Source organism: Stenella coeruleoalba (assembly GCF_951394435.1).
Source record: "Stenella coeruleoalba genome assembly, chromosome: 10".
Classification (NCBI taxonomy): Eukaryota; Metazoa; Chordata; class Mammalia; order Artiodactyla; family Delphinidae; genus Stenella; species Stenella coeruleoalba.
Window position 1 is genome coordinate 100,906,955 of NC_137156.1, and position 287,295 is coordinate 101,194,249.

At 47.4% G+C, this 287,295-nt stretch overlaps 4 protein-coding genes and 1 long non-coding RNA gene across 16 annotated transcripts in view; 3 read left to right on the forward strand and 2 right to left on the reverse strand.

Moving 5' to 3' along the window:
* The first annotated feature begins 34,274 nt into the window (after positions 1-34,274).
* RBSN (rabenosyn, RAB effector) lies at positions 34,275-61,509 on the forward strand. 2 transcript variants are annotated; one of them, XM_079932844.1, is made up of 13 exons: positions 34,275-34,292; positions 37,279-37,413; positions 39,405-39,721; positions 43,418-43,558; positions 46,615-46,715; positions 47,629-47,674; positions 47,793-47,954; positions 50,241-50,482; positions 52,493-52,563; positions 55,214-55,300; positions 56,359-56,461; positions 57,834-57,938; positions 58,629-61,509. In XM_079932844.1, the coding sequence occupies exons 3-13, from the start codon at positions 39,574-39,576 to the stop codon at positions 59,775-59,777; spliced, it is 2,355 nt and encodes a 784-aa protein (XP_079788970.1). In that variant the 5' UTR covers positions 34,275-34,292; positions 37,279-37,413; positions 39,405-39,573; the 3' UTR covers positions 59,778-61,509. The 2 variants fall into 2 exon arrangements, with proteins under 2 accessions (XP_079788970.1, XP_079788969.1); XM_079932843.1 differs by lacking the exon at positions 34,275-34,292 and having other exon boundaries at positions 37,137-37,413.
* Positions 61,510-66,918: 5,409 nt separating this feature from the next.
* MRPS25 (mitochondrial ribosomal protein S25) lies at positions 66,919-87,438 on the forward strand. 5 transcript variants are annotated; one of them, XM_079935069.1, is made up of 7 exons: positions 66,919-67,164; positions 71,718-71,824; positions 79,592-79,679; positions 80,316-81,334; positions 82,214-82,642; positions 86,135-86,198; positions 87,308-87,438. In XM_079935069.1, the coding sequence occupies exons 1-4, from the start codon at positions 67,031-67,033 to the stop codon at positions 80,506-80,508; spliced, it is 522 nt and encodes a 173-aa protein (XP_079791195.1). In that variant the 5' UTR covers positions 66,919-67,030; the 3' UTR covers positions 80,509-81,334; positions 82,214-82,642; positions 86,135-86,198; positions 87,308-87,438. The 5 variants fall into 5 exon arrangements, with proteins under 5 accessions (XP_079791195.1, XP_079791194.1, XP_079791192.1 ...); XM_079935068.1 differs by lacking the exon at positions 87,308-87,438 and adding an exon at positions 86,827-86,960; XM_079935066.1 differs by lacking the exon at positions 87,308-87,438 and having other exon boundaries at positions 82,214-82,372; positions 82,455-82,642; positions 86,135-86,201.
* A 1,209-nt stretch (positions 87,439-88,647) lies between these two features.
* Positions 88,648-165,912, reverse strand: NR2C2 (nuclear receptor subfamily 2 group C member 2). Of its 5 annotated transcripts, XM_079935062.1 has the most exons (17): positions 165,776-165,912; positions 151,905-151,988; positions 151,690-151,819; positions 150,487-150,565; positions 115,405-115,515; positions 107,438-107,638; positions 105,263-105,365; positions 102,825-103,004; positions 101,795-101,942; positions 100,947-101,040; positions 97,855-97,988; positions 96,724-96,901; positions 95,510-95,631; positions 94,687-94,826; positions 93,289-93,426; positions 91,802-91,907; positions 88,648-88,834 (listed from the first exon to the last, which is right to left on the reverse strand). In XM_079935062.1, exons 5-17 carry the CDS (start codon positions 115,474-115,476, stop codon positions 88,660-88,662), a joined length of 1,791 nt encoding a protein of 596 aa, XP_079791188.1. In that variant the 5' UTR covers positions 115,477-115,515; positions 150,487-150,565; positions 151,690-151,819; positions 151,905-151,988; positions 165,776-165,912; the 3' UTR covers positions 88,648-88,659. The 5 variants fall into 5 exon arrangements, with proteins under 5 accessions (XP_079791188.1, XP_079791189.1, XP_079791187.1 ...); XM_079935063.1 differs by lacking the exons at positions 151,905-151,988; positions 165,776-165,912 and having other exon boundaries at positions 151,690-151,847; XM_079935061.1 differs by lacking the exons at positions 150,487-150,565; positions 151,690-151,819; positions 151,905-151,988 and having other exon boundaries at positions 165,776-165,906.
* Positions 165,913-166,227: 315 nt separating this feature from the next.
* Positions 166,228-170,271, forward strand: LOC307193299. 3 transcript variants are annotated; one of them, XR_013830287.1, is made up of 4 exons: positions 166,228-166,325; positions 167,132-167,311; positions 167,543-167,601; positions 169,852-170,270. It is a non-coding gene; the product is annotated as an uncharacterized lncRNA (long non-coding RNA). The 3 variants fall into 3 exon arrangements; XR_013830288.1 differs by lacking the exon at positions 166,228-166,325 and adding an exon at positions 166,416-166,551; XR_013830289.1 differs by lacking the exon at positions 166,228-166,325 and having other exon boundaries at positions 166,609-167,311; positions 169,852-170,271.
* Positions 170,272-177,711: 7,440 nt separating this feature from the next.
* The window catches only part of FGD5 (FYVE, RhoGEF and PH domain containing 5), a 115,709-nt gene continuing 6,125 nt past the window's right edge, over positions 177,712-287,295 (reverse strand). The window contains exons 2-21 of the mRNA XM_079933023.1: positions 282,292-284,977; positions 244,095-244,227; positions 228,305-228,363; positions 228,162-228,192; positions 209,949-210,109; positions 209,522-209,678; positions 208,818-208,905; positions 207,110-207,160; positions 206,467-206,525; positions 199,348-199,419; positions 197,758-197,826; positions 193,912-193,995; positions 192,325-192,404; positions 189,995-190,094; positions 189,541-189,678; positions 188,391-188,520; positions 187,515-187,645; positions 184,848-184,976; positions 179,871-180,025; positions 177,712-178,949 (exon numbers count right to left, since the gene is read on the reverse strand). Of these exons, the coding sequence (XP_079789149.1) occupies positions 178,913-178,949; positions 179,871-180,025; positions 184,848-184,976; positions 187,515-187,645; positions 188,391-188,520; positions 189,541-189,678; positions 189,995-190,094; positions 192,325-192,404; positions 193,912-193,995; positions 197,758-197,826; positions 199,348-199,419; positions 206,467-206,525; positions 207,110-207,160; positions 208,818-208,905; positions 209,522-209,678; positions 209,949-210,109; positions 228,162-228,192; positions 228,305-228,363; positions 244,095-244,227; positions 282,292-284,977 (4,550 nt within the window). The 3' untranslated portion in view covers positions 177,712-178,912. The remainder of the gene's footprint in view (positions 178,950-179,870; positions 180,026-184,847; positions 184,977-187,514; positions 187,646-188,390; positions 188,521-189,540; positions 189,679-189,994; positions 190,095-192,324; positions 192,405-193,911; positions 193,996-197,757; positions 197,827-199,347; positions 199,420-206,466; positions 206,526-207,109; positions 207,161-208,817; positions 208,906-209,521; positions 209,679-209,948; positions 210,110-228,161; positions 228,193-228,304; positions 228,364-244,094; positions 244,228-282,291; positions 284,978-287,295) is intronic.

Sequence of the window (287,295 nt, forward strand, 5' to 3'; positions counted from 1 at the left end):
TTTGACGTGCCACAGGCTGACAGGCCCGTGGTGGCCGCTTTAGGCCTATGGCCAGAGAGGTGGCACAGGGCACATGTCAGGCTCAGTCCGGTGCCCCCTGGGACGAGTGTGGTGTCTCAGGGCAACCCTGGAGGACATGGAACCCCAGGCCATCCTTGGGAGGTTGAACATTATCTCTGAGGAGATGCCCAACCTAGGAAGAAAAGGGAGCCCCTGCTAGTGCCAGGCTCTGAGCTAATAATCGTAACGGTCAGTGTTTATTGAGCACTTACTATGTGTCAGGCACTGCTCTAAGCACTCCACAGGAAGCAGGGCATTCAACGCTCTCAAGAAGAAAACAGAGGCATAGAGAGGCTAGGCCACTTGCCCCACATCTGATATTTACACCCAGCCAGTCTGCTTCCAAGCTGAACAGCGATGGACAGAATGCGGGCTCTCATGTGACACTGCTCTGATGACCCCTCAGGTCCTAAAACCCTTTCAGGGGAACCACGAGGTTTTCACTTTCCTGACTACATATCTCTGTGAGGCTTTCATATGCTTCAACCAAAATTTAATCTGTTGAGTAAATGCAGAATCAGATAAGAGAATCCAGTTGTCTTCTATTAAGTCAGACAATTAAAAAAAATTGTAAAAATGTAAACCAATGCCACTTTTCTCACAAAACTATATTTTCCATGAAAACATTTTAGTTATGTTAACACATCATGGATTTACCAGTTATTTTAAAACAAACAAATGTTAAAAAATTCTCATTTTAATTTCTAATATGGGAAATAGATATAATCAAAATTCTTTGAGGGGGGTGTCAATAATTTTTAAGTGCATGAAGGGGTGCTGAGAGCAATGCGATTGAGACACACTGATACACACATACTATCTTAAGAAGAGCTGGACTTAGCACTCTTGTGTGTTAGACACTGTTCTAAGGGCTTTACGTATTTTGACCTACTTAGTCTTCACACCCAGGAGGTAACTATTACAATTATCCACATGGGGCAACTGAGGCACAGAGCAGTTAAGTCTCTTGCCCCAAGGCTACAACCAGGACAGGGTAGAGCCCAGCTGCCAACCTAGGTCTCCAGGCTCCAGGTCTGAGCTCTTGGCCATGGCTCTGCACCCTACCTCCGGGCAGCATTGCTCACCCTGGCAGGGGGCGTCAGCATGGAGCTCAGGGCTTACTGCTTTTAATGGAATCATCCTAAGTTTCCCATGATAAGGACATTTCTGCACAAAGAGATACAGCACTTTGCCTGGATCACACAGCCAAGGGGAAAGGGGGTTGCTCCTGACTCCCCAGTTCTGAGCCGGCCCCAGGCCCCACCTCCTCACTGCCTCAATAGTGACCGGCTCAGGGATGGGCCACACCAGGCCGATGAGAGCCGGCTTCAGGGCTTCTGTGGGAACTTTGGTCCAGAGGCTCTCTTTCCCCTCACAGCTTGCTAAGCTGGTAGGAAGTTAGCCTGGAGCTGCAGGAGGCCACCTGGCCAGGGCAAAGCAAGAAACTGGCTGAGAATCTTCACGACTCAGAAGACAATCAAGCACTGGAGAGACAGACAGACGTCTGGTGACTTTGAGACCCGATCCAGCTGTACCTTACATCCTTGGCCTTTTCGTTTACATGAGCCAATAAATTCCGTTTTTTCTCAAGTCATTTGCGTTTCAAATATAACACAACAAGTTTAACATAATCTATAAATGTCACCCTCTTTGAGCACAGTTTTAAAGACAGCCTGGATGCAGCTCTTCAGAGGTTGGATGTCTGTGCTTCCCTTGAGCCCAGTAATTCCTGGCGATTCTATATTTTAAAGATCTCGGGAGATTTCTGGCTGAAGGTGGACAGTTGACGCACAATTAGCTCCTCTCTTTCCTGAATGAATAATCAAGAATGTTCTAAACCAGCGGTCCCCAATCTTTTTGACACCAGGCACCGGTTTCGTGGAAGACAATTTTTCCATGGACGGCGGGTGGGGGACCTGGGGTGGGGTGATTCAGGCGGTAGTGCGATGGGAGCGATGGGAAAGAGGCACACGAAGCTTCACTTGCTCACTCGCCCTCCGCTCACCTACTGCTGTGCGGCCCCGTTCCTGACAGGCTGAGGAGTCCGTGGGCCGGGGGGTGGTGGGGGACCCCTGATCTAAGCATTTCAGGAAAACGTGCAACCTAAACAAGAGAAACAGAAAAAAATGACCCCAGAGGAAACAGATAATTCTGAAAACAGAAAAGGAGAAATAAGACGAAATACAGCATCCAGGGAATTCCCTGGCGGTCCGGTGGTTAGGACTTGGCGCTTTCACTGCCGTGGCCCAGGTTCAATCCCTGGTTGGGGAACTAAGATCCCGCAAGCCGAGTGGCACGGCCAAAAAAATAAATAAATAAAATAAAATACAGCATCCATAAAACGAGTACAAGATGATACAGAAACGGATCAGTCAGGGAATGAGAAAAAACTCGGAAATTAAAAATATGATTGCTAAACATCTTAGAAATGCATCTTTTTCTTTAATCCCACTACCCCTGCCCTAAACCTAGGGCTGTTCTTCTCCTCCCTTACCTGGTCTGTTGCTGTCTCTGTTTCTTCATCTCTTCTGACTGCTGAGTATCCTTCTTTTTGGCCAGCATGGTGATCTTTTAAAAACATGGACTTCATTATATGTCCCTGCTTAAAAACTCTGATGAGTCTTCATTTCCTTCATAATAGAAGTCATTCATGGGACTTCCTGTGGCGCTGTGGCTAAGACTCCCAATGCAGGGGGCCCGGGTTCGATTCCTGGTCAGATTCCACATGCATGCCGCAACTAAGAGTTTGCATGCCACAACTAAGGAGCCCACGTGCTGTAACTAAGGAGCCTGCCTGCTGCAACTAAGACCCGATGCAGCCAAATAAATAAATAAATAAATATTGTTTTTTAAAAGTCATTCATGTCCAGAACGAGTGGCAGACACTGTTAATTGCCTTCTCTACAGACATTTCCCCCATTTCTTCCTGGTCTTGTTCAGGAATCAAGCAGCCACGTGTCTCCAAAGAGGTGAATCTTCATTGGTATAAGCCAATCATGAAAATTCAATTCTCTTGCCAGTGATCTGTTTAGGGAAGTTTGTGTCACTTAGTGAAATATGAGACATCAGTGGGGGAAAAATGGCGTCCTTGGAGAAAGGTTTGTTGCTGATAAAACAGATGCACCATGGGAAAAAATAAGCCCTCTTCTTCTACTTAATGTCATAATGTTCTCAAGTGATATCTGGAACTCTGGCAGCCATTTCATGACCATGAGGGCAAAGCCTGAGATAGAAGTCAACCCACCGGGAATGGCAGAGAGGAAAGATGGGTACATCTGAGTCCTTGACAATGTCATTGAGTCACGTAGAATTCACCAACCCTGGACGCACCACATCTCCGAACATCTTGTTACGTGGGATAATAAAACTGAATCATTGTTTAAACCACTTCTACTTGGGGCTTCTGTTACTTGTGGCCCAAAGCATCCTAACTGCTATAGAACCTGACATTTTAGCTTCGTCATCTGCCACGTCCCAGCTCTCATGCTCCCCCACACTTTGCTGTTGCTTGTCTTAGCAGTGCCCCATCCCCAAACATGCCACACTCTTTCCTGACTCTAAATCTTTGCCCCCATCATTCTGTCTGCTGGGAATGCCCTTGCCCACTCATCCTTTAGTACCCAGTGACTCAATGACACTACTGCCTTTGGGATGTTCCTAACACTCCTGGTTGGGTTGGATGACCCTCCTCTATGCTTCCAGCTCCCCCTTCACACCACTGACCACCAGGGAGCATGTCTATTCCCCATTGAAGTGTGAGATCTTTGAGGGGGGGGTGAAGAATTGTGTCCGTAGGACTCAAGAAGGATGCTTCTCATATCCTCTGCGGTAGGAGGAAATTGCCTCCAAATTTATGCTCATGTTTATGTGGTAGAATGAGCTGGTTAAAAGCCAGGCTTTGGAATCCAGCAGACCTGGTTCTGAGTCCGATCTCAACCACTCACCAGCTGTGTGGCTTCCGATGGCTAACAGCCTCTCTGTGTCTCAGTCCCCCACGGCCAAGTGAAGATGGCAAAACCTAGGGAGTCGTGAAGATTTAATGAGATGAGGCATGTAAATCATTTAACTTAGGGCCTGACACATAGTAAATTATTCGCAAATGCCAGCTCTTGGGATTACCACTTTATTAGTTTGTATTTGTTTTTGTTGGGGGAAGAGTTTTGAGCTTTCATATAATTCTCAGAGGGGTCTACAATCCAGGAAGGTCAAGAACCGTTGGTTTGGGAATAGAAGGAGCGTGGGTCTGCCTGCTGGGGTGGGGATATTATGATAAATGTGCACGTCTCGCCTTTGTAAAGTCCGCCGGGATTGCGCCGTGTGATTGCCTCTGTGGGGTCAGGATGCCCGACCTAGCCAGGATGAGTCCCCTGCCTTTATCATCCCTCCCCCAAGGCTCCAGTCCCTGTGACCTCAGAGCTCTCCAAATGCCTCATTAGCGCCTGCTGAGAGCAGAGCCAACAAGTGGGGCTGCCGTGGCCTCTGCGGAGCACGCCCCTCATTAGAGCAGAAGGAAGCAGCAGCTCTGACAGCAGGGTGGGCAGGGCCTGCAGTCCCTTTGTGTCTGGGCCTGATGACTCAGGGAACATCGCATTTCTGAGGACATTATTGTCAGCACAAAGCAGTGGCTTCGGCCCTCTGGACCAGCACTGGTCCTCCCCCCCCCACGATTCTCCAGCCCACTTTCTAAGCTGCCACATCACCAGCCCTGAAGCCGCCTTTATAATAAACTAGTTCTTTACTAATTGGTCCTCCTAGTGGCCAAGAGAGGGTGAGTCAGAACATGAGGCTCCAGTGAGGGGGGCAGAGCCAGGATTCAGACCCCGTGTCTCTGCTCCAAACCCTTGAAGTGGGGGGCAGACTTGATGTCAGGCAAACATCGTGGCTCCTGGTTCTGCCACTTTCCAGCCATGGTGTTAGGCAAATCATTTCTACTCTCTGCACCCCACTGTCCTCATCTGTAAGAAGGGGATGAATAATCATACCTGAACCCCTACTCCCCTACCCTGCAGACAACTCATTTCACAAGTCAGCTCTGTTCACGTTTCTCTCCTGCTGACATCCCTTAGCAACGCTAACCCCGGCCCTCAGGACACAGGCCAGTGCCTCGGCCTGCCGTTCAAGGCTCTTTGTAAGCCGGACCCTGCCCATTGCTCCTGTCTCAGCACCCACCACCCACCTCATCCAATCACACTGTACAGACCGAATGATTTCTTCCTGCCTTTCTTTTTGAAGTTGGAAAATCCCAACTTCAGACTCAGCTCAGGCACCTCCTCCTCCAGGAAGCCTTCTGTGACCTCCTCCCATGTTGCATCAGGCAACTCCTCTGGGATCCCACCTGCCAGAGTTAGATAGACCTGGCCCCAGGATCCTGGGGTCCATCTAGAACAGTGCATCTCAAAGTGTGGTCCAGCATCATCTGGAAACTTGTGAGAAATGTGACTTCTCAGGCCCCACTCCAGACCTTCTGAATCAAAACTGGGAGCAGGGCCCAGCAATCTATGTTGTAAAAAGCCATCCAGGGAATTCTGACGTTCAGGTTTGAGAACTACCAGTCTAATCCAGGCCTCTGCAACCTGTTATATTTCGGTGTTTGAAGTGCCTCATGACGTGGTCCCGACTCCAGCACCTGCTGCAAGAGGGAGAGGCCTAGGCCGAGCGGTCGTCTCCTCTGGGTGCCACCAGCTCATGGAGTTGTTACGGAAAAGAATTTTCCCCATCAAGTCCCCTTCTTCCACTTCCTGAAGACCCTCAACCAATTTCAAATTGTAACTTCCTTTTATTAACAAAGAAGAAATTTCAGCACCTGTCTCATTTATTTCTCATTAGCTTCTCTTCCATCCTAATCCTGCCAGGCTGGGGCCTGCTGAGCTTGAGAATCAAACCACCGGTCAGCTGCCTCTTCAGGAAAATGATGTCAATTTCATGTGGCTCCTCTCAGACACACCAAATGTTGTCTGGAAAAATACTTCTTTTCTCCTCTTCTCTTGCCCAACACCCCACCAGTGTGGTTCAGAAAGCTGGGAAGGTCTCAGCAGACCAGACGTTTTCTGCACCAGGTTCTTCTCCCATCAGAAGAGTCATTCCCCTCAATCTAATCCCCTTCCTCCACTTCAGGAATCTGCTAACCTGAAGTTCTTTTTGGTGTCTAACCCAACTCTTTCTTTTTTTTTTTTTTTAATTTTTTTTTTTTTTTAATTTTTGGCTGTGTTGGGTCTTTGTTGCCGCACGTGAGCTTTCTCTAGTTGCGGCGAGCAGGGGCTACTCTTCGTTGCGGTGCACGGGCTTCTCATTGTGGTGGGTTCTTTTGTTGTGGAGCACGGGTTCTAGGCGCGCGGGCTTCAGTAGTTGCAGCATGCAGGCTCAGTAGTTGTGGCTTGCGGGCTCGACAGCGCAGGCTCAGTAGTTGTGGCGCACAGGCTTAGTTGCTCTGCGGCATGTGGGATCTTCCCGGACCAGGTCTCGAACCTGTGTCCCCTACCTTGGCAGGTGGATTCTTAACCACTGCGCCACCAGGGAAGCCCCCCGTAGTTGTCCTTTGATGATGGGCTTCTGAAGCTGGAAGGAAGAGGAGGAGGAGCTGAGAGCAGTGGGGCAGATGCTGGCATCCGGGCAGCTAGTGCCAACAGGTCTGAGAAAAAGTCCCCTTTCCTCGCACCAGGCTGGGGATTCTGTTAGAGCAAAGCTTCAAAACCAGTGACAAGGGCTTCCCTGGTGGCGCAGTGGTTGAGAATCTGCCTGCTAATGCAGGGGACACAGGTTCGAGCCCTGGTCTGGGAAGATCCCACATGCTGTGGAGCGGCTGGGCCCGTGTGTCACAACTACTGAGCCTGCGCGTCTGGAGCCTGTGCTCCGCAACAAGAGAGGCCGCGACAGTGAGAGACCCGTGCACCGCGATGAAGTGTGGCCCCCACTCGCCGCAACTAGAGAAAGCCCGTGCACAGAAACAAAGACCCGACACAGCCAAAAATAAATAAATAAATTAATTAATTAAAAAAAATAAAACAAAAACAGTGACAAGCAGCAAAGACAGAGCTTGTCCCCTCCAATGCCTCCCCACCACCCTGGCAAAACACGTGGCTGTTGAGTTAATATGTCTCTTTCTTTCTTTCCCCCAAAGCTACCATCATTTTTAATTTTTAAAATTTACTCAAGTAACAAATGTCAACGTAAAAAAAACAAAAAACTACACAATGTAAAAGCTGTGAGTCGAGTTTGTTCTGTGCTGCTCCGAGGACTACAGCCCAGGGGACAGCCTCTCAGGCTGAGGAACTGTCCCGAAGACGTAAGTGGGGAGACCAGTATATATGTGATTTTGGCGAAGTGGGTACAGGCAACCGAGCACACATCTCAGTAGCAGGAACAGATAGCTTAGTTAACGGTTTTAGTGCTTTCTCAAAGTGTGGGAAAATGCAAGAGTTTAGGTTCATAAAATTTTCTCCTGAAAATATCCAGCTATCTGAAGGCCTGTTCTGCCAGTTTTCCCAGAGCACAGAGAGCCTCATTCCTGATCTCCACCCTGAACTCCTTTCAGGGTGTGTTGAAGGTCAGGGACTGTAGTGGCTAGTGACCTAATCCTTGTAGAGCCGGATGGCAAGCGACATTCTTCAGTTGGCATAAATTAATACATTATTGTTTAAAAATTCATGTATATACAGATCTGCAGAGCAAAAATTAGAGTCTCATTTTGTAACTCCCCACCTCCCTGCATCCCTCTGAAGACATTATCACCGTTCACAGTTTGGAGGTAGCTGGCCCAGGGCATTGCTGCCTGGAAGTGGAGGGGCCTAGGGAGGTAATGAGGAGGGTGTGTGACCCTGTGGCCATTGCTTCATGGTAATCCTCCCAGACTGCTCACAGGTGCCACCATTTCACGGGTAACATCTCCAGACGGACTGCAAGCCTGGAGGGATCTGGAGTACCTGGAAGTCACTGCAGAGCACACCGAGGGGTGGCCTTTCAGGTAGGGAGGTGGGGGAAGGTTTTTAAACATAGATTTTGTTATTGTTCAGGTGTGGTGAGGCCCACGGGCCAGCAGACCACAGCCATTAAAAAGAGAGTTTGGGAATTCCCTGTGGTCCAGTGCTTAGGATAGGATACGGTGATTTCACTGCTGAGGGCTTGGGTTCAATCCCTGGTCGAGGAAATAAGATCAAAAAAAAAGGAAGGAAGAAGGAAAGAAAGAAGGAAAGAAAGAAGGAAAGAAAGAAAGAAAGAAAGAAAGAAAGAAAGAAAGAAAGAAAGAAAGAAAGAAAGAAAGAAAGAAAGAAAGAAAGAAAGAAAGGAAAGAAAGAAAGAAAGAGACAGAAAGGAAGGAAGGAAGGGTGGGAGGAAGGAAGGAAGAAAAGACAGTTTGTTTCCCACAGCTCCTGAGTGGAGGGGACTCACCACTCACTCCATTGCAGGTGGGGACCCAGTAGGAAGCACCAGGCTTGCTGGAAGGCAGAAAAAGGGAAAATGTGGGCAAGAACCTTTCCTGTGGTTTCTGTAGGAAGGAAAGGGCGAGGCAGGGTAAGTGGGTTTGAATAATTCCAGTGGGCTCTGGGGAGGAGGGGCTGTCCCTAGCTGTCTGCAGCCTGGCCCTGGGGTGCTTAGGGCACGGGGGCTGGGGGGCGGTAATGGCTCAGGGTATAAGAGCTCCAGAAAGGAGGTGATGGGGGTGTTGTCTCTGGATGGGTTAGTTTGCATCTAAAAGTCATTCTTCCAGGTAATCCTTTACTATCTCTAGGAATTGGCTACCCTGGGAGGGACAGCCTCTCCAGAGCCTGCAAGGCCCCAGAGATCAAAGAAAGCATCAGAAATCAGAGAAGGTAAAGGCACAGGGAGGAGCCAGAAACTCTGGGCTTGAGGCTGGTAGGCCAAGGGGGAGGGTCCCGCACTTCCAGGGCCTGTGACGGATTCGCCAGCTGGGACAGGACGTGCCCCAGAGGGATGTGCTCAATGCCGGTTGTGACTTCCCTCCCGGGAGTGTTTGGAATAGAGGAGGTACAGGATCTGACCTCTGGCTTGTGTGTTGAGGAGAGGTGCAGAGGGCAAAAATGCCGAATGTGCTGGGCATATAGTAAACCCTCAGTAAGTGTCAGTTGAAAGGATGCTCAATATGTATACATATAGCTGGTTCAGTTTGTTATACAGCAGAAACTAACGCAACATTGTAAAGCAATTATACTTCAATAAAGATGCTAATTAGGGCTTCTCTGGTGGCTCAGTTGTTACGAATCTGCCTGCCAATGCAGGGGACATGGGTTCGAGCCCTGGTCCAGGAAGATCCCACATGCCGCAGAGCAGCTAAGTCTGTGTGCCACAACTACTGAGCCTGTGCTCTAGAGCCCGTGAGCCACAACTACTGAGCCCACATGCCACAACTATGGAAGTTCGTGCGCCCAGAGCCCATGCTCCGCAACAAGAGAACCCACTGCAATGAGAAGCCCACGCACCACAACGAAGAGTAGCCCACGCACCAGAACGAAGAGTAGCCCCTGCTCGCCACAACTAGAGAAAAGCCCATGCGCAGCAATGAAGACCCAATGCAGCCAAAAATAAATAAATAAATTTAAAAAAATAAATAAAATAAAGATGTTAATTAAAAAATAAAAAAAAATAAACTGCCAAAAAAAAGAAAAAAGAAAGGATACCCATTGAGTCTCTGGAAAGAAACACAAATCCTAGCCATAGTGGCCCCTGCATTTGCATATTTGCACACATCACATGAGCTCACACACAAACGCACTCTCACAACTTGTTTCCTCTTATTTTGCATAAATGTATCGTCCCTCTACTCTATTCCTCGTCCTCAGCTGCTTTTAGCACCACATGACTGTGCCATTAGAGATATCCCCTGGGTTTTTTTGTTTTTGTTTTTGTTTTCCGGTACGCGGGCCACTCACTGTTGGGGCCCCTCCCGTTGCGGAGCACAGGCTCCGGACGCGCAGGCTCAGCGGCCATGGCTCATGGGCCCAGCCGCTGGGCGGCATGTGGGATCTTCCCGGACCGGGGCACGGACCCGCGTCCCCTGCATCGGCAGGCAGACTCTCAACCACTGCGCCACCAGGGAAGCGCCCCCTGTTCTTTTTAATCACTGCAATGGTTAACGTATGGAGGCGCCATCATTCATTTTCGCACTCCCTTATTGCTGGATATCTAGGTTATTTTCAGTGCTCCCTGATGACAAACCATGCCGTGATGAGCAGCCTTGTGCAGACGTGAGAGTTTCTGTGGAATAGAACACCTAGAAGGGAAATCTCTAGGACAAAAGTCATGGACAGGTACAATTTTTGTAAATCCTGCCAATTGTTCTACAAAAGGCTGTACACAATTTATACTCCCACAAGAGTGCAGGAGATTTGAGAGTACGCATTTCCCACACTGGATATTATGAGTCTCTAATATTATTTATTTATTTGTTTGTTTGTTTATTTTTATTTTTGGCTGCATTGGGTCTTTGTTGCTGCACACAGGCTATCTCTAGTCGCGTCAGACGGGGGCTGCTCTTCGTTGTGGTATGTGGGCTTGTCATTGCAGTGGCTTCTCTTGTTGCGGAGCACGGGCTCTAGGTGCACGGGCTTCAGTAGTTGTGTCATGTGGCCTCAGTAGTTGTGGCACACAGGCTTAGTTGCTCTGCAGCATGTGGGATCCTCCCGGACCAGGGATTGAACCCATGTCCCCTGCGTTGGTGGGCGGATTCTTAACCACTGCGCCACCAGGGAAGTTCCTAATATTTTTATTTTTTAATTTTTTTTTTTTTTGCGTTATGCGGGTCTCTCACTCTTGTGGCCTCTCCCATTGCGGAGCACAGGCTCCGGATGCGCAGGCTCAGCGGCCATGGCTCACGGGCCCAGCCGCTCCGCGGCATGTGGGATCTTCCTGGACCGGGGCACGAACCTGTGTCCCCTGCATCGGCAGGCGGACTCAACCACTGTGCCACCAGGGAAGCCCCCCTAATATTTTTAAAATTAACCTATCTCTAGTATACATTCTACTTGATTCCCAAAGTGGTTCAAAGCAGCTTTTACTCAAAGATATGTGAAGGAAGCATTCTAGAATCGGGCTCAAGTTGTGTGGCCTCTAGAATCAGACTACTTAGGTTCAAATCCCAGTCACAACACTTGAAGGCTGTGTGACCTTGGCAAGTTTCTTATCTTCTCTGTGTGTTGGCTTCTTTGTGGTAGGATGAGAAAAAGAGGTTGCGGTAGATGGTAGCCATAAGAATGCGCCCCTGAGGTTTCCAAGGATGGGGTGTGTCACTGACTGCCTCAGCTGCCTGCACTGAAGGAAGGACACAAGACACTGCCTCGGAGACCAGGTTCTCATGGCCTGCTTCCAGCCAGTGACTGAGCGCACCAGGCCCTTCCCAAGGGACAGGACACCCCAAGGGCCTGGTGGCCACACCTTTTACTTCCTCTTTTGACTCGCTTGCCTCTCTTTGCTAAGAATGCTTGTGATTACATTTAGGGCCCACCTGGATAATCCAGGATCATCTCCCCACCTTGAGATCCTCCATTCAATCCTATCTGCAAATTCCTTTGGACACATAAGGTAACTGTCACAGGTTCTGGGCATTTTGGGGGGCCATTATCAGCCTATCGCATTACCCACTTGCCCTCTTTTCCTCTCCTTCCCAAGGGAGTGAGACCTGCGTTGTGGTCGGATGCCTCTCCCAGTTGCCTCCAGGGGAAGTACAGGATGCCCAGTTAAAAGTTGGATAAACTGAATAAATTGTTTTAACTCAGCTTCTTGAGCCATTTTATTTTATTCGTTTGTTTTGGCCACACTGTGTGGCATGGGGGATCTTAGCTCCCCGACCGGGGATCAAACCCATGCCCCCTGCAGTGGAAGCCCAGAGTCCTAACCACTGGACCACCAGGGAAGTCCCTATATTTTTAATAGATGTATGGATGGGACATACTGCATAGAATGTACTTCTACTATAAAATTGTTCATTGTTTCACTGCCATTCAAATTTAACTCGGTGTCCTGTACTTTTTGTTTGCTTAACCTGGTGACCTTACTCTGGCTCCTTCCCCACTTTCCTTCGCAGGGACGGTTGTGCCCTGGCTGAGGCCTGAGGACGCCTACATGTCCCATCTAGAGTGCAGTGGGTGTCTGGGGACTAAAACACCAGGCGTCCCCACCCTGACTCTGTGTCTCTCCTGCCTGGACAGGGCTGGACATTCTCAGCAAAAGTCAGGGCTCTGGCACTGGCGTCTCCATCACGGACACTTCTTTCTGTTAACCTATTCTGTATCTTTTCAAAAATGATTTATTGGGATTCCCTGGTGGTCCAGTGTTTAAGACTTCGGCTTCCATTGCAGGGGGGGTACAGTTTCGGTCCCTGGTCGCGGAACTAAGTTCTGGCATGCCATGTGGTGTGGATCCCCCCCAAAAAGATTTATGTTTAAAAGTGAAAAAAAAAAAGTCCAGAAGTTCCAGAAGTAGCTACTTTTACTAGTTTCTTGTGTGTTCCTCTAGAGGGATTTTAAGCATTTTCAGCATCCCTGTGCTGTCCTGGACTTGGGAGTTATCCCCCACCCTCCTCTCCCTCTCCGTGCAAGCCTGGAAGGCAGCCTCTATTCCGTGATCGCACGTGCCCTGGGTGTCCCTCTCTGCTCCCTTCCTGGTGTGGTGAGTGTGGCCCTGGCTCTGAAGAACATGATTTGGGTTGGTATATGGCTCAAAGTTTTAATAGTTTAGCTTTTATTTAAATGTGTATTAAAGAAAACAGACTAGTACATCCAACTCATAATTTCACATCTGCCTAAAATGTGGTTAAAATTTTAAATAAATAAATAAAATTTATTTACCTTGTCTTCAAGGTAAATAACAGGCAATTTGTAAAAGGGGTGAAATTGTACAGGAGGCACAGGGACAGCTCAGAAGCTTGGAAATGCTGCTGCCTATAACAGGTGGCTCAAGAAAGTGAGACGGATGCTTTGTGCCTAGAATGAGCCCACCCAGCGGCTGGTAGAGGGAGGCAGAGGTCCTGAGCTGTGATTCTCAGTCTTGGTTGAACACTGGAATCACATGGGAAGTGTTAAAAACCCCAGAGTCCAGGATGCCTTTCAGATCAACCTGAGGGTTCCGGACAAGCATCAGAATTCTTTAAGTCCCACCAGGGACAGGTGAGTGATTCCCAGAGCTCCCCTGAGCCTCTCAGGAGAAGAAGATGTTGGGCGGCCCCTGCTGGCGGGAGGAGCCGCTTGTTCCCCCTCTGGTGGGATTTGCTGGGAGACTCGGGGTCTCAGCTACATGGGGGAGAGTTTGGCCGGTTTACATAAGTATTCCAGGCTGCCTATTCACAGTTAGCCAGAGGAGGCTATTTAAAGCAGGAGGCTGGGAGGCACATGGGAGGCCACTAGGCCTGGCGCATGGGCTCAGGTCGCAGGCAGAAGACATGCCCCAAATTCTGATTCTCAAAGTGCCACCAAAGTCAAACAAAAATAAGAGCAGAAGGCAGCGGCCAGACAGCACGGGGGCGGGGAGGAGGCTCTAATTAAAATGCTTAATATGCTTGGTGAGAGTCTATTTTTTCTCCCAGCTAAAATCTTACCCATTTCCATGCTCTGGCTTTCTGCTCATAAAGTAGAAGGTCACTCATGATTCAGCAATTCATTCATTCAGCAACTATTTCCTGGGCCAGGTCCTTTGCAGGGCACTGGTGGATAATAACAAAAATACTAAAAGCTCACAGTTATTGAGCACTTACTTTGTGCCAGGAACTGTTCTACGTGCTTTGCACAAATTAACTCATTTGATCCTCATAGAATCCTATGAAGGGGGTCATTATCCCCATTTTACTGGTGAGGAAACTGATACATAGAGAGGATAAATAACTCACTCAAGTTCTGACAGCTAAACTGTCCTGGTGCGTGACTAAGACAGCGTTTCTTCCTTGAGAAGCTCACTGTGTCTGGTCCGGTGACAGGCCTGGGACTCACAAGAGATGAAATGCCACCTCCATCTGGGAGGGGTTAGGGAGGGCAGGCCCTTGAAATGGGTTCTAAAGGTTGAGGAGGAGTTAGCCAGGCTTAAAGGGGGTGGGGGAAAAGGGAAGGGCACTTCAGGTCACGCATTCATTCGCTGAGTCCTGCAACAAACATTTATTGAGGGCCTATCACGTGCCAGCCCGTTTGGAGGCTGGGATGCAGCAGCAAATGAGGCAGAGTTGCTACCACGTGCAGCTGGCATCCAAGAGGGAGAGAGGGGAGCAATAAACACACGCAAATTCAGAAGAGATGAAGGAAGTGAATGCAGGGCACAGCCACAGAGGGAAAGGGGTCAGGAGGTGGGTGAACAGCCAGGAGCACGTGAGGTGACTGAGGCTCCCTGAGTGCAGAAGGGAGGCCCGCGGTGCACCGTCTGAGAGCGAGCGCCCCCTTCAACTTTGTACCATGGGTGCCTCACCCGGTCCCAGCTGTGGCCTGGGATGTGCTGCTTTGATATGATGGTCGGGATGAGGCGACGTTAGTGCAGAGGCCTGAAGGAGGTAAGGGACAGAGGCATTTAGGAATCTGGGAGAAGAGTGTTCCCCGCATGGGACCAGCAAGTGCAGGTGCCTGGAGGTGGAGCATCCTCCCCAGTGAGGGCAGGAGCTGAGGCCGCTGTGCCTGAGCACTGGGGCAGGGGAGGGCGCCAAGCGATGCATCCGAGGGGGACCGGGGTCCAGGTGAGGCAGTCCTGTGGGCCATTGGGAGGACTTTGGTGGCAGCCTCAGGAGGGTGCCCGGCAGAGGGCCTGACCTAACTTTGGTCCAGTTGGATGCCTCTGTCTGCGAGGGGAGCAGAGGCTGTAGGGGTGCCTGGGGCTGAGCAGAGGCAGGAGGGGCGGGGAGGAGGCCGCTGCCGTCATTCAGGCCAGAGATGGCGGTGTGGCAGCGAGGTGGGGAGAACTGGGCATATTCTAGATCCGTTTCAGAGCAAAAGTCCACGGGACTGGCTGATGGATTCCGAATGAAGTGTGAGAGAAGAGGGGTCAAAGACGACCCCAAGGCTTTGGGCTGGAGCACCTGGCTAACGGAGGTGCCATTTACTCCCATTGACAGGCTGTGGAAAGAATAGATTTGGGGGTGGGGTCCCAGAGAAAAAAGAACCCATGAGCTCTGCTGAAGGCATAAGGACGGTCCAGAACACGCTGTGCGACGGGCCGTCTGAGCTCCATGCTGTCGTCAGCTGCTCAGTCAAGCCCCTGCAAGAGAAAGGGGGTTCACATTCAGCGGTGCACGGGCCTGGTCGCGGAGCAGGAGGGGGGCTGACTCTCTCGCACCAGGCCACTGGGGTGCTCACCCTCCGCTGCTGGGCAGCAGGGGGTAGCCTCGGAAGGCCTAAGATGGGGACCAGCCCACGCTGGCAACCTGGGCCGTCTGCACGGCTCGACGTGGCCGTATGGCGCCCCCTGGTGGCTGTCTCGGCTCCTCTCAGCCCTCTGCTCACCCTGCACGCATAGCCTACAAAGAGCATGCTCTGTGAAAAGGTCTCCTCCAACCCAGCGCCCCTCCCCAGAGGCAACTACTGCCAGAATTTGCTTCCTTCCAGAGACTCAGCATGCATCCTTTTTATTTCTTTTGAATTTTATTTATTTTTTACAGCAGGCTCTTATTAGTTATCTATTTTATACATATTAGTGTATATACGTCAATCCCAATCTCCCAATTCATCCCACCACCACCACCCACCCTACCACTTTCCCCCCTTGGTGTCCATACGTTTTTTCTCTACATCTGTGTCTCTATTTCTCAGCATGCATCCTTTACACTGACACTTATCAAGGGTTTACTATGTGCCAAGCACACGTGGCATTTCTGTCCTCTGCCTCTGTTCCCAGGACAGAAGCCAAAAGGCAAATCCTGTTCCTCTCCTGCTCCAAACCCTCCTCCTTCCCCCACCTCACTCAGAGTAAAGGCAGAAGTCGCCATAATAACCATGACCTGCCGTCTCGCCTCGAGCTCTAGGACCCAAGTCCTATCACTGTCTCCCTCGCTCCGTCTGTTCCAGCCACATTGGCCTCTAGTTTTTTTACTTATGGTAAACATATACATTATATTTATCATTTTAACCCTTTTTAAGTGTACAATTCAGTGGCATTAAATATACTTACAATTTTGTGTAACTAGCACCACTAACTACTCCCAAAACTTTTTCATCACCCCCCAAAAACTCTGCACCTATGAAACTCCCCCTCCTTCCCTGTCCCCAGCCCCTGGTCACCTCTTTTCAACTTTCTGTCTCCGTGAACTTGCCTAATCTAGGGGCTTCATAGAAGTGGAATCATACAGAATTTGTCCTTCTGTGTCTGGCTTACTTCACTAAGCACGAAGAAAATGGTCCATCCATGTTATAGCATATGTCAAAAATTCGTCCCTCTTTATGACTGAATAATGCTCCATTGTACGGCTAGACCACATCTTGTTTATCCGTTCATCCACTGATGGATACTTGGGTTCTTCCCACCTTTTGGGTACCGTGCACAATGCTGCTATGAGCACGGGTGTTGGCCTCATCATTCTTTTTTCAACCTGCCAGGCCCACCATGCCTTAAGGATTTTGCACTGGCTTTTCCTTCTGCGTGGAATGTTTCTCCCCAAGAGATCCATGTGGCTCATTCCTCACTGCCTTCAGTTCTTTCTTCTTCAAACTGTGCCTTCTCAGTGAGGTCTACTCTAAGCACCCTACTAAACACTGTGACCTGGCCCGCCCCATCCCCTTTACTCTATTTGTTTCTTTTTTCTATAGCACTCATCACTTTCCAACATACTATATAATGTACTTATATAGTATATTTATTGTTTAGTGTCTGTGTCTGTCCACTAGAATGTCAGCTTCAGGATCTGAGTTACACATTTCAAACTGGAGGTGCAGGCCTGATGTGTTAGATGCTCTACATGCCATACTCTCTTAAATACCTCAAATACTTAAAATACCACATATTATATACAGATTACTTCAATTCTGGGCTGAAATTGGGATTAACTTCTCAACTGCCTGAGCATACATATCTCCAGAGATTTATGTCAGAGGAATGAGATCTGAAGCTGCAGACAACAAGTGTCATTTTTTTCCCCGATCTGAGGACCATGTTGACCTGTAATCTCACCTCTGTCCCTGGGACTGTAGTGCGGGTTGTGTATAACACAGTCGAGGGGTTGAGTGGGAGCAGAAATCCAGGCCTCGCCCCACTCGCCAAGCACAGGGCTTGAGTCCTGGCACAGGGCTACATCTGCTGGAGGGAGGGGGGCATCTTTCTCATTCACCAAAAGTCCATCTGGGTGGGTGGTGGCCCTGCTTTGTCAAAGGAGATGCCGGTCCATGACCTGCAAATTGGGTGGCCTTGCAGTTCACGTGCCCCCAAGTCAATTCCATATTTCCTACTTTTCAGGTCTGCAGAGGCTGCCACTCCCCACCCCGTCATGGGATTCAATGAATGTGGTTACTATTTAATTCTGTTCTGAGTTCCCATCTGGCAGGGCCACGAGTCTCAAAAATATTGCCACGAACCAGACTGGATCCTCACACCTCCTATAGCACAGCTTGATACAACTGCCAAGGCATTTGAATGACGCCTCCCTTCTCTGTATTTAACAAACATTTATTTAGTCCTTCCTGTGTACCAGGCATTGTTCCAGCACTTTCCAAATATTAACCAACTTAATCCTCCAACCTAGGAGGGAGGCACAATCATGATCCCATTTTACTGATGACAAAACTAAAGCTCAGAGAACCTAAGTGACCCACCCGGGATAAGATTACAGGGCTGGGATTCAAATCTGGGTCCACTGGCTCTGGCATCTGACAACTACAATGGTTCACTACCCCTTCAGTTTTTTCTTGTCATTTTTTTCTCCCTCTTTCCCTGCTTGCGCCTCTCTCTTTCTTCCCCTTCCTTCCCTCTGCCTGCTTCCTCCCTGACCCAGAGCAGCCTTCATCTGCCTCCCCTGGACACCACCCAGACTGGCACAATATCTGCCGATTCTCCAGACCAGGCCCTACCCTCCTGTGGCCCTGCCAGATCTTCCGTCACGGCTCTCATTTCCCTGTGCCAGTGGACGGGGTGTGCCAGCCCTCAACCCACCTGCTCCCAACCGCAGTGGCAGGTGGCAGAGGCCTGGGAACTGGGGCCTGGGCCAGCCTGGAGGGAAGCCAAGTGTTTGGGGAGTTGCGTGACGTGCCACACACCCGGCCCTGACGTACAATGCCCACATCATGAGCTCCCTCTCCTGATCAGCGATTTCACTGTGATGCCCAAACATCGCGCTGCTAGGGATGGACTTAGACACTAAGGGGCCACGCGGCCATTGCTTTCTTGAGCAAATGAAATGGTGAATGTGACACTGGCTTTTGTGAGTGTTAGAATAACAGGCAAAATCATGATGGTTTAATAGAAGTTTCATCGCCTGATCCCAGACATAGTCCTGCCTGGGAGCATGGCTTGTGCTGGGACTCTGACCCAGGCATGAAATAAGGTGTTTTCATTCCCCAGTCCTGGCTGCCAGGACCCAAGGCAGAGGCCAGTAACAAAGGCAGATCTGGGTCTGTTGCTTTGCTTCTGACAGGTTGGCAAGTCTCTTCCTTGTCTGTGCCAGTACACAAGGGGAAGTCCCTGTCCACGCCTCCCAACCCTGTAAAGTGAAAAAAATGGGGTCATCAGGTTGAAAAAATAAAAGAGCTTTGGAATCCATTTTATCTGTACAGATGGGAAAACTGAGGCAAACTAAGGGGACGGGACTTGATCAAAGTCACAAAGTAAGAGGCAGCCTGGGCTCTGGACACCTATTTAACTGCCCTTTCACTGGTGATTACCCTCCAAAAGCTCAACGTTCTCCATGCTGGGAGCCTCATGTCCTTAAACAGAAGGCTATGGAGGCCAAGTGCTAGTTGCAGAATCAGTGCTCCTGTCCAGAGTTGGAGCCACTGTTAAGACCACTCCCCATACTCCCCCCGCCCCACATAATCTCACTGAGTCTTCACAGTCCTATGAGGTGGAAACTATTTTATCCTCATTTTACGGACTGTGATACTAGGAGTCACAGCAGTCAAGTAACACTGCTGGAAAATGAACCGAGGCCATCTTCTGACCCCAAAGCTCAAGATCTTCCGATTATGCTCTATAGCCCTTCCCCAGGAGCCCAGGCCGGTGCTGAAGGCTGGCACTTAGGCAGAGTACAAGCCAAGTAGCTACCAAAAGCTGGGGTGAGGTTTTGCCCCTGTGTACCCTGGGGTACCCAGGACAGTGCAGACTGGTGCTGACTGAGAAAACTCTCATTTTTTTTTAAGGTATACTTCACATATACCATTATATCAGTTTCAGGTGTACAACATAATAATTCGATATTTGCATACACTGCAAAATGATCACCACACTAAGCCTAATTAACATCTGTCACCATATATACTTACGAAAATTTTTTTCCTGTGCTGAGAACTATTAGGATCTACTCTAAGCAACTATCAAGTATGCAATACGGGAATGTTAACTTAGTCACCATGGTGCAGACTACAACAACAGGACTTACTTATTTTATAAGTGGAAGTCTGTACATGTTGACACCCTTCCCTCATATCTACCCCCTACCCAGGGAACACCAATCTGTACTCTATATCTAGAGCTCGGTTTTGTGTGCGCCTATGTTTACGTTCCACATATAAGTGACATCAAATGCTATTTATGTTTCTCTGTCTGACTTCCTTCATGTACTATGCCCATCTCCATGTCCATCCATGCTGCTGGAAAAAGCATTATTTCATTATTTTTCATGGTTAAGTAATATATCATTGTATATATGTACCACATCTTCTTTATAAATCCATCTGTCAATGGACATTTTGGTTGCTTCCATGTCTTGGCTATTGTAAATACTGCTGCAGTGAACGTCGATGTGCATGTATCTTTTTGAATTTTGGTGTTTTCTCCGTATATAGGCCCAGGAGTGCGATTACTGGATCATATGCTACATCTATTATTAGTTTCTGAGGGAACCTTCATGCTCTTCTCCATCGTGGCTGTTATCAGTTTACATTACCAAAAACAGTGAAGGAGGCTCCCCTTTACTCCGAGCCCTCTCGTGGATGTACTGTTTGGAGACGTATTAATTATGGCCATATTCACTGGCCCAAAGTGACACCTCTCTGTAGTTTTGATATCCATTTCTCTAATAATAAGCGATGCTCAGCATGTTCTCGTTTTATTTTTTTAAAAAGTGTGCATAAAATTTACTTCTTGAAATTGGATTCTAAAAAGTTGGCCCTGTTTTGAATTCTTCTTCGATTACCTACCCCCAGTATATTTCTTTTTTTTCTTAATTAACTAATTGATTACTTAATTTTTGGCTGCGTTGGGTCTTCGTTGCAGTGCGCAGGCCTCTCGAAGTGGTGGCTTCTCTTGTTGCGGAGAACGAGCTCCACGTGTGCCAGCTCAGTAGCTGTGGCTTGCAGGCTTAATTGCTCCGCAGCATGTGGGATCTTCCAGGACCTTGGTTTGAACCCGTGTCCCCAGCATTGGCAGGCAGATTCTCAACCACTACGCCACCAGAGAAGTCACCCCCCAGGACATTTCTTGAGGGCACATGTCATTTATGGCCCCTCAGGCCTTGTGACTCTGCAGTGCCCATAAGCACCGGTTTTCCAGGTGTTGTTACGGGAGATGCCCACAAGGTGGCGGCACTTCTTCAAGTCCAACCCCGTTTACTCGGGTAACCAGAGCCATAGAGAAAGTCGTGTTCCCGGGTTAGGTAAGGGTGGAATGTGCAAGAAGAAACAGCTAAGGGCTGGTGTCTCATTGCTCCTTCGCTTTAACCTTCAGCCCCAGGCAAATCCCAACACCTGCCCACAGGACAAGGCTGAGGACGCTGTAGTACGGAGGGGGGGATTCCGAGGAAGAAGGCTACCGGTGGGAACCCACCAACAGGAGACTTGGAGACCAGGTGACTTCTCAAAACTCTTCCAGGCGAAAAACTCCACCGGGATTTGGGTGCACTCGACTTGGTTGAGCTGTACAACGGCCCGCCTGGATCTGGAGATGGTGGTCCCATCCCCAGGGAACCTGGCATTGCAGGTGCAAGGGGGGCTCATTTGCTGGCCCATCCTCCCTAGGTCATTCAGCTCCGCCACAGTCCAGCCTTGAGACACAAGTCGGCTCAGGTTCCAGGGATGTGATACCAGTCCAGGTCACTGAGGCCTGTGAGGAATATCATTGGGATTTCTTTTCTTTTCTTTTCTTTTTAAATTTAATTTTATTTTATATTAGGACAAAGTGGATTTACAGTGTTGTGAATGTGTTGTCTGTGCAGCAACCTGATTCAGTTATGCGTATACAGATATCCATTCTTTTGCCGATTCTTTTCCAATATAGGTTATAACAGATTGGTGAAGATATTCCCTGTGCTCAGGAGTAGATCCTTGGTAATTGTCGAGTGTACATATATTATTGTGTATATATTAATCTCAATGGTCTAATTTCTCCCTCCCTTCCCCCTGCCTCCCTTTCGCCTCAGGTAACCGTAAGTCATTTTCTAAGTTTGTGAGTCTGTTTCTCTTTGGTAAATGAATTCATTTTTATTGCTTGTTTGATCCCAGCTCTAATTGGTCTCCTATGCTGTTTGTCCTTCTCTGCCTTACGTCCTCCGCTAAGTATGATCATCTCCAGTGCATCCATGTTGCTGTAATTGACATGATTTCATCCTTTTATGTGGCTGACTGATATCTCATTGTATGTACGTACCGCATCTTCATTAGCCACTCATCTGTCGAAGGACATTTTGGTTGCTTCCAAGTCTTCGCTATTGCATACCGTGCTGTAAGCAATGTTGGTGTGCATGTGCCTTCTCGCATGATGATTTTCTCCGGATATAGACGGAGGAGTGGGATTGCTGGATCAGGTGGTAACGCTAGTTTTTAGTTTTTCTCTTCAGGAACCTCCAGACTCTAGTGCATAGCGCCTGTCAGCAATTTACATCCCCACCAACAGCAGAGGAAGGTTCCCTTTCTCCACGGCCTCTCCCACACTTATTGTTTGTAGACTTTTTTTTTTTTTTTTTTTTCGGTATGCGGGCCTCTCACTGCTGTGGCCTCTCCCGCTGCGGAGCACAGGCTCCGGACGCGCAGGCCCAGCGGCCATGGCTCACGGGCCCAGCCGCTCCGCGGCATGTGGGATCTTCCCGGACCGGGGCACGTGTTCCCTGCATCGGCAGGCGGACTCCCAACCACTGCGCCGCCAGGGAAGCCCGTTTGTAGACATTTTGGAGATGGTCGTTCTAACCGCTGCGAGGTGACACCTCCTGGTAGGTTTGAATTGCGTTTCTCTAAGAATTAGCGATGTTGCGCTTAATTGCAGGTGGTTTTGTTTTAAACGGTGTGAGTACAGTTTCCGTCTCGAAATTGGCTGCGTGAAGGTCGGCCCTGTCTTGAATTCTTTTTCCATTACCTCCCCGAGGATGTTTCCTGAGGGCAGGTGTCATTTCCAGCCCAGCCGGTTCTGTCAAGAAGCAGCGGGTTTAAAGTTGTTGTTACGGGAAAGGACCACAAGGCGGCGGCATTAACTCCTGCCCAACTCTGGTTACGAAGGCTACAGGAGTCTTAGCAAAACTCCTGTTCCTGGGTCGTGAATTAGAGTGGAAGGTGCCAGAAGAATCACCCAAGGGCTTGTGTTCCATTTCTTATTCCCCCTTGTCAGCCCCTCAACTTCAGACAATTCCGAACCCCTGTAAAACCACCATGCTGAGGGTGCTGTCGTATGTACATGGAGAACGACTCTAAGGAAGGAGGCTGCACGTGGGAACCCCACGACCGGGACACGTGCAGAACAGGTGACGTTTCGAAGTTCTTCCAGCCCAGAGGGCCCACCATTCTTTGGGTGCACTAGGCTTGGCTGACGTGTAGGAGGGCCCGCCAGGATCTGGAGATTGTGGTCCATGCAGAGAGGACCCGTCACCACAGGACCACGGGGGCTGCTTTGCTACCACACCCACCCCAGCTCCCTCAACCCCAGGACAGTCCAGCCTTGTGACCCAGGTCAGCTCAAGCTTTAGGGATGTGAGCCCAGCCCCAGTCACAGAGGCCTGAGGCGAAGAGAGTGGGCATTTCTTTCCTTTTTTCTTTATTTAATTTTTGTTTTCTGTCGACGTATACTTGATTTACTATTATGTCGTGTTTGTTTTAGGTGTCCAGCAAGCTGATACAATTATATATATACACACATGTATACTTTTGTGGATTCTATTCTCGTATAGGGTATATCAGAGTGTTGAGTAGATTTCCCTCTGCTGTACACTAGGTCCTGGTTGGTTATCTATTTTATACATGTTGCAGTGTATATGTGAATCCCAACGTCCTAACTGATTCCTCCCCCCACACCTGTCCCTTGGGTAACCGGCAGTTTGCGCCTCGTTGCACGTGGTTTTGTTTTAAACGGTGTGATGAGTACAGTTTCCCTCTCGAATTGGCTGCGTGAAGGTCGGCTCTGTCTTGAATTCTTTTTCCATTACCTCCCAGAGGATCTCACTTGAGGGCAGGTGTCATTTATAGCCCCCGCAGGCCTTTTGAATATGAAGTGCCCTTGAGCACCGGTTTTCAAGTTGTTGTTAAGGGGGACGTCCACAAGGTGGCAGCACTTCTTCACGCTCAACTGTTACACGGGCAACCAGAGCCATAGAGAAAGTCTTGTTTCCGGGTTGTAGATTAGGGTGGAATGTGCCAGAAAAAACAGCTAAGGGCTGGTGCCTCATTGCTTCTTCCCTCTTAACCTTCAGCCCCCAGGCAAATCCCGACCCCTGCCCACACGGCAGTGCCGAAGGTGCTGTCCTTCGTAGGTGGGGGGATTCCGAGGAAGGAGGCTGCCGGTCGGAACCCACAATGAGAAGACTTCGAGACCTGGTGACTTTTCAGAGCTCTTCCAGCCGGAAGGTCCGCGGGCCTTTGGGTGCACTCGGCTTGGCTGAGCTGCAGCACGGCCCACCTGGATCTGTAGGTCGAGGTCCCATCCCCAGGGAAGCTGGTACTGCAGGCGCAAGGGGGGCTCTTTGCTGTCACATCCTACCCAGGTCCCTCAGCTCCGCCATAGTCCAGACTTGGGACACAAGGCTGTTCGGGTTCCAGGGATGTGACAGTAGCACAAGTCACCGAGCCCTGTGGAGAATATCGTTCGGATTTCTTTTCTTTTGAAGTTTAATTTTATTTTATATTGGAACAGAGTGGATTTACAGTGTTGTGCTTGTGTTGGCTGTACAGCAACCTGATCCAGTTATGCGTATACAGATATCTATTCTTTGTCCAATTCGTTCCCCATATAGGTTATAACGGATTGGTGACTGGAGTTCCCTGTGCTAAGCAGTAGGTCCTTGGTAATTTTGGAGTTTACATATATTCGTGTGTATATATTCATCCCTCCCTTTCTCCCTGCCTTCCTGCGCCCACCTTTCCCCTCTGGTAACCAGAAGTTGTTTTCTACGTTTGTGAGTCTGTTTCTCTTTTGTTAATGAGTTCATTTGTGTCGATTGCTAGATTCCACCCCTCTGTGGTCTCCTATGCTATTTGTCCTTTCCTCTCTGACGTCCTCCTCTTCGGTTGACCATCTCCAGTCCATGCATGTGGCTGCAGAAGGCATTATTTCATTGCTATTGTGGTGGAGTCATATTCCGTCGGGTATATGTACCACATCCTCTGCATTCGTCCGTCTGCTGTGGGACCTTTGGTTGCCTCCACGTCTTGGCTCCTGTTAATACTGCCTCAATGAACATGGGATTAATGTATCTTTTCGAATTTTAGTTTTTCTCTGCATAGACGCCCAAGATTGGGATTGCCTGCTCATGTGGTAGCTTCATGTTAAGTGTTTTCACAAACCTCCATACTGTTCTCCCCCGTGCCTGGTACCAATTTACCTTGACAAAAGCAGTGCAAGAGGGTTCCCTTTTCTCCGTGCCCTCTCCATCCTTTGTTGTTTGTAGACTTTTGATGATGGCCCTTCTGGCGGGAGTGAGGTGATACCTCGTTTTGATTTTGATCTTACTTTCTGTAATCATTGGCAATGTGGATCTCTTTCCATGTGGTTACAAACCAAAACAAAATTAACAAAAAGGTGTCCGTCAAATTTCCCTCTTGAAATGGTTTCTGGCAAGTCGACCCTGGATGGAATTCTTTTTCGATTACTTACCCCAGGACGTTTCTTGAGAGCAGGTGTCATTTACAGCTCCCGCGGGCCCGCTGGGGCTATGAAGTGCCCTTGAGCACCGGTTATCCAGTTGTTCTTAAGGGAAACGTGCACAAGGGGGCGGCACATCTTCAGGCTCAACTGTGGTTACTCGGGCAACCAGAGCCAGAGAGAAAGGCCTGTTGCAGGGTTGCAGGTTAGGGTGGAATGTGCCAGAAGAAACAGCTAAGGGCTGGCGTCTCATTGCTGCTTCCCCCTTACCCTTCAGCCCCAGGAGAATCCCAACTGCTGCCCACATGGCAATGCTCAGGGTGCTGTTGTCCACGGGTGGGGTGATTCCAAGGAAGGAGGCTGCCGCCAGGAACCCACAATCAGGTGACTTGGAGACCTGGTGATTTATCCAAGCTCTTCCAGCCGAAAAGTCCACCGGGCTTTGGGTGCACTCGGCCTGGTTGAGCTGTACGACGGATCTGGAGATAGTGGTCCCATCTCCAGGTAACCTGGCTTTGCAGGGGCAAGGGGGGCTCATTTGCTGGCCCATCCTCCCTAGGTCCATCAGCTCCGCCACAGTCCAGCCTTGGGACACAAGGCTGCTCAGGCTGCAGGGATGTGACATCAGCTCAAGTCACCGAGGCCTGTGCAGAATATTGCTGGGATTGCTTTTCTTTTCTTTTTAAGCTTAGTTTGATTTTATATTGGAACAGAGTGGATTTCCAGTGTTGTGTTTGTGTTTTCTTTACAGCAACCTGATTCAGGTATACAGATAGCCATTTATTTCCGATTCTTTTCCCATATAGATTATAGCTGATTGGTGACTAGAGTTCCCTGTGCTAAGCAGTAGGTGCTTGGTAATTGTCGAGTTTACATATATTATTGTGTATTGTTAATCTCAATAATCTAATTTCTCCCTCCCTCACCCCCACCTCCCTTTCCCCACAGGTAACCATAAGTCATTTTCTCAGTTTGTGAGTCTGTTTCTCTTTGGTAAATGAATTCATTTTTATCGCTTGTTTGATCCCACCTCTAATTGGTCTCCTATGCTCTCTGTCCTTCTCTGTCTGACGTCCTCCGCTAAGTATGATCATCTCCAGTGCATCCATGTTGGTGTAATTGGCATGATTTCATCCTTTTATATGGCTGACTGATATCCCATTTTATATACGTACCGCCTCTTCGTTAGCCTCTCATCTGTCGAAGGACATTTTGGTTGCTTCCAAGTCTTGGCTATTGTATATCGTGCTGAGAGCAATGTTGGTGTGCATGTGCTGTTTCGAATGATGAGTTTCTCCAGATATAGGCCGAGTTGTGGAATTGCCGGATGACTTGTTCTCTGTAATTTTACGTTTTTTCCTTCAAAAACCTCCATACTGCTGTGCATAGCGCCTGTTAGCAACTTACATTTCCACCAACAGCAGAGGAGTGTTCTGTTACTTCCACGGCCTCTCCCGCACTTACTGTTTGTAGTCTTATTGGTAATGGCCGTACTAACCACTGGAAGGTGACACCTCGTTGCAGGTTTGAATTGCGTTTCTTTAAGAATTAGCGATGTTGCGCATTGTTGCATGTGGTTTTGTTTTAAACGGTGTGAGTACAGTTTCCCTCTCGAAATTGGCTGCGTGAAGGCTGGACCTGTCTTGAATTCTTTTTCGATTACCTCCCCGAGAATGTTTCCTGAGGGCAGGTGTCTTTTCCAGCCCAGCCAGTTTTGTGAAGAAGCAGCGGGTTTAAACTTGTTGTTACGGGAAAGGGCCACAAGGAGGCGGCATTTCCTCCTGCCCAACTCTGGTTACTAAGGCTACAGGAACCTTACTTAGCAGAAGTCCTGTTCCTGGGTTGTGAGTTAGAGTGGAAGGTGCCAGAAGAGTCACCCAAAGGCTTGTGTTCCATTTCTTTTCCCCCTTGCCCTCCCCCCAAATTCAGACAATTCCCAACCCCTGTCAATCTGCCGTGCTGAGGGTGCTGTCATATGTATATGGAGAACGACTCTAAGGAAGGAGGCTGCACGTGGGAACCCCACGACCGGGACACGTGCAGACCAGGTGACGTTCGAAGTTCTTCCAGCCCAGAGGGCCCACCATTCTTTGGGTGCACTAGGCTTGGCTGACATGTAGGAGGGCCCGCCAGGATCTGGAGATTGTGGTCCATGCAGAGAGGACCCGTCACTACAGGTGCAAGGGGGCTGCTTTGCTACCACACCCTCCCCATCTCCCTCATCCCCAGGACAGTCCAGCCTTGGGACCCAGGTCAGCTCAAGCTTTAGGTATGTGAGCCCAGCCCCGGCCACAGAGGCCTGAGGGGAAGAGAGTGGGCCTTTCTTTCTTTTTCTTTAATTTAATTTTTATTATCTGTCGACGTATAGTTGAGTTACAATTGTCGGGTTTGTTTTAGGTGTCCAGCAACCTGATACAGTTATACATATACACACATGTATACTTTTGCGGATGCTTTTCCCATGTAGGGTATATCAGAGTGTTGAGTAGATGTCACTCTGCCGTAGTGTAGGTCCTGGTTGCTTATCTATTTTATACATCTTGTAGTGTGTATGTGAATCCCAACGGCCTAACGGATTCCTACCCCCACATCTTTCCCTTTGGCAACCAGCAGATTTTGCTGTAACCCTGTTAGTCAGTTTCCCTTTTGTAAATTAGTACGTTTGCATCAGCGTTCCATTCCATCTGTAAGTGATACCATATGAGATTTGCCTTTCTTTGTCTGAGGTATTTGACTTACTCTGATTACCTCTAGGTCCATCCATGTTACTGCAATTGGCATGATTTCATACATTTATATGGCTAAATTATATCCCACTGTATACAACTACCTCATCTTTGTTAGCCACTCATCTGTCGATGGACATTTTGGTTGCTTCCAGGTCTTGGCTATTGTATACTGTGCTGTGAGCATGTTGGTGTGCATGTGCCTTTTCGCATGATGATTTTCTTTGGATATAGACCGAGGAGTGGAATTGCCGGATCACGTGGTAACTCTAGTTTTAGTTTTTCTCTTCAGGAACCTCCGTACTCTTGTGCATAGTGCCTGTTAGCAATTTACATTCCCACCAACAGCCGAGGAAGGTTCCCTTTCCTCCACGGACTCTCCCACACTAAATATTTGTAGACATTTTTGTGATGGTCTTTCTGACTGCTGCGAGGTGAAACCTCGTGGTAGGTTTGAGTTGCATTTCTCTAAGAATTATCGATGTTGCGCATCGTTGCAGGTGGTTTTGTTTTAAACGGGTGTGAGTACACTTTCCCTCTCGAAATTGGCTGCATGAAGGTCGGCCCTGTCTTGAGTTCTTTATATTATCTCCCCGAGGATGTTTCCTGAGGGCAGGTGTCATTTCCAGTGGAGCCGGTTTTGTGAAGAAGCAGCGGGTTTAAACTTGTTGTTACAGAAAAGGGCCACAAGGCGGCGGCATTTCCTCCTGCCCAATTCTGGTTACTAAGGCTTCAGAAACCTTAGCAAAAGTCCTGTTCCTGGGTTGTGAAGTGGAGTGGAATGAGCCAGAAAAATCACCCACGGGCTTGTGTTCCTTTTCTTTTTCCTCCTTGCCCTCCCCCCAAATTCAGACAATTCCCAAACGCTGTCAATCTGCCGTGCTGAGGGTGCTCCATGTATGTACATGGAGAACGACTCTAAGGAAGGAGGCTGCACGTGGGAACCCCACTACCGGGACATGTGCAGACCAGGTGACGTTTCGAAGTTCTTCCAGCCGAGAGGGCCCACCATTCTTTGGGTCCACTAGGCTTGGCTGACGTGTAGCAGGGCCCGCCAGGATCTGGAGATTGTGGTCCATGCAGAGAGGACCCGTCACTACAGGTCCACGGGGGCTGCTTTGCTACCACACCCACCCCATCTCCCTCAACCCCAGGACAGTCCAGACCTGGGACCCAGGTCAGCTCAAGCTTTAGGTATGTGAGCCCAGCCCCGGGCACTTAAGCCAAGGGGAATAGAGTGGGCCTTGCTTTTTTTTTTTTTTCCTTTAATTTAATTTTTATATTCTGTCGATGTATAGTTGATTTACAATTATTGCATGTTTGTTTTAGGTGTCCAGCAACCCGATACAGTTATACATATACACACATGCACACTTTTGTGGATTCTATTCTCGTATAGGGTATATCAGAGCGTTGAGTAGATTTCCCTCTGCTGTACACTAGGTCCTGGTTGGTTATCTATTTTATACATGTTTTAGTGTATATGTGAATCCCAATGTCCTAACTGATTTCTCCCCCGCACCTGTCCCTTAGGTAACCAGCAGTTTGCGCCTCGTTGCACGTGGTTTTGTTTTAAACGGTGTGATGAGTACAGTTTCCCTCTCGAATTGGCTGCGTGAAGGTCGGCTCTGTCTTGAATTCTTTTTCCATTACCTCCCCGAGGATCTCACTTGAGGGCAGGTGTCATTTACAGCCCCCGCAGGCCTTTTGAATAGGAAGTGCCCTTGAGCACCGGTCTTCAAGTTGTTGTTAAGGGGGACGTCCACAAGGGGGCAGCACTTCTTCAGGCCCAGCTGGTTACTCGGGCAACCAGAGCCATAGAGAAAGTCTTGTTTCAGGGTTGTAGATTAGGGTGGAATGTGCCAGAAAAAACAGCTAAGGGCTGGTGCCTCAATGTTGCTTCCCTCTTAACCTTCAGCCCCCAGGCAAATCCCAACCCCTGCCCACAGGGCAGTGCCGAGGGTGCTGTCCTTTGTAGGTGGGGAGATTCCGAGGAAGGAGGCTGCCGGTCAGAACCCACAATCAGAAGACTTCGAGACCTGGTGACTTTTCAGAGCTCTTCCAGCCGGAAGGTCCGCGGGCCTTTGGGTGCACTCGGCTTGGTTGAGCTGCAGCACGGCCCACGTGGATGTGTAGGTCGTGGTACCATCCCCAGGGAAGCTGGTACTGCAGGTGCAAGAGGGGCTCCTTTGCCGGCACATCCTACCCAGGTGCCTCAGCTCCGCCACAGTCCAGACTTGGGACACAAGACTGTTCAGGGTCCAGGGATGTGACAGTAGCACAAGTTACCGAGCCCTGTGGAGAATATCGTTCGGATTTCTTTTCTTTTTAAGCTTAATTTTATTTTATATTGGAACAGAGGGAATTCACAGTGCTGTGCTTGTGTTGGCTGTACAGCAACCTGATCCAGTTATGCGTATACAGATATCTATTCTTTGTCCAATTCGTTCCCCATATAGGTTATAACGGATTGGTGACTGGAGTTCCCTGTGCTAAGCAGTAGGTCCTTGGTAATTTTGGAGTTTACATATATTCGTGTGTATTTATTCATCCCTCCCTTTCTCCCTGCCTTCCTGCGCCCACCTTTCCCCTCTGGTAACCAGAAGTTGTTTTCTACGTTTGTGAGTCTGTTTCTCTTTTGTTAATGAGTTCATTTGTGTCGATTGCTAGATTCCACCCCTCTGTGGTCTCCTATGCTCTTTGTCCTTCCTTCTCTGACGGCCTCCACTTCGGTTGACCATCTCCAGTCCATGCATGTGGCTGCAGAAGGCATTATTTCATTGCTATTGTGGCGGAGTCATATTCCGTCGGGTATATGTACCACATCCTCTGCATTCGTCCGTCTGCTGTGGGACCTTTGGTTGCCTCCACGTCTTGGCTCCTGTTAATACTGCCACAATGAACATGGGGTTGATGTGTCTTTTCGAATTTTAGTTTTTCTCCGCATAGACACCCAAGAGTGGGATTGCCTGCTCATGTGGTAGCTTTATGTTAAGTTTTTAAACAGACCTCCGTACTGTTCTCTCCCGTGCCTGATACCAATTTACCTTGACAAAAGCAGCGCAAGAGGGTTCCCTTTTCTCCGTGCCCTCTCCATCCTTTGTTGTTTGTAGACTTTTGATGATGGCCCTTCTGGCGGGAGTGAGGTGATACCTCGTTTTGATTTTGATCTTACTTTCTGTAATCACTGGCAATGTGGATCTCTTTCCATGTGGTTACAAACCAAAACAAAATTAACAAAACGCTGTCCATCAAATTGCCCTCTTGAAACGGTTTCTGGCAAGTCGACGCTGGTTTGAATTCTTTTTCGATTATTTACCCCAGGACGTTTCTTGAGAGCAGTTGTCATTTACAGCTCCCGCAGGCCCGCTGGGGCTATGAAGTGCCCTTGAGCACCGGTTATCAACTTGTTGTTACGGGAGACATGCACAAGGGGGCGGCACATCTTGAGGCTCAACTGTGGTTACTCGGGCAACCAGAGCCAGAGAGAAAGTCCTGTTGCTGGGTTGCAGGTTAGGGTAGAATGTGCCAGAAGAAACAGCTAAGGACAGGCATCTCATTGCTGCTTCCCCCTTACCCTTCAGCCCCAGGAGAATCCCAACCGCTGCCCACATGGCAATGCTCAGGGTGCTATCGTATGCGGGGAGGGGATTCCGAGGAAGGAGGCTGCCGCTGGGAACCCACAATCAGGAGACTTGGAGACCTGGTGACTTATCCACGCTCTTCCAGCCGAAAAGTCCACTGAGCTTTGGGTGCACTCGGCTTGGTTGAGCTGTACGACGGCCCACCTGGATCTTTAGATGGTCGTCCCATCCCCAGGGAACCTGGCTTTGCAGGTGCAAGGGGCCCTCATTTGCTGGTCCATCCTCCCTAGGTCCCTCAGCTCCGCCGCAGTCCAGCCTTGTGACACAAGGCTGCTCAGGCTGCAGGGATGTGATACCAGCCCAGGTCACCGATGCCTGTGGGTAATATCGTTGGGATTGCTTTTCTTTTCTTTTTAAGTGATTTTATATCGGAACACAGTGGATTTCCAGTATTGTGTTTGTGTTGTCTGTACAGCAACCTGATTCATTTATACAGATATCCATTTTTTCCGATTCTTTTCCCATATAGGTTATAACTGATTGGTGACTAGGGTTCCCTGTGCTAAGCAGTAGGTCCTTGGTAATTGTCGAGTTTACATATATTATTGTGTATTGTTAATCTCAATAATCTAATTTCTCCCTCCCTCACCCCCACCTCCCTTTCCACACAGGTAACCATAAGTCGTTTTCTCACTTTGTGAGTCTGTTTCTCTTTGGTAAGTGAATTCATTTTTATCGCTGGTTTGATCCCACCTCTAATTGGTCCCCTAGGCTCTTTCTCCTGCTCTGTCTGACGCCTCCAGTAAGTATGATCATCTCCAGTGCATCCATGTTGCTGTAATTGGCATGATTTCATCCTTTTATATGGCTGACTGATATCCCATTGTATATACGTACCGCATTTACGTTAGCCACTCATCTATCGAAGGACATTTTGGTTGCTTCCAAGTATTGGGTATTGTATGTCCTGCTGCGAGCAATGTTGGTGTGCATGTGCCGTTTCGCATGATGAGTTTCTCCAGATATAGGCCCAGGAGTGGAATTGCCGGATCCCTTGTTCTCTGTAGTTTTACGATTTTTTCTTCAAAACCCTCCGTACTGCTGTCATAGCGCCTGTAAGCAATTTACATTTCCTCTAACAGCACAGGAGTGTTCCGTTTCTTCCATAGCCTCTCCCACACTTATTGTTTGTAGGCATTTTGGTGATGGCCGTTCAGACCATTGCAGGTTTGAATTGCTTTTCTTTAAGAATTAGCAATGTTGCGCATCGTTGCAGGTGGTTTTGTTTTAAACGGTGTGAGTACAGTTTCCCTCTCGAAATTGGCTGCGTGAAGGTCGGCCCTGTCTTGAGTTTTTTTTCGATAACCTCCCCGAGGATGTTTCCTGAGGGCAGGTGTCATTTCCAGCCCAGCCGGTTTTGTGAAGCAGTGGGTTTAAAGTTGTTGTTATGGGAAACGGCCACAAAGCGGCAGCATTTCCTCCTGTCCAACTCTAGTTACTAAGGCTACAGGAGCCTTAGAAACTTCTGTTCCTGGGTTATGAATTAGAGTGGAAGGTGCCAGAAGAATCACCCAAGGGCTTGTGTTCCATTTCTTTTCCCCCTTGCTCTTCCCCCAACTTCAGACAATCCCCAATCCCTGTCAAACTGCCGTGCCGAGGGTGCTGTCGTATGTACATGGAGAACGACTCTAAGGAAGGAGGCTGCACATGGGAACCCGACGACTGGGACACGTGTAGACCAGGTGACGTTTCGAAGTTCTTCCAGCCCAGAGGGCCCACCATTCTTTGGGTGCACTAGGTTTGGCTGACGTGTAGGAGGGCCCGCCAGGATCTGGAGATTGTGGTCCATTCAGAGAGGACCCGTCACTACAGGTGCAATGGGGTGCTTTGCTACCACATCCTCTCCAGATCCCTCAACCCCAGGACAGTCTGCCTTGGGACCCAGGTAAGCTCAAGCTTTAAGGATGTGAGCCCAGGCCTGGGCACATAGGCCTGCAGGGAATAGAGTGGGCCTTTCTTTTTTTTTTTTTTCCTTAATTTAATTTTTATTTTCTGTCGATGTATAGTTGATGTACAATTATGTCGTGTTTTTTTGGGTGTCCAGCAACCTGATACAGTTATACATATACATACATGTATACTTTTGTGGATGCTATTCTGTTATAAGGTATATCAGAGTGTTGAGTAGATTTCCCTCTGCTGTACAGTAGGTCCTCGTTGGTTATCTATTTTATACATGTTGTAGTGTATATGTGAATCCCAACATCCTAACTGATTCCTCCCCACACACCTGTCCTTTGGGTAACCAGCAGTTTGCTCTTCATTTCAGGTGGTTTTGTTTTAAATGGTGTGAGTACAGTTTCCCTCTTGAATTCGCTGCGTGATGGTCGGCTCTGTTTTGAATTCTTTTTGCATTACCTCTGCGAGCATGTCTTTTTAGGGCAGGTGTCATTTATAGCCCCCGCAGACCTTTTGAATATGAAGTTCCCTTGAGCACGCGTTTTCAAGTTGTTTTCATGTGGGACGCCCACAAGGGGGCAGCACTTCTTCAGGCCCAACTTGTTACTCGGGCAACCAGAGCCATAGAGAAAGTCGCTTTCCCGGGTTGTAGATTAGGGTGGAATATGCCAGAAGAAACAGCTAAGGGCTGGTGCCTCATTGCTGCTTCCTTCTTCCCCTTCAACCCTCAGGCAAAACCCAAGCCCTGCCGACACGGCAGTGCTGAGCATGCTGTCGTTCATAGGTGGGGGATTCCGAGGAAGGAGGCTGCTGGTGGAAACCCAGAATCAGGAGACTTCGAGACCAGGTGACTTTTCAGATCTCTTCCAGCCGGAAGGTCCGCGGGCCTTTGGGTGCACTCGGCTTGGCTGAGCTTCAGCTCGGTCCACCTGTATCTGTAGGTCGTGGTCCCATCCTCAGGGAACCTGGCACTCCAGGTGCAAGGGGGTCTCGTTTCCTGGCCCATCCTACCCAGGTCCCTCAGCTCCGCCACAATCCAGACTTGGGACACAAGGCTGTTCGGGTTCCAGGAATTTGATAGTAACAGAAGTCACGGAGCCCTGTGGAGAATATCGTTCGGATTTCCTTTCTTTTTAAGTTTAATTTTATTTTATATTGGAACAGAGTGGATTCACAGTGTTGTGCTTGTGTTGGCTGTACAGCAACCTGATTCAGTTATACATATACAGATATCTATTCTTTTTCCGATTCTTTCCCCATATAGGTTATAACTGATTGGTGACTAGAGTTCCCTGTGCTAAGCCTTAGGTCCTTGGTAATTATCGAGTTTACATATATTCATGTGTATATATTCATCGCTCCCTTTCTCCCTCCCTTCCCCGCCCACCTTCCCTGTCTTGTAAGCAGAAGTTGTTTTTTAAGTTTGTGAGTCTGTTTCTCGTTTGTTAATATGTTCATTTGTGTCGATTGCTAGATTCCACCCCTCTGTGGTCTCGTATGCTATTTGTCCTTTCCTCGCTGACGTTCTCCACTTCGGGTGATCATCTCCAGTGCATGCATGTGGCTGCAGAAGTCATGATTTCATTGCTGTTGTGGCGGAGTCATATTCCGTTGGGTATATGTACCACATCCTCTTCATTCATCCATCTGCTGTGGGACCTTTGTTTGCCTCCACGTCTTCACTCCCGTAAATACTGTCACAGTGAACAGGGGGTTGATGTGTCTTTTTGAATTTTGGTGTTTCTCCACATAGAGGCCCAAGAGTGGGGTTGCCCGGTGATGTGGTAGCTTTATTTTAAGTTTTTTAACAAACCTCCATACTGTTCTCCCCTGTGCCTGGTACCAAGTTACCTTCCCAAACCAGCGCAGGAGGGTTCCCTTTTCTCCATGCCCTGTCTCGCCTTTCTTGTAGACTTTTTGATAATGGCCCTTCTGACGGGTGTGAGGTGATACTTCGTTTTGATTTTGATCTTTCTTTCTGTAATCATTGGCAATGGGGACCTCTTTCCATGTGGTTACAAAACAAAACAAAAGTAAACAAAACGGTGTCCGTTAAATTTCCCTCTTGAAATGGCTTATGGCAAGTCCTCCATAGTTTTAAATGTTTTTCGATTACCTACCCTAGAATGTTCCTTGAGGGTTGCTGTCATTTACAGCCCCTGCAAGCCCTTTGAATATTAAGTGCCGGTAAGCACAGTTTTTTTTTTTTTAACATCTTTATTGGAGTATAATTGCTTTACAATTGTGTTAGTTTCTGCTGTATCACAAAGTGAATCAGTTATACGTATACCTATATCCCCATACCCCCTCCCTCTTGCGTCTCCCTTCGACCCCCTCCAACCCACCCCTCTAGGTTTTCACAGAGCATAGAGCTGATCTCCCTGAAGTACTGGTTTTTAAGTTGTTGTTCAAGGAGTTGTACACTAGGCGGCAGCACTTCTTCAGGCCCAAGTCTGGTTCCTGGGCAATCAGAGCCATAGAAAAAGTCCTGTTTCTGGGTTAGATATTACAGTGGAATGTGCCAGAAGAAACAGCTAAGGGCTGGCGTCTCATTGCTGCTTCCCCCTTACCCTTCAGCCCCAGGAAAATCCAACCCCTGCCCACACGACAATGCTGAGGGTACTGTCGTATGTAGGTGGGGGGATTCCGAGGAAGGAGGCTGCCTCTGGGAACCCAGCACCAGGAGACTTGGAGACCTGGTGACTTATCAAAGCTCTTACAGCTGTAAGGTCCACCGGGCTTTGGGTGCACTCGGCTTGGTTGAGCTGTACGATGGCCCACCTGGATCTGGAGATGGTGGTCCCATCCCCAGGTAACCTGGCTCTGCAGGTGCAAGGGGGGCTGATTTGCTGGCCCATCCTCCCTAGGCCCCTCAGCTCCGCCACAGTCCAGCCTTGGGACACAAGGCTGCTCAGGCTGCAGGGATGTGACACCAGCCCAAGTCACCGAGGCCTGTGGGGAATATCGTTGGGGTTTATTTTGTGTGTGTGTGTGTGTGTGTGTGTGTGTGTGTGTGTGTTTTCCCCACACATTGTTCTTTATCCATTCATCCGTCGGTGGACACTTAGGTTGTTTACATATCTTGGGTACTGTAAGTGATGCTGCAGTAGATAAGAGGATGTAGATACCTCTTTGAATTAGTATTTTTCTGTTCTGCAGATAAACACCCGGAAGCGGATTTAGTGAGTCCTATGTTAGCTCTGTTTTTAAATTTTTTGAGGAACCTCTGTGTTTTCCGTAGTGGGTGCAGAAATTTACATTCCCAGCAATAGTCTACATGTGTTCCATTCCCATCCTCCCCAACACATTTCTTTTGTTAACGGCCACTATAACAGTTGTAAAGTGATATCTCATTACTGTCTTGTTTGTATTGGAAAACTTCACAGATTTTCCTGAGCACTCTGTACCTGTTTTGGATGTATACTTCCTGTCATTATAAGCCCACTCTCATGCTGTTATATTCCAGACTCTCCACATCCTCCAAGCCTCTCAAATAATTCCTTTACTCTCTAGCGCTCAGGAAGTTTAATTGACTCTAATTAATTTAGAAGTGTTCGTTGCCTCATTCACTGCGCACCTCGGTCAAGGAGCAGAAAAGCACAGGCTTCAGTTTTCCCATACTTAACAGTGGGGCGGAGAGCAAGGGGCGTGGTTCAACTTCGCTGGCGGAACTACCAGAGTCGTCAAAACGTCGCAAAATTACCCAGCCTCGCCTGGCCGGTTTTTCCTGCGCCTGCGCAGAATCCGCCGCTGGCCTGCGGTTGGGGATTCCCTTCCGTGCCCTCGAAGACTTGGCGCTCCTCCGTGGTCCGTCTGCCTTTCTTTCGTTTTAGGCGTCGACGCAGGCGCGGCTGTTGAGCGCCGAGCAGTCGATGGAGATGGTGGCCTCGACCGCTTGAGGGGTCGTGGAGGCCCCGAGCTCGGGTCGGAGAACTGGACAGGCCTTCGCGGCTGTGGGACCGGGAAAGGTACACGGGGCTGGGCGTGCCTGCGGGGCTCTTGTCAGAAACCGGGAGGGCGGGCCGTGCGGGCGTGGGATCCGTGTATGGTGGGTGTGACGTGCGTGGTGGGCGCTGGGGCTCTCGGGCCGCGCGTCTCGCTCGTGTGCCCGGGGTGTTTTTACTCCGTGGTTGCTTGGGGTTGTGTGAGCTCTGTAGCGTTACGCGGCTGGGGCGGCGGGGGGCTGTCTCCCAGGAGCGTTTTCTGGGTCTTCTGTGGAGGTTTAGGCGTTTGGCTTCGGGGTTTGTGTGGTGCCTATGTGAAGTTGTCGTGTGTGCTTTGTGGGGATGAGCCTTTTCACCCACCGCACTGTGGGTGCGGTGATGCGGCGCGTGCACGTCACGTTGAGTTACGTGGAGGGTGGTCGGGCGGCCGGGGGATGTGTGGTAGCTGCGGCGTGTGGCCGGAGCTCTCACGCTAGACGTGGAGTTGCAGGAGATGTGGGTTTTATTTGGACTTTGGACGTGATTTAGGGTGCGAGGCTCTCGCATATGTTGTGGACGTGGGGCCTGGCTTGGTGGTTTGTGGTGGGTATTTGGTATATGATTGTAGGGCTCGTCCGTTCATTCATTTATTCACCCTTGGAGCGTTGTTGAGATTTTCGGTGTTTTGTGCCGGGCACTGACCCGGGGAGTGTGGTGTTGGGAACGAGGACGTGGCTTTTGCTCTCAAACAGCTTACAGGCTGTTGGATTAAGTCGCTTTGTGTACCTGTGATTACAAATTGAGATAAATGCTATGAGGAGAGGTGCAGGGCTGCCCGATGGGAGAATGCGTCAAGCAAGAAATTCTCGAGGAAGTGAGGGTGTCTTGAGATATGGGGAGTGTGTGTTGGTAGCGTGAGTGCGTGGGAAGGAAGGGGGCTCGGGTGAACCCCTGGCTGGGAGGGGCCGGGAGCTGCTTTATCAGCGACCGTCTGGAAAAGGGGCTGAGATCTGAATGTATATAACCATTGGGCCTTTTAGCTAGAGGAAGAAAACAGGGACCTCGTGTTTCATTTGTTTATTTCCTGGGTCACTGCCACTCTTCAGCTTTGAGGGCTTAGGCAGTTCCTCCTCCGTGGCCCTGTTAGCAGGTCCATCCACAGCTCAAAGATGACGGTCATACATTCTCCCTGACTCTGTACTGTGGTTTGTGGCCTCAGGTTCTTGGGGAGAAATTTCTCTGCTTTTGTGGATTGGTTTTGTCTGCGTTTCCCTATGGCTATGCATCTTTCTGAGGTGACATTGGAAGTGACTTTGCCGTGGCCTGATAAAACTGAAAATGTAACTTATTAAGCCCTGAATTGTATAAGCATCAGCTTCTTTTATTTTTGAAGCAGTGAGAACGTTAGGCTTGCTGGTTTATAAAGTCTAGTAAGTTTATTGGAGAAAAAGTACCCTACAAACGTAAGACACAGAATAGATTTTTCTTTTTGATCACTAGGTTTCTAATGCTCCTCCTTAGACTGAAGCTGGAATTTTGTTTGATTTGGTTTGGTTTGATTTTTAGCGCAGGTGCTATCCCTTTTATATCAGTGCCTTTTTGACAGAGGTGCAAGAGCTCCATATATGTAGTTGAATAAATGGTCAAGGTAAAGAGAGTCAAATAAAAATTTGTGCTTGTTGATAACTATTTCAGACATTTCCCCAGCGGCTAAAGTGGAATACAGATTATGAAGCTAGATCATTGGAATGAATGTTAGTGAATTGCCTTGGTATTGTGTTTACTGTTGAAGTTGTATTTTCCTTTCTTCAAGAATCTGTGCTTTCCCTTTCACTGAGTTGCCATTGTCCAGTGATGTTCTCATATCTTAGAAAGTTTTGTGTTTTGGTCTAAGGATTCGAGAAAGCAGTTTGTGTTCTCAAACTTGCACTGAAAAATGTTAAGTACCCTTCCTGAACTGTGAAAAGGACAAGGAAAATTCTCAATTGCTGCTAATTTGCCTGAATTGGTTTCCCCCCGCTTCTTTCCTTTCTTAGGACTCCTACTGCAGAGAGGATACCTCATCCAGGGCCGTGATGCCACTTCCCCATCACTTGTGTGCTGCTTGGTTAAGCTAATGCTGCGGATCCCTTGTCTCTTGTGGAGGACTCAAGCTGACTCTTGGCATGAGGACCCTGCCTTGCGGGGGTTGAGAGTGACACTGCCATGGCTTCTCTGGATGACCCAGGGGAAGTGAGGGAGGGCTTCCTCTGCCCTTTGTGCCTGAAGGACCTGCAGTCTTTCTATCAGCTGCAGTCACATTATGAGGAAGAGCACTCTGGGGAAGACCGTGATGTCAAAGGGCAAATTAAAAGTAAGAGACAGGGACTCTCTGCTTATCTCATTCTGTCACTGGGAGCTTTAACTCGTGGGATGGTTTTCATCAGCTACCATGTTGCCACCGTAATATGATAAATAATACGAAAATAATAATAATAATAGAGAACATATTTCTAGTGCTTTCCATGTGCCAGGCATTATTCAAAATCTTCCCAGTGTATTAACTTCATTTAATTCTCACGATAACTATGTGACTATGAGCCCATCTTACTGATGAGGATACCAGACACAGAGAGATTAGACACAGAGATAACTTGCCTGAAGCTGCAAAGTGAGGTAGAGCCCGGCTTTGAACCTAGTAAGTGTAATTACTGTCCTCTGCTGTCTCTTGCTAGAATGTTTGAATTACCTAACTGCCAGCCTAAGAGGGTTTGGGGTGGAATTCCTTTCCTTTGCTCTGTAAGTGGAGGCACATTGTACACCCATTTACCTGTCACAAATTCAGGCCTTCCTGCCATCCTTACTTCTTCAACTAGACCTTGTCCTCTGCAGCACAGGAAAAGGAAGATTATGGTTGAAATATAAGGAGTTAAACCCAAAAAGTTAAAACTTGGTTTTTGAGCTTCCAAGGACCCTCAGGTCCTGGAGGTTTGCAGAAAGAATTTTTCAGATTTTTGCTATACAGATTATTCATTTCCCGAACTTTAGATTCTAACCCCTAAGTATGATGCTGGTGCTCTGGAATTCACTTTCCTAGTGATTCAGTTAATAGCTGGCCACATTTCTGAAGGCAATGAGATTAAAAAGGTCTATTGCTGTATTCACAATTCTTTGTTGGGTGGGAGAGAAAGGAATGATCCATGTATTCCTAAGCGGACTCTGGTCTCCACACGTGTGAGTCACATGCCCCTTGTAATCAAAGTCTCACTCCATGTCTCACTTTTCAGTTCAGAAAAAAAGAGTTGTTGAAAGTATTAACATTTATAACTTCTGTCAAAAATATGACAAAGTCAAACATTTTCAAAATCCTGAAGGCTGCAGTGGACTAGGTGGCTTCTGGCTATAGAGGCTGGAGCAGAGTCATAACTCTGAGGAGACCCAAAAGGAAAAAAAAAGAGAAATGTATGTTCTTTCACATACATTGTTATTTCATTTGACTCTCCCAACAACCCTGCAGGAAGGTGTTGGTCTCATTTTATAGAGAAAAAGTGAGGCTCAGAGATGTGGAGTGACTTATCCAAGGTCAGATAGGAATTGATGGAGGTAGGCCTTGACCCCATGTCTTCCATCACCTCTAAGCCTAATGCTCCTCTTTGTGCGTGGCATCACTGATGAGGTGAGGCCCTGTATTCCAGTCACAGCATGCACTGCAGCTGGAAAACTAGCAAACGAAGGGACTGATTGTCTAAGGGTCCTTTGGATAACTGAAGGGCCTCCATGATTTTCAGTGAGCATCTAGTCTTAGTGCCAGCTCAACTGAGTCATATACCGTGATATCACTAAAACCTTGATGCCGGTGGGTGGAGAGATTAGAGAATGTCCTCACATTCCTGTGATGACTGCCCTTGTATTAGGGGAAAAATGTGTAAGATTATCGAGGGAATAACAGATATAGGACCTTCTGCTGCTGACTGAATTGAAGTGAGGGTTGATCCTGAGTAGTAGCTGGAGAGAGACCGGGAGTTATCAAATTTAGTTTCTCTTTTCTGTCAGTGTCTGTTTCTCTCTGCTTTTCTCTTTCTGCCTCCTTTGAGAGACAGTGAATTTCCTGCTCCTTTGGCTGTGAGGGGAAGACAGGCAAAATGAATAAGGCACCTAGATTTTAGTCCCCTTTTCTTTCATGTAGCTCATAATCACAAAGTCAAGAAGTCAAGACTTGGGCTTTCTTTTCACTAATGAAAAGGAGAAACCTGGTACTGAGTTGAAGAAATGCTTTGGGCCAATCAGATACTGGAAACTACCTCTTCAAGTGGAGTTCTTTCCTCCTACCTCTGCTTCCTTACTTGGCTTGTTTTGGGCTCTTGGAAAACCTGGGACTGGACATAACTCTCAAAGATGTTAGCTAAGGGGCCGGGCTGCAAGCACTAAAGCCCGCTTTTATTAGGAAGGGCATTTCTAATTCTCTGTGTAGTGTCCGTTACAATGGAAGGCTGCAAGAAGGTCCTTCTTTGGTTGGCTCAAGCTTTGGTTCTAACTCTAGCATAATCTCTTAAAACTAGCCTCACCATCCCTGACAAGGGCAGGTTATGGGCTACTTTCTCTCCTAACTCACAGTATCTCACATCAGAGGGAAACTATTTATGTATATAGCCCATTGTCTTCCTGGTGCCTTCACTAGGCTTATTTATAGCTACCTTCTGTTATAAAAAAGCCATCCAAACCTTTCAGGAAGGATTCAGTGTCTAGTGCATTTTGTGTCTAGGACATTTGCCTTATCTGAGATGCTTTTTTTTTAACAAAGCCTTTTCAGGACACAAGGGCTATCAGTTGAATTTAACTTTCCTCATTTTCTCTGTTCCTCTTAATCAGCCTCTTTTTTAGGAAGCTTGAAATTTGGGAGACACTCTGGTGTTCATTAAGATTCTGATTCCATTTGTCTTGCTGGAATTTGGGAGGCAAGACCCAAGGCTAGGGAATGACTTACCGGGGGATAGACTGTACTATCCATAATGTCCTCGGGACTCCCCTGGTGGCGCAGTGTTTAAGAATCCACCTGCCAATGCAGGGGACATGGGTTCGAGCCCTGGTCTGGGAAGATCCCACGTGCGGTGGAGCAACTAAGCCCGAGCGCCACAATTACTGAGCCTGAGCCCTAGAGCCTGCAAGCCACAACTACTGAGCCTGCGTGCCACAACTACTGAGCCTGCGTGCCACAACTACTGAGCCTGCGTGCCACAACTACTGAGCCTACGTGCCTAGAGTCGGTGCTCCGCAACAAGAGAAGCCACCACAATGAGAAGCCCATGCACCACAATGAAGAGTAGCCCTAGCTCGCCGCAACTAGAGGAAGCCCGAGCACAGCAACGAAGACCCACTGCAGCCAAATAACAAATAAATAAATAAAAACATAATGTCCTCATATTCCTGCTATTTAGCTCTCTCTCTTTACCTTTCGAGCTCTTGACTTGGTGTTTTTGTCCTCATAGAAGCACATAGTTCCTCTTGTGTACTTCCTTGGCCCCGAGCTGTTACAGTCCTTGAATTTCTTTAATTTTGTCTGAAGTAGTCTCTTTTATATTTTATGGCCCTAGGATTTTAGACTAGAGTTAATCATAATAATACTGCTGAAATCACAGTCTGCGGCTTTCTTATGGGACCCCAGACCCAAGAGTTCCCTTCCGTACTACATATCTAAAGTACAGATCTTTGAATTCAAGAATCTCTAGTTCAGAACCAACTTACTGGTACAGTTTGCTGATGTTCCTCAGCCTGCAGTTGAGTCTCTCCTTAACTTTATAATTGATTTAAGCAACAAGATCCCTGTGATGTATATGGGCTGGAGGATGGAATTGGACCAGTAAATGGGATTGTGACAGTGATTCTAGAAGTTTTCCTCCTTCCCCCATACTACTTATGTCCTCAGAAAATGAAAGAACCCTGATACAGGAGAAGCCATGAAATGCATTGGGACCCTGTTGATAGGTGAAATCTAAGTGCTTTTCCTATAGGACCTTGACTCTCTACTGGGTTATCTTCGTGGATTCATATGGTGTTTATTCCATTTTTCAAGGTCTTGTCCAGAAGGCTAGGAAAGCAAAGAACAGGCTGTTGAAACGAGAAGGAGATGACCGAGCTGAATCAGGGACCCAAGGATATGAGTCTTTCAGCTATGGAGGGGTTGATCCTTACATGTGGGAACCCCAGGAGCTTGGTAAGAAATTCTTTTCATTCGTTCATTCATTCAGCAAATGTTTATTGAACATCTATATGTTTTAAGAGTTGGCTGAAGAGACACCAGTAAATCAGAATGGTTGTAAGCTTCTGAACCTTGTGTTCTAGTGGGGGGAGAAAATGGACAAGAATGAGCTGGGCCTCTGCTTTGTGTTAGGCACTGCATTAAATGCTTAAACTCTCGTTTAATCCTTACTGAACTCCATGGGGACCTCCCAGGGTCAGACAGCTAGGAAACTGCAGAACTGGGGTAGGGATCCAGGTCTTTGACATCAGCCCAGGTGCAGTCCATTGACTGGGCTGTCTCTTCTTGTGTAGACATTGATTACCTCCCTACTGAGAAGCACTGGTTCATGCAACTTAATTTTCTGAAGCATGTAATTGTGTTATCATCTGCTTCCTTTCAAAATTACCATCTTTTCGGGATGATGAAAATGTTCTAAAATTTATTTTGGTGATGGTTGCACAACCCTGTCAATATACTAAAAACCATTGAATTTGTATGCTTTAAATGGTGAATTGTATGTATTTGAATGATAACTCAGTAAAGCTTTTACCAAAAAGATCATGCCACATGGAGTTGAACTAGCTAATCTTACATGTCCTTTAACTGTTGAATGATAGTGATCATTAATATAGTATTTTCTATCCATGCGATGGGTAAATAATGATTCTTTCGTAGTAGTTTATTATACTTTGTTTTGTTTTGGGGCCGCTCTGCATGGCATGTGGGATCTTAGTTCCTCAACCAGGGATCGAACCCATGCCCCCTGCATTGGAAGTGTGGAGTCTTAACCATTGGACTGCCAGGGAAGTCCCATAGTACTTTATTATACTTTGATACTCATTATCTTGTTCACCTTTCATAAAAGCCTTGTGAGGTAGAAAGGGTAGTGATGCTCATTCCATTTATAGATGAGAACACAGGCTCTAAGAAGGGAAGTGATATTTACCCTGGGGTCATCTACCAAATAGTGCTGCTGCAGGATGTGTCTTTTATTTTATTTTTTAAATAAATTTATTTATTTTATTTACTTTTATTTTTGGCTGTGTTGGGTCTTCATTGTCGCGCACAGGCTTTCTCTAGTCGCAGCGAGCAGGGCTACTCTTCCTGTGGTGCACGGGCTTCTCATTGCAGTGGCTTCTCTTGTTGCGGAGCACGGGTTCTAGGCGTGCGGGCTCAGTAGCTGTGGCTCGCGGGCTCTAGAGCGCAGCCTCAGTAGTTGTGGCGCACGGGCTTAGTTGCTCTGCCGAATGTGGGATCTTCCCAGACCAGGGATCAAACCCATGTCCCCTGCCTTGGCAGGACGATTCTTAACCACTGCACCACCAGGGAATCCCAGAATGTGTCTTTTTGGAAGAGGAAAGTCCTAGAATTACACTATCCAATATGATAGCTACTAACTGTATGTGGCTATTTAAATAAATCAAAGTTAAATAAAATTAAAAGTCAGTTCCACAACCACACATTAGCCACATTTTAAGTGCTCAGTCTCCATGTGTGGCTAGGGGCTACCATGTTGGAGAGTGGAAACATTTTATTTTCATTATGGCAGGAGAAAAATGGCTTAAAAATAAGATTATATGCATATATTTATTAGTTACATATGAAAGACAGAAACATGAAGGAGACTTTTCAAGCATATGAATTATTAGCTTTTTGATAGCTTATTTCATGATTGCCAGTGTTAAATTATCAAGGTGATTTACTGATTAACTTACCTGTTTCAGCAACTGAAGGAAGTCACAAATTACAAAAGGTCACGTGAATGGCAAATTTTAAAAGTTAACGTGTATTGTCACTCCTAAAAATTCGAAACTAAAATTTAATTAGGTGTTAAAGTTGATTAGGGAAGAAGAAAAGCGTGGATGCTTAAGAGTGTAGCATAAAGATCTAGATATGGTAAAGCAGCAGTCCCCAACCTTTTTGGCACCAGGGACCAGTTTCAAGGAAGACAGTTTTTCCATGGACGATGGTGGAGGGTGGATGGTTCAGGTGGTAATGTGAGCGATGGGGAGTGATGGGGAGCTGCAGATGAAGGTTTGCTCGCTCTCTTGCCTTCCACTCACCTCCTGCTGTATGGCATGGGTTGGGGACCCCTGTGGTAAAGTACCTAAATGAATAGGCCATCATTGGGTGGAAGAAATGAAATGAGTGCTGGGAGGGTTGAGGGGGCAGGGCCGGCTTTCAGAAGAGGTGAGATTGAGCAGGTTATATTTCAGATGCACTGAGACAACAGGCTACTTGGTTCCATTTGTGTGAGGAGGTTTGTCCTGGGTCTTGGCTGCTGGACTGAGAAGTTACCAGTTTAACTAGCCCCCTCCAAGGGCATCTATTAGCGTTTACATTTGGGGGGCTATTTTGAGAAGGATTGTTTTTATTCTGATGAAAAACTATATTGTACCAGCTTTGAAAAGTACAGAAAAGTATGAGATGTTTAAAAATTGCCCATAATGTTACTGCCTTTTTATTTAACAAAAATTCATGTGCCAGGCAGTATTCTAAGGATTTTATAAATTTTAACTTCTGTAGTCCTGATAACAGCCCTGTGGAGTAGGTACTGCTGTTTTCCCCATTTTATAGCTGAGTACTCCAAGTTACAGGGAGGTTAAGGAACTTGTCCAAGGTCACACAGTGTGTGGCAGAATTGAAACTTGAGCACAGGCTGGCCCCAGAGTTCAACCTCTGTCCTTAAGGTCTTTCCTATCATACTTTGTGGCCCCAAGGTGACCACAGTTAACATTTTAGCAAATTTCCTTCCATTTGCTTTTCTAGTTTTTTAATTTTTAATAAGACTCTAATGGACTTCCCTGGCAGTCCAGTGGTTAAGACTCCACGCTCCCAACATAGGGGGCCCAGGTTCAATCCCTGGTTGGGGAACTAAGATCCCACATACTGCATGGTGTGGCCAATAGATAGATAGATAGATAAATAAATAGATAAATATAATAAAATCCTAGAATGTTTGAAATTCAAGGTAGAGAGGCTCCCTCAGGAAAACGACAAGTCGTTTATGTCACCACCTCCCCTCCTAGGTGCTGTGAGAAGCCATCTTTCCGACTTCAAAAAACACCGAGCTGCCAGAATTGACCACTATGTCGTTGAAGTCAATAAATTAATAATCAGGTTAGAGAAGGTAAATCTTTTGTTTTAAAACACTTTTTTTCTGCAAGTATAAATCTTCTGGGGGGAGAATTACATTTCTGTAGCATGTGTCTTGTATATTGTGTATATCCAATGCTGGCAAGGGAGCACCCCACCTAGAGCTGTGCTGAGGACGTGGTGGATGGTTCTAGCCTGGGCTGGCTTTACTGAAGGTGGTGGCCCAGGTTGATGACTGGCCACATATCCCGCTTCCCTTTTTCTTCCTATGAAGGCCACTTGGCTGCTGGACAGCCTTTCTGCCTTTAGATCCTTTCCTCGTTTGGGTGTCCCAGGGACAATCACGCAGTGAGGCATAGTGTGTGATACCATGTGATGGCAAACAGAGAGGCTAGTAACCAGGCGTGTGAGGAGTACCCTGCCAGGGCCAGTGTGCAGTGTGGGAACCTCTCGTCCTGTGGTTGGTTTAAGAGTGTGTCTTCAATACCACGATCGCTCTGTTTACTTTAACCCTGGAAATGCTTGTTGTGTATAAGCTGGGTTGTGTGGTGGGCATGGCAGCAACCACAGGGGTTCAATTCTTTATGTGTACTTCGTAGGGCAGAAATATGTGACCACTTTCATTGTCCAGGAGGACTGTGGCGAATCGGGGGGTTCCCATTGCTTTCAGTAGCCACCCCACCGTGCCCTTGCCTACCCCTGGTTACTGCTTAAGCGGGTAACTGACAATAAAGAGATTGGAATGGGTCATGCGAAGGGAGGTACCTTCTGGATACAAAGCTAATACGGTATCCCCCACAAAGTTGTTTTTGTGACATTTTGGGTTTGGAGACGACAGATAAGACTTGAGCAATGCTGGTGTGCTCATTCCCACTTGATGCTTCTGCCTGTAGAAAGTGTATACACCACCAGATTAATTCCTTTTGGCACTTTTTTCTCCTTGTCAGCTCACTGCATTTGACAGAACAAATACTGAGTCTGCGAAGATCCGAGGTAACTCTAGAACTTTGCTCACATTCCTTCTATTCTTTATCTTTCTTCTTGACCAGATCTCCTTTTTAAAATGGCCTACATTTATGTTTGTTTGGTTTTTGTTTTGTTCTTCCCAAAGCAATAGAAAAGTCCGTGGTGCCTTGGGTCAACGACCAGGATGTCCCCTTCTGTCCAGACTGTGGGAATAAGTTCAGCATCCGCAACCGCCGCCACCACTGCCGCCTCTGTGGGTCTATTATGTGCAAGAAGTGTATGGAGCTCATCAGCCTTCCCTTGGCAAGTAGGTGATGGGGAGGCGGGCCCTGGACCCTGATCTCCTTTTGAGACTAACTTGTTTACTAATTACCACTGGGTGATTTGGGGGACTTTTTAAAAAAATTAATGGCCCATGGGATCTTCATTCATTTACTTGTTTATTCCTTGAAGCCCATTACAGCCTAGACCCTGTGTTAGGGACCAGTGATTCAATGGTCTGTAACAGAGGTTGGCAAACTTTTCCCATAAAAGATCAGGTAGTAAATATTTCAGGCTTTGTGGGCCACATACGGTCTCTGTCACATTTCTTCTTCTGTTTTAAACAACCTTTTTGAAGTGTAGAAACCATATGTAGCTTGAGGGTCATACAAAAACAGGCTGGACTTGGCTTGCAGGTTGTTGTTTGCCCACGTCTGGTCTATAAGCATCAGCCATTCCTTCAGGGAGTCCAGCACCCAGCAGGGGAGACACAATGACAAACAAGTGCTTTATAAAGAGCCAAGTATGATGAGAGAAGTTGTGTCAGGCACATGGGAGAGTTGACGGAATCTTTTTTTTAAAAATAAATTTATTTATTTATTTATTTTTGGCTGTGTTGGGTCTTCATTGCTGCCAGCGGGCTTTCTCCAATTGCGGTGAGCGGGGGCTGCTCTTCGTTGTGGTGCGCAGGCTTTTTTCATTGTGGTGGCTTCTCTTGTTAGGGAGCATGGGCTCTAGGCGTGTGGGCTTCAGTAGTTCTGGTGAGCGGGCTCAGTAGTTGTGGCTCGCGGGCTCTAGAGTGCAGGCTCAGTAGTGGTGGTGCACGGGCTTAGTTGCTCCGCGGCATGTGGGATCTTCCTGGACCAGGGCTCGAACCCGTATCTCCTGCATTGGCAGGTGGATTCTTAACCACTGCGCCACCAGGGAAGTCCCGAGTTGATGGAATCTTTGTCAGCTCTGCTTGAAGTGGCAGGTGAGGCTTTGAGAGGAGACTGTAGGAGATGGTCTTAAAACGAGCAGCGGGCTAGTCCTTTCCTTTGAGCAAAGAGTCACAGACAGCTCACCGTCATATAGAATAGGCTGTAATGTCGTAATATGAGAGCCACTGAGTGCTGCTGAGGCCGCTGCAGAGGCTGAAGAAGAGTGAGAGTGTGGGTGCTCAGGGTCAGGAGGTGACGTTTGAGAGCAGCCTTGAAACACAACTGGGACTGCAGAGAGGTGGGGCAGGCAGGCATCCTGGGGAGAGTGAAGAGCTGGTGCTTAGGCGTGGGATGTGGAAGGGCCTGGGGAAGGTTAGTAGATGAGCAGGTACAGTAGTTGGGGGTGTGAAACACTGCTTGAGAATGTGGGAATGAGGCTGTAAAGGTTAGATGGAACACAGTGTCCCAGTGGTCCAGAACTTTGAACCTCAGCTGGTTAAAGGTTGCAAAAGATGATCTCATGGGGTTTTGGCTAATTCTGGGACTTTTGGGGTGATTTTGCAACCCTGGAGAGTTCTGCTGACTCTGCATGTACCGTTGGCTGCAGGATGTCTGGATAACATGGGACAGAAGCAGATGCTTCCTCCGTCGAGCTCTGATGTCCAGCGGGCTCGCATTACCTTGATACTTCCCCTTTCTCCCTGAGGCGACTCCCTGTCTTACCTGAGACTTTATAAGCTATGTTTTGGGGACACTCTTCACCTTCCTTCTTTTGAGCTAATTAACTGACATTTACTGGGCAGCTGCTATGAGGTGGCCCTGCTGGAAAAAATATAGGGCTGCAGCTATGAATAAGACAGTTTCTACCCTCAGAATCACAGATTCCTAGGGCAGCTCTGGGGTGTACATAGAGCTATCACTACAGGGAAAAGTGGGAAGTGCTCCACAAGGGGTGATGTAGTAGAAACTGATAGAAAGGCAGATTGTTTTTGCCTCAAGGAATTGCGGGGGGCGGGGGGGCTTCCAGGAGGATGTGTCATTTGAGCTGAGCTTTGGAAGGGGTAGGAGTTGGGCGTTTGGGCGTGGGGGAAGGCCGTGGAGGGTAGCCCAGGGAGAGCCTGGGTTGTGTCTCAGGCACGGGGCAGGGCAGTAGGTGGTAAGGCCAGGTTAGGGGTGGGCTTCAGAGCCTCAGAGACAGACTGTCGTAGGCTGCCTGGCTCTTTGGCAGCTGCACTGGGCATCCATCCCACCTCAGAGCCTGAGCCCGGAAGGCAGAGGTGTGGGTGCTTCTCGCCTGTGGGCAGAGCCTGCTCTCGTGCCACCCCCACCGTTGGACTCCACTGCTGTTGTGGCTGGTGGGGTGATTGGAGGCTGTGGGCTCACTGCTGCCTGTCCTGTGTTGTGCTTTACAGACAAGCTCACCAGTGCCAGCAAGGACTCCCTGAGCACTCATACCAGCCCCAGCCAGTCACCCAACAGTGTCCACGGCTCCCGCCGGGCCAGTATCAGCAGCGTGAGCAGCGTGAGCTCTGTCCTGGACGAGAAGGATGACGACCGGATCCGCTGCTGTACACACTGCAAGGACACACTACTCAAGAGAGAGCAGCAGATCGATGAGAAGGAGCACACCCCTGACATCGTGAAGCTCTACGAGGTGATTCGTGTGTGGCCTTGAGTCTGATTCGAGAGATCTGGCTGTTGGTTATATACATGCCTGCAGATTTTGGAGAATGCTTTGGGAAGTCATTCCCTTGAATCATTTTTAGTTTTTGCCAAAGGGCACTAGCTAGGGCCCTGGGTGAGTCACAGAGTCACTGGGTATGTTGCAACAAACTTGTTCCCTCACCCTTTCATGCCCACTTGACAGCGGGGTGGGGGGGTGGTTAGGGGCTTCTGTGGCCCAGGGGCAGGAGGAGGAAGGGTGGTTGCCAGGCGGTGTGGACAAGTTCTGTGGGTGGGCAGGAGCTGGAGCTGGTGGTGAAGAGTGGGCTGGAAGAGTCCTGCCACACTCACTTGGAGTTTGAGAAACTGCCCGGAGGCTTAGAGCTTCCTCTTTTAAGTCCATTCAAATGCCTCAGCTCTCTTTACTACCAGCAACCCTGGAATGCCTTCAGTAGATGCTGCTTTAAAGGAGCAGAGTGTGGTGCCAGAAGCTGGGATTTAGAGTCAGACTGGGTGTGAGCCTGGCTCGGCCTCCTAATGGCCAGCTGAGGCCTGCAAGATGAGAAGGATGAGCCAGGTTGGGGTTGGGCAGGGAGGTGGTAGGAAACGGGGAGGAGGAAACCCGCCCAGGCATCGGAAGCAGTTTGTGCAAAACTGAGCAGAGGAGGGGTGTATCCTTTTTTTTTTTTTATAATAGATTTTATTTATTTATTTTTGGCTGCTTGGGCTTCATTGCTGCGCGTGGGCTTTCTCTAGTTGCGGCTAGCAGGGGTTACTCTTCGTTGTGGTGCGTGGGTTTCTCATTGCGGTGGCTTCTCTTGTGGCGGAGCATGGGCTCTAGGCACGCGGTTTTCAGTAGTTGTGGCACGTGGGCTTCAGTAGTTGTGGCTCGCAGGCTCTGAGCTCAGGCTAAGTAGTTGTGGAGCACGGGCTTAGTTGCTCCGCGGCATGTGGGATCTTCCTGGGCCAGGGCTCGAACCCATGTCCCCTGCATTGGCAGGCGGATGTTTAACCACTGTGCCACCAGGGAAGCCCCAAGGAGGGATGTGTTTTTGTCTGATGATCACTGAATGGTCACTGGTAGCAGTTCTGTAGGTCACAGTGGCTGTATTTCTGAAACCACCATGAAAATACTCAGGCTACTAGAAATGGTGTTAATTAAACCCTTGCTGAGCTGCAGATGTAGCCATTGTCCATCCTTTATGTGGAGCTCATGATCTGACAACTCATTTTTGTAAATAGCTGCCACGCTTTTGGCTTCCTTCTTTTTTGAAGTGAGCCCTGGCAGTGCCTTGTGCTGCTATCTGGCATCACCTGGCAGATACAGGACATAACAACTAATTTCTTTTCTCTACCTTGGTAAACTCAGATGACTTGTGTCCTGGAAGGCCTTGCTCCTCTCAGAAACATCCGGTCAAACATCCGGGCTTCCCTGGTGGCACAGTGGTTAAGAATCTGCCTGCCAGTGCAGGGAACACGGGTTCGAGCCCTGGTCTGGGAAGATCCCACATGCCGCGGAGCAACTAAGCTCGTGCTCCACAACTACTGAGCCTGGGCTCTAGAGCCTGCGAGCCACAACTACTGAGCCCGCGTGCCACAACTACTGAAGCCTGTGTGCCTAGAGCCCACGCTCCGCAACAAGAGAAGCCACCGCAATGAGAAGCCCGCGCACCGCAACGAAGAGTAGCCCCCGCTCACCGCAACTAGAGAAAGCCCACGCACAGCAACAAAGACCCAACGCAGCCAAAAATAAATAAATTTATTAAAAAAAAAAGGTTCACCCTCGCTTTCTTTCCTTCCTGCAAGCTTTTCTTGTAGAGTAGGTCTAAATCAGGAAATTGATAACAACAAACAAAACAAAACAGAGCTAAAAACCACTCTCTGCACTTTTTTCATTTTATAAAACTGCACATTTTAAATACATCTGTTGATTCAACATAACCTCTGGGTAGGCTTTTCTGTACCTTGAGAGCACAACTCACCTCTTCTTTTTTGTTCTTAGAAATTACGACTTTGCATGGAGAAAGTTGACCAAAAAGCTCCTGAATACATCAGGATGGCAGCATCATTAAAGTAAGCTGTTCCTCTCTGTTTTACTAATTTAGTGGTGACTGTTTTCTGGCATTTTAGGTCAATTCTTTAGTAGGTGAAAATGACATTCCTAACTCTGCCCAGGCTTTTCTTCTGCCACTGACTGCAGAGAATCTTCGTCATATCTGTATTTCTTTGGGGTGCATGTTACAGTCCTGTGTAGTCATGTTCAGTCATGTGACCCCAGCTTTTCTGATTGAGCGGGTTTAGGAAGGGCCTTGGACGATAAGCACCACTGCCAAGTGCAGCATCCGGAGGTGAGCAAGGGCACTGTGCCTCATGCTTGTGCCTGGGTAGATGCCATTCAGGGTGACACTGAGGTGTCAGGGCTGAGAGCAGACATTTCCTTTAGGTCAGGGGTTGGCAGACTTTGGCCCTCGGGCCGCATCTAGTGTGCCATCTCTTCTTTTAAAATTAAGATTTAATTCACACACCATAAAATTCACCCTTTTAAAGTGTACAGTTCAGTGGTTTTGGTACAACCATCACATCACATTTAGTACAACATTCACAAAATTGTACACCCATCAGCACTGTCTTCATTCTGAAACACTTTCATCATCCTAGTAAGAAACCCCATACCTGTTAGCAGTCCCTGCTCCATCTCCCTTTCTCTGGCAACCACTAGTCTGCTTTCTGTCTATGGATTTGCCTAGTTTGGATATTTCATGTAAATAGAATCATAGATATATGATCTTTTGTGTCTGGCTTTTTTCACATAATGTAAAGTTTTCAAGATTCATCCCTGTTGTAGCATGTGTCAGTGCATCATTCCTTTTGTGTGAAGGCTCCGTGTGGGTAGACCACATTTTGTTTATCCATTAGTCCCTTGGTGAACATTTGAGTTTTTCCACTTTTGGCTATTGGGAATAATGCTTCTATCAATATTCATGTATAGGTGTTTTGTGGACATATACTTTTATTTCTCTTGGGTATATACCTAGGAGTGGAGTTCTTGGGTCATATGGTAACTCTGTGTTTAACTTTTTGAGGAATTGCCAGACAGTTTTCCAAAATGACTGCACCATTTTACATTCCCATCAGCGGTGTATGAGACTTTGAATTTCTCCACATTCTTGCCCACACTTATTTCAACATTATAAATTCAATGTTATTGGGACACAGCCATGCCTGTTTGTTTGATTACTGTAGCTGATTTTGCACTACAGCAGCAGAGTTGAATAGTTGCAACAGAGACTGTATGGGCCTCCATAGCCAGGGGGGAGCTACCGTTGCTAAGCATGTTTCCAGGTGTCTAACTCTTACGCCTCCAAAGACCAGTTCTGAAGTGCTTTAAGTAAGTGCCTTTCAGTCTGTCACTCATTCACTCAGTGGATATTTAGCAAGCACGAGTTACGTGCCAAGTGCTGTTCTGGGTGCTGGGGCTGCAGCAGTGGACAGTGGAGACAGCTTCATTATCATGGGAGTGCAGACCGTAACCAAGTGAACAAGTAACGCACATGATAATAATGCCAGGCATGATAGGTGCTCCGAGGAGATTATAGTTGGTTGATGTGACTGAGACCAGGGCAGTGATTTCGGATTTGGGCCAACCCTGTTATTTTCCACATGACTTGGCGTTATCAAGACAAAGTTCAAGTCTTTTTAGTTCTGATCTGATGTTCTTTTTGCAAACTGTGCAGTTAGAGATGATGAAACAACTTTATTGAATCTGCAGATTACAGCACACACCAAGATTTTTCCAGCTAGGCCTGCCTTATAGATGGAAAACAGGTAAACACAGCAGTTCTTTCTGTTTATTTAACTTAAATTGCTGTTGCTTCAGGAAGAGAGTTGAGTGGCCATTGCTGAGGCTGGATTAATAGCTTGGAGATCATTTGAAATGTTTCTCTTCACAGTAAACATTGTTTAAGCTTGTCCCATGTGCTAGTTACTAGGGGTATAAAAATGAAAAGCCATGATCACTGCACTTGGAGTTCAGCAGTCTGGTGGGAATGGCAGACTAGTAAAGGAACAATTCTAAGACCACATGATAACTGTTGCTGTTCCTCTGAGACTGGGGTTAAGCCACCTCTGGCCTTCCCTGATGTCCCATCCTCCACCCTGGGCAGAGTTACTCCCTCTCACCTCCTTTCTTGAGTTGGAGTCCAAGTGATTTTCTCACACAGGGAGCAATTGTTCGTGAGACCTGGGAGCATGGGGCAACTGACAGTGCCACGTGGGCCGTGGCTTGGATTCCTTGGTCAGCTTTCCTATCATTCCTCCGCTCCCTGGGTAGTCTTTGAGTGAGAAAAGAAAGTGCCTTCTCCTCTTACGTGGTCTGACCAACTCATTTAGTAAACCACTTCAACCGTCTTACTAGATGCACTGAAATTGTTCACGGAAAGTAGGCTGAAGTAGATTGAGTCACATTTATTTTGGCAATGAGCTTAGGAGCTGGTCCTCAAAGACCTCGGCACTAGTGTGTCCCTATGGTGTCTGCAAATTAAAAGCAGTTTCTAGTTGATTAGCACTTGTATTTTGAAAAGGAATGAGCACTGCAATATATGCAAGAGTCTGAAATGCCATTTGGAGAGAATTAACTGTCTACCCCTCTGTGAGTCCTTTTACACCACACTGTCCGTTCAGTGCGATGACATTTAGATCAAACATCTCTGTGATTTCTCCCTAGTGCTGGAGAGACAACCTACAGTCTGGAACATGCCAATGACCTTCGAGTGGAAGTGCAGAAAGTGTATGAGCTAATAGACGCTTTAAGGTAAGGTCTGTTAGGTGATGTCTTACGTGCTGCCTTGAGTGGAGGAGGTGCTTTGTTAATGAGTGGTGGGCGGCCAGCAGACCTGAGCTTACCCAGTCCTGGTGATAGTGGGAGTGTGTGAGGAGGAGGCTGAGGGAGTTGCCAGCTCTGGCACTCAGTGCATCTCAGTAACTTTTGGTTAAGGATTTCTATTGTTCATTATTATTAAAGGAATAGGAGTTGATTGACACCAGCTGTGTGCCAGTCACTGACTACTTCCACACAGAGTAGCTCCTTTATTATACCATGGTTACCCTGTGAGGTAGAGATTAACATCCCCATTTTATAGGTGAGAGAATGCACCACAGCTAGAAGAAGGACTGGAGCCCAGATGGAAACACAGATTCTTTTCTTCAAGTTGACTGCTGCCTTGGTTTTTTTTGGCCGCGCTGTGCAGCTTGTGGGATCTCAGTTCCCTGACCAGGGATCGAACTGAGGCCCATGGCAGTGAAAGCGCCGAGTCTTAACCACTGGACCAGCAGGGGAGTCCCAGTCGCTGCTTTTTTTTTTTTTTTTTTAGTCGCTGCTTTTTAACTGTGGATTGGCTGTTGGGGTTACATCAGCCCTTTGCAGTGTAGGAAGTACTGTGACTCAGAACAGAGATGCGGAACTCTTGTCCATCTGTACGTGCAGGGCTAGCTACGTGGTTTAGGGTCTGCTGCAAAATGAAAATTCAGGTCCCTTGTTCAAAATTAAGGATTGTAAGACAGTGATAGCAGAATATGAAACCAAGCACAGGGCCCTTTTGCTGTGCTGGTCACTCACGCACGATGCTGGCCCTGCACCAGTGGTCAGTGCCTCGATGGCTGAGTGTTTGTCGTTCACCCTGTGCTTGTTTGGGGCCTTGGGTACAGCCAAAGGGTAAGAAATGGGCTTTGCCTGCAAGGACATTTCAGTGGAGTCTCTAACCCATTTCTCTACACATGTTGCTGGCATGCAAGCCTGGTGACTCGGGACTTTTCACCCATGTTTCTGAGGCTGGCAGTGCCTGTTACAGTGATGTATTTGTTCCAATTCAGTAAGAAGATCTTAACCTTAGACTTGAAGCAGGACCCTCCACCACATCCAAACACTTTACGGCTACAGAGGATGATCAGATACTCAGCTACGCTTTTTGTGCAGGTAAAGCCATCCTGGGGTGGCAGAAGCGCCGCACTCGCCTGCCCTGCTCTTCTACCACTCTGAAGGCAGATTGGGCCAATGGCTTGTTTATTTTCTGTTTGTACATTTATTACTTTTTAAGGTTATAAATGTGTCAGTCACATCTAGAGAAAAATCTGGATGTCAAAGAAAAGTAAATATTCCTTTTAGTCCTATGTCCTTAACACCATCCTGCCTCATTCTGATACATTTTCTTTTTTATTCCATTTGCACTGGTTATATAAAGTAGTTACATATGCTACTTATAGTAACTTATATAAGTAGCATATTTGCAAGTTTAGGCCTTCTCATTGCTGAATTTTATATCATAAGCCCTTTTTTTTTTTTTGGTGGCGCCACATGGCATGCAGGATTTCTAGTTCCCCGACCAGGGATCGAACCCATGCCCTCCGCAGTGGAAACACCAAGTCTTAATGACTGTAGTGCCAGGGAAGTCCCATAAGAACTTTTTTATGTGGTCCTCAAACAGCTCTTGTTTGAATGACTACAGAATAGTGCTCTGTGTACACTATCCTTTAACTATTCCCCTTTCACTGGGCATTTGATAGATTCCCATTTTTTGCTGTTGAGGATTGCCTGATGGACATACTTGCACATAGCATTTCCTCCTTGGGATAAGCTCCTACGGGACTCTTCCTGGGCCATTGGTTTGGAGGAAACAGGTGACAAGGGCGCACTAGGCGTAGGTGGTTGGATCTAAGTTGTTTCTACCTCAGAAAGCCCTTGTGAGAGTCACAGTCAATCCCCTGTGGGGCTCCTGACAGAGATCTAAGCGTCCTGTTGGGTTAGTTTCCCAACATCGTAATGCAGAGAATGAGGCCCTTCCTGCTTTTGATTAGTGGCTGTATTCCACAGTCATTTGATGAGTGCCTGCTGAGTCCCAGGCAGTGTTCTAGGTGCTGGGTATCCTGCCATGAGTAAAGACAGACATTCCTGTTCTCATAAAGCTTGTATTCTAGAGAGGGGAATAGAAAAGAAACAACTAAAAAGTATAGCTTAAGAGGGTGGAGAGTGCTGTGGAGAAACGCAAAGAGCGTGGGGTTGGGGCTTTGACGGAGGCTTACGGATGTAGACAGGGAGGGCAGGAAAAGGCCCCACTGAGAGGGCAAATAACTGGGATGTCTGGTGTTGATCATTTCATCAGGAAAAGGCTGGCCTATTTGGAAGTTGGCTCTGCTCCGATTTCAGTGTTAGGTCCTTCCCTGCTCTGCTCATTAACGTGATTGTCCGAGAGTGGGGTAGTTTAGCTTAAGTGGGCTCTCACTAGAGGGCTTCAGGTTCACTTTTTCTCCTAAAAGGGTTTAAGTGTAAAATTGCCTGTGACCCCCTACAGGAAAAGTTGCTTGGTTTGATGTCACTGCCAACCAAAGAACAGTTTGAGGAACTGAAAAAGAAAAGGAAGCAGGAAGTGGAGAGGAAGAAGATCCTGGAGAGACGGGTGAGTGAAGCTCAGGGATGCTGGCGTCCTGGCTTCTTCCCTGCGGCTCCCTTGAGCGCAGAGGCTTCCTCAGGCTCCCAGGAGGTCCTGTGAGGTTGTCGTTAAGTCAGAACCTCTCACTCTCTCTAGTTTGCATTCTCCTTCTGTTCTGTTTCTGGCCTCTCTCATCTTCAGAGGTCAGGGTAATTATTTTTCTCTCCAGGTCCTATTTTTCTTTCAGAGGTTCTACTGATTTTCTCCTGTCCAGAATACCATAGAGACTGGCAATCCTCCCCCTGGTACAAGCTGCAGAGGACCCAGACACCAGGGAGTTCTTTCTAGAACACTTTGGAATATGGAGTATTAAACAGAATAATATGTGTATTTAAGATTGTGAGGTTCTAGTGTAGATGAATGGTAATAGACCTCAGAGATTTAAGACAAGTACGTGGCCAGTGAATCTAAGATTGAGAAAAGCTTATCCCTTAACTTACTGTTATTTGGTATTTTAATTTTGAAAATCAGGGTGTGTCCCTCCTTCCCTTCTGATAAAAAAGCCTGATTTGATTTTAGCAGTTGGATATCGTAGTCCTGAGGTGGAGAATTGGAGTCTCACTGACACAGGGATAGCGGGACCGCAGAGGGTGGCTGGCGGTGTGGCTGTTGGCCTGGTGACCGTGTTTCTTCTCTTTGGCTTTGGTGTCTCCCCAGGCTGCCCTGGAATCCCAGCGAAGGCTTGAGGAAAGGCGCAGTGACCTGGTGTCTCATGCGACCAACGGGGAGGTGGTGTCCCTTCGCGGGGGCCATGCCCCGTTGAGAAAGGCTGAGGGCTGGCTCCCGCTCTCTGGAGGTCAAGGGCAGGTCGAAGACTCGGACCCACTCCTCCAGCAGATCCACAACATCACATCCTTTATCAGGCAGGCTAAGGCCGCGGGCCGGATGGATGAAGTGCGTACGCTGCAGGAGAACCTGCGCCAACTGCAGGACGAGTATGACCAGCAGCAGACAGAGAAGGCCATTGAGTTGTCCCGGAGGCAGGCCGAGGAGGAGGACCTGCAGCGGGAACAGCTGCAGATGCTGAGGGAACGCGAGCGGGAACGAGAACGGGAGCAGTTCCAGGCGGCATCTCTGCACACGCGGACTCGGTCCCTGGACTTCCGAGAAATCAGGCCTTTTCAGTTGGAGCCAGGCAGAGAGCCTCGCAACCACCTTGCTCATGCCTTGGATCTGGGCTGTTCCCCAGCTCAGAGCAGTGCGGCACCCAAGACCCCTTCACCCAGCTCGGCTCTCGAGCCCATCAGACTGTGGTCTGGGCCCCCAGCCCTTGGCCAGGAATTCTTCCCCCAGAGCACCACGTCGCAGCACAATGAGGTGCCCTCCCTAAATCCCTTTGATGAGGAAGACCTCTCCAGCCCTGCAGCAGAGGGCAAGGCCAGCCCTCCTGCTGCAGAGCCTCCTCTCGGCCCTCCAGCCTGTGTCCTCAAGGAGTACAATCCTTTTGAGGAGGAGGAGGAAGAGGAGGCAGTGGCAGGGAATCCCTTCACTAGCCCAGACAGCCCAGCCCCCAGCCCCTTTGACGAGGAAGATGGGCATCCCCCTCAGAGACCCTCAGGACCTCCTGTTCCTGGCAGCCCCTTCGAGGAGGCCCCCTGTACTAACCCGTTCGAGATGGACAGTGAGAGCGGGCAGGAGGGTGAGGAGCCCATAGAGGAGGAGCTCCTCCTCCAGCAGATCGACAACATCAAGGCGTACATCTTCGATGCCAAGCAGTGCGGCCGCCTGGACGAGGTGGAGGTGCTGACGGAGAACCTGAGGGAGCTGAAGCACACCCTGGCCAAACAGAAGAGGGGCGCCGACTGACCATGATGGGCAGGGCGCCTTTGGGGCCTGGCAGGAGCCAGGGGAGCAGGAGGGAGGGCTGCTGGAGTTGATGGACAAGGAGGAAGGGCGAGATTTAAGCTGCACGCAGGTCAGCGGGGGAGGAATCTGCTGTTTCGTGCTGTGCACTTGGAGCTTTTTCCATGATAGTTGAATAATAAAATGGGAACTAGAACAGGAAGAATCAGCATGCATTTGCTGTTTTTCCTGTTTTTTTTTTTTTTTTTTTATAATTGGGTTTTCCCTTTAGAAGGGAATTTAAAACTTCACTGCCGAGATATAACTAAGCGCAGTTCTGTTGGGCCCTGGGCAGAAATGGCTACTGTGTACCTCTTGCAGCCATTTGCTCCTGCCTGGTGTTTGGTCATTATGCAGTATTATAGGGCAGCCTTATATAGGGCCCTTCCTTTAGCCAAGACAGACAAGATAAAGTCCTGTAAATTTTACTCGGCTCTGGAGGAAGTCTGTCCCCATTAGGGTATTATGTTGCTTTTACTTGGGACTTCCACTGCTCTACTGGGCACATTCTGCCTGTACAATGGAAGGGGGAGGTCTTGCTATGAAGGCAGTATTTAAGACCCAGGAAAGCCCAGCACCTCTTCTTAAGAGTGGGTAATGGTGGTGAGGTTTCACCGGGGTCTGTTTCCCTCTTTGACTTCTTGTTTGTCTCTTTCAGGAAGTTAAACTCCCAGTGCAGGGGTATCACTGTGAGTCTGATCGTGAACTTTTTACAAAACAGGAGTGGGTAACTTTTTGGTTGATGGAGGTGGTATAATTTGGGAGAAGAGTCTCTATCCAAGTGTGGCTCTGTGGAACTGAATGACCGCTGGGACAATTGTCTGTCCCCAGAGAAAGCTTCCTCTAGAGCTTTGGCAAAATAACTCTGAGCTGGGCTTTTTCAGACTTTTTCATAGTTTAGGAATTGGTGACCAGGAAGCTCTTGTGGAACATTGTCAGAAGAGTTAAAGCTCCCCTGAGTCAGAAGGTCAATTAAAATAACTTCCAAGGCTAGTTGATGAGCCTTCTTCCCTTTTGGTTCATCTTGTGCTGACCGTGGACACTGGTGAGATATTTTTTTACCAATGTTTAGTATTAAGAAACTGAAATGGGGAATTCCCTGATGGTTCAGTGGTTAGGACTCGGCGCTTTCATTGCTGACGGCACGGGTTCAATCCCTGATCAAGGAACTAAGATCCTGCACAGTGCACCGTGTGGCTGGGGAAAAAAAAAAAAGAAACTGAAATGTTTGAAAGAGGCACAACCCAGGATCATTTTGGTAGAATCGCAGTACTTGAACTCTTCACCAATTAAGGGCAAAAAGGGAAATTGTTAATTTAGCTCTGGTGCTTAGGTTTACAGGAACATAACCCTTAACTGACATCTGCCATCTTGATACCCAAGTGTGCTCAGCTCTGGGTAGAGTTCCTGCAATTATGCTTGTTAACTACTGAACAATAACTGACCACTAGTCACTTTATACCCCTTAACTAACTCTGGGTCATACTCTCAATGGTTAATGGTGTGAGAGTTGAAATTCACTTTGTTACATTCTGGGACGACCTCTCTTGATCTTGGGAAGGTCTGAAAAACATTGTGGTGTAAAGGTAATCTGTTTTTGTATTGACACTATTCACATTTCTTTAGCACCTGCTGGATCTTTGGGCTAAATGAGGGGGTCCTGTATGGGGATGTGGGAATGGGGAGTGGGTGGGTGGAGGGTGTGTGGAGGACCCCTCGAGTCTGGGTTCTCTTCACAAAGGAATGTGAGTGGGTTTGAGGTCAGCCAGTTACCAACCTTGCTGATTGTCATGGTTTTAGGAAGTTGGCCGTCAGGCATATAAAATGTTGCCCGGTACAGGCATTTTTTCTTCCTCAGCGTCATTGCCCTTCATGCTGTTACTCTGGAGGGATTTATGGATGGCTGCATGCTCCTCCCTGCTCAGTCTGTCTTTTCTCTTTGACTGAAGAGAAGGAAGCTCTCTGTGCCGAAAAGCAGGTAGTTCCAAAAGCTAAATGCTGGTCTCCCTCATGATTACTTTTCTAATGAGAATATATCTCTTTTAGTTAGCTGGTGGTTTCAATTAAGACTAGTTTACCAAACATACCCTTTCTCTGAAATCAATTGCAGGTGGCAATGTATAAGTAACTAAGAGCATTGAGAGCCACTAATATAAGAAACATGTTTTTAAGCTAAAAAAAAGAAATTTTTTAACTGAATATACTAAATCAAACTAAAACCCTCTGATGTTATTGAATTCTTCCACGGCTGTATGTTTCCATTTAATTCTTCCATGGCTATATTCTCCTATAATCACAGACATGACCGAGTTAGAATTCTCTATCCCTCGGAATTCACACGGGCACAAAGTTGGATTTACAGGGATGGGTTAACGTCAGGGAAGAGATGGCCTATGAATTGCAACCACAACTTCAGGTTTTTGCCTCGTGTGAATAGTTCCCCCGTCCTGCAGTCCTTCATCGCAAACAGCTCCATCTCATCGGAAAATGGGCAAGTCCTTGATACGGCGTTGGCAGATGTCCCTAGACACAGATCATGTATGCAAGAGACTTTGGGGATTCAGGCATCAAATGAAGCTGGCTTTTCCCTGTTATGCCTTGTCTGTATTTTCCCTTGTCTAATACACTAAGGACGCTTACTCGTTATGCTTGCTGCTCAATGTGTCTCTTCTGTTCAGATACTAAAATGTACCTGAATCAATCAAGAGCCACGTGGTAGGTTGGACGTTGGCATAGGTGATGGGACTCAGGGTGAGAAGCTGGTCTCTTTACCAGGTCACAGACTGTGGTAGTAGATTATGCTGGTCATCTGACAGTGACAGACAGTTTGAAGGTCATTGATTTGCATGCACTACTCTGAGGCCTTGTATTGGAACCTTTTTTAAAAAAATAAAATAACATGTTAGTGGTTGGGGGTGTGTGTGAGTATGTGCACACATGTTGCGAGTAAGAATTACCAGATAACATCTCTCCCCTCCTTTCTTAATAATTTCTGAGTATCAGAAGACAGCCCAGCTCCTGTGTTACCTGTGTGGTTAAGGCCTCCGGACAAAATCAGGGTCACTGGGCTCTTAACAGGGGTTAAGTATGGGTTCAAGTTCTGTCCTTATCTTTAGTTATTCCTGCAGTGTTGATTAAATGAACTGTCTTCGGCAGGTGTCGTGCAAAACCCTTTGAGGTGGTTAATCAGGTGTTCAGCTGACAGATGAAGAAACTGGTTGAGAGAGATGAGCCTGGCTGGGGTCAAAAAGCCAGTCAGTGGTGGAAGGAGGATTTAAAGCCCAGTCTGCCTCACTCGCTTGCCCTATGTAGCAAGGAGGGTTCCACGTGGGTCAGGTACAGTGGGAGTGCTCAAGCAAGGTTTGTGGCCCAAAGGTAGCGGAAGTGGGCGACGGGGAAAGAGATTGGAAGCTGCTGAGTGGATCTCTGATATTGCCATCACTTGGACCTTTGAGACCTCCCAGGACTAAACCAGGAGGAGGTAATATTTAGCGCTCACTCTGGGTCAGACAGAATGCCAAGTATTATGTATGCGTACCTCATTTAATCCTCTCAACAGCTCCAGTTTACAGATGAAAAAATGAGTGTGGTGAGGTTAAGCCTGCTCAGGGTTACACTGCTGGGATTCCAGCCCAGGTCTGTCTGCCTCCAAAACCCAAGCTGCCCTGGCCTGCTTCGTGTATGGACACTGAGGTTTCTCACATGGGGTAGGATATTTCATCCATAGGAAGCACCTCCTCTGAACTTTAAGGTCAAAAGCTCTTCTGACTAAAACTCTTCAGTAGCCTAGCAGGTTTTAAAAAATACTTCAGAAAGGACTTCTGGCTTCAGCTCAGGCATACAAAGAGTTTGGCAGTTGTCACTCCTGTCCTTACCACAAAGAAAAGCTGGGCAAACTGAAAGTCAGTGACTCTTTGGATCCATCAGAGAACTGAGTTTGCAGGGCCTACTGCCACCTAGAAATGTGGAGAGGTGAATGCAGAATCGCAGCCAAGATCTGCTTACCTGAAGCAGAAGCCACTGGAGCCAGAGCTGCTAGGAAAACTCGCTGAATTGCTGGAGGCTGAGTGTGGACTAGCATGGGAGTAAGAAACCCCTGGGGGTCAGCCTAACTACACCCCACACTCTCGGGTTTTACATCCTAGAACCCCACCTGGTTTTCATAGCTAATTGCTTTGGCAGGGAAAGGGGGAAGAGTTACCTTTGTAAAATAAACTCAGCATTCTCCATAACAAAGGCCTGTTGGGGGGATGGGAGGTTTACCAGAGTCTAACCCCACGTGGGGAAGGGCATTTCACACTAGTCCCCTCTAGCCTTCCTGTCTCATCCAAGTGTGGGGAGGGTAAAATTGAAAACTCATGTTTTTCTATACATTCTACTCACACACTCTTCTGACACTAAATACAGGGTTTTTGTTTTTGTTTTTTGCGGTACGCGGGCCTCACTGCTGTGGCCTCTCCCGTTGCGGAGCACAGGCTCCGGACGCGAAGGCTCAGCAGCCATGGCTCACGGGCCCAGCCGCTCTGCGGCACATGGGATCTTCCCGGACCGGGGCACGAACCCGTGTCCCCTGCATCGGCAGGCGGACTCTCAACCACTGCGCCACCAGGGAAGCCCAATACGGGACGGGTGGGGTTTCCACAACGACCAATTCTCCAACACCAGCTGGGTGTCCAACAATTCAGTTCAATTCTGACACTGTCTACCTGGAGTTACCATCAGATCCCACACGTTAAGGGCTCAGTCCACCAAGACTGCCCCTCCACTTCAGATGCCAATCACAAGTGCGGGCCTCGGGTACTTCTGACTTTCTATGAATCAGGGGTTTCTACAACTCCTCCTTGGTTTCGATAATTTGCTATAATGGCTCACAGAACTCAGGGAAACAGTTCACTTACTAGATTATTGGTTTATTGTAAAAGAAGACAACTTAGGAACAGGCAGACGGAAGAGATGCATAGGGCAAGGTATAGGAAGGGGTGTGGAGCTCCCATGCCCCCCTCTGGGCACATCACTCTCCAGCACCATGGTGTGTTCACCAACTTGGAAGCTCTCCAACTCCCTAAATTAGGGTTTTTATAATGAAGGCTTTATTACATAGGCGTGATTGATTGAATCTTTTGGCCATTAGCGATTAACTCAACCCTTAGCCCCTTACCTTCCTGGAGGTCAGAGGTTGAAAGGGGCTTGTTATGAATAACAAAAGCCACTCCTTTCACCTTCATCTTTCCAGAGCTGTTTCGGGAACAGGGACAAAAATTAGATATGACAAAAGAAGCTCCTATCACTCTTATCATTAAGGAAATTATAAGAGTTTTAGGAGCTCTGGCCAGGAGCTGGGAACAAAGACCAAACATGTTTCTTATTCTTTATCACAGAGGGGGATTCAGAGACAGGAAGGTCATAGCCCAAGGACACAGACCCACTAAAATACTGAAATTTCACCATAAAATTACAGAATGCTTCCCTGCTACCACACCTTACTACCACACCAACAGAACTCCAGTATAAGGATGCATTACAGCTAAAAGAGCTACAAAACACAGACTCTAGGGAAGCCCAAAGTCAAGAGAGACAAAAACAGACACTAGAGGAATTTGAAGCCTCTGGGGCCTACAGCTACAGCAAACAAACACAGCTCTACTTCTAGCCAGAATAACATAACCCCTCATAGTAGAGGCTTATTTACCTCAGTTCCTATTACCTAATACAGCCAATAATGTCTCACTTCCAACAAAAAATTTTAAGTGTGCTAAAAAAGGTAAGGGAAAACCCCACAGTCTGATAAGACAAAGCACATATCAGAACCAGATTCAGATATTACACAGATGTTGGTGTTATCAGATAGAAAACTAAATGATTAATATGTTAAAGAGTCCAGTGGTAAAAGTAAATAATATGCAAGAACAGACGGGTAATGTCAGCAGAGATAAGGAAACTCTAAGAAAGATTGAAAGGAAATGCTAGAAATAAAAAAGACTAACAAACAATGCCTCTGATGAGCTCATCAGTTGACACAGCCAAGGAAAGAATCAGTGAGTCTGGAGATAGGTCAATAGAAACTTCCCTACTGCAAAGCAGAGGGAAAAAAGAATGAAAAAAACCCAAAAACACCGAATAGAACATCCAAGAACTATGGGACAATTTCAGAAGAGGTAAAACATGCATAATTGGAATACCAGAAGGAGAAAAAAAACGAGAGACTAAAGAAAAATATTTAAAGTAATAATGGTCAAGAACTTTCCAAAATTAATGACAGTCACTAAACCACAGGTCCAGGAAGCTCAGAGAACACCAAGCAGTATAAATACCAAAAATATACACCTAGGTATATCTTATTCAAACTCTATAAACCAAAGACAAACTTGAAAGAAACCAGAAGAAAAAACCATCTTACCTATAGTGGAAAAAAGAGAGCTGACTACTCATCAGAAACCATGCAAGAGGAGAGTGGAGTGAAATAAAGTGTTGAAAGATGCCTCCCAACCCCCAACCTAGAATACTATATCTGGCAAAATTATCCTTCAAAAGTGAAGGAGAACGTTCTCAGATCAGTAGGAAATGCATCTCATCCACCTTTTGCTTTTCAAGAAATTGAGGTCCAGAGCTCTCAAGTGGCTAAACTAGAAAGGAGTGGATCCCAAAATCTCCTTTTTTTTTCCTTTTTGCAAGTCAGGTTTTTAATTTTGTTTTTTTTTTTAAGTCAATGTTAGAAATTGCTTAGTTCTAACCCTTCACTTTAAAACTGGAGAAGTTGAGAGAGCAAAACTGACATATTTGAGGTTGAACAGAAAGTTACTAGCCGACTTGGTGTTCAAACTCAGCTCTCCTGAATTATTTCCTACTGTAAGTTTGTTGTCTGAATGATTGAGTTTGAGCCTATATAAAATATTTTCCCCTGGCGGAGAGGAGAAAGACTTGATTCACAAATCGTGAAAACCTTAACGTTCCAACAGGAGCTTTAACGCTTAGGCGTACGTGCCGGCTCCCACCGCCCCCGCCTAAGGAAAACTCTGCCAGCCAGTACTACAAGTCCCAGGCCGCTCCGCGGCGCGCGCGCTGCCCGCCGGGAAGCGTCTCCTGTGAGTCTGCGCGGGAAGTGGAAATCGGCGCTGAGGAGAAGCGGCGAGAGGGCCACCCGGGCGGCGTCAGTTTAGCTGGTCTCTACGCGTTGCTGGGCTCGCGGCCGGCGGTCCGGCCCCTCCGCCGCAGCCGCCATGTCCATGAAGGGCCGCTTCCCGATACTCCGCACCCTGCAGTACCTGGGCCAGGGGGACATAGTGTTCAAGGAGTCGGTGAAGGTCATGACGGTGAACTACAATACGCACGGGGAGTTGGGCGAGGGCGCCAGGTCAGTCCGAGCCGCCGGGTCCCACCAATAACTTGCGAGTCATTGAGACCCGGCGCTGCGCTGGCGCCAGGGCCCCCATTGCACGGACGGGCAGCTGCCCCGGGGTTCCACAGCAGAAGAGGACCTCAGGGCCTCGTCGCGCCGGGTGGGGGCGGCGCTGACGGGGAGGCCGAAGCCTCTTCAGCCACCCGTGCCCCGCGGGCGGCGCGCGGTCCGGGTGGAGACCAGCCCGGGGCGACCGACCCGCTGGGGTCCGGGCTCTTCCACCTGCTGGCTTTGGGAGAGTTGCTTTTCCTCAGTGTTGCGACCGGCGTGATACCTATGTCTCAGGGCCGATTTGGGGGTGTAGTGGCAGGGGTAACAGCTGCTGGCATTTATTGAGTACTCGTACGTGCAGCGCGTTTCTGAATGCTCCTCGTGCACTAGCTCGTTTGATTTCTACATAAACCTCGCTGTTCTCTTCACTCCAGGGATGAAGGAACGCAGGAGGTTAAGGAACTGGCTTGTCCAGGGTACCATAGTCAGCTGGTGAGGGGGCGGTTCTGAAAGGGGGCTTCGTTCTCGAAGGACTCGTGACCCTTAGAGTGAAGGGACTGTGAGCTGCGCAGCGGCCCCCGCCCCAACTCCTTAATGCTTTTCAGCCCGCAGCAGAGTCGGGATTCATTGAATGGATCTTGCAAGTGAAAGGTTTGAACTGAACCTCGAGGCAGCAGCAGTGCTTTGGGCTTTTCAGGTGTTAGGCATAAATTTACTGAGTGCCTCGTGCTGTTGCTGGGAATTCAAGGCCTGTCTTACAGAAACTTTGGGATTGGGTGTGTGGGATGGATCAGAGTGAGCCTGGAGAGCAACTCCCTGTGGAGGGTGGTCCCACCATGGCGCGGCCTTCAGTGCAGGGCTGTTCAGGAGAGCCAGCAGCTACCCCCTAGCCGTTTGCTTTCCACAGGTCAACGCAAGAACTTGAACCTACTTGCGTGGGGTCAGCTGGGATGAGGGCTTCCTAGAAGACTCAGTCTTAGGGCTGAATAGGCACCCAGATACTCCTGCGTAACCAACTTTGCATCCATCCATCCATCCATCCGCACCAGGAGTCACAGGGCAGAGGCCAGGCAGGTACAAACAAAGGAGAGAGACAGTCTGGATGGGCCTGCAGTAAACTGAAAACGTGCCCTGCCTCACGGGGCCATTCACTGCTTGGCTACATCTTAGCTCTTTGGGCTCCATGGAGAATTTCTGACCTGTCAAGGAGCCAGAAATTCAGATTTTTATGTAAATCTTTGGTTTTTAAATGGTCAGCCAATCAAAATAGGCCTGCACATACTCGCATGCTCAAGTATTTTCATACTCTCTGGGTAAATAGGAGCCAAACAGCCATTCTGTGTTTCACTGTTCCTAGTGATAAGGGCTTGACTGTCCCACCGGTGCCCTTCGGGTTTGAGCCTGTCAGACTTGCTCTTTGTAGCCCCACCGGCCTTTCTTTGCTTGTTCATGTGCCCTCAGCACTTCATCTGGCCCTCCATTCCAAGTGCCAGTGGCCAGTACAGCGCCGGGCTAGCAAGTCTTAGGGTATTTGCTGGGTGTGTGGGGAGCTGCCTTATTCAGAGTCTGAGAGCTAAGTTCCTCCTCACCTCTGCCAGGTGTTCTTGCCCTTAAGATGCAATGGGAGAAGTAACAGCTGCTGGAATTTATTGAGTTCTGTGTCCAGCCTTGTGCCTCAGGATCCAGGTGAATTTGATAGTGATGGAGCCCAATGCTCACAGCCCTGATTGTTTGACTTACTGGTCATGTGACCCAGGGCAGTTTACTTTTCTGGCCGTTTTTTAAAAATTAATTAATTAATTAATTTTTGGCTGCGTTGGGTCTTCATTGCTGCACGCGGGCTTTCTCTAGTTGTGAAGACCTGCATATGTCTTTTTGAATTATGGTTTTCTCTTGGTATATGCCCAGTAGTGGGATTGCTGGGTCATATGGTAATTATTTTTAGTTTTTTAAGGAACCTCCATACTGTTCTCCATATTGGCTGTATCAATTTACATTCTCACCAACAGTGCAAGAGGGTTCCCTTTTCTCCACACCAGCATTTATTGTTTGTAGATTTTCTGATGATGTCCTTTCTAACCCGTGTGAGGTGATACTCATTGTAGGTGATACCTCGTTGTTTTTTTAAAATTTATTTATTTATTTATTTTTGGCTACGTTGGGTCTTTGTTGCTGTGCGTGGGCTTTCTCTAGTTCTGGGGAGTGGGGGCTACTCTTCGTTGCGGTGTGTGTGCTTCTCACTGCAGTGGCTTCTCGTTGTGGAGCACGGGCTCTAGGCGCACAGGCTTAGTAGTTGTGGTGCACGGGCTTAGTTGCTCTGCGGCATGTGGGATCTTCCCAGGCTCGAATCTGTGTCCCCTGCTTTGGCAGGCAGATTCTTAACCACTGTGCCGCCAGGGAAGCCCCCTCATTGTAGTTTTGATTTGCATTTCTTTAATAATTAGTGATGTTGAGTATCTTTTCATATGCTTCTTGGCCATCTGTAGTCCATTGATTCGTTTGCAAATATTTTCTCCCATTCTGAGGGTTGTCTTTTCGTCTTGTTTATGGTTTCCTTTGCTGTGCCAAAGCTTTTAAGTTTCATTAGGTCCCATTTGTTTATTTTTGTTTTTATTTCCATTACTCTAGGAGGTGGGTCAAAAAAGATCTTGCTGTGTTTTATGTCCAAGAGTGTTCTTCCTATGTTTTCCTCTAAGAGTTTTATAGTGCCTAGTCTTACATTTAGGTCTTTAATCCATTTGGAGTTTATTTTTGTGTATGGTGTTAGGGAGTGTTCTAATTTCATTCTTCTTTTTATATATAAATTTATTTTTTTTTAATTTTTTAATTTTTGGCTGTGTTGGGTCTTCGCTGCCACATGTGGGCTTTCTCTGGTTGTGGTGAGCGGGGGCTACTCTCGGTTGCGGTGCACAGGCTTCTCGTTGCAGTGGCTTCTCTTGTTGTGGAGCACGGGCTCTAGGCACAGGGCTTCAGTAGTTGTGGCACGCGGGCTCAGTAGTTGTGGTACGTGAGCTCTAGAGCGCAGGCTCAGTAGTTGTGGTGCACGGGCTTAGCTGCTCCGCGGCATGCGGGAACCTTCCCGGGTCAGGGCTCTAACCCGTGTCCCCTGCATTGGCAGACAGATTCTTAACCACTGCACCACCTGGCAAGCCCTAATTTCATTCTTTTACATGAAGCTGTCCAGTTTTCCCAGCACCACTTATTGAAGAGGCTGTCTTTTCTCCATTGTATATCCTCCAGAGGCAACAACTTTCAACTCTAACCATTTGATTAGAGTTTTACTCCCATATAGTTAAATACCATACTTAGAGAGCTCCTTACTTTCTTAGCTTTAGGCTTTATCTGTTGACTTGTCACTGTGGAAGGCAAGGATTTAGCTCTTCAAGAAGCATTGCTGTTCCCTACCGCAGCACATGCATACTACTCGACGCCCCCCCATCCTCCCAATATAGTCATTTAAGAATTTTGGATAAATCAGTATTCACTGTTCAATTATTATGACTTTGTAAACACTGTACACAGTTGAGTCAAATACTTTGATTATTTTTCCTTTTTGTTTTTGCAGTTTTTTGTTTTCCCTGGAGTTATTGTCATTGCTTTTGTTTTAACTGCAGATTCTGCCCCAATTATGGACATCTCCCCAAGCAAATGTCACACAGTCAGACCTTCTGTTGATCCTATCTTTTTCTTCTTGAGACTAAACTACAAGCTGCTATCTGGACTGGTTGTCCTGCGTTGCCGTCACGTTGGCATAAACACTGAGGCACACAGCAGTAACTTGCTCTGGGTTATATACAGCTGGGAAGTGGTGAAGCCAGGCAACCACGCTTCTACCCGTGTACCACTCGCACCTTTCCATCGTCTGGTATGGGGAGCAGGGTGGCAGCAGGAAGCAGAGAATGCATTTAAATTCGGGTTATTGGGGAGGCTTTAATCAAGAGACTAATTGCAAAGGTGCAGGCAGAATCTTAACCACTGTGCCACCAGGGAAATCCCTTGCAAAGGTTTTAATGTAATCAAATTTATCTGTGTTTTAAACCTTCTGAATTTAGAGGTTTCTCCACTCCTTGATTGTAAAAGTATTCCCCATGTTTGTTTTCCTGGTTTCATTTATTTTTAAATTGTGGTATAATTTACATAAAGTGCTCACCTGTAGATACACAGCTTCTCATATGAGTACACTGCAGCTGTCACACCAATCAAGACCGAGGACATTTCATGGTTTCATTTTTATATTTATACTTCTGTTTTGGTGAGTTTTAGGCTAATATGCAACATGAGGTAGGAATATAGATTTCTTTTCCCTAAAATGACAAACCAAGAGTCCCAACACCCACATTCAGACAACACGTTAGTGGATTCCTGAGACCTGCTTTTCCTACCTCCACCTTTTCGCGGGGGGGCAGGGTCCTCTTAGAATCTGATGAGAGTTCTGGACTTTCTCTTTAGAAGAACATACAGGTGCATACAATTTTAGGTTAAAAACTCTCTTGGGTTTAATTTCTTCTGTTTTGCAGGAAATTCGTGTTTTTCAACATACCTCAGATCCAGTATAAGAACCCCTGGGTACAGATCATGATGTTTAAGAACATGACGCCAACACCCTTCCTGCGGTTCTATTTAGGTGAGCGCAGGGCCCTCTGCCATGGCCCAGGCCTGACTTGCCTCCCGTGTTCCTCCTGTGTGGCAGTCAGCGGGGGCTGAGATGGGAGCACTTGTAAACCTACGTTGGTCCTGTCACCTTGGCTGTTATACCTGGCACACAGTGACTGCACAGATCTGGTCTGTCCCTCTCCAGCCGCATCTCCTGTTGCTGCCACATCTCCTACATAGCCTCATGTCATATGGGCTAGTCTTTCCAAATTCCCTTGCTGCACTGTGCTTTGTTGCCTTTGCTCATGTCGGTTCCTTTGCTGGAAATCCCCTTTCTACTTTTCTTTGCTTAATTAAAAAATAAATCCTTTGGGACTCAGCTTGGGCACCATTTCACTCAGGAAACCTTACCTACACCTTAGATTGGACTCTCCCTTCTCTCAGGGCACGTCTCTCAGTGCTGGCCACATTCTCTTGAACAGTGTATGTGCCTGCGTGTGTCCTCTATGGACCATATGCATTTACATGATGCTCTCCTGTCCCTGTGAGGAGCAAACATGAAGATGTATTCAGTTAAATTGGGCTCAGTGCCTGGAAGTCAGAAGACCATATATTCTAGCCCAACTCTCTACTCAGTCATTCTGATCCTGAGCGAGTAATGTTCCCACTTACATATTTCTAGGGGAAGGCAAAACATCTTCCTTACACAGTTATGAGAATCAAATGAAGTATAGACTGGGAAATTCGTCAGGAAAGAAAATGATGATGTTCTTTCATTCGTTCAGCAAATATGTATCAAGTTCCTGTTAGGACCCAGGCACTGTTCTAGGTGCTTGGGGTGTCAGGGGGCCATACAAACAAAGATCTCTAGCCTTGTAGAGATGATATTCCAGCAGGAGGAGATAGAATGAACAAGAAACTCAATAACATGGTTTGTTAGAAGATGAGTGCTATGGAGAAAAGAAAAATAGAGCAAGGTGGAGGCGAGGAGAATGGTGGTCGTTGGCAATTTCGTGTATATATTTCGTGTTGGCGTTTTAAAAAATTAACTTTATTGAGGTATAATTTACCCATAATAAAATGGACAGGTCTCACGTGCATGGAGTGATGAGTTCTGATAGATGTGACAGGCCTGTGTCACTGTTTCCCAGTGAAGACCCAAAAAGTCTCCCAGTACTGCTTTCCAGTTCCCAGTCCCAAGAGGGGCAACCACTGTTAGCAGTTCTTTTTTTTTTTTTGGCCGCACTGTACAGCTTGTGGAATCTTAGTTCCCCGACCAGGGATTGAACCCAGGCCCTCAGCAGTGAGCACAGTCCTAACCACTGGGGCCGCCAGGGAATTCCCTCTGTTAGCAGTTCTTTCACCATAGACTAGTTAGTTTTGTTTCAGAACCTAATATAGAATCTCACAGTATACGTTCTTTTGTGTCTGGTTTTCACTTGTCTTTTTGAGATTCATCCACGTTATGTGTATCAGTAGCTTACTCATTTTTATTGCTGCATAGTGCTCCATTATCAGAACATACCACAGTTTATCCATTTATTTGTTGATGAACATTTGGGTTTTCTATAGATGCCAAGACAGAGCTACAAGTATGAGGTTTATTGGAGATGGGGGGCAGGCAGGGAGTCTTCAGATGGCAAAGCACGTCTGACATCTCTGGAAGGAGGTCTGGCCAGGAGACGCCTCAGATGAGAAAGTCGGGGCTGGTCGGTAGGAAGCTCTGGCTGCGTGTTGGGCAGAAGCGGCAGGTCCTGGACGTGGACCTGGGAGAGCTGGGTGGGCTTGGCTCTGCTGCTGCTGCAGCGGGTCTCAGAGACTCCTGCAAGGAGGGTCTTGCTCGAGGTGGGTGTTAGCGGCTGCCTGCCGAGGGTGGTTTTGGGAAGGTGCATGTCGCTGTGGACCTAGGTGTTCAGTTCTCCTGGGCACAGGCTCAGGATGGGCTTGCTGGGCCACAGAATAGGCACGTGACCTTAGAAACCACCCAGACAGGCCTCCAAAATGGTTATGCCATTTGTCTCTGCAGTCCACAGGGTGAGGGGTCCTGCTGGCCCCCCATCCTCACCCAAACTGGTCCTATTGCTCATCTGCATTTCCTGTGGCTGCTGTAAGATCACCACGAGGTTGGTGGCTTAAAGCAATACAGATTTCTCATCTTAGTTTTGTAGGTTTGAAGTCCAACATGGGCTAAAATCAAGGTGTTCGCAGAGCCTTCCTTCCCGGAGGCGCTAGGGATGAATCCATTTCCATGCCTTTTCCAGCTTCTAGAGGCCCCCACATTCTTAATTTATTTATTTTTAAATTCTTTCTTTCTGTCTTATTTTTGGCTGTGTTGGGTCTAAGTTGCTGCACGTGGGCTTTCTCTAGTTTCGGTGAGTGGGGGCTGCTTTTCTTTGTGGTGCGTGGGCTTCTCATTGCGGTGGCTTTTCTTGTTACGGAGCATGGGCTCTAGGCGTGCGGGCTTCAGTAGTTGTGGCTCGCGGGCTGTAGAGCACAGGCTCAGTAGTTGTGGTGCATGGGCTTAGTTGCTCTGCGGCATGTGGGATCTTCCCAGACCAGGGCTTGAACTCGTGTCCCCTGCACGGGCAGGCGGATCCTTAACCACTGCGCCACGAGGGAAGCCCGAGACCCCTACATGCTTTGGCTCGTGGTCCCTTCCTCCATCCTCGAAGCCAGCTGTGTTCGTGTCTGGCCCTCTCCAACAGTCACACGTCCCTCTGACCACAGCCCAGGAGGGTCTCCAACTTTAAGGACCTTGTGATTAATGGGACTGTAAGATTATCCAGGAGAATCTCCCCATTTCTGGGTCCTTAGGTTTAATTTCTTCTGCAGAGGCCCCTTGGCCACGTCAGGTGTCATATTCACAAGTTCTGGGGGACTAGGTGGGGGTATCTTTGGGGGCCATTCTTGTCATCACATAAGTCTTTTCAGCCATTCCAGTGCCTGTATATCTCCTTGACATTTTAATTTGCATTTCCCTGTACCTTTCCATGTGCTTATTGGCCATTCATTTATTTCTTTTGTAAAGAGTCTGTTTGGATCTTTCGTCCATTAAAAAAAGAAAAGTGGGGGGCTTCCCTGGTGGTGCAGTGGTTGAGAGTCCACCTGCCAATGCAGGGGACACGGGTTCGTGCCCCGGTCCGGGAAGATCCCACATGCCGCGGAGCGGCTGGGCCCGTGAGCCATGGCCACTGAGCCTACGCGTCCGGAGCCTGTGCTCCGCAACGGGAGAGGCCACAACAGTGAGAGGCCTGCGTACCGCAAAAAAAAAAAAAAAAAAAAGTGGGGGCTCTTTTCTTGTTGAGTTGTTCATATATTCTGTATTCGGTTCCTTTGTGAGATGTATTGTGAATATTTTCTGTCTGTGGCTGCCTTTTCATTTTTTTAATGGTGTCTTTTGAAGAGCAGAAATTTTAATTTTGATGAATTCCATCTTATCAGTTGTTTTCTTTTATGTTTAGTACTTTTTATGTCCTGTCCAAGAAATCTCTGCCTACCCCAAAGTCACAAAGATTTTTCTCCTGTGTTTCAAAACTGGGAGAGTCCTAGATTTACATTTAGGTCTATGATCTCGTTATTTGTGTATTAAGTGAGATAAGGATTGAGGTTCATTTTAGGTGTTTTAGATTTGGGATATTCAGCTGTTATAGCACCATTTGTTGAAAGACAGTGCTTCCCCTTATTTAATTTCCTTGGCACCTTTGTCAGAAAAATTGACCATGAATGGATAAACAAAATCCGTATATTCACTCAGTGGAATATTATTCAGCCATGAAAAGAAATGAAGTACTGGCACATGCTACAACACGAATGAACCTTGAAAACATGCCAACGGAAAGAAGGCAGATGCAAAAGGCCATATAGTGTATGATTCCATTTGTGTGAGGTGTCCAGAACAGACAAAGCCATAGGGATAGGAAGTGGTTGTCAGGGGCTGGGGCTGGGGTGGTGTGGGGAATAGGAAGTGACTGCTTAATGGGTACAGGGTTTCTGTTTGGAGTCATGAGAAAGTGCTGGAACCTAGATAGTGGTGATGGATGCACAACATTGTGAAGGCATTAAAAACCACCAAATTTTACACTTTAAGCTGGTTAAAATGGGAGAATTCCCTAGAGGTCCAGTGGTTAGGACTCCGTGCTTTCACTGCCAAGGGAGCGGGTTTAATCCCTGGTCAGGGAACTGAGATCCTGCAAGCTGCATGGCACAGCAAAAAAAAAAGAAGTATAATTGATGTACAGTAATATTATGTAAGTTACAGGTGTACAATATAGTGATTCACAATTTTTAAAGGTTATACTCCATTTATAGTTGTTGTAAAATATTGGCTATATTCCCCATATTGTACAGTATATCTTTGTAGCTTATTTTATATATAATAAATATATATATAATAGTTTGTACCTCTTACTCCCCTACCCCTATGTTTCCCCTCCCTCCTTCCCTCTCCCCACTGGTAACCACTAGTTTGTTCTATCTGTGAGTCTGCTTCTTTTTTGTTATATTCACAAGTCTGTTGTATTTTTTAGATTCCAAAAATAAGTGCTATCATACAGTATTTGTCTTTCTCTGTCTGACTTAATTTCACTTAGCATAATGCCCTCCAAGTCCATCTATGTTGCTGCAGATGGAAAATTTCATTCTTTTTTATGGCTAAGTAATATCCCATTGTGTGTGTGTGTATAGTACACCTTTATGCATTCATCTGTTGATGGGCATTTAGGATGCTTCCATAGCTTGGCAATTATAAATAATGCTGCTTTAAATATTGGGGTGCATGTATCTTTTTGAATTAGTGTGGTTTTTTTCGGGTATATACTCAGGAGTGGAATTGCTGGGTCATGTGGTGGTTCTATTTTTGGTTTTTTGAGAAACCTCCATACTGCACCGGTATACATTCCCACCAACTGTGTACAAGGGTCCCCTTTTCTCCACATCCTCACCAACCTTTGTTATTTGTGGTCTTTTTGATGAATGCCATTCTGACAGGTGTGAGGTGATATATGTCATTGTGGTTTTTTGAGTTGCATTTCCCTGATGATTAGGTATCTTGAGCATCTTTTAGTGTGCTTGTTGGCCATCTGCATTTCCTTTTGGAAAAATGTCTATGCAGTTCTCCTGCCCATCTTTTAATCAGGTGAAGTATTTATTTATTTACTTGGCTGTGCCAGGTGTTTGTTGCCACAAACTTTTAGTTGCAGCATGCGAACTCTTAGTTGCAGCATGTGGGCTCTAGTTCCCTGACTAGGGATCGAACCTGGGCCCCTTGCATTGGGAGCACAGAGTCTTAATCACTGGACCACCAGGGAAGTCCCTCATTTTGTTTTATGTTTTCCTTTGCTGTACAGAAGCTTTTTTTTTTTTTTGGCGGTACGCAGGCCTCTCACTGTTGTGGCCTCTCCCATTGCGGAGCACAGGCTCCAGACGCGTAGGCCCAGCGGCCATGGCTCACGGGCCCAGCTGCTCCGCGGCATGTGGGATCTTCCCGGACCGGGGCATGAACCCATGTCCCCTGCATCGGCAGGCGGACTCGCAACCACTGCGCCACCAGGGAAGCCCCTGTACAGAAGCTTTTAAATTTAATTAGGTCCCATTTGTTTATTTTTGCTTTTATTTCCTTTGTTTTAGGAGACAGGTCCCCCCAAAATATTGCTGCGATTTATTTCAAAGAGTGTTCTATGTTTTTTCTAGGAATTTTATGGTAGCTAGTGTTTATATTTAGGTCTTTAATCCATATTATTTTTGTAGATGGTGTTAGAAAATGTTTTAATTTCATTCTTTTACATGTAGGTGTCCAGTTTTCTCAGCACCACTTATTGAAGAGTGTCTTTTCTCTATTGTATGTTCTTGCCTTCTTTCTGGTAGATCAATTGACCATAAATGCGTGGGTTTATTTCTAGGCTCCCTGTTCTGTTCCACTGGTCTATGTGTCTGGTTTTTTTTGTGCCAGTACCTTGCAGTTTTGAATACTGTAGCTTTCTGGTGTAGTCTGAAGTCAGAGAGCATGATTCCTCCAGCTCTGTTCTTCTTTCTTAAGATTGTTTTGGCTATTCGAGTTTATTTCTGAACTCTTCATCCTCTTTAACTGAGCTGTATGTCTGTCCTTATGCTAATAGCACACTGTCTTGGTTTTTGTATTTCATAATATGTCTTAAGATCAGGAAGTGTAAATCCAACTTTGTTCCCCACCCCCCCTTTTTTTTCCAAGATTAATTTGGCCCTTGTAGGTTCTTTGCATTTCCATTCTGACTTTAAATCTGCTTGCCAGTTTCTAGAAAAAAAGCTTGCTGGGATTTTGTTCGGAATTATAGATCACTGAGGATAATGGACATTTAAAAAAATAAATTTATTTTTGGCTGCACTGGGTCTTCGTTGCTATGCACTGGCTTTCTCTAGTTGCGGCGAGCGGAGGCTACTCTTTGTTGTGGTGCGTGGGCTTCTCATTGCAGTGGCTTCTCTTGTTGCGGAGCATGGGATCTAGGCACGCGGGCTCAGTAGTTGTGGTGCACAGGCTTAGTTGCTCCGTGGCATTTGGCATCTTCCTGGACCAGGGCTCGAACCCTTGTCCCCTGCATTGGCAGGTGGATTCTTAATCACTGCGCTGCCAGGGAAGTCCCTGGACATTTTAATAATATTGAGTATGTTTTGTGACTACTGTAAATGGTATTTTTAAAATTTTCATTTTTCAGTTCTTTGGTTAGCACCAAACAACTTTGTAGAAGTACCGCTGATTTTGTACATGGGCCTTGTGTCTTGCAATCTTGGTAATTCATATTTCTAGAAGTTTTTATTTTCTAAATTCCTTAGGATTTTCTACATACACAGTCATTACATCTGCAAATAAAATTCTTCCTTTCCAATCATTTAATTATTTTTGTGTGTGTCTTAATTCACTAGCTGATGTGGCTGTAAAATTTTGCATTTTTACTAGTAATTTAGGAAAGTTCCAGCTACTCTGCATCCTCACTAGCACTTGGTATTGTGTTTAAAAAAATTTTAGCCACCTTAATATCTCACTGTAGTTTTATTTTGTATTTTCCTAATGACTGATGATATTGAGTATCTTTTCATGTGCTTATTATTATCCATTTTTGTTGTTGTTAAATGTTTATTCAGATATTTTGCCCATTTTTTCTTTGGATTGTCTTTTTGACATTGAATTGTGAGAGTTCTTTAGTCAGGCTACAGGTCCTTTATCAGATATATGCTCTTCTTCCTCACTGAGTTGTCTTGTCATCTTTGCTGAAAATAAGTTGACCATAAATTTAGTAAGAGTTTATTTCTAGACTCAGTTCAGTTCCATTGCTCTAGGCTGTTCTTTTGCTCAGTACCACACAGACTTGATTACTGTAGCCTGTGGTAAAATTGAAATTGGGAAGTGAATGTTCGCCCATTTTCTTGTTTGTCAAGGTTGTTTTGGCTGTTTTGGGTCCTCTGCATTAATTTTAGGCTCAATTTTTCAGTTTTCTACAAAAACACCTGCTAGGATTTTTGATAGGGATTGACTGAATCCATAGACTGATTTGGGGAGGATTGCCATCTTAACAATATTAAATCTTTCTATCCATGAACATGGAGTTTCTATTTAAAATAGTATGCATGCTTTTGTACATACCTAAAGTTTATGTGTGCTCACATCTAAAGAAATACGGAAAAAGGGCAGCATAATTGGTTACATAAACACTTGTTTGACCATTAAAATGTTTCTCCTCTAAAAGCAAATCCCAAATCACCACCATTTAAGGCCAGGGAGTGCCTTGCTGTGTTCTCAGCTTTCTTTCCCTCTTCCTCCTGTTTCCAGATTCCGGGGAGCAAGTCCTTGTGGACGTGGAGACCAAGAGCAATAAGGAGATCATGGAGCACATCAAAAAGATTCTGGGGAAGAATGAGTGAGTTGTTGGGCTTGACCTGGAGAGGTGCAAACGTCTTGGCCCAGAGATTTGAGAGGGAGGAGATGGGCGTGCTGGGAGGGGTGTTGAGAGGGCGGACTCTGGCAGGAGCCTCGGATGCTGACCAGAGAGTGGGCCGGAGTCTGTGCGCCTGAACCTCTGAGCTGCAGCTCCCTGCACTGTGAAGACAAAGATGGTCCTTTCCTCCTGGGTCCACGGGAAGCTGAGAGGCATCTGAAATGTGCGCCCTTGTGGCTGTGACCATGTCCCTCTTGGGGAATCTCAGCTTGGAGCTAGTGGGTGACCAACCCCAGGGCCTGCTGTGACACATTCCTTTTCTTCCCATGAATGGAGGGAGGGAAGATGGGAAAGTCTGTCTTGAGAAAGCGCACGAAGGCACTTTAGGCCCCTTGGTCCTGATTGCCTGTCCTCAGAGCTGGGGTCACCCCTTGCTACCCTTCACCAGGGTGCAGGCCTTCCTGCGCACTCCCAAGCCCCGGAGGCCCGGGGGGAGTAGGGAGCAGCGTAGGAGGTCTCCCTGGCAGATGCTGGGGCTCACGGCTGAGAAGTCCCCCACTTCCCAGCAGCTTGGAGCTGTGTCACCCACGCCTTGTTGCTGTCTGTGTTCTTTGGCAGGGAAACCCTCGAGAGAGAGGAGCAGGAGAAAAAACAGCTTTCTCACCCAGCCCACTTTGGCCCCCGAAAGTATTGCCTGCGGGAGTGCATCTGTGAGGTGGAGGGGCAGGTGCCCTGCCCGGGCCTGGTGCCATTGCCCAGGGAAATGACAGGGAAGTACAAAGCAGCTCTGAAAGCCAGTGCCCAAGACTGAGGCCCCAGAAAAGCCCCTGGTCCTATTCCCCGAAAGACTGAAAATCTCTTCGCAATAAAAGGGTCTCCTTTACACACTTGTGTAAAAGTGTATGGGGGGGAGGGGAGGAGTTGGGCTGTAGCCAAGCTGCCCAGTGAACACCCTGCGCCATCAGGGCAATAAATGCTTCAGGATCACTGAGCAGTGTGGCATGAATCCAGTCTGATAGGCCTTTGTAGGGAGGGAAGGTGTAAGGCCGCAGCCTGGTGACATCTCGTCTCAGTCCTGCAGCCCTTTCCTGGTCTCTACTGGCTTCGACTCTTCTTCCAGGCCTTGCTCTGGAGAATAATGAAGAACTGCCGCGTCGCGGTCTGGCCGGAGCTGTCTGGCTGGTGGTATAGACGTCCTCTCCAGTCAGGCTCTTTGGGATTTTTCAGAAATCCCAGGGCAAGCCTGTGTGCAGCGCTCGCTTTTTAAACTAAAGCCAACTGACCACTGGGGCGAGGCTGTGCCAGAGGCCAAGAGGTCCCAGTGGAGGCTCAGACCTGCCTCCCTGGCAAGGAGAGGGCGCCCCCTGGTGGAGGGCGCTACCCTCTGGCTTGGTCAGCCTTCATTTACTGAGGTTTGGAAGAGGGTGTGAGGTGTCACTGGGGGTCTGCCTGGGAGTTCTTTCCTCACAGGACACTGATGTTGCTGTCACTTTATTGGTTTCATTCCTCAGGAGACACCAGGGCCCTCTAGGGTCACCTTAAGATTAGGAGTGAAGGACTTGGGCTGAAGCCAAAAGCTCCCTGTGAGATGGGAAGAAAGGTAGTCCTTGTCCCAGTGTGCGACTGGGATGTTTTATGTAAGTGTTGCAGACTACCTCATTAAATTGGGGGAAGTTTGACTCCTTTCACATATGGTGCTCAGGTTATGTGATTTTTGTACCAGACCTGTGTTTGGGGTGATGGTGTAAACGTCGGGGTTGGGGGGAGGTGGGCATGTGGGTCTGATGTATAATGGGTAGCTGTCCTGAATGACCACAGGCTTATGAGGGTTGTTTAACTGAAATTCAACACTTTGGTGCTCTCTCCCCCGTCACCATTTCCGAGGGCGGCTAGAAAAACCTGTCCCCCATCCTAATCCCTCCCTGGGTGCTGGTCTCAGTTCCTGCCATGTTTCTGATACTGCTCCCAGCTGGTGGCAGCCATGGCCTTCACAGTGGCTGACTGGGCTTTTCAGAAAGAGTTGGTTCCTCTTGGCCTTGTCTCCAGAGCTAGTGAGACAGAAGGACTTACGGAAATGGCCCTTCCCTCCATGGTCCACAGGGCGCCCCCAGGGTTGCTAAATAGGAGGATCGCCCTGAACTAAGCTAGTTTTTGACCCCTCTTTAGAGAGAGAATAAATGTCCAGTGCCTGACACGATGGTGCTGCTGTTACTGTTTGTGTGGACTATTTTATAGGTAGCAGGTAACATGCATGGAGATAAACACCACTGGGGGGCATTATTCCTTTGTCATCTATTTCCTACTTTATTAGTGGTAAAAAGATGGGTTTAAATTTACAAAAATGGGAAGAAATTAGTAGAGAAGATTGCTATGAGGATCTTTTTTTTTAATTTTATTTTTTTATACAGCAGGTTCTTATTAGTTACCATTTTATATAAGTGTATATGTCAATCCCAGTCCTCTCATATGAGGATCTTGTAATTGACACATTTTCTTAATTCTGTCTGCATAAGCAGTGTTCACCAGATGGTTTTTGGCCTTGTTCTACTGAAGTGACCAGTTTTCTTCTCATCTTGAGTTCTACCTGGCAAAGCCACTTAAAGCTATTTGGCTGCCTGTGGGTTCTGCCATGAATCTGACTTTGGACCTTAGAATCCTCATCTGTAAAATGAGAGGTCAGATGACATAATGAGCAAGTTCTAAACTTCTGAAACTTTAAGAAGACGTTTTTACCCTGGATAGCAAATATCCTTACAGGAAGCGTCTGCCGGTTTGAGGCCTGGCTCTGTGCACATTTGTCTGTGCCAGCGATCTGTGCGTCCGGAGGCCCAAGCTGTGCTCTGCTCTGCTCCAGGAAAGTCTGCGTGGCTTCTGGACACCATACCAAGGAGTGGCTCCACTGGGAGGACGCAGAGGGGATGGTCCCGCCAGCATTTTCGTTAAAGGTATTTACAATCCAGTGGACCAATCAAATGGACCATCAAGGGCTAAGTCACTTTTGGGCAAGGCTAAGGTGGGGTGCAAGCTGTAGGGGTCTGACGACCAGGGTGCCTCCTTGCCACCTACCTGGGGTTCAGGCAGAGCATTCTGGGTGCCTCTGGGGGTCAGGCATTACCGATGTTACTATTACGAGGAGAAATGAGGAGCAGGATGCACATTAGTTTTTAATTCACTTTAATAGTATAAACCTCTTTTAGGTAGTAGTATTAAGCCACAACAATAATGCCACATTGAAACAGCATTTAATAAAATGCATAAAGCTAACTCATGCACTGCAATACTCTATATACAAACACAACAATGCAAATTCTTCGAGACTGAAGACATTGATTAGATATAAAATTCAGTTTAAAAAGAACATGCTGTTTTTTAAATGCCATCGCATAAACATAGCTGATTTCAAGCTATACAGCTTTCGACAGATTTTAAACCTGGAATTAAAATGTGATGGCATAAACAATATTTTCTATATTGTGAAGGGCAGAGGTTACAGAAACGGTCCCAAAAATCTAACACCCAAATTTTCCTTTAACACACTTCTTTTGAAAGGGCTGGTAGTGCAGCTACATTTTAACAGACAGCTCCAAACTACAGGTAAAAACTATGGTTTGTACTATGAAAAGGTGCAGTTTTCAGTTATAAAACTAGTTGAACACTGGTTTACAAGATAATTGGGAGAACGGAGAGAGTGTAGAAAAATACTCCAGCACTTGAGTTGTGTGTGGCAGCAGCATTTAGAATCCATGAGTGCTCTGGTTGTTAAAATGATAATTGACTACACTTTCCTAAAGAAAAGCCATTTTTAATGTAAAGACTACCATTTCTAATTGTTATCCAAGTGTTAAGCTTTATCACAGTCTGTCAATCGATAAATATTGCTGAGCCTTTTTTCCCAGCATTTCAGAATTATTATTGGCTTCTTAACTGAAAGTATAGCTGGGCATTAAAAATATCTCAGACATTCCTCACCCCCAAGATACTTTTTTTAAACTCACAGTTTAATTATTCTTAGATTAAAGTTAAGGTAAATAGCCCCAAAGGAACACTTTTAAAGATTCATTTAGAGACTGTCAGGCTTCCACTTGTTTTAACTGGAGAGCCACGTTCAAATAGTGCGATTGTCACGACAGGCAAGGACACGGGAAAGGTCGAACAATCACTGTGGGATGAGGCCAGTGAAGTAGCAGGAGCTTTTGTCACATCAAAGCTATGGGAAGCTGAAGGCTAAACGACCCACCATCTCACAAAAGGCACCGAGTACTGTGGTCTCAATGAAGTATTTTCAAACATTTCAGTAAGCTTATTTTTTTTAAAAAGTAACCTGTGGATTACGTGAGTTTTTGCAGTTATCCAGTGATTTCTTTCAGCAGGCCAGCTTTCAACCTTCCCACCATTCAGGTCTCTGCTTACCAGGTGCATGAGCAACTATTGCTGGGCTGGGCCCTGGCTCCTGAGTGCTATATCTCAGTTAAAGCCCGATTAATGGGAAAATTCCTCAGAATAGACCTGGACAAGGAAAATTTGGCATTTGTAGCTTTAAGGGTATACATCTGTATAAAAATGCAATTTTTATCTGAAATTTAAAAATTTTAGAATCATAATTCATAGAAAGGAATAAGGTCAGTGGATTTCGTTCACATGCTATATATACAGTTAGATAATTTAAGATTTGTAATTTGTATACCATAGAAATCAGCCATCAACATTCATGCTTCCTAGAGAATAGAAAGCAATGTTATCCTGCCAGGGCCTTTCTGTCTGGAACTTGCCCTGGTGCAGAGTGGACACTGACCTCAGGGCCTTTCCCAGCCAGGCTCACCCAAAGGAAAATGGAGTTAAAGTCTCAGCAAATCCATCCTGCTGAGGGGACCATGGAACACCCACATCAATTTACTGTAGAAACTCTATCATAGATTCTCTGTAAAACAAAAGGAAAGTCTGGATACGTGGCTACATGTCTGTATACATAATATATACATCTATGTACACATACGCTATATACACTGTACATATAGAGAAGGTATAAACACATGTACATTCAGTCAGTCACACAAGCCTATAAATCTGTACACACACAATGCCGCCGAAGGGACCCCAGGGCTGAACACACAGAAGTGCCTGCTGGTGGGAGGCACAGGTGAGGAGGCCCAGGACTCTGTGTACAAAAGACTCATCCCACTCGGTCATGATGCAGAGCTAGCTTTGCAAATTTACATCAAAGTTAAGACATTTTCCAAGAGCCACACAATCTATGGAGAATGGAAGTGGGACAGTGAAGGATGTGAGTGTGTGCCCTGCTTTCTCCGGCCTTTGCAGGCTTTGAAGGGCACCATCCTCCAAAATAAAGGTGAGCATCAGAAGATGCCGCCTTTCATGACCTGGACTCAGAAGAGTTGTAATGTCACCTTCAGCCCCATTGCACATAAGGCCACTTCCACTGGAAAGTGGGCAATGCGTTTCCAGGCTCTAATCTGATCAGGCCCTGGAACTTGGATCCCCATCCAAAGGCTGCTTGTCAGGCAGAGGGCAGGGCTGGGAGCAAGACTGCTCTGCTTGGTGTTCCCTCAAAGGATCAGGATAAAGAGCACTAGGTACAACGAGAGCCCTTCTAGTTCTTGGCTCCCTGCCGTGGCTACCCCCAAACAAGCTAGAAAGCCAGTATGCAGTGTGGCTACAGCCCTGTGCCCCAGCGAGGGTGCTGCCGCCACATCGATCAGGGAGCCATTGGTAGCCGTGTCCATTGCCACCACCTTGGGAGAGAGTCTGCATTTAATACTGACGCTGACAGGCTAGAAAACGATCCCTCTTGAGGGCGATTACATAACATCTTACAAGTGACTACACCTGAAATTAAATATAAAAACTCAAACAACAAAAGAACCCTGACCACAGCCTCAAGGCAGAGGTTAGACAATAAATAAGGTAGCCTCCCCGCCCCACCCCAAACACACACACACACACACACACACACACACAAATCAGAAGGGTGGTAACATACTTCCTTAAAAATACTTTCAAGGAATAACATGGAAAATATTTGCTTGAGTAATTTGGTCTTTTTCTACATCTCTTCCGGTCCTGTTTTATGATTATATGTAATGAACTCCACAAATTTCAATAGATAACTGTCCAACATTATCTGAAATACCGATGGAAAAGAGCCCACTTCGTCAAGAAGCAGTGGTGTACGTCTGTCCCCACCTCCCTTAGGTACTTTCCTCACGGAGGGAGGGGTGGCTGGGCCAGGATTTTCGTGGCAAAGAATCCTGATCCTGGTTTATTTCACTCAGATGCAGACTACTCAGGGCTGGTCTCACTGTACTAAATCAGAGTTTCAAAAACTACTAACAAGGGTTAAAAGCCTGGTCAAAGTTGAGCCCAAATATTTACTTGCAATCTCTTTAAATAATTCTTGACTCTGGGTTTCTTTTAACCAGTTTGACAAGAGAGAATGGACCTGCTGTCAAAGGCTTGAGATGATCTGGAGTGGCGAGAATTCAGGTAGTGTGGAGCTGATTTTTACGGAAAAGTCCACTTCAAAGTAAGGCCAAGGGGATCTAGGAAACTAATGAGGAGTGTTCAAAGCCCAAAATGGTCCACTAGAATCAGCCATCAGCAGTGAAGGGACTCAGGGAGCAGGACCAGCTTAGAAGCAGCTTTTCTCCCGAGCTGTCCTGCTGGAGTGGGGCATATGCTTATCCAGGTGTTCACTGGCTCCCTGCTGGTACCACCTTCTGTTCCCAGCAGAGACTTCAGTCTAGGTCTTGGCTAAGCTGCCCTCATACCTTAGCAACCTGAGTGTAAAAGCCTCACAGACACAGGACGCCCAGGGCAGCCGGCCAGTGTGGACCTTTTCACCATCACCGAGAGCTCAGACCTGAAAGATGTGTGACACAATACGTGTTCCCAGGGAGCTGCTACAGGATCAACAGACATGCTTACATCCAAAGTCAAAAGAACAGAAAAACAGGCAACTCGCTATGTAAGATGCACACAAGTGCTACAAAATACCCTCTGCGAAAATCCTTAGCCACTTTTTGCCTTAATTTTGAAACTTAAATCACTTCAAAGTTAGAAAACCAAAAATTTAAGCTGTCAAAATTAAATCCTTCCCATTATTTTATAACAGGTACCCCCACTATTCTCCAAAATTTGCTCCCAAGGCATGAACGATAAATGACATAATCAGATCCAAACAGGAATTTCCAAGTTGGAGACACTGTTCCCACTGATTCCCACTAATGACTTCCATAAGTGCCGCCGCCAACTGCGGAATAGAGTCCCGTCTTGCCATAAGCCCGTGGCGGCAGCCCGGCACCCACCTTGCTCTCCTCAGCTTTACACGGCCGTGGATGCCTGGAAGCAGGGGAGTGAGTGCACTGGGGTCTTTTGGGGTATCATCTGATCAAAAGGTTCCAGAAATACAAGTTTAGCCTCACACTGTATTTTCTTAATCTGGGCTACACAGAAAGAAAGTACAGGTACCTGAGGCAGCCTTGCTACTTTTCCCAAATGGAAATGTGAGCTGCTGCTTCACAACCAGGGGAACTATGGGCGCTTTTCTCTGACTAAACTTCCCAATAACCGCATTCTGTTCTTGTAAACAATAGTCACTATCACTTACAAGGAGAAAGAAGATGATAACTTTGGGGATTAAAGGTTGTTTTTAAGGAGCATGCAGCCTGCTTCTACATCCATCATGTAAAACGCTCCAGAGTTCATCTGCTGGCACAACCGGGGGAACCCAAGTGCGTGGTACGCCAGGATCATTGAGGGACCTGCTGACAGAGGTGCTGAGCCTGGAGACACTGAGAAACATGCCACTCAGCTCCACCACACCTGCTGCCTGGGCAGGCAGCAAGACCCGCACCACAGTCCACCTCCCAGTTCGGACCGAAGTGCAGGAACACAGGCCCTTCCCAAGGGTTATTTGGGATGGAAACTGCTGAGAAGGGAGCCCTCGCACTCCTCCACCTGAAAAACATGCAACCCCCCGCCACACTGTAGTCGGGAGGTCCCGGCAAGGGTTCAGAATGCTCACCTTGCACTTTTTGGTCAGAACGCTCCAACTGCTGTAAGTGATGGAGGTGATTCGTGGATGTTTTCAGTTGCTGCAGGAATTGGCAGTTAACATCTTACTGGTTTAATCCAATTCTGAGAACCAGTCACCAGAAGAGGCCCGAGTTCAAAGGAGCCTGCAGATGCCCGTCACAGACCAGGACCAGAGGTCAGGGAACCTGACAAGCATCAGCTCTGGCTGAGGAAGCTTCGAATTCAGGTCACCACGATTGTGCCACCACACTCCCCCTGACTGCACGTACAATAAGCTGCATCTTCATTCATTCCCGGGAATTTAGCTCTACACCAGCAACATGTGCGTACAGTTAGGAATGACGCCTTCCTTCCTTAAGCATAAATGATTGTCTCCTGTAACCCTATTGCATTTTCACAGAAATCATTAGTATTTCGGCAAAAGACATACACAGTTTTCCATTTGCCCTGCACACAGGCAAGATGTTGCTAACATTACACATTGATAAGAAGTGCTTAGAAAGTGCTAATATCATTACCCTGGTAATTAGTAGCTATTATTTCCAAGGACGTTTTTAATATATACACACATACTGTTGTTCTCTTAGGTTCTTTTTTCTTTAACTAGTCTCTGACATAAAACTTTGCTTTTTTTTTGCCCTTTGAGAATTTCTAAATAAAAACTGAGTTAAAAGATTGTTCCAAAATCTGCTGCTTCATCAAAAGGCATTAAAACATTTCTTATGGCAGGAAAGGATCCTACTAGTCTTTTAGTTGCTACTGTCTGGGATTAACAGATAAGAAGAAACCAGGTAGGAAATAGCTAAGATACTGGAAATATTTGCACATACCAAAATACCACTACTTATTTTCTTTGTATTTGAGCGGTCCTGGGCGGATCCTGTGCTCCTCGGCAGGTGTGAGGTGTGCGCTATAGGCTGGCTCCGGTGATCTGGCCGTTATACTCTGCTGTCTCCATCTTGAGGATGTAGGGGATTATGCTGTCTATTGAAACATTGCCGATGAGACCAGTAAAAAAAAGTTCTTCTGTTATGTTGGAGCTCATCAGCCTGAGTGCTGGCAGGCGGACGAGAATCCGGGCCAACCTGTAAGAGGAAGGGTCATTAGAGAAAGGGGGGTTCGCTGCACTTCAGACTTCACCCTGGATAGGCTCCCAGGGGCCCTGTCTGCACTGCTCGGAACTGAACCAAACAAACACATTCACTGTCCCACCCTTGCTTTCCTGATTTCAACAGTTCCTCTTGTAGGAGTTTATCATGAGTGCAAAGATTATGTACAGATACGTTCCCTTCATTGTTTATAACGACTCTCCTCAGCCCCACCAAAATGAAAAATCTGAAAACCTGTCAGTGGAGGGTAAGTTAAAATAAAGTATGGTGCCTCCATATAATGAATCACTACATATTCATTAAAGAGGATAATAAAGGTCTATATCCACTGGTAAGAATTCCATGACATACAGCTGAATAAAAACTTAAAAGAAGGATGTGAGGGCTTCCCTGGTGGCTCAGCGGTTAAGAATTCGCCTGCCAATGCAGGGGACGTGGGTTCAAGCCCTGGTCCAGGAAGATCCCACATGCTGCAGAGCAACTAAGCCCGTGTGCCACAACTTCTGAGCCTACGTGCCACAACTACTGAAGCCTGCGCGCCTAGAGTCTGTGCTCCGCGACAAGAGAAGTCACCGCAACGAGAAGCCTGCGCACCGCCACGAAGGGTAGCCTCCGCTCACCGCAACTAGAGAAAGCCAGCGCGCAGCAACGAAGACCGAAGGCAGCCAAAAATTAAAAAAAAAAAAAAAAGAGGATGTGAAACAGCAAGTACAGCGTGACCTCACTTGCGTATATTCCTTTGTACGTATGTGTGTAAATAAAGTACTTGGAAGGATGGTCACCAGAATGCTAATGGTTGACCTCTGGGTACTGGGATTTGAAGTGATTATATCAATTAAAACTTTTTCTATATTGCTCTAATTTCCAGTGTTCTTTTAGCATTGTAATTAAAAATAAAGCAATAAGATTTTTATTTGGAAGGAACCCCGGGAGGGCACACCATGACCCTGTCCTGGCAGGTCACTGAACACTATCTGAAGCATCTCGTGGATGGGCCATTTCCATAGCCAGCACCCAGAGCGGTGGGCACCAGGACGCAAACTGCAGGCCAGCCCAGTCTTGAAACGACTGATATTTTCATAAGTAGGGAAATGATGAAATTATGGCATCTCCTTAGCCATGGAAAATGATTTAGAAGAATGTATACATGCCCACTGAATATTAAGTGAAAAAAAGGTCACGAAACCTTATTTTCTATTTTCTGATTCCAGTTGCACATACTAAGAAATTACTGGAAGTAAATACATAAAACGTTAACAGGGAAGTGGTATTTACAAAGAGCTAAAAGTTTTCTTTTTGCTTTCCAGAATGTTCTAATTTTTTCTACACTGAACGTTATTTTTGAAAGGGGAAAATATATTTGTATTATGAAAGCAGTATTCCAGCACCATCATCCATTTGCCCAGCCATGGTGTCTGGCAGGGCACCCAAAGGTGCCAAGGGGCCGACAGGCTGAAGGGTCTCGGGAAGTCAGCAAAGGCCAGTCAGGGAGGATATCTAGCTGGGCCTTAGACGCTGGCTAAGGTTCCTATCAGCAGAGATGCAAAGGATGGGAGAGGATTTCAGGAGGAACAAACAGCATGAGAAAAGGCCTAAGGATGGGACAGAGTAAAGCAATGACTGTATAAACAGGACGCAACCATTCTAGGGCCTTTTCTTTGGGAACTGAGTGTTCCCGAGTGCTATGAGAGAGCGCCCCTGCTCTCATTTCTGGCCCCAAATCACCTACCTGGCTTGCCCTCTTCTCCCCCAGGGTCCCTGACTGGACCAGGAGTAGTGATTCAGGAATTTTTCAGAAACATGTACTTTCAAAGGCCAGAGAGCTGCCATCGTCAAGGCAATTCTTGTGTGCTGGTGCTCTGCCAGCAGCCCCAGAGGAGCCTTTTCAGCCTCTTCTGGCCACAGGCTCTGTGTGGATTGGGCCCAGAGCCTCCTCAGGGGACAGCACGCCCACACGCCTGGCTGTATGAGCTCTGGTGTGGGTGTGTTACCACTTTGTATGCAATGAGACTGAAACCATTCTAGATTCATTGTGAGGTCTTCAGTGACTCCAGTAGAAAATGGATCCTGCTTTGGCAAAAGCTGTGTCTGGCCATGGTGGCGTGCCTAAAGCAGAGGCAGGCTCTCTGCCAGCCAGGCCCGCCACAGGCCCCCAGTCACACCAGAGAAACTGTCCCCCTGGGGCTGGGGCACTCAGGCCCACAGGGCACCTATTGACTGAGGTCTGTCTGCAGAGGACATGATGGGGGAAGGTGGGGAGGGAAACATTATGCTTGACAGGCCCCAGAAGTTCACATAGCCTCCAGTGGGTTAGAAGAGGTCACGAGGAAAGAGCTCTTCCACTCCTCAGCTGGAGGGAAAGCCTGCCAGCACATTCTGCCCTATTTCAGAACAACTTTCCTGGTCAAAGCTGCATGAGAAAGGCATACAGATTAACATTTTTTTCCTGCTGCCCAAACATCATAAATTTTCACCCAAATAAAGGAACTTGAAAAAATCAGTTTATGTGAGGATTAAATTACTACTTTGTCCAACCCAGTCACTCTTTCTAGGGGTCAGATTTGGCTTCTGTCAAGGAAACCCTTTTGTCTAGCACCGTCTCCTCAGTGAATGCGGGGCAGGCGGGCAGAGCTGCCGACTGTTCTGGACAAGCGGAGTCTCCGTAAGAACTCATCTCACACACAACATCAGCCCCAAAGGAGATCACGGCTCCCAACCCCTCAAATTAAAGAGCAATAACCCAAGGTCTCACCCAGTCACCCAGCAACACTGGGATGGCCTAGGACTCCTGACCCTCGCCACTCCATTTTCAGCCGTAAAATGCAAGAATTAAAGTGTGATCAAATGGAGGCTCTACCAGGCTGCCAGCAATGGGAAGGCCAATGTAACTGATATCTGCAGCTACAGATCCAGCCTCGCCCCCATCGTGCCCGTGTGCCTCACCGGTAGGTGTCTTCCGAGTAGGTTTTCTGAACATAGTCCTGCAACTCCATCTGTGCCTTTTCTTGGAATTTTTCAATCTGGCTTGTGCTGGTCAAACCTGGATGATCTGAAAAAATAAAAGTACCCCAAATTGTCTTCTGTATTTGGAAAGCCTCATTTGCAGACGTCTCAGTACTTATTTTTAGTAAAACTTCTGACAAATTTCTCAAGTGCAATAGATTGAGCTCTGAAGGCTGGTCTAGTTTGGATACTCTTGCTAGAACACTGGCTCTTCCTCTGTGCTCTGCCACACCTGAAGGTTCCCAGGAGAGGTGTGGCCCCTGGGTGCTCACACCAGCCTCAGCAGCCCCACTGGGGCTGGTTCTAGACCTGTGGCTTCCTTCCTTACTCCAGACAACATATACCACATGAAATTAGAAATTATCATCTGCTCTCTAGATATTTAATCACATAGTGTCTCCCACTTTTATTAGCTATTTTGTTATTCATGAGTAGGGGACCAGGGCAGTGGGACAGAGAGGTTAAGCTGGGTCCACCCCTGCTGTCAAGGACAACAGTCACCAAGTGGCCTCTCAGGTGGCTCAGAGAGAAGAGCTGACGGGGAGTGAGTGAGGCCAGCCCGGTCGACCCTTACTTTCCACCAACAGTCCCGCTGCCTCTTCTTCATCTGCTGTGACCACACCTTTTGGCATGCCCTGCAGCTGCTGCTGCTACTGCCCTACAGAGACTGTGGGTAAACTTGTGCAGTTTCAATCTGTACTGGATTATAAGTGCTAACATACCTAAAAATTAGCAAAGAGCAAAACAGAACAAATCAAAACAAAAAAAGGACACTGGGTGGTAGTATAGTCATCCCTCGGTATCTACAGGGGATTGGTTCCAGGAACCCCCCCATGGATACCAAATCCACTGATGCTCATGTCCTTTACGTTAAATGGTATAGTATTTGCATATAACCTACACGTATCTTTCCGTATACTTTTAAATCACCTCTAGATTACTTCTAATACCTAATACATTATAAATGCTATGTAAATAGTTGTACCTAGTTGCTGGTGCGTGGCAAAATAAATTTTGCTTTTTGGAACTCCTGGAATATATTTTTCCTTGAATATTTTTGATTCACGGTTGTGAATCCACTGATACGGAACCCGTGGATACAGAGGGCCAAATGTGTACTCAATTTTGTTTGCTGTAGTCTTATTTAGCCAATGGCTTAGTTAGGATACAGATGATATCTATTTAGCATATGAAGTTACCCGGCACTACAGCATATTTCTTTGGGAATATAAAGACAGGACTTTAAAAGAACGTATGTATTTATGTTAGCTAGCAAAGCACACATTACGGGAACATTCAGTCACACACAGTGTGGCAGGGCTCTCTCTACACTGCTGATAACCTGACAAACATGCTCATGTTCAGAAATATCAGTAGACACAGGTGGAAAACCGTCGTTGAGTGACCGTGACCACTGCATATCTTACCAGGGCTAAAGAGAACTATAGCTTTAAGGTATGCATACTCATAGCCGTCTATATCCAGCTTCGCCATACTGTTACAGAACTCCTGAAGCTTCCAGATGTGCTCCATGACTTGCTTTATCCGGTCGCCAGAAAGTTTATCTAGAAATCAACATCACAGATCCTCTGAGAAAGGCTAATGAGAGCAATAACATGAGCTTCTTTGAGGGGCCACATATTGAAAAAAATGAGAGAATAATTTCACTTTTAAATGAAAAACCAGTTATCTCAAGAGCCTCATTTTCCAGTTATAGGTGAAGTGACAACAGGCACTCAGATTCCACTCTGTTAATATTCTGCCTCAGTAACGACCTCCAAGACCAGTGATTCTCCCCGGCCCCACCCTGGGCAGCACCTTTGGCCTGCAGGTGCTGAAGGCCCACATGCCAGTTCTTATCAAGGTCAATTCTTTCCAAGTCTCTGCAGGCACTGAATAAATATTTGCCAACCTGAACACGTTGGCATTTTTTAGTTGTCAAAATAATTTTATCCGTTGTCTGATTTAGTCTTCATGACAGTATCTTGCTGAAGGCAGTATTATTATATTCAGTTAAAAATAAAACTAAAGCTCGTTTGCGAACAAACCTAAAATTCAATAAAATGTTACAGGGTTTTAAAAATCACCATTATATAACTATTCCAAAGGAATAACTAGAAAAACGAAGGTGTGACTAGGTGACTCACACTCCTAGGTCTCAAACACTGGGATGACTGATTGAAAAAGCAATTCAACTCCACCTCAGATGCAAGTGTGATCTGTAGGGATAGTCTAGACACTGGGCAGCGTGGGCTCCCTTGACAGTGTCTTCAGTGTGCTGCGGATGTGCAGCTTGTGGAGACCACCCCGGCTACTCCCCAGCCCTGATACGGCTGGGACCTGACCACCCGATGTCAGGTGATTGCACAGATCTCATAATAAGAGACTCACTTGTTCATTCATGCTCTGGACTAGGGGGTCACATGACCCAGGTCTGTGCCCCAGTCCCCAGCTCTTCCACTTGCTGCTTTATCCCGGGCAAGCCAGGGACCTTACTGGGACCTGGTCTTCCCATATGTAACCCTGACATAACAGTTTCTACTGTACAGGGTTGTGAGGATTTGTGAGATACATGAAAGGGCAACCTGTCAATGAAGCTGAAAACAGAAGCTGTGACTGTTCTGCAAACATCACTCAATGTCTGTATGTCGGAAATCAGCACCTTTTCCCAATTATTTTTTTCCTTTCCTCTTCATTATATGAAAAGAAGGCAGTCGGGTAGAAATTTAAACATTCTGACGGGTAAGGGACGCTGTGGGACACAGGCTGGCTATGCGGAGGGCCAGCTGAGACGGAGCCGTCCTCACCCGCAGCCCCCGCCCTACCTTCCTGGATGCTGTTCTGCAGGTGGTTGACAATGGCGGCCAGGATGGTGGAGAGGCTCATGACCTGGGCGCACTGGGCCAGGCCGAGGGTGAAGAGCTCGTTCCAGCAGGCCCGCACCAGGCTGGTGTTGCAGTCCTGCCTGGGGACACAGAGGCGTGGTGGGTGCGGGGGCCGGTGGCACTCCTCCAAGCCCCCGCGTGTCCCAAACAAGTTGTGTCACCATGTATTTGCTGAAGGCCTATGGAATGCCCAGGATTGTTCTTCACAAACACCACTGTCTGTGACTGCCTTAACTGAAGTCCCTCTGAGGAGAAACTATTCCCTTAACAGCCCTGGTATGGTTCTGTCACAAGAGGCTGCAGCGATCAAAGGACTGAGAGCCCAAGGGTGGGCTCCAAAAGGTAGAGACACACCCAGCCTGCCAGGGAGGAGCTGGGGCTGCAGCAGGGAGGAGGGGGGAATCTACGCTCAGGATAGCACAGCTGATGCACCTCGAGGCAATCTGTCTTCATCTCAGAAGCCCCCAGACGCAGTACCCTGTATTTGTCTCAAGATCACAGGACGACTCCTGCCTTCCATTCCAGTCCATCCCCTGCTCCTAGTACCAAGTCCAAGGCACATGGAGAAGGCACAATAAAGGTCTGAGGAACACTGCAGCCTTGGCCACCAAGGTTGTCCCCTTGCTACCAGTCCACCAACTGTATTTAACAAGCAAATCGGGCCAAAGGAACAAACTGGAAGGGCCCTCAGAGATCTTCCAGGCCATTCCTAGAGCAGGAAAGGCCCTGCCCAAGGATACACACAGAGAAAAAAGCCACTTACCCAAGTGCCTGAAAGGCCGGGATGGACCTGGCCCAGTGCATGGAGAGGAAGAGCAGGCGGGACGCGGACTCGCAGATGTAGTGCACGTTGAGGTACTCGGGCATCGGGCTGGGCATCGTGAGCTGCGAGAGAGAGCACACAGCACGGGGGTGACCAAGTGACAGGGGCAGCTCGTCAACACCAGTCTCTGACACTGAAGCCCCCGTGCAGAGCATTCTTGTGAAACATATGTCCTCTGCAGGGGGGCCGGCACTGACTCCCTGTGGGGTCCTGCCCAGTGAACTAGGGTCTGATGGCCCCTAGAATGTGGGAGGACGGGGACCTCCCAGCTTATCCTCACAAAGACATACATCTCAACTCTGCTTCAACTACACTGGTACTTGTTCTAAGGCAATTCCATTTTGAGCCATAGGTTCAAGTCTAACTCAAAGTCGGGGACGGGTCGGCTGCACAGGCTAGCAGGGATTTGGCAGGTGGCCTCAGGGAACAGTGAATGAGAGCTGAGCAGGAGCCCAGATGGCAGGAGGAGGACACACCACCACCAGGATGCTGGGCTGGGTTCCGGGAGCCCCACTGTCTAGAAGAGGCTTGAATGCCTCTGAAGCTGGAATCCCACTGGTGACCTGTGTTCTTGGCACCCTTGGACAACTATGGCAGGGACTCAGTCTTCCTAAGTGATTGGCCAGATCTCTCTAGTGGAGAATACGAGGGGAACTGAAGACTCAATCTGCAGACCTAGAGACCAGGGGCTCAGGGAGGCTGGCAGTGTCCTGGAGAAGTGAGGCCGGGGAGGTGAGTGCAGGGAAGACTGTGGGGACCTGACCCAGTCTTCAAGTATATCTGAGATCTACTTTCTGTGGCTCTAGAGGGCAAGAGGTCAGGCCCAATGGCTGGGAACGCCTGCTGGAACAGACAAAGGGCCTGCCTGAGCCTATGCTGAAGCCAGGTGATCATGGGAAGGCGGACGGCAGAGCAGCCCGCATCAGCCTGTCTTGGCCGTGACAGGTGGCCATGCCTGCTTCAGGGTTACCGGCAGAGCCAAACAGCCAAGTGAGCAAAAGACAGTGAAAATGCTTCATAATGGGAACATTGTTCTGGAACACAAGATCCTGATCAAACACAACCGTATGAAAAATGAGCTCACTTCAAGGTTTCATTTTTTTAACTGAGACCAGCCTGGGCACAGAGCACCTCTCCCAGCTACACACACTCACCTTAAATGTGACGTGAGTGTCTGAAAGGAGGGGGCCTTCGACCTCAATGATGGGTGTGGACTGGTCTCTGCTGATGACGTGGATGCTCCCTCCTCCACTGCCGTCTATCCCATCCGCCAGGCTTGGAGGTGAGGAGCTGTCTGTGGTGTTAAGTGCTTTAGCTAAGGTGTCGAATGCCCTGCGAGCAAAAACATAGCAAGCAAGTGTTGTGAGTCCACAGCTTCTATGAGGAGAAGAGCTCTAGCTGAGACGTAATTTAAGGAACAACACACTGGGGAAAAGATAATTAACTCTGACATGCTGAGAGGAGGGGCGGCGGCTTCCACATGCTGTCTCCATGGTGCCTTGGGTGCTAAGCTAGATATTTATTTTCACATGTAATTTGTTTTTCACAACTACTCTCCAGGGTAGAATTCTCTCCATCTTACAGATGTGAAAGCTAACTTTTCCAAGAACACCCAACTAGTAAGTGGTAGAACCAGAATTCGACCTAACTCAAATCCCATCCTCTTTCCACTGGATCCAGATTTTAATTTTCTACCAGACCACAAGTGAACATGAGGACTGGTGCACCTGAGTGGCCCCGGCCATGCACCTGCCTGGCCTGGCAAGAGGGGCAGGAGTGGCCGGCCCAATAGGAAAGGAGCAAACCTAGCGGCCCAGCTGCAAAGAGAACACACCCTTGGCAGCGGGAACAGGTGTCTGGACCAGCTGGTGCCATCTAACAGCTCATCTCTGTCTACCCTGATGAATCGATTTAAGCTCTAAACTCAATACTTGGAAAAAAGATACATAAGATAAACAGAAGTGGGAAAGGGGATGCACTACTGATGTTTAGGCACCATAAGCAGTGACCAATACAAGTAACATCTCTTCCCCTGCTTCCACTGAGTTACTCAATTTAGTTTATTATCTGGAATGAAGAGTTTTTAGACTGTTTTATGTCATGTAATAAGATGCATCCACATTCCCATAGTTAAAATTTGAAAGAAGACAGACATGCAGGGGCACTGGGACAATTTTGCAATCCTTGATTAAATACAGGGTGGGTGTCAAAATGCTGCCACCCACCCTCACAACGCCATGCCTGTGTGTATGTCAGGAGGGGCCTCCACCCTCATGGGTTCGTACCGAGTAATCTCACTTGCAGACTGGTCCTCTGGCTGCATTTCTGAAGTGTCACCATTGTTAAGGGATTCACTTAGGTTGGCAAGGGAAGTTACTACATTTGCCAGTGTGCCCAGGGCTCCCTGGCTTGTTTCAGCCTGTTAATCAGAAAATAATAATATTAAAGATGAACACATATACCAGACTCTCAGGGCAATGAAGGTTTAATGTTGCTTTAAAAACAGCTTCTATGGGGGTACGGCTATGACGGGGCAGTGAGAGGAAGAGCTTTTTGGTGATGAAACAGTTCTGTATCTTGATTGTGATGGTAGTTACACAAACCTACGCATGCAATAAAATGACAGAACAAAAACAGATAAGCTGGATGTCACCAAAATTTAAACTTTTGTGCTTCAAAAGACATTATCAAGAAAGTAAAAAGACAATCTCTCTCTCCCCACACACAAAACACAACCCACAGAATGGGAGGAAATTTTTGCAAATTATACATCTGATAATGGTTTAGTAGCCAGAATATCTAAAGAGCTCTTACAGCTTAATAAGAAAAAGACAAATAAGCTAGTTAAAAATGCAAATAAAAACCACAATGAGATATCACTTTATACCCACTAGGATGGTCACAGTCAAGACAGATAACTACAAGTGTTGACGAGGATGTGGAAAAACTGGAACTCTCATACACTGCTGGAAGGAAAGTAAAATGGTGCAGGTGCTATGGAAAACATTCTTCAAAAGTTTAAACGTAGAGCTGTTATATGACAACAGCAATTCCATTCCTAGGTACATATGTAAGAGAAATTAAAACATATGTGCACAGAAAACCTTGTACACAATGTTCACAGCAGCATTATTCCTAATACGGAAAAAGTAGAAACAACTCAAATGCTCATCAGCTGACAAATGGATAAATAACACATGATATAGCTATTCAATGGCATATTATTTGGCAATAAAAATGAATAAAGTACTGATACAGGCCACAACATGGATGAACCTTGAAAACATTATGATAAGAGAAAGAAGCCAGTCACAAAAGGCCACATATTGTATGATTTCCCCTTATATGAAATGTCCAGAATTGACAAAACCATAGTCAGAAAGTGAGTGGCTGGCAGGGGTCAGGAGTGGGAAGAAGGGGCAGTGACTGCTTAATGGATTCAGGGTTTCTTTTTGGGGTGATGAAAATGCTCTGGAATTAGATAGTGGAATTAGATAGAGGGGATGGTTGTAACAATCTTGTGAATATACTGAAAACCACTGAATTGTACACTAAAAGGGTAAATTTTTTGGTATGGGAATTACATCTCAACTAAAAAAAAAGAAAGCCAAAGATATACTCAAACAAATAAACCAAGATACGTATATAAACATGTCTGCTGTATCTTGATTATAAAAATGAAAAACTAGAATCAGTAGAAAAGATCATAAACAGAGATGTGGTTAATAAATCACAGAACCACCACAGCAGAATATCATGCAGCTGGTGAAAGATGTAGGTCGTCATGATAGATATGTTGAAGGGAAAAAGTTGAAGGGTGAAAAAAAGAAAAAGAACGATACCCACCCCTGTCCCCATATCCTGCCCTGGTCCTGATCCTGTGCTATGGCTCTGCAAGACACGGCCTCCGGGAGAGACTGGGTGAAGGGAGCATGCAGCACTGTGGTATCTTTGTATTTATTCAAAGTAAATGATTTTGAATGTATAATTGTTTCGTAGTAAAAGTTTAAAAATCAGCTTCTGAAAATAGCTACCTTTAAGGGGCTCTGCATATGTTCTATTATTCATGACAAGCTTCTGGGGTGGGTCCTGTCACTTCCACGTCCTGGAGGAGCGGCGGGCAGGGCCTGGCTATGACCTGCAGCTGCTGCCTTCACTACAGCTCACTCACCACCGCACAGCTTGGTGCTCCTTCTCCTCGGTGCAGCGACCACAACAACTCCTAGCAGCCAGCGTTTACGCAGTGGGCACTGCATGCTTTACCAAATTAACTTACTCAGGTTTCCCAACACCCCTGCCTGGTGGGCGCTGGGGTGGGGACGGAAGGGCATGGGGTGGCCGGCTCAGTACCAGCCTCTGTGCGGGTGGCACACGGGACAGGGGCTGCGCAACCCCCTGCCATCAGGAGTTCGGGGTGCTCAGGCCTTACTTTCGGGCTTACGGTGTGTCCACCCCACCAGGTGGTCAGTCACTGTCCTGCACGTCTGCCGGGTTAAGGCAATGAGCCAGGCATGATTCATCACCACCGCCCGAGGACAACAGGCTCAAAGCCCAGCCAGGGACCAATGGGTGGAGGGCAGCTGTCCATCGGCTCTCATTTTTGCCTTTCCTTTCCCAGAAGAGGACGTTCCTTAACGTGCCACATGTGCATGACAGCAGATGAGAGGGGAGCCTGCAGGCCCAGCTCTGGCTCTGAGGGCCGCAGCAACGCCAGCGCTGTTCTAAGTCGCTCCTTCCAGAGCAGAGACTTTGGGGCTCAGTGGGGCTGCCGCCGCTTCGTCGTTGCTCGAGTTATATCAGGGACAATAAGGTGAGAGAAGCAATGGGCTCCCTTGCCTGGATAAAACCCCCTCTCCTCACGTATCTCCACGGGAGGCAGCCAGCTGTCTCTTTCTTGAGATGACAAACATCTCTGTCCGCAAGTTGGATTCCCTGTAGCTGACCTGCTCTGTCCGGGTTGGAGCTGCCAGAATCCTGGCTGGACTTCTTCCTGCAGGTCATCTAATAAAAAGGAACCAGGGACTCCTGCAAAAGGCCATCTTAGGATAAGGAGCTCTTCCTCAGCCTGCCCGTAGTTTGCCAATGCGCGTCACTAGGGGGGAAAATCTTAGAAGTGAACCACAGAATTTTCACCAAATTGAACTCTAGACCCTGACATGTTAAGTGACCATGACCAGCCAGCTCTGACTGAGTTGCCAAAAAGCCATTGGCATCCCTGAAACGAATCACAGCACGGCTGTATCAGAAGTAAATGGAGATGCAGAAGGCCACGGCCTCAACTTAGTCTGAAGGCCAAGAAGAAGGTGGGTGCACACATTCAGAGAAGCAGCCTGCACTGAGACATAAAAGTGGAGAAGGCATGAAGAGAGAACATCACCTTGGAATCTGTGGCCAGGAGAACCGTACCATCCTCACGTATCAAAGGCTGCTGGATGTTCACAAGCATCCCTGGATCAAGAAGACCTGTTTGTCTATTTAAGACATAAAGAAACCCAGAGTAGCTTCCAACATTTAATGCACAGTGTGATCAGGCTGCGTTTACCTGTCCCGTCTACATCTGCAAGGCTGAGCAATAGAAAAGCTCACTAGACTCAGCCACCGAGTGACTCACCAACCCCCTTCTCTCTACAATGAGATGTGCAGAGCCGGGTCTGCAGCCTGAGACAGGATGACACAGACCGCACATACCCCCAGGCTTCCACGTCCACTGCTGTGCCAGGAATGCTAACCTGATCTCAGAGTATCACCAGGGCATTCCCAACTCTAGCGCTTGCCATGATACATTTTGGATTTCTTGTTTCCCTCTTTCTGTTCCTTTAAGTTTGATAGATTACATTAAAAAAAAAAACACATATAAATTGACTTGTGGCACCATCTAGACCACACCTGGGTCTTAGGCCTTTTATCTCTACTGCAAAAAAGCCCCATTCCTGAGTGATGGAACAACTGTTTTCCTGCAAGAATGATGCCTGAACTACAGCACATAATCCCAGCACCTGGGAGAGGAGACATTCTGACCCCATCCTAAATCAACCATCCTCAGGCCTGGACAGAGGTGTGACTAGAGTGGCTCCAAAAAGGGTGGGATAAGGCAAGACAAGACTCAAGGCTGTGGCCCTCAGGTGGGGAGCCACATAAGCCCCCTTTCCAAGGAATATCTGTGCTTCCCCTAATCAGCTCCAAAGGCTGATTACAGTGTCGCCCTTCGTCAACACAGGGACTGACCTTGCTCCATCTTTATCTGCCACAAATGTTGGTGTGGCTATCAGAGGACTTCTCAGGTCCTTCCGGATATAGATTTTCTCCGTTGAAGCAGCACAATTGCTTGGTTTCTCCCGCTGCACATCAAAGGGCTTCCGTTCACTCTGCACAGCTTAAATCACAACAGAAATACCCATGTTTAAAAACCACATCCTTCATGGGAGAGGTAGGAGTCCTCTTGACTAAGCCCACTGCTGTCGGGATAAGCTCGGTGCTAGACACGCCTGGCTCAACTTCCACAGTGGATTTCGCAGCCAAAGGAGAGAAAGGCTCAAAGCCAAAGTGTTGTCAAATCTAAAGGAGCTCAAGATGGCGGGTGCCATGGCCAAGAAAGGACCGAGTGGCGTTTGTGTGGGTATCATTCTGTCACTTCCTGCTGCTCACAGGACTCTCTCCAGGAGGAGAAACACCCCCTCAGGTGGGCCCTTAACAGAGAGCTGCCCATGCCCCACGTGGAAAAGGAAGCATCCTAATGCCCAACTCGAGCTGGACAGCTTCTGCTAACTGTCAGTGGGGCTCCATTTTACGTGAAACCAGTGACCTCTTCCTTCAGCATCTGGTACAAGAGCAAGAACACATGCCAGAAACAAATGAAGAAAACAGACCTTTGCAGAAGAAAAGAGGACCCCAGACACATCATGTAAGGAAGGCAAGGGTGCTATTTCATGGATGGGGACCTGTGGCTCAGAGGCCACATGACTTCCCAAGGCCTCCCGGCTCCTGGGGGCAGGGCTGGAGCTGACGTGGTATCAGCTTTACCCCAAAGCCTGTGTTCATCCCACTCCACATGCTGCCTCCCAAATTATCTGGACTAGGTTCCCACTGTGGAAACCAACCAATCCTAGTGGTATCAGCGCCGCATCACTGAGCTGACCCTGAAGGTGAACCAAAATGAAGCCTCAGCAGATACTGTTAAGAGTATTTTAAGGCCAGGCATGGAAACCTCACTTTTGCCCTCCTTATTAACTCACGTGGTTTTTTAATAGTTACTCACATTCCATCTTCATGCCCATCTCTAAGCATTTTTTCAGCCGGCAAAACTGACAGCGGTTCCGGTGGTGTTTATTGATGATGCAGTCTTGATTGCTCCGGCAGCTGTAGGTCAAATTTTTCCTTACGCTCCTTTTGAAGAAACCTTTGCAGCCTTCACAACTGACAGCCCCATAGTGACGGCCTGAAAGAGAAAGGTAAGTCTATCGGGGACTGGTGTGCAGGGTCAGATGCCAGCAGCCATGGGCCAACCACAGGCCTGAGTGCTAAGCATGGCACCCAGGGCCTTCACATTTTTCTACCATCTTTAAAGTAGCCCTGTGAGGTCATGATGGACAAATGGAAGCTCAGACAGGTTATGTGGCCGCTGGTAAATGGCATGACCTCGGTGCTCCGAGTGCACAGCAGGAGCTCGCGGATGATGGTTGGGCTGCATCATCCGTTGTACTCACCGGGCCCGGCTCTGCAGACCTGCCTGGTGAAGGCCCTCAGCTCCCCTGTCCCGTCAAGAGTGTCAAAGAGCAAACACAAGCTTGTGTTTTGTTAGCCCAAAGAGTCTCATCCTGCATTTACTCCCTCTGTGTGCGACACGTCCTGGGCCCCAGACTGACCCGGGGTGGGGGGCGTGACTGTGTGAGCCCAGGCCAAAGGAAGGCCGCCAGTTCTTTTTTCTAAGCTTGTTTACTTTGGGGGTCTCTAAGTTCTAATTCCCTCCCACATTAAAAAGAGCTGTACGTGAGTTTACCCTTCCTCACGTTCCCAGCTGGGACTGTCCTCGCGTATGCTCTCCTGGTTTGGTCTCATGTAACCCAGGGTCACAACTACACTGCAGGGTCAGGGTTCACAGGGTCACTGTGGACGGCGGCTGCAGAGCAACCCATGGCCCTAAGCCCTAAGCTTTGGCACGTGGAGCCGTTCTCCAACTCTGCACTTAGAGGGTCTCAATTGTGTGCCTTTAAGAAGAGTCATGCTGAAATGACTCTGTGGACGTCATTCTTCCTTGCTTGCAGTGGATTTCCTTGGGCTCTCTAGGCCTTAGAGTGATCTCTAATATCTGGAGGCAATGGCACTGCAAGCCTGTCATGAGCTTTACACGCAGAAGGGTAAGCCAAGCAGATTCTGTGGCCTCTGCTATGCACATGCTTCATTCACTTGTTCGAAAGTCTGCAGACTGTCTCTCCTTGCTGAGCAACAAGATGCGGATATAGAGATGAAGGGGTCAGACACGGTTCCTGCTCTAAAAAAAAGAGCACATTCTGGAGGGGAAGACAGGCCTGTAAGGAAGCAACTAGAAAAGAACACATCCAGTGCCCAGAGATCTGAACAAAAGGGTGATGAGGACAGAGGCAGCGCTGGCCCCTGCCTGCTGGGGCAGATGAGGGCTTCAGAGAAGGGGCGAGAGCACAGCACCTGAGGCATCAGCGGGCGGGGCTGGAGCTTCCGGCCTTCAGCTGGTGCTTGCCTGGGGTTGTCTTCCTCTTAAGAGGCTTGGCTCAGCACTTTTTTCTTTTTTTTAAAACCAGGACCACAAAGTATCCAAAGTTCCTACGAATGTAGTGACCACAGAATAAAGCAGAACCAAGTGGTCATCTCAGAACTCAGGTCAGTGTCCCTAGCATCACTTACCCTCTATGGCTCCCACTGTTAGCAGGCTGAAGTCTGAGCTTTGGGGCCAGACATCTTCTTTAGTCTCCTTGTACCCACCTCCTAACCATGGAAGCCCAGGAGTGCTTCCCCAGAGACATGGTGGGTATGGATGTTAAACTCTCCAGGCCCTGGTCCCGCCAGCTGGAACACTAAACTCTCCAGGCCCTGGTCCCGCCAGCTGGAACACCCTTCTGCTTTACCTGACAGCACACACTCAACCATCAAGGTCACCAATGTGACTTCAGGCCTTTCCTGACCCTGGGACTCCAGCCAGAATCGCATGCCCCCTCCTATTTATCACACTGGGTTACAGTGGGGGCATGACAGAGGCAGCTACAGTTAGGACAAGGGAGGGAGAGACAACAAACACATCTTGTGAAACAGCAAAGAACTGAGCCGATATTAACCAGACTAATGAAATGATTGCTCTTTTTTTTGGGGGGGGGGGCAGGTGCGTGGCATGTGGGATCTTGGCTCCCCGACCAGGGATTAAACCCTCACCCCCTGCAGTGGAAGTGCGGAGTCTTAACTACTGGACCACCAGGGAAGTCCCAATTTCTTTCTTACTAGTACAAAAATAATTGACACCCAACCAAGATTTACAAATCACAGAAATAATTTCTTGATTTTTCCTTTTGATTCTTATAATCTGACAAACTGATTTGCTTATTTACATCACCACCCCAATAAGAAGAGTGGAGTTCATGTTTTGAAACCTACAACCCTCCCCCGCCCCAGATTTGGTGCATGATGTTGGCCCCTGATGTGCACCCAGCATGGCCTTTGGTTACTCACCTGAGGCTTTGTCGCCACACACCACACAGTACTCTACCACCTGGGGCCGCTGGACGTCGGCCTTCCCCAGAAGACGCTCCACAGAAGCAGAGTCCGTGACGATCTAAGAAGAATCAGGAAATAAGCAGAGTGCTGATGAAAAACCAGAGCACTAAGCAAAGTCATGTTGAACTGTGAATTCCTAATCTCAGGTTTCTAAGAACTCTGGGCAGAACTGGGAAAATGCCATGTGACAACTGAATATGCCACCAGGAATGGCGTGGCCGCTCATCTGGACCAAGCCCCTTGAGCGGTGGTGGGTGGCGGTGGGCTTGTCCAGGGTCAGACACTGGTTTTCAGGGACCTACCCTCCTATCTGGCCACCCCAACCACCTAGGAGTAGGGGCCGTGTGGGGACTCACAGGCGGATGCTCCAACATGAAGATACTCGAGGTCTTTTTGGTTGCTTCTCTATTTTCATGAAACAGCTTGAAAGTACACAGAGAGGCTTACTTGGCAGAGAAGTAATTAAGCTTTACTGACTAAATAACTAGCTCTCTCGTGAGGCAGCTGGCAGTGGAGGGACTAGGATAGGTGGCCTCTGAAACCTGCTATTTCTCCTTCATTTGTAGGTGACTTTCTAGGTGACCCACAGTGCTGCTCATCTGAAGAGTAATGTAACTGGTTTCAACATGAAAAAGTGAAAAATAGCTGTTATTAAATCATGTACTAACAATAAGCCTTAAAATGATTTATGTACAGTGAGAATATATACAGACATCATTATGTGCAATGACCTCTTATAAGACATGCAAGAGAATCACCAGCCATCCTTTCAAAAACAAGGAGTCGAAGCAAGCAGGGAGGAACTCTGATTCCAGATGATCAGAATGTACACTAGGAAGTATTTACTAATGGCATTATGAGGTGTCTCAAAAGTACAGCTCTGGAAGCTGAACATACTGGTGTTCTGAACCCAGCTGCAGCGGAAGGAAAAAAACCCTTTCCTTCCTGAATTTTCTCCATAGTAGAAATCTCCCTGCGAAACACATGGATTCTTAGCAGCATTATTCACAGTAAAGGTCGAAGCAACCCAAGTGTCCACTGACAGATGAATGGAAAAACCAAGCGTGGTCTATACATACACTGGAATATTATTCAGCCTTTAAAATGAAGGAAATTCTGACACATAAGACAAAACACAGATGAACCTTGAGGACATTGTGCTCAGTGAAATTAGCCAGTACAAAAGGACAAATATTACAGGATTTGACTTATGTGAGGTCCCTAGAGTAGTCAGACCCATAGGAAGTGGAATAGTGGTAGCCAGGGGCTGAGGGGTGGGGAACGGGAGTTGTTCAGTGGGGACAGAGTTTCAATTTGGGAAGATGAAGAGTTCTGGGGATGGGTGGTGGTGATGGCTACACAACAGTGTGCATGTCCTTAATGCCCCTCAACTGGACACCTAAAAACTATTAAGATAGTAAATTTTATATGTTACCACAAATTTTTAAAAAACTTAAAAACCAGAACCAAACAAGACCATGGATTGCACCCTGACCTGGACTAAACATGCTCCATGCTTGGCCACCATGGGACATTGGCCTTGAGTCCCTGCTTCTCTGAGTGTTGGACTTGGAAGTTCAATGCTTCCCAATAACCCTGATCTTCTTCCAGCCCTTGCTCTCCTCCTTCCTGTACCTGCCCCAACCCCATCCCGCCTGCCAGAGCGGGGAGAACCAAGGCAGAACGGAGGGGCCCACAGGCAGCAGTTCACAGGAACAAGATCAGAATAAAGAGCCGGGCTAGTCCGAGGTAAGAGAACAAGTCGGTCCTCATCTGACTGTGGTCACCCCTTGGTGGTGCCCCTAAAGCATCACAGGCCAAGGATTGCCACCACGTGGCCTTGGTTGAGAACCATTCTCCAGTGGCTCATGCCAACTGCTCAGGTGAGTCTCCTGTGGGACCGCTGATTTGCCGGCTCAAATTCCATCCATCTGAGCACTGCAGCGGCTGCCTTCTGGGCCTCGCCACTCATTTGCTGGTTTTTTACTTTAGCCGAGGCAGCAACCCACCATGTTTGCAGGTCCCCAAAGGACCCACTAGAGATGGATTTGGCCTCCACGGTAGAGGTAAGAGTCAAGAACAAGTACAGTAGCAGAAGTGCTGAAACAAACACCTGTCAACAGGTCTTACTTGGATCCTGCCAGGGACGAGGTTGTCCGAGGTGGTGAATATGAGCTGCTTGGCACTGGAGGTCTCCGGGGAAGCCAGGATCACCTTCCCAGTTCCAGCTCCATCTGGGCTGGTCAGGATGAACTGCTGCTTGGGGGATCCGGAGGCGTCCACTGCGGTGACTATCTGGATCTTCTGTCCTGTCTGCTGGTCTGTCACGATCTACAAGACACAACACGGAGGCTGCTCTCACGGAGCATGTGCAGTGGCTGCCAACGCCGGCCCGGAGTCAGTGCTGGTCCAGGACAGTTTCACCAGTGCCGGTGAAATGGGAAAGAGAAAACAACAGGGAGCTTTTCAGAAACTGGTTTTCATACAGCTAATTTTATTCTAGGATGATATCATCCCTCCTACTTTTAGAATTAAAATGCCCTTTGGAAGTGGAGGGAAGGGAAACTGTATGAAGGTGGTCAGCTTGAAGGTGTCCGGAGAGTAAATCCTTAGAGTTCTCATCACAAGGAAAAAAACACTTTTTTCCTTTTTCTTTTTTCTACATGTATATGAGATGGTGAATGTTAACTAAACTTGTGGCAATCACTTTACCATATATGTAAATCAAGTTATTATGTTCTATATCTGAAACTTAGTGCTGCATATCAATTACAGTTCAATAAACCTGGACAAAGAAAGGCCCTTTCTGTTATGAAATGAAGACAGTAATAAATAGTAGATGATAGGTTTAACTAAAAAAACAAGAAAAAAAATTCTTGTCCTAGGCATAATAAGAAATGTGGGCAACCCTAACTTTGTTTTTTTTTGGGCCATGCTGCACAGCATGCGGGATCTTAGTACCCCGACCAGGGACCGAATCCAGGCCCGCTGCAGTGGAAGTGTGGAGCCCTAACCACTGAACCGCCAGGGAATTCCCTACCCTAACTTTTTGAAACCCCAAAACCTGAGAATGGCTGCTTTAAAGGGCTATTTCTGAAGGGAAGGTCCTATAAATAATTCTGCCTTGCAGTGACAGAATGCAGGGAGTCCCTTGCTGACACACATCCAACTTCTCCCACCTCTTGACTCTGAGGTCTCTAAGCATAGAGATAACACCTGTTTCAGGGCTGCATCCCCAGGGCCAGCACAGGGCCTGGCACATGGAGAGAAGATGTGAATAAAAGACTGTGGAAGCCCTGGAGGCAGTGGGCGCTGACTCCGGAGAAGCCCTGAGCCTCATTTCTCCAGGGACGGCCACCAGTCATGAGCCCCACTGCCATAGCTCACCTCTTCCCTGCATCCCTGCCTAAGTGCATCAGTCACAATTAAGATAGCTGCTACGTTAGAGCAACTTCTCTTATTCCTGCTCGTGAAGTTCTTTGAAGCTGTTCTAGCCCGTTCCTGTCTCTCTTCCAGGCCAAGTGCCCAACTTGGAGCATGGGGCCACCTTTTCCCTGAGGACCCCCAGCAGGCCCTCACTGCAGACAGGACTCTTGCGGTGCGTGCGCTGGGCCTTGGGAAGGGGAGACATACTGTGTCTCTGGTTGTACCCCAGCTCCCTACAGCACATTTATGGACAACATATCTGGAATCTGCGCCACCTCTTGATAGAACTGCTTTGGGTCATGGCATCCCAAGGTTCAGACAGCAAACTCACACAGAGTCCTACAGCTTTGCCAACAGTCCAATACGGAAAATCCAACAATGCTGGTAGGTTCAAAAGAAAATGACACAAGCAAGGAAAGAGTCAATTACTTAACACGTGTTTACTGGGCACCCACTAGGTGACCAGCACTATTCTCGGTACTAGAGATGGAAGTGTGAACACGGCGGGGAGCTCGCCTGCTAGAGGAAAGACAGACTGTGCACCCTGACATGAAGAGGCAGGAAGGAAACACAGAGGAAACAAAAAAGCAGGATAATGGACAGAACAAAATATGGGGAAGGAGGCAAGGGGGCAGCTTCAAGAGCAAAGACCTCTCTGAGGGAGTGACGGTGGACAAAGACCCAAATGAGGCAAGAGAGGAAGCCGTGCAGAGCTGTGACAGAGTGGGTTGCAGGCTGAGGGCCCAGTGAATGCAAGACCAGAGAGCCACAGGCTGGACACGAGTCCCAGCACATCATCGCTTCCAAGTGAATGGCCAAAAGACCTTTAAGGGGATTCCCTGGTGGCGCAGTGGTTAAGAACCTGCCTGCCAATGCAGGGGACACAGGTTCGAGCCCTGGTTCAGGAAGATCCCACATGCCACAGAGCAACTAAGCCCGTGCGCCACAACTACTGAGCCTGTGCACCACAACTACTGAAGCCTGTGTGCCTAGAGCCTGTGCTCCGCAACAGGAGAAGCCACCACAATGAGAAGCCTGCACACCGCAACGAAGAGTAGCCCCCGCTCACCGCAACAAGAGAAAGCCTGTGCGCAGCAAAGAAGACCCAGCCATAAATAAATAAATTAAATTAAAAAAAAAAAAGATAGGACTGCCGAAAAGAAATAGAGTAATCAACCATTATAGTTGGAGTTATCATCACTCTTCTGTAAGCAACTGACAGATCAAGCAGGCAGAAAATCAATAAGGATATAGTTGACCTGAGGAGCACTAGCAACCCCCTTGATATAACTGACATGTGTAAACTCATCCATCTAGCAACAGCAGAATATACATTCTTCTCAAGCCTGCATGGAACATTCACTAAGACAGACCACATTCTGGGCCACAAATATATGTATCAAACACACATATATATATCAAAATATATAGCTGAGTGTGTAAGGAAATGGGCACTCTCATACCAGGCTGGTGGGAGTATAAGTTGGTGGAACCTCTTTGTAAGGCAGTCTGGCAACTACTGTCAAAACTACACATAAGGGACTTCCCTGGTGGCGCAGTGGTTCTGAGTCCACATGCCAATGCAGGGGACACGGGTTTGATCCCTCTTCTGGGAAGATCCCACATGCCGTGGAGCAGCTGAGCCCATGCGTCACAACTACTGAGCCTGCGCTCTAGAGCCCGTGAGCCACAACTACTGAGCCGGCGCGCCTAGAGCCCGTGCTCCACAACAACAGGCCACCGCGATGAGAGGCCCGCACACCGCGGTGAGGAGTGGCCCCTGCTCGCTGAGGCTAGAGGGGAGCCCGTGCAGCAACGAGAAGACCCAATGCAGCCAAATCTAACTAAATAAATAAAAGATAACATTCCTTCTTAAAAAAAAAAAAAAACAAAATAAACAAACTACACATGACACACCCTTCCAGCAATCCTACTTTGAGGAACGGATCCTACAGAAATACTCTCACATGTCTTAAATTAAGCAGGTAAAATGTTATTTATTGCAGCATCCAAAAAATGGGATATCAAACTGCCACTCAAGAGAAAGAGGCAGCTTATTTGTACCACAGGGAAATACCTCCAAAAGAGAGTGAAGTCCAGAGCAGTGTGGGCAGAATGTCGACAGGAGTGTAAAAATATGCTGTATTGTTTACATGTATGCTTGCAGGTGTAGATGCACAGCCCATCTCTGAAAGAATGAATATGCAATATGGTAACAGTGGCTTTTCTTGGGAGAGACGTGAGTGACTCCATGAAGAGGGAGGGAGGGAGACTCGTCTTTTACTCTGTATGGTGTGACTTTGTTACAGTGTGCAACTACTACCCAGTCAGCCCGTACAAACAGACAACTCCTACAAGTACCTGAGAGGGGCCACTAGAATATCAGAGCAAGAAAGGAAATATCAGATGGTTGCGGATGGAGAAAGGACAGAGAACAGGTACTGGCTGCTCAAGAAGGGTGTGCAGAAATAAAGAGCTGGTGGAAGAGAGACCTAGGGAAGGAGGATGCTACAAGAGCCCAAGATGCAGTCCCCTGGGGAATGTAGTAAGGATTTCAAACTATTAAAAAACATATAAACAGCAGAAGTCTTTTCTAGCAACATGTGAAACCTCAAAAAATAAAGTAGATAAAAAAGCACTGTATTATATAAATGTATTTTATAAGCTCAAATTTAAACATTTCCTTCAAACAATAAGTATAATTATGCTCTCCTGAAAACATAAATGTGAAATGGGGAGTGTGGAGGAATAGCTCTGGAAAACCTTAAAATCCACGGAGATGGCAAAAGAAGGTTTAAGCCAAGATCTGCCCCAAAGGGAATGAACACAGATTACAAGTGAGTGCACCAGTGACCTCCAGCATGTCAAATTTGGTATGTGACATGTTCAAGTGTATTTTTCTTTTAATCTACTTTAATTGCTTTGAAAGCTGGACTAAAAAATGAAATTTGAACATAATGTTTGTGTAATCTGGGAAACAGTAAAGAACACAGTTTGAAAACCACTGGCCTAAAAAGACTACATATGATGAAAACCCATGAAATTTACTGAGAAGCTAGATTTTGTGATGGCATGGCTCCGACTAAGCTTCATTTTCAGACAAGCAGGTGTTCTCCTACAGCTTTTCTTATCTCCATCTCCTTCCTCCCATAGTTTCTGCCCTAGACCTCTGTACCCCAAAAAACAACAGCTCTCAACCCCAGTCACAAGGCTACCTCTCCTGCTCTGAGGACCACCACCCTTCGCACTTGGCCCCAAAGCCCTTTTGCAGCCATTAGGATGACATTATACTGATGAACACAAGTCCATCATCAGATCAGCCCTCTGTTGGTCTGCACAACTAGATATGTTGGGCTTGTGTTGACTGACACCTTAATTTTTGCTTTCATTATTTATTTATTTATTTATTTAATTTTATTTTAAGAGACGGGGTCTCGCTATGTTGCCCAGGCTGGAGTGCAGTGGCTATTCACAGGCGCGATCCCACTACTGATCAGCACGGGAGTTTTGACCTGCTCCGTTTCCGACCTGGGCCGGTTCACCCCTCCTTAGGCAACCTGGTGGTCCCCCGCTCCCGGGAGGTCACCATATTGATGCCGGACTTAGTGCGGACACCCGATCAGCATAGCGCACTACAGCCCAGAACTCCTAGGCTCAAGCGATCCTCCTGCCTCAGCCTCCCGAGTAGCTGGGACTACAGGCGCGCGCCACCACGCCCGGCTTTGCTATCATTATTAAAAACAAAAATAAATCCTGCAATGGGAAAAATAGTTATAAAGGATTTAACTGGGAAAACTGATGAAATTTTAGAATATGGACTATGGACTAGATAATGGCATGTTTCAATATTAAATTTACTGATTTTGATAACTGTATTGTAATTATGTAAGAGAAAATACATGCTGAAGTATCCAGGGCAAAGAGGCATGATGTCTCCATTTTATTCTCAAATGATTCAGAAAAAACACATTATACATACATCCAGAATGTTACAGCAAACAACTGGTGAATCTGTGTAAAGGGGACACAGGATTTATGTGTATTATTTTCCTTAAGTTTGAACTTATATGAAAATAAAACATTAAAAAATTATATAACACAGATGCTAACATTTATTGACATCTACTTCCTACAGCTTTATAGGCAGTATCTCTTAATCCTTTTACAATCCTATAAAACAGGTACTATTACTGCTGTCACTTTACAATTATAGATGTTACAGAAACGTTTCCCAGGGTCACAGTGCTGAGTGGAAGCAAGATTTGACCCTAAAATCTGTTCCATTCAGAGCCAAAGCTCCTAAATATTGCATAGCTTGCCATCCTTACTGAATAATCTTTCCCTCCCAACCTTATCACACAAGCCACTATTTGAGTTCAGAGCACTGTTATTCATTAAAATATCAGAAAATGTATTCTTTCCCCACACCTCAGGGGATCAGAGATCCATTACTGAAGTCAGGACTAGAAATGAAAACTTCATCAAAGCCACAGCACCAACATCAAGAACCCAGAAACCAACCTATGACCTATAACTTTCCTTCAAAAAAACCAAACCTTGAAAAACAGTCAGTTCTGTTGCACCGAGGTAGGTCTCTTTTTTTTTATTTTTATTTTTTGCCCCACAGCACAGCATGCGGGATCTTAGTTCCCCAACCAAGGATCAAACTCGTGTCCCCTGCAGTGGAAGCATGGAGTCTTAACCACTGGACTGCCAGGGGAGTCCCAAGGTATGTCTAATTTTATTGACAGTACACAATGAAAAGATTTTCAACTATACTTACTTTACATAAAACTCTTGCTAATGGGTTATCTTCCCTAAAGAAACTGAAAGCTCAACGCCAAAGATCTATTCTACAAGACTGCTGCTCAAGAATCTTACTGCATTCTAGCCAGGACAGTGGTGGAACCATGGGCCAAGCACCAGGGCATGGGAACAGCCCCACTGTACGGAATGGGATGCCTGAATACCCCTCGGGAAAACAGAAAGATCCTTCTTATACCAATACAGGGGGCTGTATACCCTCTCTTGAAACACAAACTAGCTACCGATGGAGTTTTCTGGAAGAACTTTCTATGTTCTCATCTGCCCTCAGATGGTTGTGAAACCATAATATAACATCCATGGTTAAACGTACAAAGTTAGTTCCTAGTTAGTTAGAGTTGGGAGAGTTATGTAGGCAGGATCCTAACACCTGCTACATAAAACTATAAAGGACTCATTTTCAAGTCACAATCAGCAAATAAGAACAAAGCAAAAGAGAAAAAAATAACTTAGTTATATAAAGTTTCTAATTCTGAGGAATAGTAAAATCTCATTAACGTTGGACCAATTACTTCTGAATTTCTAGACACTCAGATATGTGTTTCCTACTTGGTGTGAAGAAAAGAAGTGTATGAACTTCGTTATTTATGATAAAATATTATGTAATACGGACATGATGGAAATATAATTTTTATCAACTCATTTCACTTTACTTATTAGAACTCTTCTATGCTTAGTTTATAATAATCCATAAAATCACTTTTAAGAATGGGTGAACACTATGGAAGTCATCTACTTATTACAGCATACTACTCACTTAATACTGAGTTTTAAAATAAAGAAACTGTAAATGAAAGCAATCCTTTACTTATTCACTCAAATACCTGTCCACCTGCTATTCTCTCAAACTTACGTTACATAACTAGAGTTTTCTCTGCCGTTCATTTCCGTGCATGTGTTTTGGTTTGGCCTTTTGAGATAACTATGAATCTCTTCTTTTTTTTTTACATCTTTATTGGAGTATAATGGTGTGTTAGTTTCTGCTTTATAACAAAGTGAATCAGTTATACATATACATATGTTCCCAAATCTCTTCCCTCTTGCGTCTCCCTCCCTCCTACCCTCCCTATCCCACCCCTCTAGGTGGTCACAAAGCACCGAGCTGATCTCCCTGTGCTAGGCGGCTGCTTCCCACTAGCTATCTATTTTACATTTGGTAGTGTATATGAATCTTTAATGTATGTGTTTCATCAATAATTTTCCCTTCTTCTTGCTTGTTGATCATGATACATGTACCTTCTTTTTGTTCAGTGGGAAAGAGGCAGGTTCAGGGCCCTGGGAAGACTAAACCTCCCATAAGTGAATATCATCAATTAGTTAACAACAATACTAGCAATAATAGTTATTATAGATAATTAGTACATACCGAATGTTATTATGTGCCAAGCACCGTTTCAAGCATTTTACAAGCAATAGTCACTGATTCTTTCTAATAACCTTATGAGATAAGTACTACTATTATGTACATTTTCTAAATGGAAACAGTGAGACATTAGAAAAGCTATAAAATGGGGCACTGGATTTGACTTCAAGTGGAGGTCCACACTCTTAACGACTAAGACATACTACCTCTCAATTTTGAAGCACATAAGTAATAAATGGTACTTCATTCCAATAGTTTGAAGTGACAGTTCAGACTTTTAGATTGAAAGTAAGTCAGCTTGGTAAATGTAAAATCTTTCTTCTTTTATCTTTTAAAAAATAAGTGAGATTGTACTATACTTGATGCCTAAGAAGCACAGCTCCTTAGTGAAACCCTTAGGCAGGTTTGTTTTCAGAAACGATTCAGGGAAGGCAGGTCTGCCCTCAGGCAGGTGGCTGGAACCAAGTGGGACTGGTGCAGGTACCTGAATGCGCTGAGGTGAGGCTACCGCAGAATCAGTGGAGATTATCTGGATGCGCGGGGAGGGGCTGGTCATCCCTGGAGATTCCGGCCGAGAAGTCTGTGTACGTGGTACCTGTAGGTGAGAAGAGGGCTGCATCACAAGGGGGCTTAGAAAGATGCCCAGTGGTGGTTTGAGGACCATGCCTCTTGCTTTCACTGTAGCTTTTTGAGTGATAAAATTGTATAGTTTTCGATGACAAAGGAATCAATGAGATATTTCCACAGAATGATCCTAAGAAACAGCTACAATAGCTGTTTCTAATGTTGAAAATGGAAGAAAAAAATGAAAGGTATTTTCAGGTCTGCTCTGCACAGCATCAATAAAATAAAAAGCTACCAAAATAACTTCTTAGAGATCATCTTTGAATTTTTTTCACTGTCTCTAAGGCCAGCTATAAAGCACTCCTTTAAGATGACAGGTTCCAGAAGACAGGCTCTCACAATACTGTTGAGGATGGCAAACAACCAGAATTACACTGGAAACTACTGGGATTAATACTTGTGAAAGAGTCTGGCAACCTCCCATCCTCACTGGGATGAAATCGGAAAAAGCTCATCAATAACACAAGGTCAATACCCACTAAAGTCAAGGTTCAAGGTTCTGAATGGTCACTTGGGCACCTGAAGTGAGCAGATATTATTTTTCCTTGAATAAAAGTATATCATGAACCAATGCTTTTCAAACTTCAAAAAAACAAAAAACAAAAAAAGGAAAAAGAAGAAGAGGAGGAGGAGGAGGAAGCAACACTTCCCAATTCATTCTATGAGGCCAGGATTACCTGATACCAAAACCAGACAGACATCACAAGAAAACTACAGATCAATATTCCTTATGAATATAGATGCAACAATCTGCAACAAAACCCTAGCAAAATGAATCCAGAAGCATATAAAGAATCATACACTATGACTAAGTGGGATTTATCCCAGGAATGCAAGGTTGGTTCAGCATATGAATCAAACAATATAACACACCCAAGAACAGAGGACAAAAGCCAAATGATCATCTCAACGTACAGAGGAAGCATTTGACAAAATTCAACACTCTTTCATGATAAAAACACTCACGAAAATAAGAACAGAAGTACTAGACTTCCCCGGTGGCGCAGTGGTTAAGAATCTGCCTGCCAATGCAGGGGACAGGGGTTCGAGCCCTGGTCTGGGAAGATCCCACATGCTGAGGAGCAACTAAGCCTGTGCACCACAACTACTGAGCCTGCGCACCACAACTACTGAAGCCCGCGTGCCTAGAGCCCGTGCTCTGCAACAAGAGGAGCCACTGAAATGAGAAGCCTGTGCACGGCAACGAAGAGTAGCCCCTGCTCACTGCAACTAGAGAAAGCCTGCTTGCAGCAGCAAAGACCCAATGCAACCAAAAATAAAATAAAGTACATATTTAAAAAAAGAATAGAAGTACTGATATTCCATCAATCTGATAACGAGTATCTATAAAATACAGCTAACATAATACTTAGTGATGGAAGACTGAAAGCTTTCTCCTAAGATCAGGAACAAGACAAAGATGTCTGCTTTCACCATGTCTACTTGACACTGTACTGGAAGTTCTAGACAGGGCAATTAGGAAAGAAAAAGAAACAAAAGCAGCCAGATTTGGAAAGAAGAAAAACTATCTCTTTTTGCAGATGATACGATCTTGCACACAGAAAATCTGAAAGAATCCACAGAAAAACTATTAGCGCTAGTAAATGAGTTTCAAGGTTGCAGAATACAAGATCAACATATAAAAATAAGTTATCTTTCTATAAGTTAGCAAAGAGCAATCAGAAAATAAAATTAAAGGAACAATCCCACTGACCATAGCATCAAACACAAGAAAATAGTTAGGAATAAATTTAACAAAAGTGTAGTATTTGTATACTGAAAACTACAAAACACTGTTGAAAGAAATTAAAGAAGACCTAGATGACATCTGTGTTCATTCATCAGAAGATTTAATATTGTTAAGATGACAATATTACACAAATTGATCAACAGATTTAATATAGTTGCTATCAAAATTCTAGCTGTCTACATTGCATAAATTGACAAGCTCATCCTAAAACTCATGGAAATGCAAGGGACCCAGAATAGCCAAACAATCTTGAAAAAGAACAAAGTTGGAGGACTCACACTTCTTGGCTTCAAAACTTATTATAAAGCTACAGTAATCAAAACTGTTGGCAATGGCATAAAAACAGACACAATGACCAACAAAAAAGAACAAAGAGCCCAGAAATAAACCCTCCCATATGTGGTCAGATGATTTTTGACAAAAGTGGCGTGCCAATTCAATGGGGAAAGAACAGTATTTTCAACAAATGGTAATGGAACAACTGGACACAACATAGAAGAATGAAACTGGACCCCTCCCTCCTACTATACGGAAAACAATTAACTCAAGAGAGAGAATTCTGGGAAGATGGTGGAGTAGGAAGCACCAGGAATCTCTTTCCCTACCTAGACCACAATTGCACTAGTGGAATCTGTCTGATGTAACTATTTTGGAACTCAGGAGTCTACTGGAGGCTTGCAATTTCCAGGGGAAGCCTTGGACCATAAATTGCAGTTAATTTTGGTCAACTCCAGCTCCTAGCACAGTAGCAGCAGCTACCCATTCCCCACATCTACCCTATAACAGGCACCTGTGCACATGTTCCAGAAGCAGCTTGCACACAGCTTGTGGGAGCCAGGGTGGGCAAAAAGGGCCCTTGTCCTCCAAATACTGGGGATCTGTGCTCCAATCAATGATTGCTTCCTCTGATCCCACAGGTGCAGACAAAGAAGGGGTATCCATTGTCTTTGTACTTCTTCCTACTGTTGCAAGCCCCTCCATTTCTGCTGAAGTGATTTCCAGGGGACTTAAAAGACTGGACTGCTTCCCCCACCTCCCCATTTTTCTCTTTATCCTCTATTGGGAACCAGACATTAAAGACAAGGACATTCAAAACTAACTGCATATATAGGGACAATTAGAAAGTAAATACACATGCTCAGAGAAAGGCACAGGTTCAGAAAAGACCCTAGAAAAGACGTTAAGTTTACATGTCAGGATGCTCCTTGGAAAACAGCTTACAACAAAAACAATAAAGTAACAAAAAACAGTAAATATTTGGAAAGGGAGAGAATCTGATTTCCACAGCTACCACATTATTAGATTTAAATGTCCAGATTCAAATGTTGTTTCAACAACAACAACAAAACCACGTGGCATACAAAGAAACAAGAAATTATGATCCATTCAAAGGAAAAAAAAATCAATGTAAGTTATCCCTGAAAAAGATCTCATGTCAAATGTATTAGACAAAGACTGAACTAAAGGAAGACGTGGAAAACTCAACAAACGATGTAAGAACAAAATGGAAATACCAATAAACAGATATAAAACCTAGAAAGAAACCAAAAAAAATTTTTTGGAGCTGAAAACTACAATAACTGAAATGAAAAATTCACTAAAAGGATTCAAAGGAAGATTTGAACAAGCAGAAGAATCAGTTACCTTGATAGAAAGTAGTGAGTCTGAGGAACAGAAAGAAAAAAGATTGAAGAAAACTGACCAATGCCTATGAGGCCTACAGGATACCAAAAAGTAGACCAACATAGCATTGTGGGAGTCTGGAGGACAAAAAGGGGGTGAGCAAAGAATATATGAAGAAATAATGTCTGAAAACTTCCCAAATTTGATCAAAGACATGAACATAAACATCCAAGCCCACCAAACTCCAAGTAATAGGAACTCAAAGAGACCGAAATCAAGACATTATAATCAAACTTTCAAAAGACAAGAAGAGAACATCTTGAAAACAGTAAGAGAGAAGCAAACTATCACATACAAAGGCCCTGCAATTAGACTATTTGCAGATTTCTCAGGAGAAACTTTGGAGGCCAGAAGGCAGTTGGCCAATACAGTCAAAGTGCTCAAAGAAAAGAAACCTGTCAACCCAAAATACCATACCCGGCAAAACTATCCTTCAAAAGTGAGGGAGATTATAATTAAAACGGCAAAAGTTAAAGATAAAGAGAGGACTCTAAACGCAGCAAGAGAAAAACAAAGAGTTAATTTTATAAGGGAACCCCCATAAGGCTATCTGGTGATTTCTCTACAGAAATGCTGCGGGTCAGAAGGGAGTGGCAAGATAAATTCTAAGTCCTAAAAGGGAAAAACCTGCATCGTAGGATACTCTACACAACAAGATTATCATTAGAATAGAAGGAGAGTCAAAGAATTTCTCAGACAAGCAAAAACTAAAAGAATACAGCAATACTAAACTTTTAACCTGAAAGAAATATAAAAAAGTCTTCTCTAAATAAGATAGAAGCAAAAAAAAAAAAAGCAGCAGCAGCAGCAGCAGCAGCAAGAATCTATAGGAAAGAAAAAAAAACAACCCACAATTGGGGCCTTCCCTGGTGGCGCAGTGGTTAAGAATCCGCTTGCCAATGCAGGGAACAGGGGTTCGAGCCTGGTCTGGGAAGATACCATACGTCGCAGAGCAACTAAGCCCGTGTGCCACAACTACTGAGCCTGTGCTCTAGAGTCTGCATGCCACAACTACCAAAGCCCACGTGCCTAGAGACCATGCTCCTTAACAAGAGAAGCCACTGCAATAAGCCCACACACCGCAACAAAGAGTACTCCCCACTTGCTGCAACTAGAGAAAGCCCATCTACAGCAATGAAGACCCAACACCGTCAAAAATAAATAGACAGATAGATAAATAAATTACTTAAAAAAAACATAATTGAAAAGTATATCACTTAAATAAGCCAGTATGCAGATTAAAAAATTTAAAAAAAATTTGGGAGGTGAAAGTGATAACTACAATGAACAGCAAAAGCATAAACATGAAGATATAAAAGAGGACATAGGGGCTTCCCTGGCGGCGCAGTGGTTGAGAGTCTGCCTGCCGATGCAGGGGACACGAGTTCGTGCCCTGGTCCGGGAAGATCCCACATGCCGTGGAGCAGCTGGGCCCATGAGCCATGGCCGCTGAGCCTGCGCGTCCAGAGACTATGCTCCACAACGGGAGAGGCCACAACAGTGAGAGCTCCGCGTACCGCAAAAAAAAAAAAAAAAAAAAAAAAGAGGACATAAAAATCATAAAATGTGGGGAAGGGAGTAAGAAATTGTAGATTTTTTTTTTTTAGAATGTATTTGGAGCCTATATGACAACCAGTCTAAAGCAAGTAGATAACAGTAATAGGTTAGCATACCTGAAAAACAGGGTAACCACAAATCAAAAACATTATTCACAAAAACTAAAATAAGAAAACACAAGCATAATATAAAAGAAAACCATCAAACCACAAAAGGAAAAACAAAAAAAAGGAACGAAGAAGAAATATAAAATCAACTGGAAAACATTTACAATCGCAATAAATATATATCTATTAATATTTACCTTAAATTATATGCCCCCATCAAATGACACAGAGTGGTAGACTGGATAATAAAATAAGAGCCTACAATATGCTTCCTACAAGGAACCCTTTAGAGTGAAGAACACACATAGATTGAAAGTGAAGGGATGGAAAAAGATATTTCATGCAAACGGAAATCAGAAGAAAGCAGGGGCAGCAATACTCATATGAGACAAAACAGACTTTAAAACAAAATCCATAAAGAAAGACAAAGAAGGACACTATATAATGATAAAAGGATCAATACAAGAAGAGGCTATTATGCTCATTAACATATGCACCCAATATAGGAGCACCTATATAGATAAAACAAATACTAACAGATATAAATGGAGAAACTGATGAGAACACAGTAATAGTAGGAAATTTTAACACCTCACTGACATCAGTAGACAGATCGTCCAGACAGAAAAATCAATAAAGCAACAGAGATCCTAAATGACACAATAGAACAGTTAGACTTAATTGATATTTTCAGGACACTACATCAAAAAAACCCAGAATACATATTCTTTTCAAGTGCACATGGAACTTTCTCTAGGATAGACCATACACTAGGACACGTAACAAGTCTCAACAAATTTAAGAGGATAGAAATCATTTCAAGCATCTTTTCTGACCACAATGGCAGCACGAAACTAGAAATCAACCACAGAAAGAGAAATGAGAAAAAAAAAAAACGATTACATGGAGACTAAACAACATGGTGCTAAAAAATCAATAGGTCAACGATGAAATCAGAACATATGTTGAAATAAATGACAATGATAACACAACCATACAAAATCTATGGGAGGCAGCAAAAACTGTCCTTAGAAGAAAGTTCATAGCAATACAGGCTTTCCTCAAAATACAAGAAAAATCTCAAATAAGCATCCTAACCTGCCATCTAAAAGAATTAGAAAAAGGAGAACAAACAAAACCTTAAGTCAGCAGAAGGAAGAAAATAATAAAGACTAGAGAGGAAATAAACAGAGATTAAAAAAACAACAGAAAAAGAACAATCAAACCAAGAGCTGGGTTTTTGAAAGGGTAAACAAAATCTACAAACCTCTAGCCAGGCTCACCATAAAGAAAAGAGAGAGGACCCAATAAACAAAATAAACGAAAGAGGACAAGTAAAAACTGATACCACAGAAATACAAAAAAAACATAAAAGAATACAACTATATGCCAACAAATTGGACAACCTAGAAGAAATGGACAGGTTTCTAGAAACATACAGCCCACCAAAACTGAATCGAGAAGAAATAATTTGAACAGACTGATTACTAGACGTGAAATAGAATCCGTAATTTAAAAAACTCCCTGCAAACAAAAGTCGAAGACCAGATGGCTTCACTGGGGAATTCTACAAAACATTAAAAGAACTTACACCAATCATTCTCAAACTCTTCCAAAAGAGTGAAGAGGAGGGTACACTCCCAAAGTCGTTCTAGAAAGCCACCTCACCCTGATGCCAAAACCAGACAAAGACACCACCAAAAAAGAAAATTACAGGCCAATATCTTTGATGAGTACAGATGCAAAAATTCTCAAGAAAATATTAGCAAACTGAACCCAACAATACATAAAAAAGATCATACACCACAACCAACTTGGATTCATCCCAGGGTCACAAGAATGGTTCAACATACATAAATGAATCAGTGTGATACAACACATCAACAAAAGAAAAGACAAAACCACATGATCATCTCAATATACGCAGAAAAGGCATTTGATAAAATTCAACATCCATTCATAATAAAAACTCTTGCCAAGTAATAGAGGGAACATATCTCAACATAATAAAAGCTATTTATGACTAACCCACAGCCTACATAATACTCAATGGTGAAAAGCTGAAAGCCTTCCTGCTAAAATCTGGAATAAAGCAAGGATGACCACTCTTACCACTTCTATTCAACAAGTTTTGGAAGTCCTAGCCACAACAATCAGACAAGAAAAAGAAATAAAAGGTATCCAAACGGGAAGGAAGAGGTAAAATTGTCATTATACGCAGATGACATGGTACTAAGATACAGAAGACCCTCAAGACTCCACATAAAAACTACTAGAAGTGATAAGTGAATTCAGCAAGGTAGCAGGGATACAAGGTTAACATACATAAATCAGTTGTATTTCTTTACACTAGCAATGAAATATTAGAACGTAAAAAAAAAAACCCTTTAAAAATCGCATTAAAAAGTAAAATATTTAGGAATAAACCTGACCAAGGAGGTGAAAGACTTACATGCTGAGAACTATAAAACACTGATAAAGGAATTTGAAGATAATGCAAAGAAATGGAAAGATATCCCATGTTCTTGGATTGGAAGAATTAATATTGTTAAAGTGGCCACACTACCCAAAGCAATCTACAGATTTAATGCAATGCTTATCAAATTACCCATGACATTTTTCACAGAACTAGAACGAATACTCCTATAAATTTTATGGAACCATAAAAGACCCAGAGGGCTTCCCTGGTGGCGCAGTGGTTGAGTCCGCCTGCTGATGCAGGGGAGACGGGTTCGTGCCCCGGTCCAGGAGATCCCACATGCCACGGAGCAGCTGGGCCCATGAGCCATGGCTGCTGAGCCTGCGCATCCGGAGCCTGAGCTCCGCAACGGGAGAGGCCACAACAGTGAGAGGCCTGCGTACCACAAAAAAAAAAAAAAAAAAAGACCCAGAACTGCCAAAGCAATCCTGAGGAAAAAAGAATAAAGCTGGAAGCATAATCCTCCCAGATTTCAGCCAATACTACAAAGCAAGAGTAATCAAAATCTCATGATATTGGCACAAATGCAGACATATGGATCAACCAGAAATAAACCCACACACCTGTGGTCAATTAATCTTCGACAAAGGAGGCAAGAATACACAATGAAGAAAGGACTCTCTTCAGCAAGTGGTGTTGGGAAAACTGGGCAGCCGCATGTAACTCAACAAAGTTAGAACACTCCCTCACACCCTACACAAAAATAAACTCAAAATGGCTTAAAGACATATATAAAACATGACACCATAAAACTCCTAGAAAAGAACATAGGCAAAACATTCTCTGACATAAATCGTAGCAATGTTTTCTGAGGTCAGTCTCCCAAGACAATAGAAATAAAAACAAAAATAAAACGTACAAGCTTTTGCACAGCAAAGTATACCATAAACAAAACAAAAAGACAACCTGCGGACTGTGAGAAAATACCTGCAAATGATGTGACTGACAAGGGCTTAATTTCCAAAATATACAAACAGCTCATACAACTCAATAACAGAAAAAGGCAAACAACCCAGTCAAAAAATGGGCAGAAGACCTAAATAGATATTTCTCCAAAGAAAACCATACAGTTGGCCAATAGGCACATGAAAAGATGCTCAACATCGCTAATTATTAGAGAAATGCAAATCAAAACTATAATGAGGTATCACCTCACACTAGTCAGAATGGTCATCATTAAAAAGTCTACAAATAGAAGCCCTGGTGGCACACTGGTTAAGAATCCACCTGCCAATGCAGGGGACATGGGTTCGAGGCCTGATCCGGGAAGATCCCACATGCCTTGGAGCAACTAAGCCTGTGCGCCACAACTACTGAGCCTGCGCTCTAGAGTCTGCAAGCCACAACTGCTGAGCCCACGTGCCTAGAGCCTGTGCTCCACAAGAGAAGCCACCACAATGAGAAGCCCGTGCACTGCAATGAAGAGTAGCCCCCGCTTGCCGCAACTAGAGAAAGTCCCTGTGCAGCAACAAAGACCCAACACAACCAAAAATAAAAATAAATAAAAAATTTTTTTAAAGTCTACAAATAATAAATGCTGGAGAGGGTGTGGAGAAAAGACAACCCTCCTACACTGTTGGTAGGAATGTAAATTGGTGCAGCTACTGTGGAAAACAGCATGGAGGTTTGCTAAAAAACTAAAAGAAAGAGTTGCCATATGATCCAGCAACCGCACTCCTAGGCATGTATCTGGTGAAAACTCTAATTCAAAAAGAAACATCACCCCAATGTTCACAGCAACACTATTTACAATAGCCAAGACATGGAAGCAACCTAAATGTCCATCAACAGATGAATGGATAAAGAAGATGCAGTGTGTGTGTGTGTGTGTGTGTGTGTGTGTGTGTGTGTGTGTAGTGGAATACAACTCAGCCATAAAAAAGAATGAAATAATGCCATTTGCAGCAACATGGATGGACCTAGAGATTATCATACTAAGTGAAGTAAGTGAGAAAGAGAAAGAGAAACAGCATATGATATCACTTATGTGTGGAATCTTTAAAAAAAATGATACAAATGAACTTATTTACAAAACAGAAGCAGACTCACAGACGTAGAAAACAGACTTATGGTTACCAAAGGGGAAGGGGATAAATTAGGAGTTTGGGATTAGCAGATACAAGTGTCAATGAAAATAATCAATAAAGAATCTATAGTAAGAAGAGTTTTATTTGAGCCAAACTAAGGACAAGCCCAAAAGCCAGCTTCCCAGATTAGTCTGAGAAGCTCCTCTGGAGAAGCATGGTTTCCAGCACAGTTTTATATCTTGTCAGAACAAAGAACATTACATTTCTTCAAGGTTTAAAAACAAAAGACCCCACAAAGATCAGTGATCAGTAAGTCAGCATGGCCTTGGCACCTGGGAAGGGAGTTTTATCATCAAAGAAGGCCCAGCATTGGCACCTAAGGAAGAGAGGAATCTTTATTTTTGACATGGACATTCTTTACTTCTGGTCAGTGTGCCCTTTTCTTTAATAATTAAAGCATATGTACAATGTATGTTTGATACGCCACAAACAGGCTATTTTAGTTAGCATAAAATTCAGGTTAACTCATGCATAAGCCAGAATGACTTCCCTGTATCTCAATACGTGAAAATTTCTTTTATCGCAAACTATACACACACACACATATATATACTACATATATTTACATATATAAAATAGATAAACAACAAGGTCCTTTTGTATAGCACAGGGAACTATATTCAATATCCTGTAATAAACCATAATGGAAAAGAATATGAAAAAGAATATATATATAAAAAACTGAATCACTCTGCTGTACGCCAGAAACACAACATTGTAAATCAACTATACCTCAATTAAAATAAACAGATAAATAAATACATATTTTTAAAACAGAGGGAGAAACCAAGACATTCCCAGATAAACAAAAGGTAAGGGAATTTGTGATCACTAGCTTTGCCCTGCAAGAAATGCTCAAGGGAGTCCTGCAAGGTGAAAGGAAAAAACACTAGGACATTGGAGAAATAAAGATTTCAATACAGGTAAGTACGTGGGCAATTATAAAAGCTAGTATTATTGTAGTGATGGTTTACAACTATACTTTTTATTTTCTACAAATACATTTAAAGAAAAAAAAACCCCTCAATTATCAGTGTAAAAGCTAGTACTGTTGTGACTTTAACTCTTGTTTTCTACATAGGAGACTAATGTATTTAAAAGAATTATTAGCTTATGTTTTTGGGCACACAATGCATAAAGATGTAATCTGTGACAACAACAACTGAAAGGGGTGGGGACAGAGCTGTAAAGCAAGAATGTTTTTCTGTGTGATTGAAGTTAAGTTGGTATAAATTCAAACTAGAGTGAATCTGTAACTTTAGGATGTTATATGTAATCCCCATGGTAACCATGAAGAAAACAGCTATAGAATATATACAAAAAAATGAGAAATGATTTAAACATTTCAATACCAAAAAAATCAACTAAACATAAAGAAGACAGGAATGCAGGAAATGAAGGACAGAAAAAGCTGTAAGGCATATATAAAACGAAGAGCAAAATGACAGAAGTCCCTCCTCATTAGTAAATATTTAAATGCAAATGGATTAAACTCTCTAATCAGGAGATAACGGCAGAATATTATAGAGAAACTGTGTTCCAACTGTATGCTGCCTATAAGAGACTCACTTTAGAGCCAAAGATACAAATAGACTGAAAATGAAAGGAAAAAGACCATGCGAATAGAAACCAAAAGACAGCAGAGGTAGCTGTACTAAAATCAAACAAAATAGACTTTAAATTTCAAAAGGTTGTAAGAGACAAAGAAGGATACTAATAAGAGGATCAACACAGCAAGAAGATATAACAATCACAAACATTTACACACCTAATAACCAGAAAAATATGTGAAGCCCAAACTGATAGAACTTAAGGAAGAAATGGACAGTTCTGCAATAATAATTGGAGACTTCAATAGCCCAATCTCAGTAATGGACAGAACCACTAGACCGAAGATATATGAGGAAATAGAAGACTTAACACAATAAAAACTAACTAGATTGAACACACTATACAGAACACTCTACTCAGAAACAACAAAGACACATTCTTCTCTAGTACACATGGGACACTCTCCAGGACAGGCCATAAGTTCAGCCACAAATTAAATCTCAACAAATTTTAAAAGACAGATACCATACAAAGTGTCTTCTCTGACCATAACAGGATGAAGTTAGAAATCACCAACAGAAGGAAACTGCAAAAAATTGCAAATCTGTGGAAATTAAATAACACATTCTTAAACAGCCAATGGATCAAAGAGGAAATCACGAGGGTAATTATAAAAAACTTAGAGATGAATGGAAACGAAAACACAACATACCAAAACTTAGGGGACACTGCAAAAGTGGTGTTAAGTGGGAAATTTATGAGCTCTAAGTACTTACATTAAAAAAAAAAATCTCAAATGAGCAAACTAACTTTTACAACTAGAATAAAAAAAGAACAAACTGAATCCAAAGCTGGCAGGAGAAGAGAAAACAGAAATATAGAAAACAGAAAATCAATGAAACTAAAAATTGATTATTTGAAAAGATCAACAAAATTGACAAATCTTTAGCTAGACAGACTAAGGAAAAAAAAGAGAAGACTCAAATTACTGAAATCAGAAATCAAAGTGAGGACATTATTAACAATTCTACAGAAATATAAAACATTATAAGAAAGAGTAATTGTATGCCAATAAATTGGACAACCTAGACAAAATGAACAAACTCCTAGAAACAAAACATACCATGAGTAAATCATGAAGAAATAGAAAACATGAAGAGACTTATAACTACTAAGGAGACTGAATCAATAATAATAAAAAAAATTTTCCCATAAAGAAAACCCCTGGACCCAAAGGCTTCACTGGTCATTTCTTCCAAACATTTAAAGAAGCATTCTCAAACTATTCCAAAATACTGAAGAGTAAGGAACACTTCCAAACTCATTTGAGGCCAGCATTACCCTGATACCAAAGCCAGGCAAACACACTACAAGAAAACTACAGACCAATATCCCTCATGAACTCTGATACAAGAATCCTCAGCAAAATACAAGCAAACTTGTATCAGCAGCATATTAAAAAGACTATACTCCATGACCAAGTGGAACTTATTCCTGAAATGCAAGGATGAATCAACATGTAAAAATCTATCACTGTAATACACTGCATTAACAGAATGAAGGAAAAAACCCCACAATATCATCTCAATAGAAGGAGAAAAGGCATTTGACAAAATTTATCACCCTTTCATGATAAAAACACTCAAGGAATTAGGATAGTAGACTATCTCAACATAATAAAAGCCATGTATGAAAAACCCACAGTGAACATCACAGTCAATGGTGAAAGACTGAAAGCTTTTCCTCTAAGATAAGGAACAAAAGCAAGGATGCCTGCTTTCACCACCTCTACTCAACATTGTACTAGAAGTTCTAGCCAGAGGAATTAGGCAAGCAAAAGAAAGAAAAGGCATCCAAATTGGAAAAGAAGAAGTAAAAGGTAAAAGATCTGTACCTTAAAAACTACAATACATTGCTGAGAGGAATTAAAGAATAAATGGAAACCTTTTCCATGTTCATGGGGTTGGAAGACTTAATATTGCTAGGATGTCAATATTTCCCAAAGTGATTTATAGATTCAATGCAATTCCTATCAAAATTTCAATGATTTCTCTTTTTTTGCAGAAATAGAAAAATCCATCCTGAACTTCATGTGGAATCTCAAGGGAATCCCAAATAGACAAAACTACCTTGATAAAGAACAAAGCTGGATCACTTCCTGATTTCAAGACGTGCTACAAAGCTATAGTCACAAAACTGTGGTACTGACATAAAGACAAACATACAGACCAAAGGAAAAAAGATTCCAGAAATAAATCATTGCATATAACGTTATGATTTTTTGACAAGGGAGCCAAGACCATTCAATGTGGAAAAGACATTCTTTTCAACAAATGATACTAGGAAAACTGGATATTCACATGCATAAGAATGAAGCTGGACTCTTACCTCACACCATACACAAAATTTAACTCAAAATGGATCAAAGACCTAAAACTATAAAACTCTCAGAAGAAAACATGGGAGAAAAGTATCACACATTGGATTTGGTAATGATTTCATGAATATGACACAAAAGGCACAGGCAACACAAGAAAAAAAACCACACACAACATGAACTTCATAAAAACTTTTAAAATTTGCGCATCGAAAGACAATATCAACAGAGTAAAAAGGCAACCTACAGAATGAGAGAAAACATTTGCAAATCATGTATCTCATAAGGCATTAATTTCCAGATTATATAAAGAACTTCTAAAACTCAACAACATTAAAAAAAAAACTCAACCTGACTAAAAAATGGGCAAAAGATTTGAACAGACATTTCTCCAAAGAAAATACACAAATGGCCAATAAGCACACGAAAGCCTGTTCAACATCACTAATCATTGGGGAAATAAAAATCAAAACTACGAGATACCATCTCATACCCATTAGGATGGCTACTATCAAAAAACAAACAAACAAAAACAAAACCAAAAAAACACACCCCAGAAAATAACAAGTGTTGGTGAGGATGCAGAGAAATTGGAACCCTTGCGCACTGCTGGTGGGAATATAAAATAGCACAGCGGCTACAAAAAACAGGATTGTGGTTCCTTAAAAAATTAAACTAGAATTACCATATGATCCAGCAATTCCACTTCTGGGGATATACACAAAAGAGTTGAAAGCAGTGCCTCAAAGAGAGATTTGTACACACATTTACAGCGGCATTGATCATAATACTCAAGGGGTGGAAGCAACCCAAGTGTCCATGTACAGATGAATGGATAAGCAAAATGTGGTATATGCGTTCAATGGAATATTATTCAGCTTTTTAAAATGAGGAAATTTTGGCACATGCTACAACACAGATGAACTCTGAGGACATTATGCTAAGTGAAATAAGCCAGTCACAAAAAGACGACTATTGTATGATTTCACTTATATGAAGTATTGAGAGTAGTCAAATTCATAGCAATAGAAAGTAGAGTGGTGGTTCCTAGGTACTAGGAAAAGTAGGCAATGGGAATTAGTGTTTACTGGGTATAGAGTTTCAGTTTTACAAGATGAAAAGTTATGGAGATGGATAGTGGTGAAAGTTGCACAACATTATGAGTGTATTTAATACCACTGACCTGTATACTTAAAAATAGTTAAAATGGTAAATTTTATATGTATTTTATTACAATTAAAAAATGGGAAAAAATTAACTTAAAATGGATCAAAGATTTAAATGTAAGAGCTAAAACTATAAAACTCTTAGAAGAAAACATAGGTATAACTCTTCGTGAACTTGGATTAGGTGATGGTTTCCTAGATATGATATCAAAGCATAAGTAACAAAAGAAAAATTAGATGAAGTAGCCATCATCAAAATTAAAAAGTTTTGTGTTTCAAAGGACATCCTTTAGAAAGTGGAAAGACACCTACAAAATGGGAGAAAAATTTTGCAAATCATGTATCTGATACATGGACATGCACATATAGACTATAAAGAACTATTATAATATTTAAAAAAAAACAAAGAGGCAAAGAAATTGAGTAGAAATTTCTCCCAAGAAGATATACAAATGACCAGTAGCATAGGAGATGATCAACATCATTAGTTATTAAGGATATTCAATTTAAGCCCACAATGAGATACCACTTCACACCCACTAGGATGGCTACAATCAAAAAGATGAGACTATAACAAGTGTTGGCAAGGATGTGGGAAAACGAACTCTAATACACTGCTGGAGGGAATACAGAATGGTACAGCATCTTTGGAAAACAGTGTGGTCAGTTCTCAAAGGTTACACAGAGTTGCCATATAAACCAACAATTCCACTCCTAGGTATATACCCAAGAGAAGGACAAACATATCTCTACAAAAATCTTGTGTAGAAATGTTCACATCAGTATTATTTGTAATAGCCCCAAAGTAAAAACAATCAAATATCTATAGACTGATGAATGAATAAAGAAAATGTGGTATGTCTATGCAATGGAATATTATTTGGCAATAAAAAGGAATGAAGTACCGATACATGCTACAACATGGATGAAATCAGTCACAAAAGACCATATATTGTATGATTTCATTTCTAACATGCCCAGAATAGGCAATCCATAGGGATAGAAGGTAGATTAGTGGGTGCCAGGGACTGAAGGGATGGGGGAAAGGGGAGATAACTGCTAATAGATATGGAGTTTCTTTCTTTTATTTTTAGCCGCACCGCGTGGCTTGTGGGATCTTAGTTCCCTGACTAGGGATCGAACCCACGCCCTCACAGTGAAAGCGTGGAGTCCTAACCACAGGGCAGCCAGGGAATTCCCTGGAGTTTCTTTCTGAAATGATGAAAATGTTCTAGAATTAGACAGTGGTGATGGCTGTACAACCTTGCGAAACTGCTAAACTGTACACTTTAAAAGGGTGAATTTTACGGTAAGTGAATTATATCTCAATTTTATAAAGCACAGCATGAGGGCTTCCCTGGTGGCGCAGTGGTTGAGAGTCCGCCCACTGATGCAGGGGACACGGGTTCGTGCCCCAATCCAGGAAGATCCCACGTGCCGCGGAGCGGCTGGGCCTGTGAGCCATGTCCGCTGAGCCTGTGCGTCCCGTGCGTGCCGCAGCGGGAGAGGCCGCGACAGTGGGAGGCCCGCGTACCTCAAAAAAAAGACAACAGAATGCAATATTCTCATAGTGACTTTTAGTTTACAAAATGCTTTGTATATATTAGTTTTCTCTTGGTTAAGAGATACGCAGAATAGGCACAAACCATTTTAGAGAGGGTGTGATGAGGCTCAAATCTTGCAGAATATATCTCCCAGCATCCATGTACATATATTTCTTAGCTCTGTTTATTTGTACTTAAGAAGAAAAGGCTGGCCAGTCATTTTATCAGTGCATAGGCATTAAATCCTTCTTTAGTAATGAACGCTTAGAATTCTGGTTGAGTCTATTATTACTCTGCAAGTTAATTCCACCCATTTCAGATATTCTGAATTCTTAACTGATAGAATAATATTCTGCCTTTCTGACTCACTTTATTTTTTAGAAGTTTTAAAGGAATCAACATTATTTGAGTACCCATAGGCTATGGAATCAGATAGACCTAGGCTCTGAAACACATACTGTCACCCTGAGAAAGTCATTTAAACCCTCTAAACTTCGGTTTTCTCAAATTCAACATAGACATATTGTTACTACTTTATGGGATTGATGAGAGGGTTAGTAAATAATATGTTAAGTATTAATTCTATTCACCACATAGTTACTATTAATACTATCACAAACTTCTGAAAATTTTTTCTAAAGCCTGAGTTATAAACAGTATATAAATATCTTTGTTACCATGATTAATTGTACTAGTGAGATGCGTCTTGAATGGAAAATTCTTATTTTCTTTTTATAAGAAAGAATACCTCACATTATACACAAAAATTAGAAAACACAGGTGTAAATCTTCATGACCTTGCCTTAGGCAATGATTTCTTAGCTATTACACTTAAAGCAAAATAAAGAAACCAAAGATAAAACGAACTTTGTCAAAATTAAAAACTTTTGGGACTTCTCTGGTGATCCAGTGGGTAAGACTCCGCACTCCCAATGCAGCGGACCCGGGTTCGATCTCTGGTCGGGGAACTAGATCCCACATGCATGCTGCAACTAAGATCCCACGTGCCGCAACTAAGATCTGGTGCAGCCAATATAAATTAATTAATTAATTTTAAAAAAAGGTCATTTTTAGGGAGCAGAGTGGGGGCAGTGATTGGGAGAGGACAGGAAATTCTGTTCTTAACCTGTGTGGTGGTTACATGGGAATGTTCCCTCTATGATAATTTACTGTGTTACATACTTATGAATTGTGAACCTATGTATGTTATACAATAAAAACTTTATTTAAAAGAATAACAGTATTCAAAAAGTATTTCACAGGGACTCAGAGAAACTTTCTAAGTCAGTAGGCCAAAGTGACCCTTGTCCATGCTTCACTGGAACCTGCTAAGCACTGACCCTGTGCCACCCTGGGGCTGCGCACTGGGTGTGCGCAGCAACCAGAAGTGGCCCTGCCTTCCAGCAACTGCGGCGGTGGGTGGACAGCTACAGGGGAGGAAGTGCGGGTTGGGTGCCAAGACTATTTGCCAGCTTTCTTACCCTGCCTGAGCTCCAGTTTAAACCCCCTGGACTCTGGTTGCCCCAACGTTAAGGAATACGCTTGCAAATTTTATGATTACTTTTATATGAGAATCCCAAAGACCTCCACAGATTTGCTGAGAGGGGGCAAGGGTCATGCTGGCGATGGGCTCAGTAATAAATTTATTTTAAAAATATTTATTTATTTATTTAGGCTGCACCGGGTCTTAGTTGAGGCACGCAATCTTCTTAGTTGTGGCATGTGAACTCTTAGTTGCGGCATGCATGCGGGATCTAGTTCCTCAACCAGGGACGGAACCCGGGCCCCCTGCAGTGGGAGCGCGGAGTCTCACCCACTGGACCACCAGGGAAGTCCCTCAGTAATAAATTTAGATTGGGTGAACAGTCTTAAATATCCCTGGGATTCAAGGGAAGGATGCTTAACTCCAGAAGTGACAGGTAAGTGGGAAAATACCTGGGATCCCCTACTCCTGTGGCCTTTAGAAAGAAGGTGTGTTCTACTGGCACCACGGGCAGTTTAGATATGATCTGGCTTGAAGGCAAAGTGATGTCTTGATGGGATCTCCCAGAAATTCTTGCAGCTGTGTGAACTTTGAGCCTAATATTATGAACAGACATCAAAGCAGGAAGTCCACTTTTTTTCCTGAAGGATTCTGTTGAATATCATTTAGCACAATGATAAAAAGTCAATGACAGGGGCTTCCCTGGTGGCGCAGTGGTTCGGAGTCCGCCTGCCGAGGCAGGGGACAAGGGTTCGTGCCCTGGTCTGGGAAGATCCCACATGCCGCAGAGCGGCTGGGCCCGTGAGCCATGGCCGCTGAGCCTGCGCGTCCGGAGCCTGTGCTCCGCAACGGGAGAGGCCGCAACAGTAAGAGGCCCATGTACCGCAAAAAAAAAAAAAAAAAGTCAATGACATAAAAATATTAGATGCATTTCTGACCGGCAGAAGCATCTCCTTTCCATCCTTTCCTGCCTACCTTTTCAGTGCCTGAAGTAGGTCTTGGCCCTCTGCCTTAGCTTACTTTCTACCCCTTCAATTTGCTCCAGCTGCAAAGGACACGCTCATTTAGTTCACAGTGAAGTGTAAATGCCCAGCAACACCCAGGTGTGTATTATACCTGGCCAGAGCGCTTGCACTTTGACACGGAAACAGCTACTCCAAAGGACTCAATTAAAACATGAGCAAGCAGAGTGTGAAAATACATTTGGATACAGGTCTTCCAGGGCATGGTGTCTGACTCACACTTAAAGGGTAAAATCGGCACTTCCATTTCACATCCTTTCTAAAGTTAACCATGCTTTACCCAACACACAAATGTTTACTGTCTAAAGAGTTTATGAAAGACCAGCTCGTCTGGTCAGCTGTCTCTGACCCCCCGGATTGGTGCACGAGTCCTGCTTTGGGCTCCCAGAGTGCCTGTATCTTAGCACTCTCCACAGGGCCCCTCATAGTACCTGCTCAAGTCTACCTCATAGGGCAGGAAGGAACAGTTCCTTTTACTCCTAAGGCCAGGCACATATCAGGCCCAAAATGACTAGTTAGAGAATGAGTACTTTTTAACTTCAAGAATAAAGAAGTCGTCTTTTTTACAGTCCTGATGCTGGGACTCTGCCTAGACCTCTTTTTGTTTTACTCCACTCTTGTAACTATCTGCTAGTTAAACATCCTGCAGGTATGCACAACACCTGCCTTGGCAGTTTATCATATAAATAAACCAAGGCATATTGCCTCCACTGACACACGAGTATATGTGGCTGATGGCAAAGTACATACCTTTTTAACCTGGAGTGAGAACCTTCTCTATTTCACCATAACATGCCACTTGCCTTGGCAGCATTTTTGGGGGAATAATTTTTAGGAAAAATTTCTGTGTTAACATGCAATCATTCGGTAAAGGATGAACATCTAGGTTGAACAGAATGCCCAAAGCATTCAGCTAATAAGCAAAAATTAAGTTTCTAAATCTATAATTTATTCTGATTCTGATTTTTGGCTGCAACATTCCCATGGGTTATTAATAGGGCAACAAAGTTCACACCCTGTGTGTGTGGGGGAAATAACAGATCCTGCAGACTCAACATGTTACGATCTCAATCAGGAACTTCCACTTCTCCTTAACATTCCTAGTGAAATAATGAACAATGTAAACAACTGCCTAAGTGGGTAAAGGGCTTCAGGCAGGGGACACCTCCAGCCTGAACTGAAATGTACCACACCCTCCTTTTATTTTTATTTCAAAGGACCACCAAATAATAAGTGTGGTGAAGGGTCAATGGGCAAAGAGTTAACCTCTCTTTGTGCAGCAACTTGTACCACAGAGGGAGGAAGCCAGAGGAGGCTGCTGGTCTTGAAAGTGCTCGGCCGCTCACCTCATACAAAGGACCAGAACCTTATACTGCCAGTGTCCATGTTCCTAAAGAATTACTCCTGTTGAGTGGCAAGGGCAGCTCTTCATTATACTAACGCCAGTGGAAGAATCAAACCTCAATATTAATAAATCCACCTCACTTAAATCAGAATTGATTAACCAGTTTGAAAATTTTCAAGTTGATAGTATGTTTAAAAAGATAAAACTACAGCCCTAAATTTCTTGGCACAAAAACAAAGATCCAAAATCAATGACTACTACCCCCAATTATATAAAACAGAGAGGTATTTAAGAACAGGTTCACATACTTTGTTCAGAGGCAGGTTAACCTACTGAAAACAACCACCACCACCACAAACAAACAGCTCTTGCTCCACTTGGGTCTACCCAGCACACTCAAATACAAGTTCCCATGAAGAAATAATTTGCTAGGTGCTAAGCATAGCAATAGACACTAAATTGATTTCCTTCAAATACATATTAGGCATCTAAATCCACTGCTTTTTACCACCTGCTATAAAAATAACTGCCTATGAAATATACTGCATTACAAGGAGACTTGCCTCCAGAAACAGAACGAGAAAAGGCTTCAAAATTAGTCTTATTTTTCTGCAGAACACTACACTTACCATGCCAGTGGCTCTCTGCAGCTTTATTTACATTTTTTCTCAGCAACTTGCCCAGCCAGAGTCCAACCAAAACAGCCAGGGTTGGTGGGGGAACTCATCGGCATGTGCTTTCAAACTGCCAGTGCAGATTCCATTCACCAAAACCAGACAGAGCTGTTTAAAGATGCCCTCTCTATGACCCTGCTCTGCTGAAGGTCAAGTACACTATCACTCCTTGTAACTAAGGAAGCAAAATTGTCATGTTCTTGCTGTTTCACCAGCTGCTGAGGCAGTTTGTCTAATAATATGATTAATTGTTTCCAGGGAAGATGTAACTTTGCTTTACCAAGTTCTCCCTTCACCTAGATTGTTGCCTTTACTAAATGCTGGCCCCCACCCCAGACCACCTTTCCTGAACTGAGAGCTCAGGAGAACGTTACCTTGGAGTACAACCAACTCAAAACAGTTTTAAAACTATAAGGAGTAAAGGGAAGATTTGGAGAACTCAGAAATACCACATTCTGCATATAGCATTTTCAACTTCACAGTACATTAAGTCAATATTTTTAAAGACATGGGGTCTTTGCAAGTTCCTCCTTCATTGAAAGGGAAGGCAACATCATAACCATCTGCATTACATATAAAAACACCCATAAGAATAACAGCACCAGGCTCCTTTAACATTTTACTACATCCACCCAACACGTAACAGGCATGTGAATACAGGTCAGAACTCTAGCCTCCAAAGCCTCCTATTCTGGTAAGAAGATGAACACGGGTAGTCAGGGCAAATGAGAGACTGTGGAATGGCTTCAAATCTAAGCCCTCCCCCCTTTCCCCAAGGCCACAGAGGAAAGGGAGCTCCTGGGGGAGGTCACAGAGAGGTGGGGCTGGGAGATAAGAGCACTTGCCTCCTGTTTGACATGGAGTGAATGCTGGTCAATCACCCTAAACCAAACAAAACAAATCAAAGCCTGGGGGAAGAGTAGGAAGAAATATATGGATATTTACTTTTATGTAGGAGGTGAGGAGGGGATTGAACGAGGAAGGAAATTAAAAAGAAATAAGTTCACACTGCCGTAAGTAATGAATTTCCACTCCACAAGTTTGTGGAGTGGAAACTTAAAACAATCTAAGTTAAAAGAATATGACATCCATTTTTCAGATTCTAGCACAAACCTAGGCACCCCAACCGAAAGGGGAAAAATTAATCAAGAGTAAAAAAGATGATTATCCTTTTTTAAAGCAGTGACTAAAAGTCCTTCCACCTCAACAACTACTTAAAGGCCTAAGAAACATAACACTCTATTCACTAAGTACAGCCAGTAAATGACATGTTAATGGAAAGATTAATCTAAGGAAGCAAAAAGCTCCAAGGCCCAACTGTTGAGGTCAACAGGTCTGCTCCTCTCATCAAAAAAATTTGTTCATGCCCTCTGGCTTGGTAATTCTACTTTCAGGAAACCACCTTACACAAACTATCCTAAATACAGAAATGGCTTTATCAGTGTGTAATCCTAAATTATTTTTCTAGGGAATATGGAATTTCCTCTCTCAGGGGTTCAGATAAGGCAGAGCCCATCTCCAACTGTAGAGGCAGAAAATGCCAGATACTTGCAGGTCTGGCCTCCCTTGGAGGAGGGCAGGGGTTTGATCAGATGTGGAGACTTTGCACTAGCAGCAGAAGCCCCATGTCTGGCCTTGGGGTGTGGTGTGCAGCCACAGCTTCAGACCAGCTCTTCAGTGAGATCTGGGTGCAGTTCCTAGATGCAAAGCTAGTTCTCCACCTTTCCTGGTAACTCTGTCAAGTAAGTTATCTATCCATCCATCCATCCATCCTCACATATATTTTAAGTCAATGTTTTTTAAAAATCTCATTTCTCTTTACATCAGCAACAGTTGGTTTCTGATGTTATTTGCTATTAGATTCCTTGACTGGTAAAGCATGGATATATTTATCAGTGTTAATTTATAATACAGAAAGGTCAAAAGCAACTTAAATGTCCTAAACTAGGAGATGGGTTAGTAAATTATGCTATGCTCCCTTGATACAAAATTATGTAGCTATGAAAAATGATGGTCACGTAGGCTATGTAGTAACCTGTGGAAAGGATGATGACATTTAGTCTGTGAAATTAACATTCTGTGAAATCAAAAGATACAAAGTTGTATGCACAGGATGATTACAACTGGATGACATGCATGTGAAAAAAAAGACCAAAAAAGAACATGTTTATTCATGTAATAAAGAAAGGTTGGGCTTCCCTGGTGGCGCAGTGGTTGAGAGTCCGCCTGCTGATGCAGGGGACACGGGTTCGTGCCCCGGTCCGGGAAGATCCCACATGCCGTGGAGCGGCTGGGCCCGTGAGCCATGGCCGCTGAGCCTGCGCGTCTGGAGCCTGTGCTCCGCAACGGGAGAGGCCACAGCAGTGAGAGGCCCGCGTACCGCAAAAACAAATAAATAAACAAAAAAGAATCTGCCTGCCAATGCAGGGGACACGGGTTTGAGCCCTGGTCTGGGAAGATCCCACATGCCACGGAGCAACTAAGTCCATGCGTCACAACTACTGAGCCTGCACTCTACAGCCCGTGAGCCACAACTACTGAGCCTGCACGCCTATAGCCTGTGCACCGCAACTACTGAGCTCACATGTTGCAACTACTGAAGCCCACACGCCTAGAACCTGTGCTCCACAACAAGAGAAGCCACCGCAATGAGAAGCCCAAGCACCACACGAAGAGTAGCCCCCGCTTGCCGCAACTAGAGAAAAGCCCGCATGCAGCAACAAAGACCCAATGCAGCCAAAAATAAAATTAATTAAAAATGAAAAAGCATGTAGCAATATATACATAGGTGGTAAAGTCATAGACAAAAGGAAATGGCTCCATAAAATTCAGGACGACAGCCACACACTGTTACTTCAGAGTAGATTTCATTTGACCCTTCAAAGAGAAACTAAGACAAAACACTGGAGCTAATTCAAGCCCTCTCCCTCTGTTCCTGACTTTCCCCCTCTCCACAGCACCTTCCCCACCCAAAACCAATCCATGTGCGTATCTGAGAGCCATGGGCTTGAACCCCAAGAGATAACTTATTCAATTTCATAGGGAAAATGAGTCAAATTAATCTACTTACTGAAAACTGAAGTTTATATCCCCAAAATGGGACATGCCAGATACATATTAAATAGAATTGGGAGGGTTTGGGTGCTTTTGTCAGTGACTAGTTACAAATGACACTCAAACTTACTCAAATGAAAGGGGAAATTTGTTGGAAGGACACTCACAGAACCCAGTCTCAGGATGTACGACTGTGCTATTTGGGAAGGGGAGAGCTGTGAGGCAGCTTCTCTATCTCTTTCTCAGGCCACCTGCTCACTCCCCCTTTGCTTTTTTCTGAGAGTCTGAGAGTCACTCTCCGGCTTCTCTCTGAGGACCACCTTTCTCTGCTTCTACGTTCTGCAACAACCTGGGCTTACACATGGCATCACCTCAAGCCCTGACACTGTATGATCTTTTAACTCCAGGGTCTAATGTCACCTTTTACTGACCATATGCCAGTAGACACGTTATTTAACCCTCTCCTGTGCCTTAGCTTCCTTAACTATGAAAAGCGAGAGCACCATTTCACAGGCATTATGTTAACATTAAGCAAGATGATACAGAGCTTATGTGCAGTACCTGGCACATAGTAAGGGTTCAACAGGTATCATTGTTAGCAAAGTATGTTCTGTTGCAACGTTATTTCTGTAATGCGATTCTGATTCTACAAAATTGTAAACAGAGAAATGATGGCAGTATAACACTTGAAATCACACTGATTTACAAGTGACTGCTCCCAATTCCTTAATGCTTTGTATCACAGTGTAGAGCCACAGAATGCAAAGCACATCGGCATCTAAGCTAACAGGAATTCAGTGTCATGCACGATGCCTATTCATAACCAGGTTCATCCTCTTGTCTCATTCTGGCCACGTGTTCTGTGTCTTGGAAAAGCTCATTGCATGGTTCTCCCTAATCTTTACGCATTTATTCAATAATTCACCATCTTTAACCCTTCCTCCTTATATCCTCTTCCATAAAGCTTTCACCTTGTTTTTAAGACAAAATCCTATACTTACTCTAATGTTTGATTATTAGGAATTTAACATGTCTTTTTAATTATACTAGCATTTTTATTAGGATTGTTATTATTTTTGTTAGTGCTCTGGGCCACGCTGAATGCTATTTTTCCATAAGCTCTGTTATTTATTTATTTATTTTTATTTTTGGCTGTGCTGTGTCTTCGTTGCTGTGCACAGGCTTTCTCTAGTTGCGACGAGCCGGGGCTACTCTTCATTGTGGTGCGCGGGCTTCTCATTGCGGTGGCTTCTCTTGTTGTGGAGCACGGGCTCTAGGCGTGCGGGCTCAGTAGTTGTGCCTCGTGGACTCTAAAGTACAGGCTCAGTAGTTGTGGTGCATGGGCTTAGTTGCTCCATGGCACGTGGGATCTTCCCAGACCAGGGCTTGAACCCGTGTCCCCTGCGTTGGCAGGCAGATTCTTAACCACTGCGCCACCAGGGAAGCCCAGCTCTGTTATTTTTAGTGTGTAGAACACAAGGTTTTCCAGAAACGCATATTTCGTGTAAAAACAAAAATGCTTGTTTTCCAATTCTTAAGAGTAGGAATCTTATCAGCTCAATCAGTCCATCAGGGATACAGGTTGGCTGAATCAGCTGTAGACCAAGGAGACCAGGGGTAATGTGCTATGGACATGGCCACGCAGGTAATTCCACAGCAGGGACTATGGGTAGCCATGGTTTAAAACCAGGGAGTACCTCAAACTGCCCACCTTCAATGAAGAGAGTATGGTCTGTCAGGTCAGGGTCTGAGTGCAGCAGTTTGCACAATCAGCAGGCTCCTAGTTCAACCCTCAAAGACAGGCCAATCTCCTGCTCTAACTCTCCAATGGCTCCCCAATGTACATAGAATAAAATACAAATTCCTGACCATAGCCTATATAATCCAAGAAGACCTGGCCCTACCTACCCCACTGACCTCATCTCCCACCACGTTCTCCCTCGCCCCCTGCACTCCTGCCACACAGGTCTCTTCATGGTTCCTCTACTGTGCCAACGCTCAGTACGTTGAGCTCCCCTCTCCCCTACGCTCCCCTCTCCCCTACCTGGAATGTTACCCCACGCCCTGATACTCTTATCTGAATCACTTCTCTTACTTCATTCAGGTTTCCATTTAAATGTCACCTTCTGGGACTTCCCTGGTGGTCCAGTGGTAAAGAATCCGCCTTACAATGCAGGGGATGCGGGTTCAATCCCTGGTCAGGGAACTAACATTCCACATGCCACGGGGCAACTAAGCCCACGCGTCACAACTACTGAGCTCGTGCACCTCAACTAGAGAGCCTGCGTGCCGCAAACTACAAAGCGCATGCACTCTGAAACCTGCGCACCACAACTACAGAGCCCACACGCCCTGGAGCCTGCGTGCCACAACTAGCGAAGAGAAAACCTGCACACCACAACTAGAGAGAAGCCCATGTGCCTCAACAAAATATCCCGCATGCCTCAACGAAGATCCCACGTGCCACAAATAAGAGCTGACACAGCCAAAAATTTTAAAAAATAATTTTTAAAAAAATTTATGTCATCTTCTAAGAAGTCTTCCCTGAATGTGCTTAGATAATACTCTTATCACTTTCTATCTCTTCACTTTTCTTTATAGCACTTACTGCTCTCTTGACATTTTTCATTTGTTTAGATGTTGGTTGTTTCCCAATAGGATAGAAGCTTCATGAGAGCCGAGTATCTTAAAAACTAGAACAATGTCTAGCACACGGCACACAGTAAGCCCTCCTTAAATACTCGTTGAATGGATAAGTGCATACTTATGAAGTACCTTGAAGTCTATCAGTGAACAACTTTAATTTGCTTTACTAGTAAGACTTTCCCTTACTTCCAGTTAAACATAGCAAACACATGCATTTATTATCTCTATTCCTTTAACAAATCACATTTAAGCATGAGTAAAGGATTAAGAAAATGTACAGATCCACAAGGACAAAAAGAATAGTCAAGGAGATGACAGTGGATCACAAATACTAACAAACGCTAGGAACAGGGAAAGTAGTTGGTGGAGTGGAAACTGACTCAGCAGGATGAACAAAGCTGAACTCCAAATGACTACAGAGGGGAATACTAATGAGAAACAAGCTAATTCCCCCCCCCCACCCCCAGAACCCTGGAAGGGCTCAGTAAGATCCCTCAGTTCCACAGAAAGCTGGGTTTAGAAATAGGCTGAAAACCAGAGGCTGGCTGAATACCTGTGGTGCAGCCATGTTACTCATCACATGACCACCACTTCCTCATTCCCTTGCAGGGAAAGTGCAGCTACCAGGCCCCAGACCAGAGACATCAAAACATCTTCACAGCGAGGAGGGAGCCACCCTTCTTCAGTTTGCAAAGAGTAGATTAAATATTGAACCTCAAACCCTCACTTTGTGCCATAACTTTAAAATCAACAACAATAAAAATACTGGAGAAAAGGCATAAATCACACCCACCCCCAAAGAATTCTTGCCTCCAAAACCTGAATGGCCCCAGAAAAGAAACCTATGGATAGTGACACCTGGAGCACCCTCCAAACAAAATGTGTGGGTGCCTATCTAATCACCCCAAAGTAAAATCAAACCAAAAGTTGACAAGCCTTACTCCTGTACAAAAAACATTTGTTTTTGTTTTCAGTTTTAAGTGCTTCATTTTAAAATGTGAACCAACAATAAGGATCATTAGCCATTTGAGAAAAGCTTCCTTATGAAGTAAAGGAACTAAAAGAAACAAGAAGGAACTTGGATAAAACAACACCTATGGAAGCAGCAAAAGAAAACTAAAAACAGCAAAAAACTGCAATTATCACCCTCACAAAAAGAGGACAAACTACTGCATACATGAGACAACAAAAAGTTGCCACACGGTTTGGTCTGGTTCTCCCACCGCTCCACGTCGGGTTGCAAGGCCTGGGCGGAAGAGGGCAGGAAGGGACAGCGCAGGGGGCCCAGTTCCTCGGGGATCTGGAGCGGCCCAGGCTCCACCCAAAGGAAGGGCAGCTCTCCCCAAGGGGCAGGGATGGAGGTACCCAAGAGATGGGCAAGGTTATCAGCTAAACCTGCTCCTGCAAAAGTGGAAACAAAGCCAAAAAGGGAAACGAGAACAGGGGAGCAAAGGGAAAACAGGCCAAAGTGGCTCAAGAACCAAGAAACTAAAGAAAGTTTACTTGCAGAAAACAGAACTGAAAGGGGGAGAGTCCAGCCTCTGATGAAGCAGGAGAGAAAGAAGCCAAGTCTGATGAATATCACACACTAAGTCTTATCAGTGGTCCCTGTCTCACTTCTTGTACAACGCGGAGGAATAACGTTATCAACTATTTCGTAAACACAAGGTTTTTTTAAAGTATATCTAGAAACATTTCTAAGGAGGAAATCCCACCACATCCAATTTTTCAAGACTCAATTTTTTTTTTTTTGAGAGGTGAGTCATTTGCTGTTGCTTATTTTTCGATACAACCAGAAAATAGTGGGGTAATTGAGTGCAGGAGGCTTTGATTGTCTTGGATGTTCAGCTTAACATGCCATGGATGGGGGTCCTTTTCATTTCCTATTATACAAATCATACTAAATGACAACTTGAAGTCCCAGTCGTGCATTTAATACGCCTTGAACATTTAAAATTACTTCTGTTCTCATGTTGTTTTCAGTAAAATTGTTTCCTAAAGAAAACCACCCCTTGATCTTGGCCCTGCCTGTTAGAACTGCCTGCTCTCTGTAACATCTTTCATCATGCTAGTCCATCTTCCTAGTAACTTTGTTAATGTGCTGTGAAAGACTGAAAATTGGAGTATGTATATGATATTAAAAATTGTGAATTAATGGGACTTAAAATGTAACAGTTTATCAACACTTGAAGATACTGGTACTTGATATCCTCTTACAGAAAAATTTGCTGCCAAATTTTAAGCTGCAATAACTTTAAGAAAGACAACTACATGGTTTTTTAGATGTTCGGTACATATGTCACAAATTGCGTACAAACTGAAATGTCTCTGTACTGATGCTCAAAACAACCAATAAAATTTCAATTAAGAAAGGAAAATAAAAGAAAAAAAAGTTGCTATAAAAGAAAAACAGAAAAAAGTTTCTAAAATGAAAAATAAGATAGCAAAGAAGAAAACAATGTTGAAGAAACAACAGCAGCAACAGCAGCAGGAGCTGGGCAGTGACTACTCGCCACACTGTATTATTACTATGTGACATGCTTTAGACACACTAACTGAATTCTCACAATAATCCTCTACAATAAGTATAATCATTAACCCCATTTGATAGTTGGGGACACTGGCACAGCAAGGTTAAATAATATGCTCAAGCAACTGGTAAGACCTGAAGACAGATCTAAGTTGGAAATCTCCCTGAAAGTAGAAGCAGCAGAAAGAGCTAGAAACAGAAGAGAAAAAATGAAGAAATGATTAGTTCAAGAGCTCCAGTATCCAATTAATTAGGAGTTCTGGAAAGAGACTGGAAAAATACTGAGGGAAGATATTATCAGAGAACTACTGTAAAACAATTTCATAGAACAGGAGGTCGTGAGTTTCTAGATTGAAAGGACCCTCTGAGTGCTCAGTATAATGTATAAAAGAAAAACTACACTAAGAGACATTACTATGAAATTTCAGAACAAAAGGGATGAGGAAAAGATCTTTTTTTTAAAAAAAATTAATTTATTTATTTTGGCTGTGTTGGGTCTTCATTTCTGTGCGAGGGCTTTCTCTAGTTGCGGCGAGCGGGGGCCACTCTTCATCGCGGTGCGCGGGCCTCTCACTGGCGCGGCCTCTCTTGTTGTGGAGTACAAGCTCCAGACGTGCAGGCTCGGTAGTTGTGGCTCACGGGCCTAGTTGCTCCGCGGCATGTGGGATCTTCCCAGACCAGGGCTCGAACCCGTGTCCCCTGCATTGGCAGGCAGGTTCTCAACCACTGCGCCACCAGGGAAGCCCCGAAAAGATCTTAACCATGGAGGTAGGGGACAGAAAAGGCAAGAGAGAAAGAGGGAGAGAGACACTTAAAGAGAATCAAGAATGTAAATGGCCTTCTCAAAGCTGGAAGACAATAAAATGATGCCTTGAAATTCTGAGGTAAAATTATTATTTTCAACTTAGATTTCTATCCCCAAACTATCACTCAAGCATGTGGGTGTAAATAAAGACACGTTTAGATATGCAAGATCTAAAAACAATTCATCTCTGATGCACTCTTTCTTAGGACGTTTCTGGACCATGTTATTTACGTTTTTTAAAAAAAAGGAAAAAAAACCATGAATTCAAGGAAAGAATCCCAAACAAGAGACAAATAAAGGATGACAGCTGTGCAGCAGGCTTAAAAAGCAATCAGTAGGGACTGGAGCAGGTCAGAGGACTTTAGGAGGAATGTTTTCACAGGAAAATAAAGGAAACTGAAAATTCCTCTGATGTATTTGTATGAAGAATAGTATTCAGAGGGTTCTACAACTATATTGGAGATACTAGGAAGTATACGTGATAATGTCATAGTTAGGTAACAGAACATTAATTTATGCAAAGAGGATACACTTTTATTGGGAGAATGAAGGGAAGATATGGGCGTGTGAGGAACTGAATGAAAACTAAAGTTTATTTATATACTAAGTCAAAAAATGTCTAATACCAGAAATGAACTTATTACTGATTTTGCAGAAATAAAGAGGATTTTAAAAGAGTACTATGAACAACTGTATACCAACAAACTGGATAACTGAGATGAAATGGACAAATTCCTAGAAACATACAACCTACCAAGACTGAATCATGAAGAAATAGAAAATCTGAGTAGACCTATAACTAGTAAGAAGATTGAATCAGTAATGAAGCCTCCCCACCCCTCAAAAAGCCCTGGAGCAGCCCTAGTGAATTATACCGAACATTTAAAGTAGAATTAACACCATCCATCTCAAACTCTTCTGAAAGACTGAGGAAGAAGGAACACTCCCAAACTCATTCTATGAAGCTAGCATTGCCCTGATACCAGTCAGGCAAAGACACTGCAAGAAAAGAATACTGCAGATCAATATCCCTTACGAATACCAATGCAAAATTCCTCAACAAAATACGAGCAAACTGTTATCAGCAGCATATTAAAAAGATGATACTGGGCTTCCCTGGTGGCGCAGTGGTTGACAGTCCGCCTGCCGATGCAGGGGACACGGGTTCGTGCCCAGGTCCGGAAAGATCCCACATGCCGCGGAACGGCTGGGCCCGTGAGCCATGGCCGCTGAGCCTGCACGTCCGGAGCCTGTGGTCCGCAACGGGAGAGGCCACAACAGTGAGAGGCCCGCGTACCGCAAAAAAAAAAAAAAAAAAAAAGATTATACACATGACCAAGTGGGGTTTATTCCTGACAAAATTCAACACCCTTTCATGATAAAAACATCCAACAAACTAGGAATAGGAGGAAACTATCTCAACATAATAAAGGTCATTTGTGAAAAACCCACAGCTAACATCACATTTTGTGATGAAAGACTGAAAAATTTTCCTTTAAGGTCAGGAAGCCAAGAATGACTGCTTTCACCTCTTCTACTCAATATACTAGAAGTTCCAACCAGAATGATTAGGCAAGAAAAATAAGTACAAGGCATCCAAATTGGGAAAGAAGAAGTAAAATTATCTTTATTCACAGATGACATGATCTTCCACATAGGAAAATCTAAAGATGTCACACACACACACACACACACACACACACACACACACACACACTAGAATAAACAAATTCAGCGAAGTTGCAGGATACAGAATCAACACAAAAATCAGTTGCATTTCTACACCGTTAACAATGATGCTCAAAAAAATTAAGTAAACAATTCCATTTACAATAGCCTCAAAAAGAATAAAATACTGCAGGGGTAGAGGGGAAGAGGGAATGGATGTCAGTGTTTAAAGGGTAGAGAGTTTCAGTTTGGGGAGATGAAAAGTTCTGATGATGGGCAGTGGTGATGGTTACAGAATAAGGTAGTTAATGCCATAGAACTATATGCTTAAAAATGGTTATAATAGCAAATTTTATATTTTACCACAATTAAAACTAAAAAAAACCTCTCTCCCAAAAAAGGGCAATGTCTAACACTGATTAAAAAAAAAATTGGAAGAAAAAATGTTTTTAATAAAGTAAAAAATGAACTTACTGTGTAGTGTAAAAGTCTAGGCTCTTAAGTCACTCAGATATGGCAAAGTAATCTCTCTACCTCTCAGTTTCCCCCACTTAAAGTGGGGAAAATAATACTTTCCTTATAGTGTTAACTGAAGTATTAAATGAGGTGATGAGCTGAGCATAACACCTGGCACACTGTATTATGTAGCTACAGATACATCTGAGAAATAAATACCTTACAAAACTGGAATCAAACTGTATATACTGCATATGTAATCATGCTTTACTGTTTTAGAAAGTATATAATTCTAATTAAAAAGTAGAAGTCACAAATCCCTCTAGTTTTTTTTTTTCTCCATTTCTTTTTGTTCTTTTATTTTGGAAAATACCTCTTAATTTTGGTAGTGGCATCTGGTTGCTGTTATGTATTGTTTTTAAAAAATACTTTTATTGAGCTCTAATTCACCTACCATACATTCTACCCATTTGAAGTGTATAATTCAATGGTTTTTAGTATATACACACATATGTGCAACCATCACCACAGAAAATTTTAGAAAAATCTCATCCCCTCAAAAAGAAACCCTGTACTCTTTAGGTATCACTTCCAAAATCCAGCCCTAGGCAACCACTATAACCTATTTTCTATCTCTATAGAGTTCCCTGTTCTGGACATTTCATATGAATGGAATAATATAATATGTTGTCTTTTGTGACTAGTTTCTTTCACTTAGTATAATGCTGTCAGGTTCATCCATGCTGTAGCATGCATCAGTAATTCATTCCTTTTTATAGCTGAATAATATTCTACTGTCTGGATATACCACATTTTGTTATTCATTTGTCAGTTGATGAACATTTGACTATTTCTACCTTTTGGCTATTTTGAATACTACTACTATAAACATTGGTGCACAAGTTTTTGTGTGGACGTATGTTTTCATTTCTTTTGGGAATATAGCTTGGAATGGAATTGCTGGGTCATGTGGTAACTTCATATGTAACTTTCTGAAGAACTGCCAGACTGTTTTCCAAAGTGGCTACACCATTTTACATTATTACCAGTAATATAGGAAGTTTCCAATTTCTCCACATCCTCACCAACACTTGCTATCTGACCTTCCCCCCACCCCACCCCTCGCCATTCTAGTGGATGTAAAATGGTTATCTCCTTGTGGTTTTGATGAGAGTGGAAATTAATGAAACAGAGAATATAAAAACAATAGAGAAAAATCAATGAAATCAAAAGGCGGTTCTTTGAAAAGGTCAACAAACTGACAAATCTTTAGCTAGACTGACCAAGAAAAAGATTCAAATTACTAAATAGAATCAGAAATGAATGAGGAGAAATTGGTACTGACCTTATTAATAGAAATAAAAAGGATAAAAGAATACCGTGAACAACTGTTGTGACAATAAATTAGATGACTTAGATGAAACAAACAAATTCTCAAAAAGACACAGACTACTGAAACTGACTCAAGAAGAAAAAGACAATATGAACAGACCTATAACAAGTGATGAGACTAAATTTGGAACTAAAAAACTACCTGCAAAGAAAAGCCCAAGCCCACATGGCTTCACTGCTGAATTTTACCAGACATTTAAAGAAGAATTAATATTAGCTCTTCATAAACAATTCCAAAAAACAGAGAGGTCACACAGTTTGCAAGTGGCAGGATCAGGATTTAAACCAGGCCATCTGGCTCCAGAGTCTATACTCTTGACCACTATATTAAACTGTCTCTGTGAATAACTGAATAAATCGGAGCACATTATAGGACATCAAATTGTTCGTTTGTATGATCCAACTTTTGTAGTTTATTTTGGTAATGTGACTTATCTGGTCCATAGGGAAAAAGGTTGTCCTGGGGACTTGAAAGAAAATCATTTACACTATTGACAATGTTGCTCTATCTCATTTATGGAGCAAAAGCGTGGGACCTGCTAAAGCTCCTTATACGTTTTTTTTTGTTTTTTGTTTTCTGTTTTTGCGGTACGCAGGCCTCTCACTGCTGTGGCCTCTCCCGTTGCGGACCACAGGCTCCGGACGCGCAGGCTCAGCGGCCATGGCTCATGGGCCCAGCCGCTCCGCGGCATGTGGGATCTTCCCAGTCCGGGGCACGAACCCGTGTCCCCTGCATCAGCAGGCGGACTCTCAACCACTGCGCCACCAGGGAAGCCCTCCTTATATGTTTTTATTTCAATGACTTCTCAAAACAATCCCATGAGATAATAGGTTCTAGTACTACTCCCATTTTCTAGATGAGAAAACTGAGGAACAAGGCAGTCACCCAGATAGCAAATGGCAGGACCTGGATTTAAACCCCAATCTGTCTGATCGCTAGAGAGCCCCCTTTCCACTATGGAGAGCCTGTCCTCTGGTGTAGCCTGTCTCATGCCTGATCCCTGCAACACTGAGCTCTGGTGAGCAGATCCCCAGTCCTATTACTCACCTGTGTGTGCTTCTGGCAAACAGGCAGGGAAGAGGTATGTTTCTTCACTGTCTGCTGACTGAATAAACAACTGTCCCCAAATGACTGCTAATAACCCCTAATTTAAAAACTTCATTCCCACTCAATTATTGTTTAGCACCAACATGATGAACTGTAGGCTCTCTTACTCATTTCGCTGATTTAATATTATATACAGCTACCACATGTAGTTTAAAGTCATCAAACTTGAAATTTCAAAATAACAGCATGGAAATCTAGGGAATATTTTAAATAGGAAGATTGCTTTTGTTCTCCAAATTAATAATGCCTCCTACTATTTTGGATGTCTCCTCAAAATGTGCTTTTCGCCATGGGAAACAATAGTTGCACTAAGTTAACACATGAAATTCCATTTCTTGATGGAAGTAAGGCATCTGACAGAAAATTTTACCTAGGAAATTTTCTGAATACATACACAAAACTTGTATTATCCTATAAATTACTATAGGTCAGTACTATAGGTTACTTACTATACTAACCTCTTCTCCTAAAGAGTTAGTGATGACTTCTTAAGGCAGTGATCCACATACTAGTCTCCAAGTCAGTCTCAACTGGAAACTGTATTAAATGCAAAATAACCCTAAATATTTGAAAAGCCAACAGTGATTTTCAAGGTAATTGTTCCTAAGACAAACTATAAACACAAGCATTTTAACCCCAATACTTTCACAGCTCTTTAGCTCTTCCAAAAATATATTTAAAAATTTGTAAAATCTATCTGCTTTCATCTTCAGTTAACACTAACCCTTATTTGCCGGGTGAAAGGGATGATTATTATACTGCTGCCTTAAAGTCAATGGTTGATCTAAAATCTGAAAAGTCTGCTCACCAATTTTACTGGTATAAACTGGCATTCGTGTACTTATTTTTTATTTTAAAAAATCCTTTCTTTAAATGTCCATCCTTTGATAAATCTGTGTCTTCACCTTAGAAATACGATTATTGGTTCAAAAACACAAATCTGAATCCTTCTAATGGCTCCTGTTTGCAGCATGATGCATGGTTTATTGGAGGAGCTCTGGAAGAAGTGAAACAGAACTGGGTCAGTGTGCCCTTGGCCAGTTACTTGTCCTCGAGCCTTGGTTTCCTCACCTATTAAATGGGAATTAGCGATCACACCAAACCTCAAAAGGTTGTTCAGGACTGAAGCCCTTGCAGAGGGCCTGGTACAGACTGAAAAGATCTGGCCCTACTTCCCTCCTTTACACCTCGAGTTGCCTGAACATTCCAAGCTACTTCATGTCTCTGTCCTGTCTTTGCATAGGTTTCTGACTTAGGATACCCTCCTCAGCATCTGCCAGTTTCCAACCCTGCTTCCTTAGGTCTGCCTAACAAATGATTACTTGCAATGCAAGACCCACCTCCAGGATTACCTTCTTCACATGGAGTTTCACGTCTTACCATTTTATAATTACTCCTTAACCAGGCCCAGAGAACACTAAAGAAAGGACCAATGGCTCATTCACCTCCATATTTCTTAGCACTTAGCAAAATCCCCAGTACATGGAAGAAGGTCAACAATGACTGTAGAATGCACAGAATCCGCTTTCCACCATACACAGTATTAACAGAGTATCAACTGTGCAAGAAACTAAGAGCCTTTGACTTAAAACTATACTCACAAGCTTGACAAGCAACATTAGACTCTTAGTTTTTGTTCAAAGTAAAATGTTTAAAGTCACCTCATCGTATGCAGCTAGGCCACCCTATTCATGCAAAGAAACTTTAGGAGCAAATGTTCTTGTCATTTTCATTTTTCTTCAATGGCAGCATCCTGCTTTGGATCTGGCTCACATGCTGACTTCATTGGGACTGTTTTGAAAGAACAGCACACACTGATGTACTTTTCCTTTTAAAAGCAAGGGTGCCAGCTATTTTGCTAGCCCCTGTCACTCACCTCAGCCACCTGCTGGGTCCCCACTCTGTGCTGAACCAGCCCCTCCATATTTGTAGCCATGGTGAAGCAAGATCATTAGAGAACCTGTTTGGAAAGATGTAGCAACTTCTATCAGGTGGAGAGAAACCAGCCTACTTGAAAAACATCAGTAATCAAAATCCTTTTTTGGTACCACCTGGTGCAGATTTTGCCCTCCACAGACAACGAGCTAGCAGACTAAGCATATCTGGATAGGCTGCACCGGCTTCTTCAATTACAGGTACTAATATTAATCAGTAGTAACATTTCAATTGGGAAACAAGACTTGCCCTGGTAAATACAGACAAGATGAATCTGGAACTTTATCAGTTCTCTTGGGTTCTAACAGCTCAGTTCACCTCTCAGGCAGGTGGGAATCGCACCTTTTTGGATAGCTCCTTGTCACAGTGTGCTGAATAAGAAGGTGGCTATCTGAGAAAGGTGTAAGATCAACTTCAATACAGAGCATTAGATTGCTATCAGCAACTGTACTTCTGTTACTAGTGACCAAGCAAGGAGCAAAACCCTGCCCAGGTGCTAACACACCTCACTCATGGGTTTAAAGGCAAACACTATCACTAACAAAGTAAGAAAAGAAGTAAGGAGACTGCATTACTAAAGTGGGCTAAGAACACGGTACTCATAAATTTATCAATTTATATTTTTAAGTCCTCATTAAATTAGAAACCCAGATAATTCAGCTTTATATTATTAGAAAAATTATGCCATCAATTGCCTTAAATTGAGGAAGTTCATCTAAAGTCCAAAAAGCATGCTAGTCTCCTGGGTCAGAATCACTTGAGTGCAAGCAGTGTTGATGAAACACACCCCCTGGTCTCTTCAGGTCATGACATAAAGATCCCCTGAATAGTCCCTAAACCTTTTCCAATTAACTCTACCACAAAGAATTCAGGATAAAGGGATTCCACTTTGGACCTAATTCCTGGACAAAGCAAAGACTTCATTATTGACTGCACAGATCCTATGGTTAATAGGAGTTTAAAGCTCTTGTATAATTTATTTTCAGCATGTATACAAAAAATCTATATAGTCCTTCCAAGTGTGTAATGCATAAAATGCACACACAGTTTATTTGCTTGGCCCCTCCTCAATCACAAACTGGACTATTCTGCAATGCAACTTTACAAAACACTTTCCTATAGTTCTCACCTAAAGTATTATATTTATAAGCACTGATGTCTATAAACTTTTTCACTCTCTGGCAACTTTCTACGTTATTCTATCCAGTATTAGACAGCCACTTCTATTATCATTATTCAGATTATTTTATTGGCAAAATGGTAATGACAGAGAAATGGGAAACCTTGAGTGACAAATATAAAAGAAATATAAACATATAATATATAAATATATATTTATATATAATATAATATATATATATATTTATATATATATAAATATATAAATATAAAAGAAATCGGCCCTGCCTTCAAGGATCAATATCCTCTAAGAGTACATACTGCATCAACTGCTATAACGATACCAGGTCACCAGTGCCAGTGAATCATCTTCTAAGAACAGGATTAGGACCAAGACTGGGGAGGCAGTGTTTCTGGCTATTTATTCTTTTAATAAGTCTTCAAGACTTTTAACTTTTGTTTACTTTTCTTTGTTTCTAGAAGAAAAAGCACAGAAAAACACTGGTCTTTTCCCCTACTCACAGTTTGATTCCAACTAATAAGGCATAGAGGAAAAAAGCATCACTTCACATGTACCAGAAAAGTCAATCAACTGTTGTTAAAAACACAACTATTGCATGTGAAAAGTCCAGAGTTCTAATCTTTTTTTCTCAAAACAGTAAGTAAGAGCTCTCTAAAGAATCAAATGGATGAAGATAGCAAATAGATTATATTAAGAAATAAAACCCAAATATGCAGCTGTGACTATTAATTTTATCACTTTTAGGTGTTATTAGCATTTCTATTGCTATTAACTGCAGTTTTATGCAAGAAATACATGAACTTGAGTATTACAAAAATATTGTTAGGGAAATATTAGTGAGTATTAGAGTACAGAAATAACAAAGTATTAGAAAGGCATATCTTTCTATTGGGTTTCCCTAAAAGAGGTGCTTGATCCTCCAAGTTTTAAGGTATCACAATGTAAGAAGTAAGTAAAACAACATCCTCTGGTGATGTTAAGAAGGGAGGGAAAACATTTAACAAAGACTATGGGTGTCTGGATGTCAGGATATCAGGGAGTAAGATTCACCTGAGAGCCTGTTTTACTGGCTACCGCAGCCATAGGCTGAGACACATAGTGAGAAGGAAGGGTAAAGCTTTGGAAAGGGTACTGGGAGGTGGTTATCAATGAGGGGGTGTCCTTCAAGAATGAAAAGCTCCAGGGAACAGTGGGTCGTGTCTACATATTCACTAGCACAATATAATTTTGCATTTGAAAAACAAAAAAATCCTATTGTTTTGCCAGTACAAACTAGACAAAGCACTTCAAAACAGCCTTGCTGGTAGAGCTGAGCAGGCTAATGTAAAGAGTAACTAACACTTACTGAGTGGTTACTATACCCCAGGCACTGTATTCATAAGTACTCTGGACTGAACACTAAAGCAGCTCTGGGAACAGAAACCTGAGTCTTCAAAGGCTGGTGCTTGACCCACTCAGCTCCTAACCCTGAAGGACTGCCCCCAACGACCACAATGTTTCCCAATTCATTAACCAAAGAGCTATAAAACCAAGTACCTTAAGTTAAAACAAAACAACAACAACAAACACTACAGAATATTTTCCTATGGTGGTTTTAAACTAATCAAGTTCAACCACCATCAACCCTTTAAAAATAACTAAGCAATAAGTTGGCTGCTGAGAATTAGTAACAACAATAAGAAGGAAAAGAGGAGGAAGAGGAGGAGAAAGTCCTTGTCCTTGAAGAACTTAAGAAGGAAACTACTAAGAGCTGTGCCATGTAGATGCTACAGAGTGTCCGAAGGAAGAAGCACCTCTGAGAGCAATGACAGTTTCACAGGACAGGAGCTGTTTAGACTGGTCTTGAAGGAAAGTGGGAATTTAGCAAGCAAACAGAGGGCGGATGGGAGAGAATTCTAAGCAGAGCTCAAACTGCAGGTTATGAGAATGGCACAGCAGAGGAACAGCAGGCAATCTGGTGGGGATTGTTGGAGAGGTCATGGGAGGAGAGAGGCTGACACTGTAGACAATGAGAACTATCAGAAGTTTGGTAGGGAAATGTAGTGATCACATCTGGATCTTCAAAAAAAAAAAAAAAATCCTTTGGGCGACAGTGTGGAGATGATAGAAAAGGACGGTCTATGGGAGGCCAGTTAGAAAGTGGTGGCAACAAAGACTATGGATGCAGGCAGACTCTTAAACTTAACCTGAACTAGTGAGTCCTTGCTGTATAGCACAGAAATGACAACAAGGCACAGTATATAAAAACTGTCATACAGACCACAGAATGGCGCAAGTAAAACTATTATTGCTTGGCCTCATGTGGCAGTAGGTTTTATAACATAAATTCTTTCAAATACAAGTAGATCAATATAACTCTTAACAGCAAAGATACAGAGAACACAATGGTGACTTTAATCAACTCTTCCAGACTTACGAAAAGTGTACAGCTGACCAAACTTTGCAAACTTTTCAGCGGAGGGCTACAAACCCCAGTGACCTGCAGTGAAAGCTAGGTTCGGCCCAGGAGCACCTGAATCCCAGTGAGTTAGAGAACAGCCCAGCTATGCTCTCCACAGGGGCAGGCTGAGAGGCCAATGTCTCAAATAACAATAAACAAATCCTGGGACAAGGAAACTCTGTCTTCACTGACAGGAATGGGTGAGCCTACCTTTCCCTTCACAATCAACTGATTCACATCATCCTTATTTACGTATTACGTGGCCCATAATCATATAACATTCAAAATATTTACTGCCTTGGTAGTTTCTCTTCTAAACAAATATACTGGGTTTAGAGGCTCTGGCAGGCACTAAGTTAATTTCTCTGATACTGAACTGCATGAAGTTATCATTAAGAATAGATCTTAATACATGGGGCTTCCTTGGTGGCGCAGTGGTTAAGAATCCTCCTGCCAATGCAGGGGACACGGGTTTGAGCCCTGTTCCGGGAAGATCCCACATGCCGCAGAGCAACTAAGCCCGTGCGCCACAACTACTGAGCCTGTGCTCTAGAGTCCACACGCCACAACTACTGAAGCCCGAGCGCCTGGAGCCCATGCTCCGCAACAAGAGAAGCCACCGCAATAAGAAGTCCACACACCTCAAAGAACAGTAGCCCCCGCTCGCCTGTGCGCAGCAACAAAGACTCAACGCGGCCAAAAATAGATAAATAAAATAAATTAATAAGGAAAAAAAAAAGAACAGATCTTTTTGTGTGTGTGTGTGTGGTATGCGGGCCTCTCACTGTTGTGGCCTCTCCTGTTGCGGAGCACAGGCTCCGGACACACAGGCTCAGCGGCCATGGCTCACGGGCCTAGCCGCTCTGCGGCACGTGGGATCTTCCCGGACCAGGGTACGAACCCGTGTCCCCTGCATCAGCAGGCGGACACTCAACCACTGCGCCACCAGGGAAGCCCAGAATAGATCTTAATACAATGTAAAGGGCCTAACACTGTGCCTGGCACACAGCAGGCATGCAATGCATGGGAGCTACTACTAGCACAAATTTCAAAGACATTTGAAAGCAACAACAAACTGTAAAATGCATATTATAATTAGGAATATGTCTCTCATTTTGACATAAGATCCACATGAAATTTAACTACATATGTATATGCATTATATGCTCATACAGCATTTATAACTGATTCTATTAAACTGCACAACTGAGTGAAATGAAATGGCTGAATTAGGATAAATCTCACAAATATTTAAAAATAAACCAATACCGAATAACTATTTGCAAAATACTACTGGGTACAGAACTTCTTGATAGGCACAAGGTATTCAGTGTAAGTTTTACTATGCTAAGATTGTCAGAATTCTCTTTATACTCATGGGAAAATAAAAACAAAAATATAAATAGCCTAAGAATTAAAAAATGAGAAATACATAGCTCAAGACTTGAAATCATAGATCAAGACTTGAAAACAGGAAATGGAAATCAAGTGACAGATTTAGTATAATTTAGTAGATGTTCATCAACATAAAAGATGCTTACGGGGATGTCTCTAAGGTCAAGTTGAGATATACATCCTGTCTGTCAGAAACCCTGACACTAGTTAGACTCAAAGATTACTTACCTTTTGGGTAAGGTGATATCCTGCCCCCACAGGAAACTTGTTGCTTCCATATTACAAGTCTGGGCTACGAGAAAGGGGCAGCGATGGTATGTGGGCGCTGGGGAGATGCGTGAGCAGTGACTTGCAGGGAAGAGAAGTGGCTCTCATCTACATGGAGTTCCTAGCTACCAGAGCAGTGCTACAGGTCTGTGTGTGGAGACCTTTCCTAAAATATCATTGTACAGTGTGGGTAGCTTTCCTGTTTCACCAAGGGCCCAAGTGTAAGGGTGAAACGCACCTTCTTTGTTTCTATTAGTGTGACCCAGGGGTAGACGGATGGAAGGAAAGCAGGACAGATTTTCTGAGAACCTACAACGTGCCTTATATCAAACTAGGCATCATTTAATCCTTAACATACCTTCTGAGTAGGTATTATTAGCTGCACCAATGCAGACAGAAAAAAACGGAGACTCAGAAGTTTAATCAACTTGTTCCAAGTCATCCAGCTGGAAAGAGTTAAACCTGGGATTCTAACTCAGGTCTCTTTGACTCTAAAACCTCTGCACCAGGGACTTCCCTGGTGGTCCAGTGGTTAAGACTCTGTGCTCCCAATGCAGGGGACCCAGGTTCGATCCTTGGTCAGGGAACTAGATCCTGCATGCGGCAACTAAAGATCCCGTACACGGCACCTAAAAGATCCCGCATGTCACAATGAAGAACCCCCATGCCACAAATAAGACCCGGCGCAGTCAAATAAATGAATGAATGAATGAATGAATGAGTGAATAAAATAAAAAATAAAATAAAAAATAAAACCTCTGCACCACAGCGCCCTTCAAAATAGTTTCCCAGAAGAGGAAGTCAAGAGAAGAGAATTTTAAAGAGTGACAGGAGACCAATTAATTATCCAAAGGAACAAGCTGCTTCCATCAATAAGCTTGATGATTTAATAACTCATTTATATAACCACTAATTCCTAAATATATGATTGATGTTTCAGTACTACTCACAGAAATTTCTGATCTAGCTCCACCAGGACAGTAACATGACAGTTCCTTTAGAACTTGAACACACCTTTCCCTTACAATTTTACCTACATAATAATCATATTGATTCAAACAGTGAGGATAATTTTATCATCATTTTTAAAGTAAAATTTTTTACTGAAGTATAACATGCAAATACAAAAGTGTACAAATCATAAATGAAACAGCTCAATGAATTTTCATTCAGAGAACACCACTCACATCAGAAAATAGAACATTACTAGCACCTTAAAAGGCTCCCTTGTACGCCCTCAGAGTCCCTTACTTCCCTTCTCTCCTGACTTTCACTATCATGGATTCGTTTTGCTTGTTTTTGAGCTGTATGTTAATATATTTTTTGTGTGTCTGGATTCTTTTCCTCATTGTTGTGATAACCATGAGCAGTCAGTGCATTTTCATCCCTGTATAGTATTCCAACATATGACTATGCCACAATTTACTTATCCATTCTATAGCTGATGAACATTTAGACTGTTTCTAGTCTGGAGCTCTTACGACTGGTGTTCCTATGAACACTCCTGTACCGATGGTCCCTGACTTAGGGTGGCTTGACTTACGATTTTTCAACTTTATCATGGTGTGAAAGTGATATGCATTCAGTAGAAATTGTACTTTGATTTTTGAATTTTGATCTCTTCCCGGGCTAGCAGTATAAAGTGACGATCCTCTCTCATGATGCTGGGCAGTGCCAGCTACAGCTCCCAGTCAGCCACGTGATCAAACAACCACTACACTTACAACTGTTCTGTTTTTCACTTTCAATATAAATTACTGGAGATATTCAATACTTAATTATAAGATAGACTTTCTGTTAGATGATTTTGCCCAACTGCAGGCTAATGTAAGTGTTCTGAGCATGTTTAAGGTAGACAAGGCTAAGTTACGATGTTTGGTAGGTTAGGTATATCAAATGCATTTTCGAATATATTTTCTTTTTTAATTAATTAATGGCTGCGTTGGGTCTTGTTGTTGCGCGTGGGCTTTCTCTAGTCACAGCGAGTGGGGGCTACTCTTCGTTGTGGTACATAGGCTTGTCCTTGCGGTGGCTTCTCTTGTTGTGGAGCACAGGCTCTAGGCGCACAAGCTTCAGTAGCTGTGGCACACGGGCTTCAGCAGTTGTGGCTTGTGGGCTCCAGAGAGCATGCTCAGTAGTTGTGGCGCACGGGCCCAGGTGCTCTGCAGCATGTGGGATCCTCCTGGACCAGGGCTCAAACCCGTGTCCCCTGCATTGGCAGGCGGACTCCTAACCACTGCGCCACCAGGGAAGTCCCCTTGACATATATTTTCAACTTACAAATAACCCCATCATAAGTCAAGGAAGATCTGTACATGCCTTTTGAAAATTTTCCTACTTTAAAAAACTGTCTTTTACCTCTTCAGAAAAGAGACATATGTTATAAATTTAAAATTTCTTAAAAAAAATCTGTACTGTATTAATTATGTCATCAAACATATCCTAATTACCACTCTTTTCAGCCAAAGGCTGACATGCACTTTGAGATTTGTGCTTTTAATCTTGGTAAAAGGTGACTTTTCAGTAATTCCAGGCTTATTCACCTCATCAACCTAGTAGAAGGAAGCATTATTGCAGAAGCAATGGATGAGTGGAGAGAAAGAGAATGAGGGCAGTACAAATGACATTTCTGTAATGTTCTACAAATAATACATAATCAGATTCACTGTACAATAAATACCACCAGGGGAAATGCATCCTGAAGCCTGCTGGCATTGTTTAACTTCTTAAGAGCCATCCAATCTCAGCTGTCTATCTTTCTCAGTGGAGACCTGCCTGCCACATAGAGGTAGGCAGTTATTGGAGTTTTTATTGGAGGTGCATGTATGGGCAGCCAGGTAAGAAACTTTTTTTTTGGCGTAGCTTCTATTCAAACATGAACAATAAAGGTAAGTAAGGTGGCTCCCAGTAAAACCATAAAACCTTCAAGTTTGTGTCTGGCCCTGCCAGCCTCTCATTTCTCTCCCCACTCTTTGAATAGCATTCACTTCATTTTCCAGGCCTCAACACCGTCTCTCGTACCTTCCACTAATCCAGTGAGAGAATGATATGCTCTTCTATCATTGGCAGAAATTCCCCCCTATCAACATGTTAACACTTCCAGGGATTAGAATCATCAGGGTTACTGTCGATAATTTTGGAATGAAAGGTTTCACCTCCTATTATGGACTTCAGGCCTCTTATTAGAGTGGAAGAGGTATCACACTCTGTCCCTGAGGCTGGGTTTCATGATTATAGGCTACCCGGAGCCCAGGGGTAATCAGAAAGATAGCTGAGCATCTGAGCTAGCCTGTTCCTTTCCCATCCTTAACAATTCCCTTCCCATCCCTCTGCTCCAAGACTCCCAGATGCTGGGGTATGAATCTGCTCTTTCTGTCCCCCTAACAGTACCCTATGCCAATGCCCTGATCTGGACTTTAATGTCTTCTATCCACTCCCCCCACCATCACTGTGAGCTATGCTAGTTGACTGTTCCCAGGGAGTCTTGCCTTTTTGTACAGAGCCCCTGCCGCTTAAAGCTCTAGCACTCAGGGCACCTGAAGAAAGAATGGGAAGCAAGTAGCAGCAGTGCGTGACAAGGGATATGGGGAAGGAATGGCAGGATGGGACAGAGTCACAAAGAGAATCTCAGCCCCCAGGCCTATTAGGTTGAGGCAAGTGAAACTCCAACAGGTAAGAGCATATCTTTTACAACGTGTGACAGATTAGGTTAAAGATAATAATACATGGAGGGAAAAAGTCTACATCTAAGCTGCTCATAACCAGCAATAAAGTGAAAAGAGATAAACTAACCTCTGACAGGTGAGTTTTGCATCAGGTGTGAGGCTAGACTTGATGAGCCTTAAGACTGATTCCTTCCCAAATTCCCCCTATGCAGTATTGATTAAGGGGGACTAGTATCTGCTCTACGAGGTGCTTTGGGACTAAAGGAGCACATGGCACATAGGTAAGCAAACTCAGGGATAAAAATCCCAAATGAAAGCCCTTAATACATGGAGACAGTCAGGCAGCTAGACACATGAGGCCAGTGTTCAGGGCCAAAGTTGAAGGTGGGCTGATCCACACAGGCCCACCTGCCTTGCTCTCTATGCCATCTGGATAACAAGTGGTCCCTGTTTCTGACCCAAATCTCAGTGTTGGCTCCCCGCCTCCCCATTTTACAACTGGGGAATGTATAAGTCTCAGAGAGGCTACCCACTCAAGGTTCCAGAGACAGGCGATACACTGTCACTTGACTCCTTGGAGACACATGCTAAAACTTCCCAGAAGTCCTCATGAAGTGACGTTATTACACATAGGTTTTCCTTCTTTCTGTAAAGGCATGTGCATGAAAACAAAACTTCAAGGTCACCATAAATACAACTGTTGAAAGCAATAAATAAGTAATTTAATGTTATAAGATAATATACACATACATATAAATATATATATATATATTTAGCTTTTTCATTAAACTATCAGTTCTTTGGTTACCCTGAATTAGGTAGTTCAAGGAATCAAAAGTGTTGGATTGAACAAGTGATACCAAAAAATCCTTCAACAGGATAGAAAAGAAACATCCAAAAATAAATAAATAAAAGGGTGGCTGTTGTTTTAAAAATACCACAACACTTTATCTGTAAAATCTGTATTATATAAGTCAACAAAAATTTTCTATTTACCATGCTTTTAAGCAGAAGCTTGATATATACCTGGCAAAATGTGCTTTTAAACTTGGTAAAGCAATCACAAGGTGATTTTCAATAATTCCATTGCATGAATCAATTTATCTTTGGAAAGATTTTTTTTTTTTTTTTGCGGTACGTGGGCCTCTCACTGTTGTGGTCTTTCCCGTTGCGGAGCACAGGCTCCGGACGCGCAGGCTCAGCGGCCATGGCTCACAGGCCCAGCCGCTCCGTGGCATGTGGGATCTTCCCGGACCGGGGCACGAACCCATGTCCTCTGCATCAGCAGGCGGACTCTCAACCACTGCGCCACCAGGGAAGCCCAAGATAACTATTTTAAATTAATGGCTACAGAGGCTGAACTCCCAACTCTCTGCAAACCCATTAAGTCTTCTTCTCTGTTCTTTGATCTCCTGTGATAGAATAAGACCAGCATTTTTTATTTCAAGAAAATCACACCGGTGCTTTGATTTTTCAGTTAAAGTAAATGGCATGATTATTTTTGGCTGTTTACTAATGAGTTCCATGCGAACTCATTAACTTTCATGTAATTTACCTTGTAATACAACTAATTATTAAATTATCTATTTCTTGTCTCAAAAAGACCGCCCATAAATCAACATATTAAGTGTGTAAAAAAGGATTTATGTGGGTTATCTTACCCATATTCAAGTTTGCAGGCAGTGCCATATCTGTGAGGAACCACTTCCTGAATTCATCCAAATACCATAACAGATATTTATTTTATTGCTGGCACTGCTTCTGAATTGCTAACAAGCCCACATAAAAAGGCACCATCAATGAGCAGCAACTTAGTTAGCAGTGATATCATAAATTATAAACTATTCATTCACTCAACAAGTAGTGCCAGGCACTCTGCTAAGTGCTGGAAATATAATGGTGCCCAAAATGATTCCTGCTCTCATAAGGTAAGGGGAACAGGTATCAATCAAACAATCACATTATGGAGTGTAACTATGAAATGAGATAAACGTTAAAAAGGAAAAGAAGGGCTTCCCTGGTGGCGCAGTGGTTGAGAGTCCGCCTGCCGATGCAGGGGACACGGGTTCGTGCCCCGGTCCAGGAGGATCCCACATGCCGCGGAGCGGCTGGGCCCGTGAGCCATGGCCGCTGAGCCTGCGCGTCCGGAGCCTGTGCTCCACAACGGGAGAGGCCACAACAGTGAGAGGCCTGTGTATCGCAAAAAAAAAAAAAAAAAAAAAAAAAGGAAAAGAACACAATGTAAAGAAAAAGAATCTGATCCAGACTGGCATTGGGCATCAGAGAGCGATTCCCTGAGGAAGCGATGCTTAAGCTGACATCTGCAGGACTAAGGTGTATGGGGGGCGGGGGGGCAGGGGGCAAATGAGGACTGCAGGCTGAGGGAACATCATCTGAAAGGGCCTGGGGTAAAGGTAAGCCACACTTTCAAGAAAACTGAAGGCAGGCCAGTGTGTTTCATGCACAGGGAGCTAGGGATACAGGGATAAGAAAATGACGTAAAGTCTTAGGTTTTAAAATAGGGAGCAGGCAAAGGACCTCTACCATTATATCCTGCTAGGGCTTTAACACTATAATGCCTGTAAGAGAATTCTGTAAACTGTAAAGCACCCCACACTTTTGTTAATAGTATTAGTTACACTACTTTGTTTTCTAAATAAACTTTTGGTCTGGATGCCAAGTGACTAGCTGAAAGCAGAAGAGCCAAAACTAGTACCCCAGTGTTCTAATGCAGTGTTTTGCCCCTACACCACACTGCCTAAAAATCTCATTGTTTGCATCACTTAACCAGTCCAATGTCTTTACCAGACAGCTAGTGCTTCATGACAACAATAACTCCAATTGTGAGCATTTACTATATGTCACTTTTCTAAGCTCCTTATTTACATTAAACTCATTTAATCCTCAATTCTAGAAGGAAGGTTCTATTTACTGTCCAGATGAGGACAATGAGCCTCAAAAAAGTTAAATAACTTACTCAGAATCACAGGGCTAGTAAATATTGGCACTGTTACCCACAACACTATTTAGCTTCTGCCTACAACATTTGTGTGGGTATGTGTATGTATGCAGATGTATTAGGGAAAGAGGGAGAGAACAGAACTCAGGTGTATAGAACTATATTCACATACTTGACACCCACCAATGTCTTAGTCAACTAGCGCCTGGGTAATAGGGGGGTTCAGGAAATATTTGAGGAATTGAGGATGAACACAAGGGAATGACAAAGGATTTGAATCTGGAAGTAAAGTGATTTTCTGAGGCTTTCCACCAAGTCATGTATTCAACAGGTATTCATTTCACGGCTATATTTTTCTCGACTCTCTCGTTGATTATTAAATTAGAGATTTATTCTCCATCACCTTTGTCATATTTCACATACCTCAGCCTGGAGGTAGAGGGGAATAATGGACGGGACAACGAACGAGCTCTCCAGCCTCACTCACACCAAACGCCTTCCCTCCTGGGGCTTTCTTTGCATTTGCTGTTTTCTCTCTCACGCTATTCCTTCCTTGGGTTCCTCCATTCAAACATCACGTCCTCACGGAGCCCTTCCCCGACCATTCAATCGCAGCTGCGTCAGGCTTTCAACACATCCAGTTTCACTTCACTTACTTCACAGGATTTACCACTCTCCGAAATCACCTCTTTAATTGTCTATTCACCCTACCCCCAATTATAGGAGGGCAGGGGCCTGGTCTAGCTGGTTCTCTGGATGTATCCCCAGTGCCCCAGACTAAGCAAATACGTATGTAATCAACGAATGATAAGAGAACACTCCAGATTCTCCTCTGTTCTCTCAAGCCCTCAATATCCTTAGGCTTTCCACTCCGGGTGGCTCCACACTCCATTTTCAACAACAACACCATTTTTCCATTACTCTGAGGTTCGGAAAGTAGCCTGGACTCCATTTTCTGAGTTGAGCCCCTCAAACGATCTGAGAAGGGAGGTCCGGCCTGGCAAGAACGCCCATCCTCCCATTTCACAGTCGATGAAATTGAGCCTCATACGGGCAGGAGCCCTAAGGTGTCCAGATTCCAAAAAGCCCTTCCCACGAGCCAGCGCCCTGGGTTCAGGATGCTTCAACACCTTTATTACTATTGTTCCACAGCACTCATTCTGGACGCGTTCCACGCGGAGGACGCGCCCGGGCCCTAGCCGCGCGCCTCACGCTCACCCGGCCGCACCCCCGCCCCGCCCCCGGCGCCCTGGCCCCACGTCGCGCCCCGGCCCCACGTCGCGCCCCGGCTTCTGCTCCCACCCCGCCAGGGCTCCCGCGACGCGCGGGGACCGCCCCCTGCCGACAGATCCAGTCAGCAAAGCCTCGGGGGGCGGCGCCGCGGGGCCCCGGCCCTCCTATCTGGGCGCCAACTGGCCCACCCAGCTGTCGCTCACAAGCTCGCGCCCGCACCCGCCTTCCTCCCTTTCCTCCACCCTCCCCTTCAGGAAAAAACGGCGGTTGGGCCGCAGCGGCCGCCAACTGCGGGCGGGAAGCGGAGGGTAGAGGAGCCGGGGAGCGAGAGAAGGAGGGACTGCAGAAAGGAGGAGGCGATAGAGGAGGAGGAGGGGAGCGTGGCCCAGCAGGAGCCATCTCCGCCGAGAACAAAATGGCGGCGTTGGCGGAGAGCCAACTGTGAGGCGGGGCCGCGGCCATCCCCCTCCGCCCCCACCCTCGTGCCGGCCGGGCCGGACAGGGGTAGCCCGCTCGCTCCGCCGGCCGCGGGCGGGGAGGGGAGGGGAGCGGCCCGGCCCACTATGCAAAGCGGTTGGCGCCGGCGCCGCCGCCCCGTGGCAAAGGTAAAAGGGTCGGGTTCAGCCGCCGCCGCGGCGCCTCCATGTCCGCGCGCCAGGACCGCCCCCTCCGCCGCCGGCCCGAGCCCGCCCCGGCCTTTTTTCAATTTTACCTCAGGATTTGGCGCCAAAGCGACCTCGAAGCAGGTCCCGTGTCTGCGGCGGGCGGCCCCCGGCGCGGAGGGCAGGGCGCGGGGAGGCCGGCTTCCCGGCGTCGGCGGTTGGCGGGAGCCCCGGGCCGCGGGCTCGCAGGTCAGCGGGCGAGAGACGAGACGCCCAGGTGGGAGTGGGGCGGCGAGGGCGGGCCCGAAGGCGCCGCCGGGGTCGCGGGGAAGGAGGGGTTTGTTATTGTTTTTGTCAGTGAAAGGTCAGAGTTCGTGACCCCGGTGCCGCCGCCGCCGCCGCCCGCGCGCTGGTAGGAGGAGGGCGAATGTTCTTCTTCCTCTTCCCAGAGCCAGCCTCGCTGCGGCCGCGGGGGGCGGGCGAGCACGCGATTGGCTGAGGCGCGCGCGCGCAACGGAACGCGGCGGTCGCGCTGCTCCGTCCGGCCCCTTGGCGGCCCGGCGGCGGCGGCGGCGGCGGCGGCGGGCGCAGGGCGCAGGGTTTCGCGCAGTCGCCGGGGTGTCTGCCCCGGCTGGGTCCGCACCGCTGCAGGGCCACCATGTAGGTTAAATGCCGAGGTCGTCGGGGTAAGGGGTTGGTTGGTCGTTTTCGAAGGCCAGGAACGCCGGGTACCGTTATTCAGGGGCCACCCCGTCCCTGCCAGGGGCCCGCGAGCTCCTCGAGGCCGGGTAGGGGCTGTGTTCTCGCTGCGACGTCCTCCACCCCGGCCCCCGCCGAGCTGAAACCTCTGTGTTGATTGAGGAAGCAATGAGAGAGCGGACAGCCTGTAGGTCGGAAGCGGGTGGTTTGTTGGGTGGGTATTGAACTGTTTGTGCCCTACTCGGTATAGATGGTCCGAGGAGGCACCAGTTTCTGAGAGTATCAGGTCAAGTGCATAAAGAGTATCGCGATTTGAAACGAGTAAACCATGCTTAAATGTGTATTTAAAAACTCTTTGCAGGATTGCTTAAATTATATAAATACAATTGCTTCTCTTGAGCCTATGAATCTTGGGTTGTAGGTTTTCATTAGCTACTTCTCTCTTTTAAGTGGTTTTGACTTGCTTTGGAAGGTGTGGACCACTGTTTTATCAGGGATGCCCTGAAGTGCTTAGGCCAGACTCCTTGATCACCATGCTTTCTCTGTAGGCCGAAGATCCTCTGCTAATTGATTTTTTTCCTGCACTTTTCATCTTTATTATGATTACTGACTCCAAGGTGGATGGTTTAAGCTTTTTTCTTAAACAGTGGCCATTTGGGCTTTTATCAGTGTGACCCCAGATTTGAGTATTTTGTCCATAATCTTGTAAAATTTTTATTTGATAGGAAATGCTTTAAACATTTTCCTTCCTTGTTTTCACCTTGCAGGGAAGTAAGTGGAGAAAAGAGTTAAATTTATAATGTCGTGGTGAACCACAGATCCTGAAGCTGGAAGGGGTCTCAGAGATGATATGGTTGAATCCTCTTCTGGCAGAAAGATTTTACAGGAGAGGCAGATGAGACCAGAGAGGTCAAATGATATGCCTAAGGGAACACAGTGCTTTGATGGTAAATCCTTGTAAACATGGACTGCTTTGTAATTGTGTACTTTTTTTCCCAAAAATTGTTTTTAATGTTATATAATACTTACAGATATAGTTTTAAAATACACACTTAAATGAGTTTTAAGGGTTTTTTTGGCAAATTATAATTGTTCTAGATTTTTAAATGAATACTAAAAATAGTTAATGTTTCTATGATGGCTTATAGTTTTCTTAATTTTCTCCATTTAATACTCAGCAATTCTGGAGCAAGGCACTGTTATTTCATTTTACTAAGGCGCAGGAACTGACACCCAGGTAAGTTAAGCAACCTTCCCAGTGCTACAGGTGCAGAAAGTGAAGCCAGGGCTCTAATCTAGTCCTTTTCACCTTAAGGTTTATGTTGTAAACCATGCTGCATCAGTTTGCTTTGTTTGTAGTAGTATTCAGTAAAATTTCCAGTTAAAACAGGGATCCTCAACCCCTGGGCCATGGACCAGTAGCAGTCCATGGCCTGTTAGGAACCGGGCGCACAGCAGGAGGTGAGTGGTGGGTGAGCAAGCGAAGCTTCATCTGCCGCTCTCCACCGCTCCCCACCGCTCTCCGTCGCTCACGTTACCGCCTGAACCACCCCGCACCCCTCCTTCTGTGGAAAAATTGTCTTCCATGAAACCGGTCCCTGGTGCCAAAAGGTTGGGGACCACTGGGTTAAAAGGTTAGTTGTTCAATATTAAAAGTAATAGCAAAGTTCACAATCTTGATGGGCTTGAGCTCTTTTCGTCCCCTGAAGGACAGAAGCACATGTACATACACACACAGATCGCAAACAGTATCAGCAGGTAAAAGGCTTCTGCAAGCTGAGGGCACCACTGGCATAGTGCTATTTTTTGTTCCATTGTGTTTTTGGTAGAAGCTTTTAGTGAGAACTCTTAAATGGCTTTGTAACACTTGATGGACTTTATAATCACAAAAATATTATACATTTTGTGTTATACTAGCTATACTTTTTGACTGTTAATATGATGTATCCACATTTGCATTAACAGTGCTTTTAACGTTTTATCAGCCTTTAAAATAAAGTGTTCTTAATTGCAGAGTGTACTTCAGAACTGCCAGGCCCCCCGTTGGGTCTGAAACTGTAAGCTTTGGGTGGGGCCTGGCATCAGCACTTGTACTGAGCACCACAGATCATTCTGATGCACACTACAGGCCCAAATCACTGATCTAATTCCAAAAATGTGTGGCAGAAAAAAGAGACAAAACTTTTTGTTTAACCTTTTAAAAGAATCTTTTTTAACTCCTTAACTATGCCTGAAGATTACTCATTGACAGGGCCAGTGGCTCAGTGGGAATGATATATCCAGCAGTACCCAGCCCTTGTGTGTGCATCGCCTCAGCACCTACCCATCCTGAGCCCTGTATCGAAATGTGCCTTGTCCTGCTCTGTCTCAGCCCTTAACACAGTACCTAGTACTGAAGTACAGAATGGGCATGAAGTGGGCATTTCCTTTTTTTTTTTTTTGGCCGCACTGTGCAACATGTGGGATCTTAGTTCCCCAACCAGGGATCAAACCCGCACCCCCTGTGTTGGAAGGTGGAGTCTTAACCACTGGACCACCAGGGAAGTCCTGCAGTGGGCATTTATTGAATGAATGCTTTTCACAGCAACAGTGTATGGTAAACTGTTCATATCATCATCCCATTTTTACAGATGAACTCTGTAAAGGTTTTGGTGACTTCCTGGAGCTGAGATATGAGCCTGGGGCTTCTAGCTCCCTACACAGTACTTGTGAATGAGATCGAGGTGTTCCCTCCTCTGGTCCTCGGGCAGGTCTTTTTTCTCACAACACTTAAGCAGTCTGTTCTGCAGTCATTAACTGAGAGCAGGAACTAGATCATGCGGTTTCATTTTGTACCTAACAGAGTAAATGTTTTTTGCCATCCAAGCTTATTTTGAATTTGCATTTAAATGATAAATGTTGAGTCAATGAAAACCAAGTTTTGACTAAATAGTTGTAGATGTGCTAAATTTTTAAAATTACTATTATCTAGTAGAGATTTTTTTTTTTACCTGTAAGGGTATGGCTTTTGTGATAGCATAAGTAATGTTTTTTTTTATTTTCATAGACTAGGAAGACAATAATTACCTTTGTAAGTACTTACGTACATCTATATGTCAATTTTTCTATAATAGCTTATGCTTTATTACTATATACAGTAATCAGTTTCTGAAACTTGTTTCTCATTTGTATAATTGACATGTTTATAAAATAAACTTTTAAACCTCACGTAATTGTTGCTAGCCTTTTTTTTTTATGAATTTGGTATCTGAAGAGACATAATCATTGAATACCAGATTGCACATTCCTTACACTTACACATTATCCTGTTTAATCTTCATAATAACCCTGTGCAGTAGATAGTGTTATCTTTTTTCTCTTTTTTACAACTGAAGAGGCAGAGGCCTTTAACAGAGTAAGAATAACTTCTCCAAAGTCACGTGGCTAGCAGGTGGTGGAACGTTTATTAATAGTTATTTCTGCTTATTTCTTCTCTTTTGTCCTTGAGGACTTCGAAAGGAAGAAAACCCTCTTCTGCCCACCTCTGTGATTCTGTCACAGTCAAGCTCTGTCACAGTAGAAGGTTACTTGCGGAGGTCTCAACCTCTGTATCAATGGCCCTTGTTCTTCCCAGGAAGAGAAAGACCGACCCTGCGGTGGATGGATGGTTCTGGAACACAGGAACACTGCCAGAGTGAGTCCTGAGCCCCTCCAGAATGGCTTTTATTGAGAGTTATGACCGTTTGGTTTCTGACCTGGGGCTTCCCATGCCTTAGTAAGTTGTACTTGGCTCAGGTATCTTGGAAACATGATAGAAAATCAGATTATCAGAAAAATGCACCTGCCCTTAGTCCCATTTTAGAATATGCTCAGGAGAATGTCTTGTTTTTAAATGTCATCTAATTGGGACTCTCAGTGTTTAGGCTGTGGCCTCTCCCGTTGCAGGTGCTCCGGACGTGCAGGCTCAGCGGCCATGGCTCACGGGCCCAGACGCTCTGCGGCATGTGGGATCTTCCCGGACCGGGGCACGAACCCGTGCCCCCTGCATCGGCAGGCGGACTCTCAACCACTGCACCACCAGGGAAGCCCAGGCCTGGAGTTCTTTACTAACCCAGCACCACCTCAAGAGCTAACCCACTTGGGACTACCAGCCTTTCACTGATGAAGTCTAGAAGTTAAATAGTAGCATTCCTTGAGTTTCTTAAAGAAATTATTTCCACCCCACAGCCTGTTCACTGCAGGCCAGGGAATGCACCTCAAAGCAGAAGTTCTTTGGAAAAGCCTCTCCCTTAAGTGCTTTGCTTTGGATCCTGCCCTTTCCCTTGGGGAGAGATGGGATGCTGCCTGAGGCTTCTGGCTTTCAGGAGCCTCTGGTTACACTGTTAAGACTGAGGGTCTAAACAACAAATCCCCTTGGTTTTACCCTCAAGTTTGGCCCCTCCTCTACTGGTCCCTAGTTTAGGTCTTATCTTCATCTCTACGCCGCTGTGTAGTTCCGCTGTGTAGTTTCCTAGCCTTCCTAACCAGTCTAACTAGCTGCCTTCCTCATTCATTCATCCTTGCTCCCTTTGTGCTGCTGCTGAAACAGAGCCTCTCCTAGCCCTCTTCTATTTATGAAGGTCTTTAATAGTTCTGCATTGCTTAGGGCTGAAGTAAAACCTCAGATGCCTCAGGTGGGGCCTTGGGGGAGGGTGTAGGAGTCTGGCAGACAATCTAAGGGAGGTTAATAAACTGATACAAACACAATTAGTATGTTAAATGGTGGTAGTGACACCTGGAGAGCTCAGTACCCACTTAAAGGGGTAGAGCCCCTCATCAGCTCCTGGAATGTGGTCCAGAGATGACGCATCTCAGATTTCTCAAGAGAAACCAGAAATCCAGATTTGTAAACATAAAAATTTCTTAACTTTAAAATGTTAGCAATTTGCAAATGGTTTTTAAACTGTGCAGGCCAAGCAGCGTCTCTTAAGCATGGTTCTGGGCCTCAGAACCAGTTTAGGACCTTGGACTAATCAGATAAAATACAGACTCCTCAGTCAGGGCAAATGAAAGTCCTTCATAATGGGTCTTTTCAGCCACCTTCAGATTAGAGCGTCATTCAGGGGTAGTCTCCCAACAAAAAAACTGTTGAACTCAAGAATTTTGATTCCTTCTATTGAGCACACATTTTCATCTCAAGGAGCGGGAACTTCGCAGGCAGGAAACAGGAGCCCCCCGTTTAGAAGTTGAATCCAGGGACTTCCCTGGTGGCACAGTGGTTAAGAATTCGCCTGCCAGTGCAGGAGACACCGGTTCGATCCCTGGTCCAGGAAGATCCCACATGCCGCAGAGCAGCTAAGCCTGTGCGCTACAACTACTGAGCCTGCGCTCTAGAGACCACAAGCCACAACTACTGAAGCCCACGCGCCTAGAGCCAGTGTACCTCAACGAAGAGTAGCCCCCACTCACTGCCAACTAGAGAAAGCCCGAGCGCAGCAACAAAGACCCAGTGCAGCCAAGAATAAAATAAATAAAAAAAAAAAAAGTTGAATCCAAAGTGTGTGTGTGTTTCCTGTCTCCTTCCAGGGCAGTCACTTGTCTGTAGGGTGGAGTCAGGGGATGAGGGTCTCATGACTCCTTACAGAGACTCCACTGGTGCTCCTGTTGAGTCCCACCATGGCCTTGAGTCCCACCATGGCCTTCCCAGATACGGTGCCTCTGGCTTCCAAGCCTCTCCGGAGGCAGGGGCTGATATGTCTCACTGGCATCTCTCCCAGGGGTCACTATGGTATTAGCTTTCTCCTCTGCCAAGTTAGCTGCCACTGTCCACACATGTTATATCTTCCAAAAATGAGCTGACCATTTCCATACCCTTTGCCTCTTGGATTTTCTTTGTCCTTTAGGTTATATCTCTTTATTCATTTACTGTCCTTTTAGTAGGTTTTGGGAGGAGCCAAGAAATGCATGTTTCGCGATTATCTAGGTGTTTCTTGAGACTCAGGTTTCAACGTGAAATTTGACTTGTTCACAGACGTTTCAGAAATGACTTAGGTAAATCAGCATTTCTCTGTATTAGGAAAGTCATTGTTTATGAGCGTATCAGAGTTTCAATCAGCAAAGTCTGTCTTTTCACCACAGGATGTAAAGTCAGTTTCCAGAATAACTGAAAGAATCTGGGTAGCTTTTCCATGAATTTTATATGTTTTCCTCTTTGTAATATTTTGAAGCATTCAAAAAATAAAACTGGAAGTGTCATTACATTTGAATATGTGTCTTTAGTTCTTCTGCTTTGGCTCATTATGTGTCTGACTGCAACTTTGTGCTCTTTATTTTTTTTTCCTTACCTGATACTCTTAGGCTAGTGGTTTAAAAATTTTTTGACCGTGATCTATAAGTATAAATACATTTTTATCAACAAGCAGCATATCACATATAGTATATACATAAACGTATGATTGAAACAAAAATGTCATAAAATGGTCCTTAAGGATGATGGAATATTCTGCTGCCTTCTACTCCGCTCTTTGGTGTGTGGGGCAGGGGTCGGGTCCTGGTTGTGACCCATTACATTGATTCCATAACTCACTTGGAACTTGGGGGATACTGTCCAGTTTGAAAAACAAGAATAAAAGAAACTCATTTATGGTGCTTTCTTCCTTTTTTCTTTTTCTTCCTTTTCTCTTTTGTCTTGTGCTTTCTTAATACAGATTTTCTCTTGTCCAAGCCTCTCTTTTGCTCTCTACACTGGCTCTAGTTTAACGGCACCCTTGAAAGATGATCAAAGTAGAGAAGATGCCCGCCGTCATTCTGCTCTGTCAACACAGAATGCCCTTCCCTGTAAGACATCGTCAATTATCTGTGCACCGAAAAGACCCAGACCATGTAGAGAACTCGTCTGCAAAATCACTCCAAGATCACCAGGACATTGTGAGGGTGGCCACGGGGCCTTAAGCTTCTCCAGAGAGAGATCTGGTGGAAGGGGATGTTGTGATGCTGGGCACTGCCTCTGTAGTCCGGCGTCTGGCTCGGTTAGGCTGGTTTCCCCTCAGATGTTCACTACCTTAGTAGTGTATTCCTCCTGATAACGTTTGGCACAGTGTGGAATTCTAAAAGGTGCCTTGCAGTCCTGTCTGACGATAACTAGTGACAGCCCTTGTGCCTAAAACATCATTTCAGACACTCTCGGGTCTCATTTTCTTCAGCTCAGGATCTGACTATACACTGCAGATAGACCCTGTACACTGGTACCACAGACTCCAAGCCTGGCCGGCCACAAGCTGAGGTCCCTGCCCACGGACTAAGTTAAGTTTTTACTCTGAAAACCTTCCCAGACCCTCCCAACCCTGGATCCCCAACTTGCCTGTCCACAGTTTCCTGAGGGCAGTTGTAGACCTAGAGAGGGGCATCCCAGAGGAGAGGGGTGGGCCGCGGGAAGAGCCTGAAGCCACCCACACATGCATAGTGGGGCAGCCGTCTCAGACCACAGAACCTATGCAGCTGTCCCCAGGGCCAGCTCTCCCTCTGCTGTTCCCCGCTGCACCCCAAGGGGGCAGCCTTGGTAAAGTGGCCCAGGTTCTGGCTGCAGCAAGTTGTACATTTGTGGTCTGTCACCCCGACACACTGCTCTGGCTTCACATGACAAACACACCCCGGGCTGTGCATTGCTTGCACTGGCTTGATTTCACTTCTGGAAATAGCCCCCTTCCCTTAGGGGTGCAACCCCCCAGGACACAGAAGTGTTCTGTGAACACGTGCTCTCTTCCCCTTGGAACTGGTGTGGCAAGGATATGATGGCTTCCTTCCCAAAATAAGACTTCTTGTCCATTCTCATAGGACACGTGTTAACTATAACCTTCGGGCTTGTCTTTTCACCACAGGACGTAAATTCATAAAGGGTTTGAGAATAGCAAGTAATTGATCAATTTTTAGGTTATTATTTATAAATCCATCATAGGAATTCTAAGCTATTCCATTATGTGAGAGAAATGGGCTGAATCCCCAAGGTTACTTACCTTAAAAATCCCTCATATTTGAGTATGCATTCTAACATGTCAATTATTGAATAACCCTAGAAATGTGAAATGTTAAATTATTTTTAAAGCATGTGTACTTTGGGTTTTAAATATCCAGATCCCCATTTTAAGTTGAGGTAAATCTTGTGCATATGATTGCAGAAAAAACAGAACTGTATTCATTGTTGCAATTAGTATATCGAAAACACTGGATTATGTACATGGATGGTACCTTACGTGACAACATCTAAGGATTCTGCTTGGAGAAAAAAATACACAATTTTTCTCTGACTCAACATTGTGTTTGTTATACTGTTGGAAAAAAGGTCCTACTGATTGGTCCTGGGCAGTTAGAGATTTCTGTTGATTTTAGGAGGGACTTCATGTTGCAAGTGTCAGAAAATTGCCGAGTATCAGCTCACACACATTCGAGGGAGGCACCACAGGGGAGCAGTTACAAGCATGGGTTTGCCAACTGTGAGTGTGTGACCCCGGGCAAGCGACCTAACATTTCTATTCCCCAGTTTCCTCATCTGCAAAATGGGGATAATAATAGAAAAACAACTCACCTCAACAGGCCCTTGGGAGAATTAAATGGAGGAGCGGGGTTAAGGTGCTTAGAGCCCTTCGTGCCGAGATGTTTGCTATCATTTGTTGTTAATCACACAAAGGTCTTCTACGAGCCCATGAGAGATCAGTTTTGTTTGGCTGCTGATTTAATAATTGTGTTTATTAGGGGCTTAAAATACCAATAACATCAAACCAGCCTCCCCAATGCCACTTACAGTAATATTCAGCAAATATATAATAGATGCCCCAATGATGGCTGTGTAAGTTACTCTATCACAGAACATCCCCCAAATCCATGGCAAGGCACAGCCCGTGCACTACACTAATCCAAACCATAGTCTTCTTTCCAGAAGATGTGGTCCAGAGAGTGGCCACTGTGGGTGAATCCCCCCAGCCGCCTCCACCAGCTCCCTCTCCCCCAGCTGACTGGTCTCTGCCAGTCATAGTGGTGCCCTTGGCAGTGACAGCTCAGTAAGTGTGGTCCTGGAGCCGTGTGGAGGGTCTTCTGGGTGCTTCTAAGAAGAAGCTACAGGGAGCTGGGCCCCCTCCTTGGGGGCTGTGAATAGGCCAGCGGTAGCTCGCATCACTGGGGGCGGTCACCGGTCAGCCTCTTGGGAACCAGCCCTGGAATCAAGCTGACAATGGACGACAGGTCAGTAACCCAAAGAGCTTGGAGTTTGGGGGATACTCTCTAGCCCTGAACCTGCCCTGCTTTCCCACTTCTTGTTGAGCTGATTTCCTAACTGTCTAAACCAGCGTGAGGTTGGTTTCCCTTTACTTGCTATTGGAAACAGACGTCTTAGTGTGGATACATTTGTCCTCTTGACTGACACTTAATACGTGGAAGCACAGAAGTTTCCCTGCTCACAGCAGCCGCATATCACAGGCTGAATCCGTGAAGGGAAGAATATTCCAGCATGTGGTTGACTTTGCCCCACAGCAGAAAGAAACTCGGGGGCTTCCCTGGTGGCGCAGTGGTTAAGAATCCACCTGCCAATGCAGGGGACACGGATTCGAGCCCTGGTCTGGGAAGATCCCACATGCCACGGAACATCTAAGCCTGTGCACCACAGCTACCGAGCCTGCACTCTAGAGCCTGCGAGCCACAACTACTGAGCCCTCATGCCACAACTACTGACCCGCGCGCCTAGAGCCCGTGCTCTGCAACAAGAGAAGCCACCCAATGAGAAGCCCACGCACCACAACGAAGAGTAGCCCCCGTTCACCACAACTAGAGAAAAGCCCGCGCACAACAGCAAAGACCCAATGAGCCAAAAATAAAAATAATTTTTTTAAAAAAGGAAAAAAAAAGAAAGAAACTCGGGTTCCATCAGCTCCTACCACTCCCACCCCAGGTGGCCTCAGTCCCCACGTAGAGCCTCAGTGTTCAGTGATGCCATTTATACTGTCAATCAAACGAGAGGCTGAACTAGATGGGAAAAGGACTCTGACCTGGTTCTGGGGCTACAGCAGGGCCGTCAGGGTCGGTGCACACCAGCACACCACCTGGGCACCAGCCCCTCACGCCTCACCTGCCCAGGCTGCATCCAAAAGAGAACGAGTGGTCAGGGAATCTATCAGCCTCAGCAGAACAACTCAGAGTATATTTCTGACATGTATTAATAGAAGACTTATTAGGACCCAGGAGCTCAATCAGTGTCCCAGGTCACTACCATGTTCCAGTGTGCTCTGCGTTAGTGACAACGAACAGAGTTCTTCCTGCTTATGAGTCCAGACTGGAGAGACACATCCAGTCTCAGGAAAGCTGTGAAACCACCAGAGTGTAAAGTAAGTGCTACCTGCTTTCCAGTGTCACAGCCTTCGGTCCACTTCTACAAACGCCCGGTGTGCGCTGTGTCCCCTGATCTCTTTGGGAAGCTGGAAGGGTCTCCGGGTGACAGGTGAAGGCACCGGGGCTCAGGGCTCCTGGAGTGTGTTCTGGTTTCTAAGCCACAGCACAGCTTCCTCTCTAGAAACACAGCCTCTGCTGGGGATGTGCCCAGGGGCTTCCCTGTGCCTGGGGAGAGCAGGTATCGTGGGGCCTTGGGCAACTACTCCTCCAGCCTCTGGGCCCGAGTTACTCTGGGCTCACCCAGTGGACAGACAGTGACATGAACATGTAAGACGAGCTGGCCAGAGAGAAGGGCAGGGGAGGGACAATGAACCAAATCAACCAGTAGAAATCGGATGAAATGAGTCCACGCAGAACCATGGGGAGGCCAGGTGAAAACAAGGCCCAGGTAACCAGGCAGATCCTCACCCAGTCACACGCGAGCTGTGCAGGACCTCTGTGGCTACTTCTTTGACAAAACCCAACCAGTATGTTTTAGCTACAACCCAGGTGTTTTTCTCAGGGTTAACTATTCACTGAGAATAAAAGCCCTATCACATCTTCTTTACGGAGTATCAGAAGTAGGATGTTATACAGTAAAAGAGGCCTTCCAGATGACTTCCAGACATAATTCTACCCGGAGCTCAGAAACTGACAATGGGCAGTGGCACGGGCAGGTTGGAGAAGCGCCCACTTCCTTGTGCTGAAGTCTTGTTGTGCTTTCTAAAGGCTCAAAGGGTCTAGAAGGCCCATTTCAATATGTCTGATGATGAAAATGAAAGTCCTCAAAAATTAATAAGAAGGCCTCTCTAATCACTTACTTTGAATCATTAATTAAATGTTTGACCAAACATTTTAAAAGAACTGCAAACTAGAAAAAAAAATTCCCCTAAAAATATTTAATGTAAATAACTCCTGGAGATGGTGCTTTTTACAAAATGTTTGTCAGCAAATGCCTTTTTCAGGGGACAGGGCAGCAGGAAGATGGGGACAGGACATCAGAAAGTGTGATGATGGTTTTTTATTTCGATGAGAGTAACAAGGAGTCCCCCCACCACTCTGCTTTATGTAAAAACACGTCCAGCATCGTGAGCAGCAGTCATCAGCGGGGAGGTGACTGAGCCCCAGGCGCCCAGAGAGGATCTTCAAGCCACTATTTCTGTGCTCCCTCACTGTGTCCAGAGCCACTGGCCAAGACCACGAATTCACCTTCTGATTGCATCTTGTCTTCTCTCCTTTTGTCTCTTTCAAGGCTTCAGGAGGTACAGCAGAAGGATCACCGTGTCGAAAACAAGAAGAGTTCTCACAAGCGTAACGACGTCAGCTTGTGCGGGGTAAACTCAGGAAGGCACACAATAAATTAAAGCAGACCTCTGTCTCTTCGGAGGGTCTGCAGTGACCTCTGGGGGCGGGGGCCGGATCTGCCAGCAGCGGAGTTTCCCGCACTACTCTGGTGTTGGGACTGCCGTGGGGAGGAAGGAATATCTCCTTTCAGAAGCCCTGTCGGTCTGCAGGTCGAGTGGGCGGGCGGGCACTTGGAGGAGAGAGTCCTCCCCTTGTGCTCCAGTGCCACGTGGCCCTGCACCCTCCGTGGTAAGGGAGACCCTCCTGGTGTCGCCTCCTTGCGCCACAGCCAGTACTGGTGGCAGATTAGTCCACAGGACTCCATCTACCATTTACTTAAGTAAATCCCTTGGAAAAAATAAAACTGGAGGTTGTTGCTCAGTAAAACAATAAAGTGCTTTTGATGAGAGTAGCTGTTATTTGCTGGTTGTTTCTCATTTCACCTGAGGCACTGACATCAACAACGTGAAAGGTCATCATGTTTACCAGGAGTAAAAATTGTAAAAGCTTGTTTCTACTAAAAAGCTTGCATTTCTAAAATGTACTTCTCTATTGGTTTCCACGTCTTCATGTTACTAAATTTTAACTCACTACTGGAAAAGGAAATAGTTTATGCCTGGGGCGGGGGTGGAGAACACGAAGACAGAAAAGGTCCATAAATATCCCTTAAGGGTTCCACTTGTGAAGGTGTGAGAGAGGGGTTACAGCAAACAAGGTCAGCCCCCATGCTGAATCGAGATGTGTGTCCAGATGAGTGGAGACACAGATTGGCTTCTGGAAGGGTCCACGCATCAACCTAAGAGTGTACTCTGAGTCCACGTGCTTGATAACTGCTATAACACACTCGCATCTTCCATGGCTTCGATCCACCTGCAACACAGAAGAGAGGGGACACTTGGTGTTGAGGCTCTGCCTGGAACCCTGGTCACGGAACCCATGAATGATGAGACTACGTTATTATTAGCCTGAAGTCAGCAACCGTGTCCTACTATATTTGTTTCCCTAGCATTTAGCAAAACGCCTAGAGTACAGTGCAAAGGTTGCTGAATCAATGCACACCTGTGTGAATGAGTCATAATACAGGCAGACCTCATTTTATTGTGCTTTGCTTTACTGTGCTCAGAGATACTGCATTTTCTATAAATGAAGGTTTGTGGAAACCCTATGTCCAGCAAGTCTAGCAGCACCATTTTTCCAACAGTATTTGCTCAGTCTGTGTCTCTGTATCATATTTTGGCAGTTCTCACAATATTCCAAACTTTTCCATTGTTACTGTATTTGTTATGGTGACCTGTGACCAGTGATCTTTGATGTCACTATTAGAAAAACATCATGACTTGTTAAAGGCTCGGATGATGGTTAGCATATTTTAGCAGTAAACTTTTTTCAAATCAAGGTATGTACATTTTTTTTAGATGTAATGCTATTGCAGAGGTAGCAGACTACAGTATAAACATAACTTTTTACGCACTGGCCAACCAAAAAGTTTGTGACTTGCTTTGCTTCAATATTCGCTTCACTGTGGTGGAACCGAACCCGCAATATGTCTGAGGTCTGGAACCGAACCCGCAATATGTCTGAGGTCTGCCTGTGAATTTAAATCTGCTGTTCTGCTGGAACCCGCAATATGTCTGAGGTCTGCCTGTGAATTTAAATCTGCTGTTCTGCTGTGGCCCGAGGGGACTTGAAAGGACAGGATGGATGGAGAAGAACAGAAGCCAAAGCCCAGGGCGACAGCTCGTTCCCTTCTGAGAGACAGGCAAGGAAACGCACGACTAGTTATTTTGGTACCTCTGAGCCGAATTGGTATCCTCTGCTTTGAAGCTATAAAATACGGTTTTCTTGTGGTAAAGGTGAAAAATAGGTCCTACTTCGCTGCTGCCCTCCTCCTTTTCTGGCGCAATGGTGAAACCTAGGAGGGGCATGCTCTCCAAGGCCACTGTGTCCTGCAGGGAGGCCAAGGGAAAACTGATGTTAAACACGGCAAGATACCCAGTCAGCAGCTTAGCAATCACTGATGCTTCCAATGTAACATGCACGACGAGCCCCTCTGTGTGGGGCATCTCTGGCAACGGTGCAATTATCACACACATACTCTTCACTCCCACTTCCCCGCCAGCACCAGTCACAAGGAGGAAAAGAAACTTAACATTTTGTGACAGCATTTAGGGTCCAGGCACATTCACTTTCATATTATCTTGTTTAATCTTTGTACCAATCACAGAAGGTGTCACCCCCATTCTAAGAAGAAACTGAGGCTCAAGGAAGGTAAATAACTCCCCAAGATCACCCAGCGAGTAAGGGGCAGAGCCAGTGTTTGGACTCGAGACCACTTTCTAAAACCCCACATTCTTTCCACTGACTCGATTTATCAGTGACTCAGATTTCTAGTGTTACCCTCGTTAACGTATTCTGTACTCATCCCCCCAGGTCCTCTTTCACAGCGCTTCAATATGGAGCACTCAGGGTGTCCGTGCTATAGAGCTGCTTACAATTTAGTGAGATGCACCCAGAGAACACAGATGAATCTTAAAATCACAGTGCTTAGTGGAAAAAGAAAGAGCTTTTTATATATAAAGATATTTTTATACACACATATTTATGTAAAAATACATGTTCATAAAGAATACAACTTTATAAAATCACATATAAACAAAGATATATAATTAGTTAAGCACATTAGAATGATTGTGGGAGGAGGGGGGGAGTAGAGTTTGTGTCTAAAAGGGAATCAATTTTCAAAGACTGCTAGATCAGTGCTCCTTTGGCAGCACATATACTAAAATTGAAACGATACAGAGATTAGCATGGCCCCCGAGCCAGGATGACATGCAAATTTGTGAAGCGTTCCATATTTTTATTATACAGCAGAAACTAACACACCATTGTAAAGCAATTATACTCCAATAAAGATGTTTAAGAAAAAAAAGACTGCTAGATCAGAAAAAACTTTTGACAAAATTCAACATCCATTCATGATAAAAACTCATAGCAAACTAGGAATAGAAGGGAACTTCCTTAATCTGACCAAGGGCATCTATAAAATACCTACCAGTAACATCATACTTAAGAGCGAAATAGTGAATCCTTTTCTCTTAAGATTGAGACAAAGCAAGAGGATGCTCACCCTTACCAATTAAATTCAAAATTGTACTGAAACCTCTAAAAAGAACAAAGTTGGAGGACTTACATGACCTGACTTAAGGCTTACTATATAAAGTTATAGTAATAAGACAGACAGTATGGTATTGGCATAAGGTTTGGTAAATATATCAGTAAAACAGAATAGGGAGCCCAGAAATAGACCCACACTTCGTCATTTAATATTTAATAAAGACACCAAAATAATCCAATAAGAAAAGGAAAGTCTTTTCAACAAATGGTGCTGGAACAACTGGATATCCACAGGGGAAAAATTGAGCCTTGGCCCCTATCTCACACCATACACAAAAATTAATTTGAGATAGACCTAAATGTAAAAGCTAAAACATTAAAGTTTTCAAAAGAAAATATGGGGAAAACAACTTTGTGACTTACAGTAGTCGGAAGTTTCTTAGGACATGAAAGCAACAGCCAAAAAAGAAAACATTAATTGACCTCATTATAGTTATAAACTTCTGTTCACCAAAAGATTGATTGATTCATTCATTTAAAAAAATGAACAGACAAGCCACAGACTGGGAAAGAATATTCACAAAACATCTATCTGATAAAAGACTGGTAGCCAAGGTACAGAAAGAATTCCTGTAACTCAATAACAAACAATCTACTCTAAAAAATGGGCAAGAGATCCGAACAGACACTTCTCAAAGAAAAAAATATATATAGCCAACAGACACACGAAAAATATCATTAGTCACTAGGGAAATCTAAATTAAAACCACATTAAGATACTACCACACCCTCACCAGAATGGCTAAATTAAAGACTGACAATACCAAGTGCTGACAAACACATGGAACAACCAGAACTCCCAAATTTACCTACACTGTTGCAGGGACTGTTAAATGCTACACCATTCTGGAAAAATGTCTGCTAATTTCTTAGAAGCCAAATATATACCCTTCTGTGATCCAGAAATTCCAATCCTAGGTATTCACCCAAGGTGAAATAAAAACTATTTTCACACAAAAACCTGTATGCAAAAGTTTAAATTGGCTTTATGCATAACCGCCTCAAATTGGAAACAACTCAAATGTCCTTCAACTGGTGAATGGACAAACTGGTATATTCACAAAACGGAGTACTACTCAGTCATAAAAGAAATGACCTACTACTGAATGCAACAACATGAATGAATCTCAAAAACATGCTGAGTGGAAAAAGTCACACATGATTCCATCTGTATGAAGATCTAAAAGAGATAACTAATATGCGGTAGGAAAAAAATCAAAACAGTGTGTTGCCTCTGGGGATAGGGGTGAGGTGGGGATTTACAGGGATATTCATTAGTCAAAACTCAACAGATAGTATCCTTAAGATTTGTGTACTTCATTATATATAGATTGTACCTCAAAAGAAAAAAAAGATACAGAAATATTGAACTCTTAGGAGGAAGTATACTTGAAAAGCATCAAAAAGTAAGACGGATAAGAGATGAATAGATATTTGTTCAAGGAAGTATAATAAAATGTTAATTGTATAATCTAGTTGATGGTTATAAGACCGTTCACTGTAAAATTCCTTCAACATTTCTTTATATTTGAAATTTTTTAAACATAATAAATATATTAACTAAATAATAAAATATTGGAAAAAATTTAAAAGATTCCTATGTATTTCTGATAGTCACTCTCTCCCAGGACTGTTACTGACAGCAAGTTACATCTGGTTTGGGTTACCTCAGGGTACATGACGGGGCTCATGGTAGTGTAGACAGTGAAAACTGGCTATCCATTTTATCAAATTTTTTTCTTTGATGGAATTTGAAAGCTTGGTCCTGTCATTGGTTTAGGCTTAGTGAGAAACTGTACAAGTTCCTCTCTCTGAAGAAGTGGCTTTGGAAGCATACTTAAATCCGTCTTTTAAAATTAGCCCACACTCTCACTTCCATGACAACTGTTGCTCGGGACCCGGGGCCTCTGGGTTTTCCATTCTCAAACAGGATCCACTCTCTTTGGTGGTTGGTTAATTATCACTAGCCTTTGTTCATCTGTCTAAGCCAGTATTTCTTCCCCAAGTGTGTTTTCCATGAGATGCTCTGTGAGGAAGGGCCTGCTGTCAGGCCACCTTGGGACTCTCCACATCCTGGGGACCCACAATACGCCGTTGTTCGTTAGAGACTCAAAAGCACTACTGTGAGGAAGTTCCACAAACTGTCTACTCAGGGTTCTCTCAGAACCCAGTTCTCAGAGGGCCCCTGCGAGTGTCCTGTGGAATGCCTCCTTAGGAAGATGCCGCTCTGGGTTGCAGCACATTTCAGATTGTTCCAGAAAGATCCACATTCTCCTCAGCACGGAGAGCCCCATCTGTGGACCCATAAGCGAAAGGCCCCCTCAGGGGAGGGCTTGCCTCACACAGTGCCCGAGTCACTCAGGCCCACAGTGGGTCCCCTCTGTGTGTCTGCGTCCCTCCTGGCCTCTGGGATCCCTGAAGATGGGGCTGACTGCAGCCGGCGCAGCTGCAGGCCCTTCATGAGGGAAGCTTTATGCCAGGAAGAAGGCAGTGCCTTCTGCCTGGATGCCAGCATCTGTGGTCAGGGGAGAAGGGCCAGCCCTGTGCTGATGTGCACATCCTTGTGGGTAAAGCACCTACCCTGTGCAGCTGGGCAGAATGCATTTAAGTCCCATTTTCAAAGCGGATTTTGCCTGTGGAAACCATCAGATGGTGGGGCCTGGACACAGAAATCTTTCACATTATCCCACAGGTTCAGCCTGGGCCAGGACCAGAGCGCCCCCTGCTGTACAGCCAAGCTCACACCTATCTACTCCAGAAGCAGGCTTGACCAAGGCCCTCTCTCTGATATTTTAGTAGACGTAAATGTAAGATGTTCCATGATATATATATATATATATATATATATATATACATAAACTTGAGTTTTACTTAGCAGAAGAGTTACCACGAGGCAATATAGTTCCCTGACAAATGCACAGACAAAAAGTAAAGAAGTGGGACTTCCCTGGTGGTCCAGTGGTTAAGAATCTGCCTTCCAATGCAGGGGATGCGGGTTCGATCCCTGGTTGGGGAACTAAGATCCCACATGCCATGGGGCAACTAAGCCCGCGCGCCACAACTACTGAGTCCACGCGCCTCAATTACAGAGCCCAAGCACTCTGGAGCCCATGCGCCACAACTAGAGAGAAGCCCATGTGCTGCAATGAAGATCCAGCATGCCGCAACTAAGACCTGATGCAACCTTAAATAAATAAGTAAGTAAGTATGGTAGCTTCCTCCAAGCTGCTGAATTTTGTCTCAAACAACTGAAGCGGAGAACACAAAGGCGCTCTCTTTTAGGGAGTGCCAGCTTGTCCTGGATGCTGGGGCTGTGATACCCAAATGCTATGCTGCACAGGCTTGCCTGCTGTACCGCCTTAGCCCCACAAAGAAACAGTAAATTACTCAGATTGGAAATGAACGCATGGCTGCATATCCACATGGCGTCCCTCAGTAAACACCTGACCGACGTGGGAACTGACGTGGGAACCAGATGCTAGACTCACACCGCCCTCTGGTGAGGCACAGTGCACACCCCACATAGACAGTCTGAGGCACAAGCTTAACCCACGGGCCCTCACGGGAGAGGAGAGAAAGCAGGAACCACACTACCTCACTGGCCATGTAGGTGTAGAGCACTTTGCCTTTGATGACAAACCAGAGCTTCTTCCAGTGCCTCTTCCCTTTCTTACAACGGCTGAGATAACCGCTGATGGCGGAGCCCTCTCCGGAGGCGGCCACCTGGCAGACGGAAGCAGGGCGGTCAGGGCACCAGGTAGTAGACACGGTTTACACAGAGCCAAAATGACACTGCGAACCCGCTGGCAGGGTGTTTATACTGCTTTGGAATCTGAGACTTGGATGATCTCGGGATCCACCCAGCACCTCAAAGGCAGCAAAACGGTACCATACCTGAGAGACAGGATTTACTGACAGGATTTGCGGATCCTAGACACTGGAATCAAAAACTGCCTGCAGGAGTGCTGCCCCCTGGTGGAGATTCAGATTCCTGGTTCCCTGCCCTCAACCCCCAAGCCCCCAAATTACAAAACTGCAGATATTTGGGGGAAAGTTTCTTCCTTCTAAAATTGATTCTTATACTTTTCAGCTTATTTCTTTCTTATATTTAAGAGGGGATCCCTTTTGTACTGTTCATCTGAAAGGTTTTATGACCTCCTGCCTAATGAGTTTGTTAACTCCTCTAAGTAGTAGTAGTAGTGCTTGTGGTCTGTTGAACAGGCTTCATAATGGGGGCTAAGAACACAGGCTTGGAGTAGGACCAATCTAGGGCTCCAGCACAGGCTCTACCAGCTACTAGAAGGGTAATGTCAGGCCACTTACGTCCTCAAAGTCTCAGTGTCCTTACTAGTAAAACTGGAATTAAGTGACATAAGACGGGTACCTGTCAGGTACAGTGCCTGACCCACAGTAAGTGCTCCATAAATATTCACCCTACTATGAGAGCAATAAAGCCAGGTTTTGAAATCATTTCATCTTTCTCATTTTACAGGTGGGGAAACTGAGGCCCAGAGGAATGGAGGGATCTACCAAAGGTCAAATCCTGACTTAGTTGAAGAGAGGGTAAGAACTCAGATCTCTCAGCAAATGCTCTGAAGGTCAGCTAACTTCAGTGTAGGGAGAGGAAGCTACAACCAGCCGGGTGTTTTGAGAAGTACCAGGAAAGGAACCTGCCCCTCTCCGGGTCCTAGGACTTCTAACACCAGACTCGACTTCTCTCCCCACACTTGACCTGCTGGAGCAGCTCCAGAGGGAGAAAGGCAGAATGTACAGAACACATCAGGGAAACCGACTCTGCGGTCTCCCTCCCTGACAGATGCTCCAGAGGCAGCATTCCTGCAGACCTTCCCATGGGAAGCAGATCTCACTGCTAAGGTGGAGCTCCTGGGGGAAGAGGAGAGGGCGGAGAGGGACGGGCGCCCATTTCTTCTGGGGCTGCTGCAGAGCCCACGGTGTAGTCTTTGCTGAATAACAAAAAGGTTGTCACTTTGGGCAAAAACTGCCAACCTGGCTGGGGCAGATCCACACAGCACCAGGATCACAGTGCCCGGATACCCAAAGAGTGAGAACGGTTCTCGAACTCTGCACCCACAGAACACTCAGGTTCTATGAGCTCAGCTCATGCAGACACCACAGTGTGAGTGAGAGGGTGATCTTTTCTCAATTTGTGGAAAGGGACTAGTTAAATAAATGATGAGACAGCCACACAATGCAAGAAGTGTGAGATTTATGTGTATGAACTACTGTGAAATAATAATACTGAAGATAAATTAACTGGAAGAAATGTACAGAGGACCCAGTATATCATCTTTTGGGTAAAAAAAAGGACCTATGATCGTCTATCTTTATTATGTATATGCACAAAAATTTCTGGAAGGGTCCATAAGAAACTTGATGGTGGTTACCTTTGAGGGGTGGGACTGAAGGAGTCTGGGGAGGGAGAGAAACTCACTTTTTATCATATAGTCTTCTGTGCTGTGAAAAAATTTTTATCGCCTATGTGTTATTTACAAGATTTTTAAAATGCAAAAGGAATTAAGTTAATGGACAGAACTGTACTCATTTAAAATTTGCATCCCCAACACTTTTTTATTACCACCTGCTACTCAATAATGAATATTAATGAAAAAACTTGGAAACAGCTGATCACTCTTCTTTTGACAGCATGTATATTCATGGCACACATTTGTTTGTGGTTGTGATTAGAATACAGACATGTAATCTGGTCCTGTTTCCAGAATGGAATTTAGTTTAGCTAATTCTGAGGTTTCCTGCAAAGAGCCCCACGACCGTTAGGAGGCTCACCACCTGAGCCCGTGTGGGACCCCCAGGGTGAGAGAATGGTGCAAAGCTCGGGGGCGGGGGGAGGGGGCAGGGAAGGGCTGACGTGGGAGACCTGAGCCAGGACAAACAGCTTTAGACCCAAGTGCCCGGGTGATCTGTGCAGTAACCCTGGGGACTAGGTCTAGGCTGCGGGGACAGGTGCAGAGAAGGATGGGAGAGATGTCTCCTAGCACCACCTACAACCACTTGGGCTCCTGTCCTCTGTAACCAACAGGTGTCTTCTCGGTCACCCAGGAGACGGGCCTGTGCTTCAGGGCTGCCTTTGTTAGCGTGAGTCAGGACACCTCCCATTAGGGATCCTCTTTGTCCTGAAGAGCCTGGTCCGGCTTGGGTGGGGGGTCCGTCCCTGTCCACTGAGAAGGACCGAGAAACGTCTCAATCCCCAGCCTCCCATGCAGGTAGCCCCACCTGCCTCACCTCGGTCAGTGCCGAAGGGACTTTTTTCTGCTTCTTGAAGGCTGAGGGGTTGATGCTCTGGAAGACGGATGAGAAGGCGCTACTCGAGAAGCGGGTGGAGGACAGGGGGAAGCTCATGCTCACGGGCCGCCCTACATCAAGACAAGCGCCGGAAAGGGAGGTGAGAGTCCACGCGGATGGGCACAGAAGCCACGTGTCTGTGAAATCTGGGCTCCCGTCCCTCCCAAGATGGGACCCAGCCTCACTGGGGCGGTTCAGCGTGACTAGGAAGACGGGCACAGCCCCCTCTGCTAACACAAAGGCGGGGCTGGGGGCAGGCCTTCCCTGAGTGCTGGCTAGCCCCTCTTCTCCAAGTCTCCATGAGGCTGGGCTGTCCTCTCCGATGGCCTCAGGTGGCCCTGGGGGGTGGGGGAGGGGGAGTCTGGTTTTAGGCCCAGGATCCACCTGCTTTCCTTCCAGCTGACCCTGCTCTGCCGAAGCCTGTCCCCTGAGCAAGGGCTCTCACAGGCCAGCTCAGCTGCCTCGGGCTCCTTTACTGGAGGACCCTCAGCCCCTCCGCGACCATGACGCCTCTGCTCTCCATCTCGTCATCCTTATTGCAAAAAGGCCCCACGGAACACAGGCCTGCAGAGAGGGCCGCTACGCAGAGCAGACGTGAGCGCCGGCCAACCGTCCTCGCCACAGACGCGTGGACCCAGCGTTTCCCAAACTTAGCTGTCCATGGAACCCTTCCCCTGGGTGCACCTATGCACTTTCTACAGAACCAACGTTTGCGGAAATGGTTTCCTCCTTGAGGGCTGCTTTTGTTCAGAGCCTCCCCAGGAAGGTGGTTGGGAGAAGCCACGTGGGGAAGAAAGGGAGGGTGGTCCCCGGTACCTCTCATCAGGCCTGGGATGTCCCCGCCCCTCTTCTTCAGCTCCCCGTAGCAGCCGTCACACACCTTGGCCATGCGGTCCTTGAGGTACTTCAGAGGGTACTTGTTCCTTGAGCAGTTCCGGCAGACGATCTGGTGGGGTGATGCATGTCAGAGGGTCTCACCCTCCCAGCACGCACACAGCGACGCGTCCGCGCCCCCTGCCCACTCGCTCCCACCTCCTCCAGGGCCCCGTGCTCTGAGCACAATAATTATGTTTCTGTGCAGGTGCTTATCTGTTTTTCTTTTCTAAAAATTTCTAAAATACATAACATTATTTTAGTTTCAGGTGTACAATGTAATGATTCAATATACATATATACAGTGGGCCCTCCATGTCTGTGGCTTCCATATCCCTGGATTCAACCAACTGTGGATCAAAAACATTAGAAATATTCCAGAAAATTTCAAAAGCAAAATGTGAATTTGCCGTGTGCTGGCCACTGTTTACACGGAATTCATGCTATGTTTATAACGATTCACATAGCATTTACACCGTATTAGGCGTTATAAGCGATCTAGAGGTGATTTAAAGTATACGGGAGGATGTGCGTAGGTTATATGCAGCTACTACACCATTTTACATAAGGGGCTTGAGCATCCTCGGATTTTGGTAGCCACGGGGATCCTAGGATCCTAGAACCAACCCCCTGTGGATATCAAGGGAGACTGTACGATGAAATGCTCACCACAATGTCCAGCTAGCATCCATCTACCACATACAGTTACAATTTTCTTTTCTTGCATGAGAACTTTTAAGATCTACTCTCTTAGCAAGTTTCAAACATACACTACACTTTTGCTAACTATCATCACCATGCTGTAAGCTGATCTGTTTTTCTGATGAGCCCGTGCCCTTAACCGTGACAGGATGCTTTTCATCCCAGGAAAACCACCACATCCGCTACGACTTCCTTTTGAGAGCTTGCTGGTGTAGTGGGATGGGCCTGGGATCTGGAGTCCTGGTGGGAGGGTATCAGTAAAAGGGGAATTAACTTCACAGGGTTGGTGTGAACATGCCCCACTCTGGGCCCGACACGCAGCAGCTGCTGGACGCCCCCCGGTCCCCACCCAACGCCGCCGCCACGCCCACGGCCCCCGACGGGGACTCACCTTGCCGCAGGCGTGACAGTGGTGGCGCCTCAGGGTGAGGGAGAAGTCACAGCCACAGTTCATGCACATCATCACGTGTGTGACAGGCACTAGGGTCGGGGGCCTCTCCCCCAGGCTGACCCCCAGCCTCTCCCGTATCTGGAACAGCGGAATCGGACAAGCAGTGGGGTCAGGAGACCAACTGGATGGACACCCCCCTACCCCGTACGGGGTGTGCACGTGTGTGGGCGGGGTGGACTCCTCTTCTACAGGCTCCCCTGCAACCCCCAGGGAGCTGACCTCAGTTACAAACGGAGCCGTAGGTGCCAGGCTCTGGGCTGCACAGTGATTATCCTGAGCCGGGCACGGGGAGGACCCAGGGCCCTGATGGAAGGAGATGCGAGGCCTCGTGGGTGTGCAGGGGCCCCAGGGAAACCCAGGTCTGTGAGACGGGTGCCCCAGAAACCCCGCTCACCTCCACGCTATGCTGGAAGGCAGCCAGAGCCTGGGCCTTGGAGTCCTCAGGGAGGGCTCTGCTCAGACAGCTGTGCCACTCGTCCCTCTCTGCACAGGAGCTGTGGGCATGAGCTGGAGTGAGCGAGGGGTGCACGAGGGCTCTGCCTTCTGCCCTCTGGGGGTGGACCACGCCCTGGTGGCCCCGCCCCTCCCCCACACCAGAGCCTCTCTCCCCCACGCCTGAAACCCCACTGGCCAGCCCAGCCACCTGCCAGACGGGCCAAGGCTTGCACCGCGGCACCTCTGCTTCCGAGCAGGCGGCCCCAAATGTTACTTGTATTCGGGCTCTGCCCGTAACAAGGGAACATCCAACACTGCTCCTCTAACTCCCAGGGCTGTTGTAGGGACCAAATGACACGTGTGGTGTGGAGGACTCTGTCGAGGACACAGCACCGTGCAAAAGCAAGGGGTCCCACACTTTAGGGGGGCAGGCTGGCAGGGGGATGAGGGCCAGGTACCACTGCGAGGGTGGGTGGATAAATGCTGGCAACGGTCACCATCCCACTCTCTCCATCTTCCTCCTCAGTTTCCCACACAACTTCCCACTCACTCATCCAAAACGAAGACTTCCCATCCCTGCTCCGAGCCTGGCGGGGTCTCCTGAGTGGTGAGAGCCACACCTGGCCTGAGCTGCCCCAGAGCAGCTTCAGAGTGGAAATTCTCACAGAGCCCCCTAGATGTCATTCCCACCCCGTACTAAGTGTGCGGACTCAAACTAGAAGAAGGGACCAGTTTGGCCTGGGAGGGAGGGTGGTGGGCAGCCAGATGCCACATCCCTAAAAGGAGATGCATGAGTCCCCTGGAAGCTTCAGCATGAAGTAACTGGGGCTAGCAGGAAGGTGACTGGCCTGACAGTGACAGTGGCTCCTTGAGGCCACTGGCCAAAGGGCAGTGCCTCTGCCTAGCAGAGACAGGCAGCCCCACCTGAAGGGCTAAGCGTGGCCTGTCACTACCCTCACTTCACGGTTGGGCGAAATGAAACCACACCCTGGGCCTCCTCATGCCCCTGATTTTACCTAGAGATAAGGAGAGGAGAGGCCATGGAAACCCACCCAGGCATCACCTCCTCCAGGAAGCCTTCCCTCACTTCCCCAGATGGAGGGGTCACTCCTTAGAATCTCCAAGGCTACTTTTTCCCCCTCAGGCAGTAGATAGTAGTGGAGAAGTGCTCTGGCTCACACAGTCCTGCGTTTGAACACCAGTTCTGCCTCACATGGATGTGGAACCCCTCTCTAGGCCTCAACTCCCTGCACATGGGAGGAGCTGCAGGCCCCACCTCAGGGTGGTGCTGAGGATCCGAGGAAGCGCCTGACACCTGGCAGGTGCCCAGTGTATGTCACCTTTGTCATCACTACTATTACAGCAGTTATGCTCTGCTAGGTCATAACTTTCCAACCCGTAAAGTGGGCTCTTCTGAGCAAACCAAGGCTTAGACAGTTTGTATCCTCAGCACAGGACTGGGCACTGAGGACGGGAAAGCGCATCTATGACAGAGCGTGTGCGTCAGGCCGGAAGTCCCATCTCACACCCAGAACCACGCCCACAAAGGGACCTGCTGCCGCCCGGGTCACACGCTGGCTGGGAGGGAAGACACTCCAACCTGGGAAACTCTGTACCCCTACTCTGCCCAGAGAGGCCCCTGGCAGGAGCCCCCGCTCCCTGGTTTCTGAGCCCCTCCTCCACACCCTGGCTTGACCTGGCATTGCCCCGAAAGAGGGAGGGGGGAGCCCTTTCTCTGCCAGAAGCCAGCGAGGAGGGGTCCCCGGGGCAGAGCTCGAGGGCCTAAAGAAAACAGCCATCTCTGATAGAAAGGCCTTACCCCCAAACAGGGAAAGTAAAATGATGAATGCTCACTCCTTATTTTTCTCTTGCTCTCCAGACCTGGAAGCCTAAACGCAGACCATTTTGTAAACTAAGGTGCACTACGCACTTTTCATTGGATGTAACTTTTCTTACTGCTGCAAAGACCCAATAATCCTTAGGGTTTTACAACGATGAGATATTTTTATATTTAAGCAACGGGCTCTGGAAACCCCCGAGATTCTATGTAAAGTTTTATGTGTATGCTCATTTTTTTTTCTGGGGAGAGAAGCCATAGTTTTACCAGATTCTCCAAGAGGCCTGTGATCCCCAAAAGGACAAGAAATAATGAAAAGACAAAAGTCCTTTACCCAAAAGGATACTGAAATAAAAATGACAACACTTCCAGCACCTGTTATTCCAAATGTTCCCACCAGCAAAATCCTGCCCCTTCTGCCCCAGACCGTCCCTCCTCTCCTCTCCTCCTACCTTGCAGACAGGGTCAGGCAGGACTCGGAAGTCTCGATCTTCAGGGCATAGGGCACTTTCTCCATCACAGGGCGGCTGACCTGGAAACCAACAGCGGCCCCTCAGGATGGGGGCAGGAGGGGTTCTGCCACTGCCCCACTCTGAGCCTGAGTTTCCTCATTGTAAAGGGCAAACCTTTCTTACGTGGAAGATGGAGGAGTGTGTGTTTGTGTGTGTGTGTTTGTGTGTGTGTGTGCGCACAGGCATGCGGTGAGGGCTCGGCTGCCGACTCCAACTCTGTGGCCACCAGCCCACACCCAGGAAGGCTACGAGCATCCCTCTTAGAACCCATCGTTCTGGACAAGTACCTGTCCAATGGCCACCCTCCCTCACGGCCTCCGCCACAGACTCCTGAGCAGAAGCTTTGGTTCAAAAAGGGAAGCCGCCTCCCAGCTGAACAAGGTGCTTCCCTTCCCCTTCTCCAGGTTAGGAGCCTCAGGAGCGGGAAAGCCCCTGCAGGGCCCCTACAGCATGTTCCCTCCCGTCCCTCCTCCCTCCCAAATGACAACCCACACCCAATTCCCCCACTTGAGTGCTCGCCCCTCTGACCCTGTCCCCACGCTGGGCTGGAATTAACTTCCTAAAACTTCCTACTCATTGAGAATCCCCTTCAGCTCCCAACCAGCCCCGTATTCGGGACCCAAGTTACAGCAAGTGAGGTCACAGCTGTGTCACTTTCCCTTCTCTCCAAGCTCACCCATGAGAATGTCCAGCTGGGCTGGCATCTCTCTCACATTTAAGAAATACCTGCCACTTGAATAGGTATTTGCACTCCCATGTACATTATTCACAGCAGCCAAAAGGTGAGGGCAACCCAAGTGTCCATGGATGGATGATGGGTACACAAAGTGTGGTCTACACATACGACGGAGTATTGTTCAGCTTTAAAAAGGAAGGAGATTCTGACACTTGCTACCACATGGATGAGCCTTTAGGACATTATGCTCAGTGAAGTAGGCCAGTCACAAAAGGACAAACATCGCATATGATTCCACTTATATGAGGTCCCCAGAGTAGCTAAATTCACAGAGACAAGAGAGTAGAATGGTGGCTCCCAGCGCCTAGGGGAGGGGGGATGGGGAATTAGTGTTTAATGGGGACAGAGCTTCACACTGGAAAGATGAAAAGAGTTCTGGGGTGGATGGTGGCAGTGGCAGTACAACAACGTGAATGTACTTGATGCTGTCAAATTGTACACTTAAAAATGGTTAATTTATATTATGCATATTTTACCACAATTAAAAAAAAACACCTGCTTGTTTCCTCCCTCCAAGCCTTTCCTTATGCATTTCCCTCCTCCTAGGACCCCCTCCTTCTCTCCCTTCCCTATTTGTCCAAATATTATCCACTCTAAGGGACTCAGCTCCCCCACCCAGGAGGCCTCCCTCAGCCTCACTCTCCCTGGACTACCTACAACAGAATCCTGCTGTAACTCACAACCCAGGCTCCCTCACCTCCGCTGGTCTGTGAGCTCCACAAGCAGGGCTGTGTCTCTGCCTCCCCTGGGGTCCCCCCGCCCACCCCAGGGCACCCACCCCAGGTATCTACCTTCATGCTGGCCACCGCCAATGCGTTCTTCAGCCGGTACTTCCCATCCTTCTGGGGATACGTGTACAGGAGCACATCACTCATCTGGGGAGAGGGGAACCCCATCAGACATGTCTTGGCCCCAGAAGGCTGTGCTGGGTGTGTCCTGGAGCATCACTGAGCAGAGGCATCTTGCATTCCCCGTGACCCACACAGGAGAGCAAAACCACTCTGGAGTGAAACAGGACACCCTTCCCCACAATTCCACTCTGACATAGACACCCAGGAGGAACAAATGCAGATGCCCACAAAAAGTCAGGTATGGGGGGTTTCCCTGGTGGAGCAGTGGTTGGGGGTCCGCCTGCCAATGCAGCGGACATGGGTAAGTGCTCCGGTCTGGGAGGATCCCACATGCCGCAGAGCGGCTGGGTCCGTGGGCTGTGGCCACTGAGCCTGCACGTCCGGAGCCTGTGCTCCACAGCGGGAGAGGCCGCAGCGGTGAGAGGACCGCGTACCACAAAAAAAAAAAAAAAAAAAAAAAAAAAAGTCAGGTATGGGAATGTTCCTAGAGGCTTATTCATAACAGCCCCAAAAGCAAACAACCCAAACGTCCATCAACAGGTGACTAGACACAGAAACTGTGATTCATCCACACCTCACAGCCACACAGTAACCACAGAGCAGACAGATACATGCCTGATGACAGGGTTCAACCTCCAACACATGCCAGGGAAAGAAGCCAGACTCTGGAGTACATGCTGCTTCATAACATTTATATGAAGCTCCAGAGCAGGCAAAACTAATCTATACTGATGGAAACAAGGCCAGTGGTTGCCGGGGGTGGGGGTGGGGGAAGGTGCCTGACAAGGGGCACAGGGCAACTTTCTGGGGGCTGGATATGTTCTGTACCTTGACCCAGGTGGTGGTCACACGATGATATACAATTGTCAACACATACTAACACGTACACTTAAAATTGATGCATTTAACTCTATATAAATTAAGCCTCAGGGACTTCCCTGGTGGTCCAGTGGTAAAGAATCCACCTTCCAATGCAGGGGACACAGGTTCAACTCCTGTTCGGGGAACTAAGATCCCACATGCCGTGGGGCAACTAAGCCCGTGCGCCACAACTACTGAGCCCACGCGCCTCAACTAGAGAGAAGCCCGCACAACTAGAGAGAAGCCCACGCGCCGCAATGGAAGATCACGCATGCCGCAACAAAGATCCCACGTGTCGCAACTAAGACTCAACACAGCCAAAAATAAAAATAAATAAATATTTAAAATTAATTAATTAAGCCTCTACCAAGCAAAGTGAAGGAAGGAAGGGAGGGAAGGGGGAAGCTCCTTGGGGACAGGGAGCTGGTGTGTTCTATTCACTGCCGTACCTCCAGCAGTGCAGTAGGTGCTCAATTAATATTTGTTGAATGAACAACTGAAGCTTCCTGCCCTGAAGAAGGGCAGAGATGAAGAAACATAAGGAAAGTCACTTCTCCTCCGGAGAGAGTGTTTCTGTTTGGCTAAAAGTTTACAGCTTGAAGAGCCGATGTCACGCTCTGGGTGGGGCTGTGGGCCGTCAGTCCTGACCCTGCTCTGCAGCAGCTCTGTGAATTTGGACAAGCCGTTGCCCTCTCTGAGCCTCAGCCTCCTCACCTGCCAAGCGGAGGACATCCCTACCCCCACATCACTACAAACATTGAGAGTGGTCCCCAGTGAGCCCCTATGCGTGGGAGCCAAGGCAGACTAGGGGTGTCCTGAGGATAGAACAGGACAAGGCATCTCGGGGTCTGAAATGGAGCAAGAACTCAGGATTTACACTCCTCTCCCTGCAGACAGAGTCTGCTGAGGGGACAGAATGGGTGAGTTTTCCTGCCACCAGCTCTCCTGGCGCTTCTGGCCAGGGTGGTGCGGGAGACCCGGCCTGGGCACTGAGCTGCTGTGTGACCTCAGGCAAACCCTTCCTCTCTCTGGGCCTCACTGTCTAAACAGAGTTGGAATAGACCAGGGTTGGCAATTTTTTCGTAAAAGGCCAGATAGTAAATATTTCAGTTTTTGTGGGCCAGATGGTCTCTGTCGCAACTGCTCAACTCAGCTGCTACAGCCTAAAAGCAGCCACCGACAATCATAAAAGAATGCGTGAGGCTGCGTTCCAATAGAGCTTTCTGAACAAAACAGGCAGCAGGCCGACCCCTGGGTCAGAGGAACCTTCAAAGCCCCTTCTGGCTCTGTTCTTCTAACACTGACAAGAACTACTGGGCATTCCACATGCACTCCTGGGCAGGCCAGGTGCTGGGCTAAGCCCCCGGAATGATCTCAATTCATCCCCCAGCAATTCCCTCAGGCAGGTGCTGTTATTATCATCCCCATTTCACAGAAGGAGAAACCGAGGCACAGACTGGCTAGACAACCTCCCAGGATCACAAAGCTCATCAGCGGCAGAGCCAGGGTCATGAGTAAATGAGGGTGCCTCCAAGTGTGTGCAGGGTAGTGTGTTGGTGGTGGTCACACCCCGCCCACCATGGGGAACCCTCCTGTGTCACTACCACAGCAGTTCCAGCCTCCCTGCGGCTGCCCCTGGAGCCCCTGTTGCCATGGCAACGCCACGAGCACCCAGGGCTCTATGAGTGGTCCAGGACCACGCTGCCTGCCTTGCACTGCAGCACCAGTCAGCCAGAGGGAGGGGTTCTCACGGGAGGTGACAGGTGGCTGCGAGGAGGGAACAGAGGGAGAAGAGCCTCTAAGCTCAGCGCCCCTTGTGCTCTATGAGGAGTGGAGTGACCCACTGAGGTCGGGCTGGGGCCTTGGGACACGTGCCACAGAGGCTCCCCAAACCCTGATGGGCAGCCGCAGACGTGCCGCTTCGGTCAGGCTCAGGATTCCCCTGCTCAGGACCATGAGCCCTCTCTGGAATTCAGTCCCCAAGTGGCAGAGGGTCTATCTGAGGCCTGGTGTAGACCCAGCTCGTGAGTGGAAGACCCCATCTGCAGCCAATGACTCCACGAGACTCACAGAGGTCCTCCAGACACACCACGCTCCTCCCGCCTCTACGTTTGCCCATGCTGTTCCCACTCCTCCAATGCCCTTTCTTTGTCGGCCTGTTCCTACACACTGACTCAGAGCCTCTCTCCTTTTACTCTGCACACAATTGTAACAAAGTGTAAGGAGACTGTTAGGGCAGCCACAACTGACAGTAACAAGAGATGACAGCTAACGGCGAAGGAGCAGAGAGAAAAATTACATCCAGCAGAGAGAAGAACTTAAAAGGCAAAACTACTTGCGGGGCGGGGCGGGGGGGGCATGGGCTGGGTCTCAGGACTGGGGCAAAGAGCTGCTTGTAGCTCAGTAGCCACTGAGGTTGATGTTACTATACCCCAGGCCTGGACACTCCCTGGTGTTCCAGACTGTGGCGGTAAATCATCAACAATGTTACGTATATCCCATCCTGTGCACAGTGGAGAAAGGGCTGGGCTCGGGTCAGAACCCTGGTTCCCTTCTGGACCTCTGCCACCAACCTGCAGGGAGATCCGGCCAAGTCAACCCTCCTTTCTGGATCTCAGTTTTCTCGCTTGTTAGATAAGGCAGTTGAACAGCTATTCCCGGTTTAAGAACTTCTTGGTTTTAGGATGGGCACCTGGGTAATTAAATTTTGGCAACATTCCCCTCAAAATCGTTCAAGTAATACATTAGGGATGGATTGTAAAGCCCTCAGCTTTCTGGAAAGCTCGGCTATTCAGAATGATCCGCACCCTAAGGATTAGGCTCTGGTCTAGTCTCCCCTTTGCTTGCAGCTGTCCTTGAGTACTGCCCCAGAACACTTTACAGAACGTGACAGTCCTGGGGCCTGGATGGGGGCCAGGTACTTACCAGAAACAGGTGTCGGGGGCGTCTGTTTTTCCCTGTTACTTTCATCAGTGTCCCTTCTTTCAGAAACTCCTGTGGGGAGAGAAGCAGACCTCCGTGGTCAGGCTGACACCCCCCTATGTCCTGGAGAAGGGTGGGGGGAGGCCCTTTAGTGGGAAACAAATTACGGCACCTCCCAGAGTACCAGAGAGCAACTCGTGGGAGAATTCCCAGCTTAGGAGACGTGCCCCGTGTTTGGTGGAGCAGCTCTGCGGACAGGCACCTGGCCTTTCAGGAGCATCCACCTTGAATTACACCAACCCCAGACACCGTTCCGGCCACAGAGTGCTCCAGACAATGACTCGCTTGCTGGTTCGTTACCACAAGGGGTCCAATTGGAACAGAGCCTTTGAAAGTTTGCTAAAATGGCTGAAGACCTGTGAACAGTTGCTACAGCCCCCTCAATTCTGGAGGATACAAAGAGATGTTTAATAAATATTCACTAAACTGATGACTCGGGCCAAAACATTAGGTGTGACTTTACACCTAAGTGCAATCTCTCATTCTTTTCCTTGTCCTTCATGGACTGGAACAGGTAATAAACATATTTTTGACTATTCTTGAGCTGAGTTTTTTTTTTTTTTGCGGTACGTGGGCCTCTCACTGTTGTGGCCTCTCCCGTTGCAGAGCACAGGCTCCGGACGTGCAGGCTCAGCAGCCATGGCTCACAGGCCCAGCCGCTCCGCGGCATGTGGGATCTTCCCGGACTGGGGCATGAACCCGCGTCCCCTGCATCGGCAGGCGGACTCTCAACCGCTGCGCCACCAGGGAAGCCCTTGAGCTGAGTTTTATGTTTTCCATTTGGAAGCTTAAAGTGGATAAATTTGTCTCTTAAAAAATGTTATTTCTAAATTTATTTATTTATTTTTATCTGCACTGGGTCTTCTCTGCTGTACACAGGCTTTCTCTAGTTGCGGCGAGCGGGGGCTGCTCTTTGTTGTGGTGCATAAGCTTCTCACTGCGGTGGCTTTTGTTGTTGCAGAGCATGGGCTCTAGGTGCACGGGCTTCAGTAGTTGCAGCACACAGGCTCAGTAGTTGTGGCTTGCGGGCTCTAGAGCGCAGGCTCAGTAGTTGTGGCACACGGGCTTAGTTGCTCCGTGGCACGTGACATCTTCCCAGACCCGGGTTTGAACCCGTGTCCCCTGCATTGGCAGGCAGATTCTTAACCACTGCGCCACCAGGGGAATCCCCAAAAATGTTACCTTTAAAATGCTTTGTTGGGGTTCCTGAGAGATGGTTTCCCTGATTTCCCAGCAACTGGACTAAACTAAGAATACTGGTGTCTCTTTTTCTCAGAGGGACACGGAACCCAAATGGCATTGTTTCTTTAAAGGCCCTGAAAGCGGAAAAGCCCAGGGGAGGCAGCTGGGGGGCCTGGGGAGCCCAGCAGAGCCCTTGCCCTCCCCCCACCCTCCTGGGTGAAAGGCACCTGCAGCCAGGCCTGCCTGGGGCCAGCCCAGCTGAACAATGGGGCTTATCAAGGCCTCGCCTGCCTGCCTGCCGGGCTGCCCCTTGCCCTTGCCCTTGCCCTTGGCAGCAGTGGTGGCACTCACCCTTCCTGGCTGGAGGAGATCCCCTTGGCCCCGAACGCTGTGCTCAATGTGGACCAGCTTCTGTAGGTTTTCCTGCGGGCGGGAGCAGGGCGAGGGGGAGATGGTCAGGACGCCTCATCTCCTCTGTAAGGACTGGCATTGTTTCCACTTCAAAGAAGGAAATGCAGCCCAGAAGGGACTTGCTTCCAATCTGACCTCCTGTCGGTGGCAGGACCAGGAGTTGAGCCTGGGTCTGCAGGATGCCACCTGTGTGGACTGCCTACAAGCAGGCTAGTCTCTCTGGGCCTGGGGTCTGACACTGCCATCTTTCTGCAGGCCGTGGAGATGGTCACGTGGCCTCACTGTGCCGTCCGATACCTGTTTGTCTCCCGGCCTCTGCTCCTACTCTAGCCTGTGTCCCCTGTAACGCCTGGAGCATCCGGACCTCAATAACCCAGAGGTGACAGATGTCCAAGGCCGGACTGGCTCTGTGGGCTTGTGTCCTTTGTGGGGGTGGGGGGCGGGCAGGGCCTGAGAGAGAATAACGAAAAAACCGTAGCACCTGTGGAGGAAATGCTCTGTACTCCCTCAAGAAAAACAAGTGTGCCGGGAGCTCCCTGTCGGTACCTCACTGGGAATCCACAATACGTAAGGTGACATGCCCCCAGGCCTATGCACACCATCCCGTAAAATGAGAAATGACAAGCACCTAACCCATGGGGCACATGCCCCTTAACCTTTTGCAGGGTTGTTTCTAAAGCCAATGAACAAGGTGAAAATTGTGTGTAGAGAAACTGTCTTGAATTTCAGGCCTTGACACTGTCCCCAGTTTAGGGCATAAAATCCTACCCATTAGAAATGTATATAAGTTGTTCCACTTCCGCTTATCATGTAGGAGCTGCAAGGAAACCATGCCCCCAACCTAACAGGGAGAAAAAGCCATATCATCTGCAAAAGCATAACTCTTCTTATGCCTATGGGAGGGGTGGGGTCCCAAGGCCACTGGGTGAACTGAGTCCCAAAGACGGACCACAGCCCCACCATGGAAACACAAGAGGAACGAGCTATTCTGCCTTTGGCCACACATGGGGGAGGAGGTGGCCGGCATAAAAAAGGTGAGAAGAAAGCAGCTAAAATGTTGATAGATTCTTAAAGGTCAGGTGTGGACTGGTGGGACAACTCAGAATAACAGGGAGCCCCAGACACAAGGCGCATCTGCAGTCACTTGCAAGCTCTTTTCCAGGAGTTTCTGCCAGATACTTATAAGGAAGACTGGGGCCAGAGAGAACCCCCTCTTGGTGGTGAAGGCAAGCAGGCTACCACTGGGGGCTGGAATAAAACCCTGCCCACTTCCACAGGCCCCTCTCTGGTACAAAACCCTTCAGTCACTGGGGGAGGTGGGGCTACCCTCCCACTCCCAGAGCCCAGGCAAAGAGCCGCCCACTGCTTCTGGGGAAAGGGCAGAAGCAAAAGACATCTGTTCCAAGAAGAGGTGGGTAGCCTCTCAGGCCCAGGATTGTGCACCAACACAAAGCAGAAACCTGTCAAAGACCCGCCACAGACACACAGCAGAGTTTTGCCACCATGCAGAGGAGGGGCAGGAATGCTGAGAGAGCCTGGCTCACAGGCCCTACTTAAGACTGAGGCTTGTCCAGGAGAGCTGTGACCTATGAGCCTAGCACGGAGTAACAGGAAACAGTGGTCTACCCCTGAGAAGGGGAAGGGGCAAGAACAAGGAGATCTCCAAAGATGGAGCAGGAACATGAGAAAAACTCTCCAGCACCTCAGGCCCAACACACAGCATCAGGTAACAGCAGCCCCCTTCTGGAGGAGGGTGAAGTCTGTGGGGCTCTGAAGGCGAGGATGGTGACAACAAAACCTAAACCCAGCTCAACTACTGACTGGATTGATGCAACTCCCACCCTCGACATGAATGGCATGAGTAAAAAAGAAGCGTGTCCACTTCTGGAGGTAGACACTATTTTCCCCAGTCTCTACAGTTCTTCTACACATAATGTCTGGTATTTGATTAAACATTACGGCAAACACAAAAAACAAGAACAAACCCCAACTCATTTTCAAGAGATAAAGCATTCAAGAAAACCAGAATGTGAGGTGACACAGATGTTAGAGCCATCAGACAGGGACATTAGAATGACTATGATTCATATGTTAAAGGAGCTAGTGGAAAAGGTAGGCAGCATGCATGAACAGACGGAAATGTGAAAAATAAGAAATGTGGTATCAGAAATGAAGAATTCCTTTGACAGGCTTAACAGCAAACTGAACACAGCTGAGGAAAGAATGAATGAACTTGGAGATAGGTAAGTTGAGATTCACCAAACTGAAACACAAAGAGAAAATAGAGTGTGGGGGTGGGGAGGAAGAACAGGGCACCCAAGAGAATTTTCCAAAATTAACGAACAACAACAAACCACAGGTCCAGGAAGTTTAAGAATCACAACAGGATAAATGCCACACCCCTCCAAAACACACATACTTAGATATCATAGTCAAACTTCTGAAAGTCAAATGTAAAGGGAAGATCTTGAAGGCAGCTAGTAAAAAAGGGACACTTTACATAAAGAGGATAAATATAAACATTGCAGCAGATTTCTTATCAGAAACTAGGCAGGCCATAAGACAGTGGCATGGCATCTTTGACGTACTGAAAGAAAATATTGGTCAACCCATATTTCTATACCCAGGAAAAATATTTTTCAAGAAGGAAGGTAAACTGATCAATTAAATAAATGGATGTTGGATGGCAGGAGCCAGGTTTCTCCCTGTTGGAGTGGAAATTTACAGATAAGCCAGGGAAGGAGGCTGGAATGATCCATTTGGTAAGAATCAGAGTTGAAGACATCAGTAAGAACTCATATCTAGCTTAATACAGGTGGTTATATATAGAAATAGCTATAAATATGAGTATATACACAGGTTGGTATATACACATTTATTACTTTGCTCTATAGCTAAGAGAATCTAGAAGAAATGATACCCCAATAGCAATGAGCAAACCTGGTGCCCAGATCTTGGTTTCTAATACCATTAACCAATTAAAGGAACCAAGCCTCCTTGGAGAAATAGCTGATTCTAGGACTGGGGCAGGAAATATACAACATGATCCTGGACCATCCAGTAGTGCCAGAAAGTAAGGAAGTGCTCAAAAAATAAATAAACAAAATAAAAATCCCCACCCAAACCCACATCAATGGGGGTATATGAAAGAGGCACAGGAACCAACTGGCCAGGTTCTCAATGGCCAAAGATGGAACAATTTGAGAAATAAAATAAAGTAGATGGGATTAGAACTCAAACATAAAATAAATATACGTGAATTCTTACTGATATAAATAATTTATTTAGAATTAGTGAATACATTAATAAATGAGAGAGAAGAGACAAATCTCCCTTGCAGAAGAATTCCAAATAATTTAGGTAGATACTCTGCTCTCAAGGAGAGGGAGCATTATTCCTCACTCCTTAAATGTGGGCTGTGCATAAGTGACTTTCCTCCAAAGAGTACGGACAGGGCAGGTGGGGGTGGAACTTTACATGGAGAAATCCGACAAACACAACCTTGGCCAGGTGATCACAGTCAACATCAACAGTCATACAACAGGTTGCCAGTATGTACCCTTCATATGCTATGATGAGAACAGTACTTTCTGTGATCTTCCGCCTAAACTACAAACCTAGTCTAATCATGAGAAAAACATCGGACAAATCCCAACAGAGGGCATCCTACACTATAACTGATTGGTATTCTTCAAAACTGTCAAAGTTATCAAAAACAAAGAAAGCCTGAGAAACTGTCACAGTCAAAGGAGCCTAAGGAAACGTGACATCTAAAAGTGACGTGATAAATATCTAAAAATCTTATATGTTCTGGTATAATGTTTAAGTCATAATTCTAGTTATTACTTTAAAATGTATATCTCAGAAACAACTAAATTTCCTTGTCAATTGCATTATTACGAACTTTCATCAAATCTTTAACCGTGGTCATTTTTAAGTCTTTTGTCATTTACAGACAGTTCTGGGTATACTCTGATGCTTTTGCAAAAATGTTCCTATAAAAGGGTTTCATCTTCAAGGAATTCATGGAAAAGACTCTGACAAGTAAAGGTTTCTGGTAACTGACCATACTGCTGAACTGGAAGAGTAAGCATTTTCAGAACTCTAATGGAAAACTGATGAGTTCATAAAAGTGCTAACAAAAGATCAAGAATGAAAAAGAAATTAATTACATGGGACTGAGTGAACTGATGAGGATGATTATAATTTTTGTGACTTTCTGTTTGAATAAAAAAAAAATCCCACAAGGACTCAGAGGCAAAAAATATACAAATCAATTTTCACTGCAAAGTAAAGGAGCTGTTACAGTGGAGGATTCCTGGACTGAATGTCACTATTATGACATAGTGTGAGTGTGTTTCATGTTCGGTAATTGCAATCATTGTTGCTTGCTTTTGTTGTGGTCACCCATTTACAATGCTTGGTGTCAGTTTATCTATCTCTTGTAAAATAAAATACAGTGTGTGTGAAAAAAAACCCAAAACAAACAAAAAAAAATAAAAATAAAAGTGATGCGATATCGTGGATGACAACCTGGAGAAAACATTAGGCAAAAATTAAGCAAATCTGAATGGACTATGGTCTTTAGTTAATAATACTACATCAATATTGGTTCTTTACTGTAACAAATGTACCACGCTAATATAAGATGTTCGTAACAGGGGAAACTGTGGCACGCGTGCGAACTATCTGTATAATCTTCTCAATGTTTTCTATACATTTAAAACTGTTCCCGAAAAAGCTCTATTCAGAAAGCAGAATGGTGGTAGCCAGGGGCTGGGGAGAGGTGGGGATGGTGGTGTTTCACACTGTGTGTTGGATGGTATGTGGGTCCCATTTTGGATTGGCGGGGTGGTGGGATCTGGCTTTTCCTGGAAACCATACCTCCAGCTATGACCTGTGTGAGGAACTGTGGTAATGGTTTGATGTGAGCATAAACCCCAAACGAACGCTGCCCTCCTCCAAGTAGCCTTCGCTGGTCCTCACAACCAATAAGTACTTTCCAGATTCTACTGAAGGCCATCTAGATTCATGGAAGACTTTGCAAAAAGGGGTTCTGGCACCATCAAACATATTTTAATAGGATCACTCTGGCTGCCAGATGGAGAATGGAATGGCAGAGCTGGGAGGTGATGAGGCCTGAGCTGGAGGGGGACCAGGGGGGAGGGGGAGGCAGAGCCCCAGTCCATCTTTCAGGAACACTCACAGCCACTGAGCTCTGCGTCGGGGTTGGGTTATCTGGACCTGCCCGTCCATGGCTCAGGCAGAGTCCTAGCCCGATCCCAGCAGGCGTGAGGTGGAGGCCACTAGTCCAGAGCAGGCCTGGTGCAGTGTCCACAGGCAGCTGGAGAGACAACAGCCAGCCTGCATCTTGGCGTAGCATCAAGCCTGGCCCTTGGAGAAAGCCAGGAGGGTGTTTGGCCGTGGGCTACTCCAGTTGTTCCTCCAGGCAGGGGCCATGTGCAGGAGCTCACCACAGGAGGGAAGACACAGCCCTTCCTGACCTAGATTTTCCCTTTTGGAAGCAGAGGCATATCCCTCCTAAAGGGAAGTGTAGGCAGCCCAGCCCATCTGCTGCTACGTCACGACAGGGCGCCGACTCCAAAGCACCTCTGTTTTTTGGCTACAGTGAGGGAAATCTCACTGTATGTACAAAATGCCAAAATGCCAGAGAGCAGGGAGCCCACGGACACCGGAGGGGGGTGGGTGCTGATGACAACAGCGTGTCTGACCCCCTGGATTTCGCACCCAGCTGTCTTCAGCCTCCACACTTGCACACGTCTCCACCAGCCACCTTGACTTCTCCCCTCAGACTCTTTTCCGACCGCACCTATGCTGTTCCCATCTTCCAGCCACGCTGGGTGACCCTCTGAACTCTGACATGTCTGGCACTTTCCCATCTCCATGCCTGTGCCCAGGCCAGGCCCTCTTCCTGGACCACCCTTGCTCCCTCTGCCTTCATGGCACACGCACATTCCTCCCTGTGTGGGCTCCTCCTGTATCACTGCTTCTCAGTGATCTCCCTGCTGGAGAGATGAATCCCTTCTCTGAACCTTGTAGCACTTTCTCTCTCTCCCTCACGATGTTTATCATGGTTCTTCATGTCCACGTATTTACTGCTCCACTCAGCTGTGATTTTCTCAAGGGCTGGGATTCACGTCTTAGCTCTGCATCTCCAGACCCCAACACAAGACGTGACATGCAGCAGGGGTCCAAGAGACGTTATTTCCTTTCCCCTATTTCTATCTGCTGATGACTGATTACACGGATGCTCTGCATACCTGCCACAGCAAAGCTGAGCAACAGCTCGGCATACACACCACCATCACTCCCACCTCTGCCTGTGGAAGACATCACTAACCGATCACTGAACTCTTTCCCACTGGCCTAGGACTCGGCCTCAGAATCGTTCTTAACACACAGCTCTAGCATATTTACTGCTTAGAGGAGCAGAAAATATGTGGACACAAGTAACTGTGGTAACCACTGGAACAGAGTTGGGAGGTGGGATAAAACTGGCCATCCTGGACAGAAACGCAGTAAGCATCTGATCACCTCCCGAATGCAGAGTTATACACTGTCAGAACCAGGTGTGCTTTAGAGCTCACATGTTCTCGTGGATGAACGGCTCTCAAACTTTTGTGGGCCATTCATTTGGGGTGCTTGTTAAAAATGCCTATCTCTGGACCCTATCCCAGAAGTTCCAACTGGGAAGACCTAAGGCGTGCCTAGGAATCTGTAGTTTACAGACCACTCCAGGTGCTAACGCAAATGTTCTCAGACTACAGTCTGGGCACTACTTATCAGGTCTGTGCAAGTCTGCAGCCTCCCTCACTATTCAAATAAATGGTGAACTGGAGACCCAGAGAGGGACACACAGTACCTGAGGTCACACAGCACATGTCAGCGCCAGAACCCATGGCTTGTTGCAAGATCCCATGAGATAAATGGTTGCCTGCGCCCCTCACCAAGAAGTGGGGTATCACAAGGCAGACCTGTGCAGGGTGGAGGGGCTCCTGGAACCTGCAGCCAACGGAAGCTACCCAGGGCTGGACTTACCCCTTGCTCCATGCTGTCATTGGCGCGGTCTGTGACCTTGGAGATGAGGGTCAGCGAACCTACAGAAAGAAGCAGAGCCGAGGGCTGGGCCTCCTGGGGCGGGCCGGGCTAGCTGCCACCTCCTCGCCTCTCCCCACGCAGGATCCCTGCAGGGCCTTGTGTATGGGTGGCACCAATTCTTCCCATGGCCGGGTCAGGTCACTGGCCCAATCCCAGCTTGGCCACTACCACCTAAGTGACCTTGACAGTCACGTGACCACCCCATGCCTCAGTTTCCTTGGCTGTAACTAGAATATGTTAAAATAGGGACTGCCCCGGCAGGTCGCATGCAGGGACAGCCACACAGAACTGGGAGGAAACAGGGAGTCTGGGTGAGATTTTTAGACCTGGCACTACCTCCTATCACTGAATTCTGATCACCTCCTTCTCCTCCTCTGACTGGACGTCAGCCCATCCCAGGGAGTCCCCATGGTTGAGGTGAAGGGGAGTCACTTGGCAGCCCCGGAGGCCTCACGTCCCCTGCACACCCAGCTGGGGGGAGGGGGCTGTGTTGTGTGCCTGGGATCTGGTGTAGAGTCCAGAGTTGGGGAGAGGGACCAAAACAGGAATGTATCCCCTTCCTCTGGGTTCACACCGGACTTACCCTGTGTGTTATCGTACTCAGCCGAGTCCGGGCAAAGGTTATTTAAATAGTCTGCAGACAGAACAAGAGCCAGGAGTCAGTTTGCCCTGGGGAGGCCAGTCCCTCGTGTCCACAACAGGAGCCCCTCTGTCTCCAGAGACGGAATGAGACTTCCAGAAGAATGAGGTGCCCACCCTCTCTTCTGTTAGCCCATCACAAGAACACACTGGCACAAAACTGGGCCCCCAGAATCACCACCAGCATCACGCCCACCACCGCTAGTCATTCATTCACTCATTCCACAAATATCTATTCAGCACCTGCTGTGTGGCTGGCACTGTGCTATGCCAAGGAAGCACACAGTCGGCTGGGGGAGACAGATGTGGCCACCAACATGGTAGAGTGGGAATGTGTCAGACCCTTAACACATTTACACGCGTAAGGCTCGACACGGGCTGGTCTTGCTCCAGCTACCTCTCCATGCCTCTCGTTTAGTGGGGCAATGTAGGCATTCTTGCTACTTCTTGAACGTGCCAAGCTTGCTCAGACCCCAGGGCCTTTGCACTTACTATTTCCACCACCTGGTACTCTCTTCTTCCAGATCTTCATATCGCTCATGTCCTCACTTCACTGATATCTCTGTTCAATGTTACCTCCTCAGACAGGTCTTCCCTGAGGGATGGATCTAATACGGCATCCCTGTTCCCCTGAATGTCCTTAATCTGCTTTATTTTTCTGTAAAGCTCTTATCACGGACATATTATACTTTTATTTCCTTATTTGTTTGTTCGAGTATAAGCTCCATAGCGTCACAGAGTTTGTTTAATTCACTTCTACCTTTCCAGCATCTAGCACAGAGCCTGGTACACAGTAGGTGATTAATAAATACTGGTTGAATTAGATGAAAAAATCCTCCATCTCCTGGCCCTAATGTCTTTTCTTACAGCCTGGTTGGTCCCTGGAGTTACATGCCTGTCTCTATGTGTGTAGTTCCATCTTCCCCACCAGAGCACCAGCTCCTGAGCCAGGGGTCTCTGTCCATTTAGAAGGCAGTTGCTCAGGACAGAGGTAAGAGTGTTTCTGGCAGGCAGAGGTAGGGGAGGGGATGACACTCCTGAGGGAAGTTTGTATAGAAGGAAGAAACAAGGACCTGGGGCAGAGCCCCAAGAATCACTGACATTTACGGGGCCATGGAGAGTGGCCAGTAGAGATGGAGAGGGAGCGGTCAGAGGGGTCAGAGGGAGGCAGGGAGAGAGTATACCACAGAAGCTCCGGGAGGAAAGGGCTTCGAGAAGCAGGAAGTGGTCAGCGGCAAAGCCACAGAGAGGGCCAGCAGGTCCAAGGGGGAAAACATCCGCTGATTCAAGAGGGCTTTGGTGATAAGACAGCTTTAGGGAAATGAGACCCACTGAGCCAGGGAGGAAATGCAGCCCAGGGGAAGGTATGAGTTCCTGTGTGTTAGGACGGGAGAGGCTTAAGGGAGACGTAGCAGGTGGCCACTCGGGCAAGTTTCCACGTGGCAGCAGGGGATCCAAAGCTCAGCCGGAGGGAAGGTGGTGGCTGGGCCTGGCACCTCTGCAGGGGGTGACGGCATCCTTCCTCCCACCCCTTCCTGCTACAGTGGGAGGGGAGGTCTCATCGCATACCTTGCCAGGCCTCCCCCACCCCTCTGCAGGTGCTTCCCCTCCCCACACCAGCTCGGTACACCTTGACCTCCTGTGAGGCCCACCTGTGAGGAGCACTTGGTACTGGAACAGGCGCTGAACCACCCTCAGCAGCCGGTGCTTCACGTTCTGGCCACCTCCTTGCTGACTCTGCTGCTCCCAAGAGACAGGAGAACAAAACTCCATCAGAGACCCCTGCCTGAGGTCTCCGGGCTTACGGCATCCCACATGAGCCCATCCACACATGTTCCCTCCATGTCTTCTCCTGCCAGGCTGAGCATCTCCAAAACCAGGTTCCCCTCCTCCAGGGTGTCCTCCCAGATTAGCACCGCCCCACTCTGACAGTTCCATTCTTTCAGGCTCACAGACTGTGCTACACTCAGTTATACATCGCTCCCAGACCCTGCTTTGCACCTAATGTTAATGGTAGAACAAAGTCCCTGATTTTGCTGCCCAGTAACTGGATCCCCAGTTGGTGGTCATTTGTTGGGCCCTCCGGTGGCTCAGGGCCCCAGCTTGCTTTGTGCTTCTCTCCTGGACAGAGAAACAGCTACTAAAACTCTCCCCATGGCTGGTGCTCACGGAGCTGTCATCAATGGCCCAATAGGGGATGTTCTGGGTTTCCCCTCCTGCTGGGTCACCCTCTCCTCCCTACCCCCAGGTCTGCCCGTCTGCCCCACTAAGAAGCCCCACTGATTTGCATTAAGCCCTTCCATGCCCACCCCCACCCCTGCATCCTTAGCGGGTTCTTGGACTACCGACAACCCACCTCAAATTCTCGGACGGCAGCTGCTAGCCGGGGGGCATGGAGGCAGTTCTCACCCAGCAGACTCAGGTACCTATCAAACTGCTGGATGTGAGCGGCATGGTGCTCAAACTCCTGCTCCCGGGCCAGGAAGACATCAGCCACCTTCTGCTGGCTCTCCCTGCAGCCAAGGAGGGGGCGGACAGGACAGCAAGAACTCAGCCTTGTGACCACACGGTGTTGGACGGTGAAGGTTGGCATTGCATCCCCGGTGGGGATCCCAGGTCGACTCTCCCACGGTTGTTTTACTTTGGGTGAACGACCTAACCCCTCCGTGTCTCAGCTTCCCCACCAGTCAAATGGAGACACCATTTCACATGGTGGGATTTTTACCCCACCTCCTGCATTCCCCAAGGCAACGAGGTGGGGACGGGGGTCCGGGGCCACTCACCAGTGTGACAGCCTCTCCTCCAGCTCCTCCAGGATCCCCTGGTGAAGGTCGCGGATGGGTGGGAGCTCACTCAGGCCACGTCGCAGCTCCTCCCTGGCCAGCGTGTCCTTGCCCTCTTGGTCCATCTCATCCAAGGCCCCCATGACAGCTCCATGGAAATCCTGAAACCCCGAGAGGCCTGTTATGCATGAGTCGACTGGACTGAGCACAGTCCCCCAGGCAGCTCCTCCGCGGCTTTGGAGCCCTGGGTACATACTGATGGCACGGGACCTCACACCTGTGTCTCAGACCCTGTGAAATGGGGGTGACAACACGCACCTGGTGATCACAGGTAACTGATGCCCAAAGAGCCCCCCACGGCTCCCAGTATGGAGTAGGTTTAAAGCATGCTCATTCCTCCCCTTCCTTGTGGGACCTTGGGTGCACACTCTTCTTTTACAAGATGGGTAAGAAGTTGGGTAATTCCTTCTCTGAAGAAATATACAGCTCTTGCTTTACAATTACCCATCTCTGAAGAGGTTCATGGGCTGTTCTTTCAAAACAAAGTCTAAAGAAACTATAGGCATCTGCTCCCTGGTGTAAAAATGGTGAAGATGATGACTGTAAAAACATTCATGCGTAGTGCTAAGAAATCAGGAAGGGGTACAAAGCTGTCTTCCTACCCTAACACAGCTGTGTAAAAAATGAATAAAGGAAAAAGCTGAAAGGGGATGAAATGTAAACAGTTACAGTGTCAGGGGTATAGAATTAGGAATGATTATTTTCCCTTGTTGCCTCTGTTTTCTAAAATTTCTGTATCATGATTACATACTTTAACAATTAAAGTAAATTTAGGGAGTTCCCTGATGGCGCAGTGGATAAGACTCTGCGTTCCCAATGCAGGGGGCCTGGGTTCGATCCCTGGTCAGGGAACTAGATCCCACATGCATGCCGCAATTAAGAATTTGCATGCCACAACTAAGGAGCCCATGTGCTGCAACTAAGGAGGCTGCGAGCTGCAACTAAGAAGCCCGCCTGCCACAACTCAGGATGTCACATGTTACAACTAAGGAGCTGGTGAGCCACAACTAAGGAGCCCAAGAGCTGCAGTTAAGGAGCCTGCCTGCCACAACAAAGACGCAGTGTAACCAAATAAATATTTTTTAAAAATTAAAGTAAATTTAATAAACATTAAGATTATAAAGAATGTACGACTTCTTTCTCACAACAAAAATGTCTGATCTTGGGTTTCCCTGGTGGCGCAGTGGTTGAGAGCCCGCCTGCCGATGCAGGGGACACGGGTTCGTGCCCCGGTCTGGGAAGATCCCACATGCCGCAGAGCGGCTGGGCCCGTGAGCCATGGCCGCTGAGCCTGCGCGTCGGGAGCCTGTGCTCCACAACGGGAGAGGCCACAACAGTGAGAGGACCGCAAAAAAAAAAAAAAAAAAAGTCTGATCTTCAAATAAACATGCTCTTACATGAGACCCAGTACTACGGTTTTAAATACATGGACTATCCTGAAACCACCTTGAATCCTGAAGCAATGCACATCAGGTGAATCTCAGCATCAGCAGCCATGGTCCGGCCCAAATCCAGAAGGTGACGTCACCTTGTCAACATTCAGGAAGGACGACCACCCTGCCTGTTCAACTGCCTCCCTGATGGGGAACTCATTATGGGCAAGACAGTTAACCCCATTGCTGAATAGTTTTTACTGTTAGAAAAGTTTCTTTACATAGAGATCTGAAAAGGGAAAGTGCCTGAGAGGCAGGGAGGTGGATGGGGCAGACGGAGGCAAAGGTGGAGAGGGAACGAAGAGAGCAAAGAGAGCAGAGGGAGGGGTGCTGATGGAGAGAGCGAGACAGAGAACGGGAGGGGCAGAGACCCGGGGAGACTCTCTGGCTGCCCCGGAACATCTGTAAAGAGGCCACTGTGCTCCAGGAAGGGCAGCAGATGTGGAGGTTGCAAAGGTCCCCACTTCCTCAACACCTCACCCCGTCCTGCGTCCGGGAACGGCAGGAGGGACACGGGGAGGGCGGCCACCCTGGCTTGCACTCCCAAGGAGCGGGGATGAGTTGGTCCTGTCTGAGGCCGGCCCTAGCCAGCCCCAACACTCAGGTCGGAAACTGGGTGGAGAGAATGTGTGTCCTTAAGTGGAGGCCACACTCTTGAGCCATAATTAGAAACCGAATCGCATTGTACCTGAGCTACCAGAGCCTTTCCTGAAAGCAAGTTTAGGAGGATGGAGAAAGTATGAATGACAATGAAAGGGCAGCTAGGTGGGGATGGCAGCCAGCAGGTGGTGCTACTGAATTCTTATTTCTGCCCACAGCTGGCTCTGGGACACTTGGGGTCATCCTGAACCTGGAGGGGAGGTTTCTCTGTTGACCTTGACCTGGCATGGGAGGGCCCACCCACTCCTCCCTTCGGCGTCTCTGTGTTCACTAGGACCCAGTCTCCAGCCCTGCAGGGTCTTCTCAGCTGCGGCATCCCACAGAAAGAGAGAAAACATGCTTGATGAGGCTGATAACCCCTCCTGCCTGGCAGCTGGTGGACAGAGGACTTTAACACACCCCCTTATCGGCTCAGTGCCAGGTTCCAGCCCAGCTACCCCAGAAGAGGTCACGGGCAAGCTGTCAACCTATCTGAGCCTCAGTCTCCTCACCTGGAAAATGGGGATAACAGTACCACCAGGTATCTACAAAGTGAGGCTCCTGAGAGGCTCATCCTGATGTTTGAAACTGCTTTGTAAACTATAAAGCGCTATTCCTGCGGCAGCAATGGTTCAATTTTAGATATGACATCTTCAGAGCAGGGCCACATCTGTTGGTTTCCTCCCATGCTTCTGAAGTCCAGCAAAGCATGCGACACAGAGGTGTTTTATAATACTTGCTGATGGATGCACTGCAGCGCCCTTATTTACCAGAAAAGGAGAATGAGTCACAGGGGAGCCAAGACCCGAATAGGGTCACCCTGATACGCAGACCACAGTACACAGAAGGGGGTGGAGAGGGAGAGGGAGTGGGAACACGAAGGACAAGCAAAGACAAGGCTGATGGCTGCATTTGCATCACACTCCAGGGAGCTTAAATATTAATGGCTTTGCAAGCTGGCTTCTCATCTGTAATTAATTCTCACTCAATTGACTCAGTCCCAATGGGCAGGTCGGCCACCAACAGCATGACTCATTCCTTGAACTGGAGCACAATCGGAACCGTACAGACATCCTTTCTGCAAACTCGCATCGGCTGGAAGCGCGAGGGCCCGCCACCCCATCCATTGCTCCCTGAACGGTTTCTGCCATCACCGCACCTGGGGGCCTGGCAGCCACCACAGAGGGAGGAAGGGGGTAGAAGATCCGTGGTCCTCATCTCCTTATCACTCAACAAATATCCTGAGCGCCTGCTCTGCCCCAAGCCCTGAGGGGACAGTGGGAACAGGAGAGACGCTGTTCTGCCGTCAAAGAGTTTGCAATCTAGGGTAAAAGCAGTAGGGGTGTAACTGCTGTGACGGGAAAAACACAGGGGCTGTGCAGACCACGGGAAGGAGACCCGGCTTAGCACCAGGGAGGCAATGCCCACACTGAGACAAGAGGGGGAGTGTTCCAGGTGTGGGGACAGCACGTGCAAAGGCCCTGAGGTGGAGGAGGAACCGAGTTGGGTGTGGTTTGCGTGCCGTGGGTGTGTGCACGCATGCCGTGGGTGTGTGCACGCATGCCGCGTGCAGGATTGGAGCATGATGAAGCTGGAGGGTCAGACAGGACCCACCCCACAGGGCCCTGCAGCAGGCTTAAGGGACTTGGGTTTCATCCTGGGGTGGTGGGGAATCACTGAAGGTGCTAAGCAGGGGAGCAAAGTGACCAGGTTATCTGTCTTTAAAAGTTCACTTTGTTGGGAGAACAAACTGGAGATGGCTGGAGTGGGAGACCAGTGAGAAGGCTGTTCCAGTCGTCCAGAACAGGGGAGAGGCCAGGACCCAATGGTGCCATTGTGGGAGAGAGTGCACGGACCAGAGTCGGTAAGGAGTACAAAGTGACTGGACCCCATGCCTGCAGGGTCCAGCCCAACCCCCTGGGGCACCGGAGGCCTTCCTGACTCGGTCTACCCTCTCACATACGTGCCTCCCCAGCTCTGTGTGGAGTTCCTGTCCCAACCCTCGAGGGCTCTAGAGAACGAGGACGAGTCCTTGTCTATCTAGACGGTTGCCTCCATGTGACCTGGGGCAAGTCACTCCACCACCATGGACCTCAATCTCCCCCTCTGCTAAATGCGGACACACGTACCTCTGCACAGGGTTTGTGCAGACCTCCTTCTGTCATGTTTTAGGAAGATTCATTTCTGGGCCTTGCTTCTCCCCTAGACTGAGTGGTACTTATCTCTGTGCCCTGAGCACCCAGCCCAGGGCAGGTGCTCAACAAACAGCAACGCTGATGGTTACCGAACGCTTGCATTATTATTATTTCTATTTTACCAATAAGGGAATTAGGCCAGAAGGATTAAGTAACTCTCCCAAGGCCACCAGATGGTAAGATTTGAGCCCACGTCAGCCTGACTCCAGAACCCTGGCTCTTCCAGCTGCTTCACGCCAATTCCTCCTCTTATGACTGGCCCAGACAGGTAAGTGACTTGCTCAGGTCAAGGAGGGGAGACTGGAGCCCAGATCTCCAGAATCCTGGCCAGGGCTTTGCCCAACCTCAGAGACCCTGGGGCAGCCTCGGAGAGAGGCAAGGACGGCCTATGCCTCTGGAGCCCAGACGAGTCTCCTGGGAGCTCGCGGGGTTCCCAGGACCCTGCTCTGGACATGCCTGCAGTGGATGCAGGGACCTCACATTCAGGGGCCTGGTCCCCTGGCTCCTTTCCCCTTCTCCAAACCACTCATTGCATTTTCTGGGTGACATGGCATCTCCATTCTCTGGGCTAAACAGTTAGTGGGTGGCCAGAATGTCCTGCTCCTTGCAAGTGGTCAAACCACTGATGGTGCTGCCAGAAGTCAAGTGGACGCACTGGAATCCCATGAGTCCAAACGTACACCAACATCAACCTTGACCCACCTACGTTATAACTGCGCCCTGGCAGAAGCCGTGAGCTGTCCAGGGCACATGACTTCATTTGACCTGTGACCCTCCAATCACCAGAGGATACTTTGGAACCCTGAATATGTTTCTGTGGGGCACGCAAAGACTTTTTAAACCGTATACAAAAAGTACTAACCATACAGAAAAAAACTGTTAAATTGGACTTCACGTTAGAAGATGAATACGGAAAAATGGAATTTGGTTGTTCTGTGTACTACTCCTAATCTTGTTACTTTTCTATAAATTTTACTTTTCATTTCATTTTATTTTTTGCCATACCACGAGGCATGCAGAATCTTAGTTCCCCAACCAGGGATCGGACCTGTGCCCCTTGCAGTGGAAAGACACAGAACCTTAATCACTGGATCGCCAGGGAAGTCTCATGAATTATTTTAAAATTATTTTAAATTATTTTAAAAAGTCTAAGAATAATTTTAAAAGTAAATAAGATAAGAACAAAATGCTTAGGAATAAATTTAACAAAAGAGGCATAGAACATGTACTCTGAAAACAACAAAACATCACTGAAAGAAACTAAAGAAGACCTACGTAAATGGAAAGTGTCGCATGTTCACAACTTAATATTGTTAACAGGTCAGCACTCCCGAGTTGAAAGACAGATTCACATCAACCCCTATCAAGACCCAAGTTGCCTTTTTTACAGAAATTGACAAGCTGCCCTAAAATTCATATGGAGATGCAATAGCCCAAACAACCTTAAAAAAAGAACAAAGTTGGAAGACTCACACTTCCTGATTTCAAAACTTCCTATGTGGCTATAAGAATCAAGACTGTGTGGTAATGATGGAGGGACAGACATTTATATTAATGGAATAGAAATAAACCCTCACATTTACGGTCAACTGATTTTTGACAAGGGTGCCAAGAAAATTCAATGGAAGAATAATCTTTTCAACAAATGGTGCTGAGATATTTGAATATCCATATGCAAAAGAATGAATTTGGATTCCTTCTTTAGATCACACACAAAAATTAACTCAAAATCAAAGATTAAAGGTAAGAGCTAATACTATACGGGATTTCCCTGGAGGTCCAGCTGTTAAGACTTCACCTTCCAGTACAAGGTGGGTGGGTTCGATCCCTGGTCGGGGAGCTAAGATCCCACATGCCTTGTGGTCAAAAAACCAAAAAACATAAAACAAGCAGTACTGTAACAAATTCAATAAAGACTTTAAAAATGGTCCACATCAAAAAAATCTTTTAAAAAAAGAGATAATACTATAAAACTCTTTAAAAAATGAGAGTAAATCTTTGTGATTTGGGGCTAGGCAAAACTTTCTTACCTATGACACCAAAAGCACAAGCAAGGAAAGAAAAAATAGATCAATTAGAGTTCATCAAAATTTAAAACTTTTATGCTTCAAAGGATACTATCAAGAGAGTGAAAAGACCACCTACAGAACAGGAGGATATATTTGCAAGTCATGTATCTGATAAGGGACTTGTATACAGAATTACAATAAAAAGACAACCTATTGAAAGATGGGCAAAGGATTTGAAAAGACATTTCTCCGAACAATATATACAAATGACCAAGAAGCACATGAAAGGATGCCTAACATATTAGTCATCAGGGAAATGCAAAATCAAAGCCACAATGAGATACCATTTTGCACCCACCAGGATGGTTATAATTAAAAAGACATATAATAACAAGTGCTGCAAGGAAGTGGAGAAATTGGAAACATCATACTACAATGGTGGGAATGTAAAATGGTGCAGCTAACTTTGAAAAACAGTCTAGGAGTTCCTCAAAAGGTTAAAGAAAGGTTACCATATGGTCCAGCATACACTCCAAAGTATATACACTCCGAAGTATATACCCAAGAGAATGGAAAACGTGTTCATGCAGGAGTTTGCACATGGATGTTCACAGCAGCATTTTCATAACAGTCAAAAAGTGGAAAGAACCCAAATGTCCATCAACTGACGAACGGATAAACAAAAATATGGTATATCCACTCAATGAAATTTTACTTAGCCATGAAAAGGAATGAGTCAATGACACACACTACAACATGGATGAACCTTGAAAACATTAAGGTAGATGACAGAAGCCAGTGTCAAAAGACCAAAAATTGTATGATTCCGTCTATATAAGATGTCCAGAATAGGCAAATCTATAGAGAAAGAACTGCACTGGTGGGTGCCTAGGGCTGAAGGGGGTGATAACTCAGGGGTATGGAGTTTCTTTGGGGTGATGAGAATGTGCTAAAATTGACTGTGGTGATGACTGTATAACTCTGAATATATTAAAAAGTATTGAATTTTATGCTTTAAACAGATGAATTATATGGTTATGAGATTTATATCTGAATTAAGCTGTTGAAAAAACTGAATAGGGAAGCCACAGATTGGGAGACTATTCACAGTACACATATCTGAAAATGGACTCGTGTCCAGGATACTTAAATAGCTCCTACAAATCAAAAAGAAAAAGACAGACAACTCAATTAAAAAATAAGCCTAGGACATTTTTCAAAAGAGGATTTCCAAATGGCTAGTAAACAGAGGAAAGATACTCAATTTCATTAATCATCAGGGAAATGCAAATTGAAATCGCATGAGAAACCACTACACGATCAGCACAATGGCCATGAGTGAAAGGACTGACAGTGTGGGTATGCCGGCCAGTGCATGGAGAAAGCGCTAGTCCTACACATCGCGAGTCGGGGTATATATTGCTTCGACCATGCTGTAAACCTATTTGGCAGCTTCTAATAAAGCCAAATCTATGCTCACCCTATGACCCGACAATTCTACTCCTAGGTAAATATTGAGGAGAAATGAGTTCCCTAGAACATTCATAGCAGCTTCGTAATAGCCTCAACTGGAAACAACCCAAACGATGTTTAACAGGAGGATAGATAGACCAACTGTGGGAGATCCATACGAAAGAACACTGATACACGGAAAACTGGTATGTATCTCACATTACGTTGAGCTAAAAAAAGCCAGAGACAAAAGGAATACACAATTCATGATTCCATTCAGATGAGGTTCAGGAACAGGCTAAACCAACTGAACGTGATGGAAAGTAAAATCGTGGTACCCTCTGGGGGGATGACGTCGACTAGGGCAGGGCACAAGGTACCTTCTGGGATGATGGGGATGGTCTACCTGGGTGGTGGTTACAAGTGCACACACAGGCATGTATTAAAAATTTGACCCCCACCCTTGAGATGTGTGCACTTACCTGTAGGTAAGTTACAAGACATTTTTTAAAAAAGCAAAACAGTTCTCTGAGGCCCCTGGGGGAGTGAGGACACGCAAGAGCTCCCCACTGCTTTCACGCTCCTCCAAACCCCTCGCGGCCTCTCCTGCCCTCACAGCCAAGTCAGTCCGCTTGGCCGGTCGCTGACGGCCCTTCAGGAGCTGGCCGCGCTGGTCTCTGCAGCTGACGCTCATTCCTTTACACCAGTAGGGCTCCAAGCAGAGTGTGCATCCAAATCTCCTGCCCGGCTTATTCAAACCCAGCTTGCTGGACCCCAGCCCCAGAGTTTCCATTCAGCAGGTCGGGCGAGGGGTTGGATAATTTAACATTTCTTCCACGTTCCTTGATGTCGCTGCTGCTGCTGGTCCCGGGGCCACATTTTGAGAACTGCTGCTTTATAAGAATCCTCTTTCCCAGACTCCGTGTGTTTGTTCCGTGCCTCCAGCATCTGATCCATATCTTGCTCATCTTTCTTTCTTTCTTTAATAGACCTTTATTGGAGTATAATTCCTTCACAATACTGTGTTAGTTTCGGTTATACAAAGCTGCTTTCAAACGCCACCTCCATCATGAGGCCTTCCTGGGTTACTTCCGCAATCAGTCTAAGGGACTCTCAAGTGTCCTAGGGCCTCCAGAAATCCGGGGTCACAGCCTGAAGGGAGCCACCCCGATCTCAGAATGTCTCTGAAGTCTCATATTTTAGCTTAAAAATGAATGCATATTTTACATTATTCTCCAAAATATACCCAATTTAATTAATTTAAAATTTCACATCGAGAGCAAAGCGGAGGCTCTTAATAAATGTGCCGTGTTTATCCCGTGGTCTCAACTATGCCCCAGGCACCTACTGCACACCTGGGGCAGTGTAACCTGTATCCCAGCCTGAAAAGTAATGGCTTTACAAGGTTTTGCATTGTCAGGCTATTTACCTGCTCCGCATGTTTCTATTATCTTCCCTCCAATTAAGCAGAGAGCAGGTTGTGTCTACCCACTTTTGTTTCACCCTTGGATTGACCCGGCTTTGTTCACAACTGTGCTGAACAAAGCAAAATGTTTGCTACTTTCCCACTGGGTTCTCCATTTCAGGTGCAAATTGCAATCACCTGGGGAGCGTTTCCACTGGTTTCCATGACCAGGCTGCACTCCAGACCAATTAAACACAAACCTCTAAGGGTGGAACCCAAGCATCCATAGTTTTTTAAAGCCCCCGGGCCTGTGCGGAGGGAACTTACAGGATCACCTATCTGTGTGTCTCAAATGTTAGTACTGCCTGGAGGGTTCTGAAAACACAGATGGCCAGGCCCCACCCCCAGAGTGTCTGACTTAGCAGATCTGAGGTTCTGAGGTGGGATCTAAGACTATGCATCTCCCACAAGTTCCCAGGTGATGCTGATGCTGCTGGTTCGGGGACCACACTTTGAGAACCACTGATGTAGATAAGTCTTTCTCACACTGTACTCCATGGAGACCCAGGGCCAAGGAAGGTGGAGTCAGAGCCGACTTTGGCCTCCACCTGCCTCTGAACAAAAGTGCCTCCACTTTCATCCACTCTTCATACTGGCATTCTGAGTGAAATTCCTTTGAAAACAAGCTTCCATGGCTAAAAATGTCTGAGTCCCATCAGCCATCTCAGGGTGAGGCATCAAGGAGAAAGAGACTTTCCAAGGTCACACAGCAATTTCTTTTCCTGAACTGAATGAAATATAGAGGGAAGAGCCACACGCCTAGCACAGGAAACTCCTCTACTGAGATGTCCCCAACAGCCACCGAATTCGTACCTCCCCAAATGGGGAGCTCACCAACCCCCCTGGCACTTCAGGGGGAAAGCGAGCACATTTTCTCACACGCAACTGAAATCTGCTTCTCTCTTCTTCTCCCAAAGATCAATGTGCTCTCTGCCAGCAAAGACTGAGAAACAGAACCCCCCCAACCCCCGCCAACTTGATTAAAAAGTATTTCTTAGTGGGCAGGGGCTGCAAAAATAAGTAAGAGACAGCCTCGTTCCTGCCCCTGAAAAACAGCAAATCTTCCTGGCTATACATCAACTTCCCCAGCATGAGGCCGTCTGGGGGCTTAGTCTGGGTTAAACTTGTGGTCCTCCAGCATCGCCCCCTCCCACCAAACCCACCAGACCAACCTTCCCTACAACTCCCTCACTACATCTGCCCTGCTCGAGTCCTCAGGGCTCCCAAATTCCTATGTCTCCTTTTTGAAACACGACACATCCTGGCATTCAGGCTCTGCCTGAAGACCAGCTCTCCAGACTCTTCCTGTACACCCTACACTCCCCAAGCCCTCCCATCTGTACACTTGTTTCTGTGGCTGCTACCTGCCAAAAGGCCTGTTTCTACTTCCTGCCCATCCATGTCCATCTCAACACCTCCTCTTCCAGGAAGGCTTCCTTGACTTCATTCCTCCCACTCACACTGACTCCTCCCTCCTCGGGCTCCTTGCCACCTTACTGGACTGTTCCACATTTATTTGTCTCCTCCCCCTTCTCAGGGCTCTGGAGTCAAACAGCCCTGGCTCCACTTCTCACTGGCTGTGTGACTTTGGGTAAGTCACTCACCTTCTCTGGGACTCAGTTCTGGATCCATCAAACCATGTGAGAAATATTAACTGAGCACAAACTATATGCAACTAAATGAGCTAACGTATGTAAATTGCTAAGCACACATAGGAGCTCAACAAATGCTCTATGGCTGGGTGAGAAAAGAAGGGACTAGGGGGGCCAAACTGACAGCACACCAATTTAGATGAATAAACTCAGAAAGTCGCCGAAAAGTCCCTCTAGATCCTCTGTTTGCCCCAGTCATGTCAGCACCGAGGCCACAGCCAAATTAAACTCCTACGTGCTGATAAGGAAGGGCTTCTGAATGACTCTCCTCTTTCTCCGAGCAGTCTGAGAAGTCGGGCTGTGTCCTGGGGTGCTCCTTACGCCCCTGACACCCTTTCCAGCGGTTACCACCGCTGAGAAAAGCAGGCGGTGCTGTCAGTGGGAGGGGCACAGGGAGGATCCATGAGCCTCTCCCTGCCCTTCTGTACCATGTCTGCCTAATACCCCTCCCAAAGTCCTTTCACCCCTTCATAAAAGCCTGCCAGTCGGCAGGCTCTCCCCTCCAGGGCACCTCCTTCCTCCCAGGATCCCTGAGAGCCCTCTCCTGACACTGCACCCTCCCTCGGGGAAATCTGAGCCTCTCCTGGAGCTTCAGTTAACTTCTCTACACTTGACCGCTTCTGGTGCACATCCTGCACCCAGCTGACCACTAGCACGTCCTTCCCCAAGACCCCCTCCCTCGACTTAACCCATCATCTGCCCCCAAGCCTAGCCTGACCCCCTCCAGCACTTGCTGTCTTAGTGAGTCAGCAAGTCAGCAAGCCAGAAATCTGGGGTCAGCCTGGAGCCTGCCCTCCCCCTCCCACACTCGACGGCCCACCAGTCCCAGGCACACAGTCCTCAAATCTGCCTGCAGCACCGCAGCCCACTCTCACTCTTGCTAGAATCACCCAACGGCCTCCCACGGACCTTCAGCGGATCAAACCCAAACCCCAAGCATGCCTCGCGGGCTCTCCGGGCTCTGCCCCGGCTGTGCTGGCCTCAGCGCTCACCGCTCTCTTACTCACAACGCTCCAGCCAGGCTGAACTTCTTTCCGTTCCCAATCACACCATTCTCCAGCTGGCCTCTGGGCCTTTGTACATGCTGATCCCTTTGCCAGGTGCAAGCCTTCCTCACTGCTCCCCACCCAGCTAACTCATCCCCATCCTTCAAGTCTCAGCTTAGACACGTTTCCTCTGGGAATCCTTCTTGGACCCCCAGAGGCCTGGGGCGGGTACCTCCCCTGAGCCCCTGCAGCCTTTGGGTGCCCCCCACCACTGTATTAATATTGTTTCCTTCATGCCCACTTCCCTCCTGGACTGTCAGTTCCTGGAGGGCAGGGCCCTCCCGCTTATCATTCCTCCATAAGTCCCCCGTACCCACCCCACAGGAGGTTGCTCAGGAAATAATTTTGATTGAAGAAATGGTAAGAACTGACCCCGCCATCATTTATTCATCAGGCATTTACTGAGCACTGACAGCATCCCAGGCATCACAAACCACTGGGGATGAGATCTGACAAGAGCTTTGCCCTCAAGCAGCTCCAAGTCTAGTGAGAGAGGCAGACAATAAGCAAGCACCTAAAAGCCCTGAAATGCACGAAGCGAAGCAGACAGAACTGAAGGGAGACATGGAGGACTCAACACCCACAGGTGGAGACTTCAACATCCCACTCTCCGGGACGGACGGAAGACGAGACAGAGAATCACAGGGTGCAGCAGACTTGAAGAGCGCTACCATCACCCTGACCTCAGTGACATCTACAGAACACCCCCCACACACATCCTTTTCAAGTACACACGGAACATTCTCCAGGATATACTATATGTCAGGCCATAAAACAAGTCTCAATAAATTTAAAAGGGAAACGGGGGAAATTCACAAGTATGTGGACACTAAATAATTTTAAATAACCCATGGGTCAAAGAAGAAAGCACAAAGGGAATCAGAAAGTATGTGAAAGTGAATGAAAATAAAAACACAATATAACAAGTAAACAAACAGATAAATTCGATCATTTCAGATAGTAAAAGATGCAGTAAAGAAAAGAAAATGAAGCAGGAGGGAGCACAGAAGACAGGAGAGCTGCGGTTCCCTGCCCTCTCTGCATCCCCACCCTTGTCACGGCCTCATCGCAGGGGAGAGCACATCCCTGTCCCTTGCCTCTGGGCCTGGCCATGACACTTGCTCTGTCCAAAGCCACGTGGGAAAAAGCAACGATGCGCCAGTTGTGAGCGTGAATTTTAGGAGCCCTCTGGTGTTTCTACTTGCTCTCCTACCATCACTCTGGGAATAGCCTCCCCCGAAGAACCTGCTGTACCTTCAGACTGGGCCCCAGAATAAACACACAAGAAATACAGCTGCTGACTTGAACCCAACTTTGACCGCATGACTCCCAGTTGACCCAGTTTCCCTTGCAACTAGGAGTGCCAAATGAGATGAAAGCAGAAGTTGTCCAGCGAGGCTTTCAGGAAATTGGTCTCAAGTAGACTAACTCAGCCAGGAGCATAACCTTTTGATTCCCCCCATTTCCTTCTTCCTGCCTGGGACATAGATGTGATGGCTAGAATACAGCAGCCATCCTGTATTCATGATACTCCTCCCACTGAATGGTGAAGACTATGTTCCCTCCCCTTGAGCGAAGGTGGACTTTTGTGACTGTCTCAACTAACAGAGTGTGGTAGTAGTGGTGCTACTTTTATGACCTGGCTTTGTCCAAGGCTACATCATAGAAATGTCACGTACTTCCTCCTGGCTCCCTCTTGGGACACTCATTCTTGGAATCTAACCACCATGCTGTGAGGAAGCCAAAACCTGCCCAGGCAGAGAGACTACCAGTAAGTGTTCTGGCCGCCAGCCCAGCTGGGGTCCCAGACAATAGCCAGCACCGAGCAGCAGCTGCTGGTGTGAAGACACCTCTGGTTGATTCCAGCCCCTGGTCATCAAGTCACTCCTTGATTTTAGTCTTCTCCAGACATCATGGAGGACAGACACACTCTCCCCACCTTGCCCTGTCCAAATTCCTGGCCCGGAAAATCTGTGAACATCATAACATGGTTGTTTTATGCCACTAAGTTTTGGGCACCACCTTTGAGAAGCTGACACTTGAACTGAGACCAGAATGAGAAGGAAGAACTTGGCTGTGAGAAGAGCAGGGGCAGGACATGCCAGTGGAGGAAAGGACAAGTGCAAAACCCATGCAATGTGACTGCGTTTGTAGCACCTGAAGGACAACAAGAAGGCCAGTGAGGCTGGGGTGCAGGAAGGAGAAAGTGGTCAGAGGAAAGGGCGCAGACGTGGATGAGGATCAGATCGCATAGGGCCTCTTGGGTGAGGAACCTCCTCCTGGGGTCTCAGATGGCGACAGCTTCCACAGTCACCTCTCCCAGTCAGCAGACTGGCTTATGCACAGGCCTACAATGCTTCGGCCCAAAGGAGGGACCCATGGTAGGAATTTTCTGCAACTGCTAGTGACACGGAGCAGGACCCTATGGTCCTTGCCCACCCCCTACCCCACGTCCTCAGTCTGCCTTTTGTCTGTGGAAAAATTTTGGCCAAAGAATAAGTTTAATCAGAGAAATGAGAAAATGCAGAAACAAATGAAAACAGTCAAAGGAGACCAAATAATAATAGTTTAGTCATTAAACATAGTCAAGGACCTTTAGTTCCTTAAGGGCTATAGATAATATCCTGAGCCATATCCTGTGAGCTGTCTTATAGATACTAAAATGCCCACCAGGTGGAAGAAGTGAATTACATCATGACCAGGCTGTAGCCATGACATAAGCTGCCACAATTCCGAAAACTGGCCTCAAAGAGATGGAAACAAACCGAACCTGGAACTGAAGATTAACTGTACCTAATACAATCAAGATGCTGCTGGTCAGACCACTGAAGACCAATTTCAAGATGACTGTCAGAGCTGACTGTGCTGTTTCTGCGTGTAGCCCCCTCCCTGTGTCTATAAAAGCTCTTGCCCCCGACTGTCAGTGGTGGGTAGTCGGCCTTTGGATAGGCGTCCGCACTGTGCCACTGCCCACCCCAGTTGCCAGCATCCAAAATAAAGCAAACTTTCCACCAACGCGGCCTCTTAATTGGCTTTTGAGTGGCGAGCAGCCAGACCGCACTTTTGGTTACGCTAGGAGAGGGATTTGTTTTAGATGACAAAACAAGAGAATTAAAGGTGTCTAGGGGCCACACCAGTTTAAAATCTCCAATGACTCATTATATGCAAGGAAAAGCAGGAGGCTTCTAGCTTGGCATTTTAGGTACATCTCAGTTTGGTCCTAACCTTGGTTTTGGACCCATCACTTGACCCACTTGGAAACCTGCCTTTCCAAACGTATCCATGTTCTAACGACGTGTGATGGTGCCCTGTTCTCCACACATATCACGTTCCTTTAGGCCTGTGAGTGTTCTTATGCTGACGACCTGCCCTCCTCTACCACCTTGGCCTGGTGGCTCCCTCAAAGTCCATGTCAGTGGCACCTCTTCCGCCAACTTTCCTGGATACCCCAAAGGGGAATAAGCCTCTCTGCCCCCCATGCTCGTGCAGACTTTTGCACAAATTATACTTACCACAGAGTAGCACAACTGTTCACATATATAGTTCTCCTCCCCACCTCCAACCTTTCCCTCAACAGAAAAAGGAGACCTACTCAAGGGCAGGTTGGGGGCCTTTTCCCTCTTTGGGGATCCAAGGCCTATCTCAGTGTCTACGGTGTTGTAAACATCCTGTGATGTTCTGTCCAGAAGGAACGGGTAAGTCAGATAGATAGATGGATGGATGGATGAACGGATGAACGGACAAATGGATGAATGGGTGGACAGGGAGTTTGATGAATGACTGGCTGGCTGGATGGGTGGATGGACATATCATTAGGTGCATGGACAGATGGAAGGACAGATGAGTGGGTGAAAGCCTGGCTAGATGAGTGGATGAGAGATTGATCATACACACAGGTGGGCAGGTGGATGAATACATTTATGACTGGGTTCAAGGAAGGATAGAGCAAGTCTTTAAACCAGAAGTCAGCAAAATTTCCTGTAAAGACATGATAAGTATTTCAGGCTTTGTGAGCCACATATGGTCTCAGTCATATACTCTTCTTTGCCTTTTTTTTCACAAGTGTTTAAAATATGTAAAATCCATTCTTAGTTAATAGGCTGTAGAAAAACAAGATCTTGACCATGAGAATGCACTTCTGGATGACCAGAAATTTTATGAATCCCTGAGGTAGCGCTATCTACCATTTGACAAACACAAAGTTGAATCCCTAACACAGAAGGCCAGAGGCCATCTCTGTCGCCCTCTCAACAAAAGCACGATGGAGTCGAGGACTGTTCTAGCTGGGGAGGTTTAAAATGCACAGCTGGACCCTTCCCACCACCGGACAGCCTTGGAATTTCAAAAGCAGCGGATCTCCACAGAGAAATTCTGAGAGTACCTGCCAACCTTAGCAATCAGACACAGACCCAGGGAGGGGAGTGGTGGAGAACGTCCCAAAGTCTGTGGTCTCCTTTGGACTAGTGTCCCTGGCTAGGACTTGGAGTCACATTGGGGCATTTCTGCCACTTCTATCCCCATAAGCACTAACATCACAATGTAGCTCCAGGCCACAATTTCCCACAACTAGCTTCTGAGTTGCGATTTTTTTTTTTTATGGGCTCTTTTTTTCCCCTCCTCAGGATATTATTATGGATTACCAGCGGCTTCAGCATCTTTCCAACTGGCAGGAAGCAGTGCAAACAGAGATGGAAGTTTCCCAGTTAGAACCCTCTTAACAAAGTCATAAAACAAAAAGGCGCAGCCCCTCTGTCAAGCTGCCAGCTCAGAAGCAAGGGAGAAGCATTACAAAAGGGAGAGTGATGCTTCCTGCCGTGCTGGGGCCACTGCGCTTCACACCTGAGGGCTTTTGGGTTTAATCACCCACACAAAGTTCTCAGCCTGAAGGGCAAAAATGAGGGGCTGGGAGTGCAGGGCCAGAGCAGTGCTCTAGCCCCCCTCTCCCGGGGACCTGGGTGCCTCTGTTCACATGGCAACACGACACCAGGGTGATGTCACCGAGAGGGACCTCAGCAGGATTCGACCAAAGACCTGGCTTGGTGCTGGTGCTCCGCTGCCGGCAGGAAGGCCCCTGCCCCGAAGAGCTCCAAAGGCAGAGGGGACACGTGACTAACACAGGACGGCAGCGCAGCAGGAGTCAGGAGACCTGGGGCTTCCTCCTGGCTCAGCCACCGAGGGGCACTGGCCTTTGCATCACCACCGACAAAACGCTCAGCATGGACATTCCCAGTTCTGACATTCTTGGAAAGACACAAAGACGAATCAAAGCAGCACGGGACCAGGTGCCAGCCTACGAGGAGACTGCAGATGGCTTAGACAGCCCAGCCGAGCAGGGAGCGGTCACGAGGGCCTTTATGGGACAGATGCCCTCACTTCCCACATCTTTGCTGCACCCTCTTCCCTTGCCCTTCCTATGACTCAGCCCCAAAGTCACCCCCTCCGGGAAGCCTGCCTACATTCCCTGAGGTTGTCAGTCACTCCCCTTTGCTCTGGATAATTACTCATTCACCAATCTGTCTCCTTCGCTGGCCAGATTGCCCCTGCAGAAGGGACCTGTCTGATCCGACTTTCCATCCCCAGCTCTTGTCACACAGCAAGTGTCCAAAAAACGTTCACTGAACTGAATTGAACTGACTGCACAGGGAGACCTTCCAGGCAGTCTGGCAGGTTGTGAAGGGTGGCAGTGCCAGAAATCCAGGCAGTCCCCAGTCTGGCCTCTTTTCCTCTGAAAATCCAGAGGATTCCCCTGACCCCACCGGCTCAGGTGTTATTGTCCCAATACCAAGGTGACTGAGAAAGTCTCTTGATACCCCAGCTGCCTGGTCCTTGTGCAAACACACCACCTTCTCCACATAGACCTAAACATACAATGAGCGCACACACCTGTACACACACACACGCACATGCATGTCCCCACCCCACACACCTGAACTTGCACACACACAGCTATGACCCAGAACTACATCTGTCCTCCTTCTGTCTTCTTCAATGAGAGGGTCGAGGAGACCGCAAACATCCTTCCAGAAACCTCAGCACGTCCCCTATGTACCCTCCACTCAGGCAGAGGGTAGCTCCATGGAAAGAGTGTGCTCTTCGCCCCCTGAAGCACACGAAGCAGGAGACAGACTTCCCTGAAAAGCTTCGGTGCACAGGTGCCTCTGCTTGTGGAAAGCACCTCTGTCTCCTCATTGCTTTTCTGCCCCTTATATCACAGCCTTGTAAAAGGGCGATTCGTTTTGGACAATTAAAGTGATTAACTCACCAGATGTAGGTGCTGGAGCATCTCCACGTATCTGCAGGGGGAAAGAGGTTTGAGTGTGCATTAATTCTCATTCTGTAGAAGCCGGGGAGGGGTGATGTTCTGTTAACAAGCTCAAGGCCACAGGCAGCTGCTTGGGGACTCACGCTTTCTCTGAAGACAGCAGTTCCTGTGCTATGACGTGGGCTCTGGACTGTCCGTCCACCTGTGGGAGGAAACAGAGCCATCAGGAGGGACGGTACCCATGGGGGCAGTAGAAGGGGAATCCCAGCTCCACAAGCTTCAGTCAGGTTTATAGAAGGACCATCACGCTGCCGGAGGTGAATTCCACAGGCTTCTCAGGCCACCCCGGCACTCACTACCTGTGTGATCTTCAGCCTCGCCGCACCCCGGCTGCCTCATCTGTAATGTGGACATTAACAGCATCTAGTGCTCAGCCCAGTGCCTGCTGCGGCCTGCATGCTCGGCCGCCCTCACACCCACGCAGACTCTGCCCACAGCCCGGCAGGTTTTGAACAACCTGCGGTTCTCTGTGCCAAGCGAGCTCTCCTTGCTTTTTTACATGCTGTCACCTCAGTGTACTCTTCCTTTCTCTGCCTGGCCACCTCCCAGTTATCCTTGGAGACTTAGCCATGATGTCTATCACTTCCTCCGAGGAGCACTCCTGATCCCCTCCCCGAACAGGCGGGATTAGGTGTCTTTTCTGGGCAGCCCCCTCTCAGGACACCGATTACATCTCCCCCTGCAGGCAGGCACCGGGAAGTGCACCTCTGCAGGACAGTGCCCAGCCTGGGGTTGGTCCTCTTTTGTTACTGAAAGAATGAACGAGGGAATGAATGAATGAATGAATGTTCATACCACTTGGGAAGCACTGACTCTCCTGGCTAACCTCAGAAGGTGAGCCATTTAACCCATCTGAACCCCAGCCTCCGCACCTGTGAGATTCGACAATAACTGAGATTTTGTCTATAAACAGGAAGGATGAGTGGGGGCCGAGGCAGAGGCCCGGGCCTTCTGCCACGAGCAACCCTTGTGGCCCCAAACCTGCCGGATATCAGACACACCGCGGTGTATCCGGAAGAGCAGAGACACTGTGGGGCAGTGACAGGACAGATGGGGAAAGACACTGGGCCTGTGCAGGCGAGGCTGGGCGGGGTGGCCGCCGCGGAGAAAAGGGCACTGACGGGACGCATGGCTCCTGGTTTCCGGTCTCCTGCCACCTTCCCGTGCAACCCTGCATAAGTCACTTTCCGAGGTCGGGCCTTAGCTTCCCAGGTGTGAGTAGAGTGACCTCTGAAGGCCGTTCTCTGCTGAACCTGTGTGTTATTAAACTTGAGATGCGATGATCTACTCCAGTGGCCAGAAACGCACTGCCTCTTGAGGGAGCAGCTGCATGGGGCTGTGGCTAAGAGCACGGACTCCGGAAACCAGGCAGTCTGGGCTCAAATCCTGCTTCTCCCTTGTACTAGTTAAACAAGTCACTTAACCTTTCTGTACCTCAATTTCCTTACCTGTAAAATGGGCACAGCAGTATAATGGTATCTCACACACACGCATATTGTGAAGATTACATGAGTGTGTATATATACAGATAGAGACCTCTCTGTATCTGTATCCATATCTGCATCTCACACTTGGAACAGTGTCTGGCACACAGTAAACAGTACACAGCTAACCGCTATCATTATGCTTGTGCTTTTTGTACCCTGAGGAACAGAACCAGGTGCCCAGGGATGGAATAAGAACAAATAATTTACAGGGTCAAGTAGGGAAAGGCCTCAACTGCAGAGTAGAGGCTGAGCCACTCCTCTGATAGCAGTTGAGGCAGAGGAAAGCAAATGGACCGTGGAATCAAGCACACCTAAGTACCAATCCTGGCTCCAGCATCGTGTAATTGTGTCACGGCTGGCAAACCATGACCTCTGAGCCTCAGCTTTTTCACCTGAAATACATGGAGAATGACCAACCCGGTCTCACACACTGCTGTCTGGGATGATGCACTCTTAACTCAGGCTTTGCATTTGCTGTTCCCTCTGCCTGTGATGCTCTTGCCCAGATCTTCTTCTCATTCTTTTTTTTTTTTGGCGGCACGCGGGCCTCTCACTCTTGTGGCCTCTCCCGTTGCGGAGCACAGGCTCCGGACGTGCAGGCTCAGCGGCCATGGCTCATGGGCCCAGCCGCTCCGCGGCATGTGGGATCTTCCCGGACCGGGGCACGAACCCACGTCCCCTGCATCCGCAGGCGGACTCTCAACCACTGCGCCAGCAGGGAAGCCCCTTCTTCTCATTCTTACTTTCTGACGTTTTCAGGTCTCTGCTCAAAAGTCACATCCTCAACGTGGCCATCCATGACCACCTGACCCAGAGAACTCCCAGAGTCAGTCTTACTCCGGGGTTCTCAGCCTTGGCACCACTGACATTTTGGGCCACACAGCTTTCGCTGCAAGGGCTGTCCCACATGCTTCACGACTGTTAACAGCATCTATGGCCTCTACCCGCTGGATGACAGCTGTAGCCCCACTCCAAGTTGTGACAACTGAATGTGTCTCCAGACATTGCCAAATGTCCCCTGGGGGGCAAGAGCTCACCTTGGATGAGAACCTCTGCTCGAACCCTGTTTCTTGCTGTACTTTTCTTTATAGCAGTCACACTACCTAATGTTACCCTTGTACACGGGAGATGTTCAAGAAACGTTTGAATAAATGGATGGAATTGAGATACAGTGCCCAGCACATAGTAGGTGCTCAATAAACGAGTTCCCTTCCCTAGCTGGTGTGTCCCTAATAGCTTCTTGGCTAAGAGCACAGTGTTTTGGAGATTTCAGTCTCTCCAAGGCCACCCAAATTCAGCAAAACTTGGGCCTACGGTCAGTCTTCCTCCTGCCTCTCACTGCCGCCTCTGTGGTGGGTGATGCTGTTACACCATCCACAGAGCAGGAGGGAAACTTGTGAGGCCTGCAGAGGCCTCCAGCCTCACCTGGCCTCTCACCCTCCCACGGGTACCGCATCATGACTCCCGGTCTGCCTTGTGCATCCACAGGGCTAGCGTGGGGCTCTGCAGGCAAGAGCAGCTCACTTCCCAAGCAGGGGTTCCTGCAGAGTACCACACGCAAAAAGACTTCGTAAAGAAAACCCTCACAACGGAAACGTATTCTGCCAGGACAGGCCTCAACAGTTAAGAAAACCCTGTGGTCAAGCTCCCGTAAAGAGAATTACTTTGTAGAGAAAGGACCGGGGTCAGGAAATTGGCCCTATAAGATGAAGATGAGAATCAAGATGACGTCCAATCTTCCAGGGGCCTGTGAGTCAAATCTCGTTTGTCATCCAGCTTGATGCTGAGACCTGTGCTCTGGGGTCGGAAGGCCTGGGTTCAAGTCCTGGGCTCCACCCCTTCCTACGCTTATGCCCTTGGACAAGTTATTTCTCTTCTGAGCTCCCTCTGTAAAACATGGATGATGATGATAATTATAATGATACCTACCTAATAATATACGAGCTAGCATTTATTGAACACTTAGTTTGTGCTAAGTATGGCTCTAGGATTTTCACATGTATTATGTCACTGAATTTTCCCAACAACCTAGGAGGTAGATGCTATTATTATGATCTCCATTTTACAGATGAGGAAATTGAGCAACAAGTTAAGTCCTACCCTTTGCCCAGAGTCACTGCTAGTAAGTGGCAGAGCCAAGATTCAAAGCCAGGTCGTCAGCTCCAACCTTGAAGCACTTGGCAGCGTGCCTGGCACTGGGCAAGTGCTCAGTAAATCGTGTCTCTGCTCATTGGAGGAGGTGGGCTTTCAAGCTGGGAGACACCTACTGCTCTTCACCTTCACTGTGAAGGAGGCAGCAGGAGTCCAGCACTCCAGGGCACCCAGGCTAATCCTCCCGCCACAGCCCTTTCTGATTCCCAGCCCGCAGAGCAGCACCCACCACGGCACACAGCAACGGGAGCGGTGCCGGAAGCGAGGACGCGTGGATCCACACCCCAGCCAGGCCACGAGCACCTATCTGACCGAGTGCAAGCCCTCCTCTGACGCCTGTCTTCTCATCGGGAAGATGGGGGTCAGTGTTCCCCCACTGCAAGGACCAGATGATGAGACGATGGATGGAGTGTCCCCGCCCCACCCCTCCGAACTTCTGAAGTTGTCCTCATTACCACTGTCACAATCTTGAAGCTGTCGGGAGGGACTTCTGTGCACGGGCCACTCTGCACGTCCCTCCCAGGCCCTCCAGCCAGACGGGCAGACTCTGGGCAGGATGCACAGGCTGTCCCGCTTTAGTGACTCTGCTGATGATGGATGTGTCTTCGCCAGCCAGAGAAGAAGGCCTGGCGGGCCATGTGCCTGGGGCTCTCCTCAGAAGCTGCTCCTGGGCGTTGCCCAGCCGGGCCATTTAATATAGATGTTTGTTTAACCAGGAAATGAACTCCGCGGTTGACGGCAGTGTCCAGGGACAGACTTCTGGGAACAGGGTTCCTCCCCGGTGTGTGGGGGCTGGGCCCGTGCTATCGCGTTTCTCAGGCTGGCGCTGTGAGGGTTACATCAGGTAGCCGCCCTTCTGTCCGAGGTCCAAGCCCAAGCGGCTTATCTCCCCTGTTCCCCTGGGCCGCCCAGCCGCACTTCCTCCCCAGGCCCCAGGCAAACCTGCCGGCTCAGTGCTGGCTATTCTGGGAGCAGCGCAGGGCGGGAGGAACAGTCCTCCCTTAGGGACCCCCCTGGCTGAACAGACCCCAGAAAGAGCTGGGAGTCCTGGTCCTCTGCCTGGGACTCAGTTTCTCCAGCTATAAGACGGGGCTTCCTAGGCCCCTTCTAGAACAGCGGTTCCCCAAGTCTGCTCTGAGAAGTCCCAGGGTTCTGCCTCCCCTTCCCAACTACGTTATCTGTGTGAGCCTGGATTTTCACTAAACTTGACCAAAACAGCATTTTCAACAGACGGAACCCGAGAAGAATCCAGGCGTCCCCTATGAAGCCGGAAGTTAACACTGTTCGCAAAAATGTGAAACCTGGTCACTCTTGTCGCTAAATATTTTGCAAAACAACTATTTTTCATAATAAGTGCTATCTATGTTAACATATAATGGTCTATTGTTGTTATTTTTAAATGAATTAAAAGATAGATGTTTTAAGTTTTTCTCAGCGTTACTTTCTCACGTGGTAACTATGGATAGATATAACTTATAGAAATAAAAACTCTTAGGGGTCTTCAATTATTTTTATGAGGTTAGAGGGGTCTCAGACCAAAAGGTTTTGAGAACCGCTGTTTTAGAGGCTGTCACCCTGATTATGTAGGATTGTGGACGGAAAAGCTCTTCATTCTCAGTGAAGATCCGAAGAGGAGGCATCACTGCCACTGTATTATAATAACAATCACCGTTACGGTTATTGTGAGAAGTAGGGTAATGAGCCCCAGGCTGTATGGCCTGGTCCTCAGCATGGCCCTATGTATTCCCAGGGGTCACACCATCTCTCCACAGCGTCCTGTCCTGCAGAAGAGGAAGAAGCCACCTCCAAAGCTCCTGTTTTGTCACCTCTCTCCCTGCTTGCAGGCCTCCTGGGTTGATACCTGCTCTGCCTTTAAACAGCTGCCTCTTTCCTTTCACCCTCATCTCTGCCAGCTCCGGGCCAAGCCCCATGTCCTGACATCTTGGTGCCTGGCTCAGTGCCCCCTCCCTAGTTCACACCTGTACCCTGGCCTGTGGTCACCTGGGAACTCCACCCTCCACGCCATAACCCTCAGCCTCTCACCTCCTTGAGACTCCCTTCCCTCTCAGACGACTTTCACCTACTTGTATGTCTGCTCCACCCACCTGGGCCTCGTCCCCGCTCAGTGCCCTGCTCTGAGGTGGTGGGGACCTAAGCTCCCGAGCTCCCCTCCACCCTCAGCTGAACTCCCCTCTTAGCTCACGACAGCTGCAGCCTTGGACCTACTCCAATCCACACAAGGTTGTGGGAACTGCCTCCTGCTGTCACTTGCAGTCCCAAGTGGCTCTCCAGGACTTACAGAAAGAACTTGTCGTTCAGCTTGATGCTGAGACCTGCGCTCTGGGGTCAGAAAACCTGGGCTCAAGTCTTGGGCTTCAGCGCTTCCTAAACCTATGCCCTTGGACAAGTTACTTCTCTTCTCTGGGCCCCATCGGTAAAAGAGGGATAATAACAATACGTACTTAATAATATAACAGCTAGTGTTTCTTGACCACTTAGTATGTGCTAAACATGGCTCTGAGCTTTTTACATGAATTACCTCACTGAATCTTCCCAAAAAACTACGAGGAACTATTATTATTACCTCCATTTCACAGATGGGGAAACTGAGGCACAAATAAGTCCTACCCTGCACCTGTGACTCCACCTAAAGACCCTTTCCAGGCACGTACCTGCATTCCTCGGGGCCTTTTGGCTCACACAGATGCCTGTGTCCAGAACTTCCCTGTGATCGAATAAGTGTCTCTAGGTTACACGCTTCACCCCAGTGAGGCAGAGCGCCAAGGCAGGCCCCCGATGCTCCACGTCTGCCAGCCGCACATCCCGTGGGCGGGGCGGAGGGGCACATCCGCAAAGAGGGAAGGGGCTGCCGTCCAGGGCTGCTTCAAGCCCTGGGGAAATACTCCTAATGAGCCTTTGCTACTTTAAGGGTCCCAGCGAGGGGCCTTCCTGGGGTCTCCCGAGGCCACAGCTGGAGCAGGGAACGTGCTCGGAGAGCCACACTCACGGGGTGGCAGGGACCCCAGGAGAACGCTTGTCTCCAAGGCCCCTCGGGGCACCACCTGCACTGACAGTGGCCACCTCCCCCTTGGAATGCAGACCGGGGCTCGCAGCACAGCCTTCAGCGGCCACTCGAAAATTCAGACAGGCGCTCAGGGAGAGACGGCTCATCTTTCATCCCAGCTGTTGCCTCTGTTCCCACAGGTGGCAGAGGAGGGATGAGGAGGGCAAAGGAGAGGCAACACCTGCAGGACAAGGCGGGAAGAAGGAGGGACCAAACACAGCCCCTCCTCCCCTCCTCCCCCAGGACCAAGTGGTAGGCTTCGCTTCCTGCTGACATCCAGCCTTATTCTAGTTCCTGAGCACAGGCTGGTGTGAATCTGGGTTTGGCCCAGATACTCTAGAAAACTTTCAGTTGCAAAGAATCTTTGGTTCTGGATGCAGTTTGTAATAGAGGACAGCACGCTATCTTGGAACACCCCGCATGAGGCATCAGGAGACCTGGCGCCTACTCCTGACTCTGCCGCCAACGTGCCAAACAGCCACGAGCGAGCAGCGGCCTCTCCAGGAGCTGCAGTCTTCCGTCCCGTGAGACGAAGGGATCTTGTGCATCACAGACTCCACACCCAATTCCCTCTGCCCCCGGCCCCTGGCAACCACCATGCTACTCTCTGCTTCTATGACTCTGACTGTCTTAGATCTCTCCTGTAAGTGGCATCAGGCAGTATTTGGCTTTCTGTGACTCCCTTGCTTCACTGAGCACCATGTCCTCCAGGTCTGTCCATGTTGTACCACGTGACAGGATTTCCTTCCTTTTAAAGGCTGAATAACATTCCATTGTATGTGGAGACCACACTTTGTTTATCCATCCATCCCTCGATGGACATTGAGAGGGTAGATTTCATGTTAAGTGTTCTTACCACAATAAAAAAATAAAATGAAGTGACCTCTAAATGCCTCTGTCAGCTCTCTCAGCTTATAGGTGCCTGAGTGTGGTGGTAACTGTGACCAGGCCAGCTCTCACTGAACAGGCCAGCACACGGCTCGTACGAGACACAGGCTTCCTGTCCTCAGCATCTCACTTCAGTTCGGGAAAGGACCAGCCACAAGTCAAGAAGCCAGTCGGTGACGCGGCTGCATGCCTTCGTGCTGCCTGCTTTGGCCTCCCACGTACCCTCTCTCTCCTTTCTACTTAGCCGCATCCTACTCTCCTTCACAGAGCACTTATGCCTCACCTCCTCCTGGAAACCTCCTTGATTGTCCTGACTTTTGAGACTTGGGATAGTCACACTGCTCAGGGTTTAGGTCACAAAGCTGAGGCCGCCATGGCTGCCCCATAATTGTTCCATCTCACGAGCAGCCTTTGTCTTGTAAAAAACTGTCAGACGTAACCCTCATAAAAGTGTATAAAATGTAAAGTTTAGAGATTATCACATAAGGAGCTTTCTCAGTCTCCAGCCTGACAGTAAGTCCCCACGGTCAGGCACCCCAGAGAGCTGGGGGCACTGTGGGTGCTCCATACAGACTGGACGGCTGACATACAGACCAGAGTTCAAACCTGAGTGAGCATATGAGCCACCGCGGGGGGATCCTGTAAACATGCAGATCCTGACTGGACAAATGTAGGGGGGCCTGGGGTGCTGCTGGTCCACATGTCCAACTCTCAGCAGCAGGGCTGTAGACCAGGCACAGAGAGCGACTATCACGAAGCTGGGAAGGAGAAAGTGAGGGCGAGTGTGACCCTGTGGCCCGAATTCTAAACTGGTCAAAGGGGCACGTTTGAGGGCTTCCCTGGTGGAGCAGTGGTTGAGAATCTGCCTGCCGATGCAGGGGACACGGGTTTGAGCCCTGGTCCGGAAAGATCCCATATGCCACGGAGCAACTAGGCCCGTGCGCCACAATTACTGAAGCCTGCGCATCTGGAGCCTGTGCTCTGCAACAAGAGAGGCCGCGATAGTGGGAGGCCAGCGCACCACGATGAAGAGTGGCCTCCGCTTGCCGCAACTAGAGAAAGCCCTCGCACAGAAATGAAGACCCAACACAGCCAAAAATAAATTAATTAATATTTTTAAAAAAGGGGGGGCACATCTGAGACTTGGCAGAGAGGAAAACCAGCCACAGAATAAGCTCTCACGGGACCAGGGTATCCCAACGGCCCCCATCCCCAGCTTCTTGGCTCCTGACAGCCTCAAGCCCTCCAGGGCCCTGAACAAGGGGTGTGAGACAGGCGGGTACCCAAGATGCCTCCCGGACCTCTGAGCTCCTGTTTTCTCCCTTCCCCTTTGGGTTCTGAGAGTCTGCACCCTCGTCCTCCTCCGCTCAACACTGCCTGAAAATGTCTCTGCGTTACTCTGCTGAACTGCTGTGCCCTCTGCGTGGCTGCTGTGGGGCTGGTGACAGGCAGGCTTGGTTCCCCACTCCGTCCCTCGCTGTGCACTGTAAATGGTACAGGACCAAACGAGTGTTTTTGTTTATTAAACTGTCGTTCATCGAAGTTTGTTTTCCTTACTTAAACGCAGGAACTGAGTCTAAATGCATTCACTTACTTATTCGTTTTTTGGAGGATATTTACTCAGTACTATTTTATGTGCCAGGCAGCAGGGACGTAACTGTGAATAGGACAATCATGGTCTCTGCCTTCCTGGAGCTACTGTGAAAGGGGAAGGCAAACAATATGCAAGTAAGCAGAAAAATAAAGAACATAATCACAGCTTGGGATAAGCATGAGAAAGGAAATGACAGGAATGAGCAGGGTGAGCAGGGGAGGCCTCTTTGAGGAGGTGACATCTCATCTGAGACCTGCAGCCAGCAGTGCAAAGGGCAGGAAGAGCATCTAGAGTGGAAGCAAGTGCAAGTGCAAAGGCCCTGGGGTGGGTTTACAGAACAGACTGATTCGTTCTGTAGCCTTCGAGGCTGAATTTCATTTGATCCATAATTAAGACATGGCAACAGAAGATGAAATGCCAGGGATTTAAAATCTTTCAAATCTGGTGCCAACCGCCAGAATAGCAAACTCAAGTGGAGAAGAAGGCGGGCGGGTGGTGGGGAGCATGGGAAAATGGCGAGTTCAACTTGGGATGTGTTGAGTTTGAGGTGTCTGCAGGGCTTCCAAGAAGGGCCCCAAAAAGCAGTTCGTAGATGGAGTGCAGGGTCGCAGGGAGGGGTGGGGCAGAAGGTCGGCTCTGGGAACACATCTGAGAAGGGCTGGCCGCTGGCCCGGAAGGGGCTGCCTAAGCAGAGGACACAGGAGGATAGCGGGGCTGGAGGAACCCAGGCCCTGGGACGTCAACGCCTCACATGGAGGCGTGGGCAGAGAGGATGGTCAGGGGAGTAGGGAGAGAACAAGGAGAGAACGGAGCCAGAGAAGCCGAGGCAGCTCCCCGGGAAGGGAGACCACCAGAGCAGGGGCTTGGGATCTGAGGTGGACAGTGTGCAGGGCGAATGACTGCAGCAAGGGGGGCAGGACAGCAGGGAGGAACATGTCTGTGGGCGGAGCCAAGTCCTGCAGAACCCGTCCAGCCCACCCCCTTCTCCTCTGCTCCCCCAACGCTGACCTCGGCTGTATAGGCTCATTCCCACCACCCGCCCCGCCTCTGCGCTGCTGCTCCTGGCCCGGAATGCTCTGTCCCTAGACCTTCCCGTTTCCTCCTCCCTCACAACGTTCAGCTCCCTGCTCGAAGGGTGCCTCCTTATCACAAAGGCCTTCTCTGGGAAACTGGAACCCACCTGCATCTCTGGAGGGAAAGTCAAATGGGGCAGCTGTAAAATAGTATGGCAGTTCCACCCCCAAATTAAAAATAGATTAACTATGCGATCTAGCAATTCTACTACTGTGTACATAGACAAAAGAATTGGAAGCAATGTCTTAAAGAGATATCTGTACACCCATGTTCACAGCAGCCTGATTCATAACAGTGGAAAAGTGGAGGCAACCCAAGCATCCATCGATGCAACAACACGTGATACGTACACATAATGGAATATTATTCAGCTTTAAAAAGGAAGGAAATCCTGACACCTGGAACAACATGGGTGAACCTTGAGGACGTTCTGCTAAGTGAAATAAGCCAGACACAAAAAGACAAATACTGTACGATTCCACGCATGAGAGCAGTCAAAATCACAGAAGCAGAGAGCAGAGCGGTGGGTGCCAGGAGGACTGTGGTGGGGAGTTGCTATCTAAGGGATACTGAGCTTCAGTTTGGGAAGATGAAAAAGTTCTGGAGATGGGTGGTGAGGATGGTTGCACAATAAGGTGAACATTTTGTTTTTCTTTTTTTTAATGTAAGTTTACTGTTTTCTCTCTCATTTTTTTCAATTTATTTATTTATTTGGATCTGTTGGGTCTTCGTTGCTGTGCGCGGGCTTTCTCTAGTTGCAGCGAGCGGGGGCTACTCTCCTTTGTAGCGTGCGGGCTTCTCATTGCGGTGGCTTCTCTTGTTGCGGAGCATGGGCTCTAGGCGCAAGGGCTTCAGCAGTTGTGGCACGCGGGCTCAGTACTTGTGGGACATGGGCTTAGTTGCTCCATGGCATGTGAGATCTTCCTGGACCAGGGATCGAACCCACATCCCCTGCATTGGCAGGCAGATTCTTAACCACTGCGCTACCAGGGAAGTCCCAACGTGAATGTTCTTAAGGCCACTGAATGTTCTTACGGCCACATACTTAAAAATGGTCAAGATGGGGCTTCCCTGGTGGCGCAGTGGTTGAGAGTCCGCCTGCCAATGCAGGGGACACAGGTTCGTGCCCTGGTCCAGGAAGATCCCACATGCCGCGGAGCGGCTGGGCCCGTGAGCCATGGCTGCTGAGCCTGCGTGTCCGGAGCCTGGCTCCGCAACGGAAGAGGCCACAACAGTGAGAGGCCTGCGTATCGCCAAAAAAAAAAAAAAAAGGTCAAGATGGAAGATTTTATGTTATGTGTATTTTCACAAAATTTTTAAAAATGGAAAAAAAAAAAACCCCAGCATTCTCCAGCCTCCCTGTCTAAGTTTTCTCCCTCTCCTCACCCCCAGTGCTCTGTCCTCCGCCACCTTGGTCTGCTTTGTTTGTTCGTTGTTTATAGCACTTTCACCACCTAAGCCCACCTTGGGAGTTTTCTGGATGATTGTTCATCCCCTTCTAGAATGTAGACTCTAGCAGAGTCTTGACTTGTGGCTGCTGTATCTTCAGCCCTTAGAAGGGTGCCTGGCACATAGTAGGTGCTCAGTAAGTACTCAGTAAATAAATAAAATTCTGTTGAAGAAGAGGAGGGACGGGTGAAACTGGGTGAGGACACAGAGAGAAGAGGTGCAGAAGGGGGGGAGTTCACATCGACAGGAGAGTGTTTTCTGGGAAGGAGAACAGGCTGCAGGAGAGGAAGCTGCAGCAGGTTTGGAATGGCCTCCCCGGGGCCCAGAGGAGCGCGTGTCTGCAGTGGAGCCAACGCGCAGCCGGAACGGGGGTTCAGGGTCTCCAGCATGGAGAAGGCACAGTGTGACATTTAACACAGGCTGGAGACTCGCCCAGTGGAAATGACCAGGGTTCAAGTGGATCCTTGTTTTTGGTTTGGTTTGGTTTTTGGCTGTGCCACACAGCTGGTGGAATCTCAGTTCCCTGACCAGGGAGGGAACTTTCACCCTCGGCAGTGAAAGCACAGAGTCCTAACGAGTGGACCGCCAGGGAATTCCCCACGCAGATCCTTTAACCCAGGCAGATGGTCAGGCAAGGCCACAGGTGCAAGGCTAGGGTCACGAGGTCAGCAAGGAGGCCCGGGCCAGGCCGCCAGGACCTTGGGTGCAGCCAGGGAGGGGACGTCCTGAGTGGGCGGGAACCAGGGAGGGCGTGAAGGCAGGATGGGTCTGCTCCAGGGGACAGGGCTGGGCTCAGGGGTGGACCCGGCCAGGAAACAACGTCCATGGTGACAGCGGGAGCCCGGCCAGGGAGGAGGTAGCCAGGAGGGGCTGCCAACTCCTGGGCTGGTCTCAGGGGAGCTGGTATCTCGCCTGAAAAGTCGCCATCAGCCTGAAAACCGGGCGCATTGTCAGGGAGGGGCAACTCGCCAGCCCGCCTTTGAATGTCTCCTTTCATTGCTAGATCTATTTTTAGGTCCCTCTTGATTCTCCTTTTTTGCCCCCTCTTTCCTTCAACCCACACCCTTTGTACGTCTGTGAGTGGGAGAGAGAGAGGTCAGACAGGTGGGTGGACCAGCTGGGCCCAGCATCCTGTCCTGCTCCAAAATCCTCTCCCCTCCTGACTCGGTCACCCCAAAACATCTGGGAAGGGTGGGGCTCAGCACTTTTAATTTATTGTTACATAAACCATATCACACTGAAAGAAGGGTGGGGCTCACCACTACACCCCCAAACACGCCTCCCAAGGCCCCGGGGAGGCAATTCTATGATCACGCACACTTGGTCCAGGTCTGCCCCTTTGAGACGGTTGGAGATGGTAATCTGGGTCCCACTTCCCCCAGGACAAGACGGAGGCAAGGTCTGCCTTTTGAGAAACAGAATTTTCGGAGAGAATGGAAGGCAAAAGAATAAGAAGCAAATGCCCCTCCTCCCCACCCCTGCCCCACCAAACCGTCTGCAGCAGAAAGGAGCCAGGAAAGATTGCTCAGTCCGGAAAGCTCCCAGCGATCTGGGAGCCCTTCCACCCTGAGGGCTGCCAGAGAGTGTCTGTAACAGACTGGGGCAGGGGATTTAGCAGCAGGTATGAAGACTGATTGAAACTGCAAGTGTTCTCGGATCCCCTCCTGGGATCCACCCTCTGCAAAAACGTGTGTGTAAGGAGGGGTATGAACAGGTGCCCTGCAGTGCTGTCCACTGAGCAGAAAAAAGAGACATTGTAAATGTCCCTCAGCAAGGGGAGGGCAAAGTAAATGACAGCACATCCAGACACTGGAATACTATAGGGCAGGAAAATATTAAGTTAGAGCTCCCTGTACCGATGTGGGAAGATCTCCAAGATACTAGTGAATGAACCCGGCCGAGTCACCCCTCCACCCCCATTTCTTATAGTTTGATGTGGTTTACGGAAAAAAAAAAATCACAACTCCACAAACAATACCATCCATTTTCCACGCATAATGATGATATATGTAGGTGAATACAGGGAAAAAGTTCTAGAAGGATACACACCAAACTGCATACCGGTTACGTCCATAAGGGCACAACGACCAGGAAGGAGTGTCCCAGGGCACGGAACCCTGCCCCGTGATGACTTCATACATGATGAGGACCATCTAGCACAGCACGCCTCGGGCAAAGAGAACCTGATTGCTAAAGGCCATTTTACCTCTGCTACATCATGAAGGCCTCATAAGGAGGAAGAGAGCATGGTGGGGGGTCAGGGGTGGCAGTCAGTCCGCTCGGCAGCTGAAGAGGCTGGGCTCCCGAGACTGGACTGACCTGCCGTGAGGAGTCTGGACCCACACTTCTCCCTCTGTGCTCTCAGGACGACAGGACCGTCCTTCTCAGGATGGGAAGTGACCAGCCAGTGGTAACACAGCTGGAGGGGGAGATGCAGGTGGTCCCAGAGGAAGGTTTAACAGAGAAATCAGTGACTGGTCGGAAATCATCACGAGGTACAGAAAGTTGCACATGGGCCCCACTGCCCTCTCAGCCCTTCAACTCTTCTGGGCCTGGGATCCCGCCCCAGCTCCCAGCTTCAGAGAAAGGACCAAATCCCCGATGACAGCTATGTCTTTCTGCTCCCAGGCTCCATGACCCCAGGGATGCCCAGAAAAGCCAAAATCATCTCTAAATGGGCACCACTCACTGAAAGCTTGCCTCCCTTGTCACCCTCTCCCCACTCCAGGAGCCAATAGCTTCTTCTTGGGTGAGGGGAGGAAGTGGAGAGATAAGAGGAGGCTACCGGGACTGCAGTGGAAAAACAAACAAACAAGACTGGGTTTGGAGTCAGACCCGTTTTCAAGTCCAACCCCTTCAACCACTAGCAGTGTGGCCTTGGGCAAGTTACTTAACCTCTCTGAACCTCTGTGTCCTCGACTGCAAAACAAGACAACGGTACCGGCTTCAAAGTGTTTGTAAGGAGTGAAAGAGCAGACGAGGAAGCTGGGAGTGCCCAGCAGACAGCTCGCCATCTAGAGAGGGAAGGGAAAGCGGGTGCAGACGAGCCGGTGGGAAAGCCCCCTTCACCGCTCCCACAGCACTGTGTATATGGGCAGACAGGAGAGTGAATTTTTAAAAGAAATCGAGTGTACGAAACGAAATCAAAGACACGCCCATTTATAAAATGCTTGGTAGGGGCCAGGCACCTGTACCAAGTGCTCCCACAGGAAGAGTCTGTAATCAGAGGGGCCCACCTCACCTAAGCTGGGAGGGGAAGATGCCCAGAGTGGGAGACAGCCAGGAACAGGGGCCCAAGGGCACTTCCTCTGCCACCCCGGCCCCTCCCTGGCAGATGGCAGACGGGAGCGGGCCCGCGAGATGGGGGAGGGGGAGAACTTCAGGCTGGCCTCAACCTTCCGTGCAGCTGGGGTGTCCTCCTGGTCTGAATTCCTGGCCCCCAGCACCTTGTGTTGTCTCCTGGGTGACACTAGTAACAGCCATGTGGCACTGGGCAAGTTCTTCCGCTCTGACAGTTTCTGCAAACGGGAAACACGGGAGACAGCCCGTGCCTCCTGGAAGGGGTAGGGAAGGACGAGATCGGCCGAGCAGAGGTAACCACGTCACACCCAATGCCCGACACCCAGTGCGAAGGTCTGGGCCTCCACTGTGACTTGGGCCGCAACTCGCCATCTGCCTCCAGAGAAGTAACAGCCCTTCTCTGAGCCCCGCCCCCTCAGCATCACTGCAGGGAACGGGGACACCAGCTCTCATTCTGAAGTTTTCACTTCACGAAACTTGCTCATAACCCTTTTAACTCATCTTACCCTCACAATTCCCACTTCACAGACGAGGTAACTGAGGCTGCCCAGGGGACCAAGGTCATTGGAATCCAGCCCTGTTTGGATTCAAATCAGGCGGCTCTATTCCGCTTCCTCCCCAAGCTTCCTGGGACCCAGGAGGATGTCAGCAGTCACCCCCGCAGCATCAGCGCCCCCGTGTCTGCCACGTGCCTTCAGGCCGCAGCCCCAGCCGCCCTGTGACTCAGCCTCTGCATCCACCTTGGCGTCAGCTGTTTGAAAACAGCTCCCTCCGCACGGAGAAGGGAAGGAGTGGACCCTCTCTCCACTTTCACATCTCTGACGCCCACCTCCCACCGGCCCCCGGCCTGGGGTGGGGAGCCCTACCTTGTGGGTGAGGCTGGGGTCTCTTGGAGCACTGTCCTCCTCCTCCGAGCTTCCCCGCTCTTCATCCGACGTGAGGTCCTCCTTGGGGGCCACTGCCGAGATGGGACAGACCTTATAGGGCTCTGTGTAGGCGCTGGGGTCAGAGCAGAGGAGAGAGAGGGTTAGAGCTCCCTGTCCAACAAAGGGAAAGCGAACAGGCCAGGGGCCCTACTAATGTCATGAGCCGTTAATGAGTGCTCTGTGCTTCCATGAGGACCCAGAAGCGAATAAGAACCTCCTTCCTGCCCTCACTCCAGCCAGTCTGTTCTCCTACTAGTTCCTTGAACATTCCCAGCTCTTTGCTGCCTCAGTACCTTTACACATGCTGTTCAAGACAGACTTGTCTCCCTTAGACACGAGGTAGGCTGTGATGCTGAAGGAAGGTACAAATAATTACTATGAGGGCAAGAGATGTTCATTCTGATCAGTCTGGCAGTCTGGACTGGCCTGGTTGGGCGGCAGGGTCAGTCCTCAAGGTGGCCGTGTCCTCTGGGCCTGAAGAAGGGATGCAATGATGTGGCAGACAGAGTCTGGGATGTGCATTCGAGCCCCTCACCCGAGCCCTGCTGCCAGCCAGATCATGGACAAGACACAGCTCAGGGTATCCGTTTCCACCTAGGCTACGCTGGAATAATGATTCCTATTCTCATTTTCTTGGCAGATGCTGTGAGGATCAGTATGTAGAAAGCTTATTCAGGTGTGATAATCTCATATCTACATAACTATGACTATTGTGTAGCCAATGTCATTAACTGATTAAATAATACATTCATTCAATAAGTATTCATTGATTGCCCGCTTTATGCCCGGCACACAGCTAGGCAGTGGGTAAAACACCGGTGAATAAAGCAGATATGGTCCCTGTCCTCAAAAAGGGAAAAGCTAATATATGATCATACACTGTGACACGTGAAGGAGAAGGATGTGCTCTCACAGAGAGTAACAGGAGGGGGGCTGTTGAGATAGGTCAGGGAAGGCACCTCTGAGGCTGAGACCAGAAGGAGGAGAAGGAGCCTTGCGATAGGAGGGGAAGTGTTCCAGGCAGGAAGCAGCACGTGTAAAGGCACCGAGGCAGCAAAGAGCCTGGCATGGGACATAAGCCGACCTAGAGCACAGGAACCCTCCTTTCTCTGCCTTCTAAACCTTCCTCACAGAGGATGCTCTGGCCCCATCACAACAGCCTCCTTGCTCTGCTGCTTGCTCCCAGCCTCCCTCTCCACACAGCACAGTGATTGTTCTGCAACAGAAATTGGGCCACATCCCCTTCTTACTCAAGAACCTTCAATGGCTCCCTCCTGCCTTTGGCAATGTGGTCCCAGACAACTTCTCACAAAACTTCTCTTCATGCTAAAAATCCAGGCATCTTATCTTATTAAATTCTTATCAAATACTGATTCCTGCCCTCTGGGAATGATGGATGGATGGATGGATGGATGGATGGATGGATGGACAGACGGAGGAGGGGCGGCAGGGAGGGAGCCTCCATCCTCTGGAGTGGCCCTGCCAACTCTAGCCCAGGCCTTTGGCGGGCAGGTGCAGGGCCCTTGCCTCAGGTCTGGTCCAGGCAGGGGGAAGCATGGCCGGGGTGGGTACATCAGGAGAGGAGAAACTGAGTCTTGGGCTGCAGTGCAAGTAGAGGCCCTTCTTGGAGCTCCTTCCTATGATAGGAGCCAGACCATGGACACCTCTCTCCAGAACACCTGGAGCCCAGGAAACAAGGGTCCGCCTGCAGCAGGATGGGCGTCCCCTGGTCCACACACTGGCGAAGAGGCTAGAAAGATCAGCAGCCTGTTCCTGCCTGGGCTCTTGCTGCATGTGTGTGTGTGTGAGTGTGTGTGTGTGTGTGTGTGTGTGTGTGTGTGAGAGTACGAGTGTGTGAGAGTGTGAGTGTGTGTGTGACAGTGCGAGTGTGTGTGTGTGTGTGTGTGAGAGTGTGAGTGTGTGTGTGACAGTGCGAGTGTGTGTGTGTGTGTGTGTGTGTGTGTGTGAGAGTGGTGAGGGCTTGGAGCTGTGCACTTGTCTGCAGAGGCACAGCCCTGATCCAAGCTGCGCCACAACCCGCTCTGCCTTCCAACTGCACACCCTTCTGGCCACTCCTCTTTCTTGCTCTTTTTCAAGATTTACTTTGTTCTTTTCTTTCAAACTACGAGAGCAAACAAGTACTCTGCAACAAGCCATATACCATGGAGGTGTACAAAGGCATGCGAGAGCCTCCCCTCCTGCTGGGGCCACCAGTTCCCTCCTCTAAGGAGCTGTCCCCTGGCCCAGAGGTCAGGAACGCTGCAGCTGCTGAGGGAGCTCAGAACCATGCTCAAGAAAGTGATGGCGTGGACAGTCTCACTGAGCTACAGCTCCCCTCCCTCCAGAGCTGTGCATGTCCTCAGACAGGGAGCCGAGCCCTGCTCTCCCTCCATGAGGAATGGCCACATTAGGCCCCAGCAGGAGCCCATTAGGCATGTGAAGGATGGCCAGGAATGGTGAGGCAGGGAGCAGTTAACTGTGCCCCGGGACCATTCCTCCTCCTTATCAAGGAAAAGCCCCGGGACCATTCCTCCTCCTTATCAAGGAAAAGCAGGTATACGGCAGGCCTTTCCTAGAACGTGCTGTGAAGGCGGAAAGGATTCCCAGCCAAGCCTCCCGCCGGGTAAAGGGTGTCTCCATCCTCCCAGGCAGCAAGCTGGAAACCCGAGCATCTTCGCACAGCCAGCCACTGCTTGAATATTAAACCGCTCCCAAATTCACCTTCAAATCTTCCCCGACTCTGCTGGCATCTCTATGACAGCCTTGTGGTCCAAGCCATCTCTTGCCTGGATGTCTGTAACACTTGCTTCCTATTGGCTCCCATTCCCCCCGACTGCCCTCCGATCTGCTCACCCAGCGGCCAGAGGGACCCTCTCAAATCCAATCTGATCTTGTCACCGTCTTGCTCAAATTGCTCAGGGATATTCCAGTGCTGTTGGGATTTGGCCCCAACAGCCCAGCCTGCCAGGCAAGGCTCCACTCAACCTGGGGCTGGGGAAGTGGGCATCCTTGGGCCCTGATGCTGCCATGAAGTCTGCCCAGCATCAGACTCCACCAGGCATCCAGGGGCTCTGCCTCAAACCAGGCAAGGGCTGGATTCCTCGGAGCAGAGCCATGGGTGACACTGGGGAGAGAGCTCATGGACACCAAACCTCCGGAGAGGCGGAGAGGCTGGCTCAAGGTCACGGGGCAAATCTGGACCAACACCCATCGCTTCGGAAGATGCCCCTGCCTATGCCTGATCCCACTTTAGAGACATGAAAACAGAGGCCCAGTCGGGTTCCCTCGGTGCACTGACGTGCAGGGTTGGGTCTCAGGTTGCAAGGGCAAAAGGAGCTTTGCTTTTGTTGTCTGTGCTCTTCTTTTATTTCCCTTCTGAGAAGCAGCAGAGTGCAGCGGTTAGAGCTCACTCTTGGGTGGGACTGCCTGGGTTCAAACCCTGGCTCGGCCACTTAATGGCCATGTTTAACCTCCCTAAGTCTCAGCAGTGCCCAATTCACTGAGCTGCTGGGAGGATTCAATGAATTAAATAATGCAAGACACTCAGAACAGTTCCCCACACTTAATAACTCAATAAATGTGAGCTCTCCTCCTTACCAACTTGGCCTGGCTGTGCACGGCTGTTCCATTATTGACCGACTGTCGTCTAATGTCAGCTCGTTTTTAACATCTGAACTATTCTGACCTCATCCTGAGTGATAATACCCATGAAGTCACAGTATGTATTCTTCTAACACTTTAAGATAAACCATACAATAATTAACCTATAACACGTTTGACTAAAATGATCTTGCCCTCCACTGAAGATGCACAGACCTTAGAGACAAACGTGGTTACTGCTGACCCTCAATCCAACCTTAGCTTCTGGCTAGAAATGTGGCTCAGGCTCTTTTTATTCTCCTTCTTCCTCTCACTTGTTTTCTAGAAAGATCTAAAAGGGAAGTCAGGAGACAAGGGTTTGGGTTCTCTGATGATATTCTGGCTCATTTATTTCACTGTCCTATTGAGGGATTGTGAGCACAGCAGACGGGGACAAACTGCCATTAAAAACATGCTTTCAGGGCTTCCCTGGTGGCGCCGTGGTTGGGAGTCCGCCTGCCGACGCAGGGGACACGGGTTCGTGCCCCGGCCTGGGAAGATCCCACATGCCGCGGAGCGGCTGGGCCCGTGAGCCATGGCCGCTGAGCCTGCGCGTCCAGAGCCTGTGCTCCGCAACGGGAGAGGCCACAACAGTGAGAGGCCCACGTGCCGCAAAACAAACAAACAAACAAAAAACATGCTTTCACAACATAAAAGAGCAAGTATAATCCGAGGCCTTAACAGATTCAGTGGAAGCTGTAGTGACAGACCTTATATTGGACCAAAGTCATTTGTTAAATAAGCAAATCAAGACAGAACTGCCTCTATAGACCCCTGATGATATTTGCTACCAGGCTGATCTTCAAATACAGGGGAAGATAAACACCTCCAAATGTTTTCTTAATAACTTCTGCCCAAATGCTCTGCCAGGCCCTGGAGAACTCGTGTCCTGGGTGAGTAACCACTTCCTCCCTCGGAGGACAGACTGGGAACCCTCACATAGCCCATCCATTGCCCTAGTCTGTCAACATAGACCTGTGAGGTGGGTCCTCTACACAGTATGCTCTAAGGAAGGCTGCAAGGTCTGTATTTTCATCTATCTGGTTCCTATCTGCTTGCTTTTTGGTCATCCAGACTCTGTACTGTAGGTACTGGTAATACAGTGGTGAACAAACACATTGTCTGTTCTATGGCCTCTCCAGTCAAAATGCCCATTATAATCATAACTAGGTGAGGTGTTGTCTCTAGACACCTTTTTTATTTCTTTTTTAACATCTTTATTGGAGTATAATTGCTTTACAATGGTGTGTTAGTTTCTGCTCTACAACAAAGTGAATCAGCTATATGTATACATATATCCCCATATCCCCTCCCTCTTAGGTCTCCCTCCCACCCTCCCTATGGTTACAAAGCACCGAGCTGATCTCCCTGTGCTATGCGGCTGCTTCCCACTAGCTATCTATTTTACATTTGGTAGTGTATATATGTCCATGCTACTCTCTCACTTCATCCCAGCTTACCTTCCCCCCTCCCCGTGTCCTCAAGTCCATTCTCTACGTCTGTGTGTCTAGACACCTTCTTTGAATATACCAATAGATTACATATGAGAAAGCCCTCTGATCCAAAACCTACCCGTCTACTCACTCACCCATCTATACACTTTTCCATCCACTCGCCCATTTAGCCACTCTTCCCTACCGCCCTCCTCTCCATCCACTCCTCTACCCATTCATCTATCCAATTACCCATCTACTTAGCCATCCATTGCTGCATCCATTCATTCACACACCTATCTGGCCAGCCTTCTATCCACCCACTCAGCTATCCAGCTACGCAATCATCCTTCCTCCCATCCATCCACTCCCTCACTCATTCAACAAACACAAATTAGCACCTACTTCAAAGTGCAAACACATGGAGGCCTCAAAGATGATTAAAGCACTCTCCTGGCCTCACAGAAAGCACAGTGCAAAGTATTAGTTAAGAGGATGAGCTCAGAAGTCAGAACACTTGGTTTGAATCCCAGCTCTACCACTTTAAGCAAGTTACTTCAACTTTCCATGGCTCAGTTGTTTTTTTTTTTTTAATCTGTAAATCAAGGGTAATGACACATGCTGGGAAAACAGACAAAATGCCACGTGGTCAGCACTGTAGGTTTAGAGACCAAGTGGTATAAAACTTTGGCATCAGATCAAGGAGAGTCACTGGGTGACCTTAGGCAAGCCACCCACCATCTCTGTTTCTTATCTGTCAAGTGGGGATGACTGTATAGGTTCATTGTGGGCTTTAATAAGAACATGATAGTAAAAGTAGCCATTGCCTAGAACACAGTAGGTCCTTTTTGGCCAGCCTGCAGAGGGGCCAAGTTCTAAACCCCCAGACTAGTCTTCACAGAGCTGGTCTCCCTCCCTCTGGGTTGACTTGTGCTTTAAAGGGAACATAAATTACAGCTGCCCAGAGCTCGTGACCTTAAATGACCCTCCAAATGAGCACAGTCCTTTCCAGCAGCCTAGAGTCATAAAAGGACATGTGCACCCACATGCGGGGAAGAGAACTTTGTAACCTGGTCCAGGGCTGTCCGGCTCTGCCCATTAAATGCCGTCCCATGTGACACTCACTGGGAGCCATAACCCTGAGCACAGCCAAAATGGCCTCATAACTCATAAAAAGGGAACGCTTTCCTCACTGGGAGCCCTTCAGTGGGTGCTCTGGCCCCTCGCTCCACCCTTGCCGGTGCAGTGACATATGCATGGAGGAGGCCAGATTGCAGATGTAACGTCCTCTGGCTCCTCTGAGATAGGCTGGGGCCTTCCCGGAGCTCGCCAGCTCGGCGGGAGGGGCAGGGGGGCCTCGGGGCTGTGATCTCTGGGAGCTGGAAAGTTTGAGATGGAGGAGACAGGAGGACGGACTTGGTCAATATGACTATCCTAATTAATTAGCAGGGCAGCTGGAAGAGCATGGAAGTGGATGGAGGAGAGGGCTGGGCGCGAAATCAGGGATTTCCAAATCCTCAGACATTTCATCTTGTCCTGTGTCTCCTCCCCCATCCCTCAGCACCTGCAGAGGTCACTCAAACGTCCCTCCAGACCTTCCCCAGGTTGCATCTTCTGCCCTGATATTTCCTCGTCACTCAAAACTGACCCCCCACAGATCCCCCTCCTTCAAAGGCACATGAGATTTTCTTGGATACCACCCGCACTGTAACTGGAAACTTTCAATCTCAGACAGTGGAAACTGCCCAAGAAGATGGGGGTCAGAGACGGGGGAGTCCTGCATTCACTGCTAACCCACTGCATGGTCCTCCTGGTGGGCCTCCACACCTGTAAAGTGGAGATGGAGAACAAGACACCCACAGACGTGAAACTGCGCGTTGAGACCGGACCACATGCATCTGATGGCCTGGGGGCCAGGCTCTGAGAGCAGCTGCTGCCTGGAGCCTTCTCCTCTCTGTTTCATTCCTTCTTGGAGAGAATGCATCTTACACCCAGGGTCAGCCAAGGGATAGTGCTTGTAATGCTTCCCAGAAACATGACTGAAGGAGAGGCTTTTTAAAAAATTCAATTTCCATTTTTCACTAAGTAAAAACAGAAGTGCATCCCTGCTCTCTGTCCTGTCACATCCACACCCCTCTGCTTAAAGCACAGCCTCAATGGTTTTTTACAGGGATTTGTTTTTTTGTTATAATAGCTTTACTGATATACAATTCATATACCATAAACTTTACCCTTTCAAAGAGTACAATCCAGAGCTTTTTAGTATAGTCACAGAGCTGTGCAACCATCACCACTATCTAATTTAGAACATTTTCGTCACCCCCAAATGAAACCATGTACCATTTACCCATCAATCACATTCCTCCCTCTCCCCAATCCCTGGCAACCACTAAATTACTTTCTATCTCTATGGATTTGCCTATTCTAGACATTTCATATTAATGGAATCATACACCATTTGTCCTTTTGTGTCTGGTTTCTTTCACTTAGTACAATGTTTGCAAGGTCCATTCGTGTTCTAGCATGTATCAGTACTTCATTCCATTTAATGGCCAAATAATATTGCACTGCATGGCCGTGCCACATTTTGTTTATCCGTCCGTCTCCTGACGGACAGTTGGACTGTTTCCACTTTTTGGCTTGTATGAACAGTGCTCCTAGGGGTATTCATGTAGAAGTGTTTGGGGGGACATACATCTTCATTTCTCTTGGTATACCCAGGCGTGGAATGGCTGCGCCACGTGGTAACTCTACGTTTAACATTTTGAAGAACTGCCAGACCATTTTCAGCCGCACCATTTTGCATTCCCACTGGCAGCGTTGAGGGTTCTGATTTCTCCATATCCTCATCAACACTTGCTATTGTCTGTCTTTGTTATTTTAGCCTTCCTAGTGGGTTTGAAGTGGTTCTATAGGGATTATCGAGGAATTTTGTTCTCCTTGATTACAATTCAGCCTCCTCCCGCCCCAAACAAACACTGCCTGTTTCCTATTCAGAGTGTGACTATGTCACATAACTGTGACTATGAAGGCTTTCTTTTCAGAAAATCAGTTGAGGTTCAGAGGTCCAGGGAGAAAAAATTAATACTTTTGGGAGGTCTGCAGAAGCCTCATGAAATGACAGACTAATATAAAGAGGTAACATACGAGAGAAAAACCATAAGCCACAGTCCCAGTCTCCCCAGTGTAATGGTCTCTCTGACCCCGGCTTCAGTAACAGTATCTGCCTCATGCAACTCAGGCCACCAGCGAGGACAGCAGAGGAAGAGTCCTGAGCTTCTGGCCCTTAGCAGCAGCCACGCTGTTGGCACATGGCCCTGGCCCTGCTCTGACCACTGCCCCCAGCACTGTGGCCCTCTCTGGGGCCACAGGAGAGGATAATGTTAAAGGGCACAGTGTCAGAATTCCACCTCCTAAGGTCAGGACCCAGCTCTTCCACTCATCAGCCCAACGACCCAAGGTCAGCTGCTTACCTGCCTCAGTTTCCCCATCTGTCAAATGGAGATGATACAGCACTTACCCGCCCAGGGTTTATAAGACGGTGTGTATGAATGAGGCGGGTGGACTGCTTAGCACAGTGTCTGGCAGGTGGATTGACTACAGTCAGTGTGAGCTACAGGTCAGAGACGAATTAATCAGCCAGAGCTCCTCGAGGTCTCACAGAGCTGGGTTCTAATCCCACCTCTGCCACCAGCTTGCTGTTGACCCTGTGTGGGCCCTCTCCTCTCTCTGGGCCTCGGTTTCCTCATCTGTAAAATCAGAGAGTTGGAGGACTTCTGAAGGCCCCTTCCACCATGATGTTCTGTGAGTCTGTGTCCAAAGGGGTCCCCTGCAAACCTGAGGAGTTCTGTCCCGGTGATTCCCGCCACATATCTGCTGCCGTCAGCCGTCACATGTGGCCAAACCACCACCTGCCTGACCCTCACACACCTTTGTACCTCCCCATCTCTGTGCCTCTTCCAAGGCTCCAGCCGGATGGGGCTCCCCTCACCACTTACATGTTGAGGCTGCAGAAATCTGTGTCCCTGTATCGGCTCCCCTGTCAGCCACCAGTTCTGAGGGCAGGAATCATGGGCTCGTTATGCGTTTCTGTGCATTCCATGAATGGCATATAGTAGGTACATGACGAGCACGTGTTGAGTGACCGTCCTATGCAGCTATTCTTCTGACTTCCATCAGCCTGTCAGTGAGGCCCCCTCCACTTCTGCACATCCGGCAGGAGCCTGGCACACAGCAGGTGCTCACACCTCTGGTGGAAATGGCACTGGCAGGCACTGCGACCACCGAGGATGCTGTGGCGTGGAGTCTTAATGGATAGATGAGCTTTTTTGCTAGTTAGGCCGTAACTTTATATTGCTTCAAATACAGCTGAAGGAGGGGGGTTGGGAGAGGCACCCCCACGAGCTGGATGTGGTTCACCCACAGGTTCAACGGATTCTATGCGTTCAGTTTCCTCATCTGTAAGATGGGCTCCACAGCCCTCACTCCTGAGCAACAGCCCAAAGCAAGAGCGAACTCGGACACATCTTTGTCCTGTCATCTCTGCTCCAGATTCAGAAGCCAGAGCACAGGGGAGATGAGAAGGGCAGGGGAACCACGGCTGCACCCCCAGCAGCTGCAGATTCATGAGGAGCGCTATAATTCTAGAATGGCACACCACATCTGAAGCTGCCAGGAGCTATGAGAGAGGGTGTTTGCGGCTTGTGTGCGTGGTGGTCTGAGAAACAAACAAGCCCCTTTTCCCACCCTTCCCTGCCACATGGACACAGCCAGCCAATAACAACAGCAGCAGCAGCAACAGTAGGAGAGGCAGAAGCCAGTGATCTTGAGTGCAGGACGTGACGGGCACTTGAGAAGTGCTTCTCAATCACTGTATCCTGTAGGTATTAAGGTGCCCATTTTATAGATGAAGAAATAAGCAGGGACACGATATGTGCAGAGCTGGGATCTGATCTGAACACAGGGACCTCGGCTTCAGAGCCTGTCCTTGTAACCACTGCTTCCACCAGCAGGAGCAGCTAACGTGTGTCAGGCAAGGAGCTGCACATGCCTCAGGGATCATCCCTTGTGACCCTCTCAGCCACTTAGTGGGACAAGCCCCACTACCATCCCCATCCTGCATCTGGGGAAACGGAGGCTCTGCGAGGCTGAAGGACTCGCCCAAGCCCACTCTGCTCTGCCCCTCGCTCAGCTTCTCCCACACAGAACCACAAACAGCTGATCCGCACCTGGGCCCACTCATGAGACATGTTCACTCATCTGGTTCACTGTTGCCCCCTCTGTGCTGGGGAGACAGACGTGAAAACGTGCGAGACGTGCCCAGACACACTGGGGGTCCTCAGTGCAGTCGGCACAAGGCGGGTAGGAGGCGGGGCCTTCCTGACACGTGAACAAGCGAGTCACGTGGGAACAAAGTGGGACGCCTGGATGGGGGACACGGAGTCCAGACAGAGACGGACACCCCAAGGCTGAGACCCAGAAGGGAAGGTGACACAGGCAAGGGCAACAGGCCTGGACCCAGACATCCAACATCGCACATACTCTTGTCACATGGCTCATCTGTGGTTGTGCCCACTCCACCAGCCTCCTTTCCCCCAAACAGGGAAGAAACATTTCCAGAGAAATGCCATCCTTTGCCAAAGGCCTGTAAGAGCCTATGAATTCACCCGGCTTCTTGAGGGCAGGGCTGCTGGCCGAGAACAGATGCCTGGGAGACGCCCAGTGTCTCCAGGCCGATGGATTCGCCCCAGACCCAGCTCCGACCTCACCTCCTACTCCAGGAAGCCTTCCCTGACCACTGAGGCAGGTCTACCATGAACTAGTGAGGCTTAGGCTTCAGGCCCCACACCTGCATAGGTCTCTCTCAAGGCTCTGCAGATTATTTTCTATCCTTCGTTGTACATTCTTCATCTTAAAGAGACTCCCCAGATTAATAAGCTTCAGAATCTGCCCCTGCTTGGACATGCCTCCCTGCAGAGGGCCTGCTCCCCTCTACACGGCCCTGTACCCAGGGGCTCCCCTCACCTGGTTGTGGTCTTAGCTCTGCACAGTTTCCTCTACCTCACCAGCCCCAAGGGCTGAACTCTGCACACAGCAGGTGCTCAACTAACCTGCTGGTTTCAACGGACTCCAGGGGAAGCACCTCCAGCCAGATCCGTGCGTGCATCCGTGTGTGCTTCTGTGAGTAGACACGGATATGGGGCATCCCCCGGTCAGAGCTGCCCCCAAGCACAGACACAGCAATTTCCTGCAGATGGAGCGCCTGCTGCCTGCACTCTCTTGCCCGACACACCTCACACGTGCTGACCGTCCACCCCACGCCTGAGCGGGGGACACAGAGAGGGAGGAGATACCCCTTTCTCTGCCCCTGAGGCACCCACAGCCCAGCGGGAACACAGACGGACAAGCAGCGGACAAGAAGGGTGGTGAGGGCTACGAGCACAGGAAAGGGGCCCTAAACTTGTGCGTGTGGGTGTGTGTGTGGGGGTAGGGGGGCGGTTCTAGGCCAGGGGAGACCTGAGACAGTCTGAAGGTTGAACACGAGACAGACAGGAAAAAGAACGTTAGCGGAGAGATCTCGGGAAATGCGCAAAGGCACAGAAGGGAGAGACGTTGGGGTCTGCGTGCTGTGGGGTGAGGAGGGCTGGGACAAGGGGCTGGCCAGGCAGCGGGCTCTCAAATGCCCCTGGACTGTGTATCCTGGGCGGGATGGGGGCCAGCAAAGGTTCTAGCCAGGGGAAGGACCCGAGCAGTTGTGCTCCCTGGAGAGTTCACCCTGGCCACCTGGCAGAAGCGGCGGGAGGAGACACAGTGGGAGCGGGGGAAGGGCGAGGCGTGGGCTCAGGCAAGTCCGTGGGCCCGACAGGGAGGTGTGGGAAACAATAAACTCTTATCCTCATTTCACAGATGAGAAAACTGAGGCTCTGAGACGCTGGGGGATTTGCTCAGGGTGACGCAGCGAGTGAGAGGCAGTCCCAAGACTTCAATTCAGGTCTTCCTGCCCCAAATACAACCCCTGTCTCTCAAAGGGTGAAATCGGGGATGTAAAAGCAACAAAAACAGTGCCTGAAACCTGGCACGTACTCAGTGAATGCTAGTCTCCCTTCCAGTTCTTATTCAGGCTTTTAAACATAACCCGTGTGGGACTTCTCTGGTGGCACAGTGGTTAAGAATCCGTATGGGGATTCCCTGGTGGCGCAGTGGTTGAGAGTCCGCCTGCTGATGCAGGGGACACAGGTTCGTGCCCTGGTCCAGGAAGATCCCACGTGCCGTGGGGCGGCTGGGCCCGTGAGCCATGGCCGCTGAGCCTGTGCGTCCAGAGCCTGTGCTCCACAACGGGGGAGGCCACAACAGTGAGAGGCCCACGTACCGCAAAAAAAAAAACAAAAAAAGAATCCGTCTGCCAACGCAGGGGACACAGGTTCCATTCCTGGTCCAGGAAGATGCCACAGAGCAACTAAGCCTGCGAGCCACAACTGCTGAGCCCGCGAGCCACAACTACTGAAGCCCACGCGCCTAAAGCCCATGCTCCGCAGCAAGAGAAGCCACCGCAATGAGAAGCCCACGCACCGCAATGAAGAGTAGCCCCCGCTCGCCGAAACCAAAGAAAGCCTGTGCACAGCAACAAAGACCCAACACAGCCACAAAATAATAATAATAATAATAATAATAATCCGTGCTTCCAGTATAATCAACCCAGGGCCCATTTTCACAAAATTTCAATTCACACACACTTCTCAGGCACATTTCTGTGGCAAAAGTGAGGCCACCCTGCACTTCTTGGGTCACAGGGCTGAGTGGGGCTGGCCTGCCCTTCCTTCCTTTCACAGCTGGGCTGCGGGCTACACCAGGGCAGTGAGTGTTGCTGTGCCTTTGTTAGCGCTGCAGCAAGTCACCCATTTAACAGGTGGGGAGACTGAGTCCAGAGCAGAAGGACTAGGGGCAGATCTCCTGTCGCCCAGCTCAGTGCTCTTTTCAGGCTCCCAGGAGCCTCCCTTGGGAGGAGGGGTGGGCTGGCCAGGGATCTGGAGGCTTGCAGGGTGTGGCGTCCTGGAGGAAAAAGGCAGGGGAGGTGCAGGACTGCCTGGGAAGTGGGACTTTTCCCTTCAACAGCAATGAAAGGCCTCATCCTTGGGGCGGGAAGAGGGGCACCCGCCCTCAGCCCCACTGCCAGGCCAAGACACATCTTCCACTCCTCCTCCACCCACCTCCCAGGCCTTGTCCTGCATTTCCTGTAAACACGGGCACTTCCTCTGGCTGGCGGGGGGTGGGTGTGGGTGGGTGGGTGGGTGGGGGTGCTGGCAGTGCTGGGGCCACGCCCGGTGGCCTGCCAGCCCCTCACACAATGGCTGGCCCGGGGCTCTGGCTGGCCACTCCACACCCCAGGCCTTCCCTGGGACCTGGAGAAATGCCATCCATGGCTAGAGCTGGACAGTCCAACGCTCCCCTGCCACTGGCGGGCAGAGGAAAGCTAGGGGTGGTGGTTGCCCCTGGCCGCACAGCAAGTCTGCAGGGCAATGCAGGGGCACCTCGCTCATCTCTATAGCAGCACCTTCTACCCTCACTGCCACGTGTTCAGGCCTAGAACTGAGGAAGCTGGTTAGGAGCACAGACTCTGGAGCCAGCCCATCTGGGTTTCCAAAACCTGGTTCTCTGCCACTTACCAGCCTTGCAACCTCAAGCAAGTTTTCTGTGCCTCAGTTTTCTCATCTGTGAAATGGGGGAGAATAACAGTACCGATGTCATTGAGTTTTTAAGAGGATTTAGTGAGTTGACATATATATATAAGGCACCCAAGACAGTGCCTGGGACGTAGTAGCTATGTTACTGTTGCTGTTTTTAAGTGTTTACTGAACATTCCATCCAGGGCAGACCCACGTCTCCAGGCTACAGCCCACCACGGACGCATTTTGGGGTTGGATTTCCAACTTCAACACAGTTCGAAGTTAGAAGGGCGATTCTGGGAGTCAGGAGACTCTTGTTCTGTCAGTAACTCACTCTGTGACCCTAGGGAAAGCCACTTCCCTCCACTGTGCTTTCGTTTTCTCACCTCTAAAAATTAAAAATCCCTGCTCTGCCCACCTCCTGGATTGCTGGGAGATCAAATGAGACAGTGGGCAGGAAACCAAACTGACATGTGTTCGGTGTATAAGACAGAAGCCGGCATTCCCAAGCAAATCGTTCCCAAATCTCATCTTTGATGATAAACTCTGAAAACTCCTTCCGGGCAGAGTTAACGTTACGGCTACAGCGAGAGCTTCCTGCGCACCAGGACCCGGCTGAGCACCTACCCTGCGTGACCTCCCACTGACTCCCAAAGACGGGCCGCTGAGTGGGTGTTACCATGCCACGTCACGGATGACAAGACTGAGGCTTCAACCTAACACCCTATGCCTAAAAATGGGCTGCACAAGACTCGCTCACGGCCCAGCTAAGATCCACATAGCACTTTACAGTCTACAAACACCTCCGCATCTTTCATCTCAGTGGACTCTCCCCACAAACCTGTAAGGTAGGCATCATCACCTCCAACTAAGAGAGGAGAAAATGAGGACCAGAGAGGCCCAGTGACCTGCCCAGGGTCCCACAGTAGAGAGGAGAAATGGAGACTAGAATGTGTGCCTGGCCCAGGCTGAGAAAGGTCTCCCCCATGCATGACAACGCCTGTTCCCCGGATGGCAGTGGTGGTTCCTGACATTGAACCAGCCCCATAGACCCCGGGTACCGTGTGAGCAGTTTTAGAGGCCTGTGGCCTGGTGTCTGGAAGTATTTATGAACCATGCAGCTAAGCTTGCTGTGTGTGTGTGTGTGTGTGTGTGTGTGTATATGTGTGTGTGTAACTGCTCTGAAATATGGGTTCTGAGATTTGTGCTACGACGCCAGCTGGCACAGCCTCGCCCTCACACGCCAAGGACAGACACTACAACAGTGGAACGCTGGGAAAACCACCATCACACAGGCCATTCTGGCTCGGGATGAAAGAAAGGGCCGGAAAAGAGGCAATGAACTGGAAAACAGAACCCTTGAGGATGGCATGGCATGGCGCCCTCCTCCCTCAGCCCCATCCTCACGAATCGGTCTTTCAGTCCTCTGTGAGGGGCCCTGAGCTCCCAGGCCAGTTGAAACATATTCTTCCACATGAAGGTCAAACTGCACACCCAGGTTCAATGATAAGTTTGCCCCTAGTTAGTGATTCAGGTGAAAAGTCTTATGTGAAATAAGCTAGAAGTACCATCGACCAGGGAAGAGTTTTCCAAAGAGAGTCGGTCGCCTTTATCTAAAGAAACCACAGGGCCTGCGGGCTGAGTTCTCGATAGACAGTCCTCGGTATCTATCCCAGCCCCAAACCCAACCTCCGAGCAGCCCAACTCCTCATCCCCTCACCCTTCCTCTCTACCTGCTCGACCACCTGGCTGCCAACTTCAGTCTTAGCCTCTCTCCAGATTCTGGATTCATTCCGCCACTAGTCAGGGAGGCGCTGGGGAACTTCATTCAGCTCCACAGCATCTGAACATAAAGTGCATCAAGGCAGTGTTCCTACTGTAGAGTCTGTAAGAGCAGGCTGGGTGATCGCCGCTCCATGGTCTTCCTCAACCATGCTGTTTCTGATACGAAGCCCACCTTGTAACCCCACTCCAGGGTCTGGGAACCCATTGTGATAAACCCTCTCACATCCCAGCCTCAGGAGTCCTGCTACCTTCATCCCACCTGCATCGCTTGTTCCCAGACTCCCTGGTTCCGAGAAACTTCCTGAACCTCTGAGAGCAGGAAGAGAACTAACAGATAAAAGTGCAATGTTGCCACAGCCTTGTGTGGGGGACGAGAACCCTGTTCCTGGAGGTACTCAAACACCAGCTTGTTGAGAACAGAAGCGTCCAGTGAGCAGCAGGGCGTCCGCATCTTGAAAGTCCTTTCCAGCCCCAAACTGACTAACATCATTAGTTTTAATTCAAACTTCCCAGAGTAAAATAAGTTATGGGTTGATGTGGCTGGCAAGTTGAGGATGACTTCAGAATGCAGCTGGATGAAACCTTTCCTGCAGTCCACCCCAATCCACAGGGTGGAGGAGGAGAGTTGATGTCTGCCTTCAGAACACTTACCATGGAAAGGACCTGGGGTGGGATGAGGGGAATCAGGAGGGGTTTGTTGACATGTACAAGTGACAGAAAAGGAACCCCCCCACACACACACACAAAAAGTTCTAGGCATCTTCTGATCTAAGGCAGAATTTCTGTTGGAACCTGGGCTGAGGCAGACACCTGTCTTTTCCTAGCTACTCCAAAACTCAGGCGTAGGGACTTCCTTGCACACCTTAGGAGGTAATGAAACACCAGTCACGGGCTATTGCATCTGACCAGACCAGCACTATCCAGTTAAGAGGACAGATGAGGGAAGGACTTTCCAGGAAGGAAAAACAGCACAAACAAAGGCACGGAGACAGGCATGTGGCCTATTTAGGAGATTTTGTATTCAAGCACAACACTGTGCTAGCCCTTCAGAGACAGTCATTTAGTTCCCTCAGCAAGTCAATGCAGCAGGGCTCTCAGCTCTAGGGCACAGAGACATGAAACCACTAACCTCAGACCACACGGCTATGAAACTGTGTAGCCAGAGTTTTAAACCAAGTCTGTCTCATGGAAAGGCAAGATGCTCACGCACTGCGACCTGTATCTACCTGTCCAGGCCGGCCCTCCCGAAGGGACCCTTCCCTTGTCCTTTCCTTTACATAAATACAGGAGTGTCAGCCAGGTCCCAAGCCTGCCTGCCCTCAGGAGTGGACCTAACGGAGGGAGAGGAGACTTCTTCATGCAGCTAGTTAAGGAGAAGTCAGACGGTTAGGGGAGTGTTTCTCTAAGGTGCACTGGGGTACCTGGGGGAAGGTCTCTTATAAATGCAGATCCCTTGGCCACACCCCATACCTTGTGGATCAGAATCTCAGGGTGCAGGTCCTGGAAACCTGCATTTTTAATTTTTTTTTTTAAAGTCACAGTAAGAGTTGAGACATGCTATAGCTAAAAGGGTCAGGAGACTCTGGTTCAAATCCCAGCTCCCTTAGCTGTGCGACCCTGGACAAGCCACTTCTGTTTCCTGAGCCTCAGTTTCTCCATCTGTCAGGTGGGAATCCCTTCCTTCCAACCCACAGGGTTGCTGTGAGGATCAAAGGACGTTAGAAGAGTTTTCTGGGTACGCACAGCTGTGGACCCCAAGAGACCTGTGCTCCTTCCAGCCACCCGACTGGTACTTTGTCCTGATGGAGAGGGGCTGGCTGTGACCTCATCAACGGGGAGGTTGGGGGTGGCAGGGTGGACCAGGCACATCCCCAGTCAGGGCGGGCAAGCTGCTTGGCATCCACATGGCGCTCTGCAGGCAATGCCTGCTGCAGAGCCCTGGGGTGGAGGGCTGTCTGCAGCCAGGTCTGACTCAGCCCTCAAGAGAGCGTCTACAAAGGGAAGGGGGAGCCCAGTCCCAGCTTTCAAGGCCAAGAGGAAAAGACCACAGCAGGGAGGAATTCTGGCACAGCACATCAGCCTCACTCTCCTCCCAGCTCAAACTCCCTTGTAGCACATGCAGGGGACGGTCTCTAAGCTGCAGAGACCCCAAGAGTTCCTTGGTTGTTGAGCATAGTACAACTCAGTTCATTTTTGTGCAGTTCACATTTACAGAGACCCTGCTGTGTGCCAGGTGCTGTGCTAAGCTCTGGACAGGGCCCCTCCCTTTCATAGAGAGGCAGAGTCTAAAAAGAAAATAAATAAATCAAGCAAAACATCAAACATGAGAAAAAGGCAACTTGATTTAGATTCTTGTTTTCTTGAAGAAATATCAAGTATTCAATTCTCAGGATTTTTAAATTAAGAATAAGAAACATAAGACTGCATTTGATAAATATAACTAACTCTTAAAAAAAGAATTCTTTCTTAAAAATTTTAATAGTGGGGAGGAAGACGGTGGGGAGAAAGAACAGCACAGAGGTCTTGGGGGCAATCCGTCTTGGACAAGGTGACACCATGGACAATGGGACCAGTGTTTGACACCCAGCCTCCTACCAAGTACCCACCCATCTGTTTGCCCACCCAGCAGCCACCCATCTTCACGTCCACACATGGTACTGCACACGCCAGATTCCTGACAGACACGGGACGAGGAGGAGAAGCGCCTGCTCACCAGGAGTTCGTGCTGTAGGGGAGCTACAGCCAGTAACAGGCACACAGCTCCAAAACAGGGAAGGCGGCAGAAAGTTCTAGGAGCCATAAGAGAAGGAGGGAGAAGCTACTGGGAAAATTCAGATGACATCAGAGACACCACTAATTGCCAAAAGATACAACGAAGGCTTCAAGCAGAGGGTGGTACTTAAAACAGGTGAACCGTGCCCTTGGGAAGGATGTGAACCTGCAGAAAGAGTGACAGAACAGCTGGGCAAAAAGCAACAGCGTGGGCAAGGGCTCAGGATATGTAATGGGACAAGACGGAATTCCGATTGAGGGATGGAGCAGAGAGATGTTGGGAGAAATGGGTCCCGACAAGTGTGCAGGGCCTTGAGGGGGCTCTGGGGCCGCTGGGAAGAGCCGGGTCGAAGAAAGAGAGGCGGGACTCCCAAGCCTCAGGTCAGTGCACGTGGCCAGCCTCTGTGACCGCCATACCCACGCTCTGGCGATAGGGAGGACGCCACTCCTAGAAACGCCTGGCCCTCCAGGAAAGCACTTCCCAGCCCCAGGGAGCAGCAGGTCTCCAGCTGACAGGTGAGGGCTGCCTGCCATGCTGAGGCTGGAGGTCAAAGGAGAAGCTCCCTGGGGCTCCCTGTGGGGAAACTGGAAGCGGGGCTGCTGCGAACACTGCTCCATGGTTGAGGACAACGTGGGTTTACAATGTGGAGATATTTCTCTGGATCCCAGAAAGCTGCAGCTGCCCGAGCCAGATGCCTCTCCAGGAAAAAAGCTCACCCGACTTAACTGTCAGGCTGAGCTGCGCCAAGCAGAGATGGAAGCCAAACGCCCAGAGTTTAGCAACCGCCTGAGAGTCCTCTTTGGGGAAAAGGACTGGAAAGCCAGGGTCTGGGACCCTAACAGACTGTGGGGGTAGGTGGGGGGGATGTCTGGGACCCTGGCACACTGCAGGGGTAGGTGAGGGAGGGGTTCTAAAGCCCCAGGAAAAGCACACTCAGGTGACTGAGAACTGTGGGAAGGCAGCAGGAGACCGCTGTTTGGGGGGCAGGTACCCCTTAATCTTACCCATGAGGTCAACACTGTCTGGTGCCTGGTGACAGTGTTTCCTTTCACAACCAGATCCATGGGAGATGACTTGGGGGCCCCCATCCCCCCGCCCCTTGTCCTCTGGATAAGGGAGAAAGGACAGTTGTGGGTTATAACCATGCTCTTTGGTGCCTGACTTTTCCTCTATCTTTTCTGAAATCTTATCTTAAAAAAATATGTCTTCTCCTTAACTAAGCCTGTTCATTTCCTTCCTCCCTCCAGCAGCCCCTTCTGAGTCTCAGAATCTTGAATGATTCACACCGACCGTAATTTGATCCCAGTCAGGGCAGAGCAGCGTTTAACCCAGCCGCCTGGGCACTCGGTACCAGAGGCCGCCACCCCTCCTGCACACGCGGCACCTCCCACCCAGCTCGCACTGTCTCGCTTTTATTAACAATCATCACAACCATCCCTCAGTTCCCGTCTTACATGGGACCAACGGGGCAGGCCCAGGAGACCGCTGGCACAGCCCTCTGGACAGCACCTAGGCAACACAGCACACCCGTTCCCCGACCGTCTCTCCTATGGAAATGACCTCAAACGCCAAAAAAGCTTTCATTACAAATACATTCACCTGAGTGTGCGGTACAACGCAGCAAGATATCACCAAGGCCCTAAATGGAGCTCCAAATGGGGCATTTGTGCAATCACTTGGTACTACTGTATCCGCAAAGCCCAACAGACTGTCTCCTCGCCAGTTTTAGTAATTCAGTAAGTTATTTAATAATGTAGGCAAATACTCACAATATGCAGTTAAATAAAATAAGCAAGATAAGAGAGTTTACGCACAACATGAGTACATCCTCGTTGAACGCTAGATATATTCACATAAGACAAGGACAAAGTACAACCCAGTGCTAGGAGTGATTATGTCAGTACTGTGGGATTGTCTTTGTTTAATTTTTTTTTAAACCTTCACGTATGTTTGTAAAAGTGTGCACATGTGTATGTAAAGTTATTAACTGTAGTGTTTTCAGAGGCGTATAAGACTGGAAACAACCTAGCTATCCATCAATAGGTGACCAGATACTGGAGCTCCCTGCAGTCATTAAAAACAACGGGGGCAGAGGTATGTGCCTTGATAGGGAACAACGTCTAAAGTAACAAACCAGGGTCAGGAAGAGTGTGTTCAATACACTTCCACTTATGCCTAGAAGTAGTCAAGGATCGGGGGAGCGTGTGTGCGTGCCCCTGAATGCACACCATAAAGCATCTAGGGAGGGGCTGGAGAACAGGTTCAGTGGTGTGAGATTTGATTTTCTGCTGCAGATCTGATTTTTTTAAGTGCATGTCACCTTCTACAAAGCATTTTAAAAATGGTTTTTGAACCAAAATGAACTGGTCAAATTTCTCTCCCACTGGACTACCCCAAGAGCACAATTTCCTCCTTGTGGCCAGAATTCTGGCCATTGTAGTGACCTCTGTGACCCTGTGCTGAGCCACCCAAGGTGGGATCCTGCACCTCTTGTCCTCTAACCACCGGTCAATTAATCAGACTGGCATGTGGTGGGGAAGGGGTATTCCAAATGAGGAGAAGGTCCGTGGCAGTCTAACCTCCCTGGGGCAGGGGTCCCAGGGCACAGCAGGGCCCAGACCACAAATACGGCTACTATTTGCAAACAGTTCCAAGTCAACAAAACACTTTTCACATATTATTCCCACTGGACCTTCACAACAAGTCTATGGGGTACATGGTAATAGCGCCACTTCACAGCGGAGGAAACTAAGGCGCACAGAGGTGAAATGAATGTCCTCATTCTACTCAGCTAGAAGGTGACAGATCTAATGTGAGAATCTGTACGTTTCCCACTTCCTGGTGTTGAGGGAAGGGAAGGGGGAGTGCTGGAAACACATGTTAACAAACGCTTCTCACATCAAACATCACTCAAGTCCTACCTAAATCCTTTTTGCTGTATTTCAACTAAATTCCCTATTGCTCCTAACCAACTGACACAAAGCTGTGCAAATGTATTCTCCCAACATCCCGAAGACAGGGCCAAAATATAGTTAGCCACTGCAGAGGTGAGGGTGTGGGTCTGGGGGGCTGGTGCTGTTGTGTTTTTCCCCATAGTTTTCGGAGACGGATATGAGGTTCCCTGGAATGTCATATGATTCCATTTTCCATTCTCTCCCTGTTTGAACGGGAATACCTATAACTGCTCCCATCATTGTTTTCGGGGAGCAGATAACTTCTTTAGGTTCCTAAGTTCACAAATGGAGAGGAATTATTCCCCAGGATGGATGATACCCAGAGCCTCACCCACACCCAATGAGAGGATTTAGATGATGAGGTCTGGGATTTCTGAGCTGATGAGATTCAGATGAGATTTGCTGAGCTGATGCTGTCATGGGGTGAGATCTTTGGGGGCCTTGGGATGGAGTGAACTTTGCATTTGGGATGGACACAAATCTTTGGGGGTCAGAGGGTGGACTGTCACAGGCAGAATGATGGCCCTCAAAAAAATGTGCAACTCCTAATCCTGGGACCTATGGATATTTTGCATTACATGGCAAAGAGACTTTGCAGATGCATTTAAGAGTACAGACATTTTAATAGGGAAATTATCCTGGGTTATCTGGCTGGCCCAATCTAATCACAGCAGTCCTTAAAGCAGAAAACTTTCTGTGCTGGAGTCAGAGATCCAAAGTATGAGAAAGGGTCAACCCACTGTTGCTGGAGGGGGCTCCATGGAAAGCATGAGAAAGAATGCAGGCCACCTCCAGGAGCAAAAACAAGCCCCGGCCGACAGCCAGCAGGGAGTAGGGACCTCGGTCCTATGTGGATCTGAGGTCAGCCAACAACCTGAGTGCCCTTGGAAGTAAATTCTCTCCCACACCCTCCAAATAAAAGCCCAGGGCAGCTGACACCTTGGTTTTGGCCTTGTGAGACCCTAAGGGGAGTACCCAGCCCAGTCTACTAGACTTCTGACCTACAGAACTGTGAGATTTAAAAAATGGGCATTGTTTTAAGCCAACAGATGTGTGGTAAATTGTGATGGCAGTTAGAAATAGAAAACTATATATGTCATCTCAGAAGCCACTTCACCATTACCTTCATTTTTGCAAATAGGGAAACTGAGGTCTAGAGAGCAGAAAGCAACAAACGGTTACACAGCAAGAGGCAGAGAGCCCAAGAGCCCAGATATCCTGGGCTGGCTCTGGTTCTCAGAAGGAGAGATGCAGGACTCTATGCCCCAAACCAAACTGTGGACCATGTGAACAGCTTTGTGAATAACCATGATCAACCACTTCTGACGTGATGATTCACAGACAGCCCACAAGTAGTCCCAGCCTGTCTCCATCTCTGTGGGAAGCTGAGTCCACCCAGGCTGGATGTCATTTATACAAGACCCGCTGCCCTTCAGAACCTCAAGCTTTCAGTCACTCCCTGAGCAGACAGTCTGGCCACCGTGCCCGTGTCCTGTCTTTGGACACTCCAGGCTCTTTCTGACTGTGTGCCTTTGCACATGCCGTGCCTTCTTTGGAAAGCCCTTCCCACACTTCCTCACCTTGCAAACGCTTACTCTTCAAGCCCAGCTCAAATGCCCAATTTGAACCCTGCAAACTCCTCAGGGAAGCCTTTTCTTCAATGCACTTGGCTGCCCCTTCTGTGCTGCCAGAACATTGTTCATTTTCCCACTGCACTTATAATCGCATTCAGTCAGCTGTTTATGCATCTGCATCCCGCTCCCCCCTCACCCTGAGACCACAATCAAAGCTGCACCTGTGACCCCCAGCTCCCAATCCTGCAGGGGCTGCACGTAGTAGATGACCAGTGGATGCTCCTTAAATTGATGAATATTTCTCTCCAGACGTGAGGCTCACAAATGGTTCCTAAGGTCAGAATTACATGTACTAGGGGCTTCCCTGGTGGCGCGGTGGTTAAGAATCCGCCTGCCAATGCAGGGGACACAGGGTCATGCCCTGGTCGGGAAAGATCCCACATGCCGCGGAGCAACTAAGCCCGTGCGCCACAACTACTGAGCCTGTGCTCTAGAGCCCGTCAGCCACAACTACTGAGCCTGCGTGCCACAACTACTTAAGACCGCGCGTCTAGAGCCCGTGCTCTGCAACAAAAGAAGCCACCGAAATGAGATGCCCACGCACCGCAACGAAGAGTAGCCCCCGCTCGCCGCAACTAGAGAAAGTCCACGCACAGCAACGAAGACCCAATGCAGCCAAAAATAAATAAATAAATAAATTAATTAATTTTAAAAATTATATGTAGTAAAATCCCAGACTCAGGAGGAGCCTGAGAAAGTTGGTTACCTGATCCTCTCGTTGTACAATGGAGGGAATAGAGACCCGGATCACACAGGTGACGCCAAGACAGATGAGATGCAGAACAAATGAGAAAAGGAAGGAGCCAGCGGTGAGGCCGGGGGGTGGTGAGTTCCCAGGTGCGGGAAGGGAGGAGAGCAGTGAGTGTGCACAGGCCAGCCTTCCCGTGGGAAGTGAGGGCTTTGGCCCAGCACACTGTGATGTCACCACGGCCAGCTGGAGCATCCTCATTCAGAGCAGAGCCAGCAGGAGAGAGGGTAAGGGCTCTGGAGTTAGACGGACCTGCATGCAAACCCCAGCTTCTCCTCTTGATACCCCTGTGGCCTTAGGCAAGTAAGGTTCCTGCTCTGAGTCAGTTTTCTCATCTGTAAAATGGGCAAGATGACCTTCCTCACAGGATCCTCCCCGCCCCTCTCCCTCTATCAACTTCCTCTATCAAGTTAATTCCTCATCAGAGTTCAGGACTCAAAAGCCCCAGTCTCATTTTCTCAGAGGTCTTCTCCAGCCACAAATAGATCAGGGCACCTGTCAGAAGCTCTCAGAATTGCCCGCACTTCTTTGGAGCACTCAGAACAGGTGAATTTAAGTAATTAACTGCGCAGTCAGGCATTTCCTGTCTGAGTCCCCAAGATGACTGTTAGCCAGCCTTGTCTCTCCTGTTGTCCCAGCACCCAGGGCACTGATGGGCTCAGGAAGAATCTGTGGGAAGCCGGATCTGGTGGTGTCCCTCGGAGATAACAGTGTCCTTCAGTCTCCAGAAGACATCCCTTTATTTAACATACTTATTGAGCATCATCTGGGTACCAAGCTCTATGCCAAGTGCCAGGGACACAGGGATAAGCTGCGGTGGTGATGCCCTGGAGGGGCCCACAGTCTAGTAAAGGAGACAGTTCCATAGTCAACACAGGTGGGCAGACTCTACAAAGAGGCACAGCAGAGAAAGTGACCAGCCCTGGGGAGGGGAGGGACGGAGGGCAGTGCTTACCTGCTGGGGTTTGGGGAACACCAAGAAGGCTTTCTGTTCCAGAATCTTATCCAAGCACGTAATACAGTGTCTGAAATTCCCTCATCAGAGTGTCATGCCCCTCCTGCACGCCCTCACCGTCCTCCTTTCCATCATTACCTTATGCATTTACGCGGGTGGCAACTGATCCAGTGGAAGGAGGAATGGAGGACCCGAGCCCCCTCTCTGGGCCTCGGCTTCCCCCTCTGTAAAGCCAGGTGGTATCCCGGACCTCCCTCCCCAACACTGGGAACAGGGGAGGGTAAACGAAAGACCAGAAATTGGGGCAAAGGCTGCAACACACAAATGTCTCTTCAGCACGGTGCTGCTGGTCGGCCTTGGATGAGACCTCAGGACCTCCTGGGGTCTGAGACTGGGTTTGGAGAGGAAGGGGCTCCTTATCACAGAGGCTGAGCAGCTGTCTAAATTCTGGTCTCTGCTAAGCCACTGACTCACTCCATGGCTCTAAACCCAGCCTTGACCTCTGGCCTCAGGCCGGCAAGGAAACTTGGGTTTGGACTAGGGACCTCCCTGGAAACCAGATGTAGCGTCTGCAAGGAGCTTCCCAGGAGGGGAGTGCAGGCCCAGAACAATCCCTAGCCTGTGACACCACCTCCTTCCTCCTGTCATCACCCAGAGCAGCTCCAAGTGTGCCCAGGACGTGACACTGCCTGTCCTGGGTCCGTGCCGGGACCAGCCTTGCTCAGCTCAATTCATCACAGAACATGTGGCCAGCGGCTTCGCAGCAGGTACCCCTGAGCCCTATGGCTGGGCTCTGCCACTTGCCAGCTACGTGACCTTGTACAATACTCTTCCAGCCTCCAGCTCCTTTTCTGCTCTTCCCTGGCATTTTCCAGACCCTCGGTCTTACAGGGACCTTCTCCTCCTGCCTTTCCTCAGATCCCTTCTTCATATTCAGTACAATCATAATAATAACCATAATTGCATTCACTGAGAACCAACTTCATGCCAGGCCCTGCAACAAGCACTTGGTGTGGGTTACTCTTAACCATCAGATACCTGTCACTCCACTGTCCCCATTTTTCAGTCGAGGACACTGGGAAAACATTCCAGGAAAATGGCTAACCGCAAGCCCCACAAAGAAAACAACTCTGCCTGACTACCTTCTGTCCTCTTTCAGGTCTTTGCTTAAATTTTGCTTTTAATTGGTGTCTTGCCTACTCTAGACAGAGGTTGTTGGAAGAATCGATGGAGCTAACAGGCATGGAAAAGCTTTGTAAACTGTAAAGTGCAGTGCACACGTATGTGGCTGCCACATCGAGGTTTCATGACTTTCTGAACGTCCAGCTTTCTGACCTACAAAAGGAATCCGCAGGACAGCCTCTCTGGCAGGGGCTCAGCCAGCCCCTCTGCACACACCCACAGTGAGGGCGAATCAGTCTCCTAACGTGGGCGCAACTCTTGCCAGGAGCAAGCACTGCTCAGTGGAGCTGGGACCCCTCCGTGTGCCCACCCTGTGGGTCCTAGCTCTGTGCTCTGCATTCTCAGACCCTGTCTGTTTGCCTCCTCTGCCACATGATGTCTGGGCACCTCAGTTTTCTTACCTGTAAAATGGGGCCAATAATCAATGAGATAATGTGTATAAAGCAGTGGGGTGCACAGAGGTATGTGAAGTATTGGCAGACAGTGGAACCCACTGGGGGTTGCCTCCTTTCCCCACTCATATCATTAATTTCATTTCCATTCTTGTAAACCAGATGGTGAGGGGGTTATTATAATCCAGGAGTTTATGATCCAATAGTTATTTACCCCTAAACTGCTTCTCAAACTGCTACACCTTCCCTTCAACAAAACAAAAGCCCTGCTTCTGAAAGGTGGGCAGAAACCACCATTTCTCCACCTCCCCTGCACAGGGGTCTGTAAACCACTGATCACATTCTCAGTGAATATGACTTATAACTATGTATATTCAACAGATAGCACTTACTCAAAGAAGCCTGCCCAGAGTACCTGGGATGAGGTGGGGTTTTCAAACTGCATTGCTCAGAAACCCTAAGCCCTTTTTGGCAAGGATTCACAAATATCTGCTTGGAATTTCATGGGTACAGACACTGCTAGAGTATCAACAGCTGGAGTGCACTGAGGACTTCCAAGGACCAGACTCCAGCTAAAGTCTTTGCAAGTGTTAACTTATCAAACCTTGATACAATCACTTGAGGTTGGCAGTACCACCCTCCCTGCTTTTACAGATGAGGCTGCTAAAGCACAGAGAGGTTAAGTAATTTGCCCAAGGATACACAGCTAGCAGCTCGTCGATTAGGGATTTGAACCCAGCCATCTGCCCTAGAAAACACATTCTACACCCATGATACACCCACCACTTTGCACAAACAACACCCCTCATTAGGCCATAAGAGCAGCACTGTAATCCATAATTCCCAATTTCCAAGATTTCTATTCATTATGACAATCTTGTTAAATTAACTTCCTATGAAGTATTAAAAATTTTGAACTTGTGAAGGAGAGTTATAATAATAAAGCTTTGCCTTCTATGCTGGGGTTCCGAGTAAGATTTCATTTAAAAAAGGATCCTGCTGCAACAGGAAGTTTGAAAACCACTGAGATGAAGTGTGTGAGGGAGCCCCCCCAAGGGGCACCAAATAACCAACCTTCCCATCTGCTTCAATGCAGCTGGGCCCTTGGCTCCAAGAGGGGGCCTTTTGCCTTCCCCTGAGGCAGGCCATACCCCAAGGGCTACCACCCCCCAGGTACTGCCTCTTCAGCATTTCAGAGGGTTCGGATGCAGTGGGCAGGGGGTATGAAAAACATGTTTCTCCGTAACAGGAGGTGCCTTCTGGAACCAGGCTCAGAGCTGCTATTGAGTCTTCCTATAGTCTTCTGGGGCCTCTCCAGCCCCGGGGCCTGGACACCTTTTAGCAGCTGCTTCCTTGGGACTCGACCTGCCCAGCCAAAAATGACCCCCAGAGTTCAGATTTCCTGGCCTGTGTAAGTCATGATCAATTCCTGCATCCTTTCCACTGATGCTTAATTACTGACCATGACGAAGGCTCACGACCCCACAGGACAACCCTGCTGGACACCTCTTTAAGTGCAGGGAACTCTCATCCTAACAGTACAGCAGGCCTTAAGGTCTCTGAGCAGATTCTGCTTTTGTTTGGTTGGGTTTTTTTTTTTGGGCGGGGGGTGCGTATATGTGTGTATCTTGTCTTCTTTATTAAAATCATGCAAGCAAGCCTGAAATGTCAAGTTCTCGGATCGTGCCCTGACCTAGAGAAACTTCTCTTGGGCCCTATTTAGGGCTCCAGATCAACCCCACGCATGTAGAGAATGGGTCTGTTTACATAGAGACCAGCCACATCATCCCCCAAAACAATCTCAACCCTAAGACATTCGTTTTACAGGAAAACAGCCAAAGACAGAGGCCTCTCCAAGAGAGGGAAACACTGCAATTCTCAGCTGCAAGCTCAGAAGTCCCTGCACGCAGCTGAGTGGCTGCCTTCATATCTGGGAGGCCGGACAGTCTTGGGACATTGTCAAGGAGCCGGATGAAACATCAGTTCATCACTCAGAAATTATTATCAGTTTTTTGTCCTGTTCACCTGGAGTACTGTGAGCACGGATGATAAATTCCCCAATGGCCCTTCCTGAGCCCAGCTAGGCAATCTAAGGAAGCGTTAACCTTCTGCACAATATCATCCCTTTGACTACTAACGCAACAGTGTGCACTACTCTCTTTATATATAGTTTTTACATCATCCCCTGGACATGTGGATCTAAGCAACGGATAGTCATTATACTGTCCATTCTGAATGCCTACACTAAGGACATTTCCGTTCTAAAGATTCATACCCCATTGTGTGTCCTCACCTTTGACATCCGGAGGGGGGTCGATTCCAGTTGGGAAGTTCTTAAAGGGGGTGAATCAGAAAAAGGGAAGAATTTATACCTAAAGATACCTTCCTTCCCGTCCTGGTTCCATCACTTACTGGCTTACAAGTCATGTTACCACTCTGAACCCCCATTTCCTCTTCTATTAAAAAAAGTGAAATTGGATAACTACTCCCAAAGGGACATCTAACAAATTAAATGTAGTGATGCACACAAAGTGAGAGGGAACCTCACAGCATAGTTGAAAGCACAGTTGCTGGAAACTGCCTGGGTTAAAATGCTGGCTCTGCTGCTGACCAGCTGTATGACCTTGGGCCCCTTATTGAACTTCTTTGTACCTTAGTTTCCTCATCTGCTGAGTGGAAATTTTTTTAAAAAAAGTATCTATGTGGCAAGTGGGTGTTTCGGATTAACTGAGTTAACACATGTAAAGGGTCTGAGACAGTATCTGGCATCTAGTGAACACGCAGCAAAGCCTCATCAGCTGTGGTGCACACAGCTCCCAGCAGCAAAGGCCAAGGCTGATGGTATTATTTTTTAATACCTGAGAAAGCCCTTGTGTGAGTATTATCTCTGACTCCTCAGGACAGCTCAGTGATGAAGGGACCATCATACCCCTGGAACCGGTGAGAAGACTGAGGCTCAGATGGGACAGGGGCAGAGCCGGACTCGACCTCATTCTCTTCCGGCCCTACTGCTGCCTCTCTGGTCCTGTCAGCTGTGTTGCCTACACGCCGTCAGGCACCCTGAGACCCCCACGCTGGGGAGATGCAGGCAGCCAGAGCCCTGGGTCACTCTACTCTGAGTGACTGTGCAGCCGCCGTGACTGGGGGCCATCACATTACAGAGGCTGCAGAGCGAGGCCTGTCATCATGCCTCGATCCCTTGATATTCAGACACCTTACTGGTGGGGCTTCTCTTCCCCCATTCGACCCCTCATGGCTGACAATAATTGTGCTAGAGAACTAGCTGATGACACTCCCTTACGCTAAAACCTTCAATAGCTCCCTATGGCTCACAGATCAAATCAGTTTATGCAGGGAGCACAGGTCCAAATGTAGCACATTCGTTTTCAGGAATTTTCCCAGCCTTATCACCTCTCGGCCTCCCTCCGCTGGGCGCGTGTCCTCTCGGCTCCCTGGACCACCACCATTTTCTGTAAAGAGCACTCAGGTGTGGACTCAGAACCGCCGGCTCCAAGCCGGTCCAGAGCAATCACAGGTGGGAGAGAGACAAGACCCAGATGCTCAAAAATCACATAGCCAGGGGCAGAGCTGGGGCCCAAATTCAAACCTCCTTATACTCCCAGAACCATTCTCAATAGCAAATATTCTTTGCTGCATTTTCAAATTATTTGCTGATGACTGTAAACATACAAGTCTTAAAGAGTTCAGATAACTCCAACATTTTGGATCCTAACACTTCCTTCCAATGGCGTCTTATTAAAGTAAAATCCAAATCTTTTACAAAGGCCCCTACCCACCCATCCCTGGTCACTCTCCCCACTGCATTCTGCTCTCCAGCCACGCTGGACTCCTGGCCTCTCCACAAATCCCCAAGGGCCTCCAGCCTGAGGGCCTTTGTCCCTGCCGTTCCTCTGCCTGGAACGCCCATCCCCCTGATGAGGCCTGATCACCATTCAGGTTTCACTCCATGTCACCTCCTCAGAGAAGCCCTCCCTGACCACCCTGTCTAAACCGTACCTTCCACCAGTCACTTTCTATCACTCTGCTCTTTTTTCTTCTTTTTCACAAAAGAATAACCTCACTTGATATGAATTCAGTGAAGAAATGCACAAACTACAGAGATGACTTTTGCTCTCTGGCTGCATCCTCTGCATGGTACGCTTATCCCCAGTCCACAGGCCAGAAGACTGAGGCCCCGGATGTCAGCACCATCTACACTCAGGCTGGAACAAAGACTCCACGCCTCCTCTGGGGCTCAGCTGGTCAAGGAGACCAGCTGCTGACATTTCACCAAAGAACCCATGCAATAAGTCTGTCTGCTATTAGTGAGAATTATTCTCACACCTCCCACAGAGGGAAACCCTGACTTTATGAAGGTAAAACCACATTGTGATTAACACTTAATCAGGATTTCATCTGCATTATAGCTCTGTGAGGAAAAAAAAAATAGCTGGGGCTTTAATCTCATGCTAATAAATGTTCCAATCAGTGTGTTCCTGACACAATTTTCTTATTAGGGTCCTTCCATGTAAATTTTATTGCGTTTAATTAAAAATTATTGCTAAAAGAAACAGCTGCAGATGGTCTTATTTTAAGTCAGAAAATTAAAAACTGAATATTCTCATCAGTCAATTTCAACAAGAAGCACAGCCGCACGCAACAGGAATGTGATGGTTTTGAGATTATAATAATTTTTATGGCATTTCCAGGTCCTTTCAATGAAACTTAATGAAAGCTCTGCATGAGTTCATTTGTCAAAAACGTAATAATAATAGGAAAGCTCCCGGCTTGCAGACCAATAGAAAGATACCAAGGAACACCACTGCTGGGCTGTGCCCAAAGCCCAGCGACGCAGCTCTCAGCACCAATGCAATCAGCCAGCAGGAGGCCTGGTTGCATCTCTGCCATATACCCACTCAAGGATGTGTAGCTGAGGCCGTAAATCACCTTTGTTTTACAAGGATGCATATTTTTGTTGCTGCAGCACTGTCCACGGTTGTAAAAAAATAAGTCAGCTTTTGCTGTCTCAGGGAGTCACTTCACCGAAACATCTACTGCATTCTAAAGATGCTGGGGGCCAGGGAGGTAAGAAGGAGGGGCCCTCATGCTAGAGTCTGTGCTGGATTTCAGAATTTTAATTGCAGCCGCTGTCCTTGGTCTGCATTGTCCGTACAATTACCTCCCCCACCTTTGTTACTCGGCTTGTATCCTTTAACTTTTATTTTAGGGACTAAATTCTTATTATTTCTTGCTATGTCTTCGATTGGAAACCAGCGCCAGCCTTTCTATTTGGGACCAGACAGACTGTAAAAGATAAACAACAGATTAAGAAGAGAAAGGCAAAGGCAGATACAGCTAGCCCTGGAGTGAACTGACACTGGAGGACTGGGCTGCTGTGCGCATTCTAGAGACGGAACACCACACGTCCCACTCCCTGCCCCACGGGGTCTTCGTTTCCTCTGCAGGGGCCGGCGCAATGGCCTCCTGGCTAATGTCCCTGCTTCCCGTTGCTTCATCCCCTCCACTCTCTATCCTGCCAACAAGGCGTCCAGTGCAATGCAGCATCCCCACCACGGCCCTGCCCTGCTGAAAACCAGCCAGGGTCTCCCCGCTGCCCTGGGATATCAGACAGGCTCATGGAGCCGAAATGTGAGGCACTTCCCAGCTGGGCCCCAGGCTGCCTTCCCAAGTTCACCTCGCAGGCGTGGACACTGACTCCACCTCAACACTTCATGGTCTTTTCTTACCCCCGACTCCTGCCCAGGCTTGTGCTCCTCCCCGACTGTGTGTCTCCATCATGAACACCTTGCTGTGCCTCTGGCAATACCCGCGGATAGCCCAGACAGTGAGGGCTCCCCGCTGCCCCTCCTCAGAGCTGTCTGGATGGACCTCTAACAGGACCTTTATTACGCTAGGTTCTAAGGACCTCGGTCTGCCTTTCTCCCCAGCCAGACGGAAACACCCTGAGGGCAGGAACCGTCACCCTCCAGTGCTAAGAACAGCAGCCGATGTTTAGTGGTTGGCCAGTGAGGGAATTGGCTGAGCCAGTGCAACCTTCTACCACCAACTGGGGACGAGAAAAAGATGGTGCAAGTTTAGTACTTGAGGCTTTCAACCCAGTCTCCCCGATGCAGTCTCCGTGTCTGCAGATGATGGGAACTGTTTTCCAGAATAAAGATATCGAAGGACATGCTGAACTAAGGTTAGGTTATTTTCACTGCAGCTTCACCTGCTAAAAACCACAGTCCTGCGTGTGTCTGTCTGTGCTCATACCTTCTTCTACCTCCATATGTGGAAACCCTACTTTTCCTTCAGTGCCTGTTCAAATGTCCCCTTTTCCACGAAGCTATCCCACCCTCGTCTAGACTCCTAGTCTCTGGGTTCTGAGCATCTCCGATCTTGCATTTCAGGGACTTGGGTCTAAGTCCTCTTCCAACCACCCAACTGTACCTGCGCTGAGGCCAGTGACGGTACTGGGTCCACCTCTCCACCTCCTCCCACACATCACTTAGCACAGTTCCTATTCAGAATTGCTCATTTCTCGAATGGTCGTCATCGGCAAGCCAAAATATTCAATCCCCTGGATGCACCCACTGCGGGTCCTCATCTCGCGCTGTATCACGTGGCCAATCCACAAACTCCACAAAGCATGTAATTCGAGCTGCATTCCAACAGGGAACAGCTCTGGAGGAGAGCCTGAAATGCTGGGCCTCGGCCCATCCACAGCTCTCTCTGGAAGGCACTGCTGCTCGGGGCTGCATCGTCTGAAGCTCCCCTTATGAGCGGTACAGACAGCTGCTCTAACCCAGAGCTCCTCCTGGCTGCTCCTCGGGCACAAGGGGCCACAGGAGGGCCAGGGTCCCCCCGAGGCCCTGAGGGAGGGAAAGACATCTAAGCACTGCATTAGCAAGTCCCAGGAGAGGCTGTCAGTCTTCTTGATGAGTTGCCAAGAGAGAAGTAAACCCACCAGCCTTGAGAAAAGAGAGTGTCCTTCTGCTTCTCCTCTGGACCAACAAGCAAGGCTACCCCAGCCTAACTCCTGCAAGCAAAGACACTTCACAGCGGTTGGATGGAGACCACCAGCTAACGTGGCATTTTTCAACCAAAGAAAATAGGACGTGGAAAGAGCATTCGGTCGAGAGGCAGAAAGACTGGGGTTTGAAGCTTGGTTTGGCTACTTACTACCTGTGTGACAGAGGATGGTTTATACCACTTCCCTGGGCCTCAGTTTTCTCATCTGGAAAAATAGGAACTGGAAATTCCTAAGGTGCCTAACTAATCCTGAGTTACAAGTGAAATAATAGCTACAGTCAGAGTCACAGAGTAGGCACCTCTGCTAGCGAGATTACGGAATCAAAAAGCCCTGGTCCTGGGTTCGATTCAAGGCTGCTTAGGCTGTTGCCTGCAGCCCCAACTCCATCTCACACAGAAGGCAGAGGCAGTGCTGACACCACACGCCACCACCGAAGCTCACCCCTGGTCCTGGTTTATGGATGGGAGGTCCTGAACATTGAGTCAAACACATGCAGAACAGTCGTATGTGAGAGAGACAGAGAGATACTCCCTCAGTGAAAGGGACCCGATTCCCCACCTGCATCCACTGCTGTGTGACCTTGATCATGTCACTCAATAACAGCTAGTGCCTAGTGAACATTTCACTCTGTGCTGCATTAATTCATTTCGTCTTAATGACATTGTGAGGCCAGTACTACTATCATCGCCTTTTACAGGTAAAGAAACTGCGGCACAGAGAGGTAAGTCACAGGAAGTGGTGGAGGGCAGACTGAAAGCCACGCAGCCTGGCAGGAGCCTGCACGCTTAGCCACCGTGTCCTCACAGGCTCTCCCTGGGCTGCCGTGTCCTCATCTGTAAACATAAGCCACCAGAAATGCATCAGCAACAATATGCATCAAGAGTTGGAGAGGGCGCTGGAAAGGGATGAGAAAAAGCCAGTGCAGCAGTACCTTAATGTAAAATCTAGGAGGTGGGCGTATGGACACTCACTGTTAAACTCTTTCTACTTTCCCGTAAGTCTGAAAGTTTTCATGATGAAATGGGGAAAAGGGGCCTCGGGGATCTGTGTTGAGGTAGCGATCTGTGTTGAGGTATAACACTGAGTGATTAAAGGGGACTCATCATCATGCAAAAAGCAAACTTACAATTATGGGGATTTAAATGAGACACTCAGGACAAAGCAGTGTGTGGTGTTTTGCATCAAATGGATACTGAATAAGCGTACACAAAGCACCCCAAACTGTGTTTCAGAGTATACTTAATAAATGATAGTTCTTTCCCCCAGTGAAGCTCAAAATCACCGACTCATCGACATGCATTTATTAAGCTCCTAGTGCATAACCAACATACTGAGGTCCTGCGGGATATTCAGAAGTAAAGACTGGGTTCCCCAACCAAGAGTCCTGACTGAGGACATAAAACACCCTATTTGAAAAGGATGAGTGTTGGACTGAAAACATTTTTTGTGCGTATGAGAGTCAATTCAGGAAAAAAAAGAATGCTTTGGGGATGCACTTTAAACCAAAGGATAACGAAACCTCTTTTACATACGGGGGTGGGGGAGTGAGGACTGTACATAGGTAACAATGTATACGCTTTTATTTTATGAGATAGAAAACGGTTAATAAGAATATTGTTGTAGCTTCGAAAATGCTGTTATCTGTGTATACAAATCTCAAAGGAAGTAACTGTGTAGAAGAAACTTTATAATCATCCATCAGACCCGGAGCTGCTGCTCAGATTTAGGGATCTCTAAGGGCTCTCGGAATTCTATTACATACTCAAAACATTTCTTGAAGGGAGGCACTGTCAGCGGAAAAAGGACTCGGATTTAAATAACATTGAATCACACCACGAGAGAGTTATTCCCTTCTCAATCCACCTGAATCCTTCTGATTATGCCAAGTAGAAAGTCACCGTGTGGTGCCAGGATGCCTTTAACACCTCTCCCTGTTTAACGAAGGGACCAACCTCCCGCTCACAGCCTTGGCAACTAATAACCTCAAGCTAGACTTTACCCGTGCTATTTTAATTTCTCTTTGTATCCTACTTTTACAATTGCCTTCTTCTATTTATGACACCTAATACTGCTTTTCCATTTCCCAACAGTGGCATACAATTTCCTTTTTAAATATTTTTAATGTAAAAAACATGGACTGATTTAAAGACAAGCAGTGAGTGATAGCGCAGGTGGTTGAGAAGTACAGATGGGCTCCAATCCTACCGTTTTACAGAGAAGCGACCGGGGCCCAGCCTCCTCCAGGATCCCACAGCAAGTCAGTGACGGGGTGGGCTCTGAACCCGCATGTCCTGCAGCACTGTCCTGCGCTCTTTCAGGACTGTCAGTATTTATTTTGGCTTCTGCCTCTGATCTTCACACTGAAGCAAGGTCTGGGGCAGGACAGGCAGCGGAAGGAGGAAGGAACTGCCTCCCACCCTCTCGTCCTGTCCTGTCCAACCCCAAGCACCCCTGGGCACGTGTCTCAGGTCAGCGGCACCCCTCCGCTCGGTTCTCAAAGCCCTTATTCAGGCGAAGAAGCATGGCTCCTCACCCCGTGGCAGTTCCCCCTGCCTCTCAATTTTGTGTATCTGAAGCCGCCCTTGCCCAGACGTGTTCCCGCCCAGGGTGGGGATGTCTCTCTCCCTCTGCTTCCATCTGTTTCATGCAGGGAAGCGGAAGAAAGCTTTGCTCACTGATTGATATCCAAGAGGATGTGGTTCCTGCACGGGAGATTCATCCCAGTCAGTCTGACCTTCAGGGAAATAAATTCAGAGTGGGGCAACAGTGCTTTTGAAATTCAGAGTCTGACGGTTGAGTCAGACCCTAGGCCAAGGCCCTAGGCTGTAGCACCAAATGTGAGATAATACAGGGAAAGCACTAGCACGGTGCCTGGCACAGTAAGCAGTCAGGATACGGTAAGTATTAGCATTTTCTTGGGTATTTTATTCCCTTAATGTCATTATAGTTTGGATGAAGGGAGCTTTTTTGTTTTTTGGACTAAGTACAGATCAAGGCAACAAGGCCTTTGCATATGGCCAAGTAGCCTGTGCACTGCACAACCCCAGGGGCAGCATATTAGACGAAAAGGTGAGTGGGACCCTGGGGTTGTGCAGTGGGCAGCCTGAACAACCAGACCTGGCATCCTTCAGCATAATGCACTACAAATTCCTGAACCAAGAGTCAGGAAATCTGAGTCCTGACACTGATTTCTCCACTAAATTGCTTAGAGATTTTAGGCAAGTCTCTTTCCCTCTCTGTGCCTCAGTTTCCTCCTCTGTAACGGGACCAAATGTTGGCTGAAGTTCCCTTCCAGCTATGAAATTCTGTGATTCAACAGAAGCAGGTTTCAATTTCCGAAGGACAGTCATACAAAAGAGGAAATGAGCTCAGCTGCCTGGCTTGAGGGGAAAGAGCCAGCATGAGTGGTGTAGGGATATTAGAGAGAATAGCTTCTGTCTCAGTGGGATAGGGACATTAGGGAGAGATAGCTTTTGCCTCAGGCAGAAAGAAAAACTTAATCAGAGTACCTAGCAACAGACGAGGCACCTCTGGGAGGTGGTGAGTTCCCTGTGGCTTGAGGAATTCAAGCACAGACCCAGTTAAGAGAGGGACCTATCAGACATGGGAGGTTTGACCGTACGCTCTTTGAGGTCCTTCCCAGCATGGAGATTTCATGGTTTCAAAGCCTGGTTCTATTTTCATTAGTGCTGGAAGCATTCAGCTAGGGTTGGGTCTTGTCAAACCCCGCTGATAACTATTAACGCAATGAATTTGTCTGCTCTCCCGCTCCCACCCTCTTAAAGTTCGCACACATCCACATTCTCCAAATTAAATTGGATCCCTCCGGTGGCACTGATGTCTACCTTTGCTCTGGCAAACAAACCTAGGAAGAACCAATTCATAGCCTTACCCAGACTTGGGGCAGGGAGAAGATGGAGCCAGTGTGGGGAACCACGTGAAAAATTCAGGAGAATAAACCACACAAACACTTCTAGTGTCTACACTCCAGAGAAAGCTAATGCTAATTGCAAATCATTCTTATCTATTCATTACTGCAGGTCCCCTGGGAATTCCGAGCAGCAACAGCTGTGCCCAGCTGCGATGAGTTACTGCACACGAGGGGAAAGAATCAGGGTTTCCTTTAAAATCACCACCATTCTGACTTTTCATTAATTCAGATCAGGTGCCCCCAAGCGTGTAAATGGTTGAGGCTGAATCGCAGTGCCTTTAAGTTGCATCCATGGTGCATAAAAAACAGCAAGATTTGGCAATTATCCACCTGGGATGGTCAACAGGACATTCAGTCAGTCTCGGGAAGGTGGGGTCAGAAAACCGCCACTGTTGTCAATAATTGCAGTGTTTCACGCTCACTTCCAAGGTGACTGAGTCCAAAAAAAAAAAAAAAAAAAAAAATCAGCCTGGACGTACCTCTTAAAGACCTCTATTCAGAAATTTAGCTCAGGGCACCCTTAGCTCTTTAAACAATTTAAATAAATTGTCTTTTCTAGTTCCTTTGAACAGAGTATATATTGACACAATAAAAAGGTCTCAATCTCAATTTAGGGTATTTTCCTGATGGTGAAAGATGTTTAGTTTGACAAGATTCCAGAACCTTCTCTTTTGGTGACTTTCCCAGAAGGGACTAGTAAAGCCATCTACCTAGGAGATGAGAAATGTACCCCAAATAATAGAAATACATACACTCACATGGGCACTATATTTGGCATCTTAGCCAAATACTTTCAAACAGATTAGGTACTCTCATCTTTTCAAACACTCTGCCTAGAGGTAGCACAAATCCATTTCCCAGATGAAGTAACTGAAGCCACTCACCCCAAGCCACAAAGCTAGAGAGAAACAGAGCCTGAGGCTAAAAAGCAAGTCCGTTCTGTCCCCTACGCCTAAGCTTGCCTCTCGGATAGTTACACCTGGCGAACAGCAAAGGAAATGTCATTTCACGGTACCTTTCTGCCTCCTGGTCTGCACTCTGCTGTTTGCTCTCGAAGGCGTTGAAGCTGCTCATGTCCACATAGCCGTCATTCTCGTTTGCTGTGGACAGGGCTCTGCTCTGATCTTCAAACAGCTTCGTAAACGTCCCAGCCCTTGGGGGCCTCCGAGGTGGAATCTGGATATTTTCATAGTCCGAGTTCATGGCCGGGATGTTCTCGTAGTCCGAAGTGTCAGCGTTGGGGAACGAGATGGAGCGCGGCTTGGTCAGGGGCAGGGGCAGAAAAGGAGGCCGGGAGCGGTCCTCGAAGGACTCCACCCTGGACACCGTCCTGCTGAAGGGGACGCCCTTCCTCTTGCCGTCCCTGTAGAAGATGAGGGAGGAGGGCGAGTCGCAAGCCCGGAGCTTGCCGGTCCTCGCTCTGAGCTGCGGGGAGTTGCTGAGGCTCCTCCGGTCCATCTCCAGGAGCCGGGCCGGCCCATGGTAGCTGGACTCTGAGGAGGACCTGGACGAAGACACGTTGACGTCCACGTGCACCTTGCTCTCTGTCTTCTTCTTAAACGTCAGCGCCAGGAACCGCTTAAAGGACGGCTTCTTCTTCTTGGTGTGCTTGTCCGGGGGCTCACTCTCCACCAGGAGCGAGGGGGAGCTCTTTGTGATGGGCTTTTTGGTGATGCAGGCCAGGTCAAAAGGGGGCGGGATGTCAACCACGGAAGACGGGGTGGAGGTGCCGCTGGATGGGAGGTGGCCCCTCTGAGAGAAGCTGCCAGAGGAGCCAATCACGCAGGGCAGAGAGAGGTTGTCGTCCTTCCTCTTGATCCCGTGGCCGTCTAGGCCACACGCCTCGGGCTCCCGGCACAGGGACATGGGGATCTCTCGGCCTTCCACGGAAAACGATCGCGGGTACAGAGTGAAGGCTCTGGGCTTTGCTGGCAAGGCCCTGCCGACGTCCAGCGGCTTCCCCTCCAATGACAGGACCGCCTTCCTCGCCTCCTTGGTGACACCCCCAATGCCAATGGCTGATGAGCCAGCTTCCGGTCCCGTTTCTTCCGGGACAGTTTCTGGGACGTAGCCAGCCATCTTCCCGGAGTGGGGCCTGGCCCTCGTGGTGACATTCTTCCTGTCGATGGGGACCAGGCTGCCCTCCGCATCAGAGCTCACCTCTTCCTTCAATCCACAGCCATTCGCGGTGCCCGAGGCAGCCTGTGCCTCAGGCTTCTCCTCCTCCCCAGGGTCCACCCCGCACGCCAGGCCAACACCCATCTCATAGGGGTTGGCGAGTGCGTCGTCCACGGCATCCTCCTCCTCTGGCATGACCACCACGTCAGGGACAGAGGGTCCCTCCCCGGCGCCACCCTGCAGGGAGCCACGCCGGCCACATCCAGGCCCAGCCACGGGGTCCTGCTGCGCCCGTTCCCCTGACCGCGGCTCCTGCTCGGACTCTAAGCTTTGTGCTGACTCGGAATAAGGAGAGCAGCTCTCGCTACAGAAAGAGGTGCTCTCGCTTGGGAAGAACTCGTAGGGACGTCCTAAGAGTGGAGCCACAAAGTCGTCCACACAGTCCCTCTCGAAAGGAATGATCTGGCAGCTCTCCTCAGCTCCTTCATCCTGCACAGGGTCCTCACCTTCTTGAGGGTCCCCTCCTGCCTCCTGGGTGACCGCTGCTGTTGCTTCTGTGTCAGGTTTCTCTTTCTGATCAGCTGGCTCATCCTGACCATCCTGGCCACCACCTCCTGGGGCATCTTCACACGCCTCCTGGGAGACGTCAGGGCTGTCTGTGGCCACCTCCGCCTCCGGGACACCGGGGGCCAACCCCTCGTTCTCTGGGGGCTCCTCGCTGCCATCGGCAGCGTCCCGCTCAGGGGGCCCGTCAGAGCCCACACCCTCGTCTGATGCCCCCAGTTCTGTGTTGGTGCAGCCTTCCTCACCATCCTCCTCTGACTCCCCGGGTGTCACAGGCGGCCTGGGCTCCTCACCACGAGCTGCTGGGTCCTCTGCATCTAGGTGAGTTAGAATGATATCGCTTGGAAGGACCGCCTCTCCATCCCCAGCACCCCCGTCCTCCAGGCTGTACACGCTGTGTTCTTCCACCTGCTTCTCCTCGTCGTCACTTGTGAACTTCTGCTCCTCTGCCCCCGGGGCACAGGCACAGTCCTCCACCTCCATGTTCTCAGGAGTGGGGGTGACGCCTCCATCGTCCTCTCCACCCAGCACCACTTCAGCCGGGGCTGCCCAGTCCTCTGCAGCTGCTGCCCCTTCCTGCTCACACTCCTTGCCTCTCTCTTGGCACTCCTCCCCACCGCTGGCCTCTGGAGGCACCGTGACTGCATTCTCCACGGAGCCCCCATCCCTGGGTCCGTCCTCTGCTGCCGGAGCCCCGGGGGCCACGATGTAATCCTCGTCTGCCTCGGGCTCGGAGCATTCCGGGGTGGACCGGTGCTCGTCGTAGAGCCCCCTGTCTACGCAGGGCAGCTTCCCATTGCTGCATTTGTTCAAGCTGTTGATCATGTAGATGCTGGCCCTCCACTCACTGGGGGTAGCCAGCCTGGGCTTTGGGGCGATGGGGGGTTTCGGCCCCCTGGACATGGAGTTGGGACTGTGAAGACACTCGCGCCGGGGTGACGAGGAGAATTTGGGTGCCGTCACTGGCGTGAGGGAACTGGCAGCCTTCGGCTTAGGAGCAACTGGTGGTTTGGGTGAATCTAAAGGATGAGAATAAGAAAAGGAGAGAGAGAAGGTACAGTTACCATTATTTCCTTCCACTCAGAGTCTCCTACTTACCATTCACAAGAGAACACCGAAGATGGTTTCCCAACCCACGTGAACCCAATCTACCATGTTCTGTCAGGTTTACACCCTCCACCAACATCTTTAAAATCCCTCGACCTTCCAATAAAGATTCATTCTGTAAACAAGGTGAAGAGATCTTTCTTCTATGCACAGGCCAGCTAACAGAGCCCAACTGAATGACACCCTGTGCTCCTCAAATAAAGGTGTCCAGGTCGTTGCACTCATCCACTCAACGACGACGCAGTAAATGCTTTCGATGTGCACCGGCCCATGAGACACTGCTGGTCCCAACAGTCAGATCCCTGCTGCCCTCGTGGAGCCCACAGTCATTCCACCATTCATTCATTCTTCTATCTATATACTCAGCACTGCAGATGGCAGAGGCTTCTAGGACCAAGAAGAGAAGAACACCTCTGCTGAAGACTCACAATTGAATCAGGGAGACAAGACTAACAGAACAAGTGGAGGACTGAGCCACAGACCCTTGGAATATGATGACTGAATATCTCCCTCCCTCCAGAATGATACACCACAGGCTTGGGATGGTGGCATATGATTCTTCTGAGGGTCACCTCTGAATTCTACATGCTTCAAGACTGGTTTCCAGCTAACTGCCCTGCCTCCAAATTTCACAGGAGAAATTATATGGTATTTTCCAACATGGGATATTTGCAAAAGGCCTTATCCCCTGTGGATGTTGAGGATCTATCAGCCATGGCAGAATAAAAGATGTCGCACAACATGCACGTGTGACAGGAGTTAGGGAAGCACGAGTTGCCATGGCTAGGGAAGACCTCTCGGAGAAGGTGAAATTTCAGCTCACTTTTGCAGGACTGGAGGGACCTGGACAAGCGGAAGGAGTAAGGGAGGAGTCGCCCACTTCCAAGTTCAGCACCTCTCCTGCCACAGCCAGCCCATGCCTTCACACCTCCTGCCGTGCCTCCGAGCCCCTGTCCACACTGCAGGCAGGGTGAGGAATGCAGATTTTCATGAAATGCAACTCCATCCTGCCAACTTCACTTCAAAAGCACTGCCTGGCTGTTCACTGCCCAGGTTTAGGATGTACAGGTCCCCCCTTCAGTCCAGTCTCAACTCCCAGTTCCATCCCCACTAAGCCTTGGGTGTGATACAAAGCAGCCCCAGCATGCCAGCCCGGCTTGTGACAGAAGGAAGACTGAGCACAGGGTCTGGAGGTCTGTCAGCAAACTCTCCTCCTCCCCACACATTTGACTCCCAGCTCAATCCTTGCAGCATCTAACCCTGGTCATCTCTAATCCAGGGCTGTCTGACAAATATAAACGTGAGCCCCATTTATCATCACACACGTAATTTTTAATTTTCTCACAGCCACATTAAAGAGTCAAAAAGAAACAGGTGAAATTAATTTTAACAGTACATTTTTCAACTCAATATATCCCAAATATTATCATTTTGGACATTATCATGTGATCAATGAATCATGTTTGCATCAACATGTAATCAATACACAAAAGTCATTAACAAGGTATGTGACACTCTTGTTTGTCCTAAGTCCTCAAAATCTAAGGTATATTTCACACTTGCAACACATCACGATTCAGACCAGCCACACTGCAAGTGCTCAGTGGCCACGCGAGGGTGGTGGCTATGGGGCCAGCTAGCACAGCTCTAACTGATTTTACCCCATCTCCATGGGATTGTCCCACTGGCCCCTCAGTTTCAGTATATCTGAGGCCAAAGTCAGTATCATCCCCCCCAAACTGGCACAGCTATGCAAAATTCAGCTGAGGAGCCCCAAAGGAAATAAAAAAGGCCCAGGACAGCAATAAATAGGGTTATAAAGCCCATGCACTCTGGTCCTGGAAGGGCCTGATTCCAGAGCCTCTGTACATTGCTCATAAATCTAATGAACTTAGTTGTATGGTTTCCCAGGACACAGCTAATTAGTGGGGGGTGGAGGTGCAGGGAGAGCAGCAACACTGCCAGTTGTAAGATGTGGTAGCAAACAGCAAGAAATGGAGAGAAGAGGCACAGCTGTCAAGACTTTAAAGGCTAAAGCAACCACTGCATCAACGCCCTAACCCACACCTACATTCATCCGCACCAACGCCCAGGCCAGCCACTGGCATCCGGATAATAACCCAGAGTCTTCAAGATAAAAGAAGTGACTTCCCAACTTTTTGTTTCCATACGCAATCAAATATATCCTAATTTAGAAAAATTTCTGTCCAATTTAGTTTAAAACAAACTC

Excerpts from the sequence above, each read along its gene's own strand:
- RBSN (XM_079932844.1), top strand. The coding sequence starts at position 39,574 with ATGGCTTCTCTGGATGACCCAGGGGAAGTGAGGGAGGGCTTCCTCTGC. Across the intron at positions 39,722-43,417 it reads TGTCAAAGGGCAAATTAAAA|GTCTTGTCCAGAAGGCTAGG; the intron begins GTAAGAGACAGG and ends CCATTTTTCAAG. Across the intron at positions 50,483-52,492 it reads ACATCGTGAAGCTCTACGAG|AAATTACGACTTTGCATGGA; the intron begins GTGATTCGTGTG and ends TTTTGTTCTTAG.
- MRPS25 (XM_079935069.1), top strand. The coding sequence starts at position 67,031 with ATGTCCATGAAGGGCCGCTTCCCGATACTCCGCACCCTGCAGTACCTG. Across the intron at positions 71,825-79,591 it reads CTTCCTGCGGTTCTATTTAG|ATTCCGGGGAGCAAGTCCTT; the intron begins GTGAGCGCAGGG and ends TCCTGTTTCCAG. Across the intron at positions 79,680-80,315 it reads AAGATTCTGGGGAAGAATGA|GGAAACCCTCGAGAGAGAGG; the intron begins GTGAGTTGTTGG and ends GTTCTTTGGCAG.
- NR2C2 (XM_079935059.1), bottom strand. The coding sequence starts at position 151,964 with ATGGCTACAAATATGGAGGGGCTGGTTCAGCACAGAGTGGGGACCCAG. Across the intron at positions 115,516-151,904 it reads GGACCCAGCAGGTGGCTGAG|GTACCACGTACACAGACTTC; the intron begins GTGAGTGACAGG and ends TCTCACCTACAG. Across the intron at positions 91,908-93,288 it reads TATAGTTCTCTTTAGCCCTG|ATCATCCAGGTTTGACCAGC; the intron begins GTAAGATATGCA and ends TTATTTTTTCAG.